This window comes from Lipophrys pholis (genome assembly GCF_963383615.2).
Source record: "Lipophrys pholis genome assembly, chromosome: 8".
Classification (NCBI taxonomy): Eukaryota; Metazoa; Chordata; class Actinopteri; order Blenniiformes; family Blenniidae; genus Lipophrys; species Lipophrys pholis.
The window spans coordinates 14,550,634-14,838,991 of record NC_137630.1 but is presented as its reverse complement, the minus strand read 5'-3'; the positions used below and the strand labels follow the sequence as shown (position 1 = coordinate 14,838,991).

At 41.1% G+C, this 288,358-nt stretch overlaps 5 protein-coding genes across 6 annotated transcripts; 3 read left to right on the top strand and 2 right to left on the bottom strand.

The window, feature by feature from the left end:
- Positions 1-71,010: 71,010 nt before the first annotated feature.
- Positions 71,011-193,382, top strand: LOC308113705 (kazrin-like). The gene is given in 9 exon segments (XM_080470140.1): positions 71,011-71,110; positions 138,955-139,059; positions 169,894-170,085; positions 187,949-188,085; positions 188,611-188,710; positions 188,713-188,780; positions 190,204-190,393; positions 192,641-192,777; positions 193,116-193,382. Coding segments are annotated over 9 exon segments (1,131 nt in total). The 5' UTR covers positions 71,011-71,079; the 3' UTR covers positions 193,287-193,382.
- Positions 193,383-209,666: 16,284 nt separating this feature from the next.
- Positions 209,667-214,877, top strand: tmem51a (transmembrane protein 51a). 2 transcript variants are annotated; one of them, XM_080470548.1, is made up of 3 exons: positions 209,667-209,833; positions 211,757-212,197; positions 212,610-214,877. In XM_080470548.1, the coding sequence occupies exons 2-3, from the start codon at positions 211,791-211,793 to the stop codon at positions 213,004-213,006; spliced, it is 804 nt and encodes a 267-aa protein (XP_080326674.1). In that variant the 5' UTR covers positions 209,667-209,833; positions 211,757-211,790; the 3' UTR covers positions 213,007-214,877. The 2 variants fall into 2 exon arrangements, with proteins under 2 accessions (XP_080326674.1, XP_080326675.1); XM_080470549.1 differs by having other exon boundaries at positions 209,677-209,833; positions 211,760-212,197.
- An 893-nt stretch (positions 214,878-215,770) lies between these two features.
- LOC308113546 (chymotrypsin-like elastase family member 2A) lies at positions 215,771-219,423 on the bottom strand. The gene is made up of 8 exons (XM_080469921.1): positions 219,360-219,423; positions 218,952-219,040; positions 218,583-218,680; positions 217,359-217,481; positions 217,040-217,176; positions 216,159-216,304; positions 215,921-216,073; positions 215,771-215,840 (listed from the first exon to the last, which is right to left on the bottom strand). The coding sequence occupies exons 1-8, from the start codon at positions 219,397-219,399 to the stop codon at positions 215,823-215,825; spliced, it is 804 nt and encodes a 267-aa protein (XP_080326047.1). The 5' UTR covers positions 219,400-219,423; the 3' UTR covers positions 215,771-215,822.
- A 143-nt stretch (positions 219,424-219,566) lies between these two features.
- Positions 219,567-222,167, bottom strand: LOC308113545 (chymotrypsin-C-like). Its single transcript, XM_080469920.1, has 8 exons — positions 222,120-222,167; positions 221,947-222,035; positions 221,568-221,665; positions 221,287-221,409; positions 221,055-221,191; positions 220,688-220,833; positions 219,877-220,029; positions 219,567-219,770 (listed from the first exon to the last, which is right to left on the bottom strand). The coding sequence occupies exons 1-8, from the start codon at positions 222,157-222,159 to the stop codon at positions 219,753-219,755; spliced, it is 804 nt and encodes a 267-aa protein (XP_080326046.1). The 5' UTR covers positions 222,160-222,167; the 3' UTR covers positions 219,567-219,752.
- A 1,133-nt stretch (positions 222,168-223,300) lies between these two features.
- On the top strand, positions 223,301-225,693 carry LOC308113762 (chymotrypsin-like elastase family member 2A). Its single transcript, XM_080470223.1, has 8 exons — positions 223,301-223,369; positions 223,481-223,569; positions 223,658-223,755; positions 224,317-224,439; positions 224,568-224,704; positions 224,910-225,055; positions 225,139-225,291; positions 225,619-225,693. Exons 1-8 carry the CDS (start codon positions 223,333-223,335, stop codon positions 225,634-225,636), a joined length of 801 nt encoding a protein of 266 aa, XP_080326349.1. The 5' UTR covers positions 223,301-223,332; the 3' UTR covers positions 225,637-225,693.
- Positions 225,694-288,358: the final 62,665 nt, after the last annotated feature.

Below are 288,358 nucleotides of genomic sequence, written 5' to 3'. Positions count from 1 at the left end.
TGTGGATGGGATCTTTGCCGCATCATCGCCTTTAATGAAATCATTTTTTTATGGGTTCAGTTTTGATTCTTTTTTGTTTTCCTTTACAGTCAGAAACACTTTGGTTAAAGATACATGAAGTAAAAGTTCAAATGTTTGAACACTGTGAGCTTGCAGACTTCCTCCCACTAATTTGCTGCCTCTGACAATGTTGGTTAGTCTGAGTTCAAAGGGAAGATGGACGTGTCTGTAGCATTATGACGGTAACCACAACCAATGAGTAGCACCGGTTTGAAGCCAGAAAACCAACAGAATAAAGTCATGAAGTACTTTATTCCCCCCCCATTCTCCCGCTCTGCATGCTGTTCATGCAGTAGCAGAATAGACATGGTAACGAGGACATTAATAAAGGATGCCGATTCATTTTTAATGATCCGCTGGCCCCTTTAGTTTGCAACAGAATTTTTGTGTCCGTGGTCGACTTTGCTGTTCAGAACTCCTGTTTTGATCTGAGGGGTCGCTTGTGATGGGGCTGATTTTCTGCCTGCACAAGCAAAGCGCTGCTGCACAAAAACCTCCATGCACCTGGCTGTTGTGTGTCAGATAGATGAGAGGGAGAGAGAGAGAGAGAGAGAGAGAGAGAGAGAGAGAGAGAGAGAGAGAGAGGGAGAGAGAGGCAGTCTTTTCTGTCTATATTTGGAGGATAATCCTCAAGTAGGGACATAAGGGGGGGATAAAAGAGGGGAAAGAAAGAACTTCGGATTTACGATTCTGAGAGGAATGTTGGGGTTTGAAGCGCACAGTAGCGTTGTTAGAGATCAGAAATCAGAACACTCTGTATGCTTGTGTTTGGGAGTCTTCCAGAGCAGCAGCATCTTGTCCATTTCCACTCGTATGCATGTCAACTCTCCACCGAGGACTCGCACTGGATGAAAAGGACAGAAGAAAGTGGGAAACCGTATAGCCAGAGACTACAAGTGGCAGCAGCTGTGGTATAATGTTAGAAGTGGTGACACACACACACACACACACACACACACACACACACACACACACACACACACACACACACACACACACACACACACACACACACACACACACACACACACACACACAGTCATCTCTGTTCTCACTTTCGTCCGGGGAGACAGTCTGTCTTCTCTCTGCAGCAGCCTCCCCTCTCTCTCTCTCTCTCTCTCTCTCTCTCTCTCTCTCTCTCTCTCTCTCTCTCTCTCTCTCTCTCTCTCTGTCTCTCTCTCTCTCTCTCTCTCTCTCTCTCTCTCTCTCTCTCTCTTCCTCTCATGCTTTGTTCATTCTGTGTTTGCTCTGCTCTCTGTCTGAAGGCAGCGGCACACTGGAGCACTAATGAGCGAGCAGAGAGCAACCCAACGCAGATCTCCCATCAGCTGAGGAGCAGCAGCATCTCTGACGGCATCTGAGGAAACAAGACGCGGGACTGATCTGCAGTCAGCAGGGAGGCAGAGGTGGAGAGCGAACCGGAGCCCTGGGAAAGGCGTAGGAGAGGGGTGGTGAAGTGGCATCACAGGCAAATTAGCAGGCAGTTGAGAGAGTGAGAGGAAAGGATCAGTCCGGTGTGAAAGCACGACTTTCTTTTCCCCACACTCATACACACTCACACAGACACACACACTCACTCACTCGGAAGCTGACCCTCAAGACGAAGGACCTTTCCCCTCCTGGAAGAGCGCAGCCATGGAGGAGATGCTCACCTGCAACCGGAGCCCTTTCTCCCAGGTGTTCGGGCGTCAGGGTCAGCTCATGCAAGCCAGTGAGTGTTAACGAACCAGTTGATTGATGCATGTGTTTGCGCCCACGATTCCTCAGATTTATAGCGCACTGTGAGTCCTGTGACACTGTTCAAATTGAAATGTTCAAGGGGGCAACAGATGGGAATGTACTTCACTTTTGCAAGTTGAAAGTAAAGTCTGGTTGATTAATCATACTATTATCCCGATAAGTGTGATCATTACTCCCATGTAAATGGTGAAGTGTGTTGTTTGTGTACTCTCCTGAGAAATCACCGTCAGTCTATTTACATTGTGTTCACCCCTCGATTTTTATATTTTGTACATCAAATGCGGCAAATATAAATATGTTAAATCAACTCTAGTCTAATGCTGTTTGACAAGGTGTTAATGCTGATGGAATGTGATGCTCCTTTCATGCGAAAGTGAGATGTCAGGTGTGAAAGCGTGTGTGTTGGGTGTTCAGGTGGGTCTGAGGACTCCAAGATCACTTTTTAAAAATAAGACTACTGGCTGAACGTGCCACAAAAACATAAAAAAAAGGAAGAAATATTTAGTGAGATAAAAATTACAGTTGAAATAATGTACAGCGACACAAACAACAATAATGTTTGTTGTTTGTTATGTTTGTATGATCATGTTTGTCCACATGATCGTCCAAAAATATTCACCACCAAATCTACAGAGTGATTTTGAAACAGCATATGGTAATTATCATAACTCTCACAAAATTCAGAGTTAATTTTTTTTTACCTGGCTTTTGAAGACATTTTGAGCATTTTCTTCGCCAGACAATGTCGGCTTCATTCATACTCCCTGTGAATGAAGTCAAGTATTTTTTTGGGGGATATGCGGCTTGCATCAGAGTGAACTGTGTGTCTGACTTTGATGTTTCTTTTTCAGGATCAAACCTCAGAACATGAAAAAAAAAAACCCTGCTGCAAGTTCTCTGTTGCAATGTGTCAAATCATTTCCACAGGAGAAAGGTCCCGCTTGGCCGTGACTGGGCCGATGTCAAACATAGTGAGTCGGGATTTCTCGCAGGTCTGACTTCGAACTTCGATGATTGGGTTTTCTTGGTGACTTTATCCTCTGCAGTACAGATTCTTTTCCCCCTCTGAGCTTTTCAACTGAAGCAAGACTATGTCTTTCATGTCGAGCTTCACCCTGCCTGATTTTATATCCCCGTCCATTAATAAATAATGTTTTTCTTTTAGGCTGCTATTAGCAAAAGGAAAACAGAAGTCCTCCACTGGTCTTCTTCACAATTGATAATGCAAGATTTCCTTTATAGATTCTTCTTTCGTAGAAAGGCTCCACCTTTCGTTTGGTGATTTGTTTGATGGCTCCTGTACGTTTCCTCCTCGGAGTCTTCAGTTGTAATCAAGATGTCCCAGTTTGGATAGGTTCTCCTGATTTGAATGATTGAAATGATTGCTCTCTTCTCCGGTGCTCATCCAGGCATGACGAAGAACACAGCAGGCGGCATAAACTCAGTGGAAAATCAACGGGAAAGACGTGACTTGTTAAATGTTTGGAGTGCACGTCGGGCTTCCTTTGTGCAGTTTGATTTTGTTCCATCGCGGCCTGAAATGTAGACGCAGGGAATATTCCCTCTTTGTTCCACGTTTTATTTTACATTAGCCCCGGGGGACGTTATGCTCTCCGTCTGTTGCTTTTCTCTCAATCCAGCTAAATTCACTGACAACTTTAAGTCGAACTGCGGGTTCTTTGTAGTGTCCCCCATCCCATCCGACGCTTACCCATCAGTCAGTACAGGTGAGAGCACCGGGTGCTTTCGGCCTAAGCGCCACTCAACAGTTGTGAGAAAAATGACAATATCATTGCATGTGTGGTGATGAATTACAGTCTTGCTTTTCCCCAAGTTATCTATGCTCTTTGAAGCTTGTGCTGCACGTCTGTGATTTCGGATGAGTGGGAGAGGGAAGGGATGGGGAGATGGAAGGAGCAGAGCAGGAGGGGTTTGGCGGGGGGGGGGGGGGGGGGGGGGGGGGGGTGCAAGAAAGTAAGCTTGCTGCAAACTGTGTGAATAAGAGATGGGTGTTTTATTCTATTTTTAGCAGCAACCTTACATACTGTTACACAGCTGTTGGAGGACTAATCCACAGTAGTGCTGGCTCGCAACATCTGAACAGTAATTATGGGGGGGATTTTTTTTGTTATCTTTGGCTGTCACCCATCATTGGATCAGTAGTCCCTCAGCCAAATGCAAAGGCCTGCTTGAATTGCAGAGAGAAAATCCATTCCATGAGTGTTCCACATGCCCAAAGACTTGAATATTAACAACCTTCTGGTGGCACCCCGGCAGAATAAACACTTGACAGTTCTATTTTTTTTTTTTTCTTCCTCTTCTTCTCTTGAATCACTTTCACGTGGCAGTGCCAGGTGCGTAATCCTGCTACAATTCTCTAACTCCCCACCGGTGGTGTGATTTGCGCTCTCGTCGGTGTTGTGATGTGTTGTCAGAAATCCCTCAGCTGCCAAAGCTCCTGTTTGTAGGGGGAAGCGTGACAATTTAGTCTCCCGCCTTTTAAATTGTTAAAAAAAAGAAAAGAAAAAAGTATTCAGCAAAACTTTGCTTCTTACATTGCTGACTTTTCAAGGTTACTCCATTCAAGGTAGAGCAGTATTTCTCACAATTACCCATTGGGTATAATTGTGCTGTCAAATGCACTCGACATTAAATTATAAGATTTGTTCCTCTTGAGGATCAAAGACGGCTCTCACACACAATAGCGCTGCAAAAAAGAGCACATAAGAAAGAGTCTCCCAATTTGTAGTTTTAAATTATTAGGGGCATATTGAGTTCATAATGGTAAGCCATAACATTATGACCATGTGCTTAATATCCATCGGGGCACTGCGTTCACTAGACCTCTGAAGGTGTGCTGTGAAATCTGGCACTAAGATCAGCACAACCTTTCAGTCCTTTTGGCCTTCATGGTTTCACTTTCTTTTCCTTCTTTGGTCCACTATTGATTGATACTGACCACCGCAGACCAATCATCCACCTACCGTCTTTCCAGATTGTATCTTGATCCCATGTGTTCCCTCGGGAAGCGACGCCTCCTCTCCAGCCGTCACTAGATTCATCTGACCAGGCCACATACTTCTATTGCTCTGTGGTCCAGCTCCAATGCTCACGTTCCCATTGTTGATGCTCTCGGCAGTGGTCATAACACGGAGATACTGATACATTATTAATTTCCCCAGTAATATTGATTACTGCAATGCCATGCTTTCCGGTCTCTCAACTGTCACTGGGGCTGACTGTGAGCTTTTTCCCCCCTTTCTGGGTTTATGTTCGGCACATGTGTTGACGGTTGCCAAGGGCTCCATTTGAATTGGAAATCTTTCCGCTTTGGTTTGCGCCCGAAACATATGTCTATGGGTGAAGGGAGTACCTCTGTGGTTAACATTTAAAGCACTTTGTGCTGCATTGTACTGTATGAAACATGCGCTATAAATATAGATTAGTTGCTTTGATACTGGCGATACAGTTTCATGATTCCAACATCCTTCTATCAGCTGTACCTGTTGGATTGGACCACACAGGTCAGCCTTCACTCCCAGACTTTATTGAATGTTCTCTGGACCACCTTTGATATATAATATACTGACCACTGCAGACTGAGAACACTCTACATGAGAACAACCCCCCCCCCCCCAACTGTTACTCTTTTGAACCAAAGCTTCCTGTTTCCCATGTCTTACATTGTTTATTGGCTCAAATTCCAGAGACACCAGCGTTTATCAGTCTGAAAATAAACCGGCATGTAACACGATTAATATCCAACACATGAATTTTAACGGGATTTGCCTCTCTAAGCCGTGCATTTTTGAATTTGTTGATTCTGGATGTTGTTGTTGGAAGTTGCAATGATACCCTTAAAAGTCTCACTTGAAGCGGAGCTTTATGAGAGTGTCAGATTACCAACTCACGTAGGCTGAGGCCACTACATCCACAATTTGAAGGCAAAGGCAACTAAAATACAATTAAAAAGAAAGAAAAAAAAAAAGAAAAAAGCTGCCAGTCTATTATCCTCATGTGTTTGCCTTGCTGGGACTGTGAGTGTGAGCTGTGGTGTTATGTCTGTTCGTTTCAATGCAGCCAGACTCTGTGGACAAAAGCCGCAGTGAAACATGGCAGAGTGGCACATCGGGGTGCAGCTCCACCACCGGCTTGATTGGTTTGCATGTTATTGTGCGCGGCCCTGGTCCCCCCTCATGAAACGTGTCATGTGCTCATATTGCAAGACTCACACAACAGCACAAACAAAGCAATCAATGGATTCAGAAATGGAGCAGAAACTGTCACGTTGTGCCGGGAAAATACGGCTCTCGTCAATGTCTGGTGCCTTTGAAGTGTAGAAAGAGTGATAAGCACTTCAATTTCCAGTCAGGAAAGAACAACCCCCCAACAGGAGTAAGACTGGGAGTTTGGTTAGTTCACCTCCTTTCATTATGTTAGAATGTGTTTTGTTGCTTATTCCGGCCACATATTTACTTTGTTCAGTTCATGCCACGTTACTCTAAATGTAGGATGTGCTGAAATAGAAGAAAACATTGAGAGAAAAACAGTAAATCAGTGGAAAAACTGATCTGGATTTAATGTATCAACCTTGACATTTTGTTTGTTTGAGACTTGAAACTTACTTCAACACTCAACTGTATTTTTAGGTCACCTAATAAAGTTTTTAGACGTTCTCTTTCTTTACCCATCACTTTACCCTTGAATATCCTCTTAATACCTCAATAAACCGTCGGTAAATCCCCGCTGAGGCGAGGTGGACGTGATTTGAAGTTTTAATACATGACCATTGCAGGTGTAGAACATATTTTGGTCTTCTTTGAAGTGATTAATTCCTCTCCTTTTTCCACTCGTGGTATGGTTCCAGCAGACTCACAGATTCCTCATACCTCCGTACCCGGTGGGCTTTCCTGCAGTAACAGATTAGCTTCATGCTGCTGGTGTTGCTAATCATGTAGAAGGAGTCACGTTGCAGGAGGTTTGCCAGGATAGTCGGTGTGAGCACTTGGCAAAGTAACATTTTTCACATGATGGGTCAGGGATTTTCTTTTTTAACCCGAAACATATTCCTATTGTTTTTTTGATATATATTTTTGTTACGTCTTGAGGTAAATTGTACCTCAGACATTATCACACTGCTGGGACTTTTCCCTCTGGGGTTAATAAAGTATTCCTATGCTTTTCTTTTACGAGATCTGTGCATTGATTCAAATAAAACCGGGTTGGCAAATAGACGATATGACAACGTGGGAGAAATAATATCTCTGAGTCATTTCTCTGCACCAGATCATAACCGAGGTGACTGTCAGAGACAATAATCATGGCTTCAATATTTGGGGAACAGTTTAGTGTGTACACATTGCTGCTCGCGGCTCACTTTTTGTCATGTCGGAGGAAATGAAAAAACATTTGTGTTTTTTTTCCCACTTTCCTAGGGAGTAGTCATGCAAGGATTTTTAGGATTTCCACACTAAGAGAATTACGACTTACCTTTTCAGAATAGTCTGCGCAATAACATATCCAGTTTTGTCTTTGTTACAAAATGATATAAAGTGCACCATCCAGACAAACAGAAATAATGTGCATATCAATGGGTTTCTTCCTCCTTTGTGCTAACAAGCCTACAGCAACACAGAGAGAAGACAATGTTCTCACAGGAGCTTCTCTGCAGTGTTTGTGACTTATTGCTGCATAACCCAGACAATAATATTGAGAGCGTAATACGACTTCCACAGGCAGATATACGGGGAGCACATTTTATTATTTCATTGGCTCTCTGGAGTGGGAAAAGTCCATATTAGCAATTGTTTTTTTTTTGAAGTTAAGCGATAATTCACTTTAAAAGCCTCACAGACAAATAATTATGTAAACATATTTTCACTGTACTTTTGGTGTGTTATCGACTGTTTCGAGCCAGATGAGTGCAGGTCATCCATCTGCACCAGTGGGCTGATTAATCTTCACATGGGTTTGAAGTGCTGCCGTCATTGGCATCTGGAGCTCAGTCCCAGCGTGGCATCAGAATCACATGTGAAACATAAAGTCTGCTGCTTGTGCTCATACAGCCATCCATGCAGAAGACTGGCAAACAGTGCAAATATTTGTGTCTTGTTATTATTATTATTTTTCAGATAAAGGGTGCCTGAAAGTGTTCAGGTTTTTCTGCGGCAGCAGCAAGAACACTTTGTGTCAAGTTGCCCTGAGAATTGCTCTCATAGCAGATATCCACCATCTAAGTTTACTCTTCAAAACCCCTCACAGAGGGAAAAATGCTGTCAGTGCAGTCACTTCACCGAGGTACACCTGGCACATTCTGAAAAATTTACAATGCACCCCTCGTCCCCTGTCCCCCGTACTTTGAATTGAACATCTCCGGGTTCCATTAACCTTCAGATAGACGAGCAGGCAGCCACAGGAGCCTCGACTGGAAACACAGTTAGGGTCAGCAGACTCTGCCTTTCCATTTCCTCCCTTTACTTGTTCTTAATTCTATCTCTGCTAAACCATGTTCCTTCTCTAAAGTTTGTTATCACAGCCTGTCACACACAGAGGTCATTGTGAATACAGATTACATGTGTTTAAAACTGTAATGGTCGTCTTACTTTGCCGTTCTTCTCCGGAGTTGACATTTACAGTTTGCCACTAAAGAATACTGCAGCCAACTGATTTTATCTCCAGGACAATGGAGGCCATAAAAGAGATAAAATGTTTGATGCTGTGAGGATGTGATGCAGAAAGTGTGGAAAATGACTCTGCTATCGTAACACTATAACATACTTTCAAGGGCATTACAGTAGATTGAATCTGTGCTTTGGAGCATCTCATGGATGTCACAAGTCCTGCACTTTGTAACATTTTACTTTTATCTCCCTACTGTTTCACAGAAGATCCTCTCCTGGGATGTTCTCATGCATTTTTAACAACAAATCAATAGAGAAAAAAACAAATTTCTGCTGCTTGAAGCCCTTTAACGCAGGACATTGTGGTTTGAATAAATGTGTAATTATTTTAAGCTAAATGAAGTCAACTGAAAAGCATTAAAACTCAACAACTGTTCATTAGCTGATCTTCTGCCGCGTGAAACGATCATCCATGAACAGTCTTTTAATATATCACTGCCTCAGAGTGCTCACATTTAAACTTGATCCACTTTTACATCTTTACCCACTTTTGTTTATTCTCTTCTTTGTGTTTTGGATGAAGGTGCATTTGCTCCAAACTGTCTGCTTTCATCCGCTGCCAAAACAAGGTAGAAAACCTACCACCCATTTTTAATAATGCAGTGGAACTCATTCAGCCTGTGTTGTTCTAGAAATAACTGAACTGATAAGACGAGTGGAAACATAATTTGAGCAACATAGTGGACAGAAAATAAAATTCCAAACCTACAAGTGCTGCTTTTGGCACAAATTTGTTGAATGGTGAAATAAGACATTTTGGTGGTAAGATTAAAGGTGCATTAAACTTATAAGAATAAGGAGGTGGCAAGCTAACATACTCTAATATTTCATATATCATTATGTACTTAGGGGTACATTGTCCTGTAAAGTTCCTGAAAAACATTAACCAGTACTTGTTATTATCAATGTTATAAGTAATATCATTACAAACGTTTTCTAGATTGTACAAGCAATAAGTAGTGATGTTACAGAAACACAATACTCTGGAGTTATTTCTAATGCTCTGTGCACGCCAGTGGACACATTGGAAGTCTTTTAATTTGAAACGCACACAAGAAACCGGTTTTCCAGGTGGATTGACCCAGCTCAGTCTCCGTAGTTTTCCTGTCAGCAGCTCTGCGTGCAACATGCTGGTCTAGAATGTTGTCTGTCTTTCTAGAGAAAACCCAGGAGTGATTCCTGCTTGAAGGTGATCATTTTACGAATTGATTTGCAGATAAAACACAGGTGTGTCACTGAGAAAGAGGCTGCTTGAGTTCCCTGCAGGTAAAAATAAGTTGGATTTAACTGATTGAACCTTTCAATCATGTTTATAAATCTGTTCAGGGGAAAATTAATTTTTACACTGAGGTGTGCAAATGATTTGTCCTTCTTGTGTGGTCTCAAATCTGATCGTCTGATATTTCTTTGAGCTGTAAACTTATTTTACTGTTAGGTTTGTTGGAGAGTTGGAAATAAAATGTAAAAAGTCAATGTCAGTCAATGCAGTGTCCAGATGAGGTATGAATATGTGTGTATTTGCATTTAAGGTGCTTAGTTGCAATTAATAAGTGTGAGACTAGCCGAAGTATTATGCAATGGAAGAGACCTCGCTACAATATAGTGCGCATGTCTGTGGCGCACTGAGGCGGTTTAGTTTTATGGCACTATCCAAACACAAAGCGACTCAAGGTGCTCTGCAAGAACTTGGACATGCATTTAAAGAAAACACTGAAGGGTTATTAAAGCTCCTTTTCAGATTATTTAAAACAAAAACAAGACAATAAGTAAATAATCATCATAGAAATGGCTTTAAAAAAGCAGACAGAAGCGGCACAAATACAAACGATCTTAATGAGTTTCCACCACAGAGCTGAAGGAAAGGATGGACATTGTATGTTTTGCTGTGCACATTTATAGAAGTGTGGGTGAAAAGAAAATGTATTGACTATCAATCATTGTACTTCCAACTACAATCGTAATTTGCCTTTTAGATAGGTGTATTAAAAGTATTAAATTATTATATTGAGTAATATATGATTATAGTCCCAGAGAGTTACTTAGGTTACACATATCAAATATATCAATTTAGATAAATGTGATGAATGCAGGAATAGTGCTTTAGGGACAAATTCTTTGTGTTTGTTCCTTTCTCTAGACACCTGATTACGAAGTTGTTAAAGTTGCTGAAGGAAGGAGAGCCCAGTTCCATTTTCTCCTCTGAAAGAATCAACTCTTCACACACAAACATATTGCAGCGCCCGGATGTACAAAACCATCCGTTGGCGCTCAGCGGTTGTGTGATTATCCAATTGGTTTGAGGTGATGCACAGAATCACGCTGGCAGGGCTGCTTGTCAGCCAGTGGCCAGGGATCTCTCACTCCCAACTCCAGGCGTGAACTGCGCCGGCTCATAACAGGGTACGCCGTTTAACCACTGAGTTCAGCCATTTTGTTTTGCCTCTTAATGTCCACCCCCCCCCCCCCCCCCCCCCCCCCCCCCCCCCCCCCCCCCCCCCCCCCCCCCCCCCACGAAACGCTTCACCCTGGTACATGGCTTTATTAATCATTCATGGTGCATTCAGGGATTCAGCTGCTGATGAGACACAAAAAGTAGCTGTGCATCTTAATTTGAAGGAGACTTTTAAGACTTTGTACAGAATACAATGGAGGTGCATTGAGACAGCCATTAGTGAAGGAACCTGTGGTCTTTTGTTTCTTTGCAACTTCCAACACACCACGATAAAAAAGAGAATGATTGCGACTTAACATAGATGAAAGCACATTTTATTGTCATATTGCCATGTGAAAGGTGATGAAAACTAATTAAAAGATTGAAATCAGCTCATAACTAACAGGTGTGGAGTTGAAGTGGCTGATATTATCGCCTAGTTAATCCATCTTCTCCACTGCTTCATCCACCTTAGGTCAATGGTGATTAAAGGCAGGTTACACCAGTCCATCATAGGGTCCTTGAACCTCAAATGCATGTTTTTTTTGGGGGGGGAGAGGGGGGGGGGGCAGTGGTAAGAAACCTGAGCACTCTAGGGAAAATTAATGGTGAATTGAGCTGGTGTCGGCGCACTGTGAAGTGAGAGTACAAACCGCTGTATCACTGTGCAGCCCCCTTTAAGTAGCTTCACCAATAAATCTCATCAGCCACGGACAAGAATACTTTAATGTGAAAATACAAGCGTATGATCCAGTGTGAGAGTGTATGTTGAGGCTTTAATAATGTGAGATTTATTCTCAACTTGAGCACGAGCAGATCCTGCTGTAGTTTGATTTTTAAAGGCTTTTATCTTATGACTGTTGTCTGATCTTCCTGTGAAGTGGCCTCGGGCTGTTTCCACACCTGTCAATGCTGATCAACAGAGGGCGGGGGGGGGATTTGCTGTGGACCAAAATGTAAGTTTGCACTTTGTAATCACATTTACACCAACTGGAAGAGCGCCATTTTAACGTGGCTACACCCCGAGTTTCCTTTACTAGTGACTTTGTGCATCTCCTCCAATCACTCGCACTCAGATTTTGGTGTTTTTTGGTGTTTGAAATCTCGTTTTACTGACAAAAGCTTATCCATTATTATTTTATTTTATTTTTTTTCTGAGTTATTGAGTCATTGAACCTCGTTTTGATTCCAGGTTTGGGTTCGTTTGTTGGTTCGTGTTTGATCACAGAGCCAGACACCACTTCAACTGGATGAAACTTTGGGCAGCTGCTTTGGACCCACCAGAGTGAAAGTGGTGGTGCTTATATATCCACTGGCTGTAAGAAACAAACACAGATTTCCAACATTAATAGTGTTGTACAAACATGTGCTGTTTGTATAGAAAAGGGATTAGTGTTTCCTTATAATTAAGGGAACAGAAGCTGTTTCTCCCTCGGTGTACACGGGGTTAGTCTGCAGGCACAGAGTGCAGCCGGGAGGTTTATGTCAGATTTTCTTGTCCTGTGTACAATAGACTTATAGGATTCAGGAACAGTCTCGACAAAGTGTCAGTTTCACTCTATTTGAGTGGCCACAGAGAGTGAAGTTGTATTTCAGGGACAAACAATTTCTCCTCTGGCGAGTTGCCTGTAATCCTCGCTAAACACTGAACGTTGATTGTTGTTTGCAGTTATGATTTTTTCCGACAGCTTGTTTCAAACTCTCTGATACTGCTGTACATCGCCGTCTTTTTTAAAATTTCTTTCATCGCTGGCTGCATTTATCTTCGACGGCATGTTGGATGATGTTTCAGCATCGGTGCGATTCTTCTGCCAATCACGTCAATCCTAGTCTGTAATCCCTCACTTCTCCCAGCGTTCTTAAGCCTCACTTCAGGCGTGTGGGCTCTCCCATCTTGACTCCCCATCTCAGCCAAGCTTTGCTCCGCGAGATGAGAGATCATTGATGAGCGATAAAGGCTTCAGACTTTAATCCCAAACGCACACAGGATTATAGAACAAGTGTAACGCGTTTGAAGTAAAGCAGGAGCGCCTTTTGTGACTTTGACAACACGACGTGGGACGTTTTTGAACCAAACCTAAACTGTCCAAGTACATTCCGAATTTAAATCATATTACCGACTGGTGCATCTCAACTCTAGTTTTCTCAGTTAACCTGCATAACATTCATAGTGAAAAGCCGCCGTTGCTTTAGAATTTTAATTGGCCTCCAGTTGAATAACATGAAATTCAACTGATCCTCAAATATTAAAATATTTTGAGAATTATTATGAAGAATTAAACAATAGTGGCTTGGAATATTCCAATTCATGCATAGTAAATCCAAAATATATGGAGATTTGATTCACATTACTTCAGTTTTATTCACACATGCTATCCATGGGCCAAACATTAATACAATTTCAGAGTGTTAAATAGTTATAGCAACGTGTCCAGGCTTCAGACTGTAACTGTACCCTCCTTGATTGTGATTGCAGAACAATGCCTCCGTCCTGGCTTTCTGGATAATTATATTATAATTGTATGTTCAGTTCTCCAACAGCAGATAAAGAGAATGATGACGGGATGACGAAACCCTGATGAAGGCCAAGCACTGGATTGCATTTGTCTCCGACTGCGCAGTACATTGAACAAGCGTATGATGGTTTTGTGTAAAGAACAGAAGTTGCCACTCCTCACTTAAGCTTCATACTAGCCACAGGAATACAGCGAGCAGTGAGAAGCTGTAGAAATGCACAGTGTTTTTATGGCTTTGGTTTGATATCAGTCAGGGCAGCAGACGCTCAATGAAAATATCCCCAGTAGAGTTTTTTTTTCCCTCTTTCAGACAAACTGCCGCAATGCTGTTACCTCACTTATTTATGAGAGAAGTGTCACAGATGGATAAATTATGCTCTCATCAAACGTTGATTAGAAGCTGAAAACCCAATCAGGGATAATTTAATCATTATTAGAAAGTTGCCACTTTTTCCAGGTGAGAAGAGGTTCAGGAAAAAAAAGAAAAAAAAAAGAACAGCTGTATTGTGTAACCAAGGTTAGAGGAGTGTGTTACATTTCTCTGGATGTGTCGAGGCTTAACATCTCACCCTCCACTATAATTATCAGAGGCCCCCGCTGCCGGAGGGGGTAATCTCACTCGAGCTGAGGTGTTAGGATGGCGCAGCGCAGCGAGCTGCAAACCCTCACAGAGCTGACTGAGCTGACCTCAAAGATTGTTCAGGCTTTGAAGAGCGACACACAACTTGTAGACTGACTCCGCTGTAACTTCTGTGACACTTCTCCAGAGGGAGCAAAACTTCTGGAGATGAATTATTTAAAAATGTAGGAAATATGTGAATTCATCCCTGCAAAAATATGTATGTCATGAACCCAGTGAAATGAATGCAGCACGTTGGGAATGATTAATCTTTCAATTTCACGGGGGAATGGTTTCAATGTAGATTTCTGACGATCAACAGCACATAAACAAACGCTCACCTGCATGCTTTTCATTGCATGATTCATTTTTGTCTCAATATTCGAGAAGAAATATACAGAGGATGAAACTATTAACTGTTTCATTAAACATATTTCAGCTACTGGATAAAGACGCCGTCTTTTAAAATTTAAAGGACTTAACAAGCATGAAAAGGGTTTTATTTTGTTGCTTATGAATCCGATAGTTATATCGAAATGTATTTCAAAATTTTGATGAAAGTGAGTCCTTGGTTGAACCCAATGACCGAGAGTGAACCGGTTTGTCGATCTGATGACTCTCCACATTCAGATGTCTGCGAGTGATATTTTAAGTTTCATGATCAAACAGTCGGTTCTCATCCTGTCTGCAGGAGCCCCACTTATGATTAAAGCTTCAATCTCAAAGTTCAGTCACATGTCCTGAGTCTGAGGGCTTTTTATTCTAACGTCCTGCTTCCTACATAAAACAATAGTTTTATTCTACATGTTACACTGAGTTTATCTGTATATCAATACCAACCAGGACATTTTTTTTCCAGCTTGTAGATTCAATATATCTCCTGCGATTGCTGCTGTCACCTCACCACAATGAATATTAATGCAGGACAATATTACACGGCAACTTGTCACACTATAAATATTATATCAATCTGCTTACAATTATTTTCTTTAGTCTTTTCATCAAAAGGAAATTACCCTCTTAAAATGTGTTTCAAGCTTGACAGTCCTTAGCCTAATAGCTTTGGGAGGGATTTAGTTTTATTTTTTGCGGGAATAATCAGAAAAGTTTGTTTTGTGAGGTTTTTTTCATTCTATACTTTTTAGGTTTTAAATCATTTCAGTTTTTTTTTTTTGCCAGTTTAGATGAGCTGAAGTTTTGAATGGTGAAATAGTTCTGAACTGCGATATAAGTATGTTCAGTTTTGGAAACAGTGTTGAACACTTGCCTCACGGTGAGAATATCCCAGGTTCGACTCTGCATGTAGTTTGCATGTTCTCACTGCTGCCGTTTCTCGCGACACTCAACCAAACATGTGTTTGAGGTTTACTGGTAACTCTGAAATTACCCGCATGTGTAAATGAGAGTGGATGTCTGTATTTGTGTGTGTCCCCCCGTCATCAGCCTTTGTCCTCCAAATAAGCAATAAGTAAACCCAAGTTGGATAAAGAGGTGTAAGGAACTGAATGGATGGATGAAAGCACACACCAACTGCTGTACTTCATACCACCACTAGGGGGTATTCATACCCCAATTTTTGAAATCCGGACATAACTGACAGTATTGTACAGAAGGATTTTAACAGATGAAAATGTACATTTTTAACGTCAGACAATAAAGCCAAAACTAAACTTTAAAAGGACTTGAACCAAACTTTTTGACAGACGCTGATTTCTTGGTTATGTAACTACTTCCTATAACAACAGCACAGTAGTTGAACGAACATTTGCATACGCCGTTAAAGCTTTAAAACAATTTACATCTCATTTAATCATAGTTTACTTCACACACAAAAAAAAGATCTTAGATTAAACACACCACAAGCTTTCAACTTAGGCACTTAACCCTGACAAAGGACTGTCGTTATACATGTAATTCCTCTTGTTCGTGTTTTGGCAGCAGCTTCCAGCCCCTGCGGTCATATCAGCAGGGATGACAGGGACAGAAAATGGTGACTGTCAAGTGTTACTCCTGCCACCCCCCCAGCTCCTCTCACAGACTGCAGAGCACAGCATCGTCTTCACTGGCCAACACCTTTGCCTGCAAATGAAATGCATTAATGCTGAAATGCTAATTCCTGCATCTTATTAACTTTATTTTCTCTGCTCATGCATTTGTTGGTCATAAAGAGGAGAGGCGTCGTCCTGGTCGAGAACATTACGTACACCTTCTCAGTGAAAACTCAACATTTGTGCAATGTTCCAGAGGAAATAGAAAATGTTTGGCAGGTTCAGAAACTCAAGTTTCATTTTTAGGTTGAAAGTCCCAATGAATCGTATAGGAAATCTTCATATAGAGGCAAACTCAACAAACAAACAAACAAACAAACAAACGCCTGCTTTCACACCAAGCGCACACAAAGATCCATCAGCCTCCAGATACTTGTCCCAGATCCAAACTTTGACAGTTTTTTTAAACAAAGACAGTTCGGAGCTGCATTGTGAATTTCAAACTCTCAGACCACCCAGTGTTGCGGAAAATACTCCACAAATGTTCTCATGGCATGAAAAAGGGACAGTTTTGACTTGAAATAGCAGTTTAATCTCATCTTGGATCTGAGACGTGTGTGTGTATGTGTGGGTACTTCCTGTTTGGAAGAGCCTTGTGTTGGCTATAACCAAACCCAAATACAAACAGTGGCTGAAGAGCTTTTTCCCTTTCAACCCAAGAGGCCGTCGTGTGTTTATGAGCTTCAATTTTATACGAGGCCTTATTATTAAAGGGTGCAGTTAATGCACCAACAAAGGTTTTCCCGTCCTGCAGCGTCTTCTGTCTCTCTGTGTCCAGATATCAAATGTGGTTCTTATTGTTCTCCATCCCAGGCAGGGATGGCATATCATCTCAGGCTTGTCTGTAAATCTATTCATCCAGCAGTCAGGCATATCGTTACAACTGGAGCAGAAAAACACAAGAATGAGGGCAGACACGAGAAGAAAGCCTCAGTCATGTGAAGCTCAGCAGAAACAGAAGGGAAATATTGAGGGGGATGCGTCCTCTGCTGAAGGGGGAAATAAACACATAAGGTGAACCAGTGCCAGATTCTTCTACCATACACACACACACACACACAAAATTTAAGTGCACAGGCAACCACCTCCAGGAAACCACTTCCCATTTCTGCATCTCTCCCTTTATTCCGCCCATTACAGCAGTAACAGATACGATTAGTGGAGTTTAATGAGCTCTGCCGAGATGAGAGTTGTGCTCGCTGCTCTCTGCTTCACAGCTACAGAACCCCCGGGGTTCGGCTGCACCGAACAAACGATGTGTGCACCGCGGTGTTTGCACCATCTCCCACTCTTTAACAACCTCATGGAAATGTTGTGTGGGTACCGTGGCTGCGATGGCATCACATGCACTTCATGTATGTAAATGTGTTGGTATGTATCTGTAGTTTGCAGTTGACATGAAGTTTATTCCTAAATGACCAAACCTCCTGACTGAGGCTGCAAAAGAGGATTGACTGAGGAATTATTATTTCATCACATGCACTTCTCTTTGCATATTTTGTCAGGATATATCCAAAGTTATGTTGGAGTTTATCAATAAATGGTGAATGTGTTGCATTTGTTGATCACAGATGGAGGCTGCAAAAATGATATGATGGATTATTTCTTCCTTCGTAATGTGTTTGCGTACAGCCTGTGCTTAACATACAGTTAAGATATCATGCGACGCATTTGATACTTGCAGAGTGAGGCTGATTATTGATTACAATGGAAGGATTTTTCATGCAACAGCAGCATTTAGCTGAACAAAATGAAGCAGATTATATATAGAATTCAATAAAGGACAGAGAAAAAAAAATCCTCCGAACAAGTAGGAATTTACAGGATTAGTTCTTTCCCCCTGATTATTATCTAATATCCCAGATGTTTTGTTTCTGACAATGATTATGTTTCATAGCTTGAAATTACAAGATTGTCAAACACAACTTGATTAATAGTGATTATTAAAAACCCTATACATTGTTCAAAACCACTTTGATTCTGCGTATGACAATGTCTGCAGATCTATTGCTTTGGCTTGCTTTAACATTTATAATTCAGACTGAATCTAATTGATGTTTCATTGTATGCATAAATATGCACCAGGATTGTTTTTTTTCCTGTTTTGATTCTTGTGCATGTGAACATTCTCACACTCTCCTATCAGATCACACATCTCCATCTCTTCATCCCAGCCCACAGATTAGAAGTTGACATTAATTGCCGTGCTCCTTTTCATGTTTTATGAGGCTAAGCCGGGAAGTGCGTCTCACCCCAATGATTTGTTTGATTTGCATTCATTTCACAGTGTGATTAAATTACGAGAGCGCTGTAAACAACATCCGACTATTTGGGTTTGCATGCACTATGATGCATAGAGACCCGTGCTGTGGTGGGACGCTGTTGCCATTAGGGGGCAGTATTGCACAGGGCTGCTGCAGAACCACTTCACATTTTAATGGTGCATTTGGAGTGCGTTAAAAATGTTGTGGCATTATAAACCTATCCACTTCAAAGTGCCTCACATCATTTTAGCTTCAACTCTGCCCGGCGACTCCTCGCTTTGTGATTTTCTGCTCTAATTTCGGCTGCAGATTGAGATCATGGTCGGGTCTGTGGTTCAGCCCTCAGTAAAATACCTTGCTTATTTTTTAATTGTATTGGTCCCGCTAATTGTGGCGTAATAATAACATTTTCACCATGTAAATATGCACATGGATTTGTCTGAATCAGCTAAACCATATTTACTCCTTCCCTATCATCCCGCTGCCTCTCAGAGCCAAGCCAGAATCTCTCACTGCCTAGAATAACTGTTATTATGATGTTAATGATGCTGTTTATGATCCTGTGCATGCTTGAATATAGAATTTCATTAGTTTTTCTTATCTTCACAGCTATTATAGCCCATCTGTTCAATTGGCCATGAAGCTTAAGAGGTTTTATTTCAAGCCGTGCTTAATTGTGCACTGAGCCACAAGTTTCTGGTTGAGAACCAAAGAAATTAGTTTCACCAGTGTGAAAACCAAACAGGTGCTCGCTGGCAGGATGCGGAAGCCGTCCTCTGTTTTCCTATTAGGTGGCTGTGCTTGGAAAGTTAAGTACACAAACAAGCTCATTAGGGCTTTCAGGTTTGGATCCCTATATGACCAAAAACAGTAATAAGTTTTATTTTAATTTTTTTAAATAAGCCAAAATACTCACGTGTTATTCTATAATATTACTTAAAAAATGGTCACAACTGCTAAATTTAGGAGAAGCTTCATCATGAATAATAAGGTTCAATAAAGGAGAAAGTAAGAGCGAATACATTAGATTTAGAAACTTGAAGTCAAATCGAAATTGATTTCTAACACACAGAGCAATCCATCTATCTGTATTGCTTTTGTACAACTCATGGTCATGTAGCTCTGGAGCCGATCCCAGCTGACTGTGGGTGAAGGCAGGTTACAGCCTGGACAGGACTTATCCGTCATGGAGCAAACACAGACAGACAATCACACACACACACACACACACACACACACACACACACACACACACACACACACACACACACACACACACACACACACACACACACACACACACACACACACACACACACACACACACACACACATCTACAGTCTGTTCAGATGAACCTCATATGCTGTGTGAGGAAACGGGAGCAACCAGAGAAACCCCCCCCCACCCCCCACACACACACACACACAGAGAAAACATGCAACTTCTGCACAGCCAACCTGGACTTGAACCCGGGCACCGAGCTGTGATCTGGGAGAGCGAACCACTGCACCACTGTGTGTGGCAGTCTGCAGTGCCCAGCAGCAAATGTAGGTCTGGCATCGTCTGACGTCAGACTCAGAGTTTGGCTCATCACTCTCCGCAGTTCTAAACATTTTGCCAAGACTTCATGTCTTTTGTGAACAATTCCCATGAAATAAGCCAATTTTATCTCGACTTGAGCCAGACTCCTGTACCTCATCCTGTTGGGTCTGCTGCATACTTTCTCTTTTTTCCAGTGGAAGTGATCTCATATCCCTCGGCAGCTGTGGTTCTCCCTCTTGAACAGATAAACCCTTAATGTGATGCCACTGTGGTCTCTGCCGCTCATTTGTTGAGTTGTTTCTGCAGAAAAAGAGTGAGAGTTAGGTGGAATGCCATTTTTCAACATTTAAAAAAAGAAATCCCTTGCATCCATTGTAACATAACCGCTGTAATTTGAGGTTTCTTTTCCCATCCTACCTGCATACCTGTGCCTGGCTTTCATCACTTTTCATATTTGCTGAAGGCAAGCTGCGGGTGAGATCTATTTCAGATTTCAGATGAAGACACAAGCTGACAGTCGCTGGAGTTCTTTGCATTTTGCATCCTTCTCCTTGACTGCAGAGGCATTTGATATCGAGTTACTTTGCAGATTGCCACGCAGTATTTCATTAAAAGTTTATATTGCAGATACTGTACCTCTGTGGTAAAGCCATTATACTATTCCATTTTCCTGTTGCAGAAGGAGCCGAAGTCTCCTCAGCAACGGCTTGTATTGAATAAAGCTTTTAGTCGGTAACTGAGGATCTTTAGCTTATGGTTGAGAATCGTTCGGTGTATTGATTGAGACAACCCTACTGAATTGCACATTGATTTGTTTGTTATTAACACCTTTTAGGAAAAGTATTGATTGTGTGCTTCATTAATCCGGTTAATAGTGTGCAGGTACAGTGATGCCTTTAAGTGATTTTAGTTGTGCCTTGGTGCTTTCGAGGCTCAGCGACCTCGGCATACACCACCAAATAATCAATGTTCAATATGTGGCTTATTGAGGACTGTATGTGTACTGCAACTTTTGTGTCTGCATTGATTTTAGTGCAGCTTTCACTTCAGTCTCACGTTTATACTACAAGGGTCCTTTCTCTGTTTATTATCTTGTGTTTGCTTTGAATTGAGACTTTAAAATAAAAAATACCCTTGCTAATCCTTTTTGTCATTTTGAAACGTTGCTCTAATGCTAAACTTTACACAGTGAACAAACATCCAGTAAAAAAAACCCACAACAAAAACCTAAAACGAAACTGAATGAAGGATTAGCTTTCTGTAATCTTTCACCTAAACGGTCCTGACAGGCGTTGCAGTGTTCTCACTGGTCTCGTTGGTTGTTCACAGCACAGCTCAAAGGCCAAAATGTCCTGTTGTCAAGTAATAAACTCAGATTTTGTTTGGTTTTAAATGTACAATCACTATTACCTGGTTGACAATTATTGTTGGAATGTAGAGTAATGGAATCCAACACAGAAACTACAATTAATTTAGCAGACCTGTATGTTATTGATTTTATATATCTCCGGTTGTATTTATAACTTCATTGAGTGTGCAGGCACATCTTAAAGAAATGAATCAAAGCACTTCTTATTATGGAGAGGAGCTCGTCGAGGTGGTCTGGGTATCGACTGAGCATGCCCCCAGGACTACACTAGGCGTGGCTTAATATGACAAAGGAAAACCCTGACCCAGACTTTTTCTACTCAATTATTGATACAAGAGCCAAAAAAATGAGGCCCATTTTTTTCTTAATCCCTCATGTTTCTTCAATAAATGCCTTTCATCTGAAATTAAGCAGTCTCACTCAGATCACACTGATTCAGTGGTGAAAAGCACTGAAGAATTTGTACATTGTTGCTGTACTGATGTACCTTATTTGAATATCTGTACTTTAGTAGTCAGCGTTTTATACTCTTTCTCAGTGCATTTGAAACTGTATATCTATACATTCTTATCTAAATATTCTTGAAACTGGCCCATCACTTGTTTGAACCTCCACATAGGATTCAAACTTATTTATTTATTTAATTATTATTATTGTTATTATTATTATTATTAGTCTATTTATTTTTTTATTTTTTTATTCATTTAGATTCAGAGTTGCAGTGATAGTAAAAGTCATTCATACTGTTCATCAAAGGTGGTAGAATACCAATACTTCCAGTTACCATATAAATATAGTATTTGATATAGATACTAGTAAGACTTTTACATGTTTTTTATTCAGAAAATAACTTTCTGAGTGAAAAGTTGGATCATGTTATGCATCATTACTTATGAATAACCTGGTGTATACAAGGTGATATGGTTTTATACCAACATCACCTCCACACATGTTTAAATGTGCTCGAGAGAATTATGCACCAGCAAAGATAAAAGTACATTTTTACTTTTGTACCTATGTTTCTGCATCAGTACTGTTTCATTCCTGCTCAAAGAAAGAAGTTGAATCAATAATTTTACTTTTAGAATTTTGTTTTTTTACTTCAGTAAAGAATATGAGGGCATTTGCCGACATTGTTTGGGTGCCTGTATGTATGCCATTTGGCCACTAGAGGGCACCAAGAGTAAGCAACTAAAATCCCATCTCCCAAAGCTCGAATGAAAAGTCAACCCAGACCGATCCATGACTTTGAGAGTGTGCAGTTTCCACTCGATCAATAACTAGGCTGAAATAACAGGAAGGACAAATGTGGCCCTTTTGTCAATATATCAATTATGATTAGGAATAAAATGAAAATGTTAAGGAAGAAAACTCTCACTTACCAGCTCACAGCAGTCCATCTCTTCACGTGCTTGGGCAGTGTTGATGGAGCTGAAGTGGCCGGAGTGTCTGCGAGCTCAGGCGACATCCCCCCTGCTCACATATTCATTATTCTGACGTCTGCGCCACTCTCACCTCGAGGGGACACAGTCTTCCTCTTCAACCCCCTCATTCCCATCTTATCTCCCCCGCCTTCAGTGCCTACTTGTCAAATTTCCTCGTCAAAGCGTGTTGGCTTGAAAATGTCAGCCACGGTGAAAGAATTTCTGGCTTATGTAACACATTAATCTATGCTCGCTTCCTTTCTTTCTTTTTTTTTCTTTTTTACATTTTGCGTGGGCTTTTGTGTCTGAAAGAGGCTTTTCACATCCTGAAAACAGCCCATCCAGATGCATGGCCTGAAATCATCCTACTCATAAAGATTTTAGCAGGTTGGATTTCTTTATTTGGCAGAGGTGTGCCGATGCTAAAGAACCTGTAAGACACCAGAGAATTACCGGCTCATAGTTTGTATAGGACGACTTCTGAACAGAAGGTCCCTCATTGATCACTGCACCACCGTGTCCATTCAAAAGTGAGCGTTGAGGTCTTTATGAAAGTTTAGAATTAAAAATGATGACGAGGCATTTTGGGTGGTGGTGGTGGGGTGGGAGGTTATTGTGGCGGCGCATGAAAAGTACAGAAGATTGTTATGGTAACAAGGATCAAAATATGGAAATTTCTCGTTCTCAAACGCTTCATTTAGCCAACATTTCCAGCGTGTGGGTGGCCTCTGAAATATTTGTGGTGACCTTTCAGAGAGCAACGGTCAGTTACATGTAAATGGGAAGAGTGTTGAGGAAGTGTGTGTGTGTGTGTGTGTGTGTGTGTGTGTGTGTGTGTGTGTGTGTGTGTGTGTGTGTGTGTGTGTGTGTGTGTGTGTGTGTGTGTGTGTGTGTGTGTGTGTGTGTGTGTGTGTGTGTGTGTGTGTGTGTGTGTGTGTGTGTGTGTGTGTGTGTGTGTGTGTGTGTGTGTGTGGAGAGGAAACCTAAAAGGAGAGGTTTGCCAGGGACACACAAGGGCAAGAACATGAGGGGAAACAAAAACAGGATGGCTCGCAGGCCGGTGTGGAACAATGTGGACCAGGGAGGGCGTCGACAGAGAAAGTCGGTGACAGTAGGAAATTGTTCTTCCCCTGTGTTATCACTGCTCCCTATGAGGTTAGCAATCCCTCCACAGAAAAAAGGAAAAAAATATCTGAGTCTGTTTGCGCCGCTATGTAAAGGATTATATGACCCCCCCCCCCCCCCCCCCCCCCCCCCCCCCCCCGCTGCACTCAGTTTATGTTAAATTCCCCAAACTAATGACTGACAAAGCAGACGGGGGGAAAAAATAGAAACAGCTCCACACGCTAACATGTTGAGTTTTATTTTTGTGTCTCCCTCTAGCTGTGCAGTCCCTGAACAGCCTGAATGACCAGATTGCAAACTTCATGGTGACTGGACCCAAGCCCCCGGAGCCGGAGGAGCCCCCTTTCCCTCCTCCGGAGAAGGAGACAATGCAGAAATCCATGACCCTGATGAGGCACCTCCTCGTGGATGCTCAGGTACACCAAACAGTCCCTTTGTCAGCTCTCAAGAAAGCAGGTGGTGCAAGAGGCTCGTCCCCGAGTTCCTATTTTGCCTCCAGCTGGAATCTCTAAGGTGGTTTTACAGCCTCGTTGCTCCACAGTGTGAAATGTTCAACACAGTTATTAATAACATCGTCATTCTATCTTGGCTCCATATCTGGTTCAGTAGTCTTTTGGTACGCTCCCCCTACTATACCGACAAAACTTCAAAAACTACAGCATCTTTTAGTTTTTTCAGATAAATTGTATATATTAGTGACACAGAGTCATAATAGTGAGTCAGCTCACAGACTCAATGGTTTTGGAGAAAGAAGCTGAAACACCAAACTCATTCAAATAATGTTTCTTTGTTTTACTGGATGAGACTAAGTCAAAATTTGAATTAATTAAAAAATGAATTACATTCTGTCTCGGCATATTATATTAACATCCTGGAAACTTTATCTTGAGAAAGTTTATGGGTAAACAATGTCAAACGGAAAGTTCAGCAATGCTACCAGCTTCCACTCAGGATGATATCCAACCGCTTGAGTTGAATGTGTTTCGAAAGATCAGATCTGACTGGACATATTTTCAACTTTACACTGCAGTTCTACGACTTGAGCACGGTCACATGGAGGCTGTCAGACTGCTTTGTAGCAACGACTGGTGAATCACGGATCACCCGACTGGTACATGAATATCACACCAATTGGTTTAACTGATTATTATTTACGTTGCCTACCAACAGGTGGGCCTATGTAGCAAACAACACTTTTATAATCAATGATAGATGATACAGCCAGTTTCTGAGTGCCACATTTTAGTTTGGTGGTCCATTAGCTCGCTTCTCCTCTAGGCTCATTCACCAACTCGAAATTATGCAAAAAGTTCCTCAATTATTGAGTCGATATGGTTCAGCAATTGCAGCTCCACTATTAAACTTTGTTTATGTGGATAATCGAGCTCGTAGCCCACAGAGAAATCTCACATCACATCATATAAGCCTTTCAACCCATTCACTGTATCCTTAAACGTTCCCAGATATTTACAAATGACTACCACTTCAACCAGCTGCACCGACTGTCTCAACAAATTATTACATTTGAATGGGAGCATCGCTGGCAGTTTTGAAAAGAAAAATGACACTAAATGATTTTACTTTAGTCAACTTGGGTGTGAGAAGTACCACTGCTGATGAGTTGTTGTCTGGGGAAGCTTTCGCTTTCACACTGCATAGAAATTCAATGTCACAAGAAAATGTGAATGAAACGGAGCCACATCCCTGATGTGATCATGAAATGTGATTTCTTCGGAACGGCCAGGAGTTGGACAGTTAATGTGGACCTCCATTTGAGACTACGCCGTCCACCGAACCGGCTATGCAAGAAGATGAGCTAAGATTGACTTTATTTATGCCGCAATGAGGAAATTCCAGTGTTGCAACGGTGGTCGATAAGACATTCAAAGATTAAAAGACCTGGACGTTTTAAACCCAAAACATTGGACACAACTGTGATGATTCATGTGTGAATTTGCACGCTGCAGGTTACCTGTAGCCTCAAAAGTCAGTAAGTCACTCAAAGAAGTTATATTTTGATATTTGAATTTTTTTTTAATTATTTATTTGGCATGTTGGGCCACTAGTGGGGGCTGGTTTAGATTTTGTAATGAAACTACACACGTGCGGAGAACAATATTCTATAAACGTTAACACACGATGGAGATTTCTATGGACAGACATTGAAGTTGGATTGCTATTCCGGATGGCTGTCGACTATAAAACTACCAAGTCCCAGAAGAATAAGGACTGAGAGTCATGACACTCTGGAGGTAAACATTGTTATTGTCCATTTGGTCATGGATGTGTAGAAGAATCATTTATCATGGCAGTGGCGTGCGTGCGCAGTCGCAGCATTTTCAGAAAGTTGCATTTTCCCACTTTTACAAAGAGACAACGCCGTAGCATTTTTCGAAAAGTTCCACCATGGGATGCCCGAAACGCAATTAACGTTTTGTGTTCTCACTTGAGAACGTTGGCGTGTAAACTGACCCTAAGAACAGAAGTGTCAACAGGATCTTCCTAAAACAGCAACTCATTTGATAAATATCCTCTTTCTATCATATCTTTGTTACTTTTTTTTTTTTTTTTTTTTTTTTTTTTTTTTTTTACATTTCAAACAAAAAAAACAAACATTTAAATGTTTTTTGGCCTCGGTGTGACAGGAGGAACAGGAGACGAAACACATTTATTCCACCTTATCAACTACCTGACGCTCCGATCTTTGGGTGCAGCAGTCAATAAGAAGCTCAAATTCTTCACGTGAGAACAAAAATACCTGGTTGGTGTGGATACCTCGCAGACTCGCTGTGTAGGCGTACGCTTCATGCTTCATTTTGCCGCAGTACAAATTGTTTGTGAAGACATGGAAAACCGTTTCTGAGCGTCTCCGGCAAAGGGCCTCAGATAAAATGAAAATATTGACTGTGTGTAATCGGGGTGAGACAACAAGGTGACATTTCCTGCATCAGAGTCAATTGCCACTCAAATACACGCGATGACAGACCTAGTGAATTCAAGATAGTATTAGAAAATGCTGTTTACGCTGACCCAACAACCTTTGAATGAATTTTTATCTTTTCTGGAGATGACCTGTTTGTCCTTAGAAATACATTTTCCGGGGCATCCACATAAGCAGCAGTAAGATTGATTGAAGGGATTTTTTACCCTTCTTTTTTTTTGTGTGCAGCTTGCAGCACTTTGTAAATAAATGTGCTGAATCACAGTTGACATATTCAAATAAGCACATTACATTTTTTTTTTTTTTTTTAAGCAGTATTCCCTTCGCACAGTTTTCTGCTCGCGTTGTGGATGATAACAAGCGGAGCAGGAAGAAAAGGTGATGAGAGGCTGCTTTCCTAAGAGCTCCAATTAGGCAAGGCAGGATGTACCCAGCAAAAGTGGCGGTGTGTGATTGAGCTGTTTGCGATTTAACACGCATATGCTTGTTGTTTTAATTTGTTACAGTGTCATTTGTGCCGCCTCGCACGACTCCAAATTGATTTCACAGAACAATGTGCTGCACGGGCCCCGACCGAACAGATGTTGAATAGACACAGATTGTGAACTGTGGTCAAGGGTAAGAAATGTCTTCAACTTCAAGGACTCGACGGGTTGTTTCTTCATTTTTGTCCCCGGTTTTTAATCATGGAACGAAAAGAAACAAGAGAGAGAGAGAAAATGTGTCTATAGCTTTGTGCATAGGAATCACGTTCTATGCTCAAAGCCAGAGGTAGTTGGGGGTCACATGCCAGGACAGGAGACACATGGAGACTACAGAGTAACTGCTTTTTTTTTTTTTTTTTTTTTTTTTTTTTAAACTTCATCACCTCATCTCTCTTTCTGCCTCCAAAGGACAGGCATCCGTCTTTCTCTGGCACGTCAGGCTCCGCCTTGTCAATTTCCTCTCGGTCAGGTACCTTTTATTCTGTCAGCATTCTTTTCACCATTGTCTTTTCCATTTTAGTCACATGCCAAGTAATCTGTCACGGAGAAGGTGTGTTTCAGTAATGAAAGGTGGACATTTTTGTTTTCCCAGAACTGGAAGATGCTCACAGCGCACTTCTTCAATACTACATAATCATTTAAGTGACACTTTTGTCTAAAGCAGAGACATAAGTGTAGATAATCTTTGGTTAATGATTGAATGGTGATAGAAACACAGTGTAGGACTCTGAGCTGTCGAAGATGAAAGTTGACCGAACTGGATAAAAACTGAGAGCAGTGTAAATGCTCTTGCTACGAGAGTCTTTCTTTGACAAACAATACATCCTATGGCCACCAATCAATAGTTTTGGAAAAGGAAATCAACCAATGATCAACATGAGAGGGATAAAATCACAACTAAACGGAGGAAGTGAATAACACGGGTTATCTCTTCAATATAATGTGCATAAAAGGGAGTATTTCCATCTCAATGTCTCTATTTGTTGCCATTTTCTAGTTTATTGTTTAACTTGTTTTCTGTGAACCCTGCATGTATTATTCTAGTCAACTAGCTAATGTTTGAACTGCATTTTATTTAAATTCAGTGACTTTAAAAAGTGACACATTTTCTTAATTTGGGTTGGGAGCTTGTCATAGTGGGATGAATCCCAAAGCTGAGAAACCACGGCCTTAAATAATGTGGTACTTACATGTCTTTGTGAAGCACATACCTCGCCGGGTCAGGGCTGTTTTGGCAGCAAAAGCAGGATTTACAAAATATTACGCAGGTGGTCATAATGTTATGGCTGATCTGTGTGCCCCAGTAAGCTCACTGTCCCCTGTCCACCTCAAGCACCTGTTGCTTAAGGATATATAAGACCTCATAGATTCAATTGTTCAGCCCCAATCTACAGTGAATAAAGTATGATAATATTGTGACGAACAGATGAGGTATAACACAGTATTCTGAGCTTTCCGGACGAAGCACAAATGTCGAAATCAGCTTTGATGTGGCAGTTGTGGGAAATTGTCTCTGCCCATATTTGGTCCAAAGACATAACAGATATTGGAGATAGATGGCGTGGAGAGATGAAAGCTACTGTCATTAACCTGTGTTTTTGTTCATTTTATTAAAGAATGTGGGAGTAATTAAATGTAATGACTCCATCTGCTGTGCTGCGGCTCCGTCATGACTCCTGGTTAAAGTAATATTTATGATCAAAGAAAGTGGGGCGATGAGCACAGATTCATAAGAGACCACCTCTGTTTTTATTCTCTCTCTCTCTCTCTCTCTCTCTCTCTCTCTCAAACACACACACACACACACATAGCTTTGCTGTATTTGTGTTGCAACAAAGTTGGAAATGCATGCGACTGTCAGTAGTTTCAGACATTTAGAAGGAAATTCAAAAAGCTTGATATAGATGTAAGAACACTTGCTAGGACTGATTAGGCCTGAAGCATAGGGTGGGTACGTTGATTGCCTTCAAGTTAACTGAACACGTAACAGATTTGTTTGTCTTTTAATGTTTTAAGTCAAGTATCATTACAGCAGACGGAATATGGTCACCACTGTTGTCCTGCAAGTGACGGCTCACTGCAGAGCCGCTTCATGTGAATCCTCCTCGTCCACCAAAGGCCCATCTGGTGTGTATCCTGCAGTCAAGCTGGGAGGAGGCTCTCTGCTGAGCTATTGCCACCGACCCTCCCTCTACCTCCCCTTCTCTGTGCTGTACTCAGCTGTGACTACATTAGCTGAGCTGTCAGTCATCAGTGGCAGGGATTGAGGGGGTTAGGGAGGGTTGGGGGGTGGGGGGCTATGGTTTGGACACAGGAGGGGGAAAGTGGATGCAGTTTGGAGGAGAGTAAAGGTGACTTTGAAAATGACTGAGTTTAGACACTGATGAATAAGATCTCTCTGACCTCCACTGAACCTCCCCTCTGCTCTAATCATCAGTGGCAACCCACAGACACGTCTGTCACTCTGAGAGAAAAATGGAGAGGAAACAAAGCAGACGCACAGTTCAGTCGGTCAACTTCTGAAAGCGCCAAACAATGAATACACAAACATATCGGCTCAATAGTGCTGGTAATGAAATTTTCCACATAAAGCCAGTAATCTTGAGCCTTTTGTAATATGTATTGACCACAGCGTATCAATAGCCGGTTCTGAGAGGATCGATACCGTACGGCCGTAAAGGCGATGAACTAGATTTCTCATTGACGTGGTTACAGTGTTACCTCAATTTGTGAAAGCGTTCATATTGTTTGTTGTTGTGTGGATAATATCGACGGCGGGGAGTTTCGAATTAATGCTGCATTGTTTCTGGAGCTTTAATGGCTCAGATCACTGTGTGGTGTAAACGACTGGTATGGAGTTACCTGCAGAGCAAGGCCTTGTGTTTTATGACCTTCTGTCGTATGAATGGTGAGCTGCTTCAGACTTGCATGACACAGGCTGCAGTTACTGACGAGCTGGAGATCACAAAAGATGAACCCAACAACCGTTATACGTGTGCAAATGTTTCTATGGAAATTTTATGGCTTGCTTGTTATACCGTGTAAAATGTGTAACTCGATCAGAATGTGTGACAACCAATAATGTAATAATGGCCAATAATGTAATACCTGCCAATAACACAAGAATGTTTCCCATTTTAAATGTAATGAAGCCAATGATTTAATAGGATATTTGAGCCATTGTCATAATAACAGTTTGCGATAAGAGTAGCATTTAAAAAAATTTATTTTGAATGTAATAACTATTATAACTAATAAATCAATACTGTAATATCACAGAAAATAGGACTGCATTTCCTTTTAATTACAGCTTTTTTGCAGCTTTTGTACAGTTTGCCTGTCAAATTAGATTTCGTGGACGACATCGTCGACCTACTCATTCATTGAGGATATATACAGCCCTCTTCCTCAGTTTAAGTTGTTAAAAATCCTACTTTCTTACATTATTGGCAAGTATGACATTATTTGTTGCCACAGGCTGGTAACTGTAGTTGTTAACTTCCAAATGAAGAAGGACAAACTGATGATTTTCACATCATACTTGAGAAAATAATTGTTTTGTACATCAGAGTAGATGTTGCCCCTTCAGGATTTTTTGCATTTCTTAAATAGATGACACTCCATGACCCTTCTTGTTTGCCGTTATCACAATGCAAGTTTATTTTGGAACATTTATTGAGAAAGCATATTTGTCCTCACTGTCAGTATATCTGATAAATGTATTTCCTCTGAAAATATCCCTTAAAAATATAAAATTGCAATGTCTAAACATTTCCATTCACTTTTATCTATACAGAGCGATTTATGTGTCATTATGCACATACAACTAGTGACAATATGTTCATTGTTGAGGTGCGGTGTAACATAATCAGAATGGATTGTGAAGTATAATGTTATAACTGTGATTTTTAGTTATGTACTCAATACTCATGTAGTAAAGTTTTGGGAAATTAAGTTGAGGTAAGTTAATAGTGAGTTAATAAGTAAATAGTATGGACACACTCATGTTGTAGGATAATAGTGCAGGCTAAAAACTCATCATCTATGACATAAAGCAAGTGATACATTTCTCCTATTAATATAGTTTATTTTTGCTAGAAATCATGAAATAGCTGTTATATGATTTGAATAAAACACAGGTGTGTTTACTTATACAGACACACAAAAAGAGTCTTGAAATACTGTTGAAGAACACTCTTGAATCACATTTTTTTTTCATAACCCGGTCTTTCAGTAAGTTCACCCTAAATGGTTAAGGGGCCCCTACAAAACAATGTAGCAGGTCTATAAACACATGGATGACGGACCCCTTCTTCTCCTGCCGGTGCAGACAGGATACCAAAGTCCATTGTTATGAATAAAGTGTCAATTCTTAAAGTGTCTGAATTAATATTTCAACACAAATGACTGACTTCCACATAAATTAGCCAATCATGCTGGACTCGTGCTCGGGGTCATGGAAGAGTGCAGGCCCCTCAATGGAGGACGTTGAGGTGGGGGTGGGGATTGGGGGGGGGGGTACTCTAGAAGGAGCGGGCGCGTGATGGGTCTGGCTGGGTCAGTCTGCCCCTCTCTGACTGGGGCCTCAGCTGGCCTGCCAGAGTACGGTTTTTATTCCATGCATAATACATCACTTTGGTCCCATCTGCCCTCTCAACCCGTCCTCTGACTCCACCAGGCTTGTCTAATGGCCCCCGCTCCAATGAGGGCCGGCCAGACCTGATGCCGTGCCCTACTATGGCGATGGTTTATTGCGGCCCAGCTCGATCTCAGGGTGTGACAAATGAGAATGGAAATTGGGTAATTTGGTTGAAAGGGAGTGTTGCCGTCATCCGCTGCTGGAAAGTGTTTCCTGGGTTTCACTTTACTGTCAAAACAACCGGCAGCTTTTCCCAACAAGCCTGAATTAGCTCACCGAAGTTCACAGCTTCACTGAAAGTGAAAATGATTCTTTCAGATCAAAGGCAGTAAACTTGAACCTGAGGTCTTTCATTTAGTCGTCTCTGTCGTTTTCAGATTTTCATCAGTTTATTCCTGTTTCTCTTTGCTTTTTCTCAAAGGGGGTAATTGCCAGATCTCAGTGAATTTTAGTCACTGCACAGGTTGCTTTTACAGACAAGGTCAAACCCCTGTCGTTCTTAATGCTGCTGCAGTCCCAGCCGGTGCGCTCAATGAAACGTCCAGGGATGTCTCACCCACAGATTGGATAGTTTCCACAAGGAATGTATAAAATCACATCGTTCACTTTTTATCCGGTGGTTACGATCAGTATCGGTGGTGGGAGGAGGGCACAAAAATTGAATTGTCAGTGCAAGATGCATGATATTACTCCCCTTGCTGGTGGACTTGTATGTTAAGCAGATTGAAAACGACGGCTTATCTTGTAAGGAATAAATTGAAAACCATTTCATTATAGAAATACAGTTCTGGTTGTTGCCTGCAGAGAAAGGAGCTCTCCGTCACTGGGAAACACTAATGGTATGGAAATTGTCACGAAACACCGCTGTGTTCTTTCTTGCAGTTTGGTGCCTCGTTACAACTGTAGTAAATCACCTTTAATGATTTGTTGCAAAAAAATCTATATCAAAAGAAGGAAACAAGAATATGGTGAGACTCTCTTATTACTCGGACAAGGGATTCATTGAAGTTTACAGGAAACATATTACAAAAACAGAGCGATATCTGTCCCGTAAAATCCATCTGGAGCAGGAAGAATTTGATGAGCGTATCGAGCAGTGCCAACAGTTTGACAAAGAGAGGAACAACGGTGGTGATACTCAGTCACTGGCTCTTTGCCAGCACTATAAATCTTTCACTCTGTGCTTCATGTGACTATTGTTAGGCGTTCACACAAAAAAACAAGTCCTCCGCTAACAGTGCTTTCAACACAAATGTCAAGGAGCTGCGTTGTTTAAGAACAATCCAGAAAGGGCTGAACGTTTGGAAAAACAGACTTGTGAGGCAGTACAGTTTTTTCTCTTGTAATTCAGAATGCTTGATCACTCTTTTTATCGTCTCTCACAGTAACCTTCGAGTAAACAACCAAACTGCCTTGCTTACATAACAGAGTAATATTAATGTTTCTGTTGTTTGCCTTTGCTGCTTCTTCATATACAACTGGAGAAAGATATTTATTTCTGTCTTATATTGGAAACCTTTCTTATACAGAGCATAAAAGTATTCACAGCACTTCACTGTTTCCACATTGTGTTATGTTACAACCTTGTTTCAAAATGGATAAACCTCCGCCAAAATTAAAGTAAAAATCTACACACAATAGTCCCACAATAGTATACAATTAGTTTAATTGTATGCAAATGTATTAAAAAAACAACAACAAAAAAACAACAACAAAAAATCACACATTCATAGCCATTGTCATCTACCGGTGGTAAATTGAGTTGTTTGGACATGATTTGAAAAGGCACACACCTGTCTGGATGAAGTCCCACAGTTGACAGAGCACAAACCAAGCATGAAGTCAAAGGAATTGTCTGTCGCCCTCTGAGGCAGCGTTGTCTCCAGGCTCCAGGCACAAATCTGGGGAAGGGTATGGTGGCGGCAGCATCATGCATTGGGGATGTTTTTCAGCTGCTGGAACTCGGGGACTCGTCAGAATAGAGAGAAAGACGAATGCAGCAATGTACAGAGACTTCCTGGATAAAAAGCTCAGACTGGGGCAACAGTTCATCTTTCAGCAGGACCTGAAACACACAGTGCGAGTGTAGTTGAGTGGCTCAGTCAGAACCCAGAATCCGATTCAACATCTCTGAAATAAATCTGGAAAAGGCTGAGCGCTGACGCTTCCTGTGCAACTAGTTGAGGCTTAAGAATTGCTGCAGAGAGGAACGGGCCAAACTACCTAAAGATAAGGCGTGACACTCTTATGGCATCATATTAAAAAAAAATAAAAAATGAGGCTGTAATTACTGCAAAAGGTGCATCAAGAAAATGTTGGGCAAAGGCTGTGAACACTTATGTACATGTAATTTCTTACGTTTTTATTTTCATGTAAAAAAAAAAGAAATAAATTGCCATTTGCCCATTGTCTGTTGGGATGGGTTCCACCTCTCACGACTCCAGCCTGGATAAAGTGGGTATAAAAGATTGATGGATGAATCAGAAGAAAACGTGCAAAAACAAGTCAGACTGTTATTGTACTGCTCATACTGTTTTCAGATACATAAGTGTACAAGGTAATTTGTGGTGTTCTGGTCATTTACCAGTAGCTGTTACTCAAGGCTTCACTGACTACTGGTTTTGGCATTTTGACCAACTTTGCCTCTTGGAAACGTTGTTATATCCTCACTTACTGTGCGTGAATTTGAATAGCAAAGTCTTTTGTGCAATTCTGCCTCACAAAAGAGCTGTTAGGAAATCTGAGCACTGGTAACATTTTCTCTGCTAATTTGAGCAAGCAGTGGATTGTGTGAGTCATGTGGCGGGGGTATTTGTCAGAGCGTTCTCCCACGGCGTTGTGCGAACACCCTTGAAACACTAAATTGTTGAGTGCTTTCGCAGTCAGTAGAGACTCATAGAATTTTTTTTTTTTTTTTTTTTTACTCACCTCACATCTAAAGTTTGTTACGTGCACTAAATAATAGCATGTTTCATTCATTTCCCTCTGCTATGAAAACTGAAAATGGCTAGTCTATTGATTCGGGAGAGTCACCGAGAAAGAAGCTGAAAGCTTGTGGGAGGTTTTACCACTACGTGGTTTTCATCCTCGGCGAAGCGCTATTCTCCCCGAGCTTTAACCCTTTGCACACGAGGCCAGGGTCTGGCTCCAACAAAGACATACACTAGCTGTGGGAATAGCAAGACAACATACTTAATAGTCCTCATTGATCCAGTCTCCAGTGCCTCAGAGAGTTTGGGAGTACGAGCCCTCCGAGCTGGTCTCTGAATGCAGCAAGAGCAATGACAGACTGTCCTCTCTGGCCTCGGGGGACAGGGGGAGATAAAAGTGGATCCTTCAAGGTTAAACGCAAGCTTGAGGTCAGATTTGGACAAACAGCTCAGAGAAGACATTCAACTCAGAACAAAGTCTTTTCAGATTACCGATTAGGGAGTGGATTGAAATGCTGGATTAGTTTTTCATCTCCTGAGGGAAGCGTCTTTATTGGTCCCTCAGACCATTTCTGTTTGATGTTAGTGTTAAGTGAGAAGGCACTGAAGCTGGGCTTGTCTGTGAAGAGACAAGAGAATATGGTATCAATATTAAAAGGAGATGATAATGACGAACGCTAATAACTATTAAATTTGTGACCTCACAAGTTTTTTTTATATAGTTGTATAAATCCTCTCACATCTTTTTGCAGTTTTTGCAATTCATTTTTTCCTGCATAATGAATGCAAGCAAATGTTAAAAAAAACGTATTGTGCGTTGTCGTACCTTGCGAATGACTTGTGGTTTGGCGTTCAAGGGGAATTCAAGCATCTCATTGATTTAGTCTTTTAACAATCATTTTGACAGCATGTTCATGTAACATGCTGTCAAATTGTTCTCGCCTTGCATGTGTGTTTTTATACATTTGTGCATGCTTTGGAAACTAATATTTGTATTTCTAATTTCCTTTAGATAAGAGGAAATGTCAAATGAGCAGGATTCGGTTGATAACCTGCTGCTCACAGACACATGATGTCTGATCACTTTAGATGCAATACAAATGTGTTTGTGAGTACACATGTGCACAGAGAGCTGTATGTTGCCATGGAAACAGATCATCAAAAGATAATTCTGATTGTGTAAACAGGAGATATAAAGGCTGGGAAGTAATAGCTAAAGCTCTTCTTATATATTAGTCCCACTTGCTCTGTCTCTGTTTCCTCCCCTGGTTACTTTGTTCAGCTTTACCTCACTTTGCCAGCGATCTGCCACGATCAAAGGCTCTGCCCTAAATCTTAGAATTTGGTTTTAGGGCTACATCAGGCTGCATCTGACTCATGTGCGCACAGTGCCTGCAACTACAGTTCAATGGAGGTAAACTTGTCACCCCGAAGGGTTAAAACGATCTGAAGGATAGGTTCCATGTTTGTGTATATATGTGCGAGCTCACTCTACATGTGGAGTCACAGCTGTCTCCATCACAGAAATGGCTGTTTCAAGCTTTTCTTTGTTTCTTTGTGTCGTCTGACGTTAACTCATGTTTGCGAAGTGCTTTGCAGCATGCCTGCGAACAGCAGATTGTGTCAAGGTTGTAGTAGATCATGAAGTTGTGTTGAGTAAACGATTTGAAATTTGTTATGATACTTCTGAAGCTCTTGTCATGCTCCTCTTTATTGCTTTATTTGCAATACCTCCATGATTAGAAACACTGTGGACTCTTTTGTGCTCTAATCCAAACCGGACAAAAGCGCGTGGCTGAAAAGTGCTATTTCACAAAATATAAAGCATGCTTAAAAAAAGGGTCCACCTCCATTATTATGATGGGGTCAGGTCATCTGACACTTTTCATCTTAAAAACAAGCGTGAACATAGTGTACAGTCAACATCCTCATAGCTGTAGCAACAGTTTCAGTGATGCACCATGAGAGTGACAAGAAAATGCTGCAGCGTTACCCTGAGGCGTAGCGTTAGTTGCATTTATGCTCCTTATGCTATGAAACCTGTGCACACATCATGTTCTGAGCCCAATAACCAGTGGGTGTTCAGACAGGCACAAGCTATATTTCTGATATGAAACACTTTGATTGCTTTGAGGTCTGTTCATAAGCATAGACGCTCATTGTTTCGGGCCAACATCTCCCTTTTATTGTTTTTTCCCTTTTTTATTTTCCTTTAGTTGTTTTCCATGAGAAAACATTGGAAACCCTGCATTGCAGACAAGTCACCGATATCCCAGACGAATCAACACACAGCGATAGAATAGTGATATCCTCAGCTGTGGGACCAGGGAAAGACCGCTTGATTAAATTTCATCTTACGCAGAGAGCAATCAATGTGTTTATGATGAAATGTATTTCTCTTTCCTTGTGTGAAACCTGCCTGTAATGTTGGTTTCATGGACGAATAGATTCCTTCTCATATCAGATGTTTCTGTACTCTTTTAACACGATCGGGATTGTTTAGCCTGGAGCTGCTGATTTCATCTTGGCCTTGATGGGAAAAGTGTAACGGAGCGGGAGTCCCACTTTGGACTGTGTTGATTGAAAGACAATAAAAACAATTTGGAAATCCGTACAGAGACAGAGGGGGGCCGGGGTGTGGCTTCTCATACGCACGTCGCTTCAGTAAACACAGCTACGCAGGTCGGCAACAGGCGACGACTCAGCTCCCACTTGCCTAATCCATAATTTGAAAAGCAAGGGTGCTGTTATCAAAGCCCTCTCATCTCTTTGGATTATTGTGGCTCGAATGAGCTTTAGAGGAATCAATAAATAAAGAGCAAACTTGACAATACGCGGCTCAGCAGTGTTTTGTTTTTTTTGGAATAATCACGTTTTGGGCGATTCATAATGAAAAAATAATTAAGGCTTGTATTATCTTTGGAATCATTAACATGTTGTGCTCACACATGAATTGAGGCCAAGCCTCTCCATTTCAGGAGTTTTGAAGAAATTATCAGTGTCGTGCAGCTGTGGGCAAAATCCTGTTGCATCTTGTGGAAGCCTGCCGGTAAGCGAGCCTCAAGCAACGTTTGGGCATTGGGTTACATTGGTCATAAATTCATTTCCATTCATTTAAAAAAAAGTCAATTCTTTGGTTAGATTGTTCTCTCCTCTTCAGTACAACCTGTCTTTAAACACCAAGTGAGCTTCAGTAGTTGGACGACCTCCATCAACACTCAGAGTAAATCTTCCACCTTCAGGGGTGTCAGCGTCTGAAGCAAAAAAAGGAAAAGAATTTAAATCAATCAGTTGTCTCTAAATGCAGCTTTAATGGTTCATCTTTTGCTCAGCTGTCAGGGCAACAGAGCTTATGATCACAAAAATAATTTTTTGAAAGGTTTTATAGCCTTCGGCCATGACAGATATATTCAAACATTTAATATTACTGCCACTGGGGGTCCTTTGTTATACAAATGTAGACAAATGTTTTGGTGCTCTTCAGCAAAAAGAAGAATCGACTTTAAAAGAGCAAAAATATTAAGCAGACATTTTTTTTACATCCTTAACAGAGAATAGATTTAACTTTATGTTGATTAGAAACTTTGAAATGACCAGGACCAGCAGTGCTGTGACACTAAGTTCAATATTTTCTCTGTATCACTGCATGAAAGTGTAGATTTCCTGCTGTTCGTGTGTCTGGATCATTATACTGTTAGAGGAACCACAGACAGAGACATTTCACCCCGCGGTGCTTTGAGACACTTGAGGCCTCATTGTGTCCTGTGGAGAAAGAGATGAAGCAAAGCAGCCGGAAAACTTAAACAAGCCTCGTTCCTGATACACAGGAACAGGAACTTTTTCTTTTGCTTAGAGAGCTTCATTTGAAAGAATCTTTAAGAAGGAAATTAAGCAGACTTGCCAAAAGGCTGTAATTGTATCTTTCCAAGGACCTTGTCTCGTAACCCTCTGTTTTTTATGTTTGTTTTATATCAGCCATTCCCTCCTGGGTTTTGCTTTTTGGTGGAATCCACAGTCATTCAGACACTGCTGTACTTTGACCTTGGAGCTCAGCTTGTGTCTCTTTGACAGCTATCTTTGGCTCCTTGTCAACAATTCATATTCATATTATCCTTTTGGACATCCATCCATCCTCGACACCGCTTAATCCAATTTCTTGGGTGTGGTGATCTAATCCCTCCAACTATAGGTGAAGGCAGACTCCACCCTGGACGGGTTGTGCAAACACAGGGAGACGAATACTCTCCATTTCAAAGACACCAAACATCCTTCTGATCAGTCTCATTCATCAGTTGTTTCTCTCTTGTTCCCTGTTCTTTGATTTCAAAACGCACAATTATTCACATTCTATATTTGAAACTCAGAAATTGTTTAAAATATGGCTTTAATCCACTTTTGTTATTTTTTTCCTATGAAATACAGGTATGCAGGCAGATATACACATGAAAGCTGCTTTCAATTAAGCCTCTTTTCAGGATTTATGAAATCTTTGTTTTTGAGTTTTTATCCATGGCTTTTATTCTATCCCTAACATGACGGCACATAATAAGCCTTCTTCTAATATTTCCTAATGACATTACCTCGCAGCTGTTTTATAGCTGCAGCACCGTTATCATCATCCTCATGTGCAAATTGAGGAAAGTATTGTGCACGTCAAATAGTTCAATGTTTCTTCCACCACTTCCTTCCATCTCCTGTGTTCCGCTTTGCTAAAGAAGAATTCTTTTGGTATTATTCCTGATGTAGAGAGATATCAGTGCTGTCTTTGATCTTGGACTGCGATTAGCGACTGTAAAAGTACACAGGAAAATCTCTCTATGGTTAAATACCAGAATAAATGGGATTAGGTTTCGGTTTCCTCTGAGGTCTTCTGAGCCGGACTACAAAGCCGACTTACTCAAGGTGAACTCAGTGCTGCCCAAGTATTAGATAAGAGCTCTACCCTCCTCCTCATTGTCCTCAGTGCCATTGTATATGCTTGTTGAGAGTTTTTTTTTGTATTTATTTTTCAAAAGGCTTACCTAAGTAATAGATTAGTTTTTTCCTAAATTTGTCTTGAAAATAATTTCTGAACTCTAGGCAGACGAATATATTCCTTTTTTTTTTTTTCCACAACTAAATCCTTTTCTGGATGACTTTGACATTTCTACAAGTAAATTAGGCACAGTATGCATTATTGTTGTGATTTGAGGGAGATTTTTCTGTCACAAAACCTGGGCTTTGTATTGGCAATATGACGGATATCATTGTTCGAGATGGATTCATCCATCCATCCATCCATCCATCCATCCATCCATCCATCCATCCATCCATCCATCCATCCATCCATCCATCCATCCATCCATCCATCCATCCATCCATCCATCCATCCATCCATCCATCCATCCATCCATCCATCCATCCATCCATCCATCCATCCATCCATCCATCCATCCATCCATCCATCCATGACCCTTTTGCCAAGAAGGAAGTAGGTCCAGAGACAGAGGAGCAGAGTGAATGATCCCATGGTAGTGAGACAGGCTGGACACACGATAAGCCTGGTGGCCGAAGTAAAGCAGACCAGCTGTGAGTACTAATGTAGAGAAGGTCTGACTGTTATGGAGGAGTGAGTTTTGAATGGCCTTAAATGTAAGCTGCTGAATTTTAAAGTTAATGTATTTGATGGGAAGCCAGTTTATCATCAGGAGGGCAGGTGTGACTGGTGGATCTGATGATGAGTCAGGCAGCTGGAAACTTGTAGTTTAGTATCAATATACATGAAGCATTATATTAATCTGTGGATGATTCTTGTGTGTGTATGAGTTTTCTACTGGTACTCAAAAACTCTAAAAACATGCATTTGAAGCCAATTGGTGACTCTAAATTATAGGGAGGCCCAAAGAAGGACTGCAACCCTAAGATGGACAGGGACATGCAATATTATTGAAGTAATTGGTCATACTAATTGCTTTTATTCACTATAAATGTATCAATTGATTTCTTTGTCATACAAGTATTGGAGTTCTTGTTATGTTGCATGTATATACGAAGCAGTTGCTATTTCCAGATTGATCAATTCACCAAGCGTTGCCTTGTTCACCCACTAATAGGGAACGTGAGCTGGGATTAGACCGTCATGAGACAGGCTAGTTTTACCCTACTGATGATGTGTTGTTGCAATAGTACTTGCTGAGGGATCATTGATAGTGTGAATGCAAAGTGTGATCACATTTTCAGTTCTTATTTATTCATATTGTCAATTCAACATAGCCACTTCATCGCACTTTCTATTAAAATAAAAAGACAGAGAAAATTAGATCCAAACGAGCAGGCATAATCAACAGGAGAGAAGAAACTTCCCTTCTATCAAGGAAATCCTCCACCTTATCAGTGGTCAGCGATGTCAGAGGTCAGAGACAAAAGAATACAATAGAAATGGAGTATAGGACTTAATCAGATCACAAACTTCCTACTTCACAGCCAGAGATGCTTTAAGAGACAGAGAGGAGAGAGCACAGACTACTAAAGAAAAACAAATGAAGTGGGAATGACAGACTTTACTTTAACACTTGTTGAAGATGAGTGCCAAAGTGTTTTCATGGGGGAATCTTTGGTCATGTTTGATTTTGATTGATGCACTTTGTTGATTTTAGCTTAAGTAAGAGAAAAGCAGCTTCGGGTCTAGCTCACTTTATACCAGTCATAAACGTACAATTCTTTACCGATGCATGCTATTTTCATCCAAATAAATACCTGGTGCCCTCTGAATGCATTTCAATGTAGTAAAAAGAAGCACTTATAAGCTGTTGATCATGCAGCACAAAGTTTCTGGATACCTGAGTTGGTCTCCACATATTCTGTCATTTCAGCTGTTTATGCCAACTCTAATGGTTTGCTCACTGCCTGCAATTTTCCCTGGGAATAAAAATCGTCACCTTCCTGTTCCAGAGCTCTGATCCATTACAAAGAAATCCATCAACCCACCTTTAAAATGTTGAACTGCATTATCATTTTTTTATTATTATAATTTTCAATTTGAATGGCATGTTGGATATGTTGGATGACACTGAGTTAAAAAAAGAACCCTGCAGGGATGTTTGTATGTGGCACGCACCTACCCACCCATCCACAACCGTCTTAATGTACTCTTTTATTTTCAGCACTCTAAGGATCATCAAAGTTGACTGCTTTAGGATTTTTTATTTTTTTTTGCTGACTCTGTCTGAGCACGCTTGGGAGTCTTTCAATTTTTGCTCCTTCTGATAACTCAGCCTCTCCCAATAGATAAATATTAAATTAGAACAAATGACTCTCACTTTCTCAGCAGGCAATTGTGTCCTCTTCCCCAGAGGCTTTTAGCATTGGCTAAACAAGCGCTGCTCCTATCTGTAATTAGGAATGGAAAAACACCAAAACACACAGCAGCACATTTGAACTGCTAAGTGAAAGCCTGGTGCATTATCGATAGCAGCCAGCTGCCTCCCCTGGATAACTGGACATTATTCAGATCACTTCTGTATATTCATAGAGAGGTCACCGATTGCTAAATGCCTCACATTTCTTTCCCTAAATCTGCATTTATGAATATACTTAAAAGATGAGGAGAGGACTTCAGATTTCAGGCTTTTTAAACTCGGCGCTCCATGTGATTTTTGCTTTTACGTGATAAGTGTCCCACAGACAGACAGACAGACAGACACACACACACACACACACACACACACACACACACACACACACACACACACACACACACACACACACACACACACACACACACACGTGTGCGTATGTATATATGCTGAAATAATCTTCTTGCGTTTCCTTTTCATGTTTGTTTTTAGCACAGATTCTAGGATCCACAGAAGGTTGTAATCCTGTAAGCCTGTTGGAGTGTGTAACATTATTAGTGTAACATGATTTGGATAGAAAAAGACAAGTTAGTTTGATTGGGTGTCGCTCCGGGGGGAACACTTTTGGATGAAGGTAATTGTGTAGCATCTGACTATCTGGCATGCACTATTAGATGGTTTGTGTGATGGGGATGTGTTGTCATGCTGAAACCTGCTGCAGATGGCTCATATCTGCCTGTGCAGCTGCAGCAGCAGCTAAACTTCAGCTCAGAGCAGGCAGGGCAATATCCTGAAGCAAGTATGCAATTTGCTATTGCAGTTCTCAGATCAATCTTTGTGATATTGATGGATCTGTCCACTAGCCGATCTGTCTGGCAAGCGACTGGACAATTTATTTGTTTCCCGGAATTCATATCTAGCCAACTTCCTGTCAGTTCTGTTCGTCACATATTGAATATCCCCTGCCTAAAGCATGAATTACAGTCATTGAGGAGTGTGTGAGACATTATGTCCACTTGCTGTTAGGAAATCAATTGTAATGATACTGAAAGCAACATGAAGTAAAAAACAAAGTTTAATATGTCTAGAAGACAAGCACAGAAATACACACACACACACACACACACACACACACACACACACACACACACACACACACACACACACACACACACACACACACACACACACACACACACACACACACACACACACACACACACACACACACACACACACACACACATTCGCTCTCGAGGCAGTTTAGGGTCAGAAATTTGCTTCAATGCTTGTTTTGAACTTCGTGAAAAAAAAAAAAACCCATTACCACTCAGGGAGAACATGCATTTTAAACTGTGCATAGATAAGCTCCATCTGCAACACATTATTCATAATATTCATGTATTAACCTTTCTGTGTTTGGGGACACAATATGTATTTTTATTTATTAATTTTTTTCTCAAGGTAGAAACTGAATACGGTAATTGTACTAAGAGACATCAATCTACATATCAATGGAGGGGTCTCCAACCACTGTGAAGTGTGATTTCTCATTATCAGTTTACATGCACGTTGTCCTGTCCTTTCTCCGTGACACTTCCGTCTGTGGGGATGTCACACGTGGGGGGGCTAAGCTAACCATCTGATCGATGGCTATCCCGAGCCAGATGGTCACGGCGTATGCACCCATGACCAATTCCGACCTGCGCTCTCGTGGGCGGTGCAGGCTGGCCCGGTCGAGGCGTGCGCTCCCCACGCCGGGGTGATCAGTTTAACAGCCTGATCGATGGCTGTGGGTATGCTAGCAGCTGATTGAGGGCTAGGCTAATGGCTGACTGATGAAGTTGACTTCATACTCGATCATCACGGTGGGAAGGAGATTAAATCCCCTGTACATCCCGGACAGAACAGGACAGGTGCTCACCCCGATACTAGCTGACCAAGGGAGAAATTACGAGATGTACCTGCTGAAAAAAATGTCTCTTTCTATACTGTATCTATATTTCTGTTTGAAACGAATCAGAAGAAAAATGCTGACCTGTCTTTTCATGCAGGGATGCTTTTCAATAGACACTTTTGTTCAGGAAGTTTTCAAGCCGTGGGCTTACGATGTGTGGGCAAACCCAACGAAATATGACCAATCACGCGGCAGCGGCCCAGTTCATTTATGCCAGGGGACATAAAAATCACAGCCATCATCAAAATGCAGATGACAAGTACGTAATGTCATTTTTATAAAATGTTTTTTTACTTCAACCATCTGTAGGGTTTAAAGAAAAAATCGAAAGCATCCAGTGAGTGGTAGGTCTTTTGCATGTAGGGTTCAGAAACAATGGTCAGACTGTTTCAAGATGACAAAAAAAACCCCAAAGTAAAATATCTACTTGTTACAGGGTTATGTAGAAATGTGCAGTATGTTGAATCTTGAAATGCCACAGCAGAAGAACAACAGCTCCTGTCAGCTGAGAACTGGAGACTATTTTCAATCTGCGCTCGGCAAACATGGACAGATGAAGCCTGAAAACATGTTGCCAGATCAGACGAGTATTGATTTCTCCAGAGAGATAAGTGCCGACTTTTTTTGTTTTAACCGTGTGAAGGCATGGAAACTTGTGTGTGTGCAGGTAATTTCTTGGGCCCCTCAATATCAATTGATCCATGCTTCTGGGTGGCGTCTTTCAGCAGGATAACACTCAATCTCATAAAACTCTCATGATCTCAAACTGATTTCCTAAGCAAGAGTTTGAACATCATGTTTGAAATGATGAAAGTGATTAATCTGCGAAGCAGAAACCTGTATAACATTGCCACCTATATTGCTGATCTATTGGAAGTTTAAAACCATTTGTTGACATTTGATGAAAAGTACCACATAATAATAGAATGATACAATATGCACGTGTATTTATTAACTCTTGCGATTGCAGGAAACCAGTTATCTCTATCCCAGCCGTATCTAAATTGGCAGAGTATTTGTTTGTTATTGCATCATGCTTCACAGAGAAGCGACTTGTTTCAGACCACCAGTTCCGCAGCGCTGGAGACGGTGCCAGATTCTCCTATAGAAACGCTCAGGCAGAGCGCTATATGCGACACTCAACGCATTTGTCAGATCCTCAGTCTGCTTTGAATACGGTTGGAAGACATTTTCTCTGAAGGAAATATTATGTTTCTATAATTCGTACAGGTTTTTTTTCAATTGCGATTTTGGCAATTGTTCCACCAAATACAAAATCTGTGAGGTGCTGTAATGAACATCAATACAAATGGGTCCGATTTGAATTGTTAGGTTTGGGATACGCCCTTTAAAATGTAGGCTGGGATATAGTCAGATCTTTGTTTGTTTTTTTATTGTGGGATTAGTATTAATTAAAAGAGAGAAAGCAACAAATGAGGCCAAACAAGTTAATTTGGCAAAAAGTACCTCAAATTCATCTCAATACTTCCCTGAAATGTCCAAGAGCAACTGGATTGCTGTATTCATATGTATTTTTTCTAGTAAAAAAACGCTTTGAAAATAAAGGTACTTGTTTCTGGTTTGACAGATTCAATTGCATTAGTCCGTATGTCCATTACAATCCCCTCGGTTTGAGAGTGCACTGTTGGTGAGAGGAGATGCCAGACAACTGATTGGCAATTTCAATTGAATGAAAAAGAATACAGTATGCTTCCATGAGTACAGGATGGACTCAGCTTTACTCTTTACTGCAGTTCCTTGAATGCAGATCAGTATACTGGTAATTGCTTGTATGGTATTAGTACTGAATACTGGACTCAAACAATATGGGAACTGGGAAAAGTGACAAAAGTTTTCTGCCTTCTGGGTTTGATTGTGCCGCTGCCCGCTGCAATCATTTCCCCTCTTGGCCCCGGCCACATATGTCATGCTCAGCCCACAGACAACTAAAAAGTCTTTTTTTACTGGGCTCCAGAGAAGTTTTACAACTCGAAACTAATGTACAACACAAACTTGTTTCAGTTTGATTTGAATTGGTTGTTCCTGTCAGCAGTTTTACAGATGGCGTCTTTTTTTTCATATAAATGCTGATTTTGTTTTGGCAAAAAGGCTTTTTTTTTTTTTTAAGTAATTTTGACTTCTATGAAATAACCACTGTTCTCTCAGCTCTCTCTGGTGTCAAAAACATCCTCAGTTTTCCTGTCAGGTACCACATTTCCCCTTTATTTTAGAGCGATCATGTTTCTTGACAAACACTTTATTGTTTGATTACAGGAAAGCCTGGAAAAGTTTCCTTTCATACTCGACAAGTCGGTGTCTGAACTATACACAACCTGTGATTTAACAGGCTGTTACACCTTTCCATACATCTTCTGTCTTACTATTTTCACCTTTATGATGGTTGGATACATTTAAGATGTAGGAGTGTCCACAGTACAGTTTTTCTCGATTGATAAGACAATAAGACACTAAATTCCATTCACTGCACACAGCCACCAACTGACTGCACACATTTCTCATGGTTTGCACACAGTTTCCAAAACTCTTGCACTCTTTCTGCAAAACACTGAACACATTTTTTGCTCATTTGAACACACTTTTCAATCATAGCACACATTTTTTTTTTTTAAAGTGAACACTGGGAAGCAGAATTCGGACACTGTTCCAACACAGTGGACACGAATAAGACGCAACAGGTCAAAGCTGAAAACACTTTTTACAATGAACTGCACACTATAAAACCTGCTGGGAAACTGCATTAGCTGTTCATAATGGATGTCAGAGGACTAAGACGTCATGCTGGAAAAAGAGGACGTGGACATGGACAACCTAGACTATGGCCAGAACCAGAACCTGGACCTTCCCTTGCACCTGGTCCTGGACCACGACCCAGACAAAGACCAAGACCAAGACCAAGACCCATGCAAAGAAATACTATTCCAGATGAAATTCCTGCTACTGTCATTGATAATGTGCTGATTCATGGAATGACAATGAAAGAAGCAGGACAAAGGGTTACACCCAACCTGAGCAGATACACAGTGGGATCTGATAATCTGCCTTTCTGAATCCTATAGAGGAATTCTTCTCTACATGGAGGTGGAAGGTATATGAGTGGCAGCCATATATTCAGAAAAATCTCTTGCAATCATGGTCTTGGCATGTGATGAGGCTTCTGTTGATGCATGTAAAGGCTGGAGCCGACACACTAGACTTTCTTTCCACGTTGCCTGACCAGAGAAAACATAGCTTGTGATGTTGATGAGGTCCTGTGGCCTGACCAGGCTGAAAGAATTGATGCAGATGTGGTGTAAATATTTGCATACTGTACTGTGTACAACACAGGGCTGTATTTTTTTTGTCTAACATTATTTTTATCTGTCAGGCACTGCAATGGCGCCCTGAATCACTTATGGGATGCATTTGTGTTTAAGTTGTCATTGATTAGGACTGTATATTCTTTTTATGCTTCATATGAAAACACAGTGAGAGAGTGTTTTGTGTTTAGCACTTTTGCTTTGTGTGTGCTAATTTTGAAAAACAAAGTTAAAATTTTGACAATGAAGTGCTCTTTTGACACAAGTGTGCGGTGCTTTGCAAATTGTGTCCTAATGAAGAAAATAGGGTGCATTGTTTTGGGAAACGTGTGCTAGTGTCTTACATTACAGTTGGTCTCTATTGATAAAACAGTCTCTCCAATGCTGCTTGCGAGCAAATATAAACATTAATTCATTAGAGTGAATGTATTCATACAAAATCAGAATTTTTTAATTTTTTTTGTGCAGCCAGGGTTTCTGGTAGCTGGCTTAGGAAGTTCATTGTACCCTGCCTGTTCACACCAAAACACCCAGTTGGCAGTCCAAGATTTGAAAATCCCTGAGCCCGTTCTCGGCCTTGGATCTTCTCTGAGGGGGGTGAAACGGCTTTCTTCTGGATGGCAGGATGAAACACAGAGAGAAAAGGTGAATTCACAACTTTTACCAGCATTGCTTCAGGGCATAGTCTCAGTGTGAGTTAAGCTGACATGGAGTCACAAACCACCCTTTGGGAGGAGGTCACTTTGGATGTTGGAGTCAGAAAACGAGAATCCACCGTTTGGAGCCTGCGTTAAAATCAGCAGTCACTATCTATTTTCTTTTAATTAAAACAGAGTCATCACCCATCAATAACATGAGCTAAAACTAATCAGGAAACGCTTAACCTATAAGATCCGGTCCTTATTTCTCTTACAGAGGAAATTAGAAACAAAAACTCAGTTTGGCACTCACAGTTTTGCATGATTTGTTTGTGTCATTCCAGTTTGTTTTTTTGCAGTTTTTTTTTTGTAGACCATGATGATACGTTCATTCATTTCACATGTGTTTGAGGGGAAAACATTGAATGCATGGTCACCTTAATGACTAGGATTGTCCACATTATGTTTAAACAGGTCTAATTTGTAACCCAGTGATAATCAATGGCTCTCACCTCATAATGTGACAATCCCAGATTCAAGCATGGGGATCTCTCTCTGTGGAGTTGGCATGGTCACCATGTGCCTGCGTGGATATACTCTTAAGTAGGTCCAGGTTCCTTCCCCAGTGACAAAATGCTTAAGATTAATGATTACTCTAAAATTGGTAGGAACATGACCGTGTATTTGTCACTATATTTGTACTTTGTGTTCAGTCCTGGTCCGCTGGAATTGGCTACCACACCCCAAAGACCTTAAGTGGTTATTGAAAGTGAAAGGATGACTGGAGCTTTGTTTGTAGAAGTCCTGCAAAAAATGTAGAAAGGCAGATTTTAAGCTGTTAACCACTGCTGTCATGTTGCAGGAGAGGACACTTTCTTTTACTGGCACATCTGCAATGCAGTTGGTGGTGCAGCTGCAAATCCTCTGCCTTTTGTAGATATGAAAATGAACACTACCCTTCATTTTTGCTTAGCGTGTGCTCGGCTCTATCTTTCGAGACCAAGTGTACTTTGTGAGCCTAAAAAAAAAAAAAAAAAAATCCTCTGTGGGAGAAGCCACCTGCAGGGAGGAGGGTAATGTAGCACAGCACTGCAGAATCTGTCCTCGGCCATTTAACTGCAGTGTGACCTCTCTGTGAAGACAATGCCAGTCATTATCACACAAGGATGAGCCAGCACTCTCCTTTGGTTTGCGTATGGATATTAATGCCTTGCAGTCATTTACATTTCAATTCCAGACCCTATATGACAAATTAATCACATTCAAACTACAAGCTGGTGAATTGTTTCAGGAAATGATTGACATTTTTCAATTAGTACCGCAAGATAAATGGAATATGTTGAGTGCATTAATTAACGGGAGAAAATGGAAGTGACCGTATAGGTGAAGTAAAATTAGCGCGATCCCTTCAAAGTTCTTGTGGGGGTGGATTTTTCCGCTACACCCAGATGTGTGTGGGGGGGGGGGGGGGGGGAATGTGGAGTCATGTTTGAGTTCTGTCAATTCTGATTAATTTTGATGGAAAGCTCTGATAATTTCAGTAGCAGGCTGAGCTCCTGTCAAATTAAAAAAAGGTCAGAGTTTCTACGTCTGAATTCCTGGCTGTGTTTGCGGTGCTGTGGCTGTGTTTGAAAAGGTCAGACGATCACAGTATGTAAACAGCAGCGTTATAATGGAACAACCTGCCTCTCTTTGACGTCTCATGTGCGGCAGTGTGTTATGTGGCTGTGACTTTTCAGTTTATTTCAGAGATGCAACTCTGCTGGTTAGCTTTACCGGTAGATTTAAAAAAAACAAAAAAAAAAACACGTTACGTAACCCTCACTGGTTTTCTGAAAAAGATCCCATTGCTTCGTCAGACGATGCATGTCTGGATCTCACATCACACAGTCTAAAAGGCAATTTGTAAACACAGATTAAAACACGTCAATTAAAATCTACAGAAATCAATAATGATAAAGGATGTACATCTTGTGGTTCCGCCTCATAAAGGCTGCTTAAGTTTTAATGACAAAGAAGGACAGGAACTCTGTCAGAAGAAACTTCTCCACCATCATGAAATATTCATTGTGTTCGTGAGGGTTTGCATTAAGGTTAGAACAAGATTTGCTTGCATTTTGTAATGAAAGCCCATTGATTGGTCCTGTATCATTAGTTGAATGACTCATCACTGGGGATTGTTGCTGAATATTGATTCATTCACTTGACTGAATCCTGCTGAGCACACTTCTCAATCTTATCCTTTCCATTCTTGGGGCCTTTTTCCACAATATTATGGTCATTTATTTTGTATTTACTTCAGGTGTCTAAAGTGACATGAGTATTTTGAAACCTGTGTCAAAGCACTTGATTCAAGCTATTCAATCTTTGTGTTTTGTCTGGAGGTACTTATATTGAGAAAATGATACAATTACAGTACTCTCTCTCTCTCTCTCTCTCTCTCTCTCTCTCTCTCTCTCTCCAGATAATTACACTTTAGCGATCTTTGATTTCCTTTGCTCCCACGAGTTACCTCCTATCTGGCTGCTTTTGACACGAGTAGTAAATAACGGTAAGCAAGGCCATGAATCATGGTAATCCTTCCTGTAGTAGACCTCTCGTCCAGATTGATCACTCGTGTGCCTCGGAGGTCCACCTGTGTCTTTTGGAGCCCATGTAAAATTGTGAGAATTATGCACAGCGGCGACCTTGTATATCTACGTATTTCTACAACAAGGGAGAAGTGAAATAACAGATTCCATAGTTAAAATTCTAAAGTTTACTTCCAGAGTTTAGTTTTGCTGCAATTAGAGTTAAATGGTATGTTATGTTGGGGTAATTGCAGGAGTTGATCAGTTCAGTGTCAGACATTGTTTGCCTAACTGTTCAGACCATGTAAATAAACTCCGCCCACATATAAGCACTGCCCATTATCGGTGGGAGATAAAACCTTTCACCGGCAATTTCCTCATTTCCCCCTTATTATTGTGCCTATTTCGTGTTTAATTGTTCCACTGTGGAGTGGTTGTCATGATCGGCTCATCTGACTGTCTCGACTGGGCCTTTCTTTGGAGAGTTTGCATGTTCTCATTGTGGGTTCTCTTCTCCGACTCTGGTTTTCCTCGTACAGATTAAAAAAACGTCAAAATTGACACTAAACCTGCATGCGGGTGTGACTGACTCTCTGTTTGCCCCGTGATGCCTTCCTCCATAAGCTGGGATCAGCTCCAGCTACACTGAGTTGCATTAAAAAATGGATGGGACGCAAGGAATCACCACAAAACATGAGTTTGGCCGTATTTAAGTAGCCATCTGGTTGATTTTCCAGAAAGCAACTCTTAACGATCGATGAAATTTGATAATCGGGATAATAGCATTAATTCTTTCAAGGATTAAAATGTATGTAATGAGGTGAAATGATGGTAATCCTCTGATACCTTTGTCAGGATTTATCTATTTTGACATAGAAGTGAACATTGATTCATACTTTCACCAGTATCCCAATAGTAAAAGGAAGACCTTTGGTTCGCTTAATTACAGCTCATGTGTGAGTTCAAAAGAATGACTCACCGTTGAACATGTTGAGTGAACAAAAGTGTTCATTTTTAAGTGCAACAGTTTTTAATTTTTTGTTTTGTCAGATACAAAAAAAGTTAGTTCTTTTGGTGACAAATTTCACGACAATTCACTATTCCGTAGAACTGAACGGAGTGCAAAACCTGTGTGAAAGGTGGGTTTTATTTTCCAAATAAACACAAATTTGCAAGATATTGTGTATAGCTGATTTTAGTTTGATGACTGCTTTACTAAAATACTCTGTACCCTCACTTCTGTAGACTGGTTGTAAACAGCTTTGTAACTTTACACTGCACCTCCAACAAATTATTACTTTTACCTACACGAGACTGTAAATAACCACAATGTGGTGAAGGCTTATGTGTAATCTGTTGATCACAGGTGTACTGAGGTGGAGAGGCATGATTGCACAGGTCACGGATGAACCGAGTCACTTTTTACCGGCTCCATATTCGGGTACAGAGTTGTTTGGTCAGCGAAGATGTCGCCCTTCAGCGTGAAGAACCTCTGCACTGAAGTGTTTTCAGTCACAAACCAAAACCCTGTGGACATAGTGAGGAAAGCATCCAGAAATCGATGAAATATCACGTCGAATTAACCAACAAGACATGATCTTGATGCCGCGTTTTCAGAAGTCGCCGAGGTCCTCGACGGTTTTCTGTAAAGAACAGCCACATTCCACATGCACACTGGCCTGTAAGATGAGTGATACCAACATGTTTGTATTTATCTCACCCTCTCCTCGGAATGTTTCTCATCTATAAGAACTTCCTATTATAATTGACTTTGCTCGGTCGGTGTGCTCACTCAGTCAGAAAATCATATTTGGGTACACAGCGAGTAGACTAATCCTACCCATGCAGAACGCAGGACCGGGCTGCTAACAGCTGCAAGGCACCCTCAAACACCGGTGCTTCATCTCTCTTTTGGCAAAACTCAGATTAGCCTCTGCAAGATGATTTTTTTATTTATTTATTTTTTAATCACTCTGTATGGCTCATATCTCCCTTCTCCACTAATGCGGGCCTTTTTTCCCTCAATTACTTTCCAAACCTAGCCATCTATTGCTGGAGGAGGTTTGGCCATGTGCTGCTCTGACAGCTCGGGGTCAAACAGAGATGACCTTTTATCTGGTATTGCATGGACAGGAGGAATTATTATCAAATTTGAAGAGGATACATATGTAAGAAACCTTTGCGGGCAGAGCTGGGAGGAACATAACATCCGTATTAATCTGTTTATCTCTGTGTGCTCAGTGCAGCATTTCAGGCTGGGGCCAACATTTTCATACCTGGTACAGTTATTTGAGCCCGTGCCAGGTTTGTCTTCTCAGTTATTTGGGAGGTTGAGGAATTAATGCGATTTGTTTTCACAAAATAGAGTCCCTCTAAACTCCAGAGTGCCGGCTCTATGTATCCATGACAACGCTCTATGTCTCCCTGATGAGTCTTTTAGTGGCTTGTCGTAGTGCTGGGCCGTCTTCAAAAAGAGGAGTACCAGCAGTGTCTTCAGGCTCAGCTTCAGGTCAATAATATTGTGTGCTTATAAAGTCACAAGACAGGCTATCCTTTAGTTGTAAACCAAATTTTGCTAACTTGTTCAGTGCATGTTTTTGGATGTGTATAATTTCTAGTATTTCTACAAATGAGTAAGGAAAGATGGCTTTTTCACTGTCCTAAAGTAAGAAACAACAAAATGAACATAATTCATCTTGATTTATAATTTATTCAATATTATACATAATGTCCTCCAAAAAATTGTTTGCTGAATGATGTTTGACCTTTTCTGATCTGCCAGAGCTGAGTCAATGTTTCCAAACAGAAGGCACACAAAGCGATTCCAGATTAAGGTTGTAGAAGATTGAGTTAGAAAAAGAAAATCCCTACACCACATTGCAAGTGATTTCATCATGTCTGTGTTTAAGAAATGGATGAAAATAATTTAAGGTTTTGAAAACGTTCTAAAACATAGTAATAATAATAATATAGATTAAAGCGTGTATACAGGAGCACTACTTTTTCAGCTACTGGAGCAGTTTTGGTCTGGAGGTTCAAGAACAAAGAAGTTCACAGGTTCGAATCCCACGGGTCACTAGTGTGTCCCACTCCTCACTCCTGTGGCAGCCCACTGCTCCTAGTCAAGGTTAACTTTCTCTCGTACTCCACAGACTCAAACTAAAAAGGCTCCTGCACTTCAACGAGCTGGCAAGACCGCACACGCATAAGCCACACAGCTGTGCGTCGGTATCTCAATCTGAAGAAGACGTCATGGTTAAGGATGATTTCATCATTTATTGAACATATAGAACTCAGTGAAGCATCACTGTGGTTCATGGTTCTCTCCTTGTCGTCACGCTCGGTAGTCGCGGCACCCGGTCGGTACGGCGTTTGAACAGTGGCAAGATTAAATGTGATCGTGAGCCATTTTAACAGCAATGTATGAAATCTATATGTCGTGATGTGCATTATGGTGTGCATTAACAGTTGTGAAAGCACAGTCAATATTATATATTTATGTTTATAATAAACAGTCATTAACATTTGTTTCTTCCACTTCATTCAGAATTATGCCAATCACGGCAGCACGACAGTGGATAGAAGCGTTGAAAAGGTCACTCTTTTTATAGATTCATCCTCTGCATCGATGTCACTGCTGCCTTTTACCAAGTGTTCGTGACAGAGAAGGAAGAATGAAGTTATTGCAACGCATGAGACAGTACAAAGTCAGATTTTAAAATAAACATATTTCATTAAGAATTACATGAATACCAATTCACACACGGACGGACATTTCCTTTTGTAGATCTGAAGCAATAGGAACCATAAAGAGGAGCTTCATTAAAAAAGCAGCAGCACAGCTGGGATGTATTGAACACAGGGTGATAAATTAAACCTGAGCAAAAAGAAGCAGGCACGGTGAGGACAGCTAAAAAGGGCCAGGGTCAGGACATACCATACATAATAAAACTCTACCCTCCAAAATAAAGCAGCCTACACACAAGTATGTGAGCATGAAAATCAACATTTGGAGGTTTCGTTGCCAAATGAACTCTTTGAAAACTAAAAACTATAATCTAAAATTAGAGAGATCTGAATGCAAAAATGTTATTCTTCATGGAGATGATTCCATTTAGTGTAATCTGGTTTACTTCCATTAAAACAATTTTTTTTATGGGTTGTACTTTGATGATTTGCGCTCAACCATTCTATCTTGGTTCAGGGGGTAATCACACATGCAGTAGTTGTCCACATTTAATTGTTCAGATAAACACCATCAACAAGCACTCCATGCTGTTGTAACACCAGAGGTAATGAGTTCATTTGCAAAGATCTGCATATTTTGAGAAGATTATAATGCACTTCACCACGAGTGACGGAAGAGCTGATTCCCTACGGTGTTTTCAAGCCTCTTTCCATTCCTGTAATTGATTCCTGTTTTTTTCGTCCACAGTTATAATGACAATGGGAGACTACTTAATTCAGCTGCAAATGAATCAAGTGTAAACATCATTAGGTAGTGATATGAATGGCATTCATTTACAAAATTAAGTTTGGTATGCTTCACTACGACGACGTATTGGCACCGAGCTGAAGCCAGCTATGAAAATAAACAATTAACTCACTATTATTTTGGTGTATTCAAGTAAGGAAAAAAAAAGTATTTTTGTGATTATTAAAGTGACAGTACTGAGTTATTAGTTGTACTGTTTAATCAAACCAGAAGCTTATTATTAGGTGTTGAAATATATGTGACAAAGCATTCACAGGCGCTTAAACCCCCAGGAATCAGACTCCGAGGATTGTATTCTCATTTATTTGATATATTCATATTTCTTGTTTTAAATATAGTTAATGTGACAACACCTCATGCTAGGTAAAAAATTGTCACTGTATAAATTAAAGCATAACTGATGTGACAATGATGTTCATCACAGGCATTGTCAAAGTGCTGAGGACTCATCATGAAGTCACTGCAGTGAAAAGTGTTTTATAATCACTTACGTCATCTGTATCAGTTTAAAAGCATTTACAAATATTTGAGAAAAAACACTATTGTGGTCTTTAAAACTTCATTTTCGATTCTACTTTGCTTTATCATAGGCTGCTGTAAAGTGCGTCCCATGGTTGTATAGTGGTTGGCACTCTTGGCACTCGATGTTTGAATCCTGCTGTGTGGGCCTTTTTGGGTGACATTTGCATGTTGGAAGACGGATGGATAGTTTATAGAGCAATACTAATAATAATGCATCTAATTCTGAAAGTCAAATTTCCCGAGAGAAACAGTCTAAACCTTTGACGGCCGTTGTTACTGTTACTTCAGTTCTCTCCTGCACATTCCCATTTTAGCTTCCTTTTGTTCCTTGTTTCAGAAGCTTTGATGGGAAATCGCAGTCTGCTCGCACCTGAAGCCCTCTACATTAAGTGTGCCTCATATAAATCAATCATAGATTCTTGACTGGATGGTTGTGATGTGGGCTGCTAAAATCTCAGACGAAACATGACCATCCTGAGCCGAGTAGATGGTTTTAAAACCCACGCGAGTGCCGAAAGTAAAATGATAAAACCATTTCCTGCCCATACAGATGATGCATTGATCAAATTACAGGACAGTTAAGCTGTGGTTAAGCAAATTCAAGGACAAAACGAATGTAGTGTGTGCTATGACCTCAAAACCTCTTTATAAGATAATTGCTTTGCTTTTTGCACTCATGAATCTCCATTGAGGTACAAGAATAATAGTAAACACACATACATGTTTTGTCCTTTTTTTTTTTAAATCGTCTACATTTGGAAGCCTCTGAACTCCATTCTTAAAAGGTATCCTCTGGTGTAAAAATCTTTCAATACAATTTTTCCCCCAAAAAATTTGATGCTGTCTTTGAGGGTGAAGTGCAGAAGAGCTTGTCGTGTGTGTGCCGTGCCTTTTTGAGGGAAAGTGGTTTTGAAAAGATGCATCAAGCCAGCCGGCATCAACCCCCCACAGCACCGAAACAGAGCCGCTCTCAGTCCTCGTCACAGAGACGATGGCTGCTGCATACAGAACAGAGGAGACAGGAGCTGCCCCTCAAACCGAAACGTGCAATTACTCCCTTTCTCTCCCTCAGCCGCCATTGCACGCAGGCACGCAGGCACGCAGGCACGCACACACACACACACACACACGAAGACACATAAACATTTACAATTAACCACGCAAACCCCTCTTCTTCAGGGGTTTTAGTAAACACGAACACCATCACATGTGCAAACACACACTCCTTTTCAGCAGGTTAAATGGCCCATCTGTGTGCTCCTCAGGTCACCAGCCAATGACTTTGTGTATTTCAAAAGCAGCCGTGAACTGCATTGTGAATCCGTGTTCAGCCCTCTCTTGTATGTGGTGAAAAGGTTTTTCTTATTCTTTTTTCTTCTTTTGTGTTCATGTTGTTGAGCAAACATCTGTGTGGGGATGTGAAAGGAGCCTCTTCAATTGAACTGAACTTCACTGGCTAATGTTTGCTGTTCATTGGCTGTCAGTTCCTTCAACGCAATTACAAAGAAAGTAAAAATAAATACTCGTCATGCTAATGAGTATTTATTCTGATACTGACTGTTGTGAGTTGCGTTCAAAGAAGCTGTATCTCTGATACCATCCAACAGAAACATGAAAGCCTACTTTGTTCGTCTTTCTTGCTTCAGTACATGATCTAAAATGGTCACTGTACACGTCCTCGCGAGATGTTCATTATTTATTCCGTATTTTATTTGGATTATTTGCCAAAGGCAGCTTTGCAAACAACACCTTCGGGTTTCACCATGTTGACCTTTACAAAAAGTTTATTGTGTTCGTGCAACGGTTAATTGATCAGATGGTGGCCTTCGTCCAAAGATAGCGTCAGATCCGATTTTAGATTGCACGAATGGGGTTTGGAGAGGGAGTCTGCAGGATCTGTATGTCTCATCTCAACAAAATTGCAAAACAGACTTGCCTTAAAAATACTTTTTTTTGTCTTGTATCCATTTGGAAAGTATATTTGTATTTGAAGGTTAGTATGTCTGCTCAGGCACAAAATCCACTTCCATCATGCCGAAAGCAAACACAATCTTCCCCACCTTCAGCGGATGGCAATCGATGATATCACACGGCCAGATGCACGCAGACATGAAAGATTTTTTTTTCTCTCTTTTTTGCCCATAAACCTGCGTGAGAGCTTTGTTCCCTGCTTGTCTCACTTCAAAGAAGCATGTATCTTAATTCCCATCGAAGTCCACAAACTTGTTTGTGTCCGAGATTAGCCCTAAGCTTTTACCACAGAGCCAGCTTAGATTCAGTCTCATGGAAAAATGTCTCCCTGCTATCTGGATCTGCCTCACGCCGGCTCGTCCGTGCGCAAGCAGGGGAGTGTGAACGGGAGCTCGCCGCTCGTGGAACAAGAGATCAGAGGAATTTCTTGAGTTGGGATGTGGACTGATGATATTCCAGTGACGCAAGCACGTATCTAAAATCTCCACAATCTTGTCAGACAGAATGGAAAAAGTTATCCGTGTGGGTCGACAAATTGTTTAACCAGTTGTCTCGTGTGTACGTTATTTGTTGACTGGCAGTTCATGCAGAGCCGCACGGCGGGAAGAGCGGCAGAGGCATCAATATTCACTGACAGGGATCTCATCTGCCGTTAAAAACAAGTTGATTTTGATTGTTCTCCTCATCATAATTAGAGATTAATTATTTCGGTTTGGGTGCACCTCAAAACAATTGGTTAAAAAGAGAAAGTTTGTTTTCTACATAATTTAATACAATGAAACCTTGTATTCTTGAGAATTATTACACATAACATGAAATGTTTCAAGCCAGTTTTGATTTATGATTTCAGCACATAAGTTATAACAATCAAAATAACATTGTCTATAAATATTATCTTTTACAAGGTCAAATGGTTTTCCTGAAATTTGACTTTATATGCTCCATCCAGCCTGAGTATACGTGATGTGCTATGAGTCGAGAAATAACTGACAAAACAGTTCATTGAGTTGCATCCATTTTGGAGATACACCTGTGAAAACAAAAACTAAATAACAATGTTCAATAGAATCACCCTTTAATATGTCACACCCATAATTGTATACATGTATTGTATATGATTTAATGACTTGGCAGTTTTCCCGCCTACGTACGTATCTTCAGTAATCAGTTACAGCAATGTGAATACGTTGTATAATTTTCCTGTAGTTCATTAAAATCAAATTTTTGTCAAAGCCATTTGGTAAATGACCTAAACAAGGTACTTTGCTCTGTCTTGAATTGTTTGGTAAAAGTCTCATGGCCATGCCATGATTCGGCGCTATCACAGGTGCACCCCTCCCAGAAACCATCAATAAAACTGAATGTTTCTTTGCTATTATTATAATTATTATTGCAGACCTCTGATCCTGGTTTAACTGTGTCCGATATTGAAGTTCCTAAAGAAAGAACTGAGTTAAGAGTGTCTATGGTTTCATCCATTTATCTGGCTTCTGTACCGCTTTATCCCTCTTAGACTCATGTGGTGACACAGAAAAGCCCTGGAAGCCTGGACTCGAACCAGAGACCATCTCACTATGAGACAGGGACGCTAACTACTACATCAATGTACATATTTCTACTTCTTTATTGACATGGCATATGCTCAACTATGGCCTTGTTTTTACAACAACTTCTCAAGTGAAATTCTTGAAAATGACCTTCTTCGTTCTTTATTTGAATTAATTCTTCAGTCATGGCCAGTCTTCCTGCCCCTTTCACTGAAAACACAACTACAACATGATGCTGCCGCCACCAATCCCCACTGTAGCAATGACCAGTGTATAAGTGGCGCCTGGTGTTCGCAGTACTTAAGCTGTAGTTACTTGGGTTGTAAGTAATCATATTCAATTCTGGTCTGATTAGGATCACATCATGTAAGCATTACTATCTGATTAGGTTGACCCTATTCAGCTGAATTTCTCCTCGAATCAAAGGAGTTGGTGTGACACAGTTTATGATTTTCCTTCCTTATGAGAGTTTGAGTGCATGTTTATTCTGTAATCCAACACATTTATTGTAGGTCTCATGTGTGATACAAGAGACAATGCTGCCACACCACTGGTGCTTTTTGGTTTTTCCATTTCTAAAGAAACACGCAGTCTAGTTTGCAATCAATACTGATGATACTGAATATGGCCTCTGGGAAAACCTGGCTATGAGATCATGTGTTCGTGTCACCAATGCCTGCTGTCACGGTGAAAAGCATTATGGGATTGGACCACTGGCTTAATTGTTGTATGTTGTTGGTGAAATCAATCTAATCACTTTCATGTTCATGTGAACTGGACAACCTGGTGTAATTTCTATGAGACTGACAAAACAATCGACAGGCAAATATATTTGGAGTTCTGCTTATAGAGACTTATTTCATCACATGCAATTTTTTCATTCCGCTGTTTGTGTCTTTTGACAAACGTTATTTGGAATGGATTCTGATATCTTCAGTATGAAGTGCAGCTTAGGGTTCCAACCCTTTCCTTAACCACCATACAGAAGGACTTCTGAAGTTAGAGTGACCCGACTGTCCTACAGATTGTCTTGGTTAAAATGTTCCTGCAAGTCACCATTTCGAAGTCTGTTTTCTCCTGAGAACTCTCAAAACCAAAGCTATTATTTTGTTTTACATTAAAGGTGAGCATTTTGTGAAGATATCCCATAACCTTGTTATGATAACTTAAAGTCTGCATTGAAATGCTGTATTTTTTTTATGAGGCTGTCATCAAAAGTGACACTGTTCATTTTTTAAACATAATTATCGTTTGGTTTTTGGAACGAGACATCATTGTTTTAAAAATTAGGATACGATCCATGTTTTAAGTATGCTAATACATCATTTAAAAGTTCCATTTCCCGAATTGCCATTTATAAAAAATGACTTGGTCCAAACAAATGGTAAACAAAAAAGAACTAATGACAGAATCTTGGGGAAACTGACCTATTTATCCTAATTCTTTCCCCATGGTTGAGCAGCACAGCTTGTGCCTAATGGCTACTCGCATGTAAGATGCATCAGGGGTGATCTTTGTAGGATGAAGCCGACCTGACCTTCGCTGATCATTCACACTGAAAGTCATTACATTTACTCTGCTGTGTGACATTTTTAAAACTGTGCTTTAGTGCACTTACAGGTTGCCATATTCAGAATGATCTCTTCCTTCTTTTCCAATCAGCAAAGTCACTCATTCTCTGGAGGCGAGCGGTATCTCATCTCCCTCAAGAACCCAATTAAAGGTGGACTGCAGAACAGGGATCAATGATTCCCTCATTACTTCGGACCAGTCTGAGGGGAACCTGTCTGGGCCCAGAGCCGTGTTCGATTTGAGAGGAGCAATAACTGCTAATTCTTTCCTCTGATATTTCACCTTCATACTGACTCCTCTTCTCATTGGTCATTTCCTGTCAAGTGTGGGAATTATCCTGACATAATGGTTCATTCAGCTTATTTAAAATAAGCAGGTTAATCAATACTTGAAGGAAGTGACTCACAATGATATGTAATTGTAATTATCTCAGCCGTAGTATAGTTTTTCCGTTGTGTTGAAAAGAAAGAACACAAACAACAAGGCTGTGATGAAAAGCCTCTTTTCCTGACTGGTGCAAACAGCCTCACATTGCAAAGAAGCCTTTGTTCACAGTCATTTCCATTTCCTTAACAAACCAGATGAGCCCTACAATAACGTCTATGTCTGTAGCCCTACATGTTAAATATATACAGTCTGTCATCCCTCCTAGGACCGGCCTTTACTTTCTTTAATAATGACTCAACCAATCCTCTTTAGACATTAGAGTAATTTCCGGTACTTTTAAATTTGTTGACACTCAGATGTGATCGGGATGCTTCATGTCCTCGATCTGTTTCTGATAGGCTTTAAGTCTTGCCTGTTTTGTCTTCGATATGTGTGTCATAGTCGATACATGCTCAGCTCGATCCAAGCATTTTGGTCTCTCTCCCAGAGCTGTGAAAACAAAGCGACATAACTCTTTTCTCACAGTAACGGTTCAGGAGTTCAGACAGCTTGTTTTCCAATCGTCATCGGGGCAAAGTGTTTCTCTTGTGTTGTTTTTGTGTAATTTGTGAGAAATGTTAAGTGGACGTGGGTAGTAATGCAGGACAAACTCTGAGAAGCTCTGCACTTGAGTTTCTTGTAAAATATGAAATTTTTGAGCAAGAACCAACTTTGTTCTTGTCACCTTGAGGAAAATGAATAAAATATCTCTTGTTTTCACAGAGTATGTATCGAACTGAAGGTGCTAAACCAGTGGCTGTCTTTAAACAAGTGAATCCCAAAAAATGTGAACATTGATGACCGGCTGCTTTACCTCGGCAGTTATCGCTACACTCAATATATACACTGAAACGTTTCAAGCACGTTATATTGTTCTGATTATGGTTTCTGGCAAAAATATAAAAGAGATGGAAAATCATCTGATTCTGTGAAGTATTCTAATTTCTTTAGATACATTAGTTTCATTTGCTGGACTTCTGGGCATATTTATGTTTAGTAAATGTCAAACATATTTAATTCAGCTGGAATTCATGAAACTTTCATGACTTTAATTAAATCAAGTTTTTCTATAATATTTTCTTTGAGATGTCCCTGTTTATCAGTTATACAGTAATATCGCGACTGCTTTGATATCGTCAAGCTTTTACCATTCATCAGCTTCTGTATGGTCTGTTTCTGAGAAAAACACGAGCTTCTTTAAGGAATGCTCAACTTGATTGGCTGGATCCTTGTGTTTCCTACAAAGACAAGAACAGGAAGCAAGCGAGGCTTGAGGATTCTGCCTGTGTTCATTTAACGTACTGTACACTCAATTCATGAACCATTATATCGACCAAAAGAGTTGCATAATAATTGTTATTTGTAATTAATATGTTTTACAAAACATCTGAACATATTTTTTTCCCCCCTAAATTCTTGGCATTTTTCCCTCAACAAAACTTGGGAAGTCCGCTTTCTCACACTTGGTGTTCTGGGCGTTAAACTTGTGACCTTTCGGTTATACAACTGTCTATGTAATCCCTCAGGGTTGGACAGACTGGTGTAGTTGGAGTGCTCTCTCTCTCTCTCTCTCTCTCTCTCTCTCTCTCTCTCTCTCTCTCTCTCTCTCTCTCTCTCTCTCTCTCTCTCTCTCTCTCTCTCTCTCTCTCTCTCTCTCTCTCCTGTCCTCCAGCTGCTCTATATAGTCTGTTTTCAAGAGTAAACAGTGAAGGGAAAGGAGGCTTGAGCATGAGCAGATAAGTGCAGAGAATTATTTGGATTTTGTGTTTTTGTAAGGCCTGTGTCTGCTCTTCATCGTGGTTTGACCCGCCACTCTGGAATGATCCCACAGCGCTTCTTGTGTTACACAGTAATGTCCCTGCCCCCTTTTCGCAGAAATGATCTCATATGCATAATTGAGATACTGCAAACTTCTCTCTGTATGCCAAGACTACTAATGATTGAGTCAGCATTGGTTTTTTTTTTTTTTTTTATCATGAACAGTAGCAGTGTTACTCTGCTTTGTTGAAGAGCTGTTGATCACGGCCAATGTTGTTTTCATCGTCTTGACCAGACCCAAATCAAGGTTTACACAGTGTGTTAAAGTGAAATTTCAGTTCTACCTTTGTTGTACATTCGGTGGCATTGTTGAGTCCCTTTATTGCCTGTCTGTCCTTCACACAGATTCTACAGTTTCTGTTATTCTGCTTTTCTTTTCTGGTCAGTCATCATAGTGATCTAGTAAGTGACTCTTGCTACACCACTGCAGCAAGAGCGTCCACCAGAGTTGAGTTAACTATTTCTTCTTATTCAAGTGACTCAATACACCATCTTGTGGTGAGAACTTACATTACAAGATTAAATAGGCATGGAAAACCTACTCAAATTGCTGAATATACCAACATTGCGTCACAAATTGTCTTCAAGATGATATCAGGACTGTCGTTTTGTTTTATTGCTGCTTATTATTTGAGGTTATGTTATTATATAATACACAAAATTTACTTTGGCCCGCACCTTTAATATCTTATTCCTTCTCATATTCTATGTAAACCCAACCAACCACTGCCATCAGTAAGTTACATTCAAGGTTGTTGTAAAAATTTCACCCCAAATTGTGGAAAGCATTTTGCTAAAGTAAAAATAAAATGTCTCCAGGCTTTGTAGGGCAAAATGAAAAAACAAAACCGTTACACAGCATTTGCCTGCATACCTCTTTATTACAACAACGTCTTGTGCAAGAAAAACAAAACAAAAAAACTCCAATATTTTCTCATCGTTATGGTCCTGTCATGCAGGATCTGTTGCCCTGCTGTAATGTCTTCATTAGCAGGAGCCTAAGGGCATGTTGGGTTTCCTTTCTTTGCAGTGTTTACCCATCAACAGCAGAATGCTACACTGGCTGCACAGTCATAAATGAGACACAGCTGATAAATGTTGTGATCCTATTTTGGAACAACTCCTTACTTTCTGTTTCATTCTATCTAGGCCTCTTATTTCTGCCAACGTGCCCCTCTATTTTGTTGCCACTGCGGGTGTTTGTTATTTGTCTATCCTGTGTATTCTCACTCTGGACTGAAGAGCATTTTTTTTTTTTTTCCCCCTGCTTAAGCCCCATTCTCCCCTATACGATAACATAATCTTGATAAAAGATCAAGATAACGTTCAGCTACAAAAACTCAATTTCCTTACTCCCTTGGCAACATTAAACCATTTCCCTTTGCTTGAAAAAATTCAAATAAAAAAAACAAACTATGAATTCAGGTCAGCCCCCACATTACAGCACCTTTTCCAGCTCATTGGCTGGCCCTCACAGATGCTATCAATGAGCAGGTGATTTTGGTGCAGCCCATAAGTTCTGCATTGCAGAGGCATGTCTGAAGCACTGAACACAGATTATGAGGTAAATACTTCGACAATGTATTGAGATTATCTGGAAAGAAGCGACCCCCAAAACAGACACAAGACTGAAAGTGTGTGAAATAAAATCTATTGTCCTTTTTGAAGGTATAGTTTAGGGTTTGTTTGATTTGGACTGTTTTAAATGTTTATTCTCATGTGAAGGATGCACACTAAATTTAATCGTTACTGTCAGACGAGAAGCTAATTGAACACATCGCAGATTATAAGTGCATGCTCCCCTCCTGTGAAAGTTTCCTTTGGGTGGATGCAATGATGAATTAATGAAGCTTATCTTAGCATTAAAAAAAGCCCCCAGAATAACTTATCTCAATTCTTGGCTGTCTGTCTGAATTTTTTGCAATTACATGAGGCAGAAAAAAATCCCATGAGTGCTGCCTGATGGACAGAACTGTGACAAAGGAATCACATACTGAGAAAAAAAAACCCCACTTCTACTGACATACCACTGCGAGACTTGCTGTCTTTTAGACAGTGCTGCTCACTACCTTTCATTTGTATACTTAGATACACCTCATTAATGTCTGTCACATTATATCTTCTCTTTACTCACTTAAATATTCCTCGAAAATGAAAGAACATGGACTATCCTAAATTAAGGCGACAAAAATTTAAACGACCATACAGAACTACAACTATATAACAATGACATATTTTCCTTGAGTGACAGACTCAATTCATTCAAAATAGATGCTGAGAAGAGCAAAGCCTTTGCGTGCGGTCCTTGCTGGTGTGTTACGGGGTTACATAGTGAACCGGTATGTTCTCACTGCTGGTCACAGCCAGGATACCAGCTCCAGAACATGATATCCATGATGCATGCTCGTCAGACCCGCAGATGCTGTTCTGGTGTTAGTATGCTCATGAGACACCAGCTAAATGTACATGAGACTCATCGCTTCAGACCAGCAGACAACCAGTATCAAACCAGCTTCAGACTATCATACCCGTGTCTGACAAGCTTCCGACGAGCATCAGACTCGCATGCGATTAGTATCAGGCCAGTGTCCACCAGCGTAAAGATCGAAGGATCACACAAGCATCAGATCAACAGTTGACATGAGCACAGGTTTTACTAAAATCATTGAGTTTTCTCACATAACGCTTTGAGAGTGCCAATTCAAACTAAAACCCAAACATTGCAATGTTTGAAAACTTTTAGTAGTTTTTTGGCACGACAGCTGACTTCCTTTCCTGTTGTTGCCAGGTAACAAATACCGTGCCAGTGAAAACTTGTGAGTCCGAACTGATAATGCCTAGCAACAAATCTCTGCCTGTGCAACTGAAGAAATTACAACCAACCAGGCTTGAAAAGCACTGTGCACGGGTTTGAGCACTGTAACTTTTGTGTGTGTGTGTGTGTGTGTGTGTGTGTGTGTGTGACTTCAGTTGAATCCGGTGACTTGGCTGCAAATGGCCCTGCTGCTGTGTGGATGGATACTCAGCTGCAGCACAATGCAGTGTGGTTACACAGCACTGATCCCACTCCCTACTGTCACCATTCTTATGCAAATCCAAGAGCCCCAGCACACCCACTAATTACGGATGCTCTCGGCCCCGATTCACTCCACTGACAGACTGCAGACAGAATCAAAAACCCCACAAAGAAACTTGTGATGGTCCATTTCCGGGGCGTACATGCACACATAGATCGAAATCACATGTTTGAGGCTTCCCTCACTAAAACTTGTCACCATTTATAGATTTAACAGGGGATGAACCAAAGAAAATGTCCAATAAATTGTTAGTATTTCATCTTATTTTATTTTGTATTAAGGCAAGAGAAATTAAATATTTTGTCATATTTAGCAACATTGATTTGATTTGATTTGATCGTACTTTTTTACAACTGCCTGCTCCTAAAATCTATTTCACAAGATGAACGGCTCTAAAACCCTTTTCTTTTTTTTTTTAATCTCAATATAAATATTGTTTTTCATGAGCCCAGATATGTTTTTCAGCTGTGTTTTGTGGAGGTAATTGCTGTCATTCTCCACAGTGATTTAGATACCAGAGCATGAAAAGCCCACAATCATTGGTATCTTAAAACATTTTCTGGAACATTCTGCATCCAGAACACAGTCAATTCACCCTGTAGGTAGACCTCTGTGACGCAGTAATGCCACACTACATAAAGGTTTTGCAGAATGTTTACATCCACCTGCTTCATGCATGCAGACTGATATTACCATAATGAGGCAGATTTGGAGCTCGTCTACAGTAAATGCAGATTTTATTTGCATTTTGTAGCCGCAACCTCCTTAAGGAATACGAGGGGTGTAAGAGAAGAATTTAAAGTGAGATTTCTAATTAGATGCAAAAAAATCTACTCACAGTTATATACTGCAGGATTTAAATTTCTTCGGGGCTCAATAGACTTTTATTCTGACACCTGACATGAGATGGATTCCATTCATGAATATCAGATGACTTTGAGATTATTAGCCCCCTAGTGTTTCTGTAGGAGGGTGTGAGTATGTGTGTGTCTGTGCTTGTCCTCCCCTATGACTAATGTATCATATGCAGCAGCAGGGTCGTCTATAAATAACAACATGATGTTCACTTACTGGGCGGGAGGGGGGGAGGGAGGGGTGACTCGTGTCTGGGCAGATGGATGAGCGTGTGTGTTAGAGATTGTGTTGTTCCCCATCTCCTTACTTGCATAGTGTGGCGGACGGTCAGTTAAGTTTTATTTGCGACAACTGTGCAGAGCTCAATATTTGACTCGCACGCACACACACACACACACACGCACACACACTCACACACACACACACACTGACGGCGCGCCTCAGGCCACGGTAACATTTTCCAGGAGTACAGAGCAGTTGCTTGCTGCCCCGGCTTGTGAAGCATGGTGGCTGATCTGTGCTCACCACATGCACGATGGGTTGGGGGGGGGGGTCTCAGTTCATGTAACCTTGGGAAACAATAACAACACAGCTGTACTGCTGAGCGAGTGGGCATGCTCTGGCAGCCTAATGCCAGATTACAGCTGAGAAATGCAGCAATCGGCTGGGGTGCAGGGTGGGAACTGGGGCAGGGTTTCTGAGCCTCCAGGCCCAAAGACAAGTACACAGAGGAGTTAATAATAAGTACTTATGTCTGAAACCAATAATTAGAGTGTTGAGTGTCATTACAGTGTTTCTGGGCTGGACAGCATGGTAGTACAGAATTGTTCTTTCGGAAAACTTGGTTGTATGGCTTTAGGTGATGTATTAGTATTCTTATTTAGAAAACACAGAATTGAGGCCACCTACTTTGCTGGCCGCCAAAACGTTATCTTTAATCACTGCAGTGATGATGGTTTGTAGTTTCACTGTGCGGTTGCTAAAGATTTGACTGATTTCTGTTTTGAACTTTTGCTGGATTCATGTTTTAGGAGTTTTCTTGAGCAGTAGTTCCCAACATGGGTTCCTGGACATCAGGCCCCCCGTGAGATTTTGCCTCCTCCATGGCTGTTAAAATTCAGTTGCTCACGTTCAAGAAAACCATGTTCACACACGATCTCAATTCTCAAGCAGACCAGGGAACTTTTATCCTGATTGTTCCTGCCTTTGCGTGCTAGTACCCGGTTGTGTCTGCCAGTGGTTTCACTCTAACCTTCAAATCCTCTTTAACAACCAAGGGCCAATGAAGTGAAAAACCACAGCTTCTCCACCAGAACAGCGTCATGCAAAGTGTGTTCAGGTTGGATCAAAGTTTTCACAGTAAAAGCAACAAAAAACTAACAAACAAACAAAAAAATTGATTATAATTTATAATCATGTGTCCTGTTTAGTGGAGCGCGAGACTGAGGTTGGTGGTTATGTAAGAAAGAAATGGTGAATGGCGTCAGAAGTGAATAATGCATATATATCTGGCCAACAATAAAAATGTGTTCTACAAAACATGTCATTGTGCTTCCTCTATTTTATAATTACAGATTGGAACCTCCCACCAATTTTTTCTCAATTAACAGCTCACTTTCTGCTCTCTGGTTCCTCATGATAATAAAGCGCCTCATCATCATCATCTCATTGACTGTAAAACAGATCTTTCTTGTTATATCAGCGTAAGGTGCTGGACTGGGAAACAGTAACTGCTTCTGGTTAAGCAAGTAAATAAAGACACACTTTTTACTGCACAGTTGACATATTTTATGATGTTGTAAACCTGCTTTCTCAGCAGATCTGCAGCAACAGTTTTGGCCCAATGTGGTAAATATGAGCATAGATATACTTTCAAATCTGCTTTCATCGCCGATAGATTATCATTTGATATGGAACATTTATTAATTCAGTAAGTTTGAATGGTTGTAATAGGATCAGACTGAATTGACTTTGTTGATAAGTATATTTGTTTGGTAACATCTGGTAACTCACAGCTGTCAATAAATTCCTACTGAGAGTCTTATTAAAATTTGGTAGTTATGTGGAGATTTACATTGTTTTTCTTTAACAGACATCGTCTTAGGAGGCGAACAGACAAAATAGTAAGACAGAAATCCCATGGCATATTTTCAGTTTTTACCAGCTTTAAATGATATAAAGAAAAAAAACCTGCACATGCATATTACTGATAGGAAATGGCCATTGTCATCACAATGTTAAAAGCAAGATTTCTCAGTGAAGTCTTTGAATTCCTGTCAGCTCGACTGTCAAACTATCAAACTACACTGAGTTCAACTGGAGGTTTTTCTGTCCTGTATACTTTTTTTGCATCCATCCATGTCTTATTTGATTTCTGTGAAATGTAGGGCATTTTGAAAGTAATGTCATAGTGCTGCAATGCTCAAACAATCAAAGCAACAATTTTCCCTTCCCTGGCTGCAGATATAGCCAAACAATACCACCCCCCCCCCCCCCCCCCCCCCCACACACACACACACACACACACACACACACTCCACCAGTGCTGCAAACAGGAGGAAGAAGCATTAATGTTTCATTCACTGTGAATGATTAGCCTTATCAGTAAGCAGGTGGCAGTCACTGTGTCGGCTGCCTCCGACTATTTCGCTCGGCAGATGGAGGGAAAATGACAGAAAGGGAAGGAATAAGGAATGTGGACTGGATACGACGCACACCATATACAAAAAAATGCATTTGCGTTGCATTGTTGATCACACACCCAGCAGATTGCTTTCAAACGTGGCTGTAAATGTGGAAAAATGGTTTAGTGCCTCAAACCGACCACACATGGGTGGTGGGGAATGATGAGCATGCAGAAGCCCACCTTCCTGAGTGTGAATTGAACATGGAAACAAGCACATTATTACCTTTGTAAATCCATCTGCCTGATGTTGAGATCAGAAACGTAATTACTTAAGACTTTCTCTGATTGGATGTTTTTCATCAGTGCGCTTTGGGATACAACGCACATTTTCATTTAGACGATTAACCGACGTTATAGTAGGTAACGCTTTCCCAGACACAATAATGTTTGCTGAATAACTTCCTACTGTGCTAAATTGAAAGCTGCCACATTTCATTGTATTCACAGATATATACTTCCCTTAACTTTAGCTATTTGTTGTGTTTAACTTTTCCCAAACGTTGCCACAGAGCTTCACACTGTCTTTGTTTGCAGGAGGAATACCTCGCTGTGATACTGTGATGAAAGCTTTGTTTGCTTAACAATTATTGTTTTCTCCCCATAACTGCTCCTTTGTCAAACTAATGATGTCTTTCCCTTTGTCCACGAGTCCACAGCAGGAGGTGCACCCAGTAAACACAGAATAAGAGACGGAGAAAAATCCGCAGTGCTTCAGTTTAGTTTGCTAACACACAGGATCACAGGAATGTATTGCGACTCGGTTCAGTCAAACACCCAATCCCAAAACCTCCCGACAGTATCTCCTGAACACAGCTGTGCCTCATACTTCTGCGTGCTCACATGGTCTCTCCTAGTCCCCCCTGGACTTCCTCTGCAAATGGTACAGTCCATTTAAAAAGGTGCTTGTCATCTCTCAATGCTCTGTGTCCTTTCAACAGTCAGCTGCGGGGAGCACATTTCACAGGGGCAGTGCTGGCTCTCTAACACACACACACAGACACACTCATGCTCTCACAGAACTCTCTTACACACACACACTCACGGGCTTGATTGCACACTGACACACTCACTCTGCACATGCACCATCTCTGGAGCGTACACTCCTTCCAGCAAGCACACATTTCCCCAGAGCCGGATGCCCCTCTTTAAGGGAAAGGACACACTGCCTTGAGGATTTTAAACTTGGCTTTGTCATAAAGAAGGGAACAGGAACAGTCAGAAAAGAGCAAAGAGGAGGAATTTATCTGGGGACACCTTCCTCCACGGGAAATGGTCAACTTGTCAGCATGACACCTTGTCTGGATTCCCCTCTCTTCCTCAGGCAAAAATCCTGAAAATGATGGATGACAACAAGCAGCTGGCCCAGCGCATCGATGGGGCCATTCAGTCGGCCAGCCAGGAGGTGACCAACCTGCGGTCAGAGCTGAGCGCCACCAGCCGCAGACTGGCCGAACTGGGGGCAACGGACTCCTCCGCCAGCATGCTGGAGACCCTGCAGCACAACCACAACGGTAAGAGAGGAAACATGTGGGGAAGGATGTGAACACCCTGGTGGAGCTCTGTGTGCGTGAGCTCACTGTGTGCCTCTTGTTTGTGTGCATGTCAGAAATGAGTGAGTTGAAGAAACCTCCACTCCCAAACTCAGTTCATGGAAATAAGTGCATATTTGAAAGTTGGTGAGTGAGTGGAGGGAGTGCAACAAAAGGGGTGAGAGGTTTCTGTTGGCTTGTGTCCACTCTCTGTCCTTCCACAAATCCCCTCTCATGTTGAATAATTAACCTCCTGAACCTTGAAGAGGGGGGCTGTGCTGCACTTTGGTAAGGACAGAGTGGCTAAAGTTACAGCCTCTTTTTACTCTGAGGCACTCTGTGTGTGCCTTCATTTGGTTCTCCCTTAACTGGGCAATGGATCTGCGCCTCTTGAGGAGGAAGGGAAAAGGGGGCTGGTTTTAGGGTTGCTGTGGGTTACTGTTACTGAGAACAGTTTGAATAGCTGCCCAGTGTGGAGAACGCTATCCTATGTGTGTGTGTGTGTATGCCTGTGTGTGCGTGCTGCAGCTGCTCCGTTTGCCCCTTTTCCAACTTTTATAAACTTCATTTGACACGCAGATCTGTACCAGATGTGACTTTTTGTTCCTGCGCTCATGCACGAGTCTGGCTGGCTGCGCAGACATTCATGGGTAAGCTTGCCTGTGATGCTGCCTGCCGTGTCCTTTCAACTTGTGGCACACGCATACTCCCTCACTCTCGCTGTTTCCATAGCAGTCAGCTGGTACAGTGAGCCGCCTGATAGGATACGTTCCTGTCTTGGCTTTGGCAGCACTCCACTGTGAAACCACATCTCTGTCAGACACTTCCGAGATCAAGCTCTGTAATAGACCTGCTGTACTTCCTCTCTCGCACTGTGAAAGTGCTGGATAACTTTCTTTATTCAATGACAGTGAGTCCTATATTCCTTAGCTGACCTCTGAAGGGCTTTTTAATGGTGAGGAATTCGTACACAGGCTGCTCTACACAACTGACCAGATACAGTTCAGTCCCTGCAGACCCTGGGACTTTGTTCTGGTGCTTGTTTCCCATCTTTTATGCCCAGTATCATCTCTTTTAACCTGATGCTCTCTCAAAATCCTGCTGTTTCCATAGCAGTGTGTGTGCCAGCATGAGGGACGACAAGCATTCCTCCGGGAGGGTTTGAGCACTGATGTCATTGTTCCTTGTTGCTGTTTCTCTGCCGAGCTGAAATGATGCCTGAGATGTGCGTGTTCAGTGCTGCAATCGCGTTCGTCTGTGAGGAAAATTCATAAAAGTCACATTAACATCACAAAGGCAGCAGAAAAAGACTGGGACCCATTCTTGCTAGTCACTGTGTTTCTGAAATGATACACTTTCAGAAGGTGGCATCTATCTGTAGATTTCTCTCAAGATGGATTTTTGTCAGACACAATTATCTGAAAATACAGAGCTAAGTGGTTCTGAGTGCCCCCCTTTTACAACATCAAAAATGACATGCTGCACACATGTCCTTTTGATAGTGGAGATTATGCTCTCTGCTCCCTGACTTTGTTTGGCCTGTATATCTTCCCCTATGTCATTGTGTTTCTGTCAATAAGCTTTGCACCCACCTCTTTCTATCTGTTCTCAACCCCCTTTCTCTCATCCTGGCTGTCCTTTACAAGCCCAGAGTGTATAATAGAAACAGCTAGGGATAGGGGGATTAGGTAATTTATCACCAGTGGCTGTGTCGGGAAGGGAGGTGTGTGGTAAGGGTCGCTGGTTCATTGCACAGCCGGCAGAGTGGTAGTCCTGGGGGAGGCTGTGTTGGGGGTGCTATCTGGTACTTCACTTGCAGCTGTACTAACCTTGCTAGCAGGCTAGCTTACCTTAATTGCATTTCTACCGCCTGGGGGTTTCACATTTGCATGTTACATTTATCCCGGCAAGTACAGAGTTATGAATAAATGGCAGCACTTTGTGTATTATCTTTTTGTTGAGGTCTATGGAGAATTGCATCCACACATCTGTTTCTACCACATACACACACCCCCGATTCAGCTTCCAGAAAGCGTTTTACACATTGCCTTTTCTTTTTGCTCCCCAGCATCTTTGTCTTGAGATTCATTAGTTCCGCCTGCAGACTCAAACGAGCAACAATTATTTCTTGTGTGTGTGTGTGTGTGTGTGTGTGTGTGTGTGTGTGTGTGTGTGTGTGTGTGTGTGTGTGTGTGTGTGTGTGTGTGTGTGTGTGTGTGTGTGTGTGTGTGTGTGTGTGTGTGTGTGTGTGTGTGTGTGTGTGTGTGTGTGTGTGTGTGTGTGTGTGTGTGTGTGTGTGTGTGTGTGTGTGTGTGTGTGTGTGTGTGTGTGCTTCCACCAAAAAAATGCTGAGCAGCCATAAAACTACCCCAAAACTGTGGCCCCAATACATGCCATTCTCATTTTCTCTTTGTTTATTGAAAATAATGTTATGTCAGGCCCCTGCTCTGAAAATAAAAACAAACAAACAAAAAAAACACTTCTCTGTTGGCCTGTTAGTGGAGATGTTTCTGAGCTGTTCCCCATTTAATTTTTATTAAAATTTTTGAAGTTTTCAAAAGTAGTTGTGGTCTGGAAAATAGTTTAATTCCCCTTTTAGGAACTTTTCGCAGCATTTTACCCTCTGAGGTGTTTTCAGGTGGGAAAAAAAATTCTTCAGTTTACTTCGTCGTGTTTGTGACAATAGAAATACAGCTACCCGAGCCTCATCCACTGTGGATACTTTGATTAATTAAATTTGGCAAAATGATCACTGGACTCTTGCAAAGTAATTACTAAAACAGTTGGCACATCAAACTGGTTGGCTTTATCTTCGTACTTCGCACTGTCCGATTTGTGCGTTTCTCCAGCTTAATTATCACTTTGACAAGGTCAGCCGGTTTGACCCACTAAATACAGGCTACTCTCCTCGCGTCTTGTTTATTTGAACTAGCAGTCACTGACACCTCTTAACTGACTTAGAGTCCAACAAAAAAGAAAAACGCTGATATTTTTTCATCTACAGTGTTCTGACTATATTAAAACCACATCTTCTGAGAGAATAATGTTTACTCATTCATTGTTTGGTCAATGATATTGTATTTAGCAACGTATATGTTTACAAAATGAGTGATCACATCATAGCCTCAATAGCAAAGATCTTTTTTTCTACTTTGAAATCAATCAAAACAAGTTATAAATGATGTCAGGCTAATCATTTGACTCAATCACAAAATTTCATCCAAGTGCTAATTAAAAATCCAGAAATGTCTTCATCTTTATTCACGGGTTATCTCAGAGATCAAGAATGAATTAGGCCTCTTATATCCCTTTGCACAGAGGATTTGCTGTCTCTGTATAGCGTTAATGCACAGTCAATCTCTGCATATTAAAAAGCACAGAGAGTTTGTTCTGTGATTCTGCTCAGGAAACGCCTCCTTGGCCATTGACATTAAACAGGATTAGGAACATCAGGCTGCTGTTTGCTTAAAAGGTAGTCATTCTTTTCAACGATGAAGAGAAGAACAACTTGGTGTTAAGGAGACCACTCACGCCTTTAATACTTGGAGTACATGCTTGAATTCTAATGGAATAGATGCCAGTTCTTTCGATCAACAACTGGCCAGCTCATGGCATTGGGTGTCTGCGATTTCATTAAACTTATACTCAGGGGGGAAACAAAGCTCTGACTCCTCAATACGTACATAAACCACCAAGCTCAGACACTGCCGTAGACATTGTAGGCTATCCTCATGTTTAATTTTTGACGCCTGAGTTCTGATCCTCTCTGCTCAGCGGGACTGCTGTCAGTCTGCATATAGCATTAACATTCTACTGTCAGTTATATTGTTGAGACATTTGTTGCACGGGAAACGCTTCATTAGGAAGAAGAGCTTGGACATCTGTATTCCTCTAATGTGCAGCATGTCCGTGTGTTTCCTTGCACACGTGACATGAACACAGGATTCCTGCAGGAACATTAAAGTGCGTATGTGGGAATTCAGAATGTAATGTTATATTTTATTAGTTTTCCATCACACAAAAAGTCCAAAATTATCTAAATACTAGCCTGAATTTCACACAGGGGTCAGTGGTATTGTCCAGTCATTTAGAAAACAAAACAAAACACGGGAGATAATATAATAAAATTAATGACGTTGATAATTGGAAGGAATCATGCACACTGTGCATCATTTTTAATTTTAAAAACAGTCAGAGCCCTCATTCCACAAATGTCTTCAATAATCATCCATATTTTCACAGAAGGTTCTCCTTGAAGGTAGTTATAGTTTGTTTATTATTGCACAAACTGCGTAAAATGTCTACAAACACAGTGGTTTTGCCGGTGGAAATAGGGAGGATATACTTAATGCCTTCTGGTGTATTGTCCCACCTTCTGTTTAATGAAATTTACTGCAGGAAAGGATGAAATCTGTTCCTGCTGCACAGCAATTGAAGCTACATCACCAGCAAACAACAAATGTCAAATAGACGTACTTTGAAATCCAAGTAAAGTCGACCTGTCACCTCTCATTGAGAGGGAAACTGACATGATTATCTCTGATCTCACACTTGAACACCGTTCTTCACACAGAGTAGGACATTCATAGTGAATTCCAGATTTTCTTTAAAAATACCGCCGTGAATGACAGATCCAAAGGCAATAAATGACAAATATTTTTTGAAAAAGTTAATTAAAGTCTTTTATAAGTCCCTTCAACTGGCGCGCCTGAAGCATTTATGATGGCCTTGTAGTCTTCATTACATCATTACATTGATTTTCACAGAAATAAATGACATAAAGCTTTGTATTTTACTGATATTAACATTACTTTTACGCTGTACGTATTTCTCTTTGTCCTATGATAGTCTTGAGACATGAAGTCTGTGGTGAGGTAATCTTGTATTGTGTTGATTGCCACATTGAATACAGGATATATATATATATATATACACAACATGAAGTAACTTGTTTTTCACAGTGAGTTGCTAGTTAACAGGTAGAAGCTGTCATTTCAGCCCTTTTTGTGCTCCAAACCTTCAGCTTTTAAATTGCCAACTCTTGCGAGGTGTCCATCTTTTGCCTTTTTCACAAAGGCTCCTTTATAACTAACAACTCCCAATTGATTTGTAGTGTGTATGAAAGAAATGCATGGTTTTCAGCTGTTTTGAAACTTCTTTGTCTTAGCTCAAATAATGCCAGTGAATAGTTTAAGTAATGCACTGAAGAATCGATCTGTCTTGTACTATTTTCTTGTCTCAGATTGCATTTTAAAATTGTTGGGTTTCTTTCAACCCCCCCCCCCCGAGTAATCCGCGTGTACATCTCACATTGATTACAGTTTGTTTTTTTTGTATGAATCCCAGATCCCGCTGTCTTTTGTCTCCACAGACTATTTGTGGAGAAATTGACATTTTGCAACATGCCAGTGCCTTTGAGCCCGTTCGCTTCTCATTTTATAGATTTAATGAAGAGGGATAGGTGTAATGCTGTTGTCAATCAAAGAGGCCTTAGGTAGAAAGTGGGCAGCTTAGTGGCTGAAAAACAAAGGCACAAAAAGAGTAGTGCTACAACATGGGAATGCAGTCATAAAAGGCTGCAATGAATTACCTCAAACAGTGAAAATGGTACCAAATCTCATTAGTGTTTTGTCGAATGGGAATGGCTTTTGAATCCCTCTCTGTCTGAGGCAATGAGAAACTTAATGACTTGTGTGAGGAAAAATGATAGTCCTCCTCAGGTTTCATGTTTATGGCACATTTTATAGTCATTTATTTGACAAAGTTACCCAACAGATGGTTACTCATCAGAGAAGTCCTAAAGAGTGCAACAGAAATTGGATACGCCACAATTGCCTTTGGCAAACTTCATTTTAGCTCCATTTGCCACAAAGTGCTCTAAGTCTTTCTAATGAAGCCTTAGTTTATATGGGATCACCACCCACTATAGCTTGTATTTAAAATGGATTGACCCATGTTGCTGTAATTAATAAGGCTGAAACCTGAACATGTGCATGGAGTCAGTAATTACCTGCCTTTAAAGTGTGTTAATGATGAGTGATGTTAGTCTGTAACCATATGCTTAGAGGTCATTCATCCACATGCGTATGCAGTCATCAAATGACTGGGAGGAAAACCTTTTGATATCGACACATATAGAGTTGTGTGTAAAACACTCACACACGCGCACACAGAGCTGTTTTTTCATTACATATTCGACACCTTCAATTAACTTCCATTCATTTCTTACAGACTTACTCAAACCTGAACCGTAACCTGTGATTGCCTTACTCCAGCTTGCAATCTTAGCCTGACCTAAAAACATGTCTTAAGATGTGTGTGTAAGCAGATCTACCCAAACATGTGCACACACACTCACACCCTCACGTACGTCTCTGTGGCCCCGGTTGAACACTGAGAAAACGTAGCTTCATCAGTTACCAACAAGCTCTGTTTGCTTTACCCGCCCAATGCTGCACACGGATACGACTTGTTGTTAGACCGAACAGAAAACTTTATGCCCCTCATTATATTCAGGCAGGTTACGTCCGTGGAGTCAATGTTTTCAGTTTGGTCACGGTCTGCATTAATGAGTGCGAATGACTCTTGAGTATGTAAATTTATGTTGCCGTCCGTCCCTCAGCCTGCCTTTTCCTGAAAAGTAAAGCAAACACACGATCACGCACGGCGGCAGATGGCTGGAGTAAGTGTGCTCAGTAACCAGTGACATTGCACATATTCAGATGCCATGAAGTGCAATCGCTGGGCCGTGTCTCGCAAGACTGGAGGTGGCGGGTGAGAGAGAAAGAAAGTGCGACGTAAACGTCACTGTCCCTTGCCTTTGCGAGAAGATTTTGAATTTTCTCTATCTCCACGAGGGTGACAGGATAGTGTTATAAATCGCACATCTTGTGGGTATACTACTGTGAACAATGATTAAAACTCTCATTAATTTGATGGAGAGCTTCATTAGCAGGTGATCATGGGTGGTGGGCATCATTGTTTTTAGAACGCGTCCACTACAATGTCTCATTAGTCTCCAAATGGCCTTTATTTTATATTTGTAGCAAGGGAGCCGGTCTCAAATACTGTATACTGCACCACCTTGTTCCGTCAAATAATATGTGTGAAGATCATCCAGAATGGTTTCATTTTCACAGTTAAAGAAAAGGAAACAAAATGACATACAGTGTGAGTGCGGCGGAATATATGCAAAGCTTTGCCGCAGTTACAGTGGAGGGTACTGTGGTGAGGAAATCTGCACAGTGGAAGCTGCTCTTTAGCCCTGGAGAATGGATCTTAATAGGCTGAGATAGGAGATGAGGAAAGTGTGTTCCATCAGGCAGGGAGCCCCCCTAGTGGTTTTTGAATGATGTGATGTGATGGGGGACTAGGAAGGGGGGGGGGGGGGGGGGGGGCTGCTGTGGGGCTTCCAAAGATTTTGTCAGCAATTATTCACAATGAGGTGCAGTGGGACGACGAGCTCTGGGAGCCGCAGTTATGAAGTGACATTTTGTCTGTTCATCTCGTATTGCCAGAGGAATTTGATTGTGATGATGTGCTTTACCTATTCCTGTCCTCTGTGTGATCATTGTTTGTGCACTATGTGGCATATCTTTAAACTGCTGCAGCACCATGTGGAGTTGGTGTAGGTCCTTGGCAGATTTTTTAAGACATTTCTTGGCATGTTTCTATGTAAGTGTCGAAAGTACTTCAAATCATCAATTTTGACACTTATCGACTCTCTTGTTTGACTTCTAGTAAAATACACCACGTTCCTGCACAACATTTGAGGTTACCAGGATGATATGGGTATTCTGGGTGTCGTTATGGCTGAATACACTGACAACCCACAACACAACCGCATGCCTCATACATTGTTACTCCATCTTTTGCTCTCCAAACTGTGATGCTGTGTCGTCTTATCCTGTCTGTCAATATTAACCTCTGCAGCAATTTTCAGCTACAGAATCCCATCTGTTGGATTGGACCACACAGTTCAGACCTTGCCCTCCACGTGCATAAATAAGCCTCGACAACTCATGGCCTTTTCTCAGATTTTCTTTATTTGACCACTTTTGATAGATACTGACCACTGCAGTGCAGAAATGATGCTCAAGACCTATAATTTTGAAGATGCTCTGACACAGTTGTTGACCCTTGAGACTTGGCCATATTCATACTTACTCTTGACCCAAATGTTCACTTGCAGCTAAACAACTAACTTCCAAAATAAAAATACAATTTTGACTCACCTGTTAGTGGCGACACTGTTCGGATGGAATGCTATAGAATTAGTGCATTGTTTTACAGAGGTACTGTTTTGCCTTGAGCAAACATATATACAGGTCAGAGTTCTACTGCACAACCTATTATGAGCTGACAAGTAGAGCATGATCCCAAATCAGTGATTCTGCAAAGCCTTTACTCATTTCCAACAGCTTCCACAAGCTCACAAGGACCAGTCAAGGGAGCCGTGAAGGCATTTTCTGAGCGTTTGCGATACATTGCCTTGAAATTGCTCCATCGCTTCTGGAAAAGGGCACTGGATGTCATGTTCTTAGCCTAAACCAGCGATGTTCAATGTTCACAGACGGAAAGCAGTGGGAGATGAAGGTGCTCATGCACAGCTTACACCAAGTAATAAACCCTCCCGTCCTCCAATGCTTTGTATTTGATACGCTGAATGAAATGGAAGCATAAAATCTCATTGAGGCTGATCATCAAGGCCAAGCACACAACTCTTTAGTTATCTGACCGTAGTTTTATTTTCAACTCAAATTAGTTTCTATTTAAGTGTGATTACATTGGACATTTTTCAGCTGCACGTACCATGTCAGAGAGGTCAGTGTGTGCAAACGCAGTACGTATACCATCACTCTTAGTTCATGTTTATAACATGCAAGCCGTCCTGTTATTGAGTGTGGATGTGGAATCATAACATGGTATGACTAAGAAGGGAGTATAACCACTGTTTATCATCTTGTCAAACGTCTGCTTACATAATATGGATCAAAGTTCGACACTTAATGAATCAAGGTTCAGTTTAAAAAATCACCCCCTCAGAAATCCAGGCAGCGCACCCTCGATGAAATGTGTCCTCTGTTCTGAAAGACACCAAATCTTAAACAGTAAATATATGTATGAGTTGGAGAAAGGAAAGACATGCTCTGCTAATTTGTGTTATCTTCCTTCTCCTTTTTGCTTCTTATTATCATATCACCAGTCAACACACACACACGCACTTTGCAGTTTCTGTGGCAGTTGGTCAGGTCTGGTTTTTGTGAATGTGAGCGATTGTCCAACCTCCAATTGTCCATCTATCAGTACGCAGCCAGTGTGGCCAGCTGGTGCCCGCTGGGCCGTGGAGGCAGACTGGGCAAGCCTGGATGTCACAGCGATGGCAGGTGGGGCCCGCCATAAGGTATCGTAATGCCCGCTGGCACAGACGGGACCGTCTCGGAGCGGCCTGATGGGTGGGGACGAGGTGTTTGTGGGGAAGTGAGAGGGAGGCATCTTGAGCCATGCGTATGCCAACACTGACAAATTGGATAAAGCCTCCAGTGTAGGAAGGGCGGCGCCAGTGTGAGACCTGACATATGAAGAAGACTAGCACGGTGGATAGAGGGTGTGGGTGAGGGTGGCGGGGGGGGTGCAGATGTGTGTGTTTGTATACAGACAGATACACTGTGACTAAAGCTGTGTGTGTGTGAGTGCTTCAGAAGACCTTGATTTCTGTAACAAGGCTGAGAAAGACTGCCTCGGCTGCTATTTTCACAGGTACACAATGCCTATCTTTGGGAGCTCCTCGTCCTGACCCTCATTAGTAATTTTCACATGTCGCAGACAGAACTTTTAGCTTTTTTGCTACATCACCAAGCACCAAAAGCTACTTTCAAAGTCAGCAGCAGATACAATTGTGCTTGATAATTCCCGCTGACTCGCAGTGTGCGGTGAGCTGCACCGTTCAGTTGAACAATGCCTGAAGACGATATGAGTCTATCAAATGTGGCTTTCAGAGCAAATTTAGAAACAGTGACGCATGACATCATTCTTTTGAACAAGTTTTTGAATCATATAAAATAAAAAGCATGCAATAGTGTCTGTCAAGTGAGTCATCTGGTAATATTCAGTGTGCTAATGAACAAGCCACTTTTTGTTCCAGCAGAGATGCGAATGATGGTAGACTGTGTGGATTGAATGTTCTCCATCATTATGTGAGATCTTCTATTAGAAACTTGAGGTAAACTAATTAACTCAAACATTTTCACAATTATTAATATTTTTTTTTTCTGTGTGATGTGTGTGGGTTGGGCCTCCCCTGGGAGACCCAAAGAGCTTTTGTGTAGTGGAGCAGAAGGAAGAATCTTTGGGTTTAGGGCGATGAATTTTCCGAGCAGAATTATTTTTCCAAACTATTATTATTTTGCCTTAACTGCTGCTGCTATTAGTGATGCAACAAACGGAATTTCGTTGTATTTGCACAATGACAATAAAGCTTCTTAAATCTTAAATCTTAACTGATAATGTGGAAAAACGTATGGAATTCTTGCATATCAGGACGATATCACAATGACGCCCTGTACGTTATTGTCGTGCACCTCTCATCATGGAGTGACGATGTTACACATTAAGTGGATATTAAAGGATTTGTTCAAAGTCATTTGCATTCTCCCTGTGTTGTTAATTGACTTTAACTTCCTCCAAATTGATTATTTGAATGAGCAGAGCATCAAGATGCAGACAAGTGAACGTCCCCCACAAGGCTCCCAACAGGAGAGGGTATTAGTTTAGGGTCGATGCATCCAAAGGCGTCATTTGACTCTCATTGAGTGTGCATGACCCCATATCCTGGACAACATGACCTCCGAACTGAGGATGTGCTGCCCTCGCACAGTCATTAGGAAGTGTTTCGTGTGTCACCTTGCCTGTTGTAAGTCTATTGAATCTTTTTAAGCAGGAAGCTGAGCTTCATCAATCGGCCGGACGAAGCAAAATATAGCACATTACCTCTGACCCCTTTTGTTGCTTGTTGCTCAAAGGATATTGTCAACTTTCTCTTTTTAAGCCTTCAGAGTGAATAGAAAACATTCTTCTTTTTCTTTTTTTTTTTTCAAACTTTACCTGGATTCCTAACAAACTATAATATATCAAGTCATTTAAATTTGCTAGTGTTAAATCCCCTCCATAAAGTGGTAATAGATCATTGGAAAGCACAAAAATTGACAAAACTCAAAATACACTGAAAAAACATACACCCCATAGGACCACACTGGGATCACATTGTGAGGAAAAATAGTTAAGAATATTAAGAACACACGCTTATGTTTAAATGGTCCGAATATCCGAGACTATATTTCCCCTCACCTAAGGTAAATAGTTTGCTCATGCTTGGCTCTATAATCTGAAGAAACCCAGTTAAATGTGGAATACATGGTATAAGCACCTAAAGACCCCACAGTTTCAATGTGGTATTTGTAGGTTGTTGCTTATAGTTTGTTGTTTTTTTGACTGGCTTTTTCTGTTTGACCTTTTATGGACTCGGGTTTCTTTGCTCACAGTTTCTCGCAACCTTAAGTTGGACAAAGTAATTTAGATGATGGATAAATAAATAGATAGTGTTTTTAATCTCTTTTATTCACCAATAAGCTTTGGACAAGCTCAGTTGAAGTGATTTAAAGGTTGGAATTATTATTATTATTATTATTATCAACCTGTAGTCCACTTGGAGAATACAAGTGAACTATTATCACCTTGACTCTTCAGATATAAATGATTTTGAAAATGATAACAATGTTACTTCATTTTTCAAATGTTGACACTCATTGAGTGATGATGGGAGCAAGATTCTCTCATTGGAAAATAATACACGATGGTCACGTGAAGTGAAACGTTGCCACTGATAACGCCTCAGCAAAAAGCTCAAATGGTGTGTGGGAGCATTTCTTATTGTCAGCTGCGGTGTCCCACTGGAAACATTTCTGGTCTGTCAGCTTTTTTTGGCATCCAGTTTTGTTTCCTGTATTTGACGCAACTATTTGCACAAGTTTTTCGGGAAGCTGAACTGTGTCGGGTTCTCAGGGTCATTGTACTTTTGCACGTTTAATTTGGCAAAGCTGTAAAAGTCTCGGTATGAATGAGCTTTAGCTTTGTAAACCTGCAGTACTTGCTGAGTTTTCTGATATTCCTCATTGCACAATCTGGCTCATGCTGTTGTAAACAAACCTCACTTTTTTTTTTTCCCACTTTCAGATACTCACAGATGGAGGATGGTGCTACTAGTGTGTGCCTGGCATATCAACACACTTTACTCTCAAGCCAAATTAGCTCATGGCTGAAAAGTTGTAATTTTCACAGTGATTTTCTTTTTTGCCCGTGCGCTTGAAGTTTGTGATGCATCTGTACTTTAATATCCCATTTTGCTTACTGCAGCTCATAAAAGTAACCAAAAATATGTCTGTCCTTTACCCGACCTGTTAAAATGTTGCTTTTCCCTGTTTGCAGACAGACTTCCAAAAGCCGTAAAGGACCGACTTAAGCATCAAGCAATAAAAAAAAATGTAATCCAATAAGAAAAAAAAATGTTGTAGTATGTCCCATTTGTACTTTTGAAGTTGGTTCTTATCTGTAATGTAACAAAGAGACAGGTACCGCCAGCTGCTCTGTCAGTCTCGAAGTAGACATGACACTTCATCTCTCGAGAATGAGGAGACTTTGTCTCATACCTCCCATCCAAACAAGGAGAGTTCATCCAGAGTTCAGAAGGAAGTTAAGAGAGAGAGCAAGAGTTGCCCCCCCCCCCCCCCCCCCCCCGCCCTTTTTGGGTCTTAATCCTCAGGCAAGAAAAGTTGTTGGTTTGACAGCTGGCAGATTGCAGATTTGAGAGGCTGCCTCTTGGTTTGAGACAAGTATAGTTTTAAAGCGGGATTGTCATCTCATGGAATATTGACAGGAATCTTCCACTCAGTCAGCCCCTGGAGAACCTACTTTTTTAACTTCTTTATCTCCTCACTGGTTTGTCTACCTGGGTAAGTAAAACCTACGTGACACTATATGAAAGAAAACCAGATTTAAGAAAGTGAAATCAGGCCTAGTATAGCCTAAAGACCCACCATTATGTACATGATATTGGGTTGTTGTGGACAGGACAACTTAAAGGCATATTCATTTGCTCAGGTTCATGTTGAAATGGTGGTTCAGGTACTTCTTTGAGAAAATGGATGCATAAACACATGTCCAAGGAGTCTCTCCTTCTCTTCCTTTCTTGGACGCACGCACACACACACACACTCGCTGTGTTGTTTGCTTTTGTGCAGTGCTGGGATGCTCTGTGGTCATTAATTGATGTGCCTGACTGTGTAGACAGAATTGATTTCTGGTACACACCATAAAGAGCAATGCTACAGCTTTTCCCTGTCAGAACGTACAAGGCCATTACCTTGAAAGGAAGTTGATGCCACTGTTGAACAGATTCATGGATAATGTAATGGATGTAGAAGAAAAAAAACAACAGCTCTTACTCTCAATAACCTCCTGGGCTACTTGTACAATTGGTGTTTTAACTCGGCATTCACCATGTACACTTCTGCATGAATTGTCATTTACTGGTGATATGGAAAGTTATTTTCTTCTTAACAAAAAACATGTCATATTTATCCTATTAATTGATATTTTTCATACCCTCCTAATAGCAAGAGGCACGCTCAGGATATTAGATGGTACCTGATCCCTCATTCCTGGCACTGTATGCAGAGGGTATAATGCTTAGATTAATGTGTAAAATGTGACAGAGTGCAGGATGCAATGCTATCTGATTGCAGTCAAGCTGATTAGTTATTAAGTAGTTCAAGGCCATTGATGTATCCAAAGTGTTTAATTCTTTTAAGATCATCTACAACTAGACTAAATGTTCTTTCAGAGTATTGATGGTCTGCGTCTGTATTCCACTGCTCAAATCATGATTGGATGTGATCATACTCTGCCCAGCATTTACGCTGTTTAATAGTGTCCACGTTGATCAATAGTTATAGTCATTCATCTCTTGAGTGTTTTCTGGTCAGTACCACTGCACTGGTAAACACAGGAAAATGCCAATCATAGTACCAAGAGTAAGGTTACACTACAAGTATCACATTGAGAGTATATAGATCTACGATTCGATCTCTGTTGTGACATCTTGTTATTGTAAATATATCTGAGAGAATGATGGTTGTGAGCTCTGGGATTCAAAGCAATAAGGTGCTTATTATTAGAGTTGAAAACCTTCAGATCACCAACCAGGATCTTGGCTTCCTTTCCACACCCCATAATCAGACCCTTCATTCAAACTTTATTAGGATGCTTGAGAATCCGCGGAACGGCTGCCAACAGGCCTCATCCTTTTAATGTCCTGTATTTCTGCTGTGTTTACTGTAATCATTGTTTTCTCTACTCACATCTAACCTGGCTGGAAATATGAATGTGGAGTGGTTAGTGATGGGGAAAACTGCTTGTGAAGTGGAATGAGGTCTATCACTTCATAGACAATCGATCTTTGAAGGCATCATGTGCCGGCCTACGCGGCGTCTGTTTCTCCCCTTCACAAAATTGACTTACAATAGGCTTAGTGCTCAGATATTGCTCTGCTGCTTGGTGCTTCAGCAGACGATTCCCAAGCTTAGGCTGCACACTGTGATGCCAAAGTGCATCATTGATTCATTCACTCAAGGCCACTTGTAGTTGGTGTTACATTTGATAAAGAATTTTTAGTGTTTCTGTCACATCGGTTTTGCTTTGAGCTTCAGAACAGTTACCATGAGAAAACCCCAAAAGAAACATGCAAACTCCATACAGAAAACTCAAACTGGGCATATTCTCACTCTGAAGCCAAGGCACTAACCACGACACCCTGGATTGAATTCATACAGTTAAAACCAAAACCCTGTAACTTATCTTTTTTCAAACATTTCATATCTTGCAAACACAATAATTTAACAATAATCTAGTCGCCCACATGTTAATTGTACAATCTATAGTCTTTGATCCCACTGACTAATAAATATTCCAATAACAAAAAAAATTGTAATTTTATATTTGATTACTGATGTTCACTTAGTTTGGAGCACCACGTTTTTAACACAAGTGTAACTCTTATAAATATTACTTGCTGTACAACAATTTTAAGATGATAAACTAACCATCGTGCATACATTTCCTAGCAGGTGACATGCTCGTGTATCACTTTCGGGAGAGTTTGCATGTTCCCCGCTTGTCTCCGTGTGGGTTTTCTCCAGGTACTCCTGCTTCCGCCTCCAGTACAAGGACATGCTTATTGACAAAACTGTGTGAGTGTGCATGGGCATGTGTGTGTGGGTGGGCGGGCGGGCGGGCATGTCTCCGTCTTGACCTTGCATTAGACTGGTGACCTTTCTGAAAAGTAAACTGCCGACTCTGACAGCTTCAGCTGGGATTAGCTCCAACTCTCCACAACTCGCCCCTCTCATTATCGTTGGTGTAGTACATACGTTGATGGGTTGACATGATTATAGGGGACACATGTACTGAAATAAATACTGAATTAATTGTCATGGTGGGTTTTTTTAATGGGCAAAAATAATTATTTTAAGACAAGTGATTAATTTGTAGAATTTATTATTGCTTTTCTTTCTTTACTTCTTTACTTGTATCTTTTTCCCAAATAAAAGCTTCCCCAGCAGCCTCAGTGCTGCTGCTCAGTTCACGGACCTTGATCGGCCAATGTCAGGCACACATGAGAAATATCATGCAGCTATCACAAAGAAAATTGAATGGTGACCGCACTGTGACAACTGTGTGACAGAAATGTTATTTTTTCTTCTTATGGAGCTGACAAAACCTACATTTTTGCGGTTGATCTACTGTAATTGTTATTTATCTTCCTCCTCTCACACCATATTATTACAATGGAGTCTGGTTTGACAGCTACATTTTTGCGCTGCTCATGTTCATATTTTTCAAATGCAAACACTTTAGTTGGTGAATATTCCCGTCTGAATAGTGCAACAATATAAAAACATTCATAGAAATATAGATACCTGAAGAAAATGTTTGCTCCTTTGCAAAATGCTCCCCTCAGGTTCTGTGCTTGTATATGTAATAAAATAATGGTTGTGGAAATAAAGCGCCAGGTTAGATCACCACATGAAGTAATTCCACAGTTGCAGGCTGCTTAAAGTCTTTTGGGCTGGTGGAGGCTTTGCTTTTCTGGCTCAGATGAGAGATTTACTGGAGTAATAAAGTCGGTTTGTAAGTGTTTGCCTCTAGTCCAGCACCACAGTTATCATAGCAGCATGATTATGTTATCAAAGCCCATCCACACGCCTCAGCATCAATCAGATGTTATCAGTGGCACACAATGAAGAGTCCATAATCATTCAGAAAGGCCTAATGATGTCCTCATAGGTGTGCCTGATGGTTGCATGTATGTTGAGGCTCTTTGTAGATGTGACTGCAGCGCACATGCCGCTGAAGGCACAAAGAGAAGCTCTGCTCATTAGGATTCTGCAGGGGTCTCTGAGTGAAGTTGAAATGAGAAGAACTGATGAGAGGAGAAGCAGTGGAGGTCCAGAAATAGATCAAAACCAAACTGGAGTCCAGGGCACTGGTGGGCACGAGCAGGCAAAGGAATGTTGGCCTGAACACGCTAAATGAAGCTGTCTGACTGGATTGCAGATAGAGAGGCCCCCCAGAGAATGACAGCAATAGTGAATAAGCTCGCCAGCTAATGATGGGAAGCATTTAGAAATGCTGATAACAGTAAGATAGGCTCTTGTTTGTGATTGGAAAGGATGAAGATTATAGAAACCCTAAAGCTTTTTTTTCTACTGCCCCTTTCCTTTTGCACCATCTCCTTCCCCCCTCTGTTATCTCGCTCCATTTTTTTTTTGCTGTTCTGATTGTGATTAGTTGGGGAGATAAGAGCTTCACGATTCTTCTATTTTCTGCTCCATTAGTTTAACTCACTCCATGCAGTGGGTGTGTGTCAGTGGCCGAGTGACGGTCCGCGCTCTTGCCTTCATGATATTTCGGAGGGTTTTTCTACGTCTTTTCGCTCCGCGGCCCTTTTATCTGATTAGCGGCTCATCTAAATAGCGCAGTTTCTGATTTGCAAAGTATGAGTGTGATGCGATGTCTGTAGTTGTTTGAAGTGTGTTTGATTGTAGGGAGGAGGGACAGATAGACAATCGCTGTGAGTGAGGTCATTAGCATGTTTTAAATTGGATCTTGTGAAATTTGCAAAACACGGAAACGTGTTTCCATTTTTAGTCGGAGCAATTCATCAAAAAGAGGATTTTCAACGTCTCGCAGCGAGCCGAGAGTACAGTACCCAAATAGGATAATTATAGCTCCTTGAAAATGTGACCCTCAGTTCAGCAAGTTCACCGTCCCGCTCCATCTCTCCACGGCCCCCCTTCTTCCCAAACAAGCCATTAGCACCCGGCTGGCCATTTTGAAACTGCGGACGGATGACATTTAGAAAACTTAGCCTTTAGTCATTCTTCTTCTTCATCCTCCTTTTCCGTTAACCTTTCTCTCTCCTGTCTTTCATGCCTCTGCAATTCTTTTTCTCTCATTTGCTTTCCCCCAGTCTTTCTGTAACTTCCAGTTTCAGGCAATTTAATTTTTATTTGTCGTCCCCCTTTTTTTTCTTCTTTTTTTTTTTTCCTCATTCCGTCTCTGTTTGTTTCTCCCTCCTTCTTGTATTTGTGTGACTATATGAGTGCAAAGGAAGCAAATAGAGCGAGGCAGCGAGGTAGAACCCGCTACCTCATCTGGTAATGAGCCTGGAAAGTTCCCAGTCTAAAGTACACCGTCTCCATGGAGACCGAGGTAAAGTTGCTGGCGCTGCCTCTGCACTTGTGTCTTTGAAGGCCCTGGCCAGAGTAAACAATGCCAAGGTCAGCACTCCCCGGGGTCTGTTTGACCATCTGCGACCACACAAAAACACTGCGGTTTTTAGGGATCTTGTAGGCGCTTGCTGTTTTGTCGTCTTTGTCGTACTGGTACATTTCATCAGACTCGCGGGACCACCCTCAACTTACCACCCATTTGTCTCAGGTTTTCCTCAAGTGCAAACCTCCACCTTTCCCATCCTTGTGTTTTATGGTTTTGCTGTGTTTTGCAGTAAACCTGTGATACTTCTATTATTTCCCAGGCACAGATAAATAGCTCCGCACAGCCTCATGCAGAATCTGGCATATTTAATGTGAACTTGTTTGTGGGTTCCTTTGTTAGATGTAGCTGTAAGCTTCATGTTTAGTCATGTGTTTTAACGCTTTGTTGTTGTGTTTTTAATACTCTGCCCTCTTTGTCCTGCTGTATTCTCTCTTCTCTGCTGCTCTGTTCTCCCGCGGGCCACCTCCCATTTATTGTTCAATTTAATTATTAATGTTCTTAATTCTAGACGAGGGAACAAAGCTGCTGCGTTGTTTATTTATGCCTTTAAGCTCAGAGTCCTTCTCTGTCTTGCTTCTACAGTTGCCGCTTCAACTTCGCAAGTCATTTCTTGTGGACTAATTACGTGCAGAGGCACCTGCCCACACGCAAGCCGCAGATGGATGGTTGTCGTCATGTTACGTTGTCGAGTCTCCCTCTGCTGCGCCGTGGGATTTGTGTAAACTCCAGCTCATGTTTAGAGGTGGCGTGTGCAAAGCTGTTTCTTGGAAATGCCGGAACACTTGGTGGTCTTTGCAGACGAGTTGGAAGGAAGGACAACTGCTGTGACCAAGATAGGGTGCAAAACACAAAAACATGGCGAGTAACTTACAGAACTATCCCACAACGTCTGTTTTCTAAATTATGCTAATATACTTTCGGTTTGCAGCAATACACAGGGCTTCAACAAACGCAGCACGAGTGCCAGCCCAGAGTGCCTGAGCATCTGGGATTTTTCTCTTCCTCTGTATGTACTCTTAATCAGTATATAAATGCTTGTAGCTACGCCACAGTTCAGTTCGTTATTTTGTTCCACTCATGGAATTGCTTCCAAGTTGGCACACCCTGTTGCCAACAAACGCTTCCCATTCCTTACCACTCGTAGAGGAATTTGTGTTTGCCTGAGCCTTCAAGCGTACTTCCATTGAGCCTGAGCAGTGTTGGCTATTTTCACAAATGTATTTTAAAGACCTCGCTATAGAAACATCTGTTGCATACTGTTGCAGCGTGACCGAGCCAACAATACCAGTGGAGCAGTGGGTCAATAAAGAACAGATGGGAGCTAATCCATCCTTTGTAACTCTAACCATCCTGTCCTCCTCAGCGCTGTTAGAACAAGAACCGTTTCTATAATGTTAATGCCACTTCAAACAGAAGTAAACACTGAATGCACATAAATAGGTGTTTGAAAGGTTAAGGCAACAAAGGCCCCAATCAGGCAAAAAACTTTATTAGAATCTGAGTTTGTCTTGTTTGAATCATAATTAAGATGAAAAAGCGAAAGGAAACTGTCCAAGAGAAACAAGTGCAAATGATTCAGTGAACCCGCATGCTTGGATGCTCAAATATAGTCAGAAAGAAAGATTAGGAAATGCAGGCCTGTGAGAAACATGCAGCCAAATTTATCCTAATTAAAATGCAAGCCTTTATGTATTTTACCCAAAGATGAAGAACCATTATTTACTGGGTTGTAGCTTGAACAGTAAATATCAGCGTTGGGAAAAGAAATAAAGAAAATTCATAAGCCTTTTCTCCCTGAAGGAATTCTATTCTAATTAGCCCCTTTAAGGTTTTTAAAAATCCAACTTTCTCATATATTTGTTCATATTTAATGGACAGAGCGAAAGCATCTAAAATGCTATCATTGAATAATTGCACGGAGCAGATATCTAAACACAGAACTTCCATATTCCGACATTGTAAAAATGTTTGTTTATGGATATCCATTGGCACATTACTCACAAGCTGTGCGACTCCGGCATTTAGCAGCATATGTGACCCTTCAGGCTTGTAACTGTGCAGGTACTTGACATTCTGCCCTGCAATGCCATGTTTGTGTATGAATTGTTGCAGCTCTCGCGTCAGAGATGCCGATGCTGTCCCAGATGCTCTGGGGCATATATCTAGCTGTTAATTGGGGCTGAGGGCAAACCCGGTGCAGATGGTATTTGCACCGTGTGATGAAGAGGATTTTCTGGGTTTACTGCAATCTGCAGTGCAGCTCACGGCGGAGAGGGGAGATGAGGAGAAAGGAAATTGGAAAAGAGAAATGGGGAGATGGAACGCTGAGAGAGAGAGAGAGGGAGCACGGGAAGAGAGTGACAAACATCCAGTGAAGAGAGTGAGGAGACTGCTGTGCAGAGGAGAGGAAATGCATTGAAAGATGGAGAAACAGATTACATAAAACATACTTAGACACAGAAAATGATTTGTTTCTCTCTTCTGTGTTGTTTTTTTTTTTTTTTGTAAATGTATTTTCTTCACTCATCTTAACAGCTATTTCCCATATATCCCTATTTGTAGTAACTGGTTATAAAGTAACAGATTACTGTAATGCCACTACTTTTGGTATCATGTGACCCATTGCTAATTAAAGAATTAATAAAGCAAATACAATCACGGATATTTCCATAAGCTTATTACAGATTATGATTATTGTACATGAAACCAGCTTTGGAGCTGTTGTCTCTCTGCTCATTACTCCAGCTCTTATCTTTAGCATTAACCAACGTCAGTCTTCATTCATCCTACCTGCGATTCATTTTTGGCCCCTCATAAACATTAGATTACTTTACCTGCTGTCTTCTGGTTTATCTCTGTTGTTTTGGAGTTGTTTCTTATTTTGTCTTCAGTCAAAGGCACGCTGTGGTTTGTATGGAGTGATTTGTGGTCTATGTATTAAATGACTGAAGCCTGACAAAATACATCAAATGTACCACTCCCTCATTGAGTTTGAAATTTGAGTGTTTACCCCTGAAGTCACACCATTTGTATGATATTAGTACATTTTGGTTGGATTCAAGATTTCCTGTAGTTTCAAAGGAAAACTATTTGGCTCATTGAGGAAGGCCGTTACCCCCCGACTGCCCAGGTTGTGATTTAAAACTTGGACCAAATCTCACAAGTAGACACATGATCAACTGATGTGACAGTTTTAAAGAGCAGCCCGAACACATTCTCTTTCAATTCTAAAACATTTTTCTTTAAATGTTTACTTTTAGCACATAGCCATTGATGCCAGATTCTGGATTGTGCCAGTGCGTGAGTGTGTGAAGCCGAGAAATAGTGGAAGTCATTCATGACTGTCCAAAATGAATGTGTGTAACATTGTCTTGACTTCCAACTGAGTGACTCTAAAAAGTGAATCAGTCACAAGACTGATGGACACAGTGCTGAAAGCTGAACTACTGCGTTACAGCAACAATACAAGAACACAGATAAGTAATTATAAGTAAAAGTAATTGCTAACCATTTCTCAGTAACTTGTATAACTTATCCCACTGATATGCAACGTTTGGACACCCTAGTCAGGACAAAGGGTTACCCTGCAATAACCCCACATTATATCCTTGCTCTTCTTGTAATTAACGCTGATAGAATCTCCCGAAAACTCATTCAACTTCCTAATGTGCAAAGTTAACTTGATGGACTGTGAGCAATAACGTATCTGCACCCTCCATCCGTCACCATTAAAACTGAGTGGCGGCCATCGCGTCTCAATAGAGTATTATTAACTGTAGAATATCTGGGGCAGATGGAGCACTCTGCATACTAAACCAGACACAAAGTCTCAGCATCTTCCTGAAAATACACGTCTACTGTAAACTTTTTTGAGTGATCAACTATAATGAATGTGCGTGTTTACTTGTCCTGATGAGTGGATGTTAACTTAACAAACGGCAGCTGTAGAAACTGACTTGAGCGAGGCGCACATCAGCCTGTTCTCATAAACAGATTTAGAGTCTGTGATATTTTCTAACCCAGAGGAAAAAAAAGAATTACACCAGGATCCCTCAGCGGTTTAAGATGGAAGATGGAACCTGCACCTCCCAGATTATTCATTTTCAGCCTACTTACACTGTGTTTTTTTTTTTTTGGTAGAAAGAAAGAACATTTATGATGAACCAAAACAATAACGCCCTCGCCGACTCATGCATGCAGCCCACACAACATCCCACTAATCTTAGTCCGCTATTCAGGATATTCTTCATTCTTTCCACTCTTTAATGTCAATAGCTAAGATGAATAATGCATCTCTATTTGACAGCCTTTCAGCATAGTCGTCTTTTGACTATTCCCCATGACTCCACACTCATATGTGACTTCCATTGTTGTTGCTCTGCGGCTGAAGCTGTGCTGTCAAAGAAATGCCACAAACCAGCAAAATTGCCGTATACGGTGTACGGTACTATTCGGAGGAGATCAACTGTAAATGCTCGGCAGGGAAAAACCATTAAATGCAGCAATGGCCCAGAGTAAGCTCTGGAGAGGAGTAGGAGGAAGAGGAGGAGGAGCAGGAGCAGGACAGCTGTGAGGGGGGATGAATCTCTTTAAAAGGATAAGTGCCATATTTTTAAAGAAATGGGTAAGGATTTGAAAGGACAAAAAAAAAATGCAAGTGTCTATGTAAAGACACACCTAATAACAGTGTTTTTTGTTTTTCCTTGTGGCGCTCAATTGGAAATAATGTTCACAACCACAGAGCTGCAACTAGGAATCACTACCAAAAACAGACCTGTGTAACCTTCCTCATGCGCCTCATGTCTGGCAGACTGCTGCTCAAGATTCCACCAGCCGCTGGAAGCATGACTGACCGTCTCTGCCTCTGACTGTCGGCTGTCCGGTTCGATTGAGATGAAATGTCGTGCTGAGGTTCAGACACAGGCGAAGAAGAAATGTCTGGAAAGAGCAATATGGCGTGTGTTATTCTGTTATTATGTATCTGACAGTTTGAGGCGGAGCACCACTGGATCACTCTAAGAATAAAATCTTTCAGTTAACAGCAGTCAAAGGGCTTTTTTTTTATATATTTCTGAGCTCTTTAAAACTAACTCCGGCAACATCGCAAAACTTCAAACACTTAAATCCCATGGGGAATTGCAGTAGGTAAGAATTAGCATAAAATACAGATTCATGTAGTGTATCGTCCTGGAAACATTAAGTATAACCTGGATACGTTGTTCAGCTTAACACTTTAACAAGTGACAAATGTATAATGGTTGATGGTGGGGTAGTGGTTGGGCTTCTAATAGTGAGAAGGTCTTGGGTTCGAGTTTGCATGTTCTGCCTCGGTGTGCATAGGTTTCTTCACACTGAAGTCCAAAAACATGCAGCTGAGGTTAATTGCTCAGCTTAAATTGCTCTTAGGTGTGAATATGAGTGTGTGTGGTTGTGTGTTGATGGACTGATGGAGTTTCCGGGGTTTACTCCGCCATTGCACATTATTAGCTGTGAGTGGCTCCAACGTCCTGCGAGCCTCCACATTAGAATATTCGTTCATTGATTCATCAGATTGGCATAAACTATAATACAACCGTGCAAAATTCAAGATTAATCTCGTATTATTTAGTTTCCCTTAGTTTTATTTAGTTTCAGGATGATAAACTTTCACAGCTTTTCTTGTAAAAAACCTGTTAATGTAGTTGTTTCTGTAGTTGCCATAATTTAACTTTGGTGTACTTGAAATTCTATTTTTAAACAGTTTGCTCCTTTTCTATAATTTTTATAATCTTTATGCACTTTTGTGTGTGTGTGTGTGCAGGCATCCTTTTTATCCTTCAAGAGCAGTTGTCAATCTTTTGCAAAGCACACTGAACCACTTTTCACTGTCTAATTGATTGACTGACTGGTTGATTGTAAATCTGAAATAATAACCTACTATTGCATTAAAGGGTCCACACGGCAGCACATTTATCACCTTTGACTGAGCAGGAAGTGGAAGCCGCTGAGTTTCCGAGGCAGTCCAGTCAGACTTCTCCATTGCGAACTTGATGGATCGCAAAACGGCCGGTCTCTCGAAAAACAAAGGCGGCGTTTAGGCTGCGAGCTGCCCACTGCTCTTTTCTGTCGTCTGCGGTATAAATCTCAGTCAGGGCACACGAAGAGTTTCTCCTCAGAGGGGTGAGAGGGGTTATTTGTTTCACTTTGCAGGGGAGCACACTGGGGGTGACTGGTGGAGGTTTCACCTTGTCTTTAGGGAAGATTTTAAAGCCTGAAAGAAGAGTGAGACTGAACCGATATGGAGGTGTGCCTGGTGAGGCATTGACAGTAGTGGCAGATTGGAAGCTGGATAAATATTAGATTTTCACAGAGAGCACAGGGAAACGTTTCCTCATCTAATTGCAGAGCGTGATAAATATCTCCTGTACTAAAATAAAAATGCAATTATTACCACTATAATCATGAGCCACAGGGGCAATTGGCAGATTCCGACATGAAATCAATGCTTTTCAAAATGCACACATTCAAGCATCCAAGGTTTATTTTTTATGTCATATTGTATTTCAGACTAAACTGTAAAATGCATCACACTCAATCTGTGACTCTCCCACTGAGAATATCCATAACATCCACCAAAAAAATAATCATGATTTCAGTGACCTGTCAACAGAAATGCTCATTCAAGGCCATTGTCAATATCACAGGGTGAAAGCATTATTGGCCAATACAAATGACTTGCTGTTATTAATGTATGATGAAATAATTGCGCTATTTTCTCATTTTATTTTTGAAGTCAAGGTTGAATAATAGTTTTACCCCGCAGGATAGCAGAGTTGTCATGAATGGACTTTGGATACAAAACCGTTCATAAAATGCCACAAATCAAATAGTGCACGTCATTCTTCTCGCCCGGACTAGACATTCATGCACTTGTTTTTCCTCACACATTCACACACTCTTGCCCGCACTGGCAGATAGTCTGGGTATTGGTACAACCACAACAACAGCTGCTCTTGTCTGAACACTGCCATGCCTAGCCAGCAGCCAGCAATGCAAGTCTGTGGTCCCAAAGTCCTGGCAGAGTTAGAAAAGCACGTGCTTTGTTTTGTAGCAGACACCCAAAACATTTCCTGTGCAATACTCCATGACGGGAACCGTCATTTCATTGTCGGTTAATGGCACCACTTACACAGTAGATGGTACATTGAAAATATGGCTACAGAAAAAAAAAAGTTTGTTTATCCATGCTTGGCCATTAAATGTTTCAGTGCTTGCTTGAAAGTTAAATCGTTCCCCTACTTTCTACATTCCAAAATAAATTAGCTTGTTTGACAAACACTTATCTAAATATACTCAAGAAGATGAAATGTTCTCATTAAGATACTGCTTTCTGCCTTAATCCTTGTCAACTTCTTCATGAGCTCAATCCCTGGGGAGAGTGTCTAATTTCCAAGATTTAGTTGGATTAACACAACCTCGGCATTGTGCGTAACCAATTAGAGGTGACATGACTGCAAAGTCAAAGGAAACATGCAAATGAGGGTGCATCTATTGAACCTTTAAGCAGCAAGGGAACAAGTGTCATCAGAATGAACGTCAGTACTTTACTTTGTCCATATTTCTAATTTGAGAACTGCTTGAAAAGATGTGCAGGTCAACAGTGTAGATACTGTATATGTTCCACAGCATGGGTTATATGTACCTTGAACAATTTAGATTTTCAAATGATTTGAGTGAGCTTTTGATATTCATCATGTCCCCTTTAATTTTTCCTTGCACAGTCCTCGCTGTTGTTTCCCCACAGAGGATAATTTGAAGAATGGGGGGTTCGAAACGACGCTGAGACCTTTTTACCCATCTTAAATTGTTTTATGGCTTCGGCCTTATGAGGAGGGACAGGCCGGGAAATGAGATACGACTCTAATACGGCACCAATCTCAAAGCTAGAAGAGAGCATTTAAAAGCGTCCACACGCTTGCACAATCTTACTTTTTCAGGGGATCCGAGTGAACATTGACCAGCGGATTCTTGTAGGCTTTATGTGCTGTGATTTCTCTGTAGACGTTTAATGAACCTCAGATATGCTCCAAATGACTTCCACTTAAAGGTTTAGCCCACAATGGCTTTGTGTGTGTGTGTGTGTGTGTGTGTGTGTGTGTGTGTGTGTGTGTGTGTGTGTGTGTGTGTGTGTGTGTGTGTGTGTGTGTGTGTGTGTGTGTGTGTGTGTGTGTGTGTGTGTGTGTGTGTGTGTGTGTGTGTGTGTGTGTGTGTGTGTGTGTGTGTGTGTGTGTGTGTCTCTCTCTCCAGGTGATTGGGGTGTGTCTTTAGATGGTCATCTGGGAGGTGATGGGAGGATGCCTGGAATGGACACACATGCTCCAATGCACACACACACACACACACTCACTCAGGCGCACAGACGCACTCACACACAGATTAACGGGGTAAGCTGCGCCGCTCATCTGGGATAAATGCGGTCAGAGAGGCAAGCAGCTGAGCAAACAGCTCCGGCAAGAGGCAGAGAGTAAAGTAAGGAGAGAAAGAGGAAAGCAGGGATGACGGACTATTCATCCCGCCGTACTGTTGGTGACCGGCTGCCACGTTGGATATGCATCAGCCCTGAACCTGGAAAACCGGGAACCAGAGGAGGTAATGAATAACAAACACATGGACATACTCTTTACTCAACTGCCAATGGACATTTTCTTTCTGGAGATAAAAACTGTAGGATTTAGAATGAAAGCAGCTGCACTCTTATCCAAAACGTGTTCAAGAACAAAGGAGTGATGGCGATGGCTGGTCATTATATGAAAAAGAAAAGAAGTATGCTAGATTAAGAGCTTCTCCTCCTTTTTTTTCAAGATCTTTCTAGATTTTACATGTTAGCTATTCATATTGTAGATTTTGTGGATAGTACTGAAAAGTTCATGTTACAAATGTGTGACTTACGAGCAAATCTGGTCTTGTGATTGGATGTTAATACTCAGTAAGTCTTTGGGGACACTGTAATAACCCGTATGTGGGTGCGGGCCTCTATTACTCAGCTTTTTAATGGATTTTGACATTTCTTTACATCATTAACAGTCTAGAAGTTTTGGTTGGGACACGTATGCATGCAAAATCCTAACAGATCTGTGGTTGAGAGAAAAAAGGGTTACAGTTTTATAAATGACATCAATATGATTAATATCAGAAACATGACCAAGTAGATGCCTTTTTTTTTTTTTTATTACAGTTTCATATCTAAAAATGGGTAAAAAAAAACTCCTCCATAATACAATTTGAAATGCAAAAACACCAGCAGTAGATCAGTGGTTAAATGAAATGAGTCATGTTTTAGATGAAGCAGAAGCATTATGTCTGAACATGCTCCCGCGTTGTACTGAGCATTATGAAACCAGATGGCCTGATGTTGATAGGCAGGTATGAGCCTGCGAAACCGGTGTCAGTGGGATGGATGATGGTGACCTGCCAGACTAATCCTCACTTATTCTTTGTATGGATAAAAAAAATGAGCAGGAACTGCTGAGGTGGTCCGAAACTAATTTTGATAGAGTACTGCAGAGTCATCCAGGATTGGTGGATTTATTTAACGAACACTTGAAGGCGTTGGAGAAGTTTTACGAAAGAAAATCATCTCTCAGGGGGTCTGTGTGTTTGTGACAGGTAGAAAACACTGGCTATCAGTTACACTTCTTTTAACACCGCTGTAGTGTCGGACACATTAACCTGTCCCTCATTTACCTGCAGAGAGCGAGAGCGAGAGAGTCACGGCTAATCAGCAGGGCTCAGTGCAATTGAGGTTGCAAATTGAATTGTGACACTTTAAAATCCTCTTTCCTCTCCTGGCTTTTTGAAGTTGTCATCCCTTGCCACCCACTTTGTTGCCCGACTTAATTTTCTCACGCTGAAACCAGCTTTTCAGTGTCGCTGCAAGTTTTAGGAATTACCAAGTGAAAAATGAAGCATGATTCCTTGCTCTCACTTTGCCACGTTGACATTTCTAGGACGGACTTGTTGTTGATGAACGTGCTTTGGAGAGAAAAAAAAAACTGCCTGGGCATCATCAAGGAGAAAAAATAAAAAAAAAGTTACAAAAATGTCTACTTCTAACAGTGCGAAATGCGTCTGAAGCAATATCGACTCCGACGTCGAGAGACATCATGTTCAGTTTTTCTTCACTTACATTTTGACACGGAAAGAATTTGTTTTGTCTGCTTCTCGGCAATTGTTCCCTTTCATGTCGAGAAACATTTGACGTCCAAAGACAGCACTCTCTGTCTCAGAGAAAGATGTTTGTTAGTTACTCCCACCGGTGTAGGAAGACAACATGTGTACTGAGTTTATTAGGTAAGACACCTGGGAAGGCTGAGCAACCTTTTTGATCCCTCTCCAAGCAAGCTGAAGGACGTACTCTTGCTCATGGCTTCTTTCATATCTTCTTTTTGTGTGCTGCGTTCACACGTTGAGGAGCAGCGTGTCCTGGCTTGTGTGGTCGATCTCTTGCCGTAGTTTGACTTTACAGCTTAAAGAATTTTAAAGAATATTTGTATTTCCCGACAAACAGTATCCTGTCTACACGCCATTTATCGCACCATCCCTGGACACGTTGGACATGTTGGCAGGGCATTCGAGTGCTAACGTAGAAGGACAGACCCTCAAACACAAATTCATTTGTGGGCATGGGACGAAAGACGTAGTATTCAAAGAAAAGCCACACTGCACAGTATGGCTCTCAGCCCAGAATCGAACTACAGTCTTCTTGCAGTCATTCACTAATCCACTAATTTTCTGTAAGAGAGTAATCAGTCATGCATGATTCTTCATGTGATCTTCCTCTAATTCCTCTCACTGTCCTAAAGCATGCCTTTCAGGCTAATTGATGACTCTAAATTGCCAATATGAATGTGAGCGTGTGTGATTGTCTCTCTCTGCGTTTGCCCAGGACACATCGTTCATGTTTAGCCAATCTTAGTCGGCCGGGTCCATCTCCAGCACCTTGAGACCTCCATTTGGATAAAGCAGTAGAAAAGATGGATATATGTTTTGTCATTTCTGGTCTTTGGACTCGGGGCCTGGCCTCAATCGAAGCATAGAAAATTAGTTACTTTGGAAAAAACCCAAAGAAATCAATGATTACTCTGTCTTCATTCATTACTGCCTTGTCACAGAATATTAAGCCAGATGAGGATCACTACATATAGACACACTTTCAGAAGTGCCGAACAGATGGTTGGTTCAGCGATGCAGATGAGGGGAAGCTGAAAGTGTGCGTATACAGATGGTTGTCCATACCTGTTTGCACATGTTTTGTGTGTTCGCTTTGGTGATTGTCCTCCCGTGTGTTTTTTTGTTGTTGTTGTTTGCCTCATTGGTCTTGGCAGTACCAGTGTAACACCCGCATCCTCTCTATGTGGCAGCAGCAGCAGTCCTGTTGTCTCGTGCCGTCACTTTGCCAGATTGCTAGAACATCTGACGGTGGTTATCAAATTCCCACTGCTGCCCCGTCAGTCTTCTCGCTATTCATGTTCGACGTACAAACCTGCTGCCAGTGTCTCGAGGGGTTCTTCCTGTTAAATCAAGGTTAAATCAAATCAGTTCCAATGTCCACATGATTAGGCCTTACAGAATTGTTAATCATCTTGAGCAGGGTGGGAGCTGATGAAAGCGATGGGCAATAGGACAGTGGCGGGGGGGATTGCTACACTTTGATAGAGTTCTGTGGTAGACTGCTCTATTACACGCTTCTCTTGTCCCAGCTTCTCCGAGGTGCTGATTTATATATCGTCCATCTGTCCATTCATCAATCCATCATCATACCCGCTTAGTGCACATGGAGTCATTAGAGGAGGTCAAAAATCCAAACACCCTTTTCCAGTTTTAATTCAACCTTTAAGCTTTCTATGGTGTCATTTTAAGATGCTATCTTAGATTTTGAATGTCTGTTATTGATGTTTTTTTGGAGTCAAATTCCTTATTTTGGATAAATTCACCATGTTACTTGATAATGACACTGCCCTTTCAATTAGTCAATACCAGAAATGTGCTTGCTGGCTAGATTCAACAAAACTTCTAACATGACTTTGCAGATCTGCCACACTACTTACTACTTTCCTGTAATCAACACGGACCAGGCTGTCGTCCAACCAATACAGCAGTACTCCAATACTTTGAATGAATAAACAGTCTTACAGTCTTCTTTTCCTCCCCTTTTGGCCTATAAAGTGAGTCATTTGAAATTTAGCTCCGGTGTCTGAGCTTTCCTTCTGTTGCTCTGCCAGAAAATGGCTTTGTCAGGCTATTTTAGCCGAGGCTTCAAAGATTACATTTCCCCAGATTTGCTATTCTGGGAGTAAAAATGGCCTTTGCGGTGTAACAGGCTTCTGATGGGAAACGCTCCTGAAGCCCTGGGTCACTGTGACTTTTTGAGCTTGCAGAGATGTGAATATACTCTCTCCTGCTGCTCAGCATTCAAGTGCTGTACGGCTCAAACTGAAATATAAATACATAGTAGAAACATACTCACTGTCTGTGTGATGGAGACTTACAGATGAACTCATGTCAATCTGTCCTGAATCAGCTGTTTTCTACATGCTATCAGAAACCTTCTTTAATCCACCGATGTCTTCCAAGCGTTCACTATGAGCCTCGGAAAAACCCCACGTTGCATGTGTGTGGTTTCCAACATGTTCATAGTTGCCGTCATGTTTCTCAGCTCCGCCACATAAACTGACGTGAGCTTCTACACCAGTCAGCAGCAGTAATGAGTATGAGCCTGTTTGTGACGAGCCTCACAAAAGCCCCATGTATTATTTAGCTTAATGGTCAGGTGGCAGATGCTGGAGTGCATCTGCTGAGACCGGTGTCCCAGTGGACGAGGGCCGGCCTCCACAATCACCTCATTTCATTCCTGAATAAGATGAGTGATGTTCCTCTCTGCTGGCCAGAATAAGCTCAAAGTGATTTTTCTGGGTATCCTCCCAGTAGTTAATATGGCCTCCCAGGGGCTTTATGCTTAAAAGCGTGAAGACACCCACAGTTTTAAGGGCTAATATCTGCACTCCTGACTGCACCAATACTCGTTACAATTACACAATCAAGAAATAAATCAGACTTGCCTCACCAGGACACCAAAATACCTCGGTGAAGGGATTGTTTTTCCAATATGAGGAGTGCTGTGTGCAAACTATTATCCCCTTGTGTTTTACAGCATTACTCTGTATTATTGTGTTATTTGTCAAATGAATGCATGCTTTCACTCATTTAAAATCTCTTGCTTTAAAAATGACATGAGTTCATGAACACGGTTGAATGTTTTCCAGATAGTGACCCCAAACAAAGGTGTTCACTCATTTATCTATTGTACCTGTTTTTATGGGATATAAAGCAGGTAAACTATGGACAAGCAGCTGACCCATTAAAGGGATAACACAGACAGACAAACATACACGCACACGTCGGGATTTTTAGAGCCACAAAATAACTGAATAAGTATACAGGAATAAAACCAATGAAAGAACAGGAAGAAGATACAGAAAGTTCCCATTAACCATCAGGTTCAAACATGGACTCTTCTCGCTGTTGGGAAGAACTGCAAACTGTCTTGTGCGTCTGTGATTAGAAGTCCACATATTTAGAACTGTAGGACTTATAGGATTGTATTGCAGTTTATTATTAACAACCTATTGATGGATAAATATGGGCAAAAAAAGAAGAAACAAATAGTTTCTGACTTGTCTTTGGCAAAAAGTGCATCTCTAAACACTGCTCGGGTGATACCAGACTCTCTGTCTCTCTTATTCTGAGAGGCGAAGTAGGGCAGATGGTTTGGGGCAAATCAAAGTAATTAAGGGATTAAGATATCAATCTGATTCCTTATTCGTTCTACTATGTCACAAAAACAACTAAACAAAATCATTTGTCCACAATTTCCATGTGGCAAAGAGCTTGCAGTGTCTTCGCACCAGCTGAGGATTGCACTTACAATCTAATGGCGCTAATTACAGTCATTAGCGTGACTTTAGAGGAGCAGCTCAGATGCTGTTTGGACATGGACGTTCATGGTGACACATTCTGTTGTGTTGTGTAGTATCATCCAAAATCTAACTAGGGCGCCATACAGTTTTGGCTGGTATAATTGGGAGATGTTAATTAGTCTATTGGATGGAGCTTGTTCCCTCCCGAGTATTGCCATTGTGTGCTGCCCTTTTCCGTGTACAAAGCCAATCTAATGCTCATGTCAGTGTAAATGTCTGAATGTGTGTGTTTGTGTGTCTTTCTGTCTGTTTGCATATATGCACACGACACTCTGGGGGTCTGGCTAATGAGGCAGTCATTTGTTTAACGTAATCACCCGCTAGTTTATGCCACCCGCTCCCCCTGGCACGGGGACAAGCCCCATTATAAAAAGGGTGTGTTTGGATCACATTAACACTCCCTCACGCTGCCCCCTCACTCTCACCATTCACATGCTGAAACAGACCATCGGTGCCCCTCTGCCAACGCGCCGGCAGAGTGTCAGCGCTGCCATTCATTGGGTTACTGTCGCTACTGTAAGTCTTAACTCGTTCTCGTTCACTGTGGTAATTCCCACTAAAATATGTTGGTTTACAAATAAAAGACTCTTTTTTTTCTCACGACACTTAGCAAACAGCCAAGTTCTTGATTTTTTTTATCTGTAAGCTGTCCAAAGATGCTTCACAAGAGTTGTTTCCACATGCAGGATGGCAAATATTCCTGAAAAAGCTTCTTTTTTTTTTCTCTCCCTTACTGCAGTTTCAAGCTAGAAGTTTTAGAAAAATAATATGGGCCTTGATATTTGTTTTGCGCACACACACTCAGAGACATAAAACAATGATAATCTGGAACATAAGCCATACTAAAGTATTGCATAAGTAAAGAAAATAGTCTTTAATCCCAGGTTATTTCAAGGGCAAGCGTAGGGATGGAGATGCGCTTATTTAGTCACATGTTGCATTTGTCACATGTAATTATGTTTACCTTTCATAAATACTTTTTTTTAAGTGATTGTCAGCTAATCAGTGAGTCAGCCAGTAGTTATTAAATGTACACTTAAATGAATTCAGACAACCTAATTTGCATGTTCCTAACAGGATAACAACCATCACCTCATAGGGTCAGAGAGTGTCTGGAAACAAGACGTTTTCTGACGCTGAAGGTCTGATGAAACAGAGAGGCCAAAATGAAGATGCCAAAAGCTTAAAATTGACCTGGAGAGTGAAAACAATGTAAAAGATTCAGAACTTCACATGACAGATTAAAGTCCAGACATTTCTCCTCCTTGACTAAACAAGTGGTGTGGTTTGGTTTTGATCTATCCTTCATGTTGTTGTTGCTCCACTTAAGGGAAGTGCTTTGCAAATTAGGGCCCGGGTGTAACGAATGGCTTAATCGGAGCTTATGCAGAGAACTCCTCAGTCGTCGGCGGGTCCAACAGCTGGCATCGGGCTGGAGATGTTTTACCGCACGTTTACTCCAATCCAAACACACATTGTATTAACCTGAACACCAGAACACAGGAGTGGCTGCCAGTAGGTTGAACATGCATGGATAAACTTCAAAATACAATCACTACAGCAGTCCAGCGTGGATTTTCTCACGACACCTTTCTTAGACACATTTTTGGTCGATTTTGTTTAAAATGGCATAAGAGGGTATATTCCAGATCTCCCGTGAGTCTAAATTGCAGAGGATATATAAAGTTCTTGATTTGAAATGTTGAGAAGCAACAAGATGACAGATTTTGGATATTTCTAAACCCCAAATTTACTTGAATCATTTCAACACAAAAACACGAAGAACTGATCATCCTGAACTTGCCTGTTAGGATTACAGTATTTACACAATGATGAATACCAGCAAAGATGTTCCCGATAGCAGCAGCGATGGACCAGGGTTTTAAGGTCTCTTGTTGTCTGGTGGCTGCTAAGAACTGAGTCATGGTGGTATTAAGAGGATCTACCAGTAGAGAGCCCACTAGTGTGCAGATGATTGAAGATTAGTCATATCCACAGTGATCTCTCGCGTTCCTTCTGTGCTGGTTGATCAGATATCCAGCTGAGACGTGCATGGGAATACAGAGAAAATAGACCTGCACCACTGAGAGCTTTGCATAACGACACACCATCTGAACATGGTACCAGACAGATCAGTAATCCGGCTGTTGTTTCGGCTCTTGGTAGCGCTAGACAGACAAGATTTTATTTCCGCTCCTCTGAGGCATGGAAAACACTTTTTTTTTTTTTTTTTTTTTAGTGAAGTGCTTTTGATGTGGTATCCTGTGAGAAGAAGGGGCCGAGAAAGATATATAGGAAATGTAAAATTTGCTGTCACCATCCCCGGTGGATAACGAAACAACCTCCCAACACAAGATGAAACCTGCTTCAAAAAGGCATCTGAAGTCAGAAGGGAAACTTAACCTCTGCAAACTCAGTCATGAGCGTTCACATTTCTCATTCTCTAAGATCTGATGGAAGCTGTCGAAAAAGGTAGATGGAGTTTTTGCAGTTACTTTATGAAGATATTTGTCAGAGTTGGGGTTAAAAGGCTTCCCGTCTCTTCTTGAGAGTGGTAAGGATAGGATTGAAGCTTTGCATGTGGACCCAAGCCTCACAGAAATATTACATGTTTGCTTGGTTGCAGGTATCAGAGCTGGACACAAACATTTAAAAAAAAAAAAAGTTGTCAAATTTGCATAAAATTGACTTAGACAAATGCAAACAATCTGTGCTTTTTTAAGATTTGGCTTAACCAGTTTTTCTGACTTTGTGTCGTAACAATACAAAAGTCTGATTGAAAGCTTATTGTCCATTTTTGAATAATTGCTAATATTCAAAACATCCAATTTTGCAGGGACCTGATTGACATTGAAGTCATATTTTAGTTTGAACCCCTGACTGAGAAAACAGCATTTTTTTTTATTTAAGCTAAATCAATGAGCTCAATAAAACTGACGATGACAATGAGATGGATGTCAGTTACTGTACTTGGTGCACAATTTAACGACCGTGGTCACTTCAGCATCGCCTGAGCAAAAGTATCAAGGAAAAAAAAATAAACCTTTAATTGATGTCGTCCAAGAAGACACTTGAGGTAACTGAGGTAAATTATTGAAATATACAGTAACTTGTTTGCTGTTTTCATGTTTGACTTTTAATTAGTGAGCAACATGCTTATAAATGTACATGATCCGCTAATTTATGCTTTCACTCTCATCACCACTTCAGCTGTGCTGTGAGGCGTTTCATTCAGTACGTAGCATTGTTTCTTAAATGTCCTTCAGCACACAAGACTACTTTGGGGATTTTCTGAAGTACATTCAAACCCAAAACACAAGATCATCAGACAATTGCTAAAGAAAGTCACTCCAGTGCTCAATGTTCTGTCAGATGTGGAAAAAGAAATCCTGGTAAATTTGGGGTGTAATGCTTATATTTGACAACACTATTTCATCCTTTTAGCCTGATTTTTTGAAAATAAATTATATTGTAAAAGTCGATTTAAAGTTAAATTAATACTAGATAAAGATATGTAATTACATTGAGCTGCAGTTGGCTTAGTATGCACATTTTCCATATCAGTCCAAGTCCAGATATTTGTGTACAAAGACTATTTAACTTAAGTAGAAGTAAAAAATAAAATAAAAACACTGATCTCAAACTCTGTCTTGAACCCTTTCGTGGTGGTCCACGAGGTATCATGTGTAATGTACATGTGAACACAAACATTTTATCTGAAACTATTGTTAGAGTAATACTATGTACAGTTTGTATCAAAAACCTGTTGGGACTTTGTAAAAAAAAAAAAAACATAATTTCAAAATGCAAACAAAGTCTTTGCCTTGAATAAAAGAAAACAAGCCAGTTTGAAGAATATTAGGAGACCAATGTGTTCAAATTATTAGTAAAAAGTTGAATCAGTGTAGTTACCTGATTTTTTTTCTTTTTTGCTGTGAGTATTGGGGCAATTTTATGCATTCTCTATTTAAGTTCAGCAGGATTTTGTTTCTTTGTTGTGTGACTCTAAAATATATTAACGCTGATGCAGTTTGATGTGGTGGCACAATTTCAGTGTTTACTAAGAGTTGATTTAAGTTTCTTTAAAAACCAGCTTCTTATTACTATACTAAATGATACTGCAAGTTGTACACTGAGTGGAGGAGGGGCATTATGTGAGCAGAAGAGCATCTGGACATGTTCTTTCTAATTGGAATGATTATTAATGCAGGGGGCCAAGAGGCCAGCTGAGTCCTGCAATTGCCCTTGTCCCGTTTCCTCTGGGAGCCCAAATGTCCCGTGGAGCTGAGGGCCAAATCAATGGCTCTGATTTGGACTGCAGCTGGGGCTTCTCCACAAACATTATCTCCCCCACCACAGGAGACGTCGTCTCCCTTATTGAAATAAATGACTGTGCGTATTAACAGCTGTAAGGTGCACGAGAGAGAGAGAGGGAAGCCATGCATCTCAAAGTGACATGGACACATGGTACATGCTTGTGTCTAATGGCATCAGCTGTCATCTCCTATTTGGTGATGATCCATCGTGTAAACTTTAGCAGTTTGGCCAGTGTTGATAGAGAAGTAATTCGTCTTTTCATCCATTCATCATTTTGTGTTGTCACTCGTCTCCAAATTTTCCTCAAACATCTTTTTATCTGAAGTTTATCTTGCCCATAAGAAATGGAAATGTAGTGTTACTGCTGATAAGTGTCTCATCACTCTTTCTGATTATTGTATGAAGTCTCAGAATGACCATGAAGTCATTACTAGACAATGCTCAGAGTACAGTAACTCAACTTTCACAGTCAGGCTGCCCTTGTCATGTTGAAAGAGTAACTTCACTTTTTGTCCTCTAATCGCTTGAAATGCAATAGTTCTTATTCTACAATTTATAAGACTGAGAAATTATGAACTCTTATTCTTTCAACATTTCCCCAATATGTAAGTTATGTGGATTCTACTATTCTCAGTCCTGATCTGAAAATGTATTAATCATCACATTTTAGTTTTTACTGCAGACTAGCATCAGATGCACAGTGGCAGACCTCATGCGACTCGTCTGCCGCTGTGCTGCTACATTTCTACCCAGTCAGGTTAAAGGCCTCAGCTTCATTTGATGCAGCCGTTGATGTTTGTTGCAGAAGGAGCAAAGTGGTCGTATCTGTTGCAGAGTTTGAAAAGAAAAAAAGTTTGCTGTAAGATAGTCTGTCTCGAATTGAGTTGTTTAACAGTTCTTTGTTATTTTCAGAGTTACGTGGGAAAGGCAGCCCTTGTTTTAATGACGTGCAAATAGCTGTATTATGGTCGCGTTACTAAGCTGCAGTTAGTTCAGGGAGATGCAGGCGATATGATGCTTTTGCCATATTGTTTTTGGCCAAAGAGTCAATATCCCAAACTCAATAATCTATTGGGATTTATTTGTAGCAAAATCTATAATGATCTATAGTAATGGTTAGATTACTCTGTAAATGAAGTACCTGTATGCTAATTAACTAAACTGAATACAAACAAGCGTGGTCATCGGTATTAACTCAGTCACATAATTCACATATATCTTTTTAGTAGAAATGTTTGGTCTCAATTTGGCATCCTGGAAGTCATTTATTCTCTATCCGGATGGTCACGATTGAAGACGATGATAAACTAATGACATTGAGAAGAAAGAGCGCCAAACAGCTGAGATACACTACCAACATTCAGACAACTTTTAGAAAAGTCATTTAGTATTTCTGCATATGCATCACATGTACTGTGAGTATAGGTTTATGTTGATGTTACTTCCAGTTGGACATATTTCATGAAGCTGCCAGGCAAACTGAGTTACTTCAGAATGAATGGAACACGTTTTCTCCACTAAAACAGGAGTTTGGCGAAATAGTGATATGGAATCTATTAAAATTGTGTGCATGCACGTATCCAGAGTGCTAATGCGGTTTCTTATATCTATCACCATTTATCCAAGAAAATTGAGTCCATGTAAGTCTGATGCTTCGCTCCTCTTTATTGTGATCGATCCATAATGTGTTACATTGCTTTACAAGGCTGGCAGGGAATGAAAAAGCATTAGATTATATAAGATCCCCATTGAATAGACAACCGAGTTCAGACAGCCCGTGCATCACCTCTGGGAAGCTGCTTGATTTACAGCGCTTGCGATCATGCATCACTACTGCCTGGCCGCTCTGTCTGCGGCGCCAATCCTTTAAAAAAACAAACTGCTGCAAACAGAGATGACGTTTAAAGAACGACGCAGTGCCGCTTTCTCATCAAAATCCCAAACGACAAAGCTGATTCCTTCAATAATAGAAAGCCTTTAGTCTGAAACTGTGTTTCTTCTGTCAATATTGAGGTATAATCCAGCCTGACAAACTTTGTTGATATTGCCAAAAGCAATTTGTTGAACATATTTGCTCCCTAATAAATTTGAAAATGAAATGCAAACAGGCAGAGTAATGTTACAAATTACTGTTTGATTACTAGAATGCAATCTCTCTGGGATGAATAGACCCCCGATATAAAGCAATTCAAATATGTAGTTACAGCAAGCTTTTGTCTTTTCGCAAATAGTCTTTTTTTTCTGTTGCTGGATTAATGAGAAAATGTAAAGTTTGTTCGCTCTGCAACAAACACACAATGTGACAAAACGGTAAAACAATGTTCTCACAGAACAGCGTAATAATGTATAATCCAGAGGCTTAGTGAGTCGATGTTTCTAACCCTCGGTGCGGGGAGGAGGTTTTTATTTGATGATGGAAATTTCCTGTTATTGAGCCGCATTCGCAAAATCATGCTTTATAATCTTTCCTACTTCAAAGTGTTAAAAGTTTGTTTCTTTTCAAGTGTTCCTTTGGCTCTCTGTGTTTCCCAGAATTGTTAAGCGTATTTACTTACTATCAATATTACTCCTCTGTTAGGTCAGTCAAATACTGGATGGAGTCGCCTGCAGTCATGAATCTGCGTCTTCATGCTGTACCGTCGCTGTAAAATGCTATAAGATGGCAAATTATTCAACTTTTTTTTCTTCCTGCTTAACAGGAAAAAATAGGCAGTTTGAAGTGACTTTTTTCTGTCCTCTACTTCTCCATCTAATTTTTCTTTCCCTCTTTCATCTTCTCTATATCCCCCTCAGGGATTTCTGTCCGATAGGAGTGTGTGTGCTTTTTATCCTTCTCTTCCTTGTTTCCAAATGTCAACTTCAGGTGGTTCTTTGCCGTTTTTATTTATTTATTTATTTTACTGTTGTGTTTTCTGAATTCTCTTAATTAAAATTCTTCTCTGTGTAGTCTCTCCCCACACCTTCGCTTGTTTGTGCCTTCTTCTTTTTCAGCCTTTTCTTTCTGCCTTTTATTTAAAGGTTACTCATTGTGGGTGACGTGATGTAGTTTTTCTTGCCCCACCCACCCCCACTCTCAGATACCAGCGTCGGTGCTGTATAGCATCAACTGGAAAAATTGGCTCAAGATCACTGACATTCTCGTCTATGATATGGTGCAGAGTCTGGGTGGGGCAGAGCCTTTCGTAAAAGATTTTACTTATTAAGCCATTTTCTACTTGTGAGTTTCTCCGTGGTAAGGCTCTCCTAGTTTATTTCCTCCCACTGTTTGCTGTGTAGTGCCTCAGTTTTTACACAGTTCTGGGCTTTTTCTGGTAGTTGCAATTACAATTTTCCAATCGAATTGGTCCCTCACATAAGTAGTTCTTTCCTAATGACCAAGGTTTAGAACCAGAACTAACAAAGAGAATATACAACTCAATATCTCTGATATCTCTAGCATATCTGACCATCTAGTTTTGTACAGTTCCTAAATATGTGTGAATACTTCAGATACATATGATTTGATGATTTACATCACGGTTGTCCATCTATCCCTCTATTCATTTCATATGCTGAACACAAGGATCCCAGTTGATCCTGGGGTGCGCCTCGTACACATTGCCAGTCCATCACAAATCGAAGGCAGCGTAATGTTTTAGTGCCACAAATTCACCTCAAATTTCTGTTTATGTGGGAACACCCGGCGAGAACTCACACAGGGATGAGACAGCTTGATTGTCGCTCCTCAAATAGGCATGGACACATGTAAATCAAGCGAAAGTGTCAGATCTTATTCCTTCAAATGAATTCTCTCAAATGTGATTGCTTCGTAGTTTTCACACGGCACCTCTTTTCTGGGGTTCCAGCGGAATCTTTCACATATTGGCATCTCTCTGGTTATCAGTTTGGACAGCGTCTTACTCACACTTTGTTCCCTAGAGGCTCCGCACTGCTGAAAGTGGCCTTCACCCACCAAGATCTTTGTGGCGGCTGCTGAGGAGATGACAGGATTGTTCCAGGTCAGCCGCCGAGCTTTGACCTCTAACTCTTCTTTGCCTCTCTTATCCAGAAAATGGCACACTTGCTTGGCTTAGCCAGCTGGATTTCACCTCCGAGCCTGAGCCTTTAGTCACGCTCTGATAAGTGATTGACTAAAATGGCAGGCTGTCATAACAAAGCTGGGCATGAAACTCACAGACTCCAGATATCCTGGTTACCTGCTGATGCTTGTCGGCAAAATCAATTCAGCGGTAAATCTGAGGTTGTGGATGGAGTGTGTGATCGTGGCAAAAAAACAAGACAAAAAGAAAAAAGGCACCAATGTGTCTGTAAGTTTATTCTCTCCCTGCTAGATACTTGGGCATAGTGTCTTGATGTAGTCCTTTGAATAAACGCTTATGACTTTCCCGATTCCCCCTAACTCTTTTGTCTCGCGCCATCACCAAGAATTTGTCTTGGAGTCAGCTGTTGATGTGCGGAGCGCTTCATAAAGCCTGCAAATCGTTCGCATCCCTCTCAGCTTTGTTCACTCCTAATTAGGGAATGTAAACATGCCGACATGCTAAATTAGGTGGTGGAAATGACAGATAAACCAGCTAAACATGAGTGTGTGAGGTTGCTGACGTTGGCCCTTGGCAGATAATTTGGCTGTTCTGAGATTGCACAAAGCTTGCATGGCAGTAGACCGCTGCTCCGCTTTTTATTCTTAGCCTTATTGTAACAGATCAAAATGTCTGTGTGCTAGTTTTGCTTGTGAGTGCAGCATTTCTATTTGAAGGGCACAACAAACCATCCAGTCATGAATAATACAAGAAAAATAGATTTAATTTGACTGTTGTCACAGTTTGATTTGTGAAACAAACTCATCAGAGGTATTTCTGTCTGAAATTTGTTTCTCAAACTATTTGGTTCCGATTTGAAATGAATAACCTTTGTCTGCCGTAATTAGTTTCGTTTATAAAGCCTATAAAACCGATTCATTGTTTCTTTTTGTTCTTGCTATGTGTTGTTTGCACTCTTGCCTCACAGTAACAATATCCCTGGTTTGATTCGAGGCTTAAGGGAGTTTTCCATGTCCATTATTCTTGACACGCATACTTAGTTTTCTCCCGGGTATTCATAGAGTGTGCACAGTGGTCTGTTTGTCCCATGATGGCCTGGCGACCTGTACAGGGTACACCCCACCTATTGAGCCTTGTGACCTGCGATGAGCTCTAATCCTTCGCAATAAGTTTGGCAAAGTGGTATACCAGAAGATGGATGAACGTCTTATTGTTGCCGCGATGGTTCAGCTCAGAACTCCAAAGATAATGCACCCCTGTTAAAGTCGACCTATCACATCTATGCACTGCATTTAGAGTTGATTTGGCCAAATCATCATGGCTTCTGTTTCTTCTTCTTTTCGGCTGACAGCAACGCAATTAGAATCTACATGTCAGACTGACTTTTGACAAGCTCAGTCAGGCTTTTCATTTTAAGTCTTTAGATCTTCACAAATGAAGTAATCTGTCAAACACTTGTCAAAAAGATGGCAACGCTAAGTAGCTAAAAAAAATAAATCTTCTCTTTTCATTTAAAAATCAGTGTTAGGACGCTTACATCACATCAGATGAGATGTGCTCGTATTATTGAAGTAGTTGAAGGGGGGAATCATTAGCTTGCACAGGGTTGTGTCATTGTGGAGAACCGATTCAAGCATTGTGATACAAACTGTCATCTTTTGGCTGTGGAAGTATGCTGCTGCAACTTTCCCTTTGGCTTCTTTTGTTTGATGTGAGCTATCGTCATCGTCTAATATATGTGGTCATATGTCTGACGCAAATATACGCTGCACTGGTGAGACCAGCCGGAGATCAGAGGTTTAAAACATAGAGAAAGGTGAAAGGTATTTTTATAGATGCAGCATTACAGTGGTAGAATACAACTCCATATGTTATAATGTCATCTGTATGAGGAGTGCATTTGAACTGACTAAAGCTCCTTTTGAAGTCCTTTAAAGAGCACAACCCTTGTCAGTGGCGAAATCTGTGAAAGATTGTAATTTTTTCCCCAACATGTTTTGGCCTGTGACAAAAAAACATTTCTTCTCACCCGTCTGTTTAGTGTTCTCCACCTTCAGATCCTGGTTTGCCCTCAATTAACCCAGGCTAAGAAAACAATGACGTTATCCCTGTCATATGCCTAACCGCCTTCTTTGGAGACACACATGTGAATCCTGCTGCAGGTGTTTGATGAACAATGAGGAAATCCTCCCAGAAAGAGAAACAAATACGACTTCAGTTCCTAAGTGTGCACAGCCATTGTTTGTAATGAGGATAAGTGAGTTGTGAGCCACCTGTCGATGTGTGCATAGTGCTATGTAACCATAAAATGACGGGGGAACACTGTGCCATTCATTCCCTTAGGATATCAATTTACCGCCAACGCTTCCAACCATACTTCATTTTCACACTGGGCCCACAGATGTGTGTAAGTATGTTTGTTATTTAAGCAGTCATTGGTGTGAGTAAGTGAAATATAGTGGTCTGGAACGCACACGCACACGCACACGCACACGCACACGCACGCACGCACACACACACACACACACACACACACACACACACACACACACACACACACACACACACACACACACACACACACACACACACACACACACACACACACACACACACACACACACACACACACACACACACACACACACTTGCATTGTGCTCAGCAATACCTGTTTAATCACAGGTGCAATTAGAAAAAAAAGAAGAAAGAAAGAACTATTGGACTAATTTCTGAGAACTATCTGAAAGTGGAACACATTCCAACCTTCTTCATTATCTCAAATGTCCAAATGTGCTTGTACGCTGTACATTTTGACAAACTGTAAATGACTTTAAATAGATAACAAATTTACGACGACAGTTATTATTAATTCCAGCCTTATTGTTTGAGCTTACATTGTATCAAAGGTTTTGTATTTCAATCTAAAATAGAATATTGTTATGACTTAGTGCTTCTACAACTGATTAGGCGTGTCTGAGGAGTCAAAATTAGGTGTAGTAGTCATGATGCAGAAAACTGAAAAAAAAACCCGGTTGTTTTTCTATACTATGAGTAAAAAGATGACATTCCATTGTTTGAACACAAGACCTCTAATAACAAAGTTATTTATTTTATCCATCCATCCATTTTGCCAGTCTTTCACATTGCAAACACAGAGAATCAGACAACCACACATACTAGGGTGCAGTTTAGGATCACTGATTAACCTCACATGCTTGTTTTTGGACTTTGGGAAGAAACTCTTCATTAATCCTAACACAATACATTTTCAATGTTTCAATCTGTAAAGTTAATTTGCTCAATTACTTATTCGTTTGAACTCGAACCAGAACTTGTTTTAACTGATTGATCATATGTTGAGTGGAATTTAATACAAAATGAAAATACAATCCCACCAACGCATGGAAATCTTAGACTGTATCAACCATTTCATTTAAAATCCCTAACCATCTGTTGGATTGCGTAATCACTTTATCTGTGTTTTGTCTGGACTGAAGGGCAGGAAAATGCAGAGAAAGGTTGAAAAGACAGAAACTTCTGCACACTGACAGAAAGCAAAAACACACGCCAGAAACCCTTGGTTGTCACAAAATGCTGACGGGCTGGATGAGTATCTTTGAAGTGAAGGAGAGCCCAGAGTGACGGAAAGCGATCCGCGGGGGAGACTTGAAGGTGAAGGAGGTGGAGAGACGGCAGCCAGAGAAGCCGGGAAAGAGAATGAGAGATCTGTAGGAGGAAAAAGGCAAAGTGACACTAAAAGAGATGACAACAGACCAAAAAACCGAGTTTGTTGAGGCAGGGAAGCCTGAGGGCTTGCAAGCCCACCGCAAAGGGATTAATGATGCCAGGTCAGATCCTAAGCTTGTTTACAAAGACCCACACAGCTGTTTTTTTTTTTTTTACTTTTGTTGACTTCCTTTGGCAGGTTGGATGACCTAAAATCTACCAAAATTCTACCAGGCAGATGGCAATGAGTGTGATAAAACAACCGTTTGTCTTTGTTGCCTGTTAAACTGTATTTAACCTTTTGCTAAAATCTGAATGTACATTGAGGAGGTTAACAGGAATCTACTCAAAGGTCAAATATGATCGTGTGAAATATGTAGCAGGGTCTCTTGTGGCTTTTGAGGCGGGCTGGTTATGCATTACATATTTCAAGCTTATTCGCCGGAGTTATTTCGGACTAACAAGTAGGACACAGGTGTACCGCCCGTGGAAAAGAGACTTACATTTCTAAATGGCCACTGCCGTGCTGTGAAGCACAGAGAGGCTGATGTTCCACTTGTGTAACCTTGACCACACACGCTCCTCTTGGCAACCTGAGGCCGTAGTGAAGGGTGAACTCTTTAGTCTCTCTTAGTCAAAACATGGGCTGCTTAAGCACATTGCACTCGACAGAAGAGCCTTCGTTATTCATAAGTGCAAGCAAATACCAGACACGGGCATCTCCGCGTAGTCTGTGTTCATGACACTGACCCGAGTGGTGATGCTTGTGTGCAGTATCCATTACCAAGGAGCTGTTTTTAACTGGAAGGGCTCACTTAATTTAGCTGAGACGTTGTAGTGGGTGACCTGTGACCAAATTGCCGGATTGGTTGCTCCACTGAGCTATTTTGAATATAGGACACTATTGGATCCAGTCAGTCATCTCAGTGATGCCGTACCTGTGTCTCTGTAGACTATGGTGGGCTGGCTCACTTTCCTACATGTATGTACTATATTTTCGCCAAATCATTGTTTGCTGCTGTTCCCTACAAATTACTGACATAAGGTTCCCAACTCTTTGCTTTTTATCAGTCATACTTCAACCAATAATCATTTATTGTTTTGAATAGATACAGATCAAAGATTCCATGCTTTTTCGTTTGTACCTAAACATGCAATGGTTGCATGAAGCTGACACTGCATGTATTCTTACACAAGCCAGCTTTTATTCTCAGGGTGGAAATGATCAACATAACAGTAGTCTCATTCTCATCCATGTACTACAGAGGTCTGGTCCTGTGCTACAGTCTCACCCTCTCACAGAGACACCCTTATTACGCTTCTGTCACTGCCTCCAACGTTGGTCCCAGAGGTGGTGCAACAACTCCACTCCTCTCGCAATGCTTTGATGCAGACTTATATTTTCTCACTTGTTTCAGGTTTCATTTTTCTGTAGAGTTAACTCATCAAAACAGCCCCTATTAAATTGTTCTTTGGTGTGGTTTCACCTGTCCTAATATGTTTTTTTTGCCACATTGCTTTTAGTGAGTCACAAATAATACATTATGTAATTGGACAATGGTCTCAACCAATCAGAAAACCATGCAGTTTAGAAAATTAGGCAAGAATATGGTCATTCTAATGTTTTCAACATATTTTATCACATGTTAATGGCAAAAAAGGATTGAGGTTAAAGTGTTGAAATATACATACGGATCTGCCATGTGGTATTTCACTATAAAGGGTTAAACGACCTATCTCGCATTTGCCTCTCCATACAGGGATTACTCCAGGTCATGATGTATTCTTTTCAAATGCATTAAATCGCAGTTTGGTTCATTAATCTTTTCTGAATAAATTATAATGACTGAGCAAGTTTTTCAGAAATTTATTAAGGTGAAATTAATCTGGGTACTTTTCAGTAAACATGGACTCTTTTTCCAAATTGTAATTAATTCAATGATTCCTCTGTACTTCAATTAATTTTAGGATTTGTGTAGAACTCGATTAAAATATAATTATCAAAATGAGTGAATGTGTATTCAAAAGACATTTCAATACTGAGACAAGATAAGGTGACACATTTCAAACTGGCTGATAAAGTCCCTGAAGGGAAGCTGGTTGGTGGTAGGAAAACCATTTTAGATTCTTTGCAGTGGAAAGATAAAAAAAATAAATATATATATATATATATATATATATATACAATTTGTCTGAATGATCGCCTGTATTTGTGTGCAAAATTGCTTCAAAGTGCGGATGTTATCTTTTGTATCCAATCACACTTAATGTGTCTCGGATCCCCACGAATTCAAATTGTTACACAAAGTTGGTGTGGCGAAGACATGCACTTTCATTTTTATGCAAAATTAGTAACCCACTCACTGAAATTATAAGATTGGTTGCATATTTGAACAGAGTCTTGAACAGCTGCAGTTCATCTCTTTATCTCTTTTTATCGGTTGGTGCCCACCCCACATATGGTCAAAATTCTCACCAAGGAAATAACCAGTTAAAATGAGTTTTCTCTGTCGGTCTATATGATAGAATGAGAAGCTAAGAGATCTGAGAGACAATCAAAGTGGAGATGCTTCTCCTCCACATTACGAGGAGCCAGGTTAGGTGGTTCGATTAGGTGCAGGGATCCACTGGATTGATTAAATATATTGGTTGTTCAGCAAATTTGCTTTCCATACTGTATGAGTATGAATAATGAATTTTGTTTTGGTTTAGCTGGTTGTTTCACTTCTAATCGAACCTCATTCAGAATTATCGTTTGTATAGGCTGGCATCTGTAATATCAGTTGTAAAAGATGCAAAATGCATCCCTAAATATCTGTAGTCCGTAGCGTTGCCAGCCATGAGCTTCGATGTCAGATATATATGGTGGAAATGAGACAGACAATTGGCAGGGTGAGCCAACAGCTTGACAGGGACAGTTTTAGAGCAGCACGGCGGGGCAAATATAGCAATATAGCGACTTGGCAGGGTCACAAACTTGGCAGTGTCAAAGTTCAAAGAGCACCAGCCTCTCTCTACCTGTCTGTAGATCTGCTGCTGCTGTTGGCAGTGTGTACTCCAAACAGCACTCCTCGTCAACGGCAGGCAGACAGGAGTGTCAACACCCAGTAACCGCAGCACTTTGAAACTCACTCTGCTTCTTTGCCTAGCAACACGTCGCAGTGACAGCTTACATCACTGAGCTCGCCGGCAGAGTCCTCTGCTGCAAGCTCCTCGGTGGCTATCTGGAAATGGGAAAAGGCGAAGCGTGGCTGATGACACAGTGACAGGAAATTCAGAAAAAGACCTCCAGCTGACGACAATTAGGCCCAATATTTGATTTTGTTTTATCAGTGGGACGGCAGACATGAATTCTTGTAACTGAAGGGTGGTTTTGTCTGAAGTTCTGTCGGGAACAAAAATCTAAATATCCTTGTTGTCATGAACAAGTCTTGTGTCAGTGGTGTGTTAACGAGCACGTGTGCATACATTTCTGGTTTTCAGTGCTTACCTCTGGATCTGTGCCTGTGCAGTACAGCATCCTGCTAATTCAGCAAATACTCTTACATCTTAATTACCACAGTGGAATTGCTTCCATGATGGTCTCTCGAAAAAGACATTGCTTATTCTCCCCTGGTAACACATGTCTTTAGAGACGTGTATCTGCTACAAGAGCAGAGTTTTGTGTGATTTATTATATTAATGGGGACAACAGGAAGCCTAATTATACCACAAGGATTAACAAAGCCACTGCTTCTGCTTTTCATCATGAACAATCACAACAAAGGGTGCAGATATTAATTTATCTGTAAGTGCGTAATATGCTCTGAATTCTCATCAGATTTTTGTGTTTGTCCGTTTTCACTTTTACCAAACAGTGTGTTATGGTTAAAATCGCAGAATAAATTGTGTTTGTACCGTCCCCGTCCCCTTTCTTCACTCGTGGATGGCATGAATGATAGAATTGTATCGTTTGCGAGGAGACAATTTAACTGTCACACTCAGGCAGTGGTAGGCGCTCAGTGCTCACCATCAGGCTCATTATGTGTACTGGGCCACATTCTGTTTGGCTCCAATTCATTGTGGGGTTCGTAAATGAAAGCTGCGACGGGGTATTTGTTGTGGTGACATTGTTTGAGTCAAGTGTGCATCGTAGTGCAATGCAATTTCAGTGAAGTAGATGTATTTTTGTTCAGTTTTTAAATGTGTTGCTGACATTGATTGTGCTGTCCGGAACAAATTTGATTCAAAGCTGGGGTTTATTTTGGAAATATTTTGTAATCCAGCCTTCTAACTCCTGTGTTTCAGTTGACAGATTATTTTAATGCAGTCCTTTGTAGTTTCATTTTCCGTGACATAGACATTCTCAAATGTCTCAGCCATATAAACCTTGAGCAGAGCAAATCATTTGTTTAAAGATCTGCTGGTGTACCAATAGTTCAATCACCTGTTTAGTCAATGGTCATCTGATGTTCAAGATTCCACCTGGAAATTAGTCAAATTGTTATTTTCAAATGTTTAAAATCATCACGAGATGTGTGGTAGGTTAACAATAGCACTCATTATTGAATATAAATCGCTGTTTATTTGAAAATACGTTTTGATCTTATATTGAGATGAACAAAGCAAAAAAAAAAGTCATTCGAACAATGAAGCATGGAATCTCATCTACACCTGCATTACTCAATATCACTTGGGGCTCTAGTGTCCTCATTTCAGAAACCTTGCAGTCTTACATCAATTCACAATCAGCTAAGAAAAAACTAAACAAAAAAACGTTTCATTATATGTCTGCCTGTTAATCCTTTCAAGGACACCTATCAGAGTACTTGGAAATTGAAAATCTACCCTCCAGGGTGTTAATGAGACACATTTTGCACAATATTGACTTCTTTCATTCTCTTGTATGTATGATGTGCAATTTACCTAAAATATGTCTACCTGATGCAATGAGTCTGTTTAAAAAAGGAACATACTATCACTGTTGGTTTTTTTCAAATGTTTTAATATTTATGAATGATAAACACTGTTAGGAGTCAATGCACCAAATCCAAATACACCACGAACAAATAGTCAAATACGATTACGTTTTGATGTAAACCGTGAAAACGCACTCTATATATTTCATGATACTCTCCCACCTTCAGGTTGAAGTGCTTATAGATATGAAGTGTTTGCAATATGATGAAGATGGATATGTCTTTTAGTTACTGAGGCTTGTGACTCACGTTAACCTCTTAAAGTGGGGCTGGTGAGGTCTTCTTGGAGCGGGAGGGTTTCCTGGCAGCCTGGTTGAAACCTGAGATTTGTATAAGTCTGCTTCATTTGAGTGGAAGATGTCCTCCTGTGATCGTGATGTATTCCACAAAAGTCCTGAGCCCTACAGCCACTGTCGGCTATTAACAGAAGTAGCTGTACGTGTAATAGGCCACTGCATAGTTTGCATATATATCCCCTCTGGAAGTCATTACTTTGAAATTGCTGGTGCAAGGATATGTGTGGCGTTGTTAAAAGGTTACACTGGGACGGCGTTGGGTGCGCAGTTGAGGGTTAATGCCCGGTCTGGTTGAACATTCATCTTTCTCGAAGGAAAAGGTTTTACAGCCCATGAGTTTTCCACTCCGTTCTCTCGTGGCACATTGACTAATGTGACCACTCCAGTGCCAACCCCCAACCAATATGTCTCTTAGGAGCTTGTTAGCCACGGACCTGCTCTGACCCAGACGCCCTCGCTTCGTCGCTGAAAGCTAAAAAAGTTCCTGAGTTTTCTTTTTCTCCTAACTGCATTTTCTCAACGGTAATTTGACTTGAGCCGGCGACCCGTCGCCGTCTTGCTTTCGTTCAAACACGTGATCTGTGTCGCACTGATAAATAACAGAAATGAATGCTGATGAGCAAAAAGTGTTTCGCTGTTTGTGACTCAAATGAACGTCTGAAACAAAACGGATAGGAAGAAATTTCTCTGTCGTACACCAGAGACTTTGTGAATAATGAGCCGACGGTTGGTTGGTCTCCAAACAGTTATTTTCCTCTAATTTGCGTTTCATTACATTATGAGGAATATGAATATATATGCTGTATTCATAGCTGAATGTTTTAGCTGAGGAGGAAGGCACACTGTGTGGAGATTGATCCTCCATGGCTGAGCTGCTGCCGCTCAAACTCAGACTGTGATTGGTGCTGACTATTTCCCGTCCCAGCCCACTGCCCCCCGCCACCTTCCTCACCCCCCCCTCCCATTCCACACTTTTCCTCATTTAGCCAATCGATAAAGCTCTGAAACACACCTGAATGGTTTCCACCTCAGTGCTGCTGAGTGCTTTGATGGAGGGATGAAAAGGCTTCCTTGAGCGTAATGGCTGGCACGCGAGCATCAAGAGACGCTGCAAGGTTAAAACTAACTTTAAACAGACTTTTTGGGGTATTATTTCTTATTTTTGTGTGACAGGAGAGTTCAGTGACGTGACCTCTTTACTCATTGCTAGTCCAATGGAACAGCGTCCTGTTTTTGACCGTTTCTGTATTTTAATATTTACATTTTGTTGTTGTTTGTATTTTCATATACTTACCAACTGGGCCACCACAGATGAAGCAGTAAGTTGATTTGTTGAGGCGTCTCCACTTTTGCTGCCAATTCGGTTCAACATAATTGCTCACGACATTCAATTTCACACAATCGTCTTTATTCAAAGGAACAAAAGACATCTTATATGTAATATTTATGTGTTCAAACAACAAACTTCAGAGGCGTGCCGATCAACATTTTCATTGAAATTGAGTTCCATCTGTCAATGATGTGTCAAATGACTAGTTCTTTCTTCACAGTCACCCCTGGCTTGACTCGGCATGTAAAAGTCTTGTGAAAAATCACTTCGGTTCAGTGTCGATTGTTGTTGTTCAATAACTGTGCTTCAAATGGACATAAATGAGACCCTCCCAGCGCAACGCCCGGCTTTACACACAGCATATGGTGGCGCGGCCATGCTCTTAACAATTTATAGCATCGCGAGTGAGAGTCGGAGCCTCACTTGGCAGCCTTTTGTGTGGCTTGATTTATGCTGTGTTGATGGAATCACATGGCATATTATTTATAATCGTCACCAGGGTTTCTCAAAACGTTTCTACTCAAGATATAAAAATGTAATCTGGTGTTGTCCTTCCTTTGTAATTGACCTTTCATGATCCAGACCAGTATTGTTGCTCTCTTTGGACACACTTTGTACAAAAGTTGTGAAAGTAGTCCTTTTCATGAGGAAAAGTTGCCCAAAATCAAATGTATAAATCAAGGAACAGATAGAATTCTTATCATAACCTGTGTTTTGACAAAATAAACTGTTTAAAAAAAATGCTAATGTTTCACAAAATGTCAGTTGTAAATATCTGGAATTGAAAACAGTTTATTCTGGCTGAACTACACAATTGCACTCACTGTGTAAGATTCTTGTCACCAAACACCAATGGCAGGATCTAATTCTGCCTACAATTTAAATAGCGCCCCTCAATTTACAAAACATTTTCAACTGATTTGTGAACAACAGTGGATTTGCAATTTTGATCCAAGATGCTTTTGTCTGTAAAAATGTTGCTGTTCATATTAAAATGCTTGATTAAGCTTGTGACAGTTCTTGTTATTTTAGCTATTCAGTTCACAAAGCAGCTAATCCGGGTTTACAGATCTGTCGCTTGCAACAAATCCACAAATGTGAACATTTCTCACGAATTCTGCGAGTTCTGATTATTTTAATGATGTAAAGACCTCTTTCTCTAAAAATAAGTGCATGTACTCAACATGTTTACTTCTATATGTCTGTTTACCATCCTCTGTATCAGAATGATTACTATGCCAGCAACAGAAATTAATTTTCTTGTCCCAATCCCAGAATGCTTTGCACTGTGACGTTTGCAGTTTGTGGCACAGAATCCCACAACCTGGAAGAAGATACCTTCTCTTGGTCAAAGTATAATCAGGAAGAGACAAGCTCGGGACGCCTCTTTGTGTGAAGTGGCCCGGGTTACCCTGCTACCTGTCCCACCTCACACACATCTGTGTTTTTTTCGAAACACCGGCGTGTGTAGCCGGTCGTGTCATGACTTGAGGTGAACTGACGTCACAGACGTGCACAAAGCTCCGACTGTAGGAAATAACCTGGTGTACTGTTTACATTGACTGTATTCGGATCAAAACCTGGACGACGCCGCCGCAATTTCAATCTGATTGTGTAAATATGATCAGATTGAAGTGTGTATATGGTGCAAATTTAATCGAATCTGTGTTTAATCTGATTTATTCTGCTCCAAGTAACCTAACCTAATCAAAATTGGTCTGTGACCCAAGACAAAACACTTAAATAAAAGTATATTAGATAAATTCATGAAATGTGTTAAAACCTGTCTTTCCTGTTGCCCAACCGTGTTCCATTACCAGACATCTTATTTTGACAACCTATCAGCTGACAACACCTTGGTTCCCCCCCACAGTTTCTATTTCCCTCCCTGACATCAGTTTGTGAGCCACTGCTTTATGTGACTTTATTGTCATTTCTATGACGCACCTCCTCTGTTGGGTTTACTTTTGCTTTGATAAAGTTCTTTCCTGGCCTCCCCACGCCTCCCACTCACCAACACTACAAGCACCTGGGAGCTGTCCAATACTTCCTCTGCTGTCTGTGGTTGGCTGCCGGGCCTCTCCACCGCAGCAGCGAGGGGTTAAGTGGCTTTTTGGATACAGCCTCAGCTGTAGCTGCTGATAGAAGAGGAACTTTTTCTGCCCGACATTTCCCAAACCGGTCTGCTTTCCGAACCCTTTCAGCTGCTCTCTGCGGCTGCCATGTGGGCCGGGAGGCAATTTTCCTCTTTCTGAGGATATTTCATCTCGGTGCATAAAAAAAATAAAATAAAATAAAATCACACCTGAGCAAGGTCAAAGAGACATGTAGCTGTGTTGTGTTCAGGAAGTGTGTTCAAAATGCACAACCGTGGCCAACATCAGACACCACTTCCCTGATTGCAGGAATTTCACAGTCATCACATGTGGCTGCAAGTAATTAGACTGTTTTCAAATTACTTTTGAGAGTGTGAAATAATTCTAACCACAAAAGGGTGTACGGGGAACTTGCGGGCACACTGCTTCCCGCATTCCGTATATGTAAAATGTATGACCTGCTTAGCAAGAAACAGAGTGGGCTGGTTCGCTCTGCTATCCATATCTCATGTCCCACAGAACAGCGAGGGAGTACCGTGATCATCATTTGGTATTCATAATGCAGGATTTTCCCCCCCAGTTTACGGCCGAGGTGCTGGGCTGTGAAAAGGTTTCACTTGATGTGTGGCATCCCTCCGAAGTTTATGTCTGACAGTCGGTTGGCCCTGAATTGGGGCTAAGTGATGCTTTACTGGCAATTTGTTTTGCAGAGTGAGATATTGAATAAGTGGTGAAGCGCTGGGCACCGTCATGCACCGTGAGCTTCATGGAACAGTGGTAACCTGTGTGATTTGTTGTATCTGCTCCGCTTGGCTCTCACCGGAGGAGAGTGTGCTTCCCTCCTTCGGAGACCAATTTGACGTGCGTCTTGACACGAGGATTCATCTTTCTGGCCCAGATAAATCTGAGGCAAACATGTTTTAATTGTACGACATCAGTCCTCTGTGATGAAAAGTTTTCAAGATGGATCATACTCGTTTCGAAGCTTTGAATAAACCTTGCTCTCAGACAAATATGAGAAGTCACTTTTTCAAGCATTAATAAAGTAGTATTTCTCTGTATTTAGGTCATTAAAGGGGGCGGCTTCATGTCTTTGGGTTGATTTCAAGCATTTAGAGTAGTAAGACGGATGAAGACAACTGTTTTATGTATTAATCCTAATACTACAGCGAGATAGTGAAGCTTATAGTGTGGTGTGTTGATGTCTTGTTGGTCACAGAGTAAAAATTGAGTTACAATCAGGCTTTTTTGTTCAGGAAAGCAGGACAATCTGAACACGCCTGCTGGCTGCAGAGCTCCATTTCCATAAAACCATTTCCATGTTTTCCATGTAGGTGCACCAGACAGGCACAGCAGCAGAAAAAATGTCTTTCTAGCACGTTTTATATGTATTTTTTATTTCAAAAAACTGCACTCTATATAAATATAATTATTTAACCAACTATAATGTAAATTATCATTACTGAAATGTGTCCAGATCCCTTTCGCTGCTTTTCTTTTCACTTCCTCTAACAAAAAAAAGCCTACTATTGTGTAGGAACACGTGTATTTATCATTAAAAACGCTTTTTATGATGTTTAACAAAATAGAATATGAGTGGTTTGAGAAATGTTTTTGTCTGCACTTGATTTTCCTCATTACTAATATGATTTCTTTACCCCTAGTATCTGCACTGTGCCTGCAAACTGAACCAATACTCCCATGATGCATCGCGTGTAGCAGATTAGAAATTAGCACAAGGTCAGCGTGCTTCTCTTTTTTCACACGATCAAAAAAATTCAAATTTCTTTGATCGTGTATAATAACGAATAGCGAATAACCCCAATGAACACACTGTACATTTTATTAAAACAGATTTTTTAAAAGGACCGCATTTATTGTGCATTAGAGTAGCTCTTATAGACTACTTAAAACTCTAAAATAATCTTCAGTGCAAAACTATAGGTGCATAAACACTTGGAGACTATACAGTTGAGTCTATTTCTGAACCTTTTAACACAAAAATAGTTATTTTTCCACTTTCCATCAGCCATTAACATTATTGTAATATAATGTGAGAAGCGGAGATTTGTGAGAGAATGGATCATCATTCCACAATGTTTGTAACATTTTGCTCATCTTTTTTTTCGTCTTCTTTTGAAACTGATCTGATTTGAGAGGAAACAGGTTTTCAGATTAAAAAAAAAAAGTGGAAAACTCCAAACATTTAGAATAAATATGCCTTTGACAGCATGACAAATCATTTGGCACAAAAATAACAAACCAAGATAAATACCATATTTTCCTCTCAAACCCCATAAAAAAAACTAAATCGTCTGAGTCCCATTGATCATGTTCAGCGCCGTGTTTATACAATAAGACATGGTTTATGGTGCATTTAGTCCGTGCAGCGGGTTTATGGGTGGGGTGCGGATGAAGAATTGTGATGGTACTTCATATTTGTGCCTCGGTGGGATTTAACTTTCTTTCTATTGCCTTAAGATTTTTTTAACAACAAGCGCACGGTGCAGCCGAGCAGAGAGGTTTCTCTGACCTGGAATGAGCTTTAAATAGTTAAAAAACACAGTTACAGATAGGAGACAAAACGCATTAATTATATTTTCAGGCTTTTCAGATATTTGAGTTTTCTGATACAAACATGAATGAATAATTTTTTTTCCCCTAATTGTACCTCAGTTGAACCAGTTGAAATGTATCCCTCTCATTCAGCCCATTAGTCCTCACTACAATAGACTTGGAATAAATATTGGAAAACAGGACCTCAAAGTACACGTTTGTCAAAGTAAACTCACCAGAAAAAAAACACACACACACACACACACACACACACACACACACACACACACACACACACACACACACACACACACACACACACACACACACACACACACACACACACACACACACACACACACACACACACACACACGTCAGTCCCTTCAGTTTCTCCAAATTCGCTTCCTTTTCTTTGTGAGTTTTTTTTGTGTTATAATTGGGAACATTTGTACCTGCTTCTGGGCAGCGCAGCGGCACATCTATCACGCTGTGCACGTGCCAGACACGACACCGACACACAAGTACACTCAGGCATAATAATCCCTGAATGGACACGCTCCTGGTTTGCCTTCAACGCCTTAATTGGCAAGAAAAACCCGGTTCATGAGTGCTTCCCATTGTTCTGGGTATTGGCGAAATGCATGACTCACAGCGAGGACCTATTCGGCCCCGTTCCCCCTCGATCATTTTTCACCTGAGCCAAGTCTTTTTCTTCTCAGGGCTGCTTAAGGCCACACTTCTTGATGGTGTGTAGTTTTTTGTTTTTTTTCCCCCCACTGTTTTCCCCTGCAGGCCTATATGAGCTGATAGCCATTGTCTCATCTTATAAATTCATTGTTACACCCGTAACAACTTCAGAGACACCGCAGTGCGACCTCTACCATCTTTAATACTTGCCAAGGCAGAACATGACAGGAATAAAAAAGAAAGATATTTTAGAGAGATAAACTGAAGTGCTAAAAATCTAAAATGAGCATCAATGTTTAGTGTAGAACTAGGTTTGGTTGCTCTTGGAAGGAACAACCCAGTCCTCCCAGAAATATGGCATAAAAACCTGTGGTGCAAAGACATCGAGGGAGGGAAGAAGATATTGTGGACACAGTTTTCCTGGGAATTCCCCAGTTTTCACTGCCCTCTCCTGGTGCTTCTCATCTGTACTCTACTGCTTACTTCACTTCTTTATAGTAGTTTATTTATTCACCTATTAGACCAAGGCACTTTATATTCTAATGACAGAAACAAAAGAAAAAACATCCTCTTGATAAAACTATTAATGGGATGAAACCATCAGGAGACTCAAACGTAGAGAGTGTCGGTCTCACTCATGCAGCTAAATAGACAAAACAGATCCAGAATAGAGAACATCAACAAAGAAATAACTCACATTGTGCAGGCTGGATGTGACCAGAATTCACAGATAAGTTAAGCTTGTTAAGTTCCTCAGCCAGAGATTACCTGCAGGAGCTGTGATTGTCAAGTGAGGGATTTAATTTAAGAACTTTTCATTATCATTAGCCAACTCTTGAAAACCAATTCACACTTTTATGTTTGTTTGTTTGTTTGTTTGCAAATAATGCCAATAATCTAGAGACGAGGGTCGGTTAATGGCAGGATGAGAAGCACACAGAGTTGGTTGTCTCTTAGCTTCAGAGCTCCTTGCTTTGGGGAAACAACTAAATCGATCTACTCAAAGCATGATGAAGGCAGGATACGCCCTATACACAACGCCGGTCACACAACCACACAGTCACACACACCCACACCTACGGGTTACGTAGAGTTACCAACTAACCTCACATCACATTTTTTTGGACTGTGGAAAGAAACCAGACAAATAAACAACCCCACATGTACAAGAAAACTTCGCATAGGAAGGTCCCAAAACTGGAGATGTTCTTGCGCCGAGGTGAGAGACTGGTTAATCTCACAGCACCGAGAAATGTTTTGAAAGGGGAGTTGCTCATTTAATGTACCTGCTTCTCTGCTTCTGTTCAGACAGTGTATTGGTGCTGTTTGTGTGCTCAGATAGTGGTTAGCTGTCATGACTTGAGGCGGCCTTTTGAGTTTAAAACTTTAAAAGACAAGCGCTTACCGCTAACGTGTGTGTGCTTTAGTGTGGTAGAGGTGAATAAGGAATAAGAATAGTTTCCTGTACGCGTCCGAGGTCAAGTCCACTTCAATTGCTCCCATTATTTTATCTCACATTGCAAAAGACTAATGGAGAGGGTAAGTGAGAGAAGGCCAGAAATAAGAGTGAGCAGGCAAAAATGGTGAGAGCAAAGAAAAGAAAAAAAAGTGGGTTTGAAAAGTGGATGGAGTCAGGAAAGTGCAGCAGGGGAGAGGAAGGAGAGAAAAAATGAGGAGATCTGGGCAGCGAGGACAGACAAGAAAGAGGAGGAGGAACAATCTGAAGTCAGAGGATGAAAGTGAGAAACGGAGATGGGTATTTGTCAGGCGTTAGTGAGTTTAGGAGTGAAAGGAAGAAGTGGAAGGGAGAGGCGCCTCTGATCAGAGAGAGGTGGATGAGCTGTTATTGCCGGGGATGAGTTTGGAAGGAGAGGATGATTTTAGTCATAATGGGATGCTTGAGCATGCGCGCATGTGAAAATGTCTCCATTTTTCTCAGCTCCAGACTGAGCGAGAGGTATTGCGTAAAATAATATGAAGTTCCAGTTGACATTTACTTTCATCATTTCCACACACATCTGTACAGGTGAGCCTGCTGCGTATTGTGAAAGAAGTGCAATACAGAAGAAACGTGTAAAAAAAAAAAAAAATTGATTACTTTGTGGGGTGAAATGTTTCACAGACAAATCAACGTTATCTAATTCTCTATTCACAGTTAACACTTCGAACATCTCATTCTTTACTTTTTTTTCTTTTTAGTCAACTTCCACACAAACTTTTTTTTAGTCTTTCCTAAAGTTACACAGATTTCCTCATGATTGCAGAGTTACATAACTTAATAAAGTGGAGCAAAGATCACCTGTCAGTAATCGACAAGTATTTGACTATTTTGCTGTGAACTTTACCTCAATCGTTTCCTTTAGAGACTGTAGGGAAACATGAAGAGTAACGATTTGGTGCACTGTTATAATTGTGTCCTCACCTCCCCCTCCTTACTGTCATTTTCTGTCCTCCAGTCCTCTCAGGGCGTGATGGCCGCCGTCCAATAGGATCACTAATTCTGTCAATCCCTGTTTCACTTTGTGCATCACACAGTCAATATACCAATAAACAAACACCTCACGTTTAATGGAAAAAAAATAAATAAAAAACATATTTCCCGAGCTGCAAAGTCCTTAGTACAGGTTCATTCTTGACAAAGACTTTCTATTCAGCCTGAACAGAAAATAGTCCCGTCAGAAAATGGCTCTGAGTGATTGGCAAAAAACATCTTAGAAAGGTCACCAGACAAATATAGACACCAATTCCCTTCAACAAACTCCGATCTGATTTGAGTGTGGAGTCACAAACGATTAAACCAAACAATCAACTCTTTGTTTGAGATAAAAACATCCAAAGCATGTCGTTGCATAGTAGCAGTGAGCCAAAGGACCCACAGGGAGAACATGCAAACTGCTGCAAAACACCTCCAGCTCTAAATCTGTGCAGCCTGTAACAGAAGCAGCACTTTAAACTTTTGCTCAATAGATTTCAGTTTACAGTTGTTTTTGGTTTTTTTTAAATGTTCACACAATATTATAATATATGGAGATGCATGCATTAGTGCTAACAGAGCATTTTTAATAACGCACAGAATCTTTAGTGAGTTAAATAGAAAAAACAGGTTGAAGCGCCCTCTGAGAATTCAGTTCAATAATTTGGTGCAGCCTTTGAGACTTAATTGGTGTTAAGAGCTGCTCAATAAAGACATTTGGTATAGATGGCATTTAATTAATTGATTCTGAACAAACTGAGGGGTGCTGAAGAGGATTTATTTTCCATTTTACCTTGGAAGTTTTTTTTCCCCCCTCCTGCATAATTGCACTGAGAGTAATTATTCAAATATCTCCACATTTATTCTCAAGGCTAATTTAGAATTAGTTTAATAAGCATTCACAGATTTTGTGTTTTCTATCATAATATAGCTGGCTTAAGTAATGTGGTGTAATACCAAGTCCTGAAGGGGTGCTGCTTTATCCTAATATTGTAAAACCTTTTTTGTCAGAAATTTATTAACGCAGCATAAAATAGTGATATATTCTAGTGTTAAAGGAGTAACTGTCAGAGCAGACAAGAGTTCTTATTAGTTTTAGTGTTTAAATAACAGGGTGTTATCAGTCATTTCTTCTAATGCATAAAAAGACGGTTCAGTATTCCTCACGAATTCCCAAAAATGTCTTAATATTATTCTATAACAGGCAGAAGGGAGCAAGTGTCCTTATCTTACCAAGTTTTCCTAATAACTACTTCACCATGATTACCTCTAGAATCCATCCATCCATCTTTACGGTCAATTAAGCATTCAGAGCTGCTGGACTGATCTCGGCTCACCGTGGGCGAAGAGGTCACAGGTCCATATGGGAAACACAGAGAAATGCAAACCACACACTCACACATTGCAGGTAATTCAGGTTCAATATGGAATGTCCCGTGTGGGTGAGGTGAGCAAGAGTGTGAAACATTTCTGCCTATTATTACTTTTGACAAAATTGATATGATATTCTGTTGAAATTGTCCCCTTGCCAACTTATTATCCGACCACACATCCTGACAGATCAGCTAACAGCTGTCGTTGATGGATAATTTAAATGTCATCTACAGATACGTAAGCTGTCACTGTGTCTGTTTGCGTAAACCATTCCTGCTTATACCTACACCCGTGAAAGCTTTAACAGGTGGCTGCCGTCGGAGGAATTCAGATTTTTTTTTTTTCAAGCCTCCCAATACGCCATGTTTATCATTCAGCTCTCCATTTTTCCCCAAAAGGAGCTTTAATTCTTTAGAACAAGTGCAATGTTGAAGTGACGGCGCTCTCACCACTCAAACCCAGCAGAGCTCGGCGGAACCTGCCCCGGGGTCTGTCATGGACCTGATCAAACGGGACATTTTCTACTACAAGTACAGTGGGGATGTGTTCATTCCTGCGATGGCTACTGTGGAAATGACATTCGCGCGCTAACAAAAGCCCGCTCCTCCTCGGCTTGGTCTCTTAGGCTTCAGCTCATTTTCTCCCAATTCCTCGCACCGGGTAATAACATTTCCAGCATACACTCTGCCTTGAATGGACTGGCTGGCACATTCAGCAGCCGTTCATTACAATATGAATTGACCACGAAGCATCTCGAGATCTGGGGTGGTTAGTGGTGTGGGCGGTAAAGCATTAAGCACCGACTCCCCGCAATCACAACGCCGCTCCATTAGCTCCATTTATCTGCTGGATATTTATAGGGTACCTTGAATTGGGGTCTTGAGGCAGGTGAAGCCGGGGGTGGAGGGTGTGGGGCGTGGGGAGCCTGTCCTGGCTGGTTGTGATTAATGCGTGCATACGTGGGTTTTATCGCAAGTCCGGCAGCCTTCGAGACCAGAGAATGTCAGTGTAATTAAAGGCGAGTGGCAGGCGCAAGAAAAGCGAGGCAGTGTCTATCTGTAGATTGCAGACTGAGCCGGGGCACGCGGGCAGCGCGGTGAAGGCTCCAGCAGCAGCGTCTATTCATTCCTTAATCACCTCCACTACTCATTAGGGCCGGCTTTTGTTCCAGCCGTCGCCTTTTCCCTGTACTGCTCCAGCTGATAAAATATGGCAGGCTCAGAAGAGAGAGGAGCTTGGGGGAACCCCATTAAACAGTGACATAGAAATTGAACAGAGAGAAAAAAAGAAAGAAAAAAGACAGGTGATGTTGAAGTTGTGGCGTCTGTCAGCCAGAGAAGAAGAGGAGACTGTTGGTCTCAGAAAAGACACAGGCAGAGTGAACTGTCTGACTTGTTCCTATCTGTACTAATGAAATATGTTCAACCGGTGTGGGGAGTTATAGACCTCAGCTTATTAGAAGTGTGACTGCTTGAATCAACTCCGCAATCGGCTCCACTATCCTGTGAACTTGAAACCTTTGTCAATGTACTCTCGCGTAGTAACTACATATTAATTGCAGGGTTTTTTTTTCACCCGTTTCACTTCTTAATAGAGCACGAGAGTGCTCGTCTTGCAATGTAAAGACGCCATGGTCCTTTAGAAGGTGAAGTGACTTGGTTATTAATATCAAGCCAGGTGCAGTTTGTTGAGAGATAAAGTCTGCCAGGTCTGATTTCTTAGGGCCTTTCAAGAGGAAGAAAGTAGATGAGCTTCTGAGGACGGCTGCAGAGACCATGATCACTTTGCTTTTATAAGTAACGCTTGTCATCATTATAGTTGGCAAGGAAAATTCTGTAGCATACAACCTGCTGCTGTCTCATATTGTGTTAAGCGACACATGATAAAGAAACGTGTTACTGTAATACGACTATTCGCAACCAGTTCAGTTTTGGTGAGTTTGATACTCATTACTTTTCTTGTGCATAAACAGTTCTGGAGCTGCTGTCTCTCTCTCCTCTGCATTAACATGCAGTAATGGCAACATGATCAGCAGCACCTGTTATGGATTTGAGACCCCAAGTAGTAGTAATGGTAGTTTATTTGTTGTAACTAACTCAGGCAGGCTCAAACCAGCTCTGTGCTCCACCATTTGACTTGCAGTTAACGTCTAATCATCGGACGTGCCCACACAGTGCTGACAGCCCGGTTCATGTATCACAGCAACGCTACATATTAGTAAGACTGGATCAATTGAGGGGAAAAGAAAAAGAAAGCACTAGTTATTCTCCCATTTATTTTTCAGTATTTGGTAACACAACTGTTTCATGCTGTATCTATAATGAAATGCAAATTGTCAGTAACACTGCTCATACTGTAAATTCATACTCTTATCTGAAATATATCGTAAAGGCAGCATAGGTTATCATTACTGAAACGTAATACTTTAGAATGAAAAAGTGGACGGGTTAAATAAGGAATGGCTATTTTGCAGGCATGTGTAATTTACTTTAAATATATCCGTATGCACAAGCATCTCCCTCACCTCTTCAGGGTAGAATTACTGCATTTATGATAAAGCATAAAAAGTGATAAAAACAAAAAGGGTTTTTTGAAATAAACATTTTAAATGACTTACTTTACGAGATTTGGCTTGGCATGGTAATAACCTTTAATCTTCAGGAATTTTATTCTGTCGCCACTGAGGTAAAAACAATTCTCAACAGCTTCTTATATTGCGGGAGCAGTTTATTTTTAGAAGATGTATGCCTACCTGATGAGGATTTTGTGTTTCATTCCCCACTGAGAAGGGGAACAATAGGGTGCTCCTGTTGACAAAGACTGCTTCCTCTTTGTAATTTTCACACCACCAATGTAAAGGTTAAGACGCCCAAGAGAGTCAACGGACAGGAAGAGTCGCAAAGAACTCCAACCTTTTATTTCACTTAAAAGATTTCAGGATTTCTCATCTTCACAGACAAACAGAGAACACATTTAAGTCAAAAGGCCGCATTTATACTTTGACTGTATACTTCAAAACATTACAGGCTTTTAAATAAGAGTCCTTCGGGTTACTTCTAGTGCCAATGTGTCTGTTATCCACTTTTCCTGGAGAATTGGTGAATATACCTGTCACTTTTTAACATGAAATGCAAGATAAAGACATCTGGGTCATAGAAACAATCGCCTATTTGATCCGTCAATAAATGGCACTGTTATTTTCTATCTTGTCACCACATATTTCATCCATAATAACATCAATACAAAAAAAAAAATTAATGACTAATTAGACTGTGTCACACTTTGATTATACTATATTTGAATTCTTCTGTCCACATTGATAAGAGAAAGTATGAAGGTCATCCACATGTAAATATGATCAGGGCGCTTTGTATCCATATGTCGTTTTCCTTGAACAATCCACCATTATTGTGGGGGGGCTACAACTTCTAAGGCAAAATCTGTCTGTATCTACACTACAAAGACTTACCTGGAAACTGACAGCTTCAGTGAGCCTGACACAAAATCGTCTAGGAAACATGTTGCCTTGCCAGAAGTGTTAATGTGTGTTCAGAGTGGCACCAATTGAAGACGATTCCAAAGCCTGCCCTCACAGCCTCATTGTCACTGCACCCTTTCTTCATCTCCCTCTGAAAATGCTTTTCTATTTTTGATGCTCAAGGGATACATTTGCATACTGTCTTTTTGACACCTGCACAAACCTGGTTGAACTTTCTGTATCACAGACATTATCTGAGAAATGTTTTCATTTTAGGGGACAGTCACTTCAGTTAGAAGATGTTTATCTTCTGTGTTTAGAAATGTCTAATAGATGGTATTCTGGACTTATCATAATGTCAGTGCAGGTAAACCAGGACAATGATTAACACAAATCCCTTATTCTGCAGTTAAGTGGGCTACAATGATGTAGCAGGGAGCACTCTTACCACAAAACAAGCAGTCCCTTGGTTTGAGTCCGGGATGTGGGTCATTGGGTACTGTGATTTCCTCCCTGGATGGATGGATGGATGGATGGATGGATGGATGGATGGTCACATGGATTACAACAGTTCTTTCAGTTTCAAGTTCAAATGATAATTTGCAAAATGCACCCTGTGCTCACTCATACAATATGTTGTTGCTATTGATAAATCGAGAAGTGGATGTTTGATAGCACTTGATAGCAACGGACTTAATTATTGTAAATCTGTCGTTTTAAACAATCTAAACAATCCTCTATTCATTACTTAAATGCTGTGTTTCGCAAAATGATCAGAAATCGTCCACTGTTTTGTATGAGAACAAACCTTCCCACAGATATATGTGACGCAGTGAGAGAAAAACGTCAAGGCAGAAGCGATGTGAAAGTGATGTGAATGTCAAATTATTCTCCACAAGCCTCCTGTTTTTTTTTTTTTTTCATTGAATAAGAAGCAGAGAGCTGAATCTCAATATGACATACTTGAACTTGGTCTCTCCATGTTGCTTTTTAAGTCCAAACCTCCCAGTTTAATTTTCAATACTTTGTATAATTTATGCGTACATTTAGCAGCTAAAACCATTCATTTTCTAAGTTAATGCCGAATTGCTAATGACTTAAATGGGTTTGCCTGAGTTGTAGTGTAGCTTGAGATGATAGGTGGACTCACTGTACTTTTGTCTGATAATATTCCTGCTGGCCTGCAGGGAAATAAGCAAAAACTAGACAGAAGCCGGAGGCATAGAGAGAAGATGATGCTCTTATCTCACTCCGTAATAGATCACTCCAAACATGGTTCATAACAAGCTCCTCTCTGTGTTTCATAGTGCAGCAAATGCATGGAGCCAGAAGAGAATACATGAATTTACTTGCTTGTATGATGCTTTTACATTATCAACCCCTGACAGAGTCCATGTTTGAACGTGGTGTGCAGAGACGAAGACTCAAAGATCAGTAAGAGGCACTTGGACATCACTCGACTCACATATTCAGTGATTTCAAAAGGACAGAGATTCAGGAGCATGAACGGTGACCCAGAAAATATTCCAGTTCCTTGGTGCCTCCATTAGGCTGAAAAAAAAGCCATTCGGCATCGGGAAGAATGAAAAAAACAAAAAACAGAATAGCTTCCTGCATTCCCTCTCCTTACAGCCACCTCTCATTAAGTTGGCGCTCTGCTGGTAAAAACAAATATCTCACTTCTTGATGCATCTCAAGCCTTCGAAAAAAGTAATGCATTCACATAAAATGAAGGAAGAATTGACCTGTGTTTTAGACTTTCCACACGTTAATTCAGTGTCTGGAAGGTCAGCCTGAACGGAGTCAGAAACCTTGTGCCAGTCCAAAGCCGCAGGAGCTTCTGGTGCAATTTCGTACCATTTCTTACGATTAATCCATGGATCCATTTTCCATGCTGTTTTATTCAATTCATGGTCACTGCTTGCTGCAGCCGTTCCCACCTGACATTGGGAGGAAGCAGGGTGCAACCTGGAGAGGTCGGCAGTCTATCACAGGGCAAACACACAGAGACAGACGATCAATAATCCTGCTTCGAGACATTGTTGCATGAAAACCCCAAATTTAGTTATGCTTTGGTCACAAAATATATATCCAGTGTCTTCCCATGTTTGCGCCAGCTCCTTCTGTATGAGACCCTCAGGTATTTGTGCATGACATGCTAACTGTCTTATAATGTGGCACATGCATACATATACATATTTATTGATTATTAAACTGTAATATATTTGATCTTTGGTCTTATTCTGCCTTAAAACTTTGAATAACCTTCTTTTTTTTTCTCCTATATTATCTATTATTAATATATTGTTTTTATTAAAGTATAATGGATATACATTTTTTCATTAGTAGCCTAATTTTTATGTATTTTAGCATGTTTAGTATATGATTTATTTTTTCTCTTTATTTTTGTCTTTTATATTCACATTTTTTGTCATTGCAGATTTAGTTTAACATTATTCCTCTTTTAAGTAATCTTGATATGATTAGGTTTCTGTTTTGGATCAATGTAGGTTGTGACAACACCCGGACCTTATTTCACAAAATTCAATAAATCGAATGTTAAGTCACGCCTCAGCTCACAGTGCAGATTCCTTATTTTCCTTAATACCAGATTCTGAGCTCTGTCATCATTGAGCAGCCATCACGGTTGACTTCTCTCTTGGCATTTATTCCACCACACTCTTCTTCTTTTCCCCTGGCTTTCAAATGTCTGTGATGGCCTGTCAGGGGTGTGATGCAGGGAAGATAAAACATTTTCACGAGGCTCGTGGGCAACAGCAGCAGCCGTAGCTTGAACCTGGCACGTGAGCGTGTTCTGTGAATTTTTGCATCATTCGAAGAACTGATGACTTTTTTTCCCCCCCGCTGACAAAGGCTTCACTTTGCGGGGCAGCGATGAGTAATGTACAGCTAAAAGAATTTTAAAAAAAAAGAAAAGAAAAAAGAAACGCCATCCTGCTCTTTTACCCATCGCCTTAGGTTGTGTCGGTGAGCCAGGTTGTTATTTGCAGTCTTGTAAATCCAATCTTGAAAAGTGTGATGACTAATCTCACCATAATGATAGCACCACCTCGAGAACCTGAGCTCTCAGACACATCTGTGCACAATTACTGCAGATAATTCAAGCATTAACAGCATTTTAATCGGTGGGCGTTGGACTGGTGACAGCACCAACAGCAAGAGGAGGCCAGACAGGAGCAGAAAGGTTTAGAAGTGAAGTACAGGAGATGTTTGCACCACAGCAGATTTTACTTTTCCAACAAAGCTGAATCTTGAAATCTTTTTTTATTAAATTTTTTTCCATTGGACAACTGATTATTTTTCTTAAAGCAGCAGTTCTCATACTTTTCATGCAGAAGTTGACTGTACATGTGAAGGTGGCAAAGTAATTTTAGCGAACACTTTTATGTGAGCTGACCTGGAGCAATGCATTCAGTATGCATTCACTGCGTGCCACTGGTGGGAACCAAAAACTACATTAGAAACCATTGAACCTCACGCCTTGGTCATAAAAATGCTAATATTTGTGTGAGTGTGCAGCAGTCTCTTAAAAGTGGCATCTGTGTTTATGCCTAAGCTTGTTGGTTGTTTTTTTTTTGTTGTTTTTTTTTGGTACATTCAGACTCTCCTTTGAGACAGTAGCTGTGCTGACGAATGGCAAACTAGGTGCAGTGAGTACTGTGTGTGGAGGATGGCGGGAAAGTTCATTATCTGTATACTGAGAATGTGGTTTTATGGAGTTGGGTGGTGTGGTGCGCTGTATTAATCATTTTGCTTCCTGCACACATTCAGTTTGTAACCTACAATATATTTCGGGCCATAAAAGAAAACCTTTGATGCGTCAGGCTTTTGTGCAGTCTGGGTTCTCTCCAGTGCTCTTTGTCTTGATTTGCCCTCTTGATTTTTAATGATATCCAAAAATACATTTTTACAGTTGCGTTTGCACCAAAGAAATACAATACCGACATAGAAACACAAGTTAAGTTAAAGGTAATTAGTGAGGGGTAGATTAGGATATGTGGCTCTGTGTTGATGTCGTGTTTGGCTCACTGCGAGCGTATCCCGACTTCAAGTCTGCGTTTAGGGTCTTTCTCTGCAGAGTTTGCAAATTCCCCCTTGCATACATTGTGTGCGTGTTTTGTCGAGATACTCCCACTGTTCAAATATATGCGTTTGAGGTAACTTAAATGTATGTAACTGTCTCTCTGCCTCTGTGTTTGCTCTGTGTTGGACTGTCTGCCTGTTCAGCATGACACTCCCTTTAACCAACCCACAGTCTGCTGGGATTAGCTTCAGGCCCCTGTGGACTAAATTGGAGAAAACTGTATAAATGGCAGATGATCACAGTAACCAGACCTACTTCAATGAATGTTGTCACTTCATTAAAAAAAAAAAAACCTGGTTGATAACACTCATCCAAGTCAGAACACAATATTAATGCCAAGGTAAGCTGTTGGATAGATTTTGGACATTTCAACGGATATTTGTGATCCATCATGTTTGATTGAAAATGACAAGTATTTTTACATTATGTCGCTGCTCTGCATCTTTTCTTAACCCTGTGGTTGGATTTTGTTCCCCTAGATTCCTCTCCTGCGCGGCAGAAACCACCGGCCACTGAAGTCTGCTACAAGACTGAAATCAGCAGTCTCATGGACTTCAACTCTCCCGACGCATCGCTGGACAAAGGTAAGCCTGGATAAATTCCACTATTTCACATATAATATTGGTTTTCCTGGTAGCGCTGTCTTGGGAGTCTGGTCGATGTTGTGGCAAGGTTCTACGCATAAATCCAGAACATTTATTGGATTGTATTGCAAACAAAACACACATTTGCTCCAGCAGACTCATTTCACCCTGACTCCAGTAGCAAGAGTTTTGGAAGGAGACCATGTGTTTTTTACTGCGGGTGCAATAGTATCCCATAATGAGCTGAGAAATGATAACGCTTCTCAACCTATCTCAATATTTGCTGCTTGTACCTGTTTCTGGAACAATGAACATCCTTTACATTTTACTCCAACCATTAAGGACTCCTGCTATGGCCCCTGATGTGTCGAATCATATTTAATTTTAAAATGAACAAATAGTTGTTGTTTTTTATGGGGAAGACCTCTTTCAGCATTTTACCGTTAAGGGTTGCCACAACTGATCTCCTGACTACTCCATCCTCAGCATCATTTTTTTTTTCTGAAATAACTACCATCTCAATCTCACTTCTCATTTTCCCACCATGCTGTCGTTTCAAAGTACTCATTCTTTATTTTGCCCATTTCTGCTCATTGCCAGTGAAAACCTCAACATCCTCAGCTCTGTCACATTGAGTTAATTCTCCTGTCCCTTTAGTCAAGGCTATTGTCACCAAACCATACAACACAGCTCCTGTCCTGTTGACCCTCTCTGTCTTAGGTCTGTCTTGACATATGCCTGGTCAAAAGTGCTGAACAATGTAATTTGAAATGAGGCCAGTTATTTTTGTTTCATCGTGATTCTATTTCTACATTTTATTTTCTCATGCTTCACAGTCAACCATGTGTTCAGTTTTATTTTTCCCATAAACTTAACAAACTGTGTTTATTTTCCTGACTGGTGTCTGACTGGGTGGTCGGACGGGCCTGGCGCTGACGTGATGGGCTCTCCAGACAAACCCTCTTGTCTGTGTTTGTGTGTAATCTGTTTCCATGTTTTAGCCCTTTTATGACAAAGAGCCTCTTTCAAGGACTTAGTCTCGTAGAGAGGATCACAGATGCAAGCGGTGGCACCCGTACAAAAGTGTCTCTCAGATAGTGTAGCCTGTGAGGTTGCCAGCTCCAGTATGGATCTCCAGTGTCAGCCAGACAGTCCCCCAGGGGCTCTTTCCTCATTAGAGTGTCCTGCTCAGAGATCTGTTAGGCTGCCAGTTCTCTCTTCTCGCCTATTAACGTCTGTCAATGCTGTATCGGTACCGAGAGTGCTCACAAATAGTCATTGTTTCCAAAGCCAAAAGGGGACAGCGAATAAGCCTGTTTTCAGATTACCACTCATCACACCTGTATTTTTAATCTCACAGCATCTTTATTTTATTGCTTTCTCCACTGCATTTGTCTGACATCGCTCTGACATCTCAAAATTTTAATACTGTGGAAACCTTCATTTTATCCATTTATTGTACGTTGAAACCTGTCATAGATTTTACATTTATGAAGTGACAACTTTCAAGCCCTCGGAAGAATGAAAACTACTCAAAACATTAGAATATTTCCACTTTTTTCACCCACAAGAATCATAAGTGATAGTCTGATGGTCAAAATAACTGACAAAACATTCAACTTTTCACTGTAGTTACTTTTCAGTTTAAGATTTTAAACATGAAACATATAAGATGAAAGTTTAGGACAAGTGACCTGGCATGAAGTCATTGGAGTAGATGAAGTAGTTATTTTTGGCCAGATTTGTCTACATATTTAAATGAATACATGCCCAAGCCCACATACACACTGTTCTGCACCAATGAAGCAGCTGGTGCATTAAGTCCTTTGTCATTTCCTGGGTGCTGTAAATGTGCCGACTCAGGGAAAACACACACACACACACACACACACACACACACACACACACACACACACACACACACACACACACACACACACACACACACACACACACACACACACACACACACACTACCCCTGCAGTGGCCAAGGCCACGTATATCACTACAAGTTTCATCAGAATGGGAACAGGGAACTGAGGGGCTGTGTTATCAGCAAATTCATCTCGGGTCTGCAGTGAGCCAGAGACAAGGGAAACGGGGACCAAAGGAAAGCAGCGAGCAGTGGATCATTACGGAGACAGGTGCTGCTTCTGCACATTAAGTGGCCGTGATGACATTGGCTGGGTGAGGCAGGGCATGTGCACGCGTTTAAACAGGAAGGTCAATGCAAAGAAGCCAAACGGGGCTTCCGGAAATAAAGGTTTGAAGTGGTAGGAGACACGGGGAGAGAGTTGAAGAGCACTGTGAAGAAGAGAAAGACGAGGAGGAGGACAAGGTGAAAGATTGCATAAGGGCACAGAGTTGCCTGCGTATGTGTTCTGATTAACGAGAGAAAGGCATAGAGAGAGAGAGAGAGAGAGAAGCAGAAAGGCAGAAACGAACAAAAGGACTATGAAGAAGTGGGGAATGTGAAGACGTATGTGTGGGTGAACGTGCAGAGCAGAGCGGTCTCTGCTGAGTACTTCCATTTTTTTTATTTTTTTTTTTATTCTCTCTCTAATGTGCTGACACTTTGCAAAACACCTGCCCCCCTCAAAGCCCTCTCACAGCCACTGGGAGAGTGGCAGTTAAATTGCTTCCAGCAACAATACCCAGGCCATTCCACTGTAATTTACACACACAAGTAATGGCTATTCGGGAATACTTAAAGACACAATTGTTATAAGAAAAAACTTTTTAATGTCATTCATGTCTTGTAATTTTGCCAAACTACATTAACTGCAGTGAACAGTAATATATCAGATATGCAATGGTCGCAAGGTCATGGTCACTTTGGGATGGAAAACCTGCAGAGTTCTGACATTATCGGGCAGGACTGCTAATATGATGGAGAAAAGAAAAAGGGAACAGACAATGCAGATTTCACACATGTGTCATGGAAGTTTTGTACCACCTCAACGTGATCTCTCTAAAATTTTGCCTCAATGTTGATAGACAATGGACTGTGTGTCTTGTGGGCCCTCCATTAAAAACTATTGAGATGATGTAATTGACAGAGGGAGCAGTGCAGCAGCAGTCCGATTATCTCCAGTCTTTCTCTTCCATTACATAGGGCTGCTGGAAAGTAGAACTCAAAGGTCGTGAAGTCAATAAGTTGCATTCCTTCGGCTCTAGTTTATAATTGTCTGCTCCGACAGGCTTTTTTTTTTTTTTATAAGCACTCTTCAAAGGAAATTATATTTGTTTCCAGAAATTGCATGTGGGTTCATGGGAGTTTGTGTTGGTGTGTGAGACTCTTCGCATTAGAACAAACCAGCCATTTAACAAAAAGGAAAAAAATGAAGAGTGCAACAAACTTAGATTATTCTTTTTCTTTACTCCCCTTCCCAAATGGGTTGCTTTCGTCTTCTTTTTTTTTCCCTTAATCCTTCAGATTCCTTTCTATGGCGGGTCGCTCCAGTAAAGTTTATCTCCATAAATTAGCCCTTCAAAGTGTTGCCACAAATCACATCACAGTTTATGTTGAAATTCTGAAACAGCTCAGTGCTGCGCTGTTCAGTTCATCAATCATCGCTTTGATGTACTTCAGAAGCTTCATACCAGAAAATCAGGTGTAGAAAAAAATATGCCTAAACACACATTGATGAAACACACACACGCACACACACTCACACACACACACACAATGCACTATTTAATTACTGTGACAGTGTATAAGCTTCATGCCCACTGCAAGCATCGGTGTCTGTGATGTGCCCTGATACTCGCAGCATTATCCTTACCAATGGGCCGGATACAGCGAAAAGTGCATTCATTAACCTTTGTGCGGCAGTTTAGCGAGTCATTGGTCTTTTAGTAGTAGTTATTACCAAGTGACACGCAATTAATTCTGCACAGTATATGTGATGTATGCCTGTGCAACATTTGCTTCACCAGACTGTCGGATGTGGGACGTCAAGTGAGGCAAATAACATGAACAATTGCTAATCAACACCGTTGAAGGTGCACCTCTCCAGATCACATGCAAATACGCCCTTCAATTGACAAATGACTTGGTTCATAAAGGATTGTGGTATGTGCCCGTGAGCCAACACGCTGAAAGAAGAGGATATACTATCCAAGCGTATCTGTTGCGAGCCCGCCAACTACTGGCAGCACCTCAAAAAAGTTTGCTGTTTCATAGGCCGCTCATCCTTCCAGTCCGTGTCTGATTTCGCTTCACCATCATGCAGTTCACACTCCAGCTGTCCACCGCCCGGGCGAAGCTTTCTTGAAAGGCTGCTGCTTCATTACTGGATTACTTCAGGTCACACAAGGATGGATGGAGCAAGGTACAAAGCTGCACGTCTGTGGCAAGACATTTCAGTTGACCTAAATCATGAATACATTTAAATTTTCACACTTTGAACAAATGGTTGTTTCATTATGTGTCACAGAGGGTTGTATTGTTCACTAGTATTCAAGAATATCCCTAGTTGTGTGTGTCGAGGCACAGCAGGAACATTAGTTTCTTCTCACAGTCCAAAAACAACTGCACAAGAGGCAAGTTAATGTCTCTAAAATTGCCATGAATGTGAAGATCATGTGCCTTTGTCTCTGTGCATGGTCAAGGTGTACCCAGCATTAGCCACAGTCGACTGGAATCAGCTCCAGCACTGTGACTTGGTAAAATAGTATAGAAGATGGATGGCTGGTTTAATTTGCATTTATATTTTTGATTTCCTGTTTCACCCCAATCATTCTAATCAGTAATTATTTTCCAAAACTTTAAAAGTTGGCAAAACTTCTCTATTGATTCAATATGAATCCATCTTTATTGGTTTATTCATATTCTACATCCTTACGATGAATGTACTGTGAATTTTTCCGGACTACTTAAATGCCATTTCCTTAAAATATTGTTAATCTCATTCAGGGGTGATTAACAATCATTAAAGCCGCTTTAATTTAAAAAATTTCATGTAGAACTAGTAAATGTCTCTAGTTGTTCAAGATTTTGATGTGTACTTCCTGTTGGTACACTGGTTACGTTGAATTTCTCGACTTGTTGATTGAACTTCTTTTCAGCTAACTAGAAAACGGTTATTTATTGAAAGAAAGAGCAAGCCGACTTCTGTGTTTTGGGATTTGGGGATTTCTGTGCTGAACTATACTACAAAACCCTATAATATGATGGTGATGAAGTAAAACATAAATCACACATCCAAGCGGAAATAAAACTTGTTCAATTCATTGAGACGGTTGTCGGATTTATTAAAATACCGCCTTAGTAAAATACACAAACACATTGTGCTACGTTGTTCCACCACAAATTCAGACTTTGACAGGGCTGTAACCTCTTTCACCTTTGTTTTGGCTTTTTCTGAGAGTTGCATGTGCATTTAGTTTTGACTCATTGAAAGCGCTGGAGAAAAATGTCCACGCAAAAGCTTCAAATCATTAGGTTGTGGATTCACACATGGATGCAATACTGTTCCAAGGTGATGCTAGAGGTGTATTTTCTATTTCTGAATCCCACCTTGGATTCAGACTTGACACCAGGCTCACAGCCAACTGGTACAACCAGTCACTGCTTGTAATAAATTCTGCCTGCCCTTCAAATGGCTGTTAAAAGGGCCCACGGGCAGCTAATCTGGGCTGGCGTCTGGCGGCGGTGAATTGGCAGCAGAGGTGATGGTGTAGTGGGACGGCGGCTGATGAAGCTGACATGTTTGGGAAAGAGCTGAGTGGCACCTGGTGGCTGGTGGTTCCCTTTAATTTAGCATTTAATATGAAGGTTTGGAGGAGGGAAAACAGACTGAAACACACAGTTGATGAAGATGACTGCAGTGAAGCCGGCTGGTGGCAAATAACTACTTGTAAATACAAAATGTGCTGCAGTGAGCCGCACAGAGATACCCGCAGCAGATCAGTCATGTGAAGTCTCATGTCTTTGGATCACAGCTTCAAGTTGACAAGTTCGTGTTTCACTCGAGGTTAAGAGGAACAAAATAAGGCGTGGAAAAGATCATAGGAGAGGAAATCCATGAGGAAATAAATGATCATAATAAAGGTCACGACAACTGAGGGATAAAATCCTCTTAAAAGCATCTGTGTGCTAATTTTTGATTTTATTTATTTATTTTTCGAACAAAGGCACAATTAAAATGAGATGAAACAAACCTCTAAGCAAAATCTGTAATTTATCGATCATCAAAATCAAAAGAAAAAATTAAATTAACTGCCGCCTTAAATAACTTTGTAAAAAAAAAAAGTCCTATTTAATCAAACACACTGATGTACTGTAATGCACTGAAAACCAGGTCAAGGATTGTTGTTCACATCCAGGTGATAAGCAGAGCTGATTAATCCTCCAACTCTTGTGGTAATATGCAACAACCCCGGGCCCCTCTGAGCAGCTGATGGAAATGAAAATGAAGCTCGCCAAAGCCTTCAAAGAGACAGGATATGAAAAGATATCCAAGCACTCGCAGATTTCAATTTCTTGTGTAAGGAAAGTCATTAAGTAATAACTTTTAAAGGGAAGTGTGGAGGGCGAGACAAGAGCGGCAAAACTAGGCAAAGTTTGAGATAAAACTGCTCGTCTGGTGGCAGAAAGGCAAAGTAAAAGATCTAAAAGGGGCAGGAGTGGTGCTGTGAAAGGGATGGTGGCTCTGCATGGTCTCATAATGTTGAAATATTCACGATGCACATGTAAGAGTCATAAGAAGGAAACATGAACCGGATTCAAAAACATCAATCTTCCTGCGTTTTTGAATTAGTTTGCCTTCAAGTTCATCGATGTTTCTTTCAAACTTGACTTTGCTCATTTGCATTACATGTTCGGAAGGCCAGAGATCTTTTATTCATAGTTTCATATTCATGGAACATCAAAAGTTCCCTTTTATCTGCTCTTTTATCACTTCTTTTCAATAATAGTTACGACACAGATATTAGCCCACAGATTGTATAAATTGCACCTGTGTGAATGATCCAAGTGTTGTCAGAATTATAATAAAAGAAGACTGAAGCCGTATGATAAGGAGGCAATATAATCGGAGTAGTCTTCCTATAAATACTTGCATTTTTAACTTCATTAGTTACATTTGCACAATCGGATGTGATCCTGTGCAATAGCCCTGTCTTGCATCCGGCCTTTGCAAACATAATATTGTTCAGGTCTGCTGTTGCTCGAGAGGTTTTAAATCATTTATATGTTGATTTCTAGTGTTGTTCTGGTCTGCATTTCATTGAAAAACATTTCTAATATTCTGCCTCTTTTGTTAATGGTGTTGTGTAAATCTTTAAAACCCCTCAGTACTGAATCGCATTACACTGCATGTGTCGTTATTGAAGTCGGGTGACTGTCTACTTTGTGGCTTCCTCTCAGTGCTTTTCTTACTGCCACCTGCAGCAGCACATCAATGTGATCTATTTGCTTTAACATTTGTGTATTGAGCTGCTCGATACAGGGCGACCTGAGTGGTAAGGGCACGCACACAGCTTACTGCAGTTAAACTCGTGGCCTCTTCTGTGTCTCACGTTTCCTTTCAGTCATGACATGTCTGTTTCCCAATAAAGGACATGAAAATGAGAACTCATTTAACCTTTGACCACTAAAGAAAACCAGAAGTGTTGTGACCTTGGTGATTGGCTTGCTGGTGTATTCCTGCATTTTCTTGCAATATGATCCAGGGATTTTGACTATCTTAGAGGAGGCAAAGCCTCAGGCACCCCTCCAATTATATTCTTTTTGCCATATAGTTGATAATAAATTCATTTCTTTTTCTTTTTTTTCCTCTGTTATTTTTAAGCTTTATTGCTATTTTGTCTCCTTCAGCTCATATCTTGTGACTGCTGGGCTGATATTTCACACACGAGGGATCTGAAGGTTTCCGGTGGAAGTGAAAGTGGGAGTTTATGAGGAGAGGGGTGTCCATTAACACATGCTTTGTGTGTCGTAACAAAGGTCCGTTGGGCGGGACTGAAAGTAGGCTTTGTTAAGATGGACATGTCTTTGTTCGCCTAAAAGCCGAAGCAATATAAACTTGGGACAGTTTGCATCCACGCACACATGAGCTGAATTAATTTCTATTGTCTGATTCCCTCCCAATATCTTTCTTCCAAAAAACAAAGACAGGTTGACAGATTCCTGGCTGTGCGGTGGTGCTTGCTGCCCTCTGAGGTATTGTGTACCTTGACTGCAGAGAGAGAAATTGGCTGCTTCAATTGATTTTCATTTAAAGGATGGTGCTCCCAGCTCATCGCCTGCAGGGTTTCAAGGCTCAGGAACATGCAGCCAGAGAGTCCCTAATTGCATCTACAGTTTAAAATGTGTGTAAATATATTTTCATTGTCGTGCAGTCCACCCACTGCGCGTCACGGATAGCCGGTTTCCTGTTATTCCTCAGTCCCTGCAGTGTGATCTGACGCTGTCTTAATGTAGTGTAAATAGCCAGTGCACTGCAAAAAGATTGTTTTAATTAGGTGACCCAACAGACCTGCTGATTAGCACTTTATCTTCATAAGTGTCCGAGCCTGAGCTGCATTTGGACCACTTCCGAGTTGCCTTCCTTTCTAGCTAGCATGTCCCTACAGGTCCAGGGCAATAATGGTGCCATTAAAATGATGGATCCTGCTCGCATGACTTTGTTTTATTCTGTGAAAATGGTGTCATTAAATTACTGGGTCATCCCGCGTCGTAGGCTCTGCCCTGCTTTCATTCACAAGCCAGTTTAAGGCGGACAGTTTCACCAGCATACTCCTCTGATAGTTGGCTTCTCTGGTTAAATGACACTAGAATGTTTTCTGTGATTATATTTTTGGACTTTCTCTCACACTGTATTTTGAGAAAGTTGAGCCATGCTTCATCCTTAAATCTGTAATCTTATACTAGTGCAATGCAGGCAGAGGCACACAATGTCCGTCCCTTAATGGTTCCTTTAACAGCATCTTTGCTTGTATTAAAGGGTATTTACTACAATTTCAGGAAATATCAATGTGGCTGAACAAGGAAAATAAGTTCCGGCATTAAATCAATGACTTGATTTAGATTGTGTACGACAATGTTGTGCCATTGGTACCATTGCTGGGCTACTTTTGGCATTTAGAGTGAAATAATCTTGCCCTTCATACACATGTTTTCACAACCAACAGCCTGATCTGACCTCACAAAGTGATGCTCTATGAGGTACTTTGTGTTTTTCTGGCAATCTTTATGTTGATGTGTTTCAGGGGAGAATAGAGAAGGAAGCTATTGAACTGCAGGCCCACATGGGGCACAAACACCCTCTTTGAGAACGCAGCATTCAGTTACTCCTCTTTTTTTTGGGGGGGACGGGGACATTGCACATTGATAACAAAAGCTTATTTTCTTTAGCTACTTTACTGTTTTGTGGAGAGAGTTGGTGCTTTGAAAGATTCTCTAATAGTCCCGCAGTTCAGATGAATCAAGACTTCTTCCATAGCTGTTAATTAATATTGGACAGTGAGACGGTTTATAATACACCAGATCAGATACATGTGTACTATTCCTAAACCTTTCACACCTTTGCAGAACTCATGATTGATGGATGTTGAATTTTTTTGGTCTTTGTGAGGACTCAAGCAAGCAGCATATTTAATTAGCCATAGTTGTCTGACATCAGTCGTTTAATTTGAGCTTTATTCTTCAGGTGATAGTAAGTTTTTATAGTCTGAATATGGCTGCACGTCCTCGGGTCAGAGTCAATGACCACACCAGGATCTCTGATTTTTCTTACTGCTCACTGATTGAAGGTGAAACATTAACTTCAAATATTTCCTCTTAGGCTCTAAAAGCTTGTATGTCACATGCATCTTAAATACGTGCCCCTTCTCAAATAGTAAACAATCTGAAACAGGGCTGACAGCTCGGTTAATGGCACACTACAATAATACAACGAAGTGCACATAATTGTGACATCCTGATCCTGAGGCACACTTAGACGTTCAAGTTAATACTTATTTCCTTCATTAGCTAGTAGGGGAACTTCACTACTTTTGGAAGTTACCAGTAACCTAAAAACAAATGTGTAAATGTGTGTGTGATAGTTTCAAATTTAAATAAAATGTATATAGTTTGTAGGTTCACCAACACAATCATGTGACAGGGACTTTAACAAACATGAATGAATTTCAGTGGATGAGGTTTTGATTGTAACTTTGCTCTCTGCTGATGTTTAAGATGGCACACAGAGCACCACTCTCAATTATTATGGGAGTGGAAAGGAAGTGACTTCAAGATGCAATTAATCAGACCGATTTGTGTTTTTTTATTCTTTATTTTTTTAATGACTAACTCTCTATGTGGACTTCATTTGTAGAAAGTGCTTTCTGAGTCATCATTCTGCCCTTCTTTTTTTTAAGTGTTTTTTTTTTTTTTTTTATCTTGTCCTTGCAGACAGATGAATCCATCTTAATTAATGCATAGCTTATCACCTTTCATTACCATCACAGATTTCCTTTTCTCTCCAAACTGACACATTATCTGTTCTTCTCTCACCTGCCATCTTCCAACGTGTCCTTGTGAGGCTAGCTGAATTCAAAAGCAATATAAGCAAACATGCATGAGTTATATGAACCAATAGGATGGACCTTTATATGTACACGTCTGTGCAAAATTAAAGATGCAAATAATCGGAGTCCTTCAAAGATTTGCCTTTACAATGAAGCGAAAATAAATCCAGGTTATTGCAATTTTAAAAAGACATGGATTTTAATCCTTTAATTCACAACAATATCCTGTGTCCAACCTATAATTTCAGTTCTAAAGCCATCCATTATTGCACCATCTCGACTTCTGCTTCATTCTGCAAGTCTCCCATTATTGTACTCTACACGTTACTTGAAATGATAAGTCTTCACGTGTGTACGCTTCCCACAGTCTCGGTCATTTTAACAGGACTTGCGGTCTTGATGATGCAACACCTGTGTTATTTATAAGGTATTGCTTACTCGGGTCACAGACCCCCCGGGCAAGACAACAAACAGCTGGCAGACCTGTTTCCATGCAGGCTGCTGGTGTTGGACTCCACACACATTGACACCCACCTGCTTGTAAGCCCACACCTTTCACTCAGCTCCTTCCCTCACTGGTGGGTCTGTGTGCACATGTCCACGTGTATAGGTCTGACTGACGTGGGAAAATACTAGCGACAGCAACGCTGAGCTCCTCCTCCGGAGTAAACCATTTGAGGGGGAGGGGCTGGGTGTACTGTATCGCTGAACTCATGGGAGTCGCCTTGAACAGGTACACTCAGAGAGGGAAAGACGTGGTGCGAGCTCCTGCTTGTATTTCCTGGTGTCACCCGAGCCTTATATTAGTGGGAGACCAGCAAAATGTGTGGCTTTAAGTGAAGGCCCGCTCGAGGGAGAGAAACTAACTTTTGTTTTTAAGGATATTGTCCCAGAAAGGTGACAGATCCTGGACGCCTCTGGAGAACTCCCCTCGGAGGAGGAGGGGATGAAGCCAGACACGGAGCGAGCAAAGTCTGGTGAGTGACTGGGAGCAACAAGTGCGGCGGCTGCACTTTATTGAGTGCGAAGTTGAATCGCAATCCTGCACTTTCAAATGTTGTTTGGCGCAAAATGCCTCTCGGAGCGCGTGTCTGTGGAATCCGTCTGTTTGTTTTTTTCCAGGTGAGGCACATCATGTTGACAATGCCGCAGGTGTCATGTCTGACAGTGAGTCACTCACTCAGTCACTGGGTTTAGTCTTGAGCCGTTAGGAGACTTTAACCCGTCCTGACCTCAGCGTGGTAGTATTGTCTGTACAGGTCACACCCAGCGTGGTTTGTTTTTTCTTCTTATTCTGACCTTCTGTCAATGACAAGATTACCATCTGAAGTTTGTCTCCAAACAGCTGTGTTTTCATAGTCTTGCAAAGAAGGCACTGTGCTGTGTTTCTAATGTAAACACAGAAGTCCAGGGTTGTTAGTTGCTCTTCGAAGACTTGTAAAATCACATAAATCTCACAGTGGCGGGTTTTTTTGGTTGTTTTTTTTTTTGCTGCCTCAGCCATGGGAGTTGCTGTCTATTTAGACTGAAAGACCGTTGAATTACATCAGCTTTGTGAGCCAAACTTAATGTTCTCCTCTGCTGTTTTGCTTCCAAATACCTGCATGTCTTCTGTATGGTGGTATTTGAACTGTCTCTCAACCTTGGACTAAAGATAGCCCAAACACAGAGGTAAAAGTTCACATAGTGGGACTGATTAGCCCTCGGTTTTCTGTGTGTTCGCCTTATTTATTTTTTTGTACCGGCCAGCCGGAATCGAGGCATGAAAACGGCCAAAGTGATGTATTTTCAACACGTCCTGTAAATCTTTTAAACCCAACCTGGAGGTGTGGTGGCAGCACAAATTAGTACTTTCAGAGCAGAAACAAACACCTGCAGGCTATGGATGGATCTCTTTTCCTACCTCTTACTATCCCAGGTGTGGTTGTGTGTTTGTAAATGTGCTCTCTCACCCACAGTGGTCTCACATTTCTCTCGACAACCTCTGTGATTAACAGTTAGGTAATTTGTGGTCTCTCTTTACAAACTGGAATCGAACAACACTCGTCATGCAGCCATGTTGCTTGTAACCATAGCAGCAGTTTATGCCTAATCACAGCCGTTGATGTTGCCCAAGCAGAACAACACAGATGTTTTCGCTTTTCTTTATTTCTTTGTGGTGAATCCACCTGAAAGCTCACTTATTTGCCTTTGCCGGAGCTGCCTGTCAGTCACCGGCACCCTGAAACTTTTCGGGTTACACTGCTCCTTTATGCCTCTCGCTTGTCATTCAGGGGAGTATCACTGAAGTGACATGGTGTCGGACTGGGTTAAACCCTGTAGATTAACACTTTCTCTGTGCTGCTCACCCTCGCTGAGGACCCAGTAGGAGCTGTGTGTGTCTGGATATATTCTGATTCAAATCTTGGTCAGAAGATTAATGCCCGCCACCCGTCAAATGCAAGTAGTTTTCTGCTGTGTCGGGTGAATTTGCTCAATCTATATCACTATTTTGACAGAGCAATGTCTACTTATTATGGGGAAAGTCAGTTTTTTTTTTTAATACCTGATGCTTTCATCACACAAGGGTCTGAGTAGGAGTGACTTAGTGGAGACTAAATGCATCTCTGTGGGTAAATGCACTGTTCGGGTGAGCTCGACTTGATGGGAGGAAATGCACTGGGTGTACCCCGCTCTGGCTTACATATCACCCCTCATCTGCTTAATGGTTTTTTACCAAGGAACATAACCAGCATGGTGATTGAAGATACTTGAGCATCAAACTGGACAAAACACATCAAATTCCTCCGTTTCAAAACTTCCACTCACACTGCAAACTCCTTGTGTTGTACCAGTTAGTAAATTCTGTTTTAAAAAAAAAGATTCCTTGTCCTTTTATAAATAACATGCCATGAATGGCTTATCTATAGTTAATAAATGTTGAAGGTTGGTTGACGCTACTGGAACCAATCTGACTGCACCATGTGTCATTTTTGTTGGGAATCATTTCATGTATTGCATAAATCTTTACTAAAACATGAAGTCGTTGAAAACATCCCCCATCTGCTTTCATTAATTAAACATTCATTTTACCAATTTGTGTCTGTAAATTGTAGCTCATACCTTTGATTGACTTTCTGATATTTTTTGGAGTATATTGGTAAAGCACAGGAATAAACCCTGAAGTGAACTCTTTGCTTGAGAGTAGCATTGGATTGGTTTACAAGCCATATGACAAGTAATATAACTAATAGTTTTGTCATTGGGAATTAAGAAACTTGTATTTAAAGACACAAACTCGATGAAATACGGGGTAATCTTATCAGTTAATACTTAAGTAGTGATAAATAGGAGTATTGTTTATCTTGTGGTTTATTTAGAGTTTGTGAATCATCAGCTACAGTGGCAGTTTGGCAAGAGGTCGCTTTTTAATCCTCCTCTGAAGAAAATGGGAGTTTGTTTATTATTCCGTTTATTTACGGATTAAAACCTTGTATGCTGCATTTTGAGGGGTAAACATCCGGTCCAAAGCAATAAAATGAACAAATATGTTGAGTTTATTTCAAATGTTAAATTACACTTTAATCTTTTATCCTTTATACTTTGTTTAAAGGTGAATCTATAGTTTAGGTGTCTAAGCTGTTCATTTTAATTTATGGTTCCTCATGTTTGAGTTGAAGGTACCCTGAGTTTCCAATAGCGCTTGAGTCCTGAAATGGCAATTTCAGGGCCATTGTCATCTAAGATTACGAGTTTGTGAATCTGATTGAAAGTGTAAAGTGAAGACTGTGAGGCTTTACCAGGCCATGCCAGTGCAATCCATTCCCCAAAAAGCTTTCATGTGTGGCTCTTTAAAAGATATGTAATAAATCAAACTACAGTACATTTGTTGAACAATGAAGTTGGACTTGTGCCACGTCCAATCTGCAGAGAAAACCTTCAATTCAACACCTTTACATTAAAGAGTACAAGGTCTTGTTCGATTTAGAAGTGCATTAATGGTCATTTTTCTGTGAGACCTTGTGTCGGTCTTTAGTTCTATGTCGATCACAGCATCACTGAACACATGTGTCTGCTCATGTTTTCATTGGACTTTGGTTTGACAGCATTAATGTGAGAGAAGCAGCTGATTTTGGTCCTTTTTGTGAAATGACTTTCTTTCACTGGTGAATGGAGAAAGCAGCTCCCTCAGGTGCGAGTCGGCTTCCTCCCGTTGTGGACGACACAGAGGACAATTTGAAAGCTGTTACAGATAATCAGCTACCTGTCAGAACCGAGTCGGGGATAATGGTAAAGCAACTATAATAATCATGAGCCATGCTAAGTCACATTTGCCACTTTCCAAAAGCGCAAAGTAATTTTGTATTTCAATGACGGACTGATTGGAGCCTTTATTACGTTCCATCCGTCTCTGTTTGAACACCTCTGTGCATAATCACAATTTACTCTCAAGCAAAGGTACGGATTAATTTGGCCTCTTACTTTGTCACTGTCACAAATCAAATTCATCCCTCTGTAGGGTGCTGCTTTCAGACACTGTCCATTCCTGCACAGCTCATCAAATATACATGGATGGATGACAGAACCTGCTGTCTGCAAGTCACTGCAAACGTAACTCATATTTTCTGCGACAGTCTTTTCAATCTTGTTGCTTTTTTTTTTTTTTTTTACAAAATCTGTCTGCAAAGGCAGAGCTCATTTTAAAAACTGAACAAATGTGACACCAGAACCATTAACTGCACATTTCAGTCCAAGAATTTTCTTGTGCTTCTTAATAGGTGAGCAGGATTTTTTGGGGCATCTACAATAATTATGGTGTCATCATTTATTATGGCGATAAAGACGACTCATGCTCAAGCGCGTTTGTGTGCATTCAAACTAGTCTGTTTGCACACTAAGGAATGGGGACTGATGTCACCAACAATGTTTTGGTGACATATGTTGTTGATATGCTCTTTTATCAGGCTATGTCTACCACTGATTTGGGTAAAGTTGTGCAGCTGAGTTTAGATGAAATGCGTAGGAAGTGATTGCAAGCCAGTGAGCTGTGCCTCCCTCCATCCATCTTTTATATTTTACCTTCACTGTGTGTGAGTGCCTGCGTAGGTACGTGTTTGTTCTTTCTCTACTCCGGTGGGGACTTCAACCCGATTGCACATTGATCCACGGGGACTCGTGTCACTGTGGGGATAAAAACAGAGGTCTCCTCAAAGGATATTAGTGCAGTTTGAGCTGGTGATTGGCAAGTAGTGCTTAAGATTTAGTGTGATTGTGCAGGAAATAAGTGTCAGTTAATAAATATTTATCTAGAAAGCGTGCGTGTGTGCGTCCTACAGTCAGGTGAAATATCCATGGTGACAATGTGTCTGCCCTCTCTTTTGGCCTAGACTATTAATAACAACACTGTTAGCCTTTGCCACCAAAGGTCATTTCTCAACTATATGCACATCAACACACACACACACACACACACACACACACACACACACACACACACACACACACACACACACACACACACACACACACACACACACACACACACACACACACACACACACACACACACACACACCTTCACACCTGCTCTGTCATCCAGATGCTGCCGCACACCTCTGAGCTACCTGCCACAGCTGATCTGTCGATGTCTCCAACAGGAAATCTCGGATGAATTTGAATACCGATCAAGGCTCCACTCATATAAACACGAGTACATTGTTGCATGAGCAATGTTACATTATCTACTTTATTCCCACTCTTGCATAAAACCAATTCCAAAAATATACCTATCTACACTATGTTTAACAGCACTGCTCTTTTGTTATTGTTCATGATGTGCAAACATAAAATGAAGCCACACTGGAAATTAATCTATATTGGGAGCGGGTGCCTTTTGCATAATGACTTTTTCATATCATGACGGCCTGAATGACATGTTGTTGGTTACATTATCATTCCAGCACAGCTCATCAAGCACAGCCATGGCAGTTCATATTGGCTGGTCCTGTGCAACCAATTAACATGCTCATCATGTTCTGCATAAGCTGTCCAGTATCACACCACAAACACAAGCTCCTATCTAATGAAGCCACCTTAGCAAAGCACCCACATTAATACACCAACTCTGACAGCAACGAACTTAGAATTGTTTTTAAAAAATATGGAATTGTGCTCATCCCTGCAATCCACAATATCCTCGAGTCGGCTCTTGTGTAGACTTGCAGTATTTTCACCGTCTGAATCCAGGCGAATAGAAAGTACAGGCGTATGATGAGTTGTATTGAATTAGGAAAGCGCTCACATGAGAGGATATTTGCTGACGAATTTTGCCATTTTTTTTCTCATCTGCAACCTCTGAAGATTTCAGTCCTGTTTAATATATCCATCCTATCTCCCGTCTATCTAATCTTCCATTCACCCATCTGTGTCTCATGACCTCAACTGCACCTTTCGTAGTTTCATGGAAACTCTGCTTATAGACCATGTGATGAAAAAAAAAAAACTTGAAAACTTCTGTATCTGTTAATCTGTAGTCTGAGAAGGACATAAATCTCTCAGTTTGTGGTTTTTGCATTAGAGATGGCAGGCTGCTTTTAAAACAAGCACATTGTTCTGATGGATTACTGTCAAACTAGTGCAAGAGCATACTGTGAGAATCTGAGGATTGCTTATGTAACTCGGGGAAAGGTCAGTAAGATCAAGACGCATATAAATCGTTCTTGCTCAGTCCACCAAAGGGGGAAAAAAAGGACAATTTATGTATGAAAATGCAAATAGTTGCATGAGTTTATGCACCTTGTTTATGTCTTCATGCAAACACCAAGACGAGTTCTGGCCAGCGTGGCTGATGCGATCCACAGGAGGGTTTTAAGCCAGCGGATGCAGATCATGTTGGAATGTGCATGAGATTACCGACTATCTTTTCCTCCGATCGCTTTCTTTGCTCGCTGCCGAGCTGTGTTCTAACTGATGCTCTCGCACGAGTTCACCCCGCCATTACTCCAAGGACCTGAAGCATGAAATAGGCTTGCCAGCATGTGGATGTCAGTCTCTGTGATGTTAAAGTCGAGATTGCTTGATCGACACTGGCTGACTAGGAGGGAGGGATTCATGCAACGACTGACATTGTCGTTTAAATACTTTCTGATGTGGATTCATACTGACGACCTCCAATCCTTTGAATTTTAGTTGTAGTTTTTTTTTTTTTTTTTTTTTTGAGCCATGCCTGTATAGAGATACTTAATAACCACACAAAATGTGTGGGTTGTTTTTTTTTTGCTCTTTTTCTTTTCTTCTAGTAATTATGTTGGTATTTAGGCCCTGATTATATATTCCAGAAACATGTCCACACCTTTTTTTTTTTTCTTTTCTTTTTTTGTGTATGAACTTCAAGCAATAATGTTTACATGAGGGCACACATCATAAACTCCATGCTGGTTTGTTTGCCAATAAATGCCAAGCCACCCTCTTTATGTGTTAGCCTCAATAGCAATCCCTCATCATTCTTGTCTCGGTTAATACACAATATTTGTGTGATTTCTGTGATGGAATGCCCTAAGGAAAGGTGTTTTTTTTCTTTTTTCTTCTTCTTCTTCTTTTCCCCCCATTTTCATTAGCCGTGACCCTGTCATCTCCCCAGGCAACGTAGGAAGATTGTTCTGCTCATGAGAATTGACTAGCTAATCCAGAGCAAAGCACTCCCAGACAGCACAGACACTCCGGGCTGCCTTCATCCGTCAGAGCTCGAGCGTTTCAACCGTCATGAACCACTGATGAATTTGCTATCAATGATCCATAAACGTTCGTGTCTGTGTGCGTGTGTGTGAATGTGCGTGTTTGAGAGGTGTCAGACAGTTACTCTTGACTTTTATTAATGACTCCAGCATCTCATTTGAGATGAAAAGCTGCATGAAATGCTTCCCCTCAAGGTGTGAAAATATCCACGTGTGCTTTCACTAACATAACATGCAAGCGAACTTTGCTGCTGGATGGAGGATGAAGATCTTTAGATTTTCCATTCATATTTCGAAGTATCTTCGGGCAAGTTACTGAACCCCAAGTTGGGTGAATATGTTAAAGAACATTAAGAAGCCCCAAGCAGTAAAATGCGTTATATACATGTAAATGTCAATTTGCCTTTCATGTGCAGCCCCAATGTTTATGGAATTGTTTTGGAATCGGTTCATGCAGATTGTTTTTGTTCAGGAAATCATAAAATCGGTCAATGAATAACTAAATCTTTATCTGTGTAATTTGTCATGACCATGGTGTGCTTCCAGAAATCAGGACTATATAAACTCATTGTGCAACTATGAAGTTCAGTGATTTTACTGAACCGGCTACAAATGGAATAAAGTCGCCAGTCCAGTGTCTGAAAAGGAGCAGCTGCAAGTTATGATACAGATTATGCATAATCTCAGGTTTATTCAGCAGTTTAGTGCTTTTAAAAGTAGGATCAGATTGTGTGGCAGTCCATGTATAAAAGCTGTCATACCTAACATCATGAATATAATTTGTCCAGTGACGTTTTTTTAAATTATAATGACTTTAATAACCAGATCTGGGATTCTTTCAAGGAATTTCATGTGTTTTTGAGTGCATTGGAGTTTCATTGTCTCTGTGCTGATTTTCTATCACTGCAGATTGGAGGTAAATCTATGAGATTTATGTGCTTCTTCGGATGCAATCATTGCAGGGAAATGAGACCGTGGTGGAGGGGGTGCATTAGCACAAAGGCTCTCTTGCATGTAGTTTCCTGTGGAATAATACTGCTGATCCTCATAGATTTTACAGGAGCCTCTGTGGTAAAGTGCACCAATCCTCCGTGCTGTCAATAGAATTAGAGGAAACAAAAAGAACGGAGAGTCCAAATACCGCCAGAATTTCAAGTCCCGAGCTTTGAATGGATTGTAGATAAACGTCTTCATGCAGAGATTCAAAGACGACCAATTCAGAAGATGAATGAAATTCAAGTGAACTAATTTCAGTTATTCATCATTATCTTATTAAGCCTCTCGATTGTTTGCTTTCTTCCTGTAGTGACGCTTTTTGTAACTGAGCAACATGTGTGGCTGTGACGGGATTGTTGACGTGGATGAAAAGTTTCGAATGAGTTTCCGTATCCCTTCACTTTGGCTCACGGGCATTTCTGTCTTTTGTGTTTGTCTTGTGCATGATTTTGGTTGACAAAAGAATAATTAAAACAATCCGTTGAGAAATTGTAATCACATTAACATAAACACTTTCAAATCAATATTTTGTTTGTTTCCGGTCCTCTCAAGGGCGTGCGGTGAAGGGTTAAGCTTTTAACCTGGCGTGGCTTCTCTGAATGCGTTTCGGAGCGGAGAATGGGGTTGAATGTCATTACCCGAGCAGGGCCACGGCTCAGTTGCCAAGTCCAAAACAAATAAGAGGATGTGGGCTGTTGCCTCCCGTCATGAAAGCACTTGCTGCTCACATTCTTGACCCCGGCTGCTCTTTTATTCCTTTTTTATTTAACACATTCCTGATAAGGGTTGTTTCTTTGTTCCTGCACAATTGTGGTGCATTATTCCTGCACTCCGCACATGGAGCTTAATGCTCGTACACCCATTCGTCTGAGCTGCCAGAAACAACGATAGTCTCTAACAAGTGCAGGACTTCCTCACCGCATTCTCCTGTCATTAAGTGTGGCATTCTTTATTGAAATGCATGTTTGGAAGGAAGAGATTGTTTAATGCTATAAGCGGACTCTTATCTAATGCTGTGAGACCGAACGCTGCACTGCAGTAATAAAAGCAGCTTGTTTTTACGTCATAGAAACATCTTATCTGTGTCCGTCCCCCCCCCCAACATGACTGTGAATGCTCCAGAATTTAATCATTTATTATTTATTAAGCAATCTTCACACCGATATATCAGCCGTTATGTGGTATGTCTGGTGGAATATGACAGCATGTCACAGCCGCAACTTTTACACTCGCAGGCAGTTTTCTAAGTTATACTTCACAAAAACTGAGTTTGGCTCCTTTTGGCAATAAGAACTTCAATAATAATAACTCTCAAATATTTCGCAAGGTCCTGGAGAAGGTCATCAACACTACCCAGAGTTTTGGAGCCACGTGAACACCGAATCATGCAGCATCTGCAGCAACTTCATGATGCAAATGTGCTGTTCGTCTTCCCCATGCAAGTTGCCCCACGTTAGTGATATCTGGAAACCCTGGATGTCATTGGAAGAAAGTAAACTCGTCATTTTATTCACAAAAAATAAACAGATTGAGGTGATAACAGCTTTTCCACACGACATGTCATGCAGGGGAATGTGGCCAATAGAAGACTTGTGCACCATCATTATGAAGTGCTATGGATGCGGTCAGCAACATTGCTCAATTATGCTGTAGTAAATGATACTCGGTTGGTACTGGAGTCTAAAGTATGATGAAAATAGCCTCTAAGCCAGAGGCGGAGGTCTGACTCTGCACATGTTTTGTCTCACTGTAAGTCATTTTGGGTTGAAATGAAGCCTTTTTCTCTTTGCCCTTTGTACTAAAGGAATAATTTTCTCTTCTTTTTTTTTTTTTTCTCAATTCTTCAGTTTCCTGTTTTGATGATCACATGTGAAATTTCCTGTTTCTTTCTAACAAGGGTGGCATGTGACGTGGCTCATTCATGCTGTCAGATGTTTTTTTGTGCCATATATCTCAGTTTCTGTGTTAATATATTCTCTAATCTATGCCGTCTATACCGCACCACCATATCCAACATGAAAAGTCGCTGAACACACCTTGCTTGTTGTGGCTCAGTTTAAACTTGAGGACGTCTGATTTGATCCTGGGTTTAAGTGAATTCATGTATTTGCATGTTCTCTCTGTGTGGATTTGCTCCAGGCACTCCCTCCCACATCCTAAAGGTATAAGGTCATTTGTTGCCTTCAAAACAACCACAGACACGAATGAGATCGTCTGTAGTCGTCTCTTTGTGCTTGTAATGTACACTGTGACTTGCTCCAGCCACAGTGGTCCTATGTTGAACTAGGCAGTGTAGAAGATGGATAGAACGGGTGTTCCTTATAAAGTGGTCAGTCGATGTATAATGCCTTATCTGCTATTTGCTGTTGGGCAGCATGTCCTCGCTCAGAACACTGGCTGAATGTGAATTGGCTTCCAACAAAAGATCCCGTTAATTGATTTTTTTTCTCTCCATTATCAGGCAAAAAAGTTGAGCCCCTCTATTTCTTTACCTCCCGCTCCCTCCATAGTTTGAAAACCAATCTGAAAATGACCCCCCTCTAGATACGTACTGTCACTCCCTATCAATTTTCCACCTCCATTGTCATCCCAGGCCAGTCCAATTTCAGCTGCCTCGTGGCCACCGGACCTTCTGACGGAGTGCTGGACCTTTTGCAACTTTGGTTTCTGAGTTGTGTTTTTGTGAAAGTGGGTCAGAAGGACCTCAAGGAGGTAAGAGTGCAGGAGAAGACATATTGTGGGGTGGGTGGCCAGACAGGGAGAAACAGAGGAGGGGGGGCTCTTTATATTGACAATCATCAAGTCTATTTTCTCCTCAGCTGTTTAATCTCCTTTCTCGCACCATTAAGTCCACTTTATGAAGAATCTATGATGGATTTTGAGTCCCCCAGAGTAGTGCTGATATTTTAGAACAATTTTATGAGCAGTTTCAGCCATAGCAAAGCTGTCACACAAATGCTGGTGGATTATTTAGGAGGACAGTTTCAGCCATTTTGCCTAAATCATACAAATAGGAAACGACACTGATCAGATTCATAATTCACTGGTACCAAATGCATGTCAGCTGATGCGCGGTCGCTATTATGCAAATGCACACATTTAAGCAGTCATTTACATCAGTGGCTGAGGATGGAGATTTTATTTACTGTTTCAATGAATCATAATAACTAGAGGCAAGCCCGTTAAGGGAATTGGAAGGGAATGGAGGCAGAGATGGAAGAGGAGGGGAGATGGTCAATGAATGCACATATTTTTCCACAAGTGGAGTCACCAACAAAGATCAGTCGTCATTAGCCTCAGTTTAATCCCAGTGGCGCTTCGTCGCTGCAGAAGACGTCAGACAGAGAGACACATTAAACCCGTTAAGCACAAACTGTTTTAAAGGTATAGAACGCTCACAGTTTAGTGCATTTTTTACAAACAGGAAATGTACAGAGAAAACTGCAATTGATTGAGTCATCAGAAGTCTTAAGATAAAATGCACATGCGTTTATTTGTGCCTTTCATAGTCGTTAGTAAATTCTGTCACGTAAGACTTTTACGGAGAGTTTAGGGTAGCTTCTTGTTTTGACTTCACATTATGTGTATGTTTATCATTTTATCATTATTAATGTTTTATTTATAATTTTTTCAGTTTGATCACTTTCATTTATATTGCTCCTTTTACAATATTGCCATCTTCTGGCACATCGCATCATGAAAATGTATATAAAATCAGACTGTGTAACATGAGCAAGGATTAAAAACTGGAGAAGAAAAACTGTTTTCACAGCAGGAGGGAAAATAATAAGACGGCAACAGTCAAACAACAGAGTTGATTTCAGAGAAGCTCATACACACACTGCGGACCTGATGGAGGCAGGATGAAGGCACAGATCACCAACAGCGAGAGACATATACATTTTATTTTTGCAGATTATTTTTCGATGTTGAACATAAACCATGAAAAAGACCAATTTTGAATAGTAAATGCATTGATATTCCATCTGTCTGTGGAGTTAAATGAAGCTCTGAACATGTTTGTTTGTTTTTGACAGACTGGTGGTGAGTTTTCCACAAAACATAATGATCATGCTGAAAATTGATGTGAAATGGCATTTTTCACGAGAACTCAGATTGCAAACCAGCTTGTTTCTCTCTTTTTGTCTTTCACAAATAAGAATTTGCTTTTATACAGCTTTTGCAGGAATTCGCAACAATAACACAAATGCATATGGTGAATATCCCCTGCGAACGCCAAACTGTAGAGAGCATCATGAGTTGTTTGCCTTGTTGTTGTCCTATTAGGCGCCTGCTATTATAATGCTGCCTTCACTATTTTGACCTGTTTATGAATCCTAAAATGAATCAGCTCATGTTGTGCTGGAGTGCAAGCGGGACAGAGCAGTTTTCATTGTCAATATTCTTATTTTCGGTTCAGTTTCAGGCAGTATGCTCTATCATCTCCTATATTTTTGCCGGCGTTTCCTCCAAATAAACCACATATATGATGCACTGGCGGCCAGCCTTGCTATGAATAAAACGATGCTTCTGTTATCCGCGCGGTGAACTCACTTCTTACGGCGGCGTCTTCAGTCACAACAGGGAGCTGTCGTGAAGAGTTGCAGGAAAAAAGTACTACCTGCTCAGTGTCAGGTAAACACAGCGCGACATTCAGCAGCAATAGAGTTGGATATTTCCCTTCAGCATATTTTGCCTGAGACAGAAGAGAGGGGGTGTTAGGGTGAATATAGGAGCTCATCTGGAACTGATTATTTACTCGACCATTTCTACCGTGTGTGAGTTGACACTGAGAAGAAGAGGTTGTGCTATATACACGATTTGCGTCGACGACCACGATGGGGCCAAAAGGATCACATAAAGTTTTCATCATCGATCACATTTGCAGACGGTTTCATTTTGGAACTTACATTTTCATCCTTTTCAGTAAGAAATTATTATAGTTTTGTTTTTTAATGTGGTCACTGTTGAACTCAACCTGGGTTGAAACTTTTGTCTTTCCCCGAAGTCGAGGACAAAGGAGCGTTGTTGATCTGAGATTGAAAGGTTGTCAAAATTCGATTTGTGCCTGTTGGGGGAAAAAAAGTTGCATACCCTCTGGAGTCTGGAAATCAGCACTTTTCTTTTTGTCCACAAGTATCTGTGGGGTGCTGTCTTTCTTAGACACAAGTGGAAACAATGATCTAGATTTCCAGATAATGCTACTTGTTTAGCTGCAGTTGTCCCCAACTTGTGGCGCTTTGCTTCCAGTAAACATGACGCGTTATCTCAGTGATTACTTTGAGTGCAGTGCTTCCATGCTGCAAAGCTGCAGTTGGTGATGGATGGGGGAAACCACATAAATAAGGTGATATAAAGCTGTGCAGGAGTTATTATTTCCTTCACATAATGTAACGGTGCATGTCAGACTTACTGTAGGTGGAAACTGTCATATGAGGCAGAACTCTGCTTCCTCTCCCAGCCAGGGGCCAACAGATGGCATTGAGGCCTAAGCTAACAGCACAGAGGCAACAAACATCCGACCTTGATGCATCCACTCATCCCTATGAGCACTGAGGTTGTGATGGCAACAAAGTTCTCACACAGCTTCCAACTGCAACTCTCACCTGTCAAACTTTCTGTGTGCTCTCGGGCCGAAGACACTGGGCAACATTTCTTTTCTGATCCATCGTCTTGTTTTTTTTTGTTTGTTTGAGACGAGAGGTAATTGAGGCCTGAAGGATTCGCACAGGAGTGCTGCTGAAATCTGCTGTGTTGTCTGAGGGGTGCAGAATGAAAAAAAACATCATCAGTGGAACAATTTCAGGGCAATCTCGTACAGTTATGACAATTTTCTTTAGATTTTCTGCATTCTGTGCATCTCCGAGTTACTTACAGTCTCTTTTTCCATCTATTTAAACCTTTGTATAATAACTAGACTAAATGTGTGTGTGTGTGCGTGCGTGCGTGCGTGCGTGTGATTTAGTGATTTATTTATCAATGAATTAATTAAATCTGTCTGTCTGTCTGTCTGTCTGTCTGTCTGTCTGTCTGTCTGTCTGTCTGTCTGTCTGTCTGTCTGTCTGTCTGTCTGTCTGTCTGTCTGTCTGTCTGTCTGTCTGTCTGTCTGTCTGTCTGTCTGTCTGTCTGTCTGTCTGTCTGTCTGTCTGTCTGTCTGTCTGTCTATCTATCTATCTATCTATCTATCTATCTATCTATCTATCTATCTATCTATCTATCTATCTATCTATCTATCTATCTATCTATCTATCTATCTATCTATCTATCTATCTATCTATCTATCTATCTATCTATCTATCTATCTATCTATCTATCTATCTATCTATCTATCTATCTATCTATCTATCTATCTATCTATCTATCTATCTATCTATCTATCTATCTAAAAAAAATCTAACATTAACTATACATTTCAGGCATTTTGTTCATCGATTGATTTTTGTGTGTCTCAAATCTGATCGAACATAGACTGGGTTACATCCAATTAGATGATTAAAATGATCAAATAAAAACAATCACAGTCCGCCGTGATGCATCTTTAACAGATAATCATAATACATTTTAGAAGAAACTCGATGAAAATGAAGTTTAAAAAAACCCACATGATTTTCTCTTTCAAAGTGTCGTTGACTTCTTCTTTTTTTTTTATTTCACTTCCTGACAAAGTATATCCACTAAGATCCATATATTTTTTATATTCGAAATTTGAATTTGCTAAAATTTACATGAGTAGAAGCACCAGAGCAAGTATTATTTGTGATGAAATGAATTTTTTATAATTGTGTTCTTAATATTTTCATATTACAACACCCTTTTGGAGTATCAGTTTTTGCCAGAGTTTAGAAACTGAAACAAAAATGCTTTCTACAATCCTTACAATAAAAACGCATTTAAATAATTTGAAATAGTCTACATGCAGACCAGAGCGCAGGCAAAATAAACTATTACAGCAAAACTGTAGCTTGTATATATTAAAACAACTGTGAAAACAAACTGATTAAAAGAACGTCCATGGTATGATAAAATGGAAGTAACTACTTGAACTGCTCACAAATTAATATTAATTTGAGTCTGTATTCCTTGTTATGTGCGTCACGCCCTCCTCGAGGCAGAAGCTGACAGGCGTAGCAGGAGGAGCGTCGGCGGGAATGAGCTTGTATGTAGTCCTGAAGGAGATACCACTTATCAAAAAAGCTCCCTCTCCGACTGTCATTGTAATGCAGAGCTACACTGCACGCTTTTTGCCATCCCAGAGGCTGTGTGGACATTGAAAAATAGGTAGCAGTCTGCACCAACCTCCACCCACCCCGCCCTGCACCCAAACTCTCGCTGTGCTGTCTTCTGGTGCTCCAGCACGGTGGAGGAAGACAATAACATGTCTGTTTCCTCTGCGCACGCCGTGCTAATGATCACAATGAAATATTCAGAGGGTTTATCTATCATAGATGTCTTCTTGGTTGTAAGACGCAAGAGCATGATCAGTTTCAAAAGGATTGTTTAAAACTGAAATTGAATGGTTGTGATATTTATTGTTATGAGAGAAAGTCAAATCAAGAAGCAAAACTGAAGCTTCAAAAGCCCTGGATTAACTTATTTTGTGATTTGTTGTAATATCAATGAAAACAATGGTATTGTGACTGTAGGAGAATGAAGGTCAGTCGAGACAAGAAAGGATATGTGTGTGCGATTGAGAAGGGAGTTGGCGGGGATGTATTTTGAAAGAAGTGGAGGTAATGAAGGTGAATCAGGTCAAGAACCTTGGTCAACCGGAGAGGTGAATGATGAACGGACGATGCACAAAAGAAGGAGACGTGAGTGCAGATCTGTGACAGCAACCCAGCGGCAGAAGTTAAAGGGAAGGTTTACAAGACTGCAGTGAGATCTGGTGTGTGTGTGTGTGTGTGTGTGTGTGTGTGTGTGTGTGTGTGTGTGTGTGTGTGTGTGTGTGTGTGTGTGTGTGTGTGTGTGTGTGTGTGTGTGTGTGTGTGTGTGTGTGTGTGTGTGTGTGTGTGTGTGTGTGTGTGTGTGTGTGTGTGTGTGTGTGTGTGTGTGTGTGTGTGTGTGTGTGTGTGTGTGGCAGGAGGAAGACCTTGGTGAAGATTTAGAAAGGTGATTGATGTTTTCCAAATATCACTTTGGAACACCCATTCCTGCCCTCCGTTCACATGGGAATTAAGTGGGATAAAGCTTATTGTGAAAGTGCATTTGCAATAGTAATAATGTCACACATTTCCATGAGGCAGTGGAAGTTCATTATAGTAGCCAAGTTTGAATTCATTTTAGATAAGGAAGGCAATAAAAAAGCATGACATAGAAATGCAAATGAACCAAATGCAATGGCTCAACATAAATGTTGATTATCTTGACCTGTGAGGTCAAAGCGTTTGTTACATGAAGGGGATTTTTGCCGAGGCTCAGTGTTCCATAGTAACTGCAACAAACGGCTGAGTGCTACTACCACCAGGAAGCCAAACTATCAAGAGAAAAAAACCCATTCATCTACAGTTTTTCAATACTTAACTGATCAAATTCCATCTGAGCAAGCATGCATACATAACTGCCCCCCCTCCCCCTTGTTGCAACACTGATATGTTCTGCATCATCAATTCTTTCATTACCTTTGAATAGTGATCAGTCTCAACGTTGCAAATTGAGTATCTTGTGTTTAAGCTTTTAAAGCTCACTGTGTGAGGTGATAATAGAGGTAAGCACACCTGCCTTTTATGGTTCCAGACCTGTGGCCTTCGACGATGTTTATGATGTTTGTAATCACGTCTTGAAGTCAAACGTTGTATAAAGGCTCAGCGGCATCAGTAGATGTCTTACTGCAATTTAAAGCTCATTTTCAGCGTTCCTGTCCTCTTATTTATGACCCTCTGCATTCTGGATCAATACATGTAAAACCTAATGAATGAGGAATTGAATCTTTTATCGGATTTTTAAAAGCCAATGAAGTGTACAGTGCGGTGGTTTGTTTCCAGAACGGGGCGGCTCCCCGGGATGCCAATAAGGGTGTTGCTGCTTGAGTTGCTCTGTAAAATGTGGTTCTATTATCGGGTCCATTAAGTATACCTCTGTGTAATGACACTTCACGGGCCTTGTTTTCTCTCCACCCTCCTCCTCATAACCCCTTTTACATTTCATTTTCGTTACTTAGCGGGCGGTCCTCATTTTCGGCCACTCGCAGTTTGTCAGTGGAGATAACCTAACGGGTTTGGACATCCGAGAAAGTAGGTAGAAGAAGGAGATGAGGTGAGGAGAGAAGCCATGCGTCCTGTGCTAAAACTTGAACAGGGCAAAGTACATCACATATACGCTGGCGTAGTTTTTTGTCACAGTTAGTTGGAGTGTTGATCTAATCAATTATTAGATTAAAAAGTAAATAAAAAAAAAAACATAATTTCATAGTGTATTAAGTGCATAAGTGTAGTCTACTTGTGCTGTCCTATTTATACATGACTGCACTAGTAATGCATAAATAGGACAGCACAAGTACACTGCACCTTCCGCTTGTGTACTAAGAATATTACCATGACTGAAGTGGAACACAAGTGTATCGAGTGAGTAGTTTGTATTGCAACTCTGGTATTACAAATTCCAAATTATTTGAGGGTGCATAGTCATTTGTCATGGATGGATACATGCACAAGAACATGATAAAAAGAAAACACACTGTACTTAATTCTGTTTCTTGGGTTTAGTAAAAAAAATTTAATAAAATGCAATGTAGAAAATTTGTTATAACAGCCAATAATGCTGAAATTTTGGTTATTCTGAATAAAGTCAAAAACATGATAAGCTGCTAAAGGAGCAAAACATTTTGTTCCACCATAATTGAGAGTGCTGCAGCTGTTATATCACAATGAAGGGAAATGGCCATCCACTAGACTCAAATTGCACAAAACTTCCCAAAAACAGCTCCTGTTGCCAAGAAATGCAGCCCAAATTTGTATTTTTTGCATTATTACACTATTAACAAGCTGTTTCAAAAGGCCAAAATTACTACATTAATGGAAATGCAGCAACCATGAGTAATGAGTACATACAGTATCTATAGAAATTAAATGACAAAAAACATTCTCGTGCAAATCATTTTCAGGCATACTAATGTGTCTATACGTGTTGTTGTCACAACATTAAATAAACAGTATAATTAGTTTGACAGATATTTTGATCTGCAGGACAGTTCAGCTTTTAGCAAAATGTTAAGTATTAAGCATTAAAACAGGTAACAGACAGAAAGGTACTGTCAAATTGAGAAATTTGTCATCTAATGATAGAGTTTAGGCTATTTTTAAAGGTTTAAAGTTTTTTTTTTAAGTGTTTGAGTGACTGAATGATATGATATTCTGTGGTTTTGTTTGGTGCTTAACTTTTTTTGGGTAAAAATGTTGAACATTTTACACATTTCTGAATTTGCATCTGAATCCTTGTGTTTGACCGATGACTAAATCTGTTCTCTGTGTTGTGGTGTTTGAGTGGTACCATTTCACATTTTTACAAGCTCTTGTTTCATCTCCCAGTCTTTTGGCTTCTCCTGTTCTCAGTTCTTTTAGACGGTAGTATAGAAGCTGGTATATGTGTGTGTGTCTGTGTGTGTCTGTGTGTGGGTATGCGCACAGTGTGATTTATGCACAGCACTTGATAATGGAGCTGAGCAGTTCCCCCCCCACCACCCCCCCACCCTCCCCCCTCTGCCCTCAGGATGCATGAAATTGAGCAGAATGACTCTTCTCATCCTTCTATAAATTACTCTCCATATGCTCCACCTAGACAAGCGCGTTCAGTGTGCAGAAGGACGTATTTTTAGATTAAATATTTCTTCTTTTGAGGTGTATTGTGAGAATTTCCAGTGTGACATTTGTCTGTTGTGGCTTGTTTTGAAAGCCAATGAAGTTTTATCTCTGCTGTAGATGCCTTGAAAGCTCTTTAAAAGTTATTTTCGGTGTTTCAGATCGGTACAAAACAGCACAGTGTTTTTTTCTTGTGTGTGTGTGTGTGTGTGTGTGTGTGTGTGTGTGTGTGTGTGTGTGTGTGTGTGTGTGTGTGTGTGTGTGTGTGTGTGTGTGTGTGTGTGTGTGTGTGTGTGTGTGTGTGTGTGTGCTGTCTGTTCTTTTGTCTCCTTCTTATGGACAAAGCTGAAGAAGCACACTTAAAGTAATATTCAATGAATTTCAAATGAATCTCGCTTTTTCTCATAATTTTTGCAACACAGAAGATCTTCAAAGATCGCTTTCATTACAGCATCGGTGTCCTGTGTCCACTAATTCACGGGACCACACCAATCTCTCTACCTATTACTCACACTAATTTTTGCACGGCAGATATCTCAATCACAAATGAATCCATAACCTCCCATGGCGACATGGAATCGATTTCGCACTTCAGACATAGTCATTTCTGCACGCGTGTGTCTATTCAAAAGCAGATCCACTCTGACAAGACCAGGTTTGAGTGTGATCCTTCTCCAGCTGCGGGAGTCAGAGTTTCTCTTTGGCTTGAAATTGATTCGCCCTTTAAACTGACACGAGCAAAACGACGCCCATCTGGACCGTGTTTCGGTGTCCACCTGCTAACGCCCTCTCTCCCTTCTCCGTGTGTTCGCAGTCCTGCTACGCGAGGAGGTGGCTCAGCTCCAGGAGGAGGTGCACCTGCTGCGGCAGATGAAGGACATGTTGAGTAAGGACCTGGAGGAGACCCAGGGAGGCTGCTCGGCCGACGTGCTCTCCGCCACCGAGCTGCGTGTGCAGCTGGCCCAGAAGGAGCAGGAGCTGGACCGAGCCAAGGAGGCCCTGCAAGGTAACGGTTCCAACGCAGACGTCGAGGTGTTATCAATCCATCTTCTCCACTGCCTCATCCAGCCTGGCGTCACACAATTTAGTCCATTAGCCGCAACCGGACGTGAGGAAAAGTGGAGGAAACAGGCAAAGGGAGAACATGCAAACTCTTGCGCTTCAAAATCCCTCACTGTGTGAGACCATACTGCAAACGTCTTTGCTCTAATTCATGAGCCCGGTGTAAGATTGTAAATGGAGCCCCATAGAGTATCGACCCCCCCCCCCCCCCCCTAATATTTGTACTGAAATGTTAATATATTTTAACCACATAAATAAATGTGAACATAGACAACAAACTACAGTAGTTAGTGAATAAAACTTTTCTTAGAGATACACTGTTATAGAGCAACAATGGTGTTGGTGATGACGTGGTCATTCTTTCTTCAGTTCATGTTGTTTGTGTAATAAAGGACCCGTTTGAAAGTGACGATATTTACAGATCTTTTTCAGACTTTTCAGAATAGTGTGAAATCACACCTTAAGTGTACATGATGGTGTTATTGCATATCAGAGGAACTACTAAACCCTATTACAACATAATTAAGAACTTTAGATCCTTGTTGGCCTGGAAGAATTTAAATTGTGTACTACTAAGTGTGTCTGACGGAGTCGACACAAAGCAAGTTCGAAAGGTAAACATGTTAATTCATCAAAGAAATTTTTTTATTTTGAACTTGATTACATAACTCAGACTTTTCTTTATAGATATGTAGAACTAAATAATATAGTTAAAAAAACAAGACACCCTTGATGAGCAATGATATTATCTGAGATCTCAACGAGATGGAAATGTGAAAGTGAGGTGAAGAAAAAATCTAATCAAATCAAATGTTTATAAATATGATTTTTGAGGGGGTGGGTTTGTGTGGGGGGTTTAATTTCTGAGTCAAGAGCATTTATTATCAGCACATTTTTGTGGGGTGTCCATATTCCAGGGGGTCCATATACAATACTGCACCGGCATTATCATTTTTCATATTGTTATCACCATAAACATATAACGAAGGCTGCGCCAACAAAGTGAAGACATATTATTTTCAGATTGATGTCTGAAGAGGGTTACACTTATAGATGTCATCCATATGGATGAACCTGTCAAACTACTTGCCCTCCCTTCTCGCCAAAATGTCCTCATCTCAGCTGTTAGTAAAATTAATCTGTGTTGCATTTCATACGATAGATGGTAAATAAATTTCACTTATAAAGTTCTTTTCATCTGCTTGAGCAGCCGAAAACTGTTGCAAGTGAGGTGAAGCATCCACACACATATCCACACGCCAATGGAGGCGGCCGCCATGCAGGGCGCCTAATCCATCCATTGGGAACAATTTGGGGGTTCTATGTCTTGCTCAGGGACACTTGAACTTGTGGAGATGCTGAGATGGGAATTTAACCTGCAACTTTATGATTGGGAGACGACCACTCTACCAGCCGAGCCACAGCCTGTGTATCTGTTTCTGTATTTATGTATTTTCACCGTGACATATTTTCATCACTAAAAAATCCAAATTGAAATGAGTACAATACAGGCTCATTGTATGGGTTCAGAAAAGATCTAATTTGCTGAATAAGGAATAAGAACAAGAGATGTGGAGAGTTTGGTTCAGTGTAAAAGTGAAAAATGTCCAAAGCAAACCAAAGTAACTTGACAGAAGTTTCCACTCAGAGAAGTTCTGTCGCCGCTCAGTATCCAGCTGCTTTAGATTTTAGGATTGTCACTGCCACTCCTGCTGGGAAAACCTGCTGCCTTTTGCCCCATGGGGCCTGAAATCAAAGCTTTTTTTTTTTTTGCCTCTTTTCACTATAATGTTGCCGCGAGTGTCTGTAACAGTGTGGTTAATGTAGCCCATTAGTGGCATTATGGCCCATTAGCATGTGTTGTACTGGAGAGATGGAGGGGTCGCTTGGTTTGGGAGAGGGCATTGTCGCTTGTCAGCAAATTGTGTCCCCGTCTCTGCTGCTTTCACATTACGAGACGCAGACAATATAACATATTTCGATAGCTTTCCTGATGAGTTTAGGAAGAAAACTGGATATATGTTTTTAGTAGGAGTGTCAAACTTATTTTTTTTTAAAGTTTAGTTTTAGTTTTTACCTGGAAGATTCAGCAATGGATGTAAAATTGTATTACGCATTTCTATCTTGTAATATTAGGAAATATAACAATACAGTTGTGCAAGAACACGCAGAACCATTTGTGCTGTACTCCTCATCCTGTACTGCTTCTGTGGAGAGATTTGTTTGTATAAACGGCATTTTTATTATAATGCTTCTTATCACAATAATTTGCTTGTCCGCTGGTGAAGCAACTCTTGCGTTTCTCTTGATGTTCCACCTTAGTGTGTCCTGTCATAATAATGTCCACACACCTTTATTATTGTGCTGATGAGCTGTGCTTTTAGCGCTGTGTAGGCCAGTCTGATGAACAGCCATAAACATTGTCCAATAAGAGACATTTGTATAATGCTCTTTATATTATGTGTTGGACAGTTTCTCTCTTTATTGTACCAGAGCTAAAAATGTTTGTCAGAATGTCCTCCCCTGCATGAGTGTCAACCTGGCAATCATTATAGCAGCATGGTCGGTTTTAAATGACACTTAAAAAATAAATGAAAATGTCCACTTACCTGTGCGTATCATGAGCAATTGCTTGGTGCCGAGTTCAGGACTTTTTTTATTGGTGCACAATTGCAGCTTATTCGACAAAATGAGGTTCCCACACTAAATGAAGCCCCATGCACAGTGCATTTTCTGTCCATTAGTAGAGGCATCCCCGGTATCTACACTGATTGTGTTGTTTTTGGGTCATGGCTATCAGTGGAAGTATTGCTGTGATCAGAAACTAACCGTTCTTCACTGTGCATTTGCCGCTCACTAGAGGTTGTGGTTTAGGTGTTCTCTAGCAGCTTTCAATCCACATCTAATGCACTTCCAGGCCAAGCCAGTCTGTGTGCATATTTGGAGACAGTGAGCAAGATTTAAGAAAAAAAACTGTTACTGTATGATAAAGTAATTGTTGTCTTCAATAACTGATTGAAATACAGTAATGTTGGTTGTTTCCCTGTGTTGTAGTGCAACCAAGAGAAACATGCGTGTGTTTTATCAAAAAGAAATCCACATTTAATGAGATTTATTTAAACAAAATCCTTTTTTTGGGTGGAAAAAAAGTCCTATTTTTTTTAATTGCATTACATCCCAAAATACAACAAAACATTGTATTTTGTTCTTCAGTGGGGTTTCCAAATGACCTGAAACTTCTGCAACCCCCCCCCCCCCCCCACACACACACACACACGCACACACACAGTACGGCTGTGATGCTGCTGCACTTTGCAAGCAAAAAAAAAAAGCAAAAAAAAAGCTTTCAAGCAAGCTTTTGCAGCCGCATTATTGACCTCTCTTTTGTTGTGTTCTCTATTCTTAATAACACCAGGCACTCCTTAGTGACTGCATCAGAAACAGCATTTACTTTTATCGAAAAAATTAAGGAAGTGTTTCCTTTGAAATTTGTGAACTTTTGCGACCTCATCCTGTAGGTGAAATTGGACCCAGTTCCAGCCCAACGTCGGCTTGCAGGTCATGAATTTGTCCCATCGCTGATGTCACAATATGTCACAATCAGGAATGAATCTTTACACAAAGTGGAAATGTGCTTTAAACAAACAACGACAGCTTGTGGCAATCTGATTTATAGCCCCATTGTTTACCAAGTGGAAAAATGCTTACATATCGTCCTTATAGCGAGTGAGTGTGCGGTAAAATAATGAACCCGCTGTGCCAGGCGGTCCTCCGTGGATTGCAGGGCATCAAGCAGAGATGTCATCAGCGTGGTTGTGAATCATTCTTTTCAAAGAATTATCGCCCATGGAATGAGGCAGAGCACAAAAACTACCATTTGGTATCACACAAAAGCATGACATGCTGTCAGGGGATTTTGTAGCTGCGACATTTCACTTGACACTTGCAGCCCACGCTTTTTGGGGGGGGGGGGGGGGGGAGAGAATTGTATAAAAAGAAAATGGACTGAGGACGAGCGCACATCAAATAAGTACTTATCTCGTCCTCGGCTAAATGTGTGGCTGTCTGAGCAGGCTGCACACAGCCATGTACAGTTATTTGTATGACTCAGGCCACTTAATGAAGGCCAGAGCCTGTCCGCCCCCAGCAGGCACCAACAGTAATCAGTCGCTAATGAAAGCTTTATAAAAAGGATTTTGGTTGGCTTACAAGGACTAGAAATATTAGGCGGCGTGTATCTGGACTACAGTTTAGATGAGGTATGTGGGAGGACAAGAGGACAGTAGCTTTTGTGATATTTGAGTTGGGTTCTGTTGGAGTGCCTTCAAAAAGGCTAAATGTGGAGCCACTGTGAACATGAGCAGGACGATGGCCCTTTATCTGATTTTTATATATATTACATATTATAATATATATTCTATATATTTTTTATTGCCATGTCTTTGTCAATTGCAACCATTTTTTAAAGAATCAGAGCAAACCTTTTCCCATGGAAGTTTTGGATAAACATCTATGAATCCAGTGCAAACACAGAGAGGCAGAAAACCTCAAACACTGAGTGTAAACCAGAGTACACAAGGAAAACGTCCTCTCAAAGTGACAAGGCAAGGCAATAATTAGTATACTTTGCAAGTTACAGGTTGAATCGTTTTTAATTCAAAGCTGTCTGCATTCTCAGTGGCATAAATTCAACAAGAGACTAAAAATGTTCCTCAAGACGTTCTGGTCTATATTGACATATCAACATTGCAGATTTGTCGGCTGAATCTCCTTTTCCACTATATCCCAAATGTGCTCTTTGACTGAAATCTGGTGAGTCTGGAGACCTCATATTCCAAAGAAACATGTTTTGAGATCGTTGGAACTTTGTAATATTGGTGTATGGTACGAGTACACTGTGGTCATATGGGGACCAACGATACTCAGGCATTTAAACAATGTTTAGTTGATACTAAGGGGCTCAAAGTGTGTCAAGAAACTATCACATCCACCTTTACACCAGCAGCAGCCTGAACCATTGATACGAGGCGGGAAGGATCCATGTTTTCATGTTATTGACAAAGACCGTTCACCCTACCATCTTAATGTGACAGCAAAAATCAAAACTCATCAAACCACACTACATTTTTCCAATCATCTATTGTCCAGTTTCGGCGAGCTATGTGAACTGGAGGCTCAATTTCCTGTTCTATGTTCTCAGGATTGGTGTGCTGTTCTGCTGTTGTAGACAAATCAAAAACCAGCTTCGGTGTGTTGTTTTGTCAGAGATCATTTTCCGAATGCCTTGGTTGTAACTACTGCTTATTTCAGGTACTTTTGCCTATTTATCATTTTTCAACCAGTCTGGCTATTCTTCTCTAACCTCTGGCGTCAGCAGAGAACTGCCACTCACTGGATATTATCTCTCTTTTCATCCCAATCATTGTGTGTGAAAATCCAAGTCGATCAGCCGTTTCAGAAATACTCTAAACAGCCAGTCTGGTAATGACAACCATGTCATGTTCAAAGTCACTTGAATCACCTTTTTACATTTCACAGCTGCGGTTAAACTTCAGCTGCTCCTCTTAACAATGTCTCACAATGAGTTTTTGCTGTGTGTTTGGCTAATTAACTATTAACAATATTGAATAATTGAACATGCGTGCATGTGCACCCTGCTCTAAATACAGTATATTAGTTTTGTAAGACAGTTGTGAAAGACCAGCAACGGCATTAGCAGCTATTTGGTCTTTTGTGTTTTGTTTATGGAGGATAGGAGCCATTCATGCATTTTCCCCCAGCAACATTTGCAGTTTCCAAGGAGAGAGTAGAAACACATCTGGCATGTCTCTTTGTCTCATTTCATTGTGTTTGTTGCTTTGCCAGCTCTCGCAGCCCAGTGCATTCAGCTGTGCTGCAGAAACGGGTGTGTGGTCCTGGGCAGTGCTGGTGACATTTTTGTGTACTTGAATATTTGAATAGGCTGTCACTGTTTTAAAGACAATGGAGAGAAAATGAAAACAACAGTGAGACCTTATGACTGGTGTTTAATGGATTTAAAGTGAGCAGACAGAAAAGAAATCTGCGAATATTCATTTCCGTGTATTTCTGTTCCGTACACAAGTGTACGAAACTCCATACTGCAGTTTTGAATACGATTTTCAACACTTTTTGAAAATGAAATGCATAATATGTGTGCCTGAAATGGGTACTTCAGCACCAGTGGGCTTTTCAAAACCTGCGCAGGACAATGTCCACGCACGACTAGTCATATGGCAGAAGGGTTCATATAGCAGCTGCTCTGAAGGACTACTCTCATGCATGGACTGAAAGGCTGCCAACTTAGACAGGAGGAGTGAAATGCAGTAAATGGTACAAATGGAGCATCCCTATTCATCTCTGGTTGCTATTTGTGATGCTGCATTCAATTATAGTCTGTATCCAGGAAGTATCTCAGAACCCAGGTGGGTCATCGAATGCAAAAGGCATCACACCAATACAAAAGCTGTAACACGAAGGCATGGCGGCGAAAAAACCCACCGCAGACCTACAAATCGGAGGAGTTTAACAAGTGAAGCAGATGGTGGACACGTTGCTACGCAAATAAAGAAACGTGATCAGTCTTTCAAGTGTAAATGGATTTTTAGTGTTGTTTTGTTTCTACGTTGTAGTCTCATATGTGGATGTGTTTTGTATTTGTCTCACTGGCTGTGGAACTATTTGTGTCCCTGGGGGAGATATAACGAGTCTTAATCCCGAACACTTTGTCAAACTTTCCCATCAAAACATTCCGTTAGTCCTTGAGAGAAAAAAAAACAACCTGCAGCAGCCCGATCCACAAAAAAAGCCAGCTGCTCACAATCCTCTGTCTCGGTTTTTTATATTTATGATGCAGCTTTTGAATGTTTTGGCTTTTCATAGTTTTCCTGCAGTTTTTGCATTTTTTGTTTTGATTTTGCATTTTTGTTGTGGAATTTGCATTTCTACTGTAGTTTTGCTTTTGTCCTGTAGCTTTTGGATTTGTTTTGTGTGCTGTTTGTTTTTTTTACATTGGTTATGCAGCGTTTTCATGATCTGAACCCTCTAGTCAGCGGTTGCCGTTTGAGCAATTATACGAGAAAGAAAAGTATAGATTATCTACTTTCAATTACTCAGTTCTTAAACTGCTTGTAGTGTTTCTGAACTTCTTTGCCTCTCTAATTCTGTAAAACACCTAATTATACTAAGAAGAATCCTCAAACATTTAATCCGCCTCATTTGGAAGTTTGTTTTACTTTGCTCCTCTGAAAGCTTTAAATTCAGGATACAAAAAAAGGTGTTATTATCATTATTTATAATTATCATTGTTGTTGTTATTGATGTTGTTATAGAAATCTTGGACATCGAAAATGATGTTGACTATCTGTTCATGGCATTTTCCAAGAGCTCCATAAGCTGTATAGTCTAATGTTGAATTTGTCTTTCTGCTGGGTCCGTTTTCAAGAGACTGGAATGTAGCTTTGTTTTTGTGTCACTTGAAGTCGGATTACTTATCCCAATACACACACGCACTCACAGGCACGCACACGTTTTTTTTTTTTTTTCAAATATTTGTAATACTACAATAAAGACATGTTGCTGGTTGGCGTTGGAAATAGTTTTGTGTTAAAGTGGCTTGTGATGATGAAAAGAAAACACAGGGCCAAGTGTACTAGAGAATCCCTCATTAACTACAGCAATTTCCATATGCTGCCAAGTGATTGGAGGCGAGATGTCGAGTCTATTTGATTTCTCCCAGTTTTCACAGGGCTGCCATATTGCAAACATCCCACCAGATGCTCCAGCAAAGGCTTTCCCCCAGAAGAATGGGGGCTATGTTTGGAGAACTTAAGCACCCTGGAGTTTTTAACGAAGGGCTACCAACAATTATTGAGATGCTGAATAGCTCTCTATTTATGTACACATTTATTTTGTTTGCTATTTCTTTTTTTCTTTTTTTTTCTTCTTCTTTTTTGCCGTGGTTCTTCCTCTGGAAGAGAAAAGCACAACACAGGAGTGATGAAGTAGTGTGAAAGAAATGCATCACCCTTTGCTCTCTGCCACTTGAGATAATACCTGTTTACTTTGGGAATGGTTCACCAAAACTGTGTTGCCACTCCTACTGCAGTTCGCGGCTAAATTACATGCAGATTTTCTGCCGCCTATGAATACAAAATGGAGAGGTGAAGACTGCTTTCGAGTCTGTTTTCTCTTTGCTTGTTCTTCATTTTCTCTGTGATGTCTCTTTCTTGACCCTCCTTTGCCTTTGTTTGGAGTGATGCTCACATTGCTTCAGAGTGGAGGCCTGGGCCCTGTGAGCATAATAATTGCCATCAAGGGTAATTGCACATTTTGTTGTGATGCCCGTTGCCACTAAGTCCGACCCGACAGCAGCAGTCATGCCCCCGACCCTAAAGCTAACGTACAACACTGAAATAAAACAGTGAAAATTAGTACTTCATTACAGCTATTAGCGACTTATTTGAAAAGTAGTACAGTGTAGAAAATATTGAGGAGAGGAGCCCTTACATTATTTTTCCTCAGTGAGGCCTGTTGTAGTTATGATAATGCTGAGCTCTCACCAATATGTGAAATTACATTAGTTAACTGTAGGGAGGTGTGCTATAATCCTGATTTTAGGGTGAAGAAACTGATTTATTTACTGGCAAAGAGAACATACAGCAAAATAAAATAAAAAATTGACATCCATGGCAGACATGCAACAGCAGGTTTCATTAAAAAAAAAAGTATTTTAACATGTTATGTATGAAAAAGTATTCAGCAATTACAACTGTATTAATACTTTCTTGGGAGGAAGCAGTTACTAGTGCATTACTGATAAAGGTAGCTGCATTACAATAACAAATCTGTTATTACCAACACAGGTTGGTGGTGCTGAAATAGCATTCCCAAGAAGAAAAGAAGCCCCCCGTTTGTAATTACACAGTTCCCAATAAGCTCTCATGAGTTGACACAACTCTTATTTGGATTTTTTACATCAAAGTTTTGTTTGATTAATTTTCAAAGTGTAGTTGGCCCTTGCTGCTGATTTTAATTAGTTATTTCCGCCCCGGCTAATTGCCGTCACTGAGAGACTCCCAGTCAATCCAGAGCTCAAATGAAATCAGAAGATAGTTATGTATCATCAAAGTGCAGTCTCCCCACTCTGTTTAGCGTCATTTCACGCTACACTGTACACAGACAGAAGCTCTGCCTTGACGACAAGGCCTCCTCCATCACCAAACTTTTATATACGCCAATACACACCAACACACACAGTCAGTCCTGACGCTTCTCATTGCTTACCTTGAGAATATTTTTAAAAAGTGGAGATTTGGGGCTCTTTTGCTTATAAACAATGCGGAAGCATTGAAGAAGATGGACTTTTAGAAACTGATTTTTAAAAATGCACATTGCCAACGTAGTACCTGTTGCCTCATTATGTTGTGATGAAGGTTCATTCATTGTCAGTCCGTCCGTCCGTCTGTTTACAGTCGTGGGGCTGTAGAGCCAATCCCTGCTTAACTGTGGGTGAAGGCAGGTTAAACTTTGAACAAGTCTCTAGTCCATCACAGGGCAAACACACACGGTTGAATTGAATGGCTTGAACTGAGAACACTTTAGGATTACCAGGACCTCTAGTGGTAGGGTACCTTAATCATCCACATATTTAGTAGAAGCTTACTGAGCTGGGGATATCGGAGAGGTAAACATTGGATTATTAACTTGAAGTGGTCCCACTAATGTGTGTGCTGCTGTTTTAAATTTCACTGTTGTAGTTTGTGCATAAACATAAAACAAAGGTCATATGTCTGTCTTCATTACCATGCTTGAGTATTACCCGCAAAAACGTTTAATGCAACATTGACCTGCCATGGTCTGCAGCAAGGACAGCCGAATAGTACCAAGGCAGATATCGTCCTCATAAAATCCACAGGTTTGTTTTTACTGAGGAAGCGATGAGGTGAGCACACCGCACTGCTCTGAGGCTTCTACTTCATTATTCAGCTGGCAGATTTAAAATCCCAAACCGTGAACAATGGACTCCCTCCAATGAGCCAATGTCTCTTTTGTTCTCTCCCCAAATAATTATGTTAAGAGCAGACTAAAATCCTGTCCTGCGTCTCTTTAGGACTGAAGTTATATGGAGTCATGTCAGCATGGAGTGCTTTCTCAAGTGAGGTAGAGACGTCTTCTGAAGACGCTGTGATAAGTGTCTTTGTGATTCCATTGTCTATCATGGCAGGTGAGCGGAACTTGTGCAAGCAGCCGTCTGAAAAACACGATCAAAACCATTCAGTGCATCACAAAGGTTGTGGATTTCGTGGATTCCTGGAGAGTGATGGTGAGATACGTGGCGTGAATCCTGTCGTGTTCACACAATAAGCAGAGTTTGCTGGATAAGGACAGCTGGTATTTAACCAGAGGAAGTGCAGTGAGTGGGAGGTGAAAATCATACCACGGTAATAGGTTCAAATTGTGCAACTGACCAGCTGGCTGAGGCGGTTTTCACTTTTCACAATGAAGGATGATGAGAAAGGCCTTTTCCTGAAACTTACATTATAATGGCCAAAATAAATGTATTCATATAGGGATTTTCTTTTTTCTTTTTGTTCTCTTTTTGTTCTTGCCAAAACTCTTTCCTTTTCAAACAGATTCTGCTGATTTCAAGGACACGTGTAAAAAGTTTGTTGTTTGCTTTTTTTCCCACCCCACAAAAGCTTGAGTTGTTTTACTTGAAGTCACTTGTGAAATTTCTTATCTCCAGTGATGTTTTACCAATGGGAGGTTTTCTCTTCATGTCGTATAACTTATTTGTTCACTGTCCAAGCATAATCAGGACGGTGCCTGGAACATCCTGTTAACCCCCCTGACTGCTCCAAAGAGGAAGCAACACACTACACTCACAGCACTAAAAGCAATACCTAACAAATGTTCCTTACTATTATGACTGCTTAGGGAAAAATACCATGTCGACCTGTTTGGTCTCTTTGTCACTACTCTATATGTCCATCTATGTATCTTCTAAAACACTTGGATTCCCGGGTACTGGACTGCTCATCAATCCGTCACAAGGTAAACAGAGACAGTGACGTACGCCCACATCCACATTTACAGGAAATTTAGGGATGCCAATTGAACTCAAACACAAGTTTTTGCACTGTGAGAGGAAAATCAACACTTGCACAGGAAGAACATGGAAACACAGAAACAGAAAGGACTCAAACTTATGGCTTTCTCACTCTGTGGTGAAACACTATATTTATATATGTGCATTGTACACAGTACGTCTGAGTTCAACTTGTTGCATTTGGCTGTTGCATCGTGCCAAATGCTTTCAAATGTATAGGTGGGTTTCAGTAAGGCACTTCCTAGAATAATATGTCAGTGCAAATGATGCATTAGTATGAGCTCTTATACACTAAGTCAGTGTGATTTGCTTTTTGAGGTTTGACTATGTGTTGCACTTTCCAAAGACAGAGAATTTATGAATATTTCATGAGTGATTTCGATTCAGTGCATTTCCTGCTGTCTGAAGTTGGACTGAGCAGAATTATTGGATTAAGTTTACTTAATTGTTGAGCGTCTACAGGATCATATTACATTCCCTTGATCCTGTTGGAATTCAGGATGTGATCTGAACTGTCCTAAAGTTGTTTTTTTTCCCCTGAGTGGAAGCTCCCATGGAGACCACAGAAACTGCTGTCAGTGACTGTACATGAAGATGAATGACTTATACCCACTTTACTCTGACTTTAAGAGAGTGAGGGGAAAAAAATAAATGTAATCGGAACAAAGCAATGTTGCACTGTGACATTTGAAACCAGAGCAGCATTTATCAGGCCCAGGCCCACACAAATCTTCAACTACATAAATCTCGCGTGAATCCTTCTCTGAGAGGAGCTTTTACGTCAAATTGCCATAAATCATCTCGGCATTACATGACAAATGGAAACAAAAACGTTAGACTTTTCCAAAAGTATCAATATTTTCCCCTTCTCCTAATCGGAATTGCTTCCTAAATACAAAAAGGGGGGGGGGGGGGGGGGGATCCTTATGGGAACAAAAGACGTTCTCCAAACCCTCACATTTCTACTGCTTTGTGCCTCTGGTCTGCTCTCTGTAATTAATTCTACTTTCATTAATTCAAAAAAGTAATCTGACTCCTATGTATGCATGCGGTTGTTGTTGCCCCGAGGAAGATGAACATTCACAGCCAAGTCCTGTTTATTCAGTCAGCGATCAAACTTTATTTATAGAGCATTTTTCATACAAGACAAGAGTGTAACACAGAGTGCTATACACAGAATAATTAAAGTAATCTCTGAAATTAAACCCCCACCACAGCAACATCATAGCGCCAAAAGCACATATAGATATGGACATGAGCATAAGTACATATAATCACAAACGCACTCAGAAGAAAATGGGTAAAAACATGATTGTAACCTTTTGTGTTTTGAGGAAAATGCTGGAGTGGTACATACTGGAGATATTTCAAAATAGAAATCAGATAATAAGGGACATTCAAAACAGGAAAAAGCAAATACACATTTATAGCTTTGTTTTGTATAAAGACTACAAACTGCTCTCTGCTGGCTGTATTTTTGACATAATGGTGCGTGAGGGAAGTATAGATCTTCCCGTGTCACCTTCAGAAAGTATATAAGGACATTCCCCGTGTTTTGATCCCCTCTTCACATCTAAAACCTTGTCTCACTCTGCGATGCAGTGCTCGTTATGCTAATTATAACCAATTGTTGGGAATCAGCTGAAGACAAATGTGTCCTCAAACAAGGGGTTGCACTTGTACAAAGGTTAAGAACCACGGCTTTAGGCTATTTTTAATACTGAAATGGATTCTCTGAGGACTTTTCTGTTCAGTAACTAATGAGATGGCTCCCTCATTATGTCCTCCAGTGGCAGAGCATCACGCAGGAGCACAGCAGACAAAGGCTGTTGGCGCACTACAGTATTAGATCCTCACATTTAACTACTTAAAACTCACGAGGGCTGTGAAAGCAGAAGAGCTTTTGTGTGGTTAGATGAAAACACTCATGTAGCTTTTAAGGATTAGGATAGTTGTTGTTGACAGTTTTTTAGATGTTTGCTAGTAGAATCTAGTACCACCTGAGTCCTAATTTCATTTTCTGCTGACACAGGTAAAAGTATCTGATAATATCTTCAGTTATTTGCAAGCGCACACCGCTTTAGACGAAGACAATTTAAGATTAAAATATGGATTTATTTGAGACCACATCTGAGATCCTTCATATTTTTCCCCTAAACCTGGAAACTATTTTAGGATTATTTTCAGGTTTGAATTCAGAAATTAAATTGTTATTCAAAGGGTAGATGGAGCAGATCATGGCAAGACTGGAGGATATCAACTGCATAATAGTCTGAAATACTCTGAGGAAACTGGATAAATATCCAAAACATAACTTCAGGCAGACCACACTGTCAGAGGATTGACATGTCAAGGATTGAGCTGAGAGCAACTTCATCAAAAACTTTAGTTAAAATAAATAAATAAATAAATAAAAATGCAATCTGGTCAAAAGAGTGTTAAAGTGGTTTCAAATAATGGATGGCAGTTTTCAATCAACTCTCAGGAGGAAAAACAAGATAGACATGATCACCAGATTAGAACGTTCTATTTCCAAGATAAACCAAGGATGAAAGATGCAGGAGGTTTTTGTAAACAGCGACCATAATACCTGTGTTATAGTTGGATATGAAGAGGCTCGCACGTAAAGGTTTTTTGGAGTTGCACACTGGGACTGAACTGACTGCAACTTGACTGAGAAGTTTTCATAAAAAATGTTATTTACTCTTGAGTTTTACATTCAAGGAGAAAACTGCAACAGGAGAATAGCTGAAACTCGGCTCAAAGCTTTAGACATTTCAAAAAAACCAAAACAAATCCTGGCTTTCATAGAGTTTCCTCACCAGTCGTATGACCTCAGAGCCCTCTGAGCGTTCATTAGGCCACTAAAGAACGCTGAGAATCAAAAGACATCAAAAGAGTCTCTTTGAAACATTGTCAAGCCATGTGGAGATAAATTAAAATACATAACACAAAAATAAAAGCTCAAGCATGCTAGGTGATCACCTGAAATCCTGATTACCGGTAATACAATGAGGTGAAAAATGAAGAGGGCTGAATATATGTGTACGTGATATAAATGAATTGAAAGTCATGGATGTGTTAAGAACAGACCTGTAGAGTATAGTGTATGGCTACCCATGATTGCCTGGATGAGGTTGATGACAAATTATGAGACAGATAATTCTTTGTGTACATAACGCATGTAAAGGCACCACAGGGGCGTAATGGTGGGCGGTGTTGCCTCATCAGTCAGTATTCATTGATAGAGTCCATTCCTACAGTGAAATGCATCACAAGGTGCTTTACTTACAGACATACGATCCCACATACTAACCCCTCACTACCTCAGAGTGAAAAAGTGCCCAGTTTGAGTTCATGTTCGCCTTGGGATCCTTTGGGTATTTATTTGCTTATAAACTGTGTGCTTGTTGCCAAGAATTACAGCTTAAGAAACAAAAAGAGGATGAGGAATGGGAAAAGTCGCTTCTACCAACCATTTTATGTATGTACGGCCTTTTTGTTCAGAAATATACTGATATTGAGCAGAACTGACTCTAACTTACTGCTCTGGTGTCAACAGCCTAGTTTTTAACCCCTGGGGGAGAAATAATGGCCGTTATGACCACGTTTCTATTGAGTTCACCACAAATGCCCAATAGAAGCATTGTCACTTTAAGATCTCCCAGAATACACAATTTGAAATAGAACCTTTATTTCTCCCTAAATGTCCACTTCCTCTCCATGTCGTCTTTGTCCTCCTGCTCCACACACTATACCTTCGTCTCTGTGAGGTTCCCAGGTGGGCCCTCACTTGTTTCATCTGGTAATAATTCTTGGCTCGGCCCAATCCACAGAGTGTGTTCGTCATTAATATGGCTGTCAAGCGGAAGGAAACGTGCTTGCACCTCCTCATCGCTCCTCCATTCTTCAGTGTTACGTTAACAGCGCCGAGCCCCAGGGCCCTCTTTGTCCAGGAAAAGTGCTCATACATAGGTTATAAACGCTAAGTAACAGTGCTAACATGATTTGCGGCGGTGAATGGGGCTCATTCACTGAGACACAGTGAGCGCTTTCTTGCATCCAACACCGGCAGGGCTGCGGTTGCCAAACGGTCACAGGTGCAGGATGTGAGGCAGGAGCTGTAGTGTTTTTGGCTCATCTCAAAGACGGCTTTGATTCCACTTCCTGAGGCAGGTGCTGGGAGGTTTCCTGTTTCTGTTGGTCAGTGAGGGATGTTTTTGAGGGATGTTTTTTTTTTTTTCTTTTTCCCCATCTTCATTTCTTGCCAGCCACCGTGGTCTGCATATCCATTTGGCAGGGGGATTCCACCTGTAAGAACGAGTGAAAGGCAGAGATATGAAAGGGTGACAGAAAAAAAACAGAAAAAAACAGAGAAGAGGGCGAATCTGTCCTTGTGAAAGTGCGCTTCCATTTCGCCTGCCTGAGCGTGCTCCCCAGATGCAACTTGTGAATGTCACGCAATTAAGCAGGCTGTGATATAAGTTAATTAATGACACACAGCTGGCTGAGGGAAGTGGTGGTGGTGGTGGTGGTGAAGGGAGTGAACATGTGATAACTGCATGATGTGAGTAGTGATCCAACAATAAGAGAAGCTCTGCAGCGAGGTAATGCATGTAGAAATGAAAGATGCAAAGGTGGACAGATAGACTGAATACATAAAATGAAAATAAATTATGCATCATGAGTTGTAGCTGGGGGGGGGGGGGAATGTCTGGAAAACAACCTTGGGTGAAGAGGTAGAGAAGATCAAGAGAAAAGTGGGATGCAGAGAGAGAGAGAGAGCAGAAGATGTTGTCTTTGAGAAGAATTAGAGCTTCTCTGAATAACCACTGTGAACTATATTCTTTATCATGATGCGTGGGAGAGGTGCCAGCGGATTAGAGAGAGTGTGGGAGAGAGAGAGAGAGAGAGAGAGGAGAGAGAGAGAGAGAGAGAGAGAGAGAGAGAGAGAGAGAGAGAGAGAGAGAGAGAGAGAGAGAGAGAGAGAGAGAGAGAGAGAGAGAGAGAGAGAGAGAGAGAGAGAGGAGAGAGAGAGAGAGAGAGAGAGAGAGAGAGCACGAGAACGAGAACGAGAACGAGTCTGCTTCTAACGAAGCCTGCAGCAGAGCGAAGACTGACAGAAGGGTTCATGTGTGATTCACCTCTCTATCAACATGCAGTCACGCCATATTAGGCCAGCAGACACAGCAGGTGTATGTAATGTCTTTCCTTACACGCTTCATATCTTAAGAAGCTTAATAACCCAGTTTTTTTTTTATGCATAATGAGGCTGCTGCAGTTTGAGCGGCACACTTTGATTTAAAGAAAAGCTCAACCCTGTGTGTATTTTGTGCAAGGAAAACTCCGCTTATTACATTCAACCAACCAATATTTACTACGGTTGTGAAGAAACCGAAGAAAAAAAGAGAGGTTCCCCTGACATGTGAAGAACATATAAAATGAAGTGTATGAAAAAAATCCAGAAAAAAAAAAATCTAATATGTGAGATGGAATAAGTATAACAAGTATAACATTCTTTATGTATGACTTAGTATAAGCATATGAATTCACCTTCTCTATTAAAGGAACAGTTTGCAACATGCAAACACACACATACCTATTGTTATTTTCTCACTGTGTTTGCCAGCGTTAACCATCAGTAATGACAAATTATGATTCAACTGCTATAATATGTAGTGTTCATCATCTACTGCTTTATCTAATTCAAGACTGCAGGGGGCTGGAACGTGTCCCTGCTGAATATGAGTACGATAGTCTTTGTATTCGACCTTTATGGATATAACTTTATCACTCCTACATTCATTACCTTCCAGAGCTTCAGTATGATTAACTGGTATCATCGGACGCTTTCATCCTTTCACTGTAACTGAAGAATAAAATGTAAAATAAAGACTGCAGGTAAATAAAAAACATACTGAGATGGTTACTATAGTGTAAAACACACTATTAGTTGCCTGTTCAGAGGTCTATACGCATGTATATAAAAAAGAAAAACACTTCTGAAGCAGTTTTATAATGTTATTATTAAACTGTATCACCTGTAGTTGTCTTCATTTTTTAGAATAACGTCATCATACATCTTGTTATTAAATGTCTGTTCAACTCATGAATAATAATTGTACTCATTTTTAGTCACATTTTCCTCATTCAAAATAAATTCCACTTAACTTTTTGTGGTTAACAAATAGTTCTGAATAGAAAATATTTATTCTGAATACATTCAAACATTAAAAAAAAAAAACACACTAAAATAAAGATGCATTATCAGGTTGAAAAACACTGGATCAAACCAATACTCACACATTATGCAAATGCATACTATTTTATAATAAATATGTGTGTTACAATCAATTCAACAGTCTTCATTTAACATTTTAACATCAATTAGAAGTAAAACTATGCTTATGCTGATGTTGCTTTTTTTTTTTCTGAATATTTGCGATACTATACATCATCCACTATGCTTCGATCACATGAAACTCCATTCGCACACTAAATGAAACGTCCATATGTGTGTCCTCTCAATTTCACACATGGCTGAGTCAATCTTGTTTAGTTTTTTTTTTCCACAGGGATGTCGTAACACATATTGATGTGTCTCTGACACTAACTCATCGATAACTAACTTCTACTCTTTTTTGCCCCCCCCCCCCCCCCTCTCTCTTTTCCTCTGCAGCCATGAAGTCGGACCGTAAGCGGCTGAAGGCAGAGAAAGCAGACCTGGTGAACCAGATGCAGCAGCTTTATGCCACTCTGGAGAGCCGAGAGGAGCAGCTCCGTGACTTCATACGCAACTATGAGCAGCACAGAAAGGTACGACACCCATGCTCCTTCTCCTTTCGCTGCAGGCACACAAGTGGCCACTGTCTTTTTCAGTTTTATGCACGGCCACACAGTAGTGGAGTGGTTCGCATTCTCACCTCACACAGGGAAAAAAAAAATCACACGTTCAATCATCCACTGCGTGGGAGAGTTTTCGAAGTGGAGTTTGCAAATTCTCCTGATCAAATAAAGTTCCCAGCAACCCTCAATTGGATAGTGACGTGGAAGATGTTGATGCTACTGTACATGACAAAAAAATAATCTGTTACAAAGCATTATGTATGTTAAAGCCACTGTTGATCCAGCACATGTGGAACAATTATTCTTTCATTTGGTCTGGCTATTACATAAAGATGATCACAGGAATGTTTTGGGAATATTTTGGAGTACCAGACACTACTCTTGATTTGGCCTTTTGTAAATTCCATAATGGGCCTCTTCATTACATGTTGGACTCATTCTGTGTAGTTGTGCCGGGTGTGTGACCCAACCCATCAGGATGTATGTGTCCACCAGGAGAGCGAGGACGCAGTGAAGGCACTGGCCAAGGAGAAAGACCTCCTGGAGAGAGAGAAGTGGGACTTGCGGCGGCAAACCAAGGAAGCCACTGAGCACACGGGATGCTGCGCTCCCAGCTTGACCTCAAGGAGAACCGGATCAAGGAGCTGGAGGCTGAACTGGCCATGGTGAGACAGAAAGGTGGATTGGGAGAGCTGCGTGGCGAATTTGACAGACAGGGAGGTGAAGCGGCAGCCCCCTGTTAGGTTTTATATTGCCCATGTTTAATGTGACTTCATGAGAATCATATTGAAATCTGTTACGGCTGTTTCTGTATAAAAAGTGTGTTAATGGGTTAAAGAAAGCAGTAGAAAAATCACGTATTTTTGGGTGCATAATCAAAACATGAAAACCATTGATTGTACAGTATAGCTATCCAACATGTCTCCAACCCCCCCAGATGAGTAACTGTGTCAATCAGAGAATGGAGTACCGGGTGTTTGAGCGCCTTGTGGACAGGGACTACTCTCCTAGGTTCATAGCGGTAAGATGGGCCCCCAGTTTTAAAATCTGACCTCTCTTGCCCCTCCCAGGAAATCTGCCCCTACCTGTGACCTGATTGTGGTTTTTGAAAAGCCCCGCCTCCCACCTCCTTCAGATGCACGTTTTTCATGACTAACCCTCAGCCCACCCCGACTGATCCCAGTGATCCTAACATCAGTGATCCCACAGATTCCTGCCGTGATTGATCTGAATGTGTTTGAGGTCTAATTGAACGCTGCTACGCTTGGGCGGGAAAATACATCAGCACTCTGACATCTAATGATGACTTTGGAGATTTGCGATTCCTATTCTGTTTTGCATGTCACACCCTAAAATTGATAAACCTTTGACTGCTGGTAGGTAGAAATGATTGCAGAGGGGCTGATTGTGCTGGTGATTTGCAGCCTGCTGCCGCTTGGCATGATGATAAGATTCCTACAACAATAGTAACATTTCAAGCATTTGAGAGACGCCAACATGTCAAAGTTAATCAGACACCAGAGACACAAGGGAGGGAAAAAAATACTGACGCACAGTGAACACACGCTGACACATCATCCAAAGCTCCAGCAGCTCGTGAACGTATTCCTGTAAGTTACTGAAAAGCTTAATTGTTTTCATTGGCTCCGTTTTTTTTTTTTTTATATGCCACCAAATAACTCCTCAGGATATTCTGTCCATGTTTTTTTTTTTTTGTTTTGTTTTGTTTTTTCTTTTCTTATTTTTCGTTGGCACTCTCAGGAGTGGAGGCGAGATATTTTACACAACAAACGAGACAACAGGAAAACACAGCTGCATTTTTCATGAGACCAGAGCCACATGAGGAGCCCAGGGGAGGATGCTCACGTATCTGCATGCACAGAGACGAGTGGGGGAAAATCTAGATCTGTAACTCGACATATATGCACCGACACACACACACAAATGGAAAAACAAGAATAAAAAGATTGTGAGAAAAAAAAAAACTCAGTCAGTAAAATACTCAGGAGAAGAGTGAAGTGAAACAAATCTTTTTGCTTGTGGCGTTTCTCTGATTGATCACATGTGATATCTCTCTACCTCCCTAAGGCCAAGCAGTCTCTAGCCACCCTGACCAAGGACGTCCCCAAGCGGCACTCGCTGGCCATGCCCACGGAGGCCGTTGTCAACGGCAACAACCAGGAGTGGGTGATGCAGGCTGATCTTCCTCTGACGGCTGCCATCAGACAGAGTCAGCAGACCCTCTACGTCCACACTGGACACCCCACCGACAGACAAGGTAGGCCGAGTGGCGACCTCCGTCCTGCACACGAGCTGAAACTGACATCTTTTTTTTTTTTAAACCATCATTGACCTTTGCATGCTCATGTGAACGGGCTTCACGCGCATTCACTCGTGCCATCTGCTCAGTATGAACAGTGTTCACCGACAATGGTCCAGTTGTGATGTGTCTTGTGCTTTTTGTTGCAGTTTTTTTTTATTGGCTTTACAGCTTATTTTCACCTTTGCACAACACAAGCATCTCCTACATGTTTGACAATGGAGGCAGCAAAGGATGTTTTGGATTTTTCAAAGTTGAATGGCCTTCAATAGTGGTAATTTAAAGTTGGTATTTCCAACTATTTTTCCACGTGACTTTGTGACACTTTTTACTTTCCTAAATAAATGCACTTCTGAGCCATTTTACTGAAAAAACACCTCGAGAGAAAGAGGATCCACTCGTGAATACGTCTCGGGTGGAAATCCATCACAAAAGCACATTTGGAAATTGGAACGACTGGGCTTTTTATGTTTCAGTAATTTTAAATATTTCTACATCTCTTGCACTTGGAAGGCAGCAAAGCTCAAGTACAACCATCATCCAGCTGTGAAAAATCCCTGCTTTGAGTGGCCTGCGTTGTCGGTATGCGTAATAATTAAGCAACATATTAAAGCCAAACATGTTGATATGCAGGGACCTATTCGTGCTTTTCTAACAGAGGCAGATAAAGATGATCTCCCTGTCACTGATTAAACCTACTTCAACATCATACCAGACAAAATACCTCAAATATTGTTAATACATTGCAGAACTGAATTAAGGCAGAACCGCCAACTCTCAAGAGGGAAACTCATACACGCAACTCCACACACATTTTAAGAATTGTTTGACTGTCAAACATTGGTTTCCAATGTGCTAAATGAGATTTTTAATTCAAAAGGCACAACAGATTTTGAGACTGACGCATCTCAGAAAGTTAGAACATAATTGAAACATAAATAGCTTTTCCAGATATTTTTACACTCATAATACATTGTACATATTCAGTTTTTTGTTTAGTTTTTTTTACTGTAAAAGCCTTAACAGTGAATTATAGCCTCCAGAAGTTTAAATAAATAAAAGTAGTGATAAGAGACATGTAGGTTAAAAGTATAAAGATGTTTTTTAAAAGGTTTGAAATATATCAGTTTATGTGTAATATGTCACGGTTAGAAATAAATTATGGAGGAATGAACATGTCCTGCACCTGTTACACCTGTGGTTTAGTAATGAAGCTGTTCTTCATTATATAATCCATCCATCTTCTACGCAGTTTAATCCTGTGTAGAGTCACAGGGCGCTGGAGCCAATCCCAGCTTGCTATGGGCGAGGGTAGGATACACCCGGGACAGGTCGCCAGTCCATAGCAGGACAAATACAGAGACAGACAATTACACACACACACACACACACACACACACACACACACACACACACACACACACACACACACACACACACACACACACACACACACACACACATTCACATTCACATGAAGCACCGAGCAATTTAGAGTCACCAATTTCATTACATAATATACAATCTATTTATTTTACTGTTGGAGGAATGGGTGTCATCGGTCTTGCACACAGATATATAAAGCTTTATTCAAGCTACCATACTAAGATACCTCGCAATTGCTGAAAGGAAAGGTTTAGCGAGGAATTTGAAAACAATAGATCGAATTACACAAAATTCAACTACATGCACTCCCTTCTCGCCTCAAGCAGAAAGCTTTGTATAAATTAGCCTTGCAGCCACCTGGGTAAGAGTCCATCCTCTCCGAGGTTGTTCTAAAGGGCAGCTTTAAAGGTCCGTGCAGGTTGCGGACTAATTGGGGACATCTGGAGAAAGAAGCGGACACAGACAAAAAAACTGAGAATCCGTGTGAACAGTCACGATCCCCAAATTGCTATGCAATTGGATGCACTGTATGTATCAGTCCTACTGGTACACACACACACACACACTCGTACACACTCTGTCTTTCTCTCGCTCTCGCTCTCTCTCTCTCAAAACTCTGTGAAGCTGTTTTCTCAGTTGCTTAGCAACTGCAGCTGATTGCAAATAATTCCAGGCTTTTTGTTACAGACTTCAGAATCCATGTATATGTTGCCCCACAGCTGCGGGGACTCTGGCTTTCACCCGGTCACTGCTTTTGGACCCCAAAACACCCCGAGAAAGAAACAAGCCTGTTCTCTTCTCCCTCTCATCCCATTTTAGTGGCTGCCGTGCGGGTGAGCCCATGCCACTCGCGTCAGCCCTCCATCATCTCCGACGCCTCTGCGGTGGAGGGAGACCGGTCATCCACACCCAGTGACATCAACTCACCGCGCCATCGGACTCACTCTCTGTGCAATGTAAGAGCTGCCCACCGCCACCGCACCCCGTAATCGCCTCCTCTGGAGTAGCTTTCCGCTGCCCTGCTGCCTGGCCGCCGTCGCTCCCTTCCATCATCGTTCTGGCTGAACTCATGTTTGCCCCCACGCAGTCCTTTGTGTACCCGCTCTGCAGTGGGAAGTAGAATTCTGGCGAAACCCAACTGTGGACGTTGAATCGGTGCATGCCCGGCAGCACGTCGAATGTCGCTCGTCTTTCATGTTGAGATCTTTATCTTTTCTTCTCTTGATTGCCCACCCTGCAACTCCTCACTGACTCCTCTGCTCTGGCGTCTCTCTTTTCCCCTTTCTTCTCGCAGTCCCTAGAAGATCTGGAGGAGGCGAAGCGTAAGAAAAAGAAAGAAAAGATGGGCTTGGGCTCTTTGTCGCGCGTGTTCGCCCGAGGAAAGCAACGCAAGTCCCTCGACCCCGGTTTGTTTGATGGTACTTCAACACCTGATTATTATATAGAGGAGGATGCAGACTGGTAAAGCACACACGTCCCAGTGCTCCTGAAGAGCCTTTGTGGCAATTATCAGAAGACAACATTGTGTTGAAGCCTGTGTGTGAGAGGATCAGTGTCCGTGTGTACAGTTCTAATGATTTGTGCGCCTGTGTAGTATCACATGCAAGCATGTGTTTGTGTGTGTGTGTGTGTGTGTGTGTGTGTGTGTGTGTGTGTGTGTGTGTGTGTGTGTGTGTGCGCGTGTGTATGTGTGTGTCATCCATGGTTGGAGGCCATGTCAGAAGCCAGAGGCGCGTCTTGCTTCGCTGAAGTGTAAACCTTAACAAGCAAATTGCACCTGTATGTAATGTACAGTCTTGTAAATAGTGCGGAGAGAACAGCACAGCGACGACGTGGACGTGTCCTGCTGTATGCGCCCTCCAAAACACCTGTGTTATTGGATCTTTTAATTGTTCTTTGCATTTTGACATTTTTTTTGTTTTGAACTCAACTGGAAACTTGAAGGACTGCTGTACTTGTAAATAACAACAGTTGATGTGCACTTTGTGCGTGTAAATGTCTCCCTGTCCCCGAATGCCTTCTGTTATTTTGGACATGTACCCCAACCCTCCCTCCTCCCACTACCTTTTCACCTAAACTTCTCCCTGTTTATTGTCCTGCTTGGTCCACCCCTTTTCCTCCTCCTCCTCCTCCTCCTCCCTCCCTCCTCCTCCTCCTCCACACTAACATGATGAGAACAGTTTCCTGTAGGCAACATGCAGACTCCTCGAATCCACCAGCAATTCAGTTGTCGGCTAATGCACCCCGATAAAAAAACAACAATAATAATAAATTAAAAAGAACTGTGCAGAGGCACTCCTTGATGTTCCCTCAAAGAGACTTCAAAAGAAGCTGTTTAGCGGAGAATGAACTTTCTACTCAGAACAGTTTGTTCCACCGCATTATGAAGCCAAACAGGAAATGTGAGAGGCTTGTTTTTTTTTCTATCTGAACAGATAGAAGGTACATGTGTGACATGCATGCACGTAGTCCCAGTCTCCAAATGCATGCTGAACAAAACAGAGGAGAAATGTGTTTCCCTGGGAATGTTGTCGAGAGGGTGCTAAAGTGTCTGTTTTTTTGTTTTTCTTTAAGAAAAAAAAGAGAGGTCAGTTACTGAGTCAATGTTTATTCGTGATTACCTCCAATTTCCTATTAAGTTGCTAGATCTGTAAACTTGACCCTCTATTACTCAAGGAGTGCTTTGAATAATGTTGAAGAGCCTGCTATTCCAAATTAAACAGAGTTTAGTTTTAATCTGCACCTACAAGCTTCCAAATGCAGTATTACATCTGAATTATTACAGGTCAGCACAGTCAGCAGTCTCAAAGCAAACCCATTCGGATTCTTCATATAATACCTATTCTACTTATTCATAACGCTTTGAGTAGTTCTCTTCCTGTTAGATCTTACAGTTTCTTGACGCCGTCTCTTTGTTGATGCACCAAAATGCTGCAAGGAGTACGATTATCCAGACGGGGGGAGGAACGTTTACCTCCAATAACCAATCAATCAATCAATCAATCAATCAACTTTATTTATACAGCACTTTTTATAGAATAAATGTAATTGATACAAAGTGCTAAACATGATTAAAAACAATGCAAAGATAAATACATGTTAAGAAACAAGTGTACACACACGCACATGCAGGCGCGCCACACTGGGAGTGGCACAGCCTGTAACCACAGGGGGTACTGCCCCACAGATACCCCCAGCCCGGGCGGTGACCAACCAGGTTCCCCGGGCAGGGAAACCCAAGGGCCCGCCCCACCAGCTGGGTAGCAGGCCACCACCAGTGGAGCGACCCCTGAGAGGAACCACTGGAGATCAAAGATTCCGTTAAGAACCTAATCAAAGTAAATAAATAAATAGATAACAATACATATATCTGTATGCGGATATATATATATATATATATATATATATATATATACACGCATACACATATTTAAAAATCTGTTAAAAGCCCAATTAAAAAGGTGTTTTTAATCTTTCTTTCTTTTTTTTTTAAAGGGCTACGATCTTAAATACATCAATTATTCTCACCCCAGACTTTATCCTGATTGTCAGTGTAACTTCCTGACCCCTGCAATTGAAGTCATTTTCACATATCACAAGAACTTGAATGGAGAGACGTGAAACGGACCGGTTAAACATTAGCAGATGCTGAATGTGAAGGTGGAAAATCACAATTTAAAGTGTGCTAATCAAGCAAATCCGCACCTTTTCTTCTGACCCGCTGACCTCGCCAAAAATTCACACGCAGAGTTCAAGCCATGACTGGGAAAAAAGCAATTAACTCAGTGCTAAAGGTTAATAACATTTTCTCAAACAAAAAGATTATCTACAGACGTTGGGATTATTTACATCCTTTCAATTGGATTGAGTCGGAGTCTGCAGTGCCCCCCCACCCCCCCACACCAGGAAATCTTTTCTCTCCCTGACATTAAACTAACACACTGGGTAGTTGAGCTGTACTTTAAATACGGTGCTTGGTGAAGGGGTGTCCATGTAGGCAGTGGGAAGATTATTATTTAACCCTTATCTGAGCCATAATTCTGGCTCGCATATCGGAGAGGAAAATCACTAGGGTAATTCACAACGTATTAAAGTGTATGTATAGGAACAACAGTTCACCCAGATAATTTCATTAAACAGTCAATGGAGAGTGAGGAAATTTGCTTTTATTTTTTTCATGTAACCAACTCTTTACGATCCCCTGCTGACGGGGAAGCAACATATCAAGTGACAAACATTGTGCTCTTTTGTGTTTTGAGCCACGGTCTCTGGTATTTTATTTTCCACAAAAACTTTACTTTTTTGTAAATGAGATAACATTACAGAAATGAAATTATTATTAATATTATTAAAAGAGTTTTATTTAAAGTCAGAAGTGTAGGCCTCAGCGGAGGACTTCTGTTCAGAAGTCGGGGGGATGCTTAGAAATGGGTAGTAGCAAACTTTCAAAGGCATGGCAACAAAGTTACGCTCCACAGAACTAAACGAGAAGAATAAGATTATTTTAAAATAAAATAAATGACGCTGAATTTAAATGTGGCTGTCCTCTCTTTCCCTGTGTCAATGTTGGTGTGTTTGTGAGTGATCATTTGTTGTGTAATGCCTCTAATCCTGATTGGGCCCTTTATGCCGGGGGTGGAGGGGCTTCCATTTTTTAACATATGCGTGAGCTTCCTGCAGCCCTGCAAGTCCATCGGTGAGAGGACTGCATCTTCCAAATGGCCTCCTGTCCCCTCGATCCCTCTTTTACTCAAATCAAAAAGCATTTCATCCATGGAATTACATTGGAATCAGTGATTGGAATAAATAAAAACAGGGCAGAAGGGAGATGAAGCCATGTCAGATTGTTGGAACGGAGCTCATAAGTCTCAGCACATTTTGTCAATAATGTTCTGCTTTGATTTGACCCCTGACCTCTAACACTGACCCCTCTTGTGTGACCTCCATCGGACTCTCAACACAGTGAAGCGACCCAAGGAGCAATCAATCAGGCTCAGTGGGACCGAGGTACGCCCGTTCCAGTCGCCTAAAGAACCAAGTTGTGCTGGGTTGCAAACTGTGTCTGCAGATGCCTCCTAACTCTCAGACAAACATCCGATAACTCACCCTGGAGTTTAGCACTTCTTCAAGTTAAACTTTATTCAACGAAAACCATCTGAAAACAAACAGCGCTCCCACGTCCTTCTGAGGGCAACAGCGAGTGTAGGATTTATACCTCGTTATGCTTAAAAAAAAGACATCGTAAGCTATTTGTGATATTTGATTTTGTTGACTGATACAGGTGCGTCTCAAAGAAATTCCCAAACTAATTTTGAGGAGATTTTGAGATGCACATGTACGTCACAACTGACGATGACTACTTGGGATGTGTAAGTAAATTACACTTAATATATAAAACTCATTTATGACCTGGGTGAGAGTTTTATATATTGAAACACACACACACACACACACACACACACACACACACACACACACACACACACACACACACACACACACACACACACACACACACACACACACACACACACACACACACACACACACACACACACACACACACACACACACACACCGACCACCACAGGAAGAACAAGCAAACTCAACATAGAAAAGTTCCCAAATGCCAGAATCAAACGGTGGATTTTCTCGCTGTGAGGTGAGAGTGCAAAACACTACACCAACATGTTCAACTGATCTTTAGAAAGTTCTTTTGGTCCCGGACATATTAACTCGTTCACCTGTAAACATGTTTACAATCGTCACTTCAGGTAAGTTCCATTAAGCTAAGGATTTGAATTTCAAATATGAATGACGGATACAGAAACGAGTACAAGGTTATACCAAGACAGAAATCCAAATACTGGTGTTCTCAGGTAGAGGACTTAATAGCCAAACTGCCATTGTAAGATGTTCTTCTTGAACCCCGCCAGCTCTTTGTTTTGGACCTTCTCCTGAGTGAAAATCTGATCTTGTATCTGGACAGGAGTGCATTTCTTTGGACCAAAAGAGCAGATTTATTCAGTTTAGTATGAATTGCTCTCTGCAGGGCACTCAGAAGTGCACCTTCAGTTTATATGTTGCTCTAAGGCGGGAACATAAAAGCATCCAGCTTGAGATGAGTTACTGAAGGCAAGTTTAATAAAAACAGTGTTTTTCTGGGCCATACGCTCTCTTTTTAAGTAAACACGATGGTAATGTAAAGCCTGGCAAAAATGTAGTGTTTCTATATGCCGAGAGAGTATTGGAGTTGGGGGGGGGGGATAACCTGTTTATGTATTTACTGATTTAATGTTTTGCTGTTGTTGTTCTGCTTTGAAGTTCAAAGCTCCAGGCTGAATTGGAAAGCGAAAGATTCAGAAAGCATTATTCAATCACGTGTCTTTATATTGCCACCGAGATATCAAAATGTGGAGAGTGGAGTGGGCCGAGGAGAAGGACAAAGATCCCACGCTGTCCATTATGACTGAGCTTAGAGGTGGATGCTTTTATCCCAGTCTCATTAGCTTCCCATGAGTCTTCAGTCTTACCATTAATGGCCAAAAGCGCATTCTCATTCAAAAAGAAAGCCAAAGAGTGCAGCTACATTTTAAGAGCTGGTGGGCTTGTGGAGGTTTTCAGAAAGTCTTAGATGCGACAGGTGAGTTGGAGCTAAATCATTTCTATTGTCTGATTAAAAGAAAAAAATGAGTGCTGATGCTTCCCACTGCAGGATGACAAACAGCAAACACATGATGAAATATAAGTGGGACTAAGTTGCCCCCTTGTGTTAAGGATAGTATATCGCGGAAGCATTGGATCATTTTCCTGGCCTGAATTTTCTGTGCCTAATTACTTTTCCAGACATGACATAGTAAAAAAAAAAAAAAGTAAACAGGAAATGTTTGAATCCACTTCGTAAACTAACAGGTAGAGTGGAGGGTATCATTAAGGGAGTGCTGGGAGAGCACATTACTAGTTAAAGGCAGATTTACCCCCACAGTAAATTATACTAATTCAACATAGCGGTGATCATTTTGTATCACAATATCCACATGCATTTACTAATTGCATGTGTATTTTTCTCTTCTTCAGAGAGCTCTTGCTGCAGGCTAATTTAGACAGATGAGCCATGTTAATTCTACTGTTCAAACAGCTGCTGGTTTAATGGACTTCTTAAGCGAGGAGCCTGTGTATTAAAGCTGCAACTTTGTTTACAGCGTTACTGGCAAACACTTTGCTCTTGTCATGCAGCCAAATGCTTAGGATGCTGGTTAAAAGCTTGCTTGGTGGGGTTTTTTTGTGGGTTTTTTTCTGGGAAACACAGCTTCTGCCTCCAGAAGCTGAATTTTAATTTATCAAATCGGAACAAATTAAATATTTGTAGAAACTGAACATAATACTGTTAAATACTATGAACTAATTTGCATTGAAATTGCAGTTGAAACTGTTTGATTTCTTTAACATTCAGCCTGACATCAGGGTCACCAATAATATGCGGGATATAACTCTTTATCAGTCTATTACCATGGTCATTGTAGCATTAGCTTCAAGAAGACACGTGAGCTCAAACCATTACAGTTAGAAGCTTTTAGATAAACAGCAACATGTTATTTTTTTAAAAGAAACTCTAGTCTTCACGACTACAAGTGACAAATTCGCACCTGGTCTTTTAATCAGTACAATGAATCAAAGTCGAGGCCAGTGAATCAAATCACTTTTTTTTTTAAACTCTTTTGCTTCGCTGTTGCTTTTTAAATCCACATGAATTGTGCAATGAGAGAAAGCTGAATAAAGCAACAAATTCGCACCCGTGGCCAACAATGGATTGTACTGAACAGCTGCAAGTTCTCGCATAGATAGCTTATGATTCATCACATTGGAAAATAAATCATGTCTCTTTCTCAACAACGTAAAATGCATAATATACTGCAGCGATGTGCAGATTGATATCAAAACACCTAATTATACTTCTGTTTGTTTGCTTTTGGACCAATTCTCATTTGGAAGTATTGATATTTTCATTGTAGTTTACCAGTCTTCCATAAAATTGCGTTTTTTTCTTATATAAAATAAAAGCGTTTCTTTTGTTTTATGTTCTTTTTGTTATTTAGGTTCAATTTCCTCTTGGTTGGCATAATTACTTCCTCGTTTACATGTGATCAGTGTCGCTAATATTAGTGTATGTACAGTGGGTTCCACACACACTGGAGGTCAGGGTCAGTGGCTCAGATGTGTTCAGATAATGGCTGACTGTTAACACATTGACTGGGATAAAGAATATTGTCTGCCTGTGTCTATTTAGTAGCTATAATGCTAAAGAAAATATCTCTAATTCATTTCTCATAGTTAGATAAGGGTTACCCTCACACACTTTTGTACGAAGTATCAGTATAGCATCACAATCTGTGTTACCACCTATGTTTTTATTCAGTATCAGATCGGAAACCGTTCCAACTTTCTCTTCCTTGGTGACCAGAATGTCAGGCTCAAAAAGCTTGAATATGAATTGTATGAGCTGAAATTTGAAATTGAATCTATTTTTAAAATAAAGAGTATCATTCACATAATTTCAATTTCAGGGTATTGTGTTCAGCGTCAAACAAGTAAATTCAAATTTTGCTTCCGGGTGACACAAGATCGATTCCTTATTCTCCCGTATATGTTTCTTAGTGCAAAATATTAACATTAAGATTTTTTTATTTTTTCCCCCCAATACCCACCGCAACCTTTGCTCTCACTCACAATCCCACTGTATCCCCTGTGTCTGCCCTCGTGCCCTCACCCACTCAGACTCAGACGGCCTCTCCAGCCCCACACGCCACAGCCTCAGCCTGTCAGACGGGACAGAGGACCAGCTGGACCGCCTCCAGCAGGTGGAGCTGGCCAGGACTTCTCCCATGTCCCTGTGGAGGGCTGGCACTGTGCAGGCCTGGCTGGAGGTTGTCATGGCGATGCCCATGTACATCCGCACCTGCTCAGAAAATGTAAAGAGTGGCAAGGTTGGTGAAGCCATTCGTTCATTGGACACTTTGATTAGGTGGTTCTAATTGCAGTGAGCTGTGACTGATGCACTGTGATGTCTTTGCAGGTCTTACTGGGACTAACGGATGAAGACCTGGAGGTGGGGTTAGGGATCAGCAGCTTGATGCATCGTAGGAAACTGCGCCTGGCCATTGAAGATTACAGAGATGCAGAGAACGGCAGAGGGTGAGGAAGATACCGAGGACTCCTGCTAGAATTGTGTATTGCTTAATGGTGTGAGAGAGCCATCTGTTGGTGATTCACAGTGACATTTTCTGTGACATTTAGTGATGCTTTCTGTCACTGAGCATGAAAACACAAAGATTTTCTCTAAGATATCTAACTTTGGAAAAGATGGGAAAATGCCAAACTTTTCCATATGTGAGTGTTTGTGTTCATGGGTAATAATATGAAATGCAGAGTTAAAGAATAAGCTTGCTCACCTTACACACTGACGCTATCTGACTTTTTCTTTCAGTATTGAAGGTTGCAATAGGTCTGACTGTCGGTTTCCTAACCTCAAAGCATTCAAAATGACGTCTGAGAAATTGCACAGCGATTTGCTCTCCCAGACTCCGTGTTCTTGTTACTTCACATTTTCCACAGACCTTAAAGCAAAGAGTTTTCACCGACACTGCTTCATATCAAAGAAGTGGAGTCTCTTTGAAATCTGTCCACAGTCAGTTCTGAAGTAACATGGAAACTTTTTTTTTGGGGGGGGGGGGGGGGGGCTTGAAGCAGGAGTTAAAAATTTTTATACACCAACACTGCACAATTCATCTGGTTTTGTGGTATAAAGTAATTTCATAGACATCCAATATGTATCCGAAATAAGTGTTTGATAAATCTGATTTGATTGTGGTTTTATTTTTAGTTAGACCCCAGGTTGATAATGTCTCTTTAAGTGCTCCCTCGAGAAATCCTCCCACTTTGTGTCTGCAGGCTCTCCAAGGCTGCAGATATGGATCACCATTGGGTCGCCAAGGCCTGGCTCAGCGATGTGGGTCTGCCTCAGTACTCTCAAGCCTTTCACACTCACTTGATAGACGGCCGCATGCTGAACTCCCTCACACGCCGTGACCTTGAGCGTCACCTCAACATCACAAAGAAGTTCCACCAGGTCAGCCTGCTGCTGGGCATCGAACTGCTGCACTCGCTTAACTTCGACAAGGAGGTAAGAGGAAAAAACGCACACATACTCAGCCGTACCGGGCAGAACCTGAGCACAATGCATTTGTTGAAATGGTTTCCAGGCACTGCAGGTTCGACGGATACAGTGCGAGCACCAGAACGCCGATCCGATGGTGTGGACGTCCCATCGGGTCATGAAGTGGATCAGAGACATTGACCTGAAGGTGGGACAGAGAGAAACACTGAGCAGACTGACATATGTCCATGATTTACAAACAACTAATCATCTTCTTAAAACTTCAAACAGAAATTAGAACGGACACAAATTCAGTAAATATTATTTGTATACTTTAAAACGAAGCTATTTTGATTAAACGTGGATAATAGAAGAAAATAAATGTTCCTCAACTGTACCTACTGGCATGGCGTCATGGCTTACCAACCCTTTCATTTCTGCGTGAATTGCTACCACGTTACGATAACGTGGTCAGATTATCACCATTAGGTGCATGTGTGCAATGATAAGCAGTCTGCACTGACATCCTCTTCATATCTACTGGAAGTATGAATTCTAGCTGACATCAGCAAAGTGATGGAAACTCTCTGAACTACTATGACATAACTTTTGCAAGGGACTCTTCACACTAGCATGCTATTTCCTGACCCACAGGTAGTCATAGTATCATCAGAGTTTGAGATCACTGTGGAATCTTCATTTGCTCTATTGGTCCAGGAATTTGCTGAAGGTCTCCTAAACAGTGGGGTACATGGAGCTGTCATGGTGTTGGACCCCACTTTTAACACTGACAGCATGGCGACGGCACTGGGGATTCCCAACAACAAGCACATGGTTCGCCGACACCTTGTTGAGGAGATGAAGTCCCTGATCGGCCCAGCCAGGTGGGGGAAGACACACGACTTTATTCCTAAACCAGTCAGCGCTGCATGCTGTGTTTGTTGGTACACATCACACGACATGTTTTGTGATGTCTTTTAAGTGTTATTTGTGTTCTCTAGCATGCAAATCTTTCCCATGCTTTTTTGCAGAGCCGACGCCAAACAAGACTATGAGCGTTTAGGCCTGGGAACGCCACCAACCCTCCTTCGCCAGAACTCCCTGGGCAGACCGCCCAGCTCTGCCAGCCGACACACCGATGACGAAGGCTCCCTGAGGAGGCGCGCCGTGAAGGTGCATAGATACATGGAGGAACTGATGATTTTCTCATTTTCAGGGTTTTCATTGTTTTCACTTTTACTACAAGAATATGATGTCTGTTGTTACATCAAAGAGATCTCATGCCAACATTTATGCAGTCATATGCAGTAAATACATTGACAAAACACTCTGAATCACTTGTGTTGTCATAAAAAGTAGAAATTTAACCAGGATGATGAACAGCAAAAAAAAAATTTAAAGGTACCATTTGTAATATTTAAGTTGTATTCATCCTATGATATACTGTCTTCGCCCTTAAATAGCTGAGATTGGCTGTACAGCCCTACAAAACAGTACTGTAGAAAGCACAACGAATACTTATTCCTATGGAATCTACAGTAAAATAGCCAAAGGAGCTAAAACAACAGTCATGACATCACATCAAATATGATTCTGTGGCATCTTGCTGCTGCCACCAAGTTAAACAATTAGCCAGTCTGCTCAGGCTTCCATTACCAGATTGTACCACAAGATGGTGTGATGAGTTACTCAAAAAGGTGGGTTAATACCCCTATAGCCACAGAATTGGAGGAAGCTTTTGATAAGCAAACAATGGTGTATTCTCAATGATAAGCAGGTACATTTCATTTACCCACCAAAATACATAGTTTTTAGGTTTTTGGCGTGTCTTCATGATGAACCTAATGTCAAAGATTTGGACTGAGGATGAACGTTACACAAAGCTCCACTCTCAAGTATGGACTGCTCCACTACAACTCCCAACTGCCATGCAAAAAGCTACCTCTAAATACAGATTGGGGAGGAGGTAACTCTGAGCATACACATTTCCAACCGTAGCACCACAGATGTGTTAAATGAAGCTGGGTGTGAATGTATTTTTGTTTGTGTGTTTCTGTTGTAGCCTCCTGCAGGATTCAGCCCCAAAGCTCGCAATGGACGTGACCTGAGTTGCCACAGCAGCTGCGGCTCCCTCCCACGGGAACTTCGAGACCACACTCCACCCAGAGCCGAGGGAAGCCCAATCCGAGGCTACACCAGCATCGAGGTCACGAATGTGTGACATCATCACAGTGCGATAAACACCAGTCATTAGCCTCAGCGAAACAAAAGCTACAATGTGAACATTTATCATCCATCTGAACCAACAGACTTTTATCATTATTACTGTTTTGTTAAAAAATTTGCCTTTATATGACAGATTGCACTTTGTGAAAAAAAAAGAAGAAGAGATGTGACGCTTAAAATTTCCTGGTTTAATGAAGTAAAGGACAAGTTATATTTTGGTGTCTTTGTGAAAAGTCATCTCCCTTCAACAACATGAATGAAAAGGACTCAAGCAAATTGAATATTTTTCTATTTCTCTTTGAGTGTGAGCCAGGATGTGACTGGTCCATTAGTTTTTGTTGATAACTGTAAACGACAGTTTCTTAGAGGGAGACAAGATTTTAAACAGACTGTTTGTATTATACAGGGTACTCAATGACATTTCATATCTGTGTAAATTGCCTCAGTCTCATTTGATTCTGCTGTTTGTGATGCCTTGTCAATGTGGCTGGAGACAAAAAAATACTTAACAAAAAAAAAAAAAAAAAAGCCACTAAGTTGTTTATGTTTGATAGTAATTTTTCATCTTGCACATTTACGCTGTTGTGTTCAAACAAATTGCACCTCTTCTAATCTTTTATACTGTGCAGTTAACGATAAAAAAAAAAAAAAAGAGTACCATGCTAACTAAAGATGACTGCATGGCTGTTATGACTGTACAAGCCAAGTGGGCTGAAAGAATTGAATTTTGCAATTTTGTGGCACTGAAAGACTGTTCCTTATGAAATAAAAGATAAATCATACAGATAAGAAAGAGTTTTACTATTTTTTTGGGAAGTTCAATAAACAATATGGGACAAACAGAACAAACATGTGGATCTTGATATTTGAGTTAACAGGATGTTTGTGACAAAATTAGACAAAAAAGGACTAAAACGGACAAATTTTGACAAGCTGATACACGAATGATGGTAAAATCACTGCACCTTTATGGTGCACACTTCTTGAATAAAGGTCTGAGTGCAAAAAAAAAGAACTCTGACAATATGTGGAAGTGGTTCATTGAGTGAAATGTCTGTCTTATGAGAGGTGGTTATTCATAAGAATCTATTTTTAGAGAATTATCAGCCAATCGAGCAGCTGAAGGGTTTGAGGATGTGCAGTTGCCAGGTTCTGGGGAAAATCAACTCAAATCCATCAAGCAGTAAGAAACAGAAGCAATGACACAACAAATTACCAAGAAGCTTTAAAATGTGCAACACTCAGGATTTTTATCAGGAACTAATTAAAAAACAAAACAGTCATTGCTGCTTTAAGAAACTGTATTCAACAGCCTTTTTTTTTTTTTTACTTAAAGATTAGGTAGGTTATACTAGGTAACTTAGAGCAGAATAAACTGTTGAAATGGAAAGTTGTGCAGAGTGGATTCATTCAGGTTTTTTTTTTTGTAACCGGGCTTTTCAGGAATAAGAAGTGCATTTGTGGATGAGCAGCAAACCAGCATGTGGATTGAACCCCTGAACAATATGTAAAATCAATGCTAAAAGACTTACTCTGCTGTTGAAACCAATAACGATATATTTTAGATAGGTCATAACGAATATACACATACGCAGCTAATTTATAAATGCACCCATATTCCTACGGCTATGGTGCGCACACCTGCTCTCACAGTGCCGAACGTTTACGCAAACATTAATCACGTCTGATAAGGAGAATAAAGAAGTAAAGCATGTTTAATCCTATCCTTTCTTCTACTTTTTAATGTCTTCTTAAATTCCGTCACAGCCTGACTGCTTCACTCTCTTCAAATATTCATTCAACAGTATTTGTTAGAAGTAGGAAAAATGCACAAGGAGAAGATTCATGATCCAACAAATGAGCAACTGTACAGCACTGCTTAACCTGCTGCAGATATTAAAGCTGGTTCATAATAATAGATGGTGTTTCTCAGTGGTGCATATAGCTGCATAAAATCCAGCAAGTGGTCATAATGTTACAGCTAATTCAGTTACCAAACGGGAGCTTCAGTAGCATGTGGTAGGAACATAAATAGATAATCCAGAGTGTATCCCTCATTGTGACTATCAGTCTGATCACACACTTCAGTGATGGCCCTATCCAGATAACAACGGCAGCATAGATAACGTGGCATGCTGATTCTTGGACAGGCTTCAAGTGAACACTGTGGCCTTACCCGTGCCCCGAATACCTCACATGGTTTCTTCCAAATGTGCCACCAATGAAAACACACCAGTCACGAGTCTTTCCAACAATATCCTGACGCATTGTTACCACAAAGAAAATGAATCAACGCCACAGACATTTCCTTACTTTCTACGCTGTTAATACGGCAGGAGTTTACTTTGAGGAGTTAAAGTGTCAACGAGAAACCTTCTTCCTTATTGACATAATTTGCATGAGGAAGATTGTGCAGTTCATGTTCCCCTCTGTAATGCAAATAAGTCGGCATCAGTGAGTGTGCATATCTGAATGAACAACTGACAGCACTTAGGTGAGTCACTGTGGTTATCAGCTTTTCCCCGCTCTCTCTTTAGGACACATTAACTCACGTCTTGTTTCAAACAGCTACGCAATCCAACGTGGTGCAACTCCTTCCGCTTATTCACAGTGACGCGGTTCTTGTCAAGGCCAAGTATGACAAAGCAAAGAAGGAGACGCTTCACCCTCGAGCTTCTTGCTCAACCTCGCTTTCTGGCGGACCACTCGCGGATGGGTGATGCCCCCCCTTTACACTCTGAGGTTCAACCTGGGAAATGAACTGAATGACTTTCTGGGAAACAATCACTGGCCAAATGTCATTACATGCTCACACAGCGGCCATAAAAGCAAGATCAACAGTGATATTTTAAGCCTGTCAAAGGTACAGGTCATTTTACTTGAGTCTCATATGGATTTGACTCATATACTGACTGAAAGAAGAATAGAATTACACACACTATACATAAGATAGTTTTTTAAATTTACTGTGAATCATGTGCATCATGTTTGTCTATACTTCATTGCAACGTTTTTTCCTTTGTGGCTCCCAACAAATGTGATTACCGACCCACAGAGATAAGGGATCCAGACAACCAGATGCAATCAGAGATGGTTCACAGCAGTGTCCATGAGTGTGTGTGTGTGTGTGTGTGTGTGTGTGTGTGTGTGTGTGTGTGTGTGTGTGTGTGTGTGTGTGTGTGTGTGTGTGTGTGTGTGTATGTGAGTGACCTGTTTTGCTTTCTTTGTGGTCATCAAAAGCTTTGACCACACACACTTGTGGACTCAGAGCTTGCTTGCATGTGTGTGTGTATTTAAGGGTCGTATTCAAGGGAAAAGATCTGGGTTTGGGGCTGCTGTTAGAAGTGCTTTTAGTAGTGTGTGTGTGTGTGTGTGCGTGCGTGCGTGCGTGTGTGTGTGTGTGTTACCTGAAAAACAGAGGAGCCATACAAAAGCTGAAGAGGAAGAACGCTCCCCAGAGACCAGCACAACGCTGTTTGCCTCACTTAAAAAGAACAATGCTGTGAGAGACCATGCTCGGGGCTGGTTTTGTAATTATTGTTAAATAGTAGAGACCTCAAAGTCAGACGCTGATAGGGAGAGGGGCACTGAGACAAGAACGTGATCACTTTGTTTCACTCTAATGTGGTGTGTAAAAGACAACCATAACGCACATGCACTCAAACACATAGCTGATGTGTGGTGGGAGCAGGGTGGGATCAGTCCTTGAGATTTTAACTTGACCAAAGGCCTCGAAAGGTATAACTGTGAGTCGGTGGTACATTTACACAAAGGAAGTACAAGTGACGTGGCTGATATGAGACATATACTGCACAGGGAAGCATTGAATAAATGGCACGTTACCGACATACACCCTTCCAGTTTGTTGATAACAGTTGTGTAAGACGGGGTTTTACGTCCCTTTTATGGGCACTTAGTTAGCTATTTGTAGGTGGATCGGCCTTGTGAGAGGATTGGTGTAAAACTGTCTGACTGTTGTGATGTTGTCATGCTTAGTCTGCATAGTCACACCACTTAGTTTAACCCTCTCAGGTGACTCGCACGCCTTCCCCCCTCAGCACTTATTTGCACAAATCGCTTTTAGTCTCAGTAGTTCATGCTTCACTGTTTCTGACACAATAAATCCTGGTAATGAACAGAAGGATTCATTATTTCTATTAGAAAAACACATTTTTTAGACAATCATGTAGTGTATGTTTTATCCAAGTCTACACAGCTCTTCAGTTTGTTAAAAAAAAAAACCTTTGTACTACAAGTTACAAAAACATAGTTCTTTGATGACTACACCATGTGTCAGCATGGAAAAACACAACACTCTTGCTTTAGAGTAAAAAATGCCAGAGGACTTTCGGAGTCCATCGCAGTTGAAGTCACTCTGCTTGGACTCCTTTGAATTAAACATTCCAAAACTCTATCTGTATTGGATACACGAGAATGGCATCTTTTTTTTTCTTGTCCTCGAGTCACAAATGAGTGTACTCAGAGTCAAAAACAGTTCCCGAATATTTGGAGGAGTCCAATAAACTCCACTGTGTACCCTCAAATGTCAATTTGCACACATCTTGTCTTTCAAATCATTCTTAGCAAACTACATTCATCTGATAGCTAAATTCCAGTTTCACAGCCCCTATCGACATGTTGATTCAACTCTTCCACTATTATGGCCCACATTACGACACAAAGAAAAACTGTGAGTATTAATATTTGTATTCGCTTCATTGACTGATAAACTTTCTCTGATAAGACATATTATCCCATATCTTGAGGGGTATTTTCAGAGAGAGCCTTTACTAAACATGTTCATGAGTTCCCAGCTGCACAGACACAACTAAATAGAGCATAGAGTGTGTATTGAGCGCCAATAAAAAAAAATGCCACCTTGAGCAAAAACACATGTATACATGAGTAATGGTGAGCACGTTTTTGGAAGAAAAATGACAACAGTGCAAAGAAACAACAAACCCCTGGTACCATGTTTGTGTGTGTGTGCGGGTTACCAATAACAAATGAAATCAATAAGACATAATTGTGTGCTGCTTATTGATCACGCACAGATCATACCTATGTCCCTTGAGCAAAGCCAGCCTTCATGGTTTTTAATTGAAATTTATATGAGATGTACCGGTTGAACGGGCCTGTTGTCTCGTAATTCAATCACACTGTGCGTGTGGATGAGAAATCTTTCCGGGTAAATCATATAAGCGTTTCCTGTCGGTTTCTATCGCCCTGAACTTTTTTTTTTTTTCAATCTGAGAAGTCCTTGCAGATGCAGATGAATTGGTGGGAATCAGAGGCACGGTGGGGACCGTGTGTGCAGTACAGTATGGAGTGGAGCATGAAGGGGTAATAATCTCGGGTGAGAAACAGCAGAAATGTGCCCCTCTGCAGGCCGGGAGTGGAGGGGTTAATGAAAGTGGAAGTGCATCGCGGCGGAGCCCCCTCCTTCCTGCTCTGCCTCCTCCTGCCGCCCGGGCCCATCCGTCTCCTGGTGAATCCCCGGCCGCTCCTCGGAGCTCACTTTCTCATTAAATTATGCCCATAAAGTCCGGGCGGAGGCGGTGGATGAGCTCGATATCACACACGGCACCTCCCGCCGGGGCTCAGACGGAAACTTGTAGCCGAAAGATGCCAAGGTGAGTCTTAAATGTCGCTTCCGCCAAACTGTTACTTTGTGTCGCTTGTGTCGACTGTGTAAAGTTTTGTGTTCTTATAGTTTGATTCCGGGAAAGTGTTCCTTTCTTTCTTTTCCTCATGAAGAGCAGTCGTGGTCTAAAAAAAACAAACCCGCCCAGTTTTGCTCTCAAACGGACTGCGCGGTGTTTTTAAGGGAGCAGCGGTTAACTATTTCCATACAGAGATATTTCTAAACTTCTCTAACTAGTAGCTAAAAGTAAGCTTTAAAAAAAAAGAAAAGAAAAATTGAGGTGAAACACTCTTAAAAACTTAGACGGGGCTCTACGGAAGGAAAACAAGTGTGTGAGTGTGTGTGTTTTGAGGGGAGGGGAGGGGGGGTGGGGGTGTCTTTCTGTCTTGTGTGGAGGCCTGTCAATGTCTTACTCTGCTCTTTGGTGAATTATAACCTCTTTTTAGACGGGGCTGTAACAAACTGTACGAAACTCCGTATTTATGTGACACCTCCACATTCCTCTGCCCCTCAGGGTTGAGCAACATTATAGTGACCCGGGGCTGGCAGTGGAGGAGGTTTAATCCCTCCAGCTGCCGTGATGCGTTCACTTGCAGCCTCATGCCAAGCATTCTTTACTGGGAGAGGATGGGAGAGGGGAGGTCGCGCTAAAGTCGACATTGCAGCACATTTCGACATGCTTGGGGATGAGACACACTGATTGACTTTGTTAGTATATCCCAGGATAAATCTCTGGTATGAGTATTTCACAAGGACATTCCTGGATGTTGAAAGAGGTTGCATTTACATGATGGGGGACGTCACCCTCCCTTTAGGCCAGGTTTATGATGGTCAGAGCTTTGCTATACTCCGCCACGCATCACTAGTCACCTGCTGCATATTTAAGTGCATTATTTAAAGCAGTGTTTGTTTTAGTCAAAAGTGTCTTCATTTAGTTTTCCATTGTAATTATTACATGAAATGTGACTGGAGTGGTCAACAGGATAGAGCTGAGTATGAGAAGTGATTTGTGATCAGGTCTCGCTTGGTTAAAGGGAAGTTCTCGAGGACAGTGGAGAGATTTGCTGTTGTGCATGGAGATGTTTGCATTGATGAAAAGACAGGAAGCTGAAATGGAGAAGTGAAGATGTTGATGTTTTCACTATGAGCACGTTAGAAGGCGGAATTGGGACAGCGAGGACGAGGAGGTTGAGACACTTTGGTGTGTAGGAGAGATGATGGATTTGTGGAGAAGCAGATGCAGAGGATGGAGCTGCGAGGAGAAGAGGGAGGACATGCAGAGGACTCATGTGAGCATGGAGGAAACGGGACGCAGGGTTTTGCAAGAAGATGAAGAAGTGTTCCTGGCATACTTTGGCCTCCATGATAAATAATAGATCAACAAATGTAACTCTGTTCCTGAATTCTTTAAAAGGTGTGCTTCCTGCCTCGCCTTACAACTTTTACTCTTGTTTGTCATGGGAGAGGCAGATAACCTCTTGGGTTTTGACTATAATCTAAAATGATGTAATATTTTGTGAGGGTCTTGCTTTGCGATGACGTAATGGGTCTTATCTACCCCTATTAATGTGGTAACTCCAGTGAAAAGTGCTATGACTTGTGGAAACTTGGCTGCTGTAAATGTTTTAATGCAGCAGAGTTCTCAGGAGAAGCACTTTACACATCGACAGTTCATTTTATGTTCTGCAAGTTTTACTTAAATCTGGACTTGGACACTCATAAAGGACAAATCTCTGGACATCAGCAGACGGGTTGAGTCTTGTCTTTTTTTTTTCAACAGGACTCGCTGTTGAAAAAAAACAGCAACATCATATACCTTGTTAGAGATTCTTATCCCAAATTTTTTGTTGTGTGTTTTGATTTCTCTCTGCGTGTGTCCATTACTAACAATCTTTCTCTCTGTTCTTCACAGCAGCTGTTCTGACTGAAGTTTAGGAGCAGACAAGATGCGTTCTAGTGTGGATAACCCACCAACCTCTGTTGGCAGCAACGGGAATCACAGCAACAACAACAACAATAATCACAGCAGTGAGAACAGTGGAAACTCGGGTTCCCAGTATGCACTGTGTGCTCTGGGCGTGGGACTAATCGCCCTGGGTGTCGTGATGATCGTGTGGAGCGTGGTACCTGTGGAAGCAGCTAATAATAATGGCAGTATTTCAGATGAACACCACAATACCGGCAGCAGGAAAGATAAAGCCTCCTCGGTGGCCTTTGTCTTGACGGGCTCGGGGGTGGCCATGCTGATGCTGTCCCTGTGTCTGGGGATGAGGAACAAACGGCGGGAGCAGCGGCATCTGCAGGCGGCCCAGAACCAAAGAGGAGAAGCGAGGCAGCAGGAGGAGCGACAGACGTGAGTTCAGTCAAGAGTTTCCAACTCAACCGCTTCTCAGTAGTTTTCATCTCAGGATGACTTGTTTTTATTGAGAACGAAAACTTCCCCGGTTGCACAAGAAGTTATGTTGACCAACTTTTGGATTTAAAGAGCTTATTTGGTGAATGGCTTTAACTTCTAAAGTGTGTTTGAATTCTTGTGAAGTCTCAGTGATCTAGATCAGTCATATTTACCCATTCCCTCACTATCAGACACAGACTTCCACACCAATTTAAGAATCTAAAATTAAAACGACTGACATTCAAGTTGTCCACACACTGTTCGGAAAAACTGTCGTTCAATGTCTTGCCTAGGGACACATTAAAAGAGTGAGCAGGACCATCAAGCCAACACAAGTTATTAAATGAGTCATTTCTCTAAATGTCTGCAGTGCTGAGGAGCAGGCCCAGCGATTCGCCGTCCCCAGCTATGAAGAGGCAGTGGGCAGTGGCCAGTACCCCGTCCGTCAGACCAACCCTCGCCCCAGCACCTCACAGCTCCCTTCCTACGACGACCTCGTCCAAGTCGATGGCGTGCACTTCGAGAACGAGGGATCAGAGGTCGTGTCGGCCACACCGCAGCCCGCTGCTGCTGCCGCCGCCGCCGTCTCCACGTCCAATCGTAAACCCGGGAAGAACAGCCGCAAGCTCCTCCCGATCAAGATCCGTCGGATAAAATCGGAGAAGCTGCACATGAATAATGTTGATAACGCTCAGCCAGCAACCGGAATCAGCATTGAACCACTGACACCGCCACCACAGTATGAGGATAAGGTGCCTCCAATTTGATAAAAAAAAAACCCAGAGCTGACTGAAACTATCCACTGACACATCCCCCACCACCACCCCCACCCCCCGTGGATCAACCTTGTTAAGCCAAAACTGGAATATGGCTTCATGCTGAATCTTTTCTTTTTTCATTTTGTTCTGGAGACATGCCACTCCGCTTGATCCCAAATAACTCCAAAATGAGAAGTTTGACCTTACTGGATGTCATCGGCCGACACAAAGGGATGAAGTTTCTGAATGCTTTTCTTACTGAGACCTATTCCTTCACGATGTGCCTTCTGGGATTTTGTACACAGCCATTGCAGCTTTTTTTTATGTAAACAGCCACTCAGCTGTGCACTGGAGATGTTGGAAGAGGTCCTAAGACCTCTGGCAGTTTACAGTGAGGATCTATCCTCCTGTAGCTGTACCCTACACATATTGTATGTGATGTGCACAGCAACTATTTCCTTAAGGCGGAGCTCCAGTATGGATAGCTTTGGATTAGTGTTTGTAGTTGACCGAATCCAGGTTCATCAATGAGTCACTGGGCTTTCTGTGTACTCGTGGAGCTCCACCTGATGTGGCGTCAAGCTACACTTAAACTCCCGGACTGTCACAAATATTGTCTCTCCTGTGAGACTTTTCTTTAAGCTCGGTTTTTAATCTGTGTGTGTTTGTAGAAGAGCTTTTTAGAAAAAGAGTCGGTCCGTATTTCAGTGAGTCAGACTTCAGGGGTTTTGAATCACAAGAGCTAAACATTGTAAAGTTTCATTTACATATTGTATTATGAAGCAGCCCCAGGTCTGTGCAATCCTTGCCGTGCCATCAAAAAGAAAAAGGTTTCTACACATTTCTTGACCACAGCTTTAAAGACTCTGCTATGTTTCCATAGATAAAGTAAAGACCCTTGTCATGTCTTTGGGTGGATGCTATTGTTTAGTAGAAGTTGGTGAGAAATGGTCCAATATAAGAAAATGAGCAATTATACTTCTGTTTGTTAAATAGATTTTGCCAAGAAATAATGTTGAAGACAGTATAAACGTCCTTTAATTTGTATCAAATATGACTGACCTGTGTAGAAGGACCAATATTGCTCAGAAACACACCATTGACGTGTCATCATCGGTGCCTTTGCAAACAGTTGCCAAGCCACAGCACTTTCAGGCTGAAATCTGCATTTTTTTTTTTTTAGCTCCGCTTTCTACTGCTTTGAATAACGGTTTGTAAGTAGCTTGTGTTGAATGTCCGTATCTCGGTAAACCTCAAAGGACACAACAGCAAAGCAGAGGATCCACCTCTTCCTGCATGTCAGTGATGTGGAGCGCAGCAGAGAGCTGCTGTTGAAATGCAGACTGCACTTAATTAGAAAGCTCATATTTACACTTCCCGGCTCCGACGCAGTGGCGCTTTGTTACAGCCGCGATTCGGTTACAATTGAATAGAAATCACTTCTGGGGAAGAACTCATTTTCCCAAGAAGTTCACGGTCTCGCGTTATGGTGCTTTTTAGTCGTTGGGACGCAAGTTGCCGGCGGAGTTTTGTCCGAATCACAGATGCATGCATTTCAGCTGAGAACAGCACATCCGAAAACATTTCAAAAGGCGTACCAGGCGACCAACAGGGCTGGAGCTTGAATGTCGACGAAGGGGGAAGCCCACGTGAGCACGATGGAGGGAATTGCTGCAAGCCCTCGCCCCGTAGCCATGGTGAGCGCGGCGGAGCCGTGAAGGCAGCAGTGTAGTCGCTGCTTCTCCGGGGCTTTTTGTTCTTATTGGAGATGTCTAACAGAAAGACTCTTTCACTGTGCAGCTGTGCCACAATAACGGCAACTATTGCCCAGTGGCTGGCCACCACAGCTTGACTTGGAAGTCCTGTTTTCACATAAAAGCATGAGCAAAAGAAAGAAAACAGACTGGATCCCTTTTTTTTTTTTTTTTTTTTTTCCATTTTCGTTGATAAACATGATTTTATCAGTACCTGCCCGCACACAATCCTTTCTTCTCTATTTTTGTAGAGCTGAACAGCTGAAGCCAAACAGAGTAATTCACCTAGTAATGTTCCTCATTTTAAAACTTTCCCTCTTTTCGTTAGAGTTGCAACCATCTCGTCACGAGGTCATTATCAGCTGATTGTGTTTTATATGCGCATGTTTTCTGTTGGTTTGACCGAACACGACTCCAGGGCTGTGAGTGGAACTCAACCGTGTCTACATTCGTCCGAATTGTTTTTAATTCGAAGCTTGTAACCCGGGCTATAGTTTTTGTCAGGCTCTTTTATTTTGCAGACATCGACGTCGTGGCTCATTTGCAAAGTACAAATGAGTAAAGTTTAATGTTATACCTGAATGAATGAACATTCTTCATGTGAATGAGCTCCCAGAAACAAATGTTTGTTCGTCTCCTTTTCATTGTTGCCTTTTTTTTCCCTTTTTTTTTTATATATATATATATATATTAAAGCTCTGGTGTTTTGTATGTGTACTGTGAAAATGTGCTTTTCTATGATAACTTGTGTTTTGGAAAATGAAGAGTGAAAACACATTTACCTTCTGATAAATAAAAAGAAACATTTGGTAATTACATATCCAGAGTCGGTGTGTGTGTGAAAGGTGTTTTTCCCTTCGAATGTTCTGTTGGTATTGAACGTCTCATTTTCACGTTTTGTATCTTTCCCGCTGATCTCCTGCTTTGAAAACTGGAGTTTACGGCATTTATGTTGTTTTTTTCAGAAATTGGACAGTAACTTTGCTTGAAACTGAAAGTAACTTGAGCCAAAAAGATTTCACAGCTTGATTGTTTTTACTGAAAAACAAAAATCTCTTTGAAAAAGCCTCTTCAGTACTTGGTCATGATCTGTAACGAGACGGGCACGGGCGAACACGATGAGTTTTTAGCTTCAGGTTGCGATGCGGGCAAATCAAACTGCGACTCACCCTGTTGATCCAGCCGATGTAGGAGCTGACTTGTGTGAAGACGGTGGGCTTCTGAAAGACGTTGCAGCCCTGACCCGAGCCGAAGCTGACCACGCCGTGGACGTCCCATGAACCGTCGCTGTTCTGGCAGTTCAGAGGACCACCGGAGTCTCCCTGCGGGTCCGCGCACGGTGAGCATATATATATATATATATATATATGCAGACCCGGTGGTTTATTTCAATGTAAATCTGCTTACGTTACAGCCCGCGGCGATGCCGTCTCCGCCAGCGCAGACCATCTTATCCGTGGCCAGCACACTCCACCAGTCGGGCCGGGAGCAGATGTCATGGCCCACAACCGGCAGGAGAGCCTGCTGCAGGATGTCTGCTGCAGGTCCGGCGGCTGTGAAGGACGCAGGGACGTGGATGAGGTAGGAAACCACGCGGAAAATAGGGACAGCCAATAGAAATTGGGTCATGTTTAGACTGAACACAGCAGTGCTATCAGCGGCTTCTAAAGTCTACTGTTCCCTCACTAAATGATTCATATAGATGTAATTACTGAATAATACTTGTGATTATTACTTTTTGCGTCAAACTGTGAATGCTCCGTATATTATTTACACAACTGGATCTTTTCTGTGAACTCCCCAAAAATACTCAGAATGACAAAGTGGTTAATTATAGGCTCGCTAGTTGAATCGGTATCGAATCCTACCTGCCGGCACTGTTGTTTGATTGTTCTCAAGCAGTGTGTGATGAATATTTTTCGTTGCTTTCACTTAACTGAATAATGTTTGGGCTGGTTTTTCCTCAGCATACTCCAAATCCCTTCAAAAACTTGGGTTTGAAGTTAATCAGTGGCTCTAGGTGTGAATATGTGTTGTCTGTCTCTCTTTGCCACATGATGGTCTGGTGGGTTGTCCAGGATATAGCCTGCTACTGCCCTGCTGTTGCCCATAGTCTTGGATTGGCCCCTAAAGATGGATGAAGCAGTAGAGAATAATTTATGTATAGATGGTTGATATGTCTCCCACCCTGATAGCTTGATTTGTATTGACCGCTGTTTACAGAAACTGGCCAGCCTGTAAAGATTCAGAGTAATGTGGTGACCCATGTTTGTGATGTGATTACTCACTGGAGAGTCGACCCCAGCCAGTGACGAAACATGGGGTATCATGGGGCAGGACAACACCCTGGTCGGGAAGGCAAGCAGGCTTGATCGTATCAGAGAAGATGACGGGGGAGGGGAGTTTGATCAGAGCAATGTCATTCCTGTAAAAGGTGAACGAAGACCCATAATCAGAGAGAGAGAGGATGATCTCCCTGTTCCATAATGTGTTGCTTTTTCATTTATGTTCATTTATTCTTGTGTTACCTTACTCATTAAGAGACCCAGAAAAGTAACAGTGACGGCCTGCTGGAGATGGTATTGAGTTTGTGCGGTTTGCTGTTACCGGCTGAGCAGGATGCTGTAGTCTTCGTGGGTGATGATTGTAGCTGCCCTCTGTGCGATGGAGCCCTCCTCACTGGCCTTCAGGCTGTGTTTACCCAGCTCCACTCTGTAGTTGTAGCGGTCGCTGTGGGATGACAGGTGACAGGACATTGCCCCGAGGGGGTTAGACTCAGTATTGACTGTGAGAACAAAACTGTGATTAAACTGATGGTGGACTGCAGTGAAACGGATGCAGCTTTGGTTTGGGCTACCACACAACTGTAACTGACTTCACTGACTAATCACATACATGGCAGTTTTCAGCTCCCATGATGAGATTTGGGTCTTATTGAGTTTATCCATGGCAGGTAACGATGCGGATGGTAAATGAAAATCTGTTGGGTACCAGGAGTTGAAATTAATTGGTGAAGCCTAAGTGAGTGAATTAGATCGTGACTGTCGCACTCTGTGTTTTCCACATGATTACTGGTGACCTGTCCAGAGGTGAACGCAGATAATAGATAAAGAGCGATGTCTGGATGGATCTTCTCTCTCCTCTCGATCCAATTTGTTTCTTCTTCAATGTCTGAGGTTGTGGCTTGACAAAATAAACGGTGCTTAACAAGTCTTCACTCTGAAACTACTCATTCTAATAATTTGAAGGATTGTTTTGAATCAGTAACTCCTGAAGTACTTGAACCATAATCACATTTTATTTGCGTTATGACCTGCTGAAATATAATCCCCTATTTTTTCACGCTTTGTCGCCTTAAAACCTCAATTCAAAGCCGTGCATTTCCAATATGTGGAGAACGTCATATTGAGATAATTTTTATAATAGACTGTATATAACAGGTAATGCAACTTAGTTCAAAATGTAGCTTTAAATAAAACCCTGGCTTTAAAGCTCAATTTAGATTTTTACATTTTGTTAACTTTTTTTTTGTTTTTATCTGAACATTACTATGAGGAAACTTTAGTATGTGTGAAACCTCAGTTAATCTAATTTGCAATGATGTCCTGGTTAAGGTGACAAGCAGCTCTTGCAGCATACTTGGCAAAGACAGACATTGGTAGAAAAATCAATGGTGACCGGTTCTTTATTGGACTGGTAATCACTTCAACAAAATCAAGAAATTAATCTGTTCTCACACACATTTGCTGCTTCAATCTCAGGATTTGTAAGGTTGTCAAATCATTTCGGATCGTTGATCACCTTCCACAGGTTCTATTGCCTTGCACTCACTTGATGCAGTGTGCAGCGGTGAGAATCCACTCAGGGGAGATGAGGGAGCCTCCACAGACGTGACTCCAGCGCCCACTGCTGTCCGACTGGAGTGAGACCTAGGTGGGGTAAGAATTATATCAGTAAACTGATAAGAAATGTAACTTTTTTTGATCATTAGAAAATGTGAATTCATCATAAAAATTCTAACTATCCTCTAACAGTCCATTAAATCCCCTTTAATTGTATAAAGAACAAATGGATGACTCACTTTCTATCCACTAAATGAAAAACAATTGGGGCCACTTGTTTGATTTGATAATATGTTGGAGTTCATGCTGTACTGCTGTTGTAAAAAGTATTTTTTATTATTTTTTGGTACATTTTTACCTGCCAGGGCCAGCTGTGAGGCGTGGTGTCCTCTCCTGCCACCACCCTGCTCAGCGCAGGAGGGAAAGTGGGAAGGCCGCAGCCATAGGCTATAGAGGACAATATTAGCAATGTTACAAACGACAGCTTTCATATTTCCAGGTAATAAGTGATAATTCACTATTGAGGATACCGCAAATTGTCATGAGACATATGAGGCATTATGATCTTCAGCATCAGCAAAACAAGTTTTTTGTGTTCTTTTTTTAATATATGAAGGTCAGGACATTCAGTGATGCTAAAGAAAATGCACTTTTATAAAGTTCTATGTTATCACAAGAACTTCTTTTAAGATCACTAACTAGCTGTATGCTTTTTTATTTTTTATTTTTTTTAAGCAATTCAGAGACAAGTTGAAGGCTTTCTTACCACTCGCTACCAAAACAGCCAGAACCACCAGCCTCCTCATGCCTGATGATCTTTGTGAGAGTAGATGTATACCTATGCGTTAAAAGCTGACTGGTATTTATACTGTGTGCAAGGATCCTCTGTCTCAGTGTATAGACCGTTCTGGGAAACCTTGGTGTGCAGAAGCAGAAAGTCAAACAAGTGCTGGTGAGTGAGGACACAGCGGGTGCTTGATAGGAAATTCCCATCAGTGTGAAGCCTGAAATCAGACTTCAGATTCTTTATTGGTTCTTGTACATTCAGCAAAACTAGTGACATTACAGTTATAAAGTGAATGAAGTAACACAAAACTTGTCCTTAATTTCTTTATTACACTGGTAAAAGTTGTCGTTTTGGTCCCAACAGGCTGCTCTCTCAGTAAGCTGCCATTTTCTGTGAAATGAAAATTAAAAGAATGAATTAGATTTAATCCAAACAAATGCTTAAGTCACTTTCTAAAATGTGTCCTTCGTTGAAGATTGAGAATAAAATGAGTTACGGCGCTGATCCAGTCGACGTAGGCGGACACTCTGGTGAAGACGGTGGGCTTCTTGATGAGGTTGCACTTGAGACCGGAGCCGAAGCTGACAATCCCGTGGACTTCCCAGGAGCCGTTGGCTGCCTGACAGTTCAGGGGACCGCCGGAATCCCCCTGAGGCCATCGAGAGAGGAAAAACGTCATCATTTTACTTTTTCTCTTTTCTAATTGTATCTAATTTCTATATTTTACGTTTACCTCAAATTTGTGTGGTAATTTCAGTTCTGTCCGGTTTTTCTGATCAGTTTTACATTCTTGTTATTATTGTATTGATATTTTATCGGAATGGTTTGTTGTTTGAATTTATTATTACTTTTTATTATTTTTATTTTCTTTATCTATATAGATCTTACATTTTTTAATATCCATTTATCTTTCTCTCATTTTAAAATCACTCCTAGTTTACATTTTAAGTGACATTTTGTCCCATTATAGTAGTTTCTATTTTCATTTACAAATATTTATACGCACTTACTTTACTTCGTATTTTTTAACTATTTTACTTTGTTTTTCTCCTTATTTTCTCTTTATTGTATATTTATATATTTCTATGTCTTTGTTTGACTCTGTATTTGTCTTAATTTTAGCTTTAAGCACCGAGTACTATAGTAGTGCTTAGTTCAAAGTGTAAGATTTGTGATTCATAACTTCCGATGTTGGTGATGTCAACATATGATGTTGACATCACATGTATGCATCACAGGTATCTTACCTGTACATATTCGTGTGACTTCACTGCATGCAGCTATGTGACTTGTGTTTTCAGACTCACGTTGCATCCGGACATGACTCCGTCTCCGCCTGCACAGACCATGGTTTCCTTCACCTGGAAGCTCCACCAGTCAGGCTTGCTGCAGGTAGCGTGGTCCACCACAGGCAGGAGAGCCTGCTGCAGGATGTCAGCAATGGGACCTCCAGCTGTGAGGAGGTGGGAAGCATAACCAGGTCATGTTTAGCTGAGGTGGGAACCACGGAAGTCACGAACCATCCTCGTCCTGTGCTGGATTTTTTAAACTCTATACAGTACATGAACAAAACTCAACCACTAACCTCACACTGTATACTTCATCTCAATAGATTCAATAGAGTCTCCACTACCTTATCAAAGTGAGTTTTTATGAAACTGTTTGTTCACTCACTGTAGAGGCGACCCCAGCCAGTAACGTAGCAGGGCTCATCATGAGGGAGGATGGCCCCAGCAGCAGGGATGCATGCAGCCGTGATGGAATCAGAGGACGTGACAGGGGACTCCAGCTTGATCAGGGCGATATCATTACTGGAGAGGAAACACATGGATGTGCTTTGAAACGTTTTTTTTTCTTCCCTACAATTCAAAAACTTTATTCTTAGAGAGAGACGTAGTATTTTTACCGAATGAACAGAGCGCTCCATTTCTCATGGACAATGATGTTGGAGGTGCCCATGAAGACAGCGTTCTCCTCCATCTCTACCAGATTGTGCTTTCCCAAGGCCACTCTGTACTCCCGACCTGTGCTGTGAGTCGATGGAGCAAAACGTGAAGCTGTTAAATGCACCAGCTCACGGGGGCATTCCATCAAAAACATTTCTCCAGTGAACATAACAGATCAACCTCTGTGCTTTTACCCCATTGGCCGATGACTGCAGTAGATATGCGTGTCATGTGTTCATACCTGATGCAGTGAGCAGCAGTGAGGACCCACTGGTTGGAGATCAGAGTACCTCCACAGGTGTGCCTCCACTCACCCTCTCTGTTGTACTGCAAGGAAATCTGAAACACGCACAGCATATAGTTTTAATAAAATTCATTATATCCGATGTTATATTTGATGTTTTTTTGCATGAGACATGTAATAATACAATGTATGCTCCCTATATCAGTCATTGTCAAGCCTGTGTTGCCCTTCGTGGCACGTTATTATTGAGACCAATGTAACCAGCGTTGTTATTCTGAACAGTGTGTGCACTTTTATTTTTTTTTATTATTTACAGTTTGTCAGCGCTACTTTTTGAAGCATCGTCAGTCTTTCTCCATTCCTCTGCATGTTTTACCTGCCAGGGCCAACTGTTAGGCCTGACATCGTGTCCTCCAACCACCCGACTCAGTACCGGGGGGGATGTGGGCTGGCCGCACCCGTAGGCTGCAGGGACAAATGAAGATCACACAGTTGTTACACTGCCTTTGTGAAAAAAAAACAACAACAAATAAATAAATAAATCTTTACCCCCGACAACAAAAAGAGCAAGAACCACAAACTTCATCATGTCTGCACCTCCACAGTTTGAGTGAACGGCCTGACATATTTATACCTTTCACAACGTTATGCAACCAGCAAAAACTGGATCAAGTTCTGGGAAATGTGCATTTTGACGGATCTTAACGTTGGGGTGGAGCTTTGAACGGCAGCACTGACAGACGTGAAACAGGCGAAACAGGCCAAGGCCAAAGTTTTAAAGGTTATTTGTTTGTCTAACCTCTCACAGCTATGAAATAATGTACCATGTGTCAGCAGCAGCTGGAGCTCACTCCCCCTCAAAATTTACATCATATCAAATCTAACACAACAGTTTTTGGTTTTAGAAAAATAGAATAAAAGCAGAGTTTTTGAGGTGTTAAAGTTTCTCACACAGACACAGTTGATCCTGTACTTTTTGAAGTGAAAGTAACATCATTATTGTAAATTGTCCACATGACACTGGACACAACGATGGATGTATTTGGGTACAGTGAAGTAACTTTTTTCCAAAAGTGGTTTATCAAAAGAGTTACATCATCAAACATATCACTGTTGAATATATATATTTTTAAATGACAAATTTTGATTTTATTCCCCAAAACTTTTCCAACAATACAGAAAGTAAATGGTTTTTTTTTTTTATAGCAAGTAAATCAATGGGAAATGCCAGTACTCATCTTATCTAATCTCATATGAATAGATTTATTTTATATTGGAGCCGGTTTATTTCATAGAAGAAACACTATATATGTTAATACTACTGTGTGTCATATGTTATGAAGAGAACATTTCAAAGTAAATAGGATAAAGCACTTCTAGAAGATGAAAGTGTGAATTTAGCTCCGGAAGTCTAATTTGAAAATGTCCTGACGATATGAATTTTCTTACACGTCAACTCAACATGCAATAATGAGAAAAATAAGTTTACAATACAAAGGAAGTCACTGAATATTTTCAGATGAATGCACAAATCTGTCACTTTAAAGACGGCGGTCTGATGGACTCCAGTAACATCTGTGTGCTTCACATCGGGGTAGAGTCGGGGAGATAAGGTGTATTTGGAGCTTATCTCCAAGGTTGATTTATTTTTCCCCCACCACGTTATCCTGGCTGCGTGAAACGTTGAGTCACACCTTTGCGCCCTGAGAAGCACTATATAAAGAGGAGCGGGTCACTGTGGACGCCACTGAAGACAGTCACAATGAAGTTCGTGATCTTGGCTTTGTTCGTTGCTGGCGGTAAGCGAATATTCTTTCCCCTGACTCGAAAACAATGCACTGGATTTTAGATTCCTTCCAGTGTTCCAACCCCATTGTTAATCACCATATTCTTTCTACTGTTACCTAAAGCCTACGGGTGCGGCCTGCCCACCTTCCCCCCCGTTCTCTCCAAAGTAGTTGGTGGAGATGATGTGCGCGCAAACAGCTGGCCCTGGCAGGTATGCAACTTTCTTCAAAGAAATCAGGGACTTCATTGAAGCGTCAAACAATAAACCAGTGACTGGACCACTTGTTTGTTCTCCTCAGGTGTCTCTGCAGTACAAGAGTGGCAGCAACTTCTATCACACATGTGGTGGCACTCTGATTTCCAGCCAGTGGGTCCTCACTGCTGCTCACTGCATCGGGTGAGACAAAAGTTTCTCTTTTGTATTTCGATAGGGTCGCAGAGTGGACAGTAAAGTTAGTAAATGGTAAGCTCTATGCTCTCACAATAGTTTGTCCTATGTGACTCCTTAAATTCAGACACAGCCGTCCTGCTTCTTAATCTTCTATAATACTTAATCTAATTTAGAGTTATGTTGGCCGGTAGGCAATTTAGGGTCACCAAATGACTCAACCACATGTTTGTTTTTGTTCTACTGAATGATAAAACTAGAGAAACAAACACCTACACCCAGGAAAAACATGCAACTTCCATATAAAGATATTTTTGCTGTGAGGCTACATCAACATGCAGTCACTGATCTTTTAACACTAATCCAACAAGCGAGTAAATCAGCACAGTTCGGTTTTTACTGACTTTTAGTGAAACAGTTGAGGACAAAAATATCAGGAAATACTAAATTTTCAAGCATAAAAGGCTATTTTTAGGTTTGTGTGGGAATAAACACGTTGTAGTAGCAACATGTGCCATTCTCATGTTTGTTTCCTTGATTGTTTTCTTTTTCTTTAATGTGGCCGAGCAGAAGCCGCACCTACAGAGTTTACCTGGGAAAGCACAATCTGAAGAACAACGGGGAATCTGGTTCCATCGCCCTCAGCCCCGCTAAGATTATCGTCCACGAGAACTGGGACTCTGCCAGAATCCGGTGGGACATAGCGCGGAGTCCAAACTAAACCAGAGCTGGATAATAAGCAGCTGTGAATATTGAAAAGCTTTATCCATGTTATCAATAATGATGCGTTCCTAAATGTGCGATTTGTAATCTTGCTCCAGTAATGACATTGCCCTGATCAAGCTGGCAAGCCCCGTCAAGCTGTCCAACACCATCATGCCTGCCTGTCTTCCCTCCTCTGGAGAGGTCCTGCCTCACAACGCTCCCTGCTACGTGACTGGCTGGGGACGTCTCTGGAGTAAGTACCAACAAATTCTAAGTGTTCAAGTAACTCTGAGGCCTGTCGGCCATAATTTCCTTAATTCCTCCTTAATGCAAGATTGAAATCAGTGGACAGGACCTGGTTCAACTATCACTTCATTATATCTCAGTGGTTCACTTGAGCGTGGAGCTCCATGTTGTTGGCCTTCCTGCAACTCGTATTGTCTGATTGTCTTCAAAAGCTGGTGGCCCCATTGCTGACATCCTGCAGCAGGCCCTCCTCCCCGTGGTCGGCCACTCCACCTGCTCCAGGTATGACTGGTGGGGCAGCCTGGTCACCACCAACATGATCTGTGCTGGAGGAGACGGAGATCTGGCCAGCTGCAACGTGAGTCTGACCCTCCAGACGGCTCCAGATATAGAATCATAGCGGTTTTGGTTTACATAACGTTTGTCTCTGTTGTCCTCTAGGGAGACTCTGGTGGTCCTCTGAACTGTAGGAACTCTGATGGCTCCTGGGACGTCCACGGAGTGGTGAGCTTCGGCTCCAGCATGGGATGCAACTACTCCAAGAAGCCCTCTGTCTTCACCAGAGTCAGCGCCTACATGTCCTGGATCAACAACGTAAGTGGAAATCAAAGAACGTGTTAAATGTCAAATCCTTGACTGGCGCAGGGCGTTCCCATGCGGGTCTTTGGAGACCCCTATTTCTTATTTCATATGCTCCAAAGTCCTGATTCAAGTCAATGGTCTGTGGTGAGGCTTTTGCAGAGCTGGATGATGACGAGCAGGGAGACATATGAAATATGGAAGGCTGGGAAACAGAGTTCTTACTTAGTGGCTGAACAATGGGAAGCAGAATCTGAACATTATCATCTCACAGAGTAAAAAAGGATGTATGTGGTTAAGAAATTATGTCTTAAAGGTTTTTTCTGTGCTCTTCTTTTCCAGGTGATGATCACTCACTAAGGTGTGGACTCGTTTCTGTCAGACGTAGTTAGTTGACAATAAAGAATACATAACTCATGCAGTGTCTTGTTATTTCTTAATCAAACCTGTTGTTTCATTTGTGTTCAAATTTAAAATAAAACCAAACTCAAAATGTTATTGATGGAAAGTTGCACACACTCTATGCCATACATTCATTATGACAAATATGTAAATCTACAGTTTCATCAGTTCAGATCTCTCATGAGACAATTTACAGATATTTCCAGGTTAAATCATGAATCAAATAGTCACACTATCACAATAATGCTCTTGTAAACTGCCTCATATTTATGAATCAAGCCTCAGTTTATTTGATTTTACATCATTTTGGGATCATCTTCATAAAAATTGTTTTAGGTGAAAGCAACAACATATTTGGGCTTTTGAAAGAGAATCACAAAAAGTAATGATGAATTACTTTTTTCTTTTCATTTGAACAAATCATCTCTTCTTTGAGCGGTTTGTCGAATATATCGGAGACTGAGTTTAGGAAAATTCTCCACCTTTGGAAAATAGTCATGCACCTCTTGCATTTTTTTTTCTTTACTCATATCAATAAGGTCGAAATGATCCGATCACAACTTGTAAATCCAGAAGAAACTCGAGTGTGCGCTAATCTTCCTATTGGAGGAGCGATAGGATTTCTACAGCAGTGAAAAGTAAAAACACCTGGACTTTACCTGATTCTATCAAGTGCACGGCGTCATTAAACTGCAAGATGCTCCATAAGGTACGACTCAAAGGATAAAACATCCAAAGTCCAACCAGGGTTAAAAAGAACAAGTTTTACTTTCACATCCTGCACGTTAGAGACTGTTACAGTGACATCTAGTGGCCGGTAAAATGTATTGCGGGAGTTAGGTTTAAACTGAATGTTACACTTTTTCTTTTTGACATTTTCATATATGTCCATACATTGTGTTGTTCAACTGAAAACACCGAGTTCGAAGTTATTTACGTAGTACGTTGATAATTAATGAACGGAAAAAATACACTCTGATGGAGGAGCACGTGCAGGAAACGCGAGGTGATTCAACGTTTGGCTCACGTGTTTCATGAGAGGACTGGACAGGTGAGGCTTTCTCTGGTGTCTATTTATTTATTTTATTTCGGCACGCTTCGTCTTCCACACACTCCGCCCAACTATAGACGGACAACATTCTTCGGGCAAAGCTCACTGTATTAGATATGTAACAACTGGTGTTAATTTTTGTTGTTTGACCAGCTCGCAGGGTGAATATATTAAATGCTCTGACAATTCCACTTGAAATTCACGAGAAAGAGAACTAGTCAAGAAAACATACCTTTTCAGTACACTTTTTGCTTGTGACATTGTGATCAGTGGACCACATTTCTAACTTTTTAACACATTTCTGCAATGTTTTCCTCAATATAATTAACGTGTTGATGCACGCAGAGATCACTTGCAAATACAAAAATATTGACAATATTGTTGTCTTAATCAGTTTGAATTGAAATAAAAATAAATTTCAAGGAATTATACTTAACCATGTTTTCGATTTTGTTGTTAAACAAACGCATTGAAACCGTTAAAATTCAAGAACCGGTTTAAAATAAATTATTATGTAACGTTAATCATGATTTAGTCAAATCTCTGTCTGCTTTTTTTTTTCACGACAGTTTCCATATCTGATATTCAAATATTTTCACTATTTCACACACACAGTCCAGGCAAAATGAAAGTCAGTTTTCACCTAGTCCCACTCCTCTGCTACAAGTCAGTCCTCATCTCTCATCCTTGCAAAGAAAACCACACGTTTGTTTATTTCAGTTGTTGCTTCTGTCATAGATGACATTGTGAAGAAAAAGTCTAAAAACGTTGGGATGTGTAAAATGTGATTTGGGGATGGACAAGATGTATCGTTATGAGGCCAAATTGATTTGCTTCATGGATACTACAAACTATATAAGCTAGTTTAATCCAAATAATAAACATTTTGAAATCTTCATTGATGTACAGTATATGTTTTTATCTTGTAACTGTTTATTGAGATTGTTGGAGCACAAAATGTCACATAATCTTCCTGTGCAGTGCTATTTAAGGAGTGTCTGGGCTTTCAGAAGCCATCATGTGTTTTTATTTGACGCAAGTCTTTCACTGGATGCACTTCGTGACGCAAACCTTGCCTGTCTGCAGTTGAGCATTGAGATTTGAATCTTCCTGTGCAATGCCCAATAAAATATTTTTTGAATCTTAATTCATACATTAGATGCATTGATGTGCATCGCAGCAAATGACTTCACTCGCCAAGGACAACACTCCTCGATTACTCTGTTTGTGAAATGTCATATTTATTGGTTTATTTCTATTTTATGACTGATAGAAATCGGTCTTGTATTTGAAAAGTTTCTTATATTTACCAATGAACGAAAGCAGTGTACAACCTGGACATGTCATCGGTCCATCAGAGGGCAAACACAGAGACACAGGCACTCACACGCAGTGGCACGACCCAAACCCACGGATAGAACATGCAAACTTAGCCCAGTAATGTTTCCGAGCCTCAAACTGGGCTTCAAGGTGGAAGTGCTCCACTCCAGTGAAGCTTCCTTTCCTCTCCTGTCCCTTTTGTGTAAAATAGCACAATGGGCAGTGTTCGCCCAGGTGACACAGAAATCAACCTTCTCCAGATCGTATTCTTAGAATAATGATTGTTCACTATAACGGTGATGGCTGACCTTCCCCAGGGATCAGACATAAAAATGGGGACAGACTCCATTGTTATTTCCATTTTCACATTGCAGGTTATTTAGTCAAAACCCCAATTACTGTGTTGTCTCTCACCAGACAGATCTAATTTATAACCATGACGTTTTACAGTAATTATTAACAGAGACCCACAGTGCCCCCCCCCTCCTTTTCTTTGCTCCAAGGGCTCATTTGCATGTTAATTATCATCAGTAACACAGGAAAAGTCATCAGAGCCCAACGAGCAACCTTATCTTTCACAGATCTTGCATCAGCAGCCCTCTGATGTGATCAAATCATTTTCATTACAATATTACACCTCAAGCGTAAACGTTCTTGGTAACTTTAGTTCCACAATATGATAATATTATGTTACTGTTTACCTTTGGAAAAGATATGCGGTGCTGGAAATATACATTATTGGTTTGACAGAAAATATATGATTAACATATGTTTTTTAATTTAGAGCCGTAAATACGATTCTTCTAGAAAGATGGTCCAAATATCTTATCGTCAGTCACAATATGGGAAAACTAGAGGTCGCGACTTTGACGTGTGACTTTAGAGATGTAAGGTGGCAATACAGGTATTTAGCTTGTTTGAAGAAATGGTAAAAGTGTCAAATCAATAGATTTAAACTAATGCTTTGTGAAATTGTCAAACCACAATGAAAATATTGAGCTGCAATAAATGTGATTGAAAGTGTCATAATGGTCACAAATGGGACAGTATAGTGGAAATCTGAATATTATCCTGCAGCGTTATGCAATGCATTTTTCCTTTCTTTTTTTTTCTTTTTTTTTGCTCGATTCTTTTACATTAATGACCTAATATTTTGCATTTTATGTTTTTTTTTTTAAGGAACCAGCTAATGGAATTTCATAAAACAGCACCGTGTGAGCTCCACAACACAGGTAAAACGTCTTTTCCATGTCATGATACATTTTATCCCAACTTTATTTAGTCTGGCGCTTTCCTGCGTCCTTTTGTTTGTTAGAGCAGTATTTAGTTTTGCCAGAAGATGGCGACAGAGATCTGCACAGCAGCACTTTCTCGCGGGCGCAAAAGATGAGTCCAGTTACTTCCTACGTCTGATCCCAGCAGGGATTGGGCTGCAGTGGCGCACATGACTGCAGTTGCTTCTTTTCAATTAGTACCCAGTCATTCATAAAGCACAAAATTAATCAAAGGCACAAGCTTTAAAATGGCCAGACTAAGTTGGGAAGGTTTTTCCTCTCTTTTGTCTCCTTTCAAGTATATTTTCCTTTTTAGATAATTGGACAAGCACCAGAGGGCAAATAAGTTCCTGTTTTATGACGTTAGTTTGTTGCTTTCCTCAAATTATCTGCAGTGGGTTTAACCATTCATCATGCCCTCTATGAAATACTTGGAAATTTCTACTGGTGGCGTGCTGGAGGATAGTTGAAGACCGAACACATTTCCTGTTTTTTTCTGCTTGTGTTTATTAAGAACATGCTTTACTTATTTGATCCTGACTAATTATTCACATTGTTTTTTCTTGGGTTTTTTTTTCAAAATAATGCTTTTATTTACATTTTTAAATCGAAGGCATCAATCAGGTGCACTGACTGAACGTAAGAGACACATTTCCAAAATGCAACAGTGTTAACCTTGTTTACTTTCCGGTAACGTGTCTTGTCATACTCTTACAAAATTGCACACATACTTCAATGTTAAACCGAACTATTAGGCCCTATATTCTGTTACTGTCACCATGTTATTGCGTGAGCAACAAGTAGGAGAAGTCACTTGTTATGCTCACTTTGCACACCAGGATTTGATTACGTTGTGTCTCTGACTATCTGATGTTTGGACAAACATGTTCAACCCGTGCACTGAAGCTGTAACGCTGGAGAAACGGAACCTTTCAGCTCGTCACTGTGGTGAGATGACTTTGGTACAATTTAGATTTCCTGGATGTCTCTCTCTCTCTCTCTCTCTGTCTCTCTCTCTGTCTCTCTATCTCGCTCTACTTTGACCCGCCGCCATCTGTTCCCGTGTCCAGGGTTAGCGGGCTACTGAATACTACACACCTTGTTTGCCTCAGGGTGTGGGCACAAAATAGTTTGTGCATGAGATGGCTGCCGTGATGAACTGCGAGGGGAGACGTGGAGTTTACCACTCCAGTTCAGGCGCAGTTCAGTCAACTGTACATACACTGAGCGATGCGGTCATTTCGCCTCGCGCAGGCTGCACTCTTTACAACTCCGCTCGCAATATTGCTCATATTTGACTTTATCTTTCAGCTCGTGGTGTAATAACAGTCCCTCAATAAAGTGACAGCTGACATGTCAGTTCGGCAGGCGGAGTAATGTAGAAAGAAAACGCGACAATGGTGTTATTTATGAAGTGTTGCGCTGTGCCACCTTGGTATTAGTCAGGCTTTGCTGGCCAGGGCAGGTTTGCTGCTGGGAAATGGAGTATAAACATAACATAGGGGTAGAAGCTGTTAAGTGGCCCTTCAGCATCAGCTCTGACAATGCATATGACCAGCGTTGAGCACCACTTTGGATCTGAAGAACACGAGTTGAGTTTGCCAAGTGACAGCCGCAGTGACTTCATGCCAGACATCCTCCAAGTCGCCCATAGCCTTTCACTTTGCACTCGCGGGTGTGCTAATCACCTCCTTCAAACACGGCCATGAGATCACAGTCACATTTTCTTGTTGTAAAAGGCCGCTGCGAATGAAAAGAGCTGCAGGTGTGATGTTGTGTTAGTGACATTAAATGTGTTCACTTGTCACCCCCTTGACTTTGCGCGCCTTCGCAAAAAGGATTATAGGCTGATGAGATCTCATTGTTACCATTCAATAATTTACAGTGCAATATAGAAGTTTTATTTGCATTCATATGCACATGTGTAGTTCCACTTGTTACATTGTTATGTTTTATTAAATGTGCTACTCACTGTGTCTGATCTTTATTGGTTTCAGCACTGGGCACATGGTGTAGTAGCGTGTCTGTTTTTGCTTTTAACCAGCGATCCGTCACGGAGAGCTGCGCACTGCTTTAAAAGAGACGAGGTGCTGCAGTAAGTAGCAGAGATAGACGGAGGCTGGACGTTAAACTTGAATAATGGCCGAAAGGAAACAAGTTGTGGGGAACACATTATTTTTTAAACTTTTGGTTGTGTTATTAAAGGTACAGGACGCTAAAGCGCGTTCAACGTGTAACTGACTCGGGGCGAAATGGCACCTTTATCGAAATTGGCTCCGTGGCCTTGCTGATGTCATCGTCACCAACGTGGTAGTGTGTGTATGTGTGTGTGTGTGTGTGTGTGTGTGTGTGCAGTGAGGTAGGCTCTTCCCGTGTGGGCATCAGGGGACAAAGTAGTCTTTATGCAGTGTGCCGAGCTCCAAGGCAGAAACATTGTTGAGCAGTAAAACATTCTGTAACTAAAACCACATGTTCCAGAGTGTACGACAGACAAACACAGGCAGCGGCTGCAGCTCCACATCAGGAGTTGGTGCCCTATCATCAGGGGCGCAGGGGCTCCATTTTGACTCCAATGCAACACCCTCGTTCAACATTGTGCATTTTATGTGAATCAGGAAACTCAAATAAAGAACAGATTGTCCCTAAAAAATGCTGCAGCAGCTGACGGGTGTGTGAGGGGACGAGAACAAAGGGGCCATGTTTGATTTGACACATTGTAGGTACAACACAACATGTTGTTTGCTGCTGATGCTGTTCATTCCAAATTAGGCTTGGACTTTTTTTTTTTTTTTAGGAATTGGCAGATGTTTAAGTGAGTCTACACATTCCTTTGATAAGATTCTTTTAGTAATTGGCAATCATGAATGTTGAAATGACATCTTTGGTTCTACTTTATCGAACTCTGTGGCTATGGATGATGCCAGTGGACAGCCTGGACAGATCACCAGGCCATCACTGGACTTTCAAACAATGTCTTGCCATAATTGTCAAGATCTAGGTCAAACTTTGTTTTTTTTTTTTACTTTCGGAGCCACATAAAGCAAAACCAAAGAAATAACATGATAACCTATAAAACATGTTGGTTTATTGTGTGTTTTTAGTGCGAACAAGTATGAGTATTTTCCACAAAATATTCACATTTAATGCAGTTTTTTAACTCGACACAATATAAAAGCTACTTTTCCACAGTAATTCTCTTTAGACTTGTGGTGGTGAACGCCTGTCACTTCACGCGCTGCACGATTTCTTCAGCCTTCAACATCCATGTGAGCACAAAGAATGGATGTGATGCATTCGCTTTATTGTAATTTCTATTACCAAAAAGGTAGCTCACATTTCACTGCCAAATCTCACAGCAATCTGCTGGTAATTTGTAGTTCTTGGTATTGTTGTTTCTGCTACCCCTGTGCAAAACAGCATGATTCACAGTGAACACATTAAAAAATAGCAGTTTACTTTTATTGAAAGTTTTTCTTTTTAATTCTGCAGACTGGATTGGACTCTCTGGTGAGCTGCTTTCAGCCTGAGGTCACACTACCTGGTTTAAGTACCATACAATAATACAATAATACCATTGTCAAGCTGATAGTGACTACAAAATCTTAGAAAACTGTTTTTTTTAAGAATCTGTCATCAAATATTTGTGAATAGTTGTAGTCTTGGAGAAAAATATAAACATGTAAGACAAGCAGACACTCAGAACTTCCTTAACATCGTCTTGCCTCTTGCATTTTGAAGTTTGTGTGTTTGCTTAATGGTGGATATCTAAGTGATTGTAGAACTCGTCAGTCACTGTGTTCTCTTTCATAAAACTTCTGTTTCCATTCTCCTGAAAGCCCAGAAAAGTTTTACAACTCAATCAGCCCTGAATCTACACAGACATAATCAGCAAGTTGATGATTTCACTCAACCCCCTTTCACGTTCTTGGATTATAAGATGCTTTATCTTGAAGTTCTCTAAAGTGCCGCTCGCTCCCAAGGAGGTCAGCCATAATTAAAGGGACAGTGTACCACATTAGCCATGCATGGACCAAAGCCGGTAACAGCATTTAGATCAGTAAGCCCCCAAGGTTAAGGCTGAACCCTTGACCCAGACCCAGTGCCCCAATTTCCCCTCCTCTCTCTTATGCAAACTTTACTGAACTTAGCTGAAAATCTGCCCACGGTTACTTGAGCACAGAAAGCATGATCATCGGGTCTTTGCCTGTCTCTCTTTCTCTCCATGTGTCTGTCATGTTAACTGCAATGATGTTTCTCTGTGTGGCATTTTAACAGAGTTCTATGTAGTTCAGTCCCTGTTTAGCTTAGATGGGATAGCGATCATGGGGTTGGCCACTAACTGAAGGGAAAAGCTTGCACACACGTCCAACTCTGCAGTGGAATCAGTGTGCTCTTATTGCATCAGTTCATGCAAGACAAGCTCTTCAGTAGACTTTCTTTAATATTCCCATTTAGAGTGCTATTAATGTTTTCAGTTAGTGGGCCAGTGTAAATAATTTGTGATTGTTAATATGTGTCTTTTTGCGCCTCAGTTAAGACCCATTATGGCCTTTTGAAGTGCTGGAGCTGTGTGTCAGGGGCCATGTTTGTGTTATTGCAGATCCTCAGAGAGCCCATTGTTTGAAGACCTCACAGGTTCCCCCTAATCTAATTGGCCACGGATGTCCTGGCTCAGAATCTTTCTCCATGCTCTGGGGATTGACAGAGCTGTCCGGGACTTGAAAAGTCACTTGTCCAAATACAGCCTTGTTTAATTACAGGAGGGGGATGCATGCATATCATCGCACACAATCCCTCAAGCCCAATAAATGCCCAGTCTAACTCTTTTCAGACTAGATATTTAACTCCACCTCTATAAGAATCTCTATCCAAATAGGAACTGGATTTGGGTCCCCTCACCTCTTTATCCCAAAGCTCTTAAGCACCCTCCACCTCTTCTCTGTTCAACCTCACCTTGCCAGTGACATACCTCCCAGTGGTTCTCCATCCAGTGTAAACACCTGGAGATTCCCCCCCATGCTATTATTTCCACTGTGCTTTGCTGACCCCGCCACCATCACCTCCTCAACCTCGCATCCCCAGCCAATCCCTGACCACCTCAGCCTCCACCTCTATATTCTGAATTGCCAATCCCAATCTAATTTATGGAATATTTTGGAGGTAATTGTATACGGCAGCAGGGGAGATAACATCTCCAGGCCCCTGTGAAGGACAGGAACTCAGCAGTGTGTGCTTAATAACATAAACTGCTGAAAAAGGGCCTGGGCCGGTGCATTGGCAGAAGAGCAGGCCAGTGAGACGGATAGAGAGAGGGGACCCAGTGTTCTAGGGTGGGGTGGGGGTAATTGAGACCATGTGAGCCTCCCCCAGCAGAGGGCTTATAGAAGAAACGGAACTCTCTTAGCCCCAAGATCGCTTTCAATTAGATGCGCCCAGAGCAAGGGTATTGGGGAGACAGGGAGGGTGAGACCAGCATGGCCCGTAAATGTCTGGGTGAAGGAGGGAGGCAAGGCGAAAGAGGATTTAAGTTTTTGTTCGCACTTCCTTTTCCACCTAATAGTCTGGGCCAAAGTCTGGACCACTGGGGTCAGAACTGAGAAACCTGAACATCTGTTAATGGCTGAGTGTCCTAAGGTTAGATTGAGAGAGTTTGTGATGCAGCTGCACATCGTTGTCGTTGTATTATTTTTACAATGTAAATATTAATTTAAAATTGATCTGCCATTAATGTTTCACACACAATCCTACATATCACTTGTTCTTTTTTTTCCCAATCCTATTTTAACTTTAGCTCATGCGTACTTCCACTTCCCAGTGGGAAAAGGCCTGAGGTCAAACTGGGAGGTATCCCATGAGGAGAGTGGGAGGTTTCGTTTGCTATTCCTCAAAATGACCGTTTAGTTTGTATCTTTTGTTTTTTGCCTTAATTCATAGCCACTTCAGTGAAACAGACTTACAGTTTGCATCTATAAAACCTAAATGCAGATGACAATGACGGCTGGATCTCAATAGCAGATTTGCAGAAATAGTTTGGAAATCTGTTGCGCCTCCTGAGCTTCATTTAATCCCTCTATTGATTGATGCATGCGATAATGAGCTTGTGTGTATTTTTTCTGATCTCTGACCGCAGCTGTATGGCGTTGCTGCAGGCGACCATGTGGCTTGTTTGTTATTGTAATATGAATGTTATAAACTAGGAAATGGGACCGTTCCTAATCTTTTGGTTTCCTCTAAACCCAATGAAATGTTAAATGTCTCTTCAATAAAATCTTCTGATCAATGCTCAAATCAAGAGACAATAGAGGTACTAGTGCCTTCATAGGTATTTAGGTTGTGGATTTTTTTTCCGACTTCATAGTAGGGAAAAAATTCACGTGAATGTGGAGAAGTTTCTGAGAATCATCAAGGTGGTTCTGACGTCACGCAACATGGTTGCACTTCCATTCATCTGTACCATTTGCCAAGTGTTTACCAAGTGTTTTTCAGACATATTCACTTTCAATTAAGAATGGCCATTTATATCCCATGGCCAATGTCACTGTGAACGCATATTTGAATTGTTCCTTTTTGAGCATTTGTAATCATCTGCACTACATATGGATAGTCTGGACTTCACTGGTTATTAATTTAGGGAGAGATGATGAGTTTTTTCTTCATGTCATCAGCAGAACGGCCTGCTAATAAAACAGAATGAGAATGTGGTCTAATTAAACCACGTGAGAGTGTCAGGCAAACCGTTTTCAGTGTTCCTATCTGGTCAGAGGAAGTCAAGGATACACAGGATAGTTGTACAGTAATGATTTATGATTAAAGACTACACCTTGGCATTACAACCTCGCTTTGAATATGGTCACCAAATGTTGTAGCTCCTCCGGAGAACTTAAGTCTTTCCTCTTGTGTTTGTGAACACTGCTGGGCTTGCAGCCCATTGCACACACTGATGGTTTAGCCTCAGCGTGTTCTCAAGCCATAAAGTATCTGCTTGACGCCCGGAGCTGGCCCTCTTAACATTAGAGCTGTCAAATGTCAGTATTGATCACTTGTGAACGTTATAAATGTGCACGCCTCGTCTGTCTTTGCTTTTCCCCCCAATTCCCCCGTACTGACTGTCTCACTACCTGACCACATGCAATTTTCAGCATTTATGAAGTTTCACAATGCATTACCAAATGGTGAAGGTGGGATTAGAAAGGTCGCGAATGGAAAACGTGAAAAACATTAATAATGATAACTGGCTGAACGAAATGAAATATTTAGAACCATTGGAACAATTTTGCATTTCAAGAAAACTAAGCAACGTAGAACTGTGAGCATGTGTAGGCACCTCCACCCAAACACAAACACAGAACAAATTAAGTTATGTCTTGGAGAGGTAGATCAGGTGTATTCACTCCTGATGGGAGAAATTTATTTGGGTTTTCTCAAGCCAGCACTGAACTAAGCAAGTGACATAGTTACCATTTTAAATCCTAACAAATACTCCCATGTGCTTTCTGCAGGTTAAACAGCATTTAAACTGAGTTAGTGCGCATTTATCTGATGAGTCTTAGACCCCCACAGATGTAAATAAAGTCTTACAAGGCATCGCTTCATTCTCTCTCTCACTGATTCACAGTCCTGGACTTCTCTCTGGAATGAGACTTTGGCCTATCCTTTTTTCACATCTATGCTAAAGCCCTGATTGTTTAGACTATAAGGTTTATTTTCACAGTGTCTAAATGTTTTAGAGAAAATCTATTGCTGTAAAAGACTGACAGGCCAAAATCTCTGTGTTATGCTTTCAGCATCATTTAGCTCAGACTGAAGGGTTTGTATGCATGCAGTTTCAGACCAGCCGTCTGCCTCCGTCTACTTTAAAAGCAGACTCCTTTGGGCATTTATATATAATTTTCCAAAGGTCATAAACTGTCACGATGCATGACAAAGTGTTGTTACACTTAGAGGCTCATCAGAAGGAAATTGTTACTTCAAAAGTTGTTGTTGACACCTGAGTGAATTGTTGAGTGGAGTTTTGTTGAAATCATCAGAATGATAGTGTAGCAGGGCCTGATGTTATCTGAATTAGTGGTTTTCATGGTGTGGAGCAGACCTCCTTTTGGGATGGTTCAGCATGAAACATATCAGGGTCTGGGGATGCCTTTGCCCACCACGCTTTTACCCTAAATTATTACTTACCGGTAGTTCATTTAAACACCTATATAAGAACTTAATTTATTGGGAATATTACAGAGACTAATTCAACTTTCTAATACATTTTGTTGCCAAACCTCGCATGTAGAAACAGTCACAGAAAAATATTTCTGAGGACTAACCAGAAAAGCATCTTACAAGTGTTCAGTACTTTATTGCTTAGTGAGAGGAAAAACTAACGCTATCGGCATCTGCAGGGTGAACACAGTTCTTGATTAAAGAACAAAAACTCAGTGGTTTATGTTATTTCCACACCTTTTAGGCGTAATCTAAAAAGTGAGTTCAGAAATAAACCATGTTTGTTATGGATTCTGTTTCACATCTGATTCATGTGGTTTTCACGTTGTTGTCAAATTGACAAATTTAAGATTCAAGCTTCTTATTTTTACTACTAAGTTTACATCTGCTTAAAAAAAATCCATTGTCGCGAACACAAGTATTATAGTTGAAGTCTAAAAAAACCTACATTTGGGATTTTGGGTTGTTGTTTTATTTAAATGACACTAATAACGTCATTGACCAGGTTAGTGGATCAACTTTTCATCAAAAAGTTGAAGGTTCTACTGCCGATCCCTCCCTGTTTATGTGTGGAGGTGTCCAAGTAAACATTCATTTACCATTTACAAACTTACTTACTAAGTCTCAATGACGCCTACAATGCAGAAAACGTGAACAAAATCACAAGAGTGCACTAATAAAAACTGAAACAAATACGGGACTGTGGAAATTGCAGAATGTGGTTCAAATTAGTGATTTCACGATTATTCTAAGTGCTTTGATACAGGGCCTTCGGCGGATGAACAAGAGAAATGGGCCACCACGCTATGCAGTGTAGCAGCAGTCTGAGAGTTCTGTATGAGGCGTTCAGGAACAGTGTAGACATGTATCACCTGCATTGTGGGAAGGTTCAGAGCTCCTCACACTCACTGTGAATGAATGTGAAACTAGGCAAGGCAGACTTAATCCCAATTGGCTTCATTCATTAAAGAAAAAAATCCTGGTCACATATGACATTAGCAGCTGAATTTAAAGCCAAACAACTTCTTTAGTATTAGTCGGAAGAAGAATTGGTGTGTAAGGGTTTTCATTTATGTTGATATACTTAAGTCATTACATTGAGAATGTTTGTCTACTGTTGAATTATTTTTTGTTTCCTATTTCTACATTATTAGACACTCCCTTGTGAAAATATGTGCATAAAGTGTAAAGCGTTTGCATCACAGCAAAAATATCTCAGTTTTGATTCCGGGCTTAGGGGCCTTTCTGTATGGCGATGCATCTTTTCCTCACGCGTCTGGTTTCCTCCCCCGGTCCAAAAAACATGCATTTGAAGTAATTTGTGTATCTGAAAGAAGAACTAGCCATAGGTGTGAATATGTGTGTGTGTGTGATTGTTTCTCTGTGTTTTGGTGGCTTGATCCCAGTGTTGCATGACCCCTGGTTAGATAAAGTGTTCTGTAGGATGGATGAATAGTAACATCTGAATGAACAGATTTGACACTCTGGTACTTGTTTGTTGTGTGTAAATTTGAACCCTGCTGAAACAAACAAAAAAAGAGGACACTAACTGTGACTAACCCATAGGAACATTATGTGGTCTGGTTTTAGTATTTCAACATGGTGTGCAGCACATAAATTGCACAGTTTACATTTCCCTCGCTCAGCTCAAAGGACAGACTTGGGGAGCTCCAAGTGTACCGGGTTAAAGGCCAGAGTCATTGTCAGGCCCTATGAGGTAATTATGTGTTTGTGTTTATAGCGTGTTGACTCCCCACTCTGTCTCTCTTTTGCACTCCATCTTTCTACCCCCCCCCCCCCTCCCTTCTCCTCCACTCCATCCCGCCTCCCCCTCCTCCCTTTCTTCCTCTCTGTTCTCTGCACAAGTCGTCTCCCTCTGGGAAGAGGTGCCTGAGATGTTGGTTCGGCCATACATCTCTGTCAAAATCTCTATGAATAAATTAACCTTTTAAAGATTAGTCCACCCTAATACCTCAGGGTTTTTTAAACAGAAGAGCGGAGCCCCCCCTTCAGCCCCCACCGTTCCACGCCAAGCCTCACCAACTTGGTGCTAATGCTGGAACGAGAACTTCTAAAGGCATAGGCATTTTATTTACACTCACTATAAAGAAAGGCTTGAACAGTTATTGTGTTTGTAGTCTCCACATTGAGTTGCTGCGTGTCCTACACAATGTGTTAAATATTTTTAGCAATGTTTTTAACCATGTCTTTCAGTGACTCTGGTGCACATGACACTATGTAAAAAATCATCTGTTAATATATAGGCTGCTCACTAATTTAATGTCAATATAATTTATATCCATAATATGTACATGAACCAGAATAATAGTGTACTGATTATCACGTAGTCCTTAATTTGCTGTTATAACCTGTCAAGCTCTTGTAAGTTTATTGCTGACGACATTTTTATAAATATGGCCATTTCTGATTTAGCTTTGTTTGCACTGTCACAGTTTCAGTTTTACACCATCGGGGCACATCACAATAACAACAAAAGCGATACTTGTGTGTCCTTTGAGAAATGAGAAGAATCTGATTTTATACACAGTTTAAATCCTTATGTTGCACAAATTCAAATGTGTTTCCTACGATCCTTTTCAACACCACTCTGGGAGAATGTCCAGTAATTCTTGTTGTTGCTTTACATAAAAACGTCTCCGTAAGAACTGTAGTAATGATGCCAGGAGCAAGGAGCACTTGGACTTGGCTCTCTCTGGCCTTTTTCAGTGACTGAAGTTGTTTAGATGGAGAGCAGCACCTGGAGAAGCTCCAAGCACCCACAGGAACTCAGACTGAGTGTATGCGACTTTGGCTGCTCTCGAAGCGTGCGTGCTGGTGCCTCCATGTTCCGTCTCTTTATACAGATTTGCAGAATTTTTTGACTTGGACTTAACTGTTTTGGATATTTACTACTTCCTCAGCAAAACAAGACATTTTGTCATTGTTTTGGAAACGTGAAAACTGAAAAGATTTTTTTTTTTTTAACAACGAAACATAACAGTGGTCTCTTGTTGGCAAAAGGGGCAGAGCTATCCACCTTGGTTTTTCAAACAAATCAGGATAATTATGAAGAACAGGTTTTAGGTTGAAATTCCTTGGAAAATAAACCATTTTTGACTGAGAGAATATGACATGTATTGGCCATGTCACTGGTTTTAGGTTTCTCTCTCGGGGCAAGCAGAGGCGTCTCCTGGACTTCCTGAGCTCTAACTTGTGCCAACTTATGTACTGGAGAAGGAGAGGTCCCCTCCCTCTCTGTTTTGGGTATTGGAGGGAGCGAGGGAGGGGGGAGTGCAGGACAAGAGTTTCTCCATTCGACCAGTGCTTCTGGTCCTCAGTCTCCCCTGTTCGACCTCATCACTCAATCTTCGTTTAGGCTCTGACATGTTTTAGCCGAGCTCTCCTGGACTAATTTATGGCTGTAAAGACAAGCTTGGCAAAGGGGAGCTTCCAGTAAAAGGCCACTGCCTAAGCCATTGACCCACACTGCGGCAAAGTGGCTAATTCAATTTCTTTTAGATGGGAAGAGGAAGCGGTAATGTCTCTATTACCACAAAGGGGGGAAAAAAAAAGACTGCCATCTTGGAAAATGTTAGGTTATACAGATGGTCCCCTGGAAGTTTTTTTTTCCTTTTCTTGTGCTGCCCCGTACAGACAACTTCTGATGGGAGTCAGGAGGGCTGTGCTGACCTTTGCTGCGGATCTGCAACGGTTGACAACATGTGGCTCCCTAATACACCAAACACATCCTCTTATAGTAGAAAAGGCCAATGCTGCAGAACACCACCCAATTATCTTAGCTGGCCTCCAGACAAGTCTGGGGTGCCCTTGAAATTTATGGCCTGAATTCCCACGCCTAATGGTAAAGTAGAAGTTATTAACTTTTCAAAGTAAGTCTGTTTCTCTTACCCGTGCACCCTTGTCCCCCTCCGTTCTTGTGTCTGCACAAGCTTAGTTTAACTGCCTGATTAACAGTGGCTACAGCTGCTCAGCAGAAGGGCTATTTTGGCAAAAAAAGTGATTTTATGACTACATTTTCATGGCGCTGTTATGTCATACATCCACAGTGTTATGATATAAGTAAATGTTTTATCTAATCTTTTAGACTACACATGCCTCGATGGATCGAGACCTCGGGTGGTTTAATAGGAGTTGAGGGACAATTTCTGTGTTTTCTCAGTAGGAGGCTCCAGAGATCACAGAATGCAGCCGTCTGCATCTTAGCTGGAGAGCACAGCACATCTTTTGGTTTGCTGCCCAGCCCCTACTGCACTGCCGGACCCATAACACCAGCAACAGCACACATATGGAAATGCTTGATTTGATATAGTGTCATTTTACTTTGCAGAAATGAGTATATGCATCCCCCCCTTCCTTTTTGCAAGCAGCCAACACCACTACTAAAACCCATAGGGGGTGAAATGTGATCCTGGGTTACCACCAGCGCTGCTAAAAAAGAACACACTTCTTATTTAACGTGTCGTGGGATACAAGGACAAGAGTCTGTCACAGGTACAGTATCTTTGGTCAAGCTCGCACAAAGCTTGACATATACCACGAGACTTTCTCCAGATATCCACATATCGAGTATTTAACTCCATGAGTGTTAAAATCATCAAGCACGTGATTTGGTAGGTAATTGGTCTCTTAAAAAAAAATCCTTCATGCGTGGGAGGGAAGTACATGTAAGTGTTAGAGGGCGCAAGAAACAGGAAAAAAAAAAAAAAAGAATTCATGGCAAATTTCATTGGGGCCATAAATGATATTTTGGGACGAGGCCTTCCCCGAAAGAGGGACTCATTACCCCCCCCCCCAATCTTCATTATTACATATGCCTTTAAATATAAACATAAACGTACATTTTCTCCCTTTAACATTCATTGTTTACCATCTTCTAAAGATGGATTCCTCTTTGTAACATGGATTTATTAAACAATGAATTCTCTGCACACATACCTTTAGTTCCTCTGTGCCGGGAAAGTTGAACTGTCAGCTTCCTCCTATGGAGTTTTTGGAGGGTAAAAACCCGGCACACTACAAGGCCGTGACAGACTGCGGAAGGACTGATGTGCATTAGTGTTTTCAGCCTGTAAGCACAGGGTTGCAAGTGAAATATGTGTTTGTGAGTATTCCAAGATCCATACAGTGCTGCACCGCACAGTCGAAAGCCAAGTTTGTTGAAGACAAGAGGAGAAAGCAAGAAGTACAATGTTATGATGTAAACCATCAAACCTTCAAAATAACAGTGCCAGTTGTGATTTCCTGAGATTTCCCAGAAATTTTTTTTTTCTTTTTTTTTTTTTTACAAACTGCTGTTAGTAAGCGTCATTGCATCGTCAGGAAAACTTGGTTTTCCCCCTTTTTTGGGCCGCTAGCTGTTGTGGAAAAAAGGTTCCTGCTCCAAGTGGTCAAATAACTGCAGCTTTTTCAGCTTCTGTGTACAGCCCGCCCGCTGAGATGTAAGCAAGGCAGCCAGACAAAACCAAACAAAACAACAATAAGCTGGCTCAAAAGCCTGGTTCTCCTGCACGGGGTCCTCGTAAGCGGAACAGTGTTTTCATCAGAACATGATGTGCATGTAAAGAAGAGACAATTTTGCTCAATGGGGCCTTTCCCGTAAAAAAAGCAAGTAAATGTTTTTTTTGGGAATTTAGTATTTTGAAGTATATTGTGCACATTTTCCTATTGCAGAGGATGGAAGGAGACATAGTCTCTGATTAAGACTCAGTGGTGCTATCATATTAACACATCCGTGGTGCCGTCATCCGCCGTGTTTAACAAAGAGCTGTTTTCCTTCCGAAGAATGTGCCACAATTAATCCTGTGCGACCACCACAGAAGAGATTTGCACTTGTGAGATGTCACGGGCAAAGCGAACCAAACATCTATCTGTTACCTTTTACAAAGAGAACCGGAGTTCCTCCTAACTGAACAAATGGACCTGTCTCGTGCGAGACGTGGACGAAGGCATTCTCACTTTCAACACCCACGTCACTGCAGCCCCGACCTCGGCTGCTGGCTAAAGACCAGTAAAACTGTTCGAATGTTTCCTCCAACCCGGAGTCTGGGCTAGTTCCCCTTAATCTTGCACTACTTGAGACCTCGGGAGTCTGTCACCTTTCTTGTCACGGTCGGCTGCCTGCAGCCCATTGGCCGGCAGCAGATTTATTTCTCCCTGTCAGGGCCAATAGCGTGGCAATGTGGCTCAGCCCACTGTTTAGTTACAGTGACAAACATGCTGATTAGAGAGGCCCCGATGATGGATGGCTCCTCGACGGAGAGCGGTCCAAGTTTTTAGCGGGTCATAATGGGCGTGACACTGCACAGCTCTCTCTCTCTCTCTTTCTCTCTGTCCTCTCTTGGCGGGTGAACCCCTCCCCCACAGGTCACACTCAAAAGGTCATGAGCTAACGGGCCAGCCTTAGCGTATTGCCGCCATATCAAAATGACCCTGTTTGGAGTCATATTTGTAGACACTCCATCATCATCATGGCCACTGCGACACCTCTATTCCTTTCTTCCCCGTGGCCTTTTTCTCCTGTGACCACAAGCTCCCACACGGGTAAATGGGAGGGTAAGCAACCCTGTTGGTTTATTTAAACTGCCCGGCCCTCTGACTCACTTTTGTGTGGCGACGACGTTCAAGCACACAATACACACACACTTCTTTTTGTTTTTTTTCTTTCTTTCTTTAATGCAGACCTTCTTTGTGTTGTATTGAATTTATTTCTCGCGAGCGGATTGAGCATGTAGCTTGCAGAGTGTGTCGGAGACTGTTTGGTATTGAGTTATGCTTGAGAGACCGTTCTATCGGGGAAATATAGGTCTACCACTTAATCCACTCTGAGGTCTGCAGCACTCAGACCTCTGCTGGAAGCCTGTGCCACTAAAACCTCTGGGATGATTTCACCAAAGAATATTTCAGCTGACCTTGACATTGAAGCCAAGTTTCTTTCAGCTGCCTGGCTCACACTTAGTGTATATAATAGAGTATCTATAGTGTGTGTGTGTCTGTGTGTATTCATTGAGTACCTGTATAAAAGTGGAGTTTGGATTGCGCATTCTTTGTTCTTCAGTGTTTGCTAATGTGAGCCAGCATGATGGTTTGTAGCCGCGTTGCTGCATAGCTTAGAAGCTGGAGTGCCAGATGTTTAACCTGACTAGTGGTTTTAAATATGCGGCCAGTCAAATTCAACGAGATGGTTTGGGCTTAGCGCTGTGCAGCCAAGGTCCTAGGGGCCACTGTTTTCCCTGAACATCAGGATGCTGTGCCCAGAGGCACATTGTGTGTGTGTGTGTGTGTGTGTGTGTGTGTGTGTGTGTGTGTGTGTGTGTGTGTGTGTGTGTGTGTGTGTGTGTGTGTGTGTGTGTGTGTGTGTGTGTGTGTGTGTGTGTGTGTGTGTGTGTGTGTGTGTGTGTGTGTGTGTGTGTCGGATAGGCTGGGAAAGTGCAGAGCAGGACAGCACCTCATTTGTATTCTTTTCGAAACAGATGCTCCGCTGCATTAATGACTCCTAACTAAAACATTCATAAAGTGTTATTGGATTTTTTAGCAGCGGGGTTAAGAAGTGTGACCTTGGAGGTCTGAAGGTTGCCAGCTCTTGTGTCTTGTTCTCTCTTTCTTTCCCCTCCTCCTCCTCCTCTTCCTCCTCTACTCCTTCCTCTTTCTCTCTGTTTGGACGATCCGGTGACATCACAGCAGCTTCGCTTCAAATTGGATGCAGAGAGTGAGAAGTTCAGCAGTAGCCCAGGGCAGTGAATATTTTTCCATTTATTTATGGAGGAGAGTTGTAGAAGAATGAATGGGGGGGGTCAGCAGGACCCCCCCCCCCCCCCCCCAAAAAAAAAAAAAAAGAAAAGAAAAGAAAAAAGAATGGGGGGCCGAATACATTAAAGGTTAAGTAATAAGTAATCAAAATAGTTCATTCAGTGTGTATTCATACTCCACTCAATCTCATGGTTAAGTGAGCCATGGCCGTGCCTGTGTGGAGTCCCCTTCAGACACCTGGACATTTTGATGAATAAATAAATAAAGCAGCAGCGTGATGGTGAGAGGGGCACACAAAGTGAAGGTGCTGCTGTGGCTTGGAGTTTGCTCGTGTCTAACACATTATAACAAAGCAACAACGGTCTATAACTGTTGCTCAGACTGGCATTGTGATTGATGGATTGATGGAATTGATTGATCATGTGTTCATTCCAACGTGTTTTCGCCATTGCTAATGCTACTGATAAACTCTACATCATTACATGAGTGTGTTTCGGTTAAAACTAACAAATTAAAGAAGTTCAGTGTTGTCTCACTGCTGTCTGCACATTTAAAGAAGATCAAAGGTCACGCCATCAAGTCACATTTTATTGAAAATGATTTGTAGTGTATGTGATGTTAGTTTATTAAATAGTTTTTCTGTTATCCTGGAATTTAACACATTCAAAATGCCAATACATAGGAAAATAATAAATCAACCTGACAAACTTCCCATTGCTTTCATCGTTTGCTTTTGTAGCTCTTTAAAGTGGAGCTGTGCATTGTTTCTCTTGAAACAATTTATTGTAAAATATTTTACTCCGTTTTGTTGCCATTTTCTTGGTCTTGTACATGAAGGTCGGTCTTTGATTTTCATTTCGTTGCAAATACTGTAACATGCCGTAGCTATCGAGTTGACCTAAAAAAAAAAAAAAAAGCATCTAAAAAGAAACATTGTGGATTAGGGCTGTTACCACTTCAAAACAAATTAAGTTTGAGTTCAGTCAAAATGACACACACTCTGTTAAATACCGAAACACAACCTCAATAATACTGTTACTTTATTAATGTTACAGCCTTATTTTTTTAACAGCTGCATTATTATTTGGGATTGTCACCTTTGCCTTGGGAACATAAAACACACAAAATTGGACAGCTTTGAAATAAAACCAATAGTCAAGAGGAATTAAAGTTTGTTGTTGACGTTTGAGAGAGCTGCTTTTTACAAAGTGGACAAACAGTCGTGTGTTTGTCTGCGACTTTGCCTCTATGATGTAAAACACACTACTTCTCAGATGTTTTGGTGCTGTGGTTAACATTGTCTTATATCTTTGGAGGAAAACAACACATTAACATCCATTTGCTTCTTTTAGTGATCAGTCCACATGGGAGGTCAACATGGGGGTGAATTCTTAGAGCGCCCTCTGTTGGATCAAAAGGCAAAGTACATGAAATTGCAAAGCAGCTGTAGACACATTTTTAACAGGTAAACTTAAAAAAAACCCAACCGTGGATAGAAAACACAAAAAAGAGAGCACTCACTTAAAGTAACAACAGTAAATATTGCATTCTTTCAGCATTTCGTTAACAAAATAATAATTATTAAGAGATATGTGCGCCAAGACAGATTTCTATTTGTAGCACATTTCAGCAGACAAATGAGAAAAATAATGGCAAGCGAAGATGAAACTATGAGAGCATCAGTAAAACTCAGAAACACTCGGAGGTTGTCATTCCTTTGCCCTCAAGTGTGTTGTTTAAAATGTAAGTGAACCTAATTAGTCTCATTTCCAAATCATCTTAACATCCTCTGTCTGTTTGTGGTTGGTGGGAAGCTCTTGAAAAAGAAAAGATGGCACCACTACAGTTCTCCAGTTAATAGACCAGTATGAGTCACCTCATTTCTCGTGCTGTTCCGGTGCTTATTGAGGAGTGTGTGTGGTTTTTCTGTCTGTGTGTGTGTGTGTGTGTGTGTGTGTGTGTGTGTGTGTGTGTGTGTGTGTGAGCATCCACACATGTGTATTTGAAGTAGAGAGAGAGGCCTGCACAGAAATCCAGGAAATCCTCGGCTCTGGTCCCATTCTTTTTTTTTTGTGTGTGTGTGTGTGTGTGTGTGTGTGTGGAAAGAATCTATGTTGTCTTGTGTGCTCTGTGTGTCCTGTGCGTCCGTGGCTCCGAGCGTGGGCCTCGGCGAAAAGGCCATGTCGAGAAAAGCTCATACTCAAACAGACATTTGCTCGGCTCGTATCACATTACAGAGGCTGCACTCTGTGAGTCGAGCTCAAACTCATGTTGCAGTTATGGTTCTAATCAACAGATCATTCTCGATATTAACACCGCATCTTCAAAAGCGGGATTGCAGCTGCATCAAATAAAGAACTCTGCACATCTGTTTGCACTGTGGCATCTATGAAAATGTGTTATTTTCCCCACTTTCACAACTTCTCCAGAATGATATCTGGCGAGATGGATTGGCCGTTGACGATTCAGTCTGAAGGCTCTGACCCTCGTAACACAGCAAGTGTAATGTAGTGAGAGAAAACGTGTTAAGCCACCATGAAATAGAGGTTGGAGTTTGACGCCAGGCCCAGTTCGTCTCGTCTCCCTGCCAAAATCATCTGTGCAGAACGGAAGGAAACTTAGAGGCATATTTGCTCCTGCAAACATCCATCTCTACCTAAACCGACCGACCAGAGGGCGTGACTGACCAGCAAGATTGGGAGCTGAAATCTTTAACAATGAGCGAGCCACTTTCAATCAATACCCACTGCATAAATAAATGCTGTGGGTTTTCCATGGAGACAAAATATTTTTGACGTTATGCAGTTGTTGTGTTTGCCTGGAATGGATCTCTATTATACTCCTGAAGAGATGTAGCTCAGAGACCTCTCGTTAAACTGGCCACCCATGCAATAAGCATATTAAATAGACCACAGATTAGAAAAGGCTGGTTTTCTTTTCTTTTCTTTTTTTTTCTTTCTTTTTTTGTTTTACCGGCCTCTCAGCAAAGAAACTGTGCTTCCCAGTTTGAGATGGATTTGATGGCTCCTAATCATGGCTGCCTCTTTTTAATAATGCCCAGTCTACAATGCTAGACGATGCTTTATTGGTCTGTTTGAGTCCGAGCACAGAGCCATTAGCAGAGGCCAAAATGGCCCATAAAAGCTGGGCCAAGTGTAATTATGCGAGAGCCTTATAATATAAAGTATTTGGTAATGCGTCAGTGTTGTTTTTTTGTTGATATCCAGCCTACATTCTTCATGGTAATTAACATAAAACAGTCAGTTACTGGTCAAGCCCTGTTGAATTTCCTCTTTCAAAGACGTACACTGATGACTGGCCTTTGCCTAATTTCTATTTCCTAATGGTCCAAGTCTCAACTCAGGGGGACATTCTTCACTGGGCTTTCTTAGTCAAGGTGGTGAACTTTATTTTAATCACTTACTTGGATGTGGAATGATTAGCATAATTGTGCAGCGTTCACATATGGCTCGTATCGGCGGTGGACCAGAGCTGCATATCAAAGAGGACTCCATAATCACACATAATTACAATTGAGGATGCAATTACTGATATTATTGCATTATTAGAGTTTGATTTTGTTTTGCTCGCTCATGAAAGCCGCACAAAGACTCGAAGGAACGGACGAGGTTACGCCGTGTGTGAGCGTTGCATTTATTTAACTGCTTGCCCTGGTGGCGTTAATTCTTCACCTCCACTGACAAAGCTTCCTCTGCCTCTTCCTCAAGGTTAATATCTTTAATAAAAGTTAATATGTGGAAAAACTAACACTCTCCTGGCCTTTCCCACTGGACTAAATTACTGGGCTCACCTTCTGTAGGCATCATTTTTTCCCCTTCTGTGTGACAAGTGAGGACCACCAAATTGCTTTCTTATGCTAAATGATGGTTGTGCACATCGTTTGTGCTGGTTGTGTGTCCAGTTGTGATTAAAATATCCGGAATGCGGCCCGAGGTTTTGTGGAAACGACTGAGATATATTCAGTTCACATTACCATAACCATCTTCACCGTTTCACGTTTGTTTTTTAATGAATATCTTTTCATTTAGCAGTGTTTGCACTTCTGATGTGATACTTGTGTCGAGACTGAAGTTAAAAATAAGAAAATTTACGACTCATGTCCACTTTTAACATTGGCGCAACAAGTGTTAACAGAACTTCTGTGGCAGAGCTGCATTTTGAAACAAAACTTCTACATTGCGCGTTAATGTGTTAACTTATGAATGTATAAAGATGGTTTCTCCCGCTATGACACCGACTGCTGTCAAGCAATGCTGCTACAGAGGATCTGAAGTCTCGTTTTGGGTTGTTCAAAGTCACATGATCAAATGTCCACTAAATTAGTGAACTCCAGAAAATGTCCTTTCTTCATTGTTGAGCGTGTATTTAAATGAATGGGTTCTTGCACAGAATACTGTGGCACTGTATTGTGCATAATCTCTAACATTAATTAAGAGTAATCCATAATCGACTCACAAACTGTTTTTCAAAAAAACTGAATGGGGAAAAAACATTTACTATTCCTTAACATTTTGTGTTTTAGTTTGTCCAGTAGGATTCAAATGGAAGTTCAAAATATTGCCTCTGAACAGGAGAGGTAATATTTCTATCATTATTTCATCCCAGCGATTTCACTTTGTTTTTGTACCATTATTTGTTGATAGGAAATTATTTGGGGCATAATAAAGCATGTTGAGTAATCGCTGATAACTCTGTCTGAATCTTTCCTTGCTTATGAAGAGATATTGTTTAATTTTGTCACAGAATTTTCCATTCTAACAGAGAAAACATAATCATTGCATCATTGCAAGTCCAGGAAACATTTAATTTGGAAGGAGGGGTCAAAATATGTGTACTGCTATGTTAAAACATAAAGCTTACTTTAATATTACAACACCACAGTTTGTTTGCATATGTATAAAAACCTATTTTTCAAATGTGTTCAGCGGTGTGTTGTAATTGGGCCAAACATGACAAGTGTGAAGACATCCTCAAGTTTTTTTGGGAGCTTTTTTGGCAGAGATTTGATGCCTGGTTATGAAAATTTAGTTTTGTGCCATTTCATGATTTAACAGTTTTTTTTTCTTCCCATTTTGGAGACTTAAGAAGAAGACATCTTCCATTTACACTGTTTGAAACCAGCTTCATTTCATTTATTCATCTGCCCTGAGGACAGAGATTCTGTTGTATGTTCATGCATGCCTACACGCAAAATATGTGCTCTCTTTTAACGTAGCGTGCCCTTTGTCACTGATAAAATGAGACATATTTTTATGTATTGCAATACTGAGATGATTAAATTCTGTGTGTGTGTGTGTGTGTGTGTGTGTGTGTGTGTGTGTGTGTGTGTGTGTGTGTGTGTGTGTGTGTGTGTGTGTGTGTGTGTGTGTGTGTGTGTGTGTGTGTGTGTGTGTGTGTTTGCAGACAGATGTGCACAGAAGCGTAAAAGGCAGCATACCTTGCATGCAGTCACAGCCGAGGCCTCGGGCCGTGTTTGCACTGGGTGACAATAACCCCTTTTATTCTGCTTCTGCCTTTACCAATGTTTTGATTTCTACTTAAAGTTTTATGTCAGTGCCCTCCCTCAAGGGTGCCATTACCTTGTATGCTAATAGAGCTATGCATATTCTATTACTGCTGTCAGGGCAAGATAAGGGACACATTCAGCAAAGGAGCACTTAGGGGCCAATGAACCCAGCGAGGGGTCCTGCTGCTCCTGCATTATCAGTCATCTTCACATCTGAATGGAGCTGGCTTATGGGCCTTCTCTCTCTCTCTCTCTCTCTCTCTCTCTCTCTCTCTCTCTCTCTCTCTCTCTCTCTCTCTCTCTCTCTCTCTCTCTCTCTCTCTCTCTCTCTCTCTGTCTCTCTCTCTCTCCACAGTAATGACTAAGGACTCTCTTCCGTAATAATCAGTCACTGGGAAACTGCCCGATCCCTATCTGACACACACCCAGACACAGACGGCCACGTGCACGCATGCATACACACGCATGCTGAAACCATGCGCAGCTGCAGGCTCAATCTAAAGCGACCACAAAGAATTCAAGAGCAGGGCAATAACACTAACACTGTCACACGGAGACAAACATGTCTCATTTGGGGTCAGTTTGGATGGGGCTAAGTAGGTCTTTATTTTCAGACTGACTGAAGTCTTCTCTCCCGCATAATGGTAATGAAGCCATATGGTATGTGGAATTGGATTACTAACAAATGTTCCATACCACCGTCTTTCCCTTTGCTTTCTTTTTTTTTTTCTTTCTACAACCCCCCTCCTGTCTCACTCTATCTCCCACTCTTGCGTTTCCCCTGCGCTCTCTCCCCTGTGTCGCTGTCCCCCAGTAAAGCAGCCATTTCAAATTGGAACAGCATGTTGTCTAGGAGTGCGCACCTCATTTATAAGATTAAATTAAAAGCCAGCCATGCTCGGATGGCATTTTGTGATGATGAGGAAAAGGGAGGGAGGAGGGACTCGTTTTCAGCTGCACACAATCATCTTCCTGTCATGTGATTTGCTGGTTCCTGGTGGTGACACCTTCTTCCTGTCACCTGTTATGATGTGTCAAATGCCACACCTAAGACCCTGAGCTAATGCGTCCCGGCTTATGAGCTCGTGCATTTTATTCAATTCTACTCTACTTCAGAAATGTTATGGAGGCCTTTTTAACATGTGTTATAAAGTAGCTAAACACGGCTACAGGTTTGTGCCTTGTCACAGACACAATGAAATGATATATTGTGCTGTGAGCTAAAAGGGCCTTGCAAATTATGCTCTATAAATGGAAGAAAATCTCATTTTGTTCCCTACCTTAAAACAGATGAACTTTTATTGAAAACGTGGAAGCGATTAGTTTAAGGGGCGTCTTTTAGTGTAATTCCCAAATGAAACGAGCAGGCCCTGTATTTATGAAGCCCGTAGCACAAAGAAGGGAGCTCTTAATGAGGCAATTAAGCTGAGGGGTCGAGAGACTTTGATCTAGAGCGCAGTGATTTTTACAAAAACATCGCACAGTGATAGATACTCATAACTCAGGGGCCTTAATTGTGCTTAATTTGTTTGGAATAGGAATGTGCTTTCAATTAGAGTGTGGATTTGGGCCTGTGTGTTTAAAGGAGGCTGTCAGGGAAAATTAAGAAGCAGTTTGGTCCCCCTCCTGCGTTACTGTTTTTTATCACGGCCAGGGAGCACGAGCGTCAGCAGATAGACAGACGAGGAGACCAAACAGAAGGTAGAGAAGGGGGTAATTAAGCAAGCAAAACAGATCCCTCAGATGAAGCCACGGATGGATGGGTGGTTGAACAGGGGCAGATGAAGGAGCTGTTGCATTTCTCTCATCTGCATCTCCCCGTCTGGCTCAATAATAAACATCTGAGCCTCGAGATTTTTTTAGCTTTGTCATGATGCATTACATTGTGATACAGTCGTGTTTGACACATAGTGCATTTTTTTTCAGACAAACACAATTTCATAACATGATAATAAGCATGGATTTTACACAGCACCCATGTCGCATCTTAATACTGTCCCATGAAAAAACAAAAAGAAGATCAATTTCTTATTTCTGAGTATTTAACTGTTTATTTCTTACAGACACAAAGAGCCATCACAAATACGTAGTTAGACTCCATAGTTCTAAATTTGGTGTGAATAAATGTACATATATTGTACAATAAACAAAACAACAGACCAAAGTGTCTATTTGATTCTTTTTTCTCAGGAGTTGCTTCAGAAAGTCATTACAGCTTGTTTTTAAGTCGGATGCCCGTGTCACCACTACCGGCTGACGAAACACCATACACATTTTCACGCTATGATTACTGATGTTGAGCAATTATGACACAAATATATATATCAGCGAATGGCAATTGTTAAAACAGGCAATGTTTAACTCAAGCAAGCTGAGGCAAGGCTTTGTTTCCTTTGGCTCCTGATTGAAATCATGCAGAACATTATTCAAATTCATCTGTTTATTATTTGTTTTGTATCAGAGACATAAAAGCAGTCAACATCAGCACTTTACAATAAAGGTTCATTTATAATAGAGATTGAATTGACTTGAAATATATATACTGTGACTATAAAGATACTCTTTTGTGCAGACTCCTGTTTCTCTTGTTACTTATCAGTTGATTCTTTGTTTTTACACAATGTAAACTGATGCCTCTTTCATCACAAACAACCAAAGCCTGTATTTGATATGTGAACAAAACTTCACAAGTGTGATATAATTGTTTTATGCATCTGTCAGATAGTTAGGGTGGATTGACATGCCTGGACTTGAATGACTGTAATGTTTTGGCAAGTTATGTTGTTTAGATTTACTCGCATTGCATTTCTATGTTTTGTTTTTCAGGTATGCCGTTTGCGGTTTAAAAAAATTCATCTTGTTCAGATTAGTTTTTAGGCAACATGTTTGGGCTAATACAATAACACGAGTCTCATATCCAGCTGTTGTTGTCTATTCATCTTTAATGACCAACTTGGGGTGAGCCAGAGCTGGTCCCAACTGACTGTGAGCCCAGACAAACTTGGTGGATACAAGACACACTGGACAAGTAGCCAGTCCATCACACAGCAAACACAAAGAAACAGACACCCTCACACATTCACACCCACTGGGTGTGAATCAACATCAACCAGATGTGTTTGGACGGAGGGAGAAAAGTGGAGTTTCCAAACCCAGCCCAGACTTGAGCCTGGCAGATGAGAGTGCTACACCACCACCGTCTGTAAATGATAATTAAGAGGATTTCTTATGTTGTCACTGGAAAGAATATACACTAAGGTAAACGGTACAAACTTGTGTACCCCTGCTTTATCCTGAAGTGATCTTGTCAACCATACAACCATTCTCACAGCCTCAATCATGCTTTCAATATGAACTGAACAATAATGTGAAAAAAGAGAATTAAATGAACTCCACTTTATACTGATTATCAGCATGAGCACATCGACACATCCCCCAATCCATACATTTGTTTGCTATGCAGCATGTGTCTTTGATCACAGACTCTGTGAGAATTAAAACATCTGACCCTGTTAAAGTTGAACCTCCTTACAGATATTATGATGTACATCTTTGCTGGAAAGCAAAAATGAGTCCCAATGCCTCAAATCACAGGGAAAAATATTCTAGCAGATGGGGGTGCTATACCTGGCATTGGTTTACATGATACAGTATAGCAGTGTGTTTTTCAGGAACGCTGAGGAAACAGTTTACATTTAGGCCATCAGCAAAGAAGGAAACTCCAATCAGTGAATCAAATCATGTTATGCTAGAAGCCATTCACGGATCCCCTGGGTATATTGAAATCTTCTTTCTTGAAGGCCATGTTTGATCTGTGTATCACTATTATTTCTTCCCATAATTCTACTATGATGTGTAATTTCATTATTGTCCCATGGTGCTTTTAACCACCGTTCAGGTGTAATGTGACGGCCCTTATCCAACAGGTGTCAGCTAGTTAAAGAGATGAATGGGTATTCACTCTTTCATTTATCTCTCTTGACCTGGATTGGGTGTTTGCACATCTCTCTCAGTACCTGTGTGTGTGTGCGTGCGTGCGTGTGACAAGCAGTTAGAGTAAGATGAGAGACTGCGTGTTGCTGACAGGCAGATGGTCTCCCTCTCTCTCTCTGTCTCCCGAGGTCTTCCACTTCACAGCCCATTACACCCGCCTCTTCCTATCAGCCTGTTGTCTGTCACTGACAGACCTCTAACATCCGCCTCCCGCTCTCACTCTTTCTCCCTCTCATCTCGCCATGCCTGTCTGCTTTGTTGGCTGCATGTCAAGTGTCAGGTGCAATCCGGACTGACTGATCCGCTGTGGCATGCGCGTGGGTGTAAAACCAGTAAAGTGATGTCCCCTCGCTCACTCTCCCTTTCTCTCGCATCCCTCCCCTGCGTCCCCAGGGCTGTGTGCATTGGTAAAGCTCCTGCTTGTTGTGTCGAGAGGGCAGCAGGCCCTCGGCGGTCTCCAAGGAGCAGTTAGGACAAAATCCCCCCAGCAAAGATACTTGGCAGCTATTTACAGCCACCAGGGACCGAACCTCAACTGATCCCACTTTTGTAGCACTGCTGCTGGCTCTCGCTCTCGCTGCCGTCTTTGGGTTGCAGCCTCCTTTGACCAGAATGCCAGGCTGGATCTGATTCAGTGTTTCAAGTGAATGACTTGTTAATTCAGGGCTTATGGTGTGGGCAGTGTTAAACGTCAGAGTCAGACGGATTGCTTTCAAGGGGCCAAATCCCCCCCCCCCCCCCCCCCCCCCCCCCCCGACAAAAACCCTATAGTGTAAACAATCATAATCCTCAGTACATGTTATGTAAAATGATGCACATCTTAAAACCAGCAGTTTCATATGATCCTATTAAAGCATTGTTTGACTGCAGCATCACTCCACCATGTTGCAGGAACTATGTCACTTATTTTTGGGGGGATTTCATTTAATCCCAACAGCAGAAGTTATATATGTAATCACCCACTCTTTGGGAAGTTTCCTGTGTTCTCAACATATTGTATGAGAGTGAACTGAATGGAGGATTTGTGAAAGATCGGTGCTTTGGGGCAGGCTTTTTAAACTACCTCTCATTTATTAGATTTCAGCCACAGCGAGAGCGAGGTGCTCCAAATTGTCCATCATCGTCCCCCCTCGGATCAACGTATGCTAAAGATTTGCCAGCTAAGCGAAATCGCCTGAGCCGTTTCCTGCTTCTTTCTGCGCTGGCTTTGTTGTCGAGGTAAACCTGGCCTCCCTTGAAAAAAGGCCCTTTAATTAGCTTGAATAATAGCCGCGCATGTGTGGACTTAATCCCTTTGGCTAGCGCTACTCCGTTAATGGTTTCCTTGTCACTCATGGGGCACTGCATGAAAGCACGATCTGCTTTTCACTCCCAACACCTTTCTTTCTTTCTTTCTTTCTCTCTGCGCCCTCACCCGCCACTCCAGACCCAAGCATCCTTCCTCCTGCTGACCACAACAGGATCCTTCTTTTATTCCTTCACTCCGGCCCTTGTCTTTTGATTGAGCTCCTGAATTATGATGAATCTGCCCCTCGTCTGTGTTCAGTCGCTCTCTCCTACTGCCACTAAGCAGATGCTGGACTGAAACCCCCGTTTTGTCAATATGATGTTTTCTGACGTTCGTGTTTTGACAACCCCCCCCCCCCCCCCCCGCCAAAAAAAGATTTGTATGATTAAATAAGGCGCTGAGACACACCAGCCTCATACTGCACCATGATGACTATTTATTTCATACCTTTTGCTATTCCCTGCCACCACTTATGACTAATAATCACTTCCTGTCCTCATGCTTCTTCTCCTTACATTTGATCAAACCTGCCTAATGCCATTACATCAGTGAAAAGACGTCTGCATTGTGCCCTCTCTCCTCGGTCCACATTTCAGTCCACGAACAGCAGAGCTGGACTGAAGCTGTTTAGAAAAAGGGCTTCACATCTATACAGTCTTAAGATGTAAATCAATAAGAGATGGAGCAAGGCAATACATTTTCATTGTCGAGGCTCCGTGTGAACCGCCAGAGCATGACCCGCTCCGGAGGGAGACGAAGCATAGCTCACCAACACCTAAGCAGGAGCAATATTGAGCCAGATTGTCCTTCCTATTCATTTTCCGTCTTTCTCTGAGTGGGTCTATCATCCAGTTTATATATATTTTGACTGTGTGTCTGAATGCCAAGAGGCAAACAGACTCAGGTTTAACATTAAAACACAATAAATAGCCACGGGTGTCTATAGGTAAAAGTCACTCTCCCCTGCAGTTCTTGGGCTCCACTATAAATCTTTTAAATTATAAATCAATAAATAGTTAATACAATAATAGGAATCTTTATAAATATTTAAGTAAGATCAGAGAGGGAGCGAGAGAGAGAAAGAGATACAGTGGAGGTTGGGGCAAAAGAAATCTGGGGAGCTTTGTACAGAGTACAGATGAGTCTCTCCACATACCGTGTAGTCTGTGTGATGTAGGGGTTTGCGTCTATAGAAACTTCATTATGTAATTTGAAAATAGACTTAAACAGCTGCACTAATGATTTCAGCAATGAAATCAAGAGATTCAGTGTGGGTGGCATCTCAGTGTGAATAACATTTTCAACAATTCTAAGTTAAAACTTAGTACAGAATTGAAGAGCGTCTGAAACATTTAAAAATGTTAGTTTCAATTTGAAAACTTTCAGGAAGTCGGTTAACTTCTTGTGGTTGAGACTTTGTGGAAATGGTCTCCATGGCAACAGATGTTGCCTTGTTACTTTGAAGCGAACCGGAAAAGCTCATTCTGCTCTCCATAGCTTTACATCGTCTTCACACAGTTTCTTCAATAAAATATCTTTCCAGCAAAAAGCATAGGTAAGAGGATGAGACGTTACATCTCCGGTAGCAGCATTATGCATGCATAAATGAAATAAATCAACATATTAAAATATTATGTTAAAATGTCAACACCCTAAAAGTCAAAATCAAAACTTCATCACCATCTTTGACTGTACATATGCAGATTCATCCGGAATAGATCTGCACTTGCTTGTAATTAACCACGGCATAATGTCAACCTTAATTTATTTTCCAACATTTACACCCAGATTGTATCATGCAACTTCAGTGTTGAACTACCGCTCGTAAACACGGCGTGCCCAGCCTGGGCTTTCATACCACTGGAATATAAACAACGTGTTTTATCTGCATAAATCATCCTAGCATGAACTAAAGGCATCCGCTGACAGAATGTATTCCAACACCATAACTGAGCAAAAGAAAGCACTGCGAATATCATTTGAAAACACATTTGCCCGTGTTTCTCTCCTCCCCTCTGCCTGTTTATCCTCCCATCCCTCTATCTCCCTGACAGCCCCTAACATTGTTCCCACTCTCCGTCGGGAGTTAATTTGCCGGAACGTTCCCGCTGCACACTGTGATCACCTAGTGAATACCCCCATAATTCTCTCTGCCTCTGCCTCTCCCTCTCATCCAGCCATGGAAATGACACCGAGGGGTTGACAGTTCAATTTAGCCTTAACGGATGGCTGCTATCACAGCAGCGACCGCGCGCCAGCCCTTTCCTGTTGACTTTTATTTTTACCGACCAAGAGAGAGATGCTGCTGGAGCGCGTCCTGCCATTCACCCTTCCAGACTCCAGCGGCGCCTCCTCGCCTCATCATCACTGCTGGTCCTCTGGGGAGAGATGCCGCCACTTGTTTATGTGACCCTGTCAGCCCCCCCCCCCCACTCCCCATACAAATACACATTTTTCTCCCCTGTGTACTTGTCTAGCAAATTATTCCTTCATTGCCGCCCTCCTCCTCTCATCTCCCAGTTGTTCATAGCATAATGGAAGGGTTATTGATCTATATCTTTGGTCATGATGCCTCTCAGCTTGTTGTTGTTACCCCCTCATCATGCCATTGATATACGCCCCCCCCCCCCCCCCCCCCCCCCTCCTCTCTTCTTCTAAATGATTTTCTCCTTCCTCTCGCCTCTTTTTTATTATCCAGCTCTGCTTTACATAAATCCACCCGGTCATTAGATCCATCAAAAGCTAATGAACATCATCCATTTACTCCCCTTCTGTCCACCCCCACCCCCTCCCCCTCCCCCCCACTCTATGTTGGCTTCTTTTCCTCTGCCTTTACTGGCACACACTTCCCCATAGCTTGCATAGAAGGCAGTATATATGCAGTGTTAAGACCATTTTTTTGAAGACAAGATACACTCATCTTGCAGTATTAAAGCATCAGGATGAGGCATAGAAATCGCTAGTGGTTATGGCAAATAATGACTCTGTTAACAAGACTAGTCAACATTGTGTTTAAGCACTATTTAAACCCTTTAATCACCAACCATATTGCTTTTAAATGCTGCTTTAAAACAAGGTACTTTTCTACTCTGCAATGCTCTGGATATTGATTGTCTCTTTATTATTTTGCATTGAGCCACCATGGATTCAATCTCAACATGTTCCAGTCCAGAAGCCTTTACCTTTACATATTTGTCGTTATTAGTTGTAGTATCTTCTCAAACTGAGGCCAGATTACAGCGTCTCCCGTTAAACAATGTCAAATTGACTTGAGTGTACGAACCAGAACTGTGAGTCGCAGCAAATTTCGTTTTTAATGCTGGATAATTTTCTTGCATCCAATGTGGTTGTTCGTTGTTCCAATGGAGTCATTTTTCCTGACACAGCTACATTATTTTTTATTGTCTTGATAAAAGTACTGCAACACACTGGTTTTGCAAAAGGACATGTCTTCAGTTTACCACTGCGTTAATTTAAAACTGCAGTTTACCCCGGTGTTGCTCTGGGGAGGGGGACTGCCCTCTGATGGCGCTGTAGCCTGAATTATGTGGCAAGCGGTTGCACGAGAGTTAAGCAGCCTTGTCTTTGAATAATAAACAAATTGGTTATTTTCCTGGTGGTGATTAATTGCAGGCAGTGCTGGATAAAGTCAAATGTCAAAGCCACCAAAAACCTTTGTCGCCACATTTTGTCTACAATGGTTTTCTTTGATAATAACATCCACTTACATGAGGAATAGTCAAAAAGGGAAATAGTCCTCAGTACATGCTAAGGACTTGTGCAACACATCCACACCTGAACACATTTTCGTCTGTTCTGTCTCTATCCCAAGGAGACAGCTTTTCATCTGGGTATAGCTGTCGGCTGCAGCGTCCACTTGTGTCATTCATTACCCTCCTCTCTTATTTTCCTAATAATGAGCCTCACCTCCAATAAAACAATTATAGAAAGAGGACAAATTCACTTACACACCTTTGCCCCTTTCTCCCATCTGTCCTTTCGTTTTTCCCCTAATGGACATTAACATTTCTAGGCATTACAATTAGTTGGGTCTTCCCGAGTTGTGTCAAAGCCAGCGCTTCCATTCCCGAGAGTGTGGCTGACAGATAAATGATGAGATCGACATCCGTGTACCTCATTTGTTATGCTAACCAGACAGTCTGGTGGCTGCCCGTCGCTTCAGTGCATGTAAAATGAACTGGTCTGTCCCTTTGATGATACATGAATGTTACCTTGGGGAAAATACAGTCTCGGCTCTGGCATTGACTAAAGGTCAAGACCTCCAAAAAGACTTACAAACTCATTTGTATCTTCAGTTAGTGCTGCTATATTGTCCTTTTTTTTTTTTTAAATCTGCATCCAGCTTATTGAATTGTAGTGAGCACCTGAAGTCCAAGTTGTTCTCTTTGTGACAGACAGGCATTTCAACATTTCAAAGCTACAAATGTATAATCAAAGACAACCCTTTCCGCCGTACATATGTCCAATTTGACTGCTGGCACTGAGGCGATGTGAAGGTGGGCACACAGGGGTACACACAGGTTTCTCGCTGCAATTTGATCTAATCAGAGTCCGATTCAGATTCAGTCAGGACACCATGTGAGAAGGCAGCTTCGAGCAGCTTGCCAATCAGCAGACTAGCAGTGAGAGGGGACATCCAGCACTTCTGGTGGGGACCTACAGCTCCTACATAATCACTGAAACAGAATAGGAACTTTTGGGATAACAAGGCTCTTTTCTTCAACCTGCAGGGTGGTCTTGACACTTGGAAGGCTTACCTTGGTCAAGTGATTCAGAAAAATAACATTGTTTTATAATGCAGTAGGTATTTTTTTTGATAGCCGAGACCGACTCCGATGACGCCATCAGATACATTTTCCCCATGTTACATTATGCTCATGCAATATCAGTAGTACACACCATTAAAAGAAATTGCATTATTTTTACTTTTGTATTTACTTGAAATGCTCTTTTCCTTAATCTCTTCATGAAAGCACACTTGACTCTTAACTTTCACCAAACATTTTAAAACACTATTATTACACTGTAATTTGCTCCACGGCTTCATTTTCTTAGTTTGTTTTAAATTACTACAGGTTATCCTTAACAAGGACAGTGCCTCAAACTGCAAATGTGTAAACAGTAAAACTGTTGGAGGATGAATTGAATTGTTGCGCTCCTTCAAATAATACCGTTCATGGAAATGATTCTCCTTTTTTATTTGATGTTAAATGGTTCCAGGAACATGCTTTTCTGAAATATGCAGTAGGAATTAGATGTTTCTAGAGAACATTTTTAAAGATCACCTGCTGTTGGGTTCAGTGCTGTGTTTTGTGGTCAGTTGAAAGCCGACAATCACAGTGACTGTTTGGAAATGTGGTATATGTGTTGTATATCACTTACATAAGTGCATTGTTTGTATTCCTTTATGTTTTCCTTTAGATGGATAAATCTGAGTAGTTTAACATGAGTCTCCACTCATGTTAAACTACTGAATCATTCTATCGTTTTGAAATGTACTGATTTAAAAAAAGGTCAAAATAGGTTTTACACTCACACGGATATATTTTATTTTAATACCAATTTCAAATTGAAATCAGTGTATATAAACATGTATAGATAAAATGCAGAACTGCTCTTTTAAAGCACTTATTATTCTTTATTAGATCAGTAAACAAAAATCTGTCTGTGTGTGTGTGTGTGTGTCCGCGCGAGTGTGCGTGTGTGTGTTATGTGAGGTTATTATCAGCCTGAGTGGGAGAGAAGTCCCTACTCAGCATCTAATAGGCCTTAAACTGCAGTCAGGGGACTGTAATGTAATGAAGGGAGAGGGAGACCTGGAAAAAGTGAATTTTCAGCAGATTTTAGGCAAAACATTCCTTCCACTTCTTCCTCTGTCAGCTCCGTTTAAACATCACCGCCGACATATCCTCAACAGCAAGGCCATTTGAATCTTTAAGCAGTGGAAGAAAAAGATAAAATGCATCCCCAACAAGGCCATGGTTAATGTTTAAAGAGAAAATAATGGAAATACAATGTCCGGATCACACCGGAGAGAATCAAAATGTTTTATTACGGGGGAATATGACTAAATAATATATTAGATGTGCATGTTTTACATCATTGTGAATACTGAAGCGCTGCGGAATGGGTGGAAATGTATACTAGGTGGTGACAAGCCGTCGGCAAGTAAACAAACAAGCAAACAAGAGATATTGTAATGGACGGTGGGGCATGTCTGATAATGGATGCATGCCATGCACATGGGTTTTTAGACAAAGGGACTGTGACAGTTTTGCTTGCTCGTATTTTTAGTGACGATGTTCTGCCTCTCTGAACGTATTTCTGAAACCAGCCTTTCAGTACTTACATAGGTAGGTTTGCTCATCTGTAAACATCGCATGAGAAATTCATGCATTTCCTACTGTGGAAGGAAGGGGCACACTTTCAAATGGTGGAATGACACTTTGTCTCAGGAGCAGATCAAAGAAAGTCCATTTGTATTATGTTTAACTTCTTCCAACTTTCTCTGACCTTTCTTTTTCTTTTCTTTTTTCTTCTTTTCCCATGTCCATTCCAGGCCAAGCAAAAACCAAACATTAACAAACATGCCCTCAAAATATCCCGCTGCAACTGTCTGTGAAGTGTGTTCAGGAAGGTCAGAGCAGTCCGGCTGCCCCGAGGACAGCACTAAAGTCAATCAAGCCTGTTTTAGTGTGTGGACACCCTGATACTCATACATATCCCACATAACCCCTGGCAATGCGAATGCGTGCAAGCCTGTGGTCTCTGATCACTCACATGGTGTCCTTGGCTTCAGGCTGGCCTAAATATTACAGTATTTAAATACATTTGGCACTGGGACAGGTGTGGCTCGATTTTCTCAAGGGAGGACGTCCCTCCGCATGGTGAAAATATGGAGAGTTGTGGATGAAATCGGTGTATTACTCACACATGACATAACACCCCTGAAGAAAGTCAGGGTTTGGATAGAGAATCAAAGAGTTGCAACAAAAAGCAGTGGAGATTTTTACCTGCTCTGGATAAAGTTCCAGCGGAAGTCACTAGGGGGAGTAAGCCCACTAAAAGTACTCACCACAGAGCCTAGTGGATTTGTGATGATTACTGTGGTGAATTCATTTGTGTGTAATTCATCATTGTTTTAAAATCTTTGTGATTTCACTCCCAAAGCACAGCTTTTGATTTGTGAAATATAAGCGGCACTGCCCACAGCACACATAAAGGCATTGTTTTATTACCTCCACCTTTCCTCCCAGGTCCGTGTCAAAGCCGCCGCAGCCACTCCGTCTTCAAACTGCAAAAACTGGAGGATGTTAAACGCTGACCGAGGGAGAAAACAGACGTTAGTGCTGGCTGTGAGTGTTCAGCTCTCACCACTCGGGGCTAAAAATAATCTGCGCTGTCCAAGAACATGGAAAGAAAGGGAGGTGCAGGGAAAACCGAGGCAACTACAAAATGGTGTCATTAGTTTTTATAGTTTGCAAAGGGAACACTAATAAGCCGTAGCTGGTAAACCATACCTGTAATTAGATGAGAGCTGAGGCAGGGCATGCTATTTATTTGTTGGCTATGTAGTGCCAGGTTGTGGCTTAGGTTCCCACACCTTCACTGGGACAGCTAAGGTTGCGTTTTGGTGAGGCTTATTTTTCATGCCTCAACCAGGAAGAGATAGTTTCCTGCGTTTTAGCGGTTTTAACCTGCTCGGGACTCCACACAGCCAATTTACATCCTATACGATCATCACCAACCAAATAGAAAATGCCACTTCTGATTTCTATGCGTGTGCCTGACATTGCTTCATGTTCACTGCTTCATTTTATTTGAACATTTTGTGTGTGCGATTCTAATTAATGGAACAGAAAAAGAGGGGCTTTAATGATGCGTGAACGCTAACAGGGCGATGATGAAACGCAAAACATTTTACAGAAGCCAAAAAAGACTCCTGCATGACTCAACAGCTGGAGGTCAAGACGTGAAATAATTCTGCTAAGTAAGTGTCTGAAATCTCACTTTACTGGTCACACAGCCTGCGTCATTTATCTGCCACTTTGGCTAATATTAGCCTTTAAAATTAGACGGTGGCTAAAACTACAGCAACAACTCCCGATTCCCGGCACAGCCACAGAGTAACCTAATGATATGAAAATATTTTCAGGAAATCCCAAACCCTTTCGAAAAACCGGGAAGTGACGAGAATGAGGAAATCTGTGTGTTTCTTGGCGGGATTGTCTCATCAGCACGCGGTAATGATTAGACAGTGAAGGTGAGCCTCAGGTGGACTCATTGTATTTGTTTTATTCCCTTTCTCTTGCCCAGTTAATAACACGACCCTCCACGCCCTCGCGAATCCCCACGAGTCCTATTATTCAAATTTTGTGGAAAATGCAAACACATTGGAGTGCTTCATTCTAATCCAGCTAATTGAGATGCATCCAGTGCGGCCTTGTGATCTAGAGCCAAACATATTTCTGTCAGATGCCCTGGCACCAGGTGGTTTTTGTGTTCCCATGTCCTAAAGTTATGCACCCGAACATAACAAACACTTTGTAGAAGTATCAGAGGGTCATGCTTTTTCTGTGAACCGCTTCACTGTGTATCTCTCTCATCTATTGTTATTTTACTGGCGCTTCCCTCAGGGTCTGTCCCTCTTTGTCCCTCACTGTGGTTGAACATTTATTAGCTCAGTGATTGGGGAAGTTCAATGGAGCGTCCAAAGGACGTGTCAGGAGCTTGAACAGAAGCCAGTATCAGCAGCACTTCAAAGCCACAATGTACCTATACCCCCCGAGGAGACGGTAGCTCCGGGGCTTGCTCCATTACGGGCTTCACTAGTTCTGCCGTCGTTCGGTCGGGTTTTTTTTTTTTTTTTTTCTTACTTGAAGTTCCTCCTCAAATGTTTTACTGATCGCGATGATAAGACCACATCGAGATCTGGGTGAGAGTTAGTGTCTTACACGCGTGGTTGATTTCTCTTTGGTGGGTGCATCCAAAAATCCTTGTTTCCTGTTGTTTAAATGTTAAGAGGGTCAGTCGCAGTTTTTTTGTTTCTGACCAGGAGCTCAGTGACTAAAAGTCACAGATCTGAGGAACTCCTTAGCAGCCCTCGATGTGAATGACATGGTATAGTAACACTTCTTATTAATGACATGACATTACATTTACTTATATTCTTAATTGATTATCAGCTCTGTCGCTGTTTCACTAAATCTATAGGGCTTTGTGCACATTATTAACGCAGGCCTTTATGCTCAATATTCAAGGGTAACAGTTTACTACAGTAACTTGTTACTTTTTATAAGCACATTTTGGCTAAATGAGTTGTAACTTTAATCAATTCCTGAATTTCATAAACACCAAATTTACTCTGCCGGGTTTTGACTCAGTATTAATAAAAGCACATTTTTGGAGGTAAAGACTCCCACAAATCTCTTTCCGACTAAACTCTATTGTCAAACGAATGCCGACAAATGACATATCTCCCCCCATGTTAGGTTTATGTTAATGGGAGACCCTCACAGGTGGAGGTCTCCTCTTACACAAACACCAGCCAGTGATTGCCTTCACTTAGGACCAGTAAAAGTAATAAATGATGACCGATCAGGTCACATTGTAAATTCTGTTCAGTCAGTCTGATGGATGGCCAGGTCTAGGCGTGGTCTGAGCCAGGTTTGGTCGGTTTAACAAGTGCCGGGTTTCCTCCCAGGAGCTTGTGTCTGTCTGAAAAGCGCTCCGGCGGGAGGTCACAGTGGAACATTTCCCCCACTTTGGAGAAGAACCCCCTTTTTTTTGAGAGACATTTTACATTTTCCCTGACTCAATCCTTCTCATCCGGTGCTCCCTACTGCAATGTAAATACGTTTTGCTGAGCTGTGGTCTATCCGATTTTTCCCAGATAGCATTGCTAAGCTAAGTCAACAAGAGTATTAGTTGAGTTTCATATTATGCTGAGTTCCATTAGAAAATTCTGCAAATCAGCCTCTGCCCTGTCCAATTTATTTTGGGTTTCAAAGCCAGGTTCAGCCAGAACACACATGTAATTTACCTTCTGTTTAGATGTTTAGTCTCACAATCACCTCAGTCAGGGTAATCAAAATTGGCATCAGGTCCATTTCTTAGCCTTCATATAGTAGATTCAACATTCTGTTCTCTGCCAAACTGCAAAAATCAGCTCAGTTAAATCTAGTGTCAATCCACTATGGAATATTAGGAGGTAGAATGTCTCAAATTATTATTGCAGACTAGTGTGAAATGTCCTCAGAGAGTTTGATTTTGATAAAGCAGTTCACTTACGATCTGTACATTTTATTATTTTGTTTCAGTGACAATCTTCTCTCAGAGCACTTTTTTTGAGGGTTACAGCCTAGAATGAAAGACACATTGTGATCTTAATGTCTGGTAGGCTTAATAGTAAGGGATTAGAAAATGCACGGGTTAATTTATTTATTGATTAAACTTTTTTGTATGAGAAAGTTGTCATCTTTTCACATTGACCATCATGACATGGTTTTATGTTTGTTTTCTTTTATTAGATCAGTTTATCCTTCATTTGGTTTCATGATTTTGATTTATTTGAGTGAAAAAAACAAAAAGACACCGATGTTGTGACGGTCAGCAGAAGAACAGCTTCACTTGTGCAGCAGGGAGCAACATGTCTATTCTCAATGACCAGTCTCTGCCCCCACACAGAGAATTTTACCTCTTTCCTTTTGCTCGGAGGGTTTGTAATCCCAGAAACGTTCAACAAAGCAATAAAGAAACAGCTTTGCTCCAGCTGCTTTTGTTCAGGTGACCAAGACATAACACATTTTTCATATATTTTATTTAATCATTGTAATTTATTTTCATTGAGATTTTCCCTAAATCTACAGTCAGAGGTTTTTTTTATAATAGTTGTGGTTTAAAATAGTACAAGGCACTTCATTTAATACATTTCCAGATATAGAAGCTGTCTTGAGTAGTTGCCAGTGCCTGCTCTCTCACTGCGGCATGCGTTTACATGCAGTTACCAATAATGCAGCTTGAACATGATTTCTATACTTGTAAATCTTGCTTATATGTGCAACTAAATCTTTTTCAAAAACTCAACAGTAAATATTAAACACAGGCCTCGCACATTTGGTCGAGTTTAAAAAATAAAAATCCACTGTCGAGACATTAACAGAAACACATTTTCTTCAAATATCTGTGTGTGTTCTGTCTGCATTGGCAATTCTTGCCCACTTTGTCAGTGTATGAGGAGAGCATTTAAACATGTCATAATGAATGCAACATCCACAGAAAGCTATGCAATACCGACACCATATAAGGTAACGCCCATCTGCTATTTGTTGTGGACATCCCTATATCTGTGTGGCCACAATATCGAGAACATATTGGTAAATATCTGCACGCTTGTTTGACTTGGCCGCGACACATCCTGTGGGGATTGTGCTGAATCCCCTTTCCTTGTGGCTGTGTGGTAATCTTGGTTTTACATTCGAAATCTCTAACACATTGCAGAGTTCCCTGTGTTTTCATAGAAGTCCACACAGGATGGACTTAACACTTGAGAGAGCCAGAGATTAGTCTGAAATGATACAGCTCAGCCGTGAATATTGCTTTGTGATGTGTGAAATAGGTCGGGACCAAAAAAACACTCTTCTACGAGTGGGATGGCTTTAATTAGTGGTGCAAAATTAAATCTGTCCAAGGTAAAAAAAAAAAAGCAATGCTTAGCCCCAGAAAAAAGTGCATTGTTTTACACTTTTCACAACTTTTTATGCAAGTGTGGGAATTAAAACGGGGCATTCAGCACTGTTATTGAACTGTGGTTTTACTCAACACAAAGTAAATCATTTTTGTGGCCACAATTAAAAAAATCCCCCTCCTGCTATAAAACTCCGGCAATATTATGTTCAGTTCTCCAGGGTTGAGGTATAAATCCATGCTGTCTGCTGCGATTCACTACGCCACATTAAATTCTTTTAGATCAATTAAACTTGCCATCTCACTTTACAAGCCACCAGTCTCAGTGTTGGCTCTTTCTTACCCATTGAGAAGGGGGAATACTCTTACAGGGTATACGACGCAGGGTGCTCTGCAGAATTTATTTAGCCAACGCCAGGCTAACTGTAGGGGGTTGAGGAATGCTTGAATTAGTCATATTCAGCATTTTATGCCAAGGAAGTGGGGACATTTTATGGGATTGACCCTTATTTCTTTTATTTTTTTTATTTTTTTTACCTTAACTGTTGGTACAGAGTCACAAAGACGTCAACTTATTGGATGTTACTGACAAAATGAAAGAGAAGTAAACGGTATATATTGAAATACCAAAGAAGAAATTCTGTCTTTAATGACACAATATGAGCAGTGGTAATTGTTTCACGGAAAAGTGGAAGCCCGCTGTGTTTGAGTCTGGCTTGGTTGCTGTTTACGACTGTGTATCAGACAGATTCCTCTCTTTGTATGTCGATTCGATGGATGATCTGAGAGTGAACAGGTGGGCTCGGGCTTTGTCACTAATAAGCAGGCAGATTTGCACTTCTGCTGTCTGTCAATGTCTACAATGTTGATATGCTGACAGGAACATGCCCTAACTGTTGGATGCAACCTTGTCCTTTAAACGTAGCTCATAAACGGTCCACAGCATATTTCAGAATCGCACTTATTTTGTGTACTTTCCGTGTGCTTGTTTATAACGCACTTCCTCTGTGCTATTTGTGTACTGTAAAGGTCATTCTCACTCTCTTAGTTTTCACCCATAGTTATTATTCACATTCACAGACCATTAAACCTTTTACAAGCTGTAAGCTCGGCCTAAATATCAATTATTCTTTAATACCAAAGAGAAAAAGCAGGCTGGCATGCTATTGTTAACAGAGTGATCTGGACCAGGTGCACACCCTGAACACATCAACCTATTGAGCACTTCTTTTTTTTTTTTTGAGGGCCATTTTAAAAATTAATTGCTGTAATTTTGTCTACCATCTCCACCCCTCCTCACCCCCTACCGAGACTTAAAGAGTTAAGGTGCGTGCTGAAGTCAAGCTAAGTAAATTCACTTTATGACACCGCTGTGACATGTGCATCTGTGATTTCACACGCTTAATGTAAAATTTACAGTTGCTGTATTGAATGTCACATGGGTTGCGGGGAAAGCTGGGGGTAACTGGAGCCCCCAGAGAACAAAGCGGGCGTTCTTGCCCCGTCCCCCCTTGCGCATGCCTTCCCGGCTGCCACCCCTCCCCGCCGCGCTTTACAGCTGTGGAGGTGTGATCCGAGCACGACGGTTGGCCTTATAGCCATTAAGCAAGCACCACGGTGCTTCTAATGGCCGGCGGCCTTAATGACCAAAACACCTGGAAGTATGGGGGCGCCGGCAGAGCCTGTTTTTCTCAGGGAAGCTGGTAGGTGTATCTGTGAATGTGTGGCCACAGAAGCGGAGGCCGGTCCTGTCACCGTCCCCCACACGGACACAGACTCTCGCTCATGTGAGTGACCACGCATCGAGTCAGCTTTAGGAGTGGTCATGTTCAGAAGAGAGAGAGGCCCATGCTCACTTAAAGTTCAAACATGGATTAGGCACGCTCGTCCCATGGTGTCATGTTCAATGGCAGACCTCCCTCTTGGGGAAGTGATCCCCCCCTCGACACTACCCTCCCTGCCAGTATCGATTTAGTCCTATATATGTTATCAACTTAAATCGGGTGATTAAGCTGCAAGTCCTGCATTGTATAGATATAAAAAGGATTTCTCCAGGTATTGTTTTCCAAATGTCTCAAGTTATTTGAGATTGGCCGCCATTAGAAAGATTAATATGGCTACTCACTGAAATTACTGGTGATGCCGGCTTGGAACAGTTTCCATTTCAAATGTGCTACTTGTGGACCTGACAACTGATACTTGCCATTATTGTCCGACCAGTTTGTATTAATTACACTTCCACCGGCCCAAGAGTCCTTTGAAACTTCAAAAAGTTCTTGTGTTGAACAAAGCCTGACGAAAATGATTTTAATATGGCTTAAGCTATTCTGATACATCAGCTATTTTTCATTGAATTTTCTTTCTGCTTTAGATTGTATTAGATCATCGTTCTACCATAAATGAGAGATTCCATTATTTACAAAGAGAACAGGCTTAGATTTTACTTTCTACAATGAAGGACTGACTTTTATCCTACATAGGATTCCTTTAAGCCTCCCTGCCATGGTCCTGAAGGGCATACAAACACATTCCCACCTTTTTCCTTTACCCATCTTCCGCACAAGAAAACAAGCTTTCCTTACTTCACCAGCCAGTTTTAAACCTTTAATAAAACGTTGGCATGGCCCCTATGTGCAATATACTTTAAAGGTACGCTGGACAAAGTCATATTTTTATCTTGATTATACGAGATTTCGAAAGTTATCTGTGACTGTGACCGTCTCTGATACTTAAATGGATTTGTGAGGAAGATTTGTACTTGACTAAAGTGTCACCTGCTTCTCTTTCAGAGTAGTCATCTTTATAGTTACAGTATCAACCTCAGTGGGCCATTAATGGGAAATTTGACAACCAAAAGTCAGAGAACTGCAAACTTCAAACGCCAGACGAGGAGAGGCAGGAACCTGTGTTGAACAAGAGGAGAGATGGCCATCAGGGGCGTTGTGTGTTAAAGATGGACTCTTTAAGAAAAGAATCTCAGACTTGGAGTTATGATCCAGAAGAAACAATATTCATGCTGTATATTTGCCGTGCCAGAAGGAGATGAGGTAAACGCTGTACCACAGCTCATTGATTCGCTACTGATAAATGCGCTCCCGTTACCACAGAGACTCGAATACGGCTGTGCCATCGCTCCCTGGTGCAAAAACCCCCGACCCGTGGCTCTGAGGCCTATCATCGTCATCACTCTCCAGGACTTCACCTCAAAAAGGAAGAGTTCTCAGAGAAGCTTGGGAAAAATGTGGGGGGAAAAAACTCATTTTTTGACCAGGATTATGCATCTAAAATATATTTTAAAGAAAAACAAAAACTGCAAGAAACACACTGGGCTAACGAGGTCCCGAACAGAAAAAAAGGATTTGCTGTTAAACTCCATACACAAATCTTTGTATCCACTGGGACACTTGGACCAGTGCATACACCAGTGCTCTCTGCGAAGGAGAGAACTTCCCCATCATCCACCAACAGGGTCACATTTGCAGAGGAGCGACTGTCCTCTGTTTGGAGGTCTCCTCAGGTTTCTGCATTATAGTTTCATGTGTTCAATTTACTTTTTTGGGGCGGGTCCACATATGCGGGTTGACTTGAGGAGTAAAGTACAAAATAAAAAAATAGAATTTGATAAGATACAAGTTGACTATTTACAAGAACATAGAATATTGGTCCATCAAACCAATTAGTAGAGATTAGTAAGAGACTCATATTGAGAAAGAACAATGACTTGAAAAATGCTGGATGTAGAAATTCCTTTTTCAGTTTTTAGAAAAACAGTCATACAAAACGAGTCAGTACTGTGATGTCCAACGCATTCTACTTCGAAGTAGTTAAGGCGGAAAACAGATAAAGAAACAAGAGAATCTCAATGTGAAGTGGAGACAACAAGCAACGAAATGAACAAATCTTTCAGATCTTAATACTTTTATCTTTAAATTCAAGAAACAGGAAAATATGATGTTAAAAGGAATCTCCCTCCAAAAGGAAAAAAAACCAACCTTACTCATTACTCAGCTCCTTGTCGGGTGTATTCTTGAACGGATATTATCCAAATGAATATTATGGATAGACACCAAGTTAAGGAGCCTTTGATAGGAACAACAGACATTTCTGACCACTATATTATTTACTTAACCATATATCTGAGCAATACTTCAGATAATTCCCTACGTAGAGTATTCCAAAAGCAAAATTGTGGCGAAAGATCAATAAAGAAATCACTGATCACGTCAAGGACAATAATAATGGCAGAGTAGATCCAACTTGACTGTTGGAGGCAGTTAAAGTAATAATAAGAGGAAGATTATTTTTAAGAGCAGCACATCCGTTAAAGGAAACAAAGTATGAAAATATACACAAAACATAGAGGGAGCTGAACTGGAGAAACAATATCAGAAAGGTGCAGGAAAATGAAATGGCAAATAAATGAATAAAAAGAAAATACTTGTTGAATGAAGAATCATAGGTCTTTTAACTGGCAGCTTTAAGTTATTTACAGGCACTTGTCAGGTCCACAGGATGATAGGAGTTGTGTAAACATTTACAAAAAATGACAAGAAAAAACATTCAGTAACCTAAATAAGCCTGTTCCCCCCCCCCCATTTGTTAATATATCAACAAGCAAAATAAGTCCATCAGTTTAGAAATGTAAATGATGAAATCACTAGAAATAGTGAAGTTAATATTTCTAATGACACTCTCAATTATAAAATGACTCTTTAGAAGTTTGAATTGGTTCGACTATGTCACAAAGGCATTTAAAGTGTTAGTGTCTGTTGCATGACGGCAAATTCTCATCAGTTTAACTTTTGTTCTTTTATGTTTCAGAAAACATGACAAACTCTGTAACACTACACCGCATGCATGCTCCGACGCTAAACCATCTCTTACAAATTTCATAACAACAAGCCAGGATAGGTCTTTCACCACCGCAACCGCTAAACACGCCTTAGAATTAGATCCAAATGTGGTAATAGACAACATGTATTTGGGAGTGCAGATGTAACTTGGGGCTGCAGCCACATGATACTGACGATCAGCACTAAGTTGCGGTTGAAACAGATGTCTAAACACACAACAGCGTTGACAGACTGAGGCCCAGTGTTTACAGTTGCCCGCGGGGAACGATGCTGCGTCTTGGTATAGTAAGGATAATCGGATACACAAATACACCATAGAGGGAGTCCGAAAAAAACAAAAACAAATCTGGAATAGTCACTCAGGGGGGAATGTTGTGTCCTCCCTCCCAGCAATTCCACTAGAAAGCTGTTGATCCTCCCACAGACCTTTTTGTCTCATGAGTTAAAGGCCGGCCAGGTTTGAAGCCCGGTCACTTCACCTGTCTGGCCTCGGCTGCTCCGTGAAAGGAAGTTGCATATTTAAAACTGCTGCAAGCGAAATGATCCAAGAAAACCTTGGAGGCTCATACTGCTAAAGGAATGTCATGTTTTACACACACACACACACACACACACACACACACACACACACACACACACACACACACACACACACACACACACACACACACACACACACACACGCACACGCACACGCACACACGCACACACACAAACGTTTTCAGCTCTGCTTGTTTCCACTGGTTTGAGAAATGAGCTCAAACAGACTCGCTCTGTCCCAAAGGATGACTCTGTACTTTTTTGAATCACACATGTACACAGTTTACATATGCAGAAAGGTAGGATCATCCATATTCATTCATATTTCTGCATGTGTCTAAGAAAGAAGAGATCCAAGTTTGCTTTACATAATCATTGTTTTTAATCCAAAATCTGATCATTTCCAAAATCCATAGAGCAGAGAAATTCTATTAAATAGAAACACAAAGAGAACAAACAACCACATTGTAGCTGTCAGTAAGACATTCTGGGTTGTGGACACCGAAGACTCACACTTTTTAATTATGTTGTTTATACTGATTTCACATGTAAGGACTAACTTATGGAATTAAAAAGTGAAGCATTGAAACATGTAATTTCATGTGGCCCCCTGAGAAAAGTCACCGCTTCTGAATCTAATACCGCTAATCTAACTAAGTGTTTGGCCCTTTTTCACGCCATCGTCTTTGCTTCTGTGCTTCAGCTACGAGGAGAGATGAGTGGAGTTTGCTCAGTATAGAGTCATCTCCACTGGGACGTATGAGTCTCCAGTGTACAGAATACTAACAAATCCTCAACAATTGAATTACTGTTCAGATAAATTGGTGTGTAAATTGAGTTATTTCATTGTTTTGCAGAGAATACCTCAAAAAATTGGAAACTTTGCATAATGTGAGTGTTTCATACATTGATTGTCCCAAAGACAATGTGTGTATCAAGCACTCGGAGAAGCTTTGTGTTAGAGAAATCTTGTTTTGTCTCATCAAGAATGATGTGTAATTTGCAGTCTGTGTTCAAGGATGACCTGTGTCAGCACTGTTGGAACCTCTGTGCTACTTTTGGTGTCCTTCAATGCAGACTCAAAACAATTCAGCCTTTAAGAAGGCGCTGTCTGACTTCATGACAGGACAAACTCCTGGACAATCATGCAAAGGTTGTAGTTTGACATCGTCTCTTCTTGCAAGAATAATGGAATACAATTTAGAAAAGACCCTGTAAATAAAAAACATGGCAGACCTATATTTAATAAACCATTTGTATAAATCTAAGTAAAATATTGTTTCGTTATACTTAAAAGTTCTATTATTTTCTTATAAGATGTAGCAGAATGCCAAGTATTAAAAAAGAAAAAAAATAGTGTGAGTTAAATGTTAAATTTGAAATTTGAGAGCATCAATAAGTCATGAAACACTTGTATTTGCGATGACATTTAATGAATACTGGTACCTATGCTCCACATCGGCAGGTAGTTAAAGGTCAGAACTTGTACTCCCTTCTCATTGGGTTGATGGACCAATATTCTATGTTCTGTCTCGAGATGGAGAACATTCCATCCTCTAACTAATTGTGTGCATCGCTAATACAAGCCTTTCACTAACAACAGTGATTTGTGCGCGAGGTAGGCAAAATAAACTTCTTTTGTTATTGCAGAAAGCCTGTCCCGTATGTAAACAGGATCTTCGTCATCAGAATATTGTCAGCAGAAGGATAAAATCAGTCTTTACAGCGTTAAACATTCATCATCCAATCACAGCACATGTTGTTGATGCAATGTTTTGAATGAAGCGTCTACATCTACTACTCAATTACTACGCTCAGGAAGAAGCCGAAGTTTTCTCCAAAGGAAACATTATATGTTTTTGTTTTCGGTTGTGCCACAGCCGGCGCAGATGACTCTGACAAACATTTGAAAATAAACATGGCTTAGAATTGTTTTACTTCGTAACTCTGTTAAATAAAAAGCTCAGTAATCAAAAACTGTTTACCAAGTTTGCTTTCGATAATCTCTCGGAGCATAGATTATGTTTCGTGCATGAATTCAGCAATTGTCAGTGGAATACGTATTGAAAGTAACACAACCCAGGTCACCTCCTCCAAGGGGTTTTCGCTTCTTTTTTGTCCCACTCTGCCTCACTCCGGATCGTGTTTAATGTAACCAGAAGAAGGATAATCAAAACAGCCATCACGCGGCCCAAAATCTGGTGTTGAAGCTGTGGCTGGACAGGAAATTGATGTGGAGAGAAATGGTTCAGTGGCAAAAACCCTTTACGATTGACTGAGCCGTGTATGGTGGAGGATAGGTGCAGTCAGCAGAAATTGGGCTCGGCGCAGGCAGCTGCAGGTTTTTGCCAGACTCTGCTCCCCTCAGCTGTGGCCTGTTCACACCTCGTTGTCTCCATCCACCTCCACTCGCTGATAATCGCGGAGCAGGTCTCTCCTTTTTTTACACTCGTTTCTTTTTCTCCCACTACAGCTTTGGCCAGGAAGGAGCTTTCACAACTCAACTTGTGTGGCCACCCAAATAGTGAGAGCCAGTCCAAAGTTTTGCAGGAACTCTGTACAGCGAGTCCTTAGGTTTCCACAGGATTGAGGAAATGAGAAAAGGTAGGGGAAGCGTGTGTGCGTGCGTGCGTGCGTGTGTGTGTGTGTGTGTGTGTGTGTGTGTGTGTGTGTGTGTGTGTGTGTGTGTGTGTGTGTGTGTGTGTGTGTGTGTGTGTGTGTGTGTGTTGCATAGAGAAACCCAGACAAGCGAGAGTGAGAGCTGTGTGGAAGCACACCAGTGGAGAAAGAAACCTGATTTATTATCACCAAAAATCAACTGCAGATGTCAACTCACAGATTCTCCCTCTGCCGCCAATTATAGACACTCACGCAAAGATCTACTCAACCCCAAAGTCCTGCTCTCTCACAAAACACACACACACACACACACACTTCCACAAACACACAGGTTTACACTTTTCTTTCTACGTTGCATGCATTCACACACAAGCATGCACACACACTTTAACTTGATAAAATCGTAACCTGCTGCCAAAGCTGAAACTTGAAGGCCTTTCACCCACCTGGATTAATTCTCTCTCTCTCTCTCTCTCTCTCTCTCTCTCTCTCTCTCTCTCTCTCTCTCTCTCTCTCTCGGGCCGCCAGTAACGGATAATGAAGATGCCCATAAAAAGCATTAGTGGTATGATGTCAGCAATAATACTCCTTGGAAATATTTCTCCCCTCAAGCTTTTTTCCTCCTCCGTGTTGTTCCACTGTGTCTATCATTACGTGCTATTTCAGGTCGTTACTGTAATCACCAAACTATCTTCAGGATTTCGCATAATCTGCCTGTCGGATTTCTGATTTCACTGTTTAGAGGAAGGAAGACGTCCAATTGATAATGGCTGGCAAAACTCATCTCCAGAGTCCAGAGGATGGTGTAAGATTTGCTTTCTTTAACTCTTGTTCAGACTCGATAGCTTGTGGACCCGATGACCAGATTATCTTGATCATAATTCTAAAAACTGCTGGGACAATTTGTAAAGTCTTAGTAAGGAACATTTTATTCAGTTTGACACTGACAATCACCCGATGTTTAAAAACGGATGTTTTAAAACTTGTGACAGGGATTTTAATCATTATGTCCCATCTTTCCTTCTTATAGCAGGAGACTGATCACTGATCCCTTCTGGAAAAATTCAAACTATCGTAGGTATTCTTTATTGAGGTTTGGAATTTTTTTTTATATGGGATTTTTTGTTTCTATATGAAAAACATTCAGACTCTTCTGCTGCAGCCTGTTGTGACGATGTGGCCGAGCACAAGTGTAACGTCCCTCTCGCTCACCAAAGTGCATGTTTATGATCTATCTGGTCATGCTATTGACTGTTTGTCACTTAGTGACGCTCCAGCATTGCTTTTTTTAATGAGTGCCACATACACTCCTTTATTTTCATTATAGTTGTGTTCACATTACTCCCACTTTCAACATTTTACTTATTGTAGTGTTTTACTGTGAACAATATAAGGGTTTTTGAAATGTCTTTACTTGTTGCATGTTTTTTAATTCATTTACAAATTTGATTTGTTATTTTTTTTTTAATCTCTAATCTTAAAGTCACCAATGATTTGCCTACCCGCTTGTTTGTACTGTAGAATGTAACCTAGTATAGAGTATAGTATTCTTTTTGAATTTTTCACTTTATTTTTACTGACGCCTTACCAAATATCTCTAGTTGTTCCTACTTTTTCTAAAAGATAGCTTGTAATCAAGTGAATCTATTTTTATTTGGCCATTGCATGTGTATGTGAGACTATTGGGATGTGAATGCATAACAAAGGTGATCCCTGTTTATCAGCACATTTCATGCACCAGAGACTTAAAAAAGACGAAGACGGACAGGTTGGCTGCAGTAACTCACAGCAGCTAACTGTGATCATGGGGCACATTCAGAGCAGGGCCTGAACATAGACTGTTATTATTGGTGAAATCCAGTTTATGACGGGGCTTTCCCATGCAGTGAACATAATGAGCGCTCAGGCAGGCTGGGGTCAATTTAGAGTCTGGAAGCAGGAGCCATTTTTCTCTTTCGCAGCGTCAAAACTGCATGTTTACGTCTTACCTTGTTCTCTTCATATTAACAGAGAACATGAAGAGGGAAATCAAGCTTTATGTTTCACAATCTGTATTCAGTTTCTGTTCAGATACAGAGGACACTGTGGATCATCTCCCAATATGTATTTTTTTCCGTGTAAAAGCGTGCTGCGTCACAAAGACGTACTCTTGGCCTCCCTTTGTTTGAGGTGTAGTAGTTTACTTCAGGTGAGGTCACATTACACACACAACTTTTAACCTTCAGTTTTAGGGCAATTACCCAAACAGTTTAAAACTCGGGCAGATCTTATTCCCTTTGACAGATCTTACTATTTAGGATCTATTCATCAGTGGTTAGACATGTGGGCCGACAATCGTTTTATTGTTTTCTGATATATTGTGATATATGAATATAAATTATATATTTCTGTGGGTTACATGTGAAGACTCCTTGTCACGTCAAAGCTAAAATGCGTCTTACTTGGTTTTTAACTGGGAGTGTGGAGAGAAAAAGTCTACAAATAAAAGATTACATTGGCTATAATACACTGCAGATTTATTCCTTGCCTGTGAACCAATACAGCCTCTAGTCACTATTTCAATGCAAATGAACACAAATAAACTGCTACTTAAATTATTTTTTATGATTTTTTATTTCAACTTTCAGTGTTGTGACCGATGAAAATTATTTTTCTTTCTTTCTTTCTTTCTTTCTTTCTTTCTTTCTTTCTTTCTTTCTTTCTTTCTTTCTTTCTTTCTTTCTTTCTTTCTTTCTCGGCTATTTTCTTGGAATAAGCAAGCAACAGCAGGCAAAGACACAATAACAATGTTCAACAGAAGACATGGGGACATTAGTTTAGGAAGCCGTTGAATGTCTTCAAACCTTACTTTAGTGCAAAATGGAAAAATACAGACAACAAAGTGATTAAACCTAATTCCTCGTAGTCATAGTTACGCTTCTATATCACGTTGTCAAATATACAGTTTTGAGTATATCCAAGCTACTCAGGACATTTGGATAGATACAGAGAGAAAGACAACCACCGTACCTTTAGGTATTCACCCATTATGCATGTTTTTGGACTGTGGCAGAATACAGGAGTACATGGCGAGAACCTGGAGAAAAATAACATGCAAACTCCATCCAGAAGATCCTAGAGTCTCTTGTAAAGCGTGGAGCTGCTCGCTTCACTTCACCACTATTGTCGTCATCACTTCAGTGCGCTATTGTGAAGCATAGTGTAGCTCCATGATTGTATCTAAGTATGAGATAATTAATTTTTTTACTCATTTGCTCCATCTGAATGTTTATTGATGAAGACATAAGCTATTTCCAAACCAAACATCATACAATGCATTCAAATTCCACATTATGATATAAGTGTGGTTAATAAGCAGTTCACTGTGATAAATGTGTTGCTGAGCGTGGTGATGAATGTGACTGGGTGATGACACAGTAATAACACAGCCAAACTCATCAAAGGTTAATATGTAGGTTTACACTAACCTAATGATCTGTGGCCTAAATAACAACAAAGCACAGCCTCATTAGGATGTTTATGAGAGCACCTTCATTTTGATAGATGGCCATGCGGCGCTCAGTGCCCAATGTAAACACCTCAGTGTCCAGCCTTTTAAGTGACACACCCCAAGCTGTAAAAACATTTATGGGATTAAAGGAATGGTGCAGGGGTCAAGAATGGATTTGTGTGTATGTGAATGGGTTCTGCCGATGTACCCACCACACGATTTTCTGCTGAGTAGAGTGTTTGGAAATAATGTGTGATATATATATATATATATCACACATATATATATATATCTTTTATTTTTTTTCCTTGTTGTTCTCCTTGTTGGAGGAAACAATGTTATGGATGAATTCTTACACGGTTCTAACACAGCATTAGGTATATGCTAGACCTTGCTGGGCCCAGGGGGCATACGTCGTACTGCCCTTTCTGATTACCCTGCGAGGGGTCAGGGAGAAAGTATCAATCACATGATAATGAATAAGCCTAATGCATCCAATGTACCTGCTTTCTTTTTATTCTGAAGATGACAACCTCATTTTTATAGTGTACTTTAATGCTTGTGAGTCTATCTTTCAATGCATCATTACATTAATTGGTACATTTTCGGTGGGTTTCTCACTGGGGGCCTGAAAACTTCAGAGGTACTTTTGAGATTTTCAAAACTGCAATATGTTGACATTGCAATGTGCTATCAGTTCAGTGATTATCGAACTTGATCTTCTATAAAACTCTGCAGAAAAGAGTACAACAAACAAAAATGCATTTTTCAAAACATCTTTACTTTCAGCTGATGACAAAACAATGGATTGCTATTAATCTATTAGTTTTTTATCTAGTAGTTGTTTAATATTTTACATGTTTTCAGCTGAATAATGTTTTTTTTGTAACTGATTCTCATTTGAAATTTTGGTATTATTTAGATCAATAACATTGAATTTGAAAGGTACAGTTATTGTCTGTATACCTCGACAGCAGCAGTATAGAAATGATCAGAAAGCAAATCAAATTTTCATTGAAATTAAACACTTGATTCTCCAGGGATCATATTGTTCTAGCAAGCTTCTTTTATTGCTAAAGACGTAGCATTAGCATCAAAGCCATACATTGTATACAACTTTTAAAAAAAACTAAAAAAAGCTGCAGTCGTTGAACATGTAATTGGACTTTTTTTTTTTAAATTACATGCATGAGTCTTGAAATATTTAGGTTTTATAAAAGAGTAGACTTTAAAGAAAAAGTATTCTTCCATCTTTGCACTAAAGCAAAAGGAAAATTTGGAGATCTCCAAAAATGTAATTAGCGTTCTTTTACTGTCACTTTCCTGTTCTCTTCTGTCTTTTAAAACAAATGACTTTTTAAACATTATTTATAAATGAAGCCTGTTGGAAGAAATACTTCCAACTCAGTATTTTCTCACTAAACAAACTGAAAACTCCACTTTATTATTGCTTTGTTATTTCTTGAATATACACGTAAACTTGAAATCATCCCAAGCTGTTTTCCTTCAATGGACCACATGCAGGAAAACAAAGCCGGAGTAACGCCACGTTGTGTTTCCCTCTGGAGTATTAAAACTAACAGCATCGATCAAAGGGAGGTAAATTATGTTTGATATTTACTGGGGGCCAATTAGGAATGGATCATCGGCTTCAGCTGGCTGCTGGCCATCGTTTCTGCTCCTCTGCTTTAGAGGGTTTTCTTTTGAGGAGCTTACGTTTAATGATCGCCGTAAAACTTAATTTATTCTCAACACAGAAAGCCATCTTCTCCGCAAACAACCTCTTTACTGACTTATCAATCGTATTTAGCCAGTAGTCACTGTTACAGATCTGATTTTACACCAAGCACGGACGCTCCTACTCAGCCAGCGATTTGTTTCAAATGAGTCAATACGACTGTTCTGCATGTTTTTTTTTTAAGCTCCGACCTCCCTAATTAGTTTAACATTAGCAACCACAATCAAACATGTGCTTTTCTTGACTGAGGGAAGTCGTAAACCTTAGTATTTACTTTGTGCGCCCCTGTTTGCACCATTAAAAGAGCTAATAGGTAATAATGCCTCTCTCCCAATTGATAACAAGTGCATTTAGAGCCTTGAGACGATGTGTGAGGTGTGATTTGTTAGACTGTAAACTGTGAGAGAGAGAACTAATGGTGCTATTAGGGTTAATTTTAAGGGCAGCATTGTTCCCTTCGGACAACAGTGGCTGCTCATTTTGGGGAAATGGGTTGCACTCCAGATATTGTAAATAAGAGGCTCACATTGGCATTATAATGATCGAGTTAATAACTTTAGCTCACCTTCTCGTGATGTGACATTTCCACCGTGCTCAGCATATCTATCATTTCTGAGACACAAGGCTCTACCTCCTAGCCTCGTCCAATCTTACACCCTGACACCTACTGAAATCCCATCCAGCATCGCCAGCTAATAGCTCGAGAGTGACTTTACCCCCTCAGCTGTTTTATGACTGGTATTTTTTATGAGACCACAGTGGGCCTTCCATCCCTGAGAGGTCAGACGGCTCGACTGCAGCGGTCAGAATGAATGGCTCATTTCACTGCAGCGGCACGATGGAGAGGATACAGCTCCTCTAGTCTTTCCTCCGGGCTGTCGGTGACGAGACGCATAGACATAGCAAATCTTAAAAGAGCGTGTCAAACCGCTGTCTGCCCGCCGCTGCTCCGGGTATCGAACACCACACGCAGGCCACAATGAGCTGTTTCACTGTGACAAATCTGAGCGGAGGGCACAGTTGCAGATCACTTGAAAGGATCTGTTTCCAGTGTAACTGGAAAAGGTAGCTCGCATTTAGCCACCCCCAGAAGATGTGGTTGATTTCATTTTATATGGAGTGAAACAATGAGTCAGGATGGGCTACTGCGGAGTTCTCACTGTAAAAGGCAGCCGATCCATCTGGAGGTGACCGAATGGGATTTGTATTAGCCAGCACTGGATATCCTCTCTGTCGTCTTTTATATGTTTATGAGAAGAAGAAAAAAGAAGTGGAGGGGGAGGAGAGTTAAATGGGGGAGTTTGTGGCTCCGAAAATGAAAAAAGGGAATTCTGGCTTTTGCCTTGTGCACTTTATGAGGACTCTGAGAGAAACGTCATTGGACAGCCCACTCGCAGCTCGGGCCCCCATCACTATAGGATATCTCTGGTTTCCATCATGACGAGTGTGCGTGCGCGAAAGGCTCACGCGCATGTATAAACGACAATTACACACACGTGCCAACAAATCCTTACAAACACACTCGCAGACTCACTAATGCGTATCAGCCTCAAACACGAGTCCGAGTGACAACTTTCCCGCTCACAATGGCTTCCACAATATCAATCTGGTATCAACCGCACTACCCCTTCTCTCTGTGCCTCATACACACACACACACACACACACACACACACACACACACACACACACACACACACACACACACACACACACACACACACACACACACACACACACACACACACACACACACACACACACACACACACGTTACACTGAAGGTCTGGGAGCAATCAAATAGCTGCTCTACACAGCCCGTCTGAATCCTGTTTTCCTGTGCGTCTGCACCCATGTACCAGTGGTTCCTCCCCAGCGCTCCAATAAAACCTCACTAATGATCCCCCTCAACCCCCTCGCCCACACCCTGGCTCTGGAGCCGGGCCCTGTAGATGCACATACCGAGGGGCACTTTACGAGTCGAGCGGCCATCCTTACCCGTGATGTCATCCGCAGCTCTCACTTAATCCAGCCAATCCCTGGAGAGCAGCCAGCCAGACGCACCAGAATAATGCAGTTCTCTGCCTCCTTTTTTTTTTCTTCTTCTTTCACCTCGTTTAATTTTCTTCTTCTATTATGTATTTGTTTGTTTACTCTGCGGGCGATGAAGAGGGCCGTCAGTGTGCCAGACGCACTCTGCGAGTATTTTTATAAAGGGCTTTTCCCAAAATACACTGCTTGTCCAATTACTGACACATTAACTGCCTCTCATCTGACGCACTGAGCAACCAGCGGACACTGACTCACTGTTTTCAGAATGACTCTATTGAAGTAGCATAGAGGGATTATAGGTTTCTTTCTGCCCTCTACACAGCTACCCCCACTCAAATAGGAAGTTGTCTGACATGCACTAACACTCTGTAAATCTCCCACCTCGTGCGCTTTGAGCTCGGAAAAATAAAAAATGTATGATCTGCTAAAGGCGTTCATCGATTTTTTATTTTTTTTTCCCCCAAGCTTTCCAACGGTTGCATTTAAAGAAACAGAAAATGAGAGAAATCTTTGAAAGAAGTTTATTCAAGTGCCATCCGCACTGCAAATTTACATGGAACTCGTACATGTTTTTTCCAAGTTTTGAACCTCAAGGCTTAACATTACAACTAATGTCAGGCTTTGTTGAATCTAAAACAATAATGCATTTGCCTTTTTTTTGTAATTGAATCCTCAAGCCTTAGCCATGAAGGCTGTTTTGGAATTCCTTTCCATAGTTTCATTTTTTCCTACCATATGTTATTTCAGCACTCCTTCACTAGACCCCACACAGAGATGGATTTGTGTATCTGCTTACATTTGTTTATGGGATTGGTGCTCCATCCGCATGAAGACAGTGCTTTCAGAGTGGAGCGAATGAGTCTAAAAATGCTCGCTCATTTCCACCTACATCTTTAAGGTGAAAACATCAAAAGGCGGACGTCATGGCCCCACCTCCCCCTTAACCTGCAAGCACTTACCTGACTAACTTACTGACCCTGCCAACTAACGTCACAACAGCTGTGGCTTACGGCATTGTGTTTGTGATACAGACGTTACTGAGCTTGTTTTGGTTTTTATAACAAAATCTCTGCTCTTCCTATGTGAGCACAAACAGAAAACTGAGGCCTTGTTTACACAACATTTCAAATGAAAACACATCATTTTTGCATTTCCACGTTTTGAAAAGAATGTCCGTTTACATGGAAATGGAAGAATCACCGAAAACTATGTATTTAGCATGAGAGGCAACAAATTGGCGCTGTTGTTTGTTTTTGTAATTAAACCACACACATGCACGCAGAGAACAATACACTATAAACATGAACAATGGAGAGTTCATGGACATTTGTATGGACAGATGACCAAGTTGCATTGTTATTCCAGGTGACTGTCAACTATAAAGCCACCAAGTCCCAGGAGAATATGGACTGGCGATGACACTCCCAGTCTTCTGCTACATGTGCAGAAGACGTAGCGTTTCAGAAAGTTGCATTTTCCGTTTACACATGGTAATGGACATGGTAACTGGATTTCACTTATATAGCGCTTTTCAGCTGCATGACCAGTCCCAAAGTGCTTTACATCGTTTTGTCTCTCACACACACACACACACACACACACACACACACACACACACACACACACACACACACACACACACACACACACACACACACACACACACACACACACACACACACACACACACACACACACACACACACACACACACACACACACACACACACACACTAATGGAGGCTGCGGCCATGCAAGGCGCTGTCACTCCAATAGGAGCAGTTTGAGAAGTTCACTTTGGTATGTGGACACGTGGAGAAGGGAATCAGAACCTGCAACCTTCTGATTGGGAGACGACCGATCTACCAACTGAGCCATGCCACTCGACACAGAAACCGAGTCGGAGTTTTCAAAAATGTGCATTTTCAGTGGTTTTCAGCACGTTGTCATATAAAGAGACGCCCAAAAGGCCATAACGAATTAGGCATGAGAAGCCCAGATATGTTTTATGTGTGTTCCTTATGTCATCTTCTCTATATTTGGTTTAGAAGTACAACTACAGACCAGGTAGAGATGGTTTTAACATGAGTTGCAGAGCGACGGTAGATATGTGAGATATGAAGTTTTAAGGATCAACGAATGCTGTCGGGGAGAACAAGGAGAAGGTTGATGTAACAGTAGACGCTGCATCAGCAAAGCATTTCACTTATGTCAGTTCAGTCAGTCCTTGGTGATATGTACTTTGTAAAAGTTAATACCACGATTATATATATAATCAGCAGGTTGGTGAAACTCCACCTATGCTTTGCAAAAATTCTATTTGAAATTCATATTTTTAACAATATTTCTTGAGTCATCAGGTAGTAACTGTGTAAATATTCTTTTTATAGATTTTGCACCACAGATCACACCAATCAGCTCTGGAATGCACAGTGACGCACATTCAGACTCACAAAACATATTGTGCTTGGAATTTTGATTTCTTTATTGTCTCATTGTCATACCTGTCGTTCTCTGTAAAGTCCATCAACTCAATCATTTGTTTGCCTATATTAGATGAAAGGATTTGCTTTTGAGATTTTTAAATGAATTAAAAAATAGCTAATTTAGTCTGTAGCCTTCTTTTTTAGTCTCTCTCTCTCGCTCTCTCTCTCTCTCTCTCTCTCCCTCTCTCTCTCTCTCTATCACACATACACACACACTGTAGAAAATCCAACGTAGGTGGGTAATTATAGGGGAAATGACCCTTTACGCATTTGAAAAAGTCTCCAGACAAGCGCTTACAACACCTACTCAATTAGCTGTCATTTGTCCCTGTGAAAAGAATGGCACACTCTTTCCTCAGTCACCCAAAACACCAACACTTCAGTCTTTCATCTGCTGCTGAGTTGGATCAGATCTTCCACCAGAGTAGAGAAGAAACACTCAACGATCAACGTCTGCACGTGGTATGACTCCTTTTTTTAACATCATCTAACTTCAGTTCAAAGATTTCTGGAGATCACTGCATTGGACATAAGCAAGGAATATGCAAATGTAGAGACCCGTCACTGAGGGCTTTTAAGTGAAGTTGTAGGCCGTGTTTTTTGAAACATGTTGAAGTGCTCCTGCCTGTCGCTGTTTATTCAAAAGCGCAATCAAAAATGTGTTGAAGTGATGTCTGCTGCTGCTTCAGGTCTGAGAGGACGTTCGGGTCAGAGAGGCGAGGTGACTGGCATTCATCCACCTACCGTCCTGCAATACCTCTGAAAAAAAACAAAAAAAAAAAACAAGTCATAAACCAAAGAGGGAAAAAAGAATGCTGGGTGAATGGAGAGAGGGAGTATACAGAGCAAGTCCATTAAATAGAATGACGGCCAGCGAAAAAGGAAAAAAAATCCCCAAGGCAGCACACAATGCCATAGCTGGGGTTAAGTGCTAGGATTTCAGTCGATGGGGGATTTGGGGGTCCCTGCGTTTTTAAGCCGCTGTCCCCAAACCTCACCTTCATCCCACCTCCTGCTCCAATACACTCACTCTCTTTCTGTGTCTCACTCCCACACACACACACACACACACACACACACACACACACACTTTCTGCCAGATCTACCATCTCCACCCCATACCCCCCCCCCCCCCCCCCCCCCCCCAAAGTCCCAGTCATCTGCCATAATCAGAACGATGATATACGGGCCCCATTAAAAGAGAGGGGCTGCTGACATGCAGGACAATAGCCCCTCACAGCGTGTCCAGGAAGCCTGCCCATCCAGGTGCACTCTCCCTTATAGCCAGAGGCCTGCTGCTCGCCCGCCTTCTCTCTCCCTCTCTCTGCTTCTGTCTCGCTCTTCCTCCCCAACTCTCCATACCCAGTGTGAGCCCATTGAGAGGGAAGGTCGAAACAGGAGAGGACCAAATAGGGAGTGGAGGGGTTGTGAGAAGGTAAGCAGAGAATTGTCGGAGAGAGAGAGAGAGAGAGAGAGAGAGAGTAAGATGAAGGTAGCGGTGGGGGAACGAGGGGGTGGGCCGACTGAGGGAGAGCTCAGGTGTGTTGAAAGGGCTGGACATTTGAGCAGTCATCGATGGGGGGGGATGAGGGAGGTCAGCGAGCTTGAAACAATGGTGATAATAAAAGTCTCCTCTTTCACCCTGTGTGCCTCGTTGCTTCTCTCTTTCTCTCGCTTTTTGCTCACCGTCTCTCCCTGCCTGACCTACCGCAGCGCATCACAGGGCAGTGAGGATGGGTGAAATGAGGGAGGAGGAGGAGGAGGAGGAGGAAGGGCGGGTGGGTGGGATGGGTTCAGCAGCGACATAGGAGGAGCACATTGCTGTTTACCCGTCAGCACATCCTCACTGCAGCCACCGGCCTGTCCATTAGCAGGTGAATTAGAGCTGAGAGTCTGCCCACAACCACTGTCCTTTTGGTGTTTATAATCTCTGAATACAATACATTGTTTATGGCATCTTCTTTTTTTTTTTTTTTCACCCAGGCCACTAGTTGGAGCGAGACCGAACAAACAGGTGTGTCTCTCCATAGGCAGCAGTTTTTAAACACTGCAGTGGGACTTTAATTAAAGTTGTTTTTTTTGCGTAGCATGGTTTGGTAGTACTTTCATCTAAAAAATTAAGCTAAGGTAGCGTAGGCTTTTTTCTATATTAATGGCTACTTGCTTGTAGCCATTGTTTACGCAGAGACGCTGTGATCACACGCAGCGTGAGAAGATAAATGAACTTCTTAAATCTGATTCCTCTAAACTTTTTTTGAAGGTAAAGGATTCAGAAAGTTAATCAAGTTGAGCCTGACTACACTTATTTGCTAAATTTGGGCACCTTTTGGAGGTTTTCCTTCTCTTTTTTTTGGAACTCAAGTCGACTAGTCCTAATAAAAGAAATAGTTGCCCCTAAAATTGCTAATTAATGAATAAATTAAAGTTCATCGCCATAGTAGTTTTTTATGCTTTTCATTAATTTTCCAATGTCAAGCAAACTGATGCATCATGAAAAATGACACATTTGACAGATAATTGCAAACATAATTTGAAAAGTTGTGGGAAATACATATAGAGGTCGAGGGGGGGGGCACATTATAAATGCAAGGACTTCGGTATTACTCCTAACTTCCACACAAGTTTTTTTGACATAGCCCTAAATCATAGCGTGTCGCTCTGTACTAATCACATTCAGATAGGATGATTCCACACAAGTTACATGTGTGCTGTCACCACTATTAAGGCTTGCTGAACTGTGGAGGCATATGGTTGCTCTCTTACTATTTC

Bases quoted from the DNA above. Each gene is read 5' to 3' on its own strand.
- tmem51a (XM_080470548.1), top strand. From the start codon at position 211,791: ATGCGTTCTAGTGTGGATAACCCACCAACCTCTGTTGGCAGCAACGGG. The intron at 212,198-212,609 runs GTGAGTTCAGTC...AAATGTCTGCAG, and splicing joins CAGCAGGAGGAGCGACAGAC to TGCTGAGGAGCAGGCCCAGC.
- LOC308113546 (XM_080469921.1), bottom strand. From the start codon at position 219,399: ATGAGGAGGCTGGTGGTTCTGGCTGTTTTGGTAGCGAGTG. The intron at 219,041-219,359 runs GTAAGAAAGCCT...TGTCCTCTATAG, and splicing joins GGCTGTTTTGGTAGCGAGTG to CCTATGGCTGCGGCCTTCCC. The intron at 217,482-218,582 runs GTGAGTGCAAGG...GTCATCCCACAG, and splicing joins ACCGCTGCACACTGCATCAA to CGACCGCTACAACTACAGAG.
- LOC308113545 (XM_080469920.1), bottom strand. From the start codon at position 222,159: ATGATGAAGTTTGTGGTTCTTGCTCTTTTTGTTGTCGGGG. The intron at 221,192-221,286 runs GTAAAAATACTA...TTTCCTCTCCAG, and splicing joins TGGAGCGCTCTGTTCATTCG to TAATGATATCGCCCTGATCA. The intron at 220,030-220,687 runs GTGAGTCTGAAA...CGATGGCCTCAG, and splicing joins GAGTCATGTCCGGATGCAAC to GGGGATTCCGGCGGTCCCCT.
- LOC308113762 (XM_080470223.1), top strand. From the start codon at position 223,333: ATGAAGTTCGTGATCTTGGCTTTGTTCGTTGCTGGCG. The intron at 223,370-223,480 runs GTAAGCGAATAT...TGTTACCTAAAG, and splicing joins GGCTTTGTTCGTTGCTGGCG to CCTACGGGTGCGGCCTGCCC. The intron at 224,440-224,567 runs GTGGGACATAGC...ATCTTGCTCCAG, and splicing joins TGGGACTCTGCCAGAATCCG to TAATGACATTGCCCTGATCA.